General features: G+C 39.4%; 1 protein-coding gene across 3 annotated transcripts; it reads left to right on the plus strand.

Moving 5' to 3' along the window:
* Nucleotides 1-5,688: 5,688 nt before the first annotated feature.
* Nucleotides 5,689-241,738, plus strand: SH3GL2 (SH3 domain containing GRB2 like 2, endophilin A1). 3 transcript variants are annotated; one of them, XM_017949839.3, is made up of 9 exons: nt 5,689-5,904; nt 188,559-188,627; nt 206,510-206,582; nt 231,029-231,172; nt 232,043-232,176; nt 234,069-234,227; nt 235,906-236,009; nt 238,009-238,139; nt 240,158-241,738. In XM_017949839.3, the coding sequence occupies exons 1-9, from the start codon at nt 5,860-5,862 to the stop codon at nt 240,355-240,357; spliced, it is 1,059 nt and encodes a 352-aa protein (XP_017805328.1). In that variant the 5' UTR covers nt 5,689-5,859; the 3' UTR covers nt 240,358-241,738. The 3 variants fall into 3 exon arrangements, with proteins under 3 accessions (XP_017805328.1, XP_009186981.1, XP_009186984.1); XM_009188717.4 differs by lacking the exon at nt 5,689-5,904 and adding an exon at nt 141,914-142,622; XM_009188720.3 differs by lacking the exon at nt 5,689-5,904 and adding an exon at nt 177,717-177,820.
* Nucleotides 241,739-264,569: the final 22,831 nt, after the last annotated feature.

The following is a 264,569-nucleotide window of genomic DNA, read 5'->3' on the forward strand; positions in this document are numbered from 1 at the left end:
GCTGGGTGTGGTGGCGGGCACCTGTAGTCCCACCCATTCGGGAGGCTGAGGTGGGAGAATCACTTGAACCCAGGAGGCGGAGGTTGCAGTGAGCCGAGATTGTACCACTGCACACCAGCCTGGGCGACAGAGCGAGACTCCGTCTAAAAAAAAAAAAAAAAAAGTAGAAAAGTAGAATAAATATATTATCAGTATTAGTTTCATATATAAAGTTGATACAGAATATTGGAAGCTTGTACTCAGAGTTCTTAGTATTGTTGACAGGTTTATGCTAAATTAAATAATCTCTCCTTTCACACTTGGATTTTCTATAATCAAGAGAATGCATCATTTAGATGATGGGGTAACGTGCACACTGTGACTAAGGAAAAGCTTTTCTCTGTAAGGCTATCTAGCTACTAAAATAGCAACAGAACCTGGCCTTTTTTTTTTTTTGAGACAGAGTCTCACTCTGTTGCCCAGGCTGGAGAGCAATAGCATGATCTCGGCTCAGTGCAACCTCCTCCTCCCAGATTCAAGTGATTCTCCTATCTAAGCCTCCCAGGTAGCTGGAATTACAGGCACATGCCACTGCACCTGGCTAACTTTTGTATTTTTTTAGTGGAGATGGGGTTATACCATGTTGGCGAGGCTGGTCTTGAAGTAGTGATCCACCCACCTTGGCCTCTCAAAGTGCTGGGATTACAGGCATGAGCCACCGAGCAAGGCCAGAACTTGGCCTCTTTAACACAGTACTTTAACAGGCTGACTAGCCAAATCCTATGTTCAGGGTTAACAATATGCCTTCAACATCTCTAGTGATAATATTCAGACAAGGATAGAATAAATAAGCCAATGGTAAAGATGCCCTAATAATTTGCCCTTAATTAAGATGATTCTTATTCTAGAAGTGCCACTGCTGTCTCAGAGTCCAGCTGCTTGGCATTTATTTGCAGCATTCAGATGCCAATTCCCAGGGGATTGGGAGGTTCAGACCCTGGCAGCCTGAACCATATCAATCACATAAACAAAAGGTTTGATTTATAAATCAGAATGTCAATATCTTATAGGGAGAATTGACAATTTGCTAAAAGACTATACTCTTTGTCACTCAATCTGTCCACCCTTTTCTGAGAAGGAAGCCTAATGCAGTGCTTAGCAGGAACTCTGGTTGCCTAAATATCTGAGTTGCTAGCCAAACAAGAAATGGATCTGAGATTAGAATATTATTGCAGAAAGGTGAAAGGGGTTGTACCGCCAAGTGTTTTTGATTGCAAGCAAGAGAAAGCAGTGTTGCCTAAGTGAACAAAGGGGAATTTATGGGAAAGGCATTGGGAGCTGAATTGTCAGGTCCCTGGAGAACCGGGCTTGGACACATCGAGGAAGTAGTAACCATAACCACTGAACAATCTGGTCAGCCAGTTTCCCAGTCCTTTTGACCCTCTGCTGGAACCAGCTTTCAAAATTTAATCAGGCTTTTAAAACTGCAATTAGCCCATATCTAGCAAGTATTTGTATTATCTGTGAAGAGTTATAAAGACTGCACTCAAAGAGGTAAGCAAGCATCAGAGACTATATATGCATGTGTACAGTACATATTCGACCAAATACAACACAATCAGGGCTGAGGCTTCAAAAATAAAGAGGGGACATGAGGGTAAAAGGATGGGGAAAGACTTCAAAGGAAAAACACTGCAAATGGGCACTGGAGGTGGCAGGATTTTGTGGAGAAGTTAGAACTATTTCAAACTGGAATGGAAATGGTGACCATGGTACAGATGTAAGAGTCTGACATGAGTCACCCACTTGGTTAAGCCTTTTCTTCTCCTCTGTGATTGGGTTAAAAGGGTTTAGCTAGGTGAAAAGGAAGTTTTTGCAGGGAGAGGCCCCTGTACTTTGGAGGGAGGAGGGCTATATGGGAGAGAAGGAAAGGTGGGGAAGGTGGCCATCCCTGGCAAAAAGACCACACATCCACTTCAAAAGAGGTTAAAAAAAAATGCTTCTCTCTGTGTATCTGTTGGAAAGTGGGTGGTAGATGACAAAACTGGAAGCAAGGAAACAAAGATGGTCTTTCCCTTGCTTTCTACTCTCTAGGAAAGGGCATGTTAGCCCTGCCCTAGCTGGGTAGGGGGTTCAATGCTACTGGTCGCATCCAAAGGCACAAAATCTTATGTTAAGTGCCACTCACCCTGAAACAACTGTCTGGATCATGCACAATCAAGGTTTTAATATCTGGTGAAGGCTTTTGAACATCAGATCCAATGTGGTCAGAAGAAAGCATCAGTGTCAATGATACATTGTTCATTCTTTTATTCATTCATTCATTCATTCATTCATTCATTCATTCCTCTTCTATTTATTAACACTGACTAGAGGCTCTACCTTGAATTGAGGCTAAAGGCTAGAGTAGAAAAAGTAAGGATAAGTCACTTCCTTTCATTGCCTCTGTTTTGTCATCTCTAAAATAAGAAGTTGGAGTTTAATGCCTTTGCTTTGCAATGTTTCTTGTGTTTAACGAGCTTACACATGAAGTCAGGAGTAGTTTGCCCCGGTATGAGCCAGAGGCACAGTGACAGGGGTTGAAGCTCAGAAAGATGAATGCTGCTGCTTTTCCTCTGCCTCCTTGAAGCTAGGGACCCTCTGAAAGGTGCCAGGGATGCAGCAGCTCTGTGCAAATGAGAGGTCTGGTATTCGCCAGAAGCTTTAGCATAATGCAAGGAGAAATAGTGCATGAATGATGTGATGGGATTATTGCTGACCACAAATTTACTGCCCAATTAGTGAGCTGGTATTGTGTGGGGGTTTCATTTAATTGGGACTTTCCTGAGTGGATCTAGGTTTATTTAACATTTTACATTGATTTTTATCTCGGGAGACTAGGGCAGCATGCTGAATTACAACAACCTTTTACCAAACAAAGCTCTTCCTCATTGACTTTTGATTCCCCTTTCTCTGCATTGTGCTTCTGCATTTCTCTCCAAAGCCTCTATTGAAGATTCTTTGCAACCAAAGACGGCATCCATGTTTAGAATTGCTCAGTGTCTGGGGTATTTATTCTTCTGTATTCAAGTAACAATAAATGTCCATAGGAAGATTTTTTCAAATTACTGGTCTGGAAATCCCTTGGGATTCAAGGTCCAGCCCACACATGTCTTGATACCTTCCCTTCTGAGTCCCAGCATCTTCTACCATGATGCTTGCTAGTACGAGGAGCTTAACAAATTTCTTCAAAGGTGACATCTCAAAGGTCTTTAAAGGCATAAATTGTGGCTTCAATATAAATGCTGGCTTTAGATGATATATCAGTCCGTTTTTACGCTGCTGATAAAGGCATACCCGAAACTGGGCAATCTACAAAAGAAAGAAGTTTAACTGGACTCACAGTTCCACGTGGCTGGGGAGGCCTGACAATCATGGCAGAAAGTGAAAGGCACTTCTCACATGGCAGCAGACAAGAGAAGAGAGCTTGTGCAGGGAAACTCCCGTTTTAAAAACCATCAGATCTCGTGAGACTCATTCACTATCATGAGAACAGTGTAGGAAAGATCCACCCCCATAATTCAATCACTTTCACTGGGTTCCTCCCACGACACATGGAAATTGTGAGAATTACAATTCTAGATGAGATTTGGGTGGGGACACAGCCAAACCATATCAGATGAGGTGCAGAGGATGCCTGGGAGACTGAATCAATGGTTTCCAAAGGATTTAATGCCCTTAAGTCGTTTTTTTTCTCCCAAGGTAGTTTCTTTGAAGTTAAGCAGCATGAGACTTTAAGTTGGTGGATGAAGAACCAGGGAAAGATAGAAGCTGCCTTTTGTATAATGTAGGGCTCAGTTAAGTATTCAAAGTTCCAAGGAGGCGATTCAGGCCCCCATTTCACGTCTTTCTTGGTTAGAGAGCAGAGCTCCTATCCATCCCAGGCCCTTCCACTTTGTAGATCAGTTGCTCTATCTTTTGGCAGCTTCATCCAAGATCTATCTTATGAAAACGTTTCATTGTTCAGATCAGGGACCCGGTAGTAAAAATTAACTATAAAATACTTTTTTTTTTCTATTATGCAAGTAATTGGTAGCCTTTTAAAAATTGGAAACATAGAGAAAAAAGTTTATTCCTAACAACCAGAGCCTCAGTCGATTAAAATTACTCAGGTTTCTCACTGATGCTACATGCCCATTGAACATCAGCTGGGGACTCTGCCCTGCTTTAGTCTCACTCTGGATCCTGGCTGGCAGACCACAGCTTTTTAGAATATTGTGGCAGAGGAAAAGAGAGCTTTGCAGCATCTCATACTCACATCTCATATTGCTTCTGCAGAAGTGACAGTCACTTTTCCTCCTAACCCTCTAGTCAAAACTTGTAACCATGCCTCCACTTAAAAACAGGTTTGGAAAGTGCAATTCTGCCATGTAGGGAAAGGTATATGAACAGCGGTAAGGGCTACCACACTGGAGAATAGCTCCTTTCATCTGCCTCTCTCTGCAGCCTGTGTCCCTAGTCCATGCGCTCTACTGCCCCAGTGCCCACCACTGCTTGACTCTGCTTTTGTGTGTGTCAGTTCACATTAACAATAAGGACCATGACTGGTAGCTCTATGGATGGAGGACCCTTTTGTATCAGGTGTTCACCCTGTGCCCAAGCTGCAGTGCCTAGAAGAGTGGGGGTGGGTCTGTGGTTCCTATCAGGCTGCAGGAGTTGTGGAGACAGGGAAAGTATTTCTAGGACTCCCATTTGGCCTTTCTGTCTCTACGCATCCTTGGCAATTTCTGCCATCTTGGCTTCTCCTTCTTATCACGTTGGTCCACATACGGAGACAGCGTCTAAGTTTTTTCTGACCAGCTCCTCAGTCCTAGAAAAACCAGACTTGGTTAAGTACCAGAGCATAGAAGGCATTTAGTGCTGCTCTGCTCCCAAGTCATCTATCAGTTTCACTTTAGCCAGTCATGCCTCCTTGGTTACATATGAAGTATCTATATATAACTTCGTACCATGCTTTCTCACATTATATTTTGATTTTTATCGGATCAGAAACCCTAAATCCACAAGCATAACACCAAGTTCACATTTGGGCTTTTTCATTTCTGTAACCAGATGATTAAACGCTAGTTTGTAGTAAGACTTCAATTCAATTCTATTTATCTCTCCAGGCTTAAGGGTTCCTGTTCTTCTTTTTAAGTCATTAAATTGTATCAGACAAGGGGGAAAAACCGTGTGTGGCTTTCCCTAAGGTAAGACAGGCTTAAGGGATATTGAAACTAGGGCAGAGAAATGTTTTCTGTGACCAACCAGTCACGGCAAGGCATAGAAGGAGCAATGACTTATTCATTAGTCCAGAGAGAAGGCCAATCCTTTTCGGGCTGCGGCTGCAGAGAGGCCAGGCTCAAAGGGGAGGAGAGCCGTCTGCAGGCAGCGCCGCCGCGGCCACCTGGAAGCCCAGCAAGTCACCTGAGTCGTGCGGGTGCCTGCGCTGCCAATCTGCAGCGACCCGTCCGCAGCCCCCGGGGGCAGGAACACCAGCCCCGGGACAGGAGGACGTCCTCGGCCCGCTGACTAGGGATCCACCCGCGGGTGCCGCTGAGCCACATCCCCGCAGCGGGCGCCGGAGCCCAGGTACCGCGCGCCACAGCACCTGCCCGGGCGTTCCCGCGCTTGGGGCGGGGCTTCCCGCGTCCCCTTTAAGAGGCCGCGTCACCCGCCCTTGACGTCAGAGTGTCTCTCCGCACGAGCCCGCGTCCTGCTAGGCTCCGCGCCCTCGCGCCCACAGCCCCGGCGGCGGCACGACCAGCGGCGGCCAGGCGAGCGCGCCGCCCCGCTGGGCCCTCCCGTCCCGCCCCGCCGCCTCCCTCCCGCACCGCAGCCGCCAGCGCGGCCTCCTGCACCATGTCGGTGGCCGGGCTTAAGAAGCAGTTCCACAAAGCCACTCAGGTAAGGCGCGTGGCAGGTGCGTCCCGGGGCAGTCCGGGGCGAAGCTGCGAGGGGGGCGCTCGGCGCTGGCCGTCCGGCGGTAGCTTGGGGACCTCGGCAGCGCGCCTCGCCCGCGCCGGCCGCGCCCCGCCTCGCAAGCCAAGGAGGCGGCTCGGGGCATCCCCAGGCTGGGCGTCCGCCCTCGGTTCCCCACCCCCGGCTTGGTGCGCGCTGCCTGCCCGCGGGTCCCCGGCGTCCCGCCTGGTTGCGCCGCTCGCCGCCCCCGCATCACCTCGCGCCCGTGTTGCAGGAAGGGGACCGCGGCTGCACTGCTGCCGCGGCTCGCAGGTGCCCGGGCGGCGCGGCGGGGGATTATGTAAAGTCGCCTTTTCCCGGGTGACCTTGCGGAGTCGGTGCGCCCGGCTGTCCCGGGATGTGTTGGCGTGAGCGGTGGCTGCACTGGGGGTGGCGGCGCGGAGGCCGGAGGTCTGCGCTCCTTTCCCTTCCTCTGTGGTCAGAACCCTCCTTCCCCGCCGCCCGCAGGCTCCAGAGGAACGGAAGGCTGGGGGCTTCCTTTGGAGACTCGCATACATTAACTTTTCCCCGGAGAACTCGGTCGTCAAACTCCTTTGAGGCCAGGACATGACCACAGTCTGCGGGTCTTAAATATTTCCCTTCAGCAACCAAATTGTTGAAGACTTAAAATCATCATGTATTTTAAATCGTTTTTAATGAACATTTGACATCTTGGATGTGCCCATTTTTCTTTATGGGGTTAATAGGTTGTGACTGTAATAAAACTAATTAATTTAGATTCTAATAATTAAAATCATTGGACTCGAAGAATTTTACATAGGGACAATTAAGCGAATACTTATGCTGTGACCTATTTCTTACATAATGTGTGTGATTACTAATTTTTTATCTTTCCGAAACAGGTTCAAATTTACGGGATCTTTAGCTAAGGATTTTGATGACTTACCTCGAAATGTTTTTCATAATTTAGTGTTAAATAGTTTTTCATAGGTTAGCCTTAATTCATGAGCTTTCTCATAATTTCTCGGAAGTAGTGAGGTTTTTCCTGGGCTACCCCAGTGGCAGCCCTGTTATGAACCATATCCAGAAAAGGTGAGGGTTGTGTTTTACAGAACCTTGGTTAACTTAGGGTGACAGATGTAGCGTGAAATTCACATCGTGTGTGTGTTTCCACGCATGTGCATCATCTTCATCACATAGACTTGCCTTTATAGAATCAATTATACCTGTCAACTTAGGAAATCAGGAAAAGTAAGACTATTTAAAAATGTTTCCTAATGTAATTATTTTTGCTTTTCTATTACAATTGGAGTTATCTGTGACCTCTCTGCCAGACATGTTTATGAAAGTGCTTTGTTTGTTGATGTAGTTTGGAAGGCTTCTAATAACTTTATACTGCAAGTTCTTTCGGATTTACAGAACCAAGCGTATGTGCTGCCCAGGAATTCTCTGGAAGGACTTCTTCGATATTACTAACCTTTTTGATTGCTCAATTGGTCACTTCTCTATAGCATACCTCAACAACGCTGCGTTTACCAACACGACATCTTTTTTCCACTTTGATTCCAAAGATTTCTTTTGCAAAGCTTAGTGCCCTCAAAGGCAATTAAAAGTCTTGGCTTTGGAGTGGGAAAGGCTAAGGTTTGAATCCTGCCTCTACTGCCTCTGACCTTGAGAGAGTATTTAACTTCTGAATCTGTCCTTGCTAAAGTGATAATTTCCATTTCTCAGGGTTGAGGTGAAGAGAAACGAGTGTGTAGAACACACGTAAAAAGTGTTCAGTAAATGATAATTGTTGACATTAAGGATATTTTTATTAGTATAAAATACTACCCCTTATGCTATGAAGAAGTTACCCAAGCTAGACTTTTTAGTTTTTCCAACTTAAAAAATAATTAGAAGGCTCCATTTCAGCTAAAGCTTGAAGTTCTATGTAGCTCTAAAGTGTAGAAAAAATAATTTGAACTGTGTTAGGAAAGAAATTAAAAGGTTGGAGAAGGTCAGCGTGTGATGCGATACAGTTACTATTTATCACACCGAATCCAAATGCAGAATCACTGCGTCATTGTCTTCCTTTTACTGAAAAGCCTTTTATTTGAAAGGTGAAGCAGCACGTGATCTCTTATCCATAATTTAGTGTAGCACACTCTTAGAAAGTCTAAGGCACAGGTTACTGTTCTGTGCATATGTATATTTAGGAGAGTATGTAATATCTGTGTTAATGTTTGCATGTGACAAAAAAATTACAGAAATAGTCCTGTCCTACTTTTTTAGCCATTTTTTTCCATGCAGGTCCGTGAACCTGATGTTATCTACAGAGAAGCTTTAGACCTAGAATTACTTCCTTTTGAGAACTGATGTGCTGGATAATATAGCCGGGGTTTGTTTGTTTGTTTATTTATTTGAGACAGAGTTTCGCTTCTGTCGCCCAGGCTGGAGTGCAATGGCGCGATCTCAGCGTACTGCAACCTCTGCCTCCTGTATTCAGGCAATTCTCTTGCCTCAGCCTCCCGAGTAGCTGGGATTATAGGCATCTGCCACCACACCCATCTAATTTATGTATTTTTAATAGAGACAAGGTTTGAGCCATGTTAACCAGGCTGGTCTTGAACTCCTGACCTCAGGTGATCTGCCCACCTTGATTACAGGCTGAGCCACCGCACCTAGCCCGTAGCCTGGGTTTATAAGTGGAAGGAGTCTGTTCAGGCAAACGTTTCTTTCTATGGAATTGAGCTTTTTTGCTTGTGTTAGTAAGGGATGATATTTATGTTAATAAAAGTATATTGTTTGTACTTGGAATTTCTGATTAAATGTGTTACAACTGTTGTCTTATATTAAAATTGATTATTTCTACCTTGTTGCTGACAGTTATTTTCAATATATTTACAATATGGAGGTAAAAAATGCTTTTGCCGAGTAAAATTTATTAGAGGAGAAAATCCTTTCCGCATGAAAATATATAAAGATACAAAAAATTGATCATCTTATTTTCATATACTTCATTACTTAATTGCTCATAAAGATTATTCTTTTTTACTGTAAAAAAGGGGAAATGATCTTAGTGTTGCTCTTTTAGTGAGTTTTATTCATATTGAGATTTCATTTTACAAAAGTCACGTCAATTTTTTTTCACTTGCTTTAAACTGGCAGCAACTTAGTTAAAAATAGCTGTTTCCAGTGAACATGAAGCTCCTACAAAATCTGTACTTTTAAAAATTCACTCTATCGTGCATATGATGTGTACACATTTGGCTTTATAATAACATCTAAAAGTCTATTATAAAGTAAAATATATTAGGTCATTTTATGATTTTGCTGGAGCTGCTGTAACAAAGTACTACAAACTGAGTGGTTTCAACAACAGAAATGTATTGTTTCCCACTCCTTGAGATAAGCACACTTGAAGTCTGAGACCAAAGTGCCAGTAGAGCCATGAGCCCTCTGAAGTATGAGACAGGATCTGTTCCAGGCTGCTTTCTTAGCTCTTGTGCTTTGTTGGGAATCTTTGGGCTTCCTTGGCTTGTAGATACGTCACCTTGGTCTCTGCCTTCACGTTCACATGACATTCTCCCTGTGTGTGTCTCAGTGTCCAAATTTCCCCATTTTGTAAGGACCTCAGTCATATAGGGTTGGGCAAGACCATCCTACTCCCAGTATGAGTTTATCTTAAATAATTACATCTGCAATGCCCAGCCGGGTGCGGTGGCTCACGCCTGTAATCCCAGTACTTTGGGAGGCTGAGGCAGGCGGATCACGAGGTCAGGAGATCGAGACCATCCTGGCTAACACAGTGAAACCCCATCTCTACTAAAAATACAAAAAATTAGCCGGGTGTGGTGGCGGGCACCTGTAGTCCCAGCTACTCAGGAGGCTGAGGCCGGAGAATGGCGTGAACCCGGAGGGCAGAGCTTGCAGTGAGCTGAGATCGTGCCACTGCACTCCAGCATGGGCAACAGAGTGAGACTCCCTCTCAAAAAAAAGAAAAAATTACATCTGCAATGCCCCTATTTCCAAATCAGGTTGTATTCTGAGCTATTGTAATTAGGACTTTAATATGAATTTTGGGAGGAGCACAGTTCAATCCATAAGTCATTATTTGCATAAAAGGATTAACCACACTATTCTATATTTGATTCAACATCTAAGAGGACAATTCAGCCTGTAAATAACGTATAATTTTCTATTGCATCAAAAAGATATACTTTCTTCTTTTTTAATGAGTTGGTTAGTATATTGCTAAGGTCTGATTGTGTCCCCCTAAAATATATGTGTTGAAGCTTGACTGCCAATGTGACAGTATTAAGAAATGGGGCCTTTAGGAGGTGACTAAGTCATGAGAGCACTCATGATTGAGTCATGAATGGGATTAGTGCTCTCTGAAAAGAGGTTGAAAGGGTCACCCTGTCCCCTTCCACCGTGTGAAGGTTTAGCAACAAGGTACCATCTTTGAAGCAGAGGGTGGGCGCACACCAGGCACAGATCTGCCAGTGCCTTCATCTTGGACTCCTAGCCTCCCAAACTGTGAGAAGCAAATTTATGTTATTTATAAATTACCCCATCTAAGGTATTTTGTTAGTAACCTGAACAGACTAAGACAGAAATATACCTATAATAAACTGTGTTTTCTGATTTTTTTAAATGATAAAATTAATTTGGGTAGTCTGGGTTTTATGATACAGTCTGGTATGTGCTTATTTGTCACACTTGGATTCCATAACTGGGAAAATTTCATTATGTTTGTGTTCTATGTCTTTTTGTTTTACCTAATTTCCTCATTGAGAATGCTGTATTTTATATAGATGCTTTGCTCAGGAGACCATTACATAAATCTTTTCATGCATTTGTTGATTTGGTGAAATGTTAAACTTGCTAAGATATTGGATTAAATAGCTAATTAGTTGTGACTTTATATCAGTGAGGTTTTCAGTTTTTTAATTGCCTCTAATCAGTCAACTCTCTGCTGCCTTTAAAATCTTGGCTGTGGCTTGTTGCTTGACCCAGGATTTCTACACCCGTACCCTTTCAGATTCCTAGCCAGTAGTCTCTAATAGGCTGCAAGGGGCCTATATATTTTATAAAATTATAAGTCACATTTTATACACGCATTTTTCTGAGGGAGAATGTCCTTAGTCTATCACCACATTCTTAAATAAATTCCTAATTGCTGCCTCTCCCTCCCCCCAAAAAGTAAAAATACGGTGGGGTGTGGTGGCTCACTCCTATAATCCCAACACTTTGGGAGGCCAAGGCAGGTGGATCACTTGAGGTCAGGAGTTCAAAACCGGCTTGACCAGTGCAGTGAAACCTCGTCTCTACTAAAAATACAAAAAGATTAGCCAGGCGTGGTGGCAGATGCCTGTAATCCCAGCTACCCAGGAGGCTGAGGCAGGAGAATTGCCTAAACCCAGGAGGCGGAGGTTGCAGTGAGCCAGGATGGTGCCACTGCACTCCAGCCTGGGCAATAGAGTGAGACTCCATCTCAAAAATAAATAAATCAATAAATTCATCATGTCATCAGGAGAAAGTGAGTGTTTCTTACAATACCATCACTCCAGTTCTGTTACTGGGCTTTAGGATGCCTGATCAAAATGCAGCCTTCTCTGCATTAATTTTAGCAGCAATCAAATATAAAAAACCTTTCCAGAGGTGTCAGGATTGAATGAGATAATGCTTGTGAGAGTGCCATGCTTGCATAATAAGGATCACTTGAACCATGTAAAACAAAATGTTAATGAGCTTGAAGTCATCGATACGATGATACACTGGCACATGGGCCTGTGGGGTATATGAAAAGAAAGTGGTGACTGAAAATGATTTCCCTTTAGACTGAGAGTCCTCTTGATTGAAGTTTGTGTTGTTGAAACAGTTGTATTTTTGCAGGCTTTTTTCCCGTAGTGATTCTTTAATGTTTTAAATTGAGTTTATATGAATTTTGGTTTCAGTCTACTTGGAAAATTTTAAAGTAGCCTGCAAATTAATAAGAAGTGCCCTAAAAAATGGCAAGACTTGGTTGGGGCAAATGGTGACTGTTTTGAGACAGATGTCATGGTGGAAGGGAGAGGTTTAATATTCAGTGGAGGGGAGCTGAAGCTTGCAGAGCAAATTCCATTCTGCCAAGCTTCTTGTGCTGCATACAGAGTTTCAGGGTGTCAAGCAACCCGAGGGCTTTCTTCAGAGGAGTAGCTTAAGGCAGCGGAGAGAGAAGGGCAGCACACACTGACGAATGAATAATGAGAATTAGGTGAGGAGATGGAGTTTAGGAACTGCTTCAAACTTTAAGGTGGATTCCTGGTGGGCCTTTCTAGGGATGGGCAATTCTTCTGAATTTAAGGCCAGATGGGGGAGATGCTAAGTGGGTAAGAAGTCAGTGGATTTTTTGGCCTCCTTTTTTCTCTTTTTGTTCTTTTACTCCTTTGTCCTGTATTCTTTTAGGTAATCGTCAGTGAGGTGTAGCCACAAGAGGGGACACAGGAGAGGCTCAAGAAAACAGAGTTTATTATACTCACAGATCTTAGAATGACAGTATCACTGTATAGGAGGATAGGAGGGGGACACACGTTGGGTGTAGGTAACAGCTCTGAGAGCAGGATCAGCTAAGCAGATGGGAAACAGGTGGGAGCAGAGAGAGCAAGGACTGTGAGCCAGTGCCTTTACTAGTGGTCTCGGTGCAGTTCACAGGAAAAGGTGGGGGGGGGGGGGATTTCACTGGTGCATTTTGGTGCATTTGGTGCATTTGCATTGGTGCATTGGTAGGTCGTGGTCAAAAGAAGACAGAGAGGTGAACTTGTGGTACGGGCCAACCTTATCAAACTTGTGCACCTGGTTACCTGGGTAGGATGTTCACAGTTAGTGTATGTGGGAAGGAATGTTGAGACAGCAGTAGACAAACTATGAAGTTTTGAACCTTTGTAATACAACCCTTCTCAGTGTTTTTGGTTTAGAATTTCTTTGTTTCCATAATCACTTAAGGAGCCCAAAAGCTTAAGAATGATGCACATGGTATCTGATGGATAATAAAGACTAAAAAGAGAGCTATAACTATACTTATTAAAATGCCATGATTGTGAGACCCTGCTAAGTCTTTTGCGTTCTGCCAGCAAAATATTTTCATGCTGTACTAAATCATTAGCTGATGACAAATGCTTCAGGAAATAACTTCACTATTTATGAAGGTTTTACATTTAGTACAACTTCTAAATGCCAAATATGATGTTGTAGTTGCTCTACCCTAATCTCCCTCCCCACCGGGTCAAATTGTATATAGTAGGGATGAATATGGAGAAGCTGTCAGTAATACTTGTGAAGAACCCACAGCTCCACGGAGGTTTGCTTGGGTACTTAGGACACTGAAGGACCTCTAGGCAGTGTTTTCTGGATCCTTTTGAATTATGATATATACAAAAAATAGAAATATCTTTTTTATAGTTCAAACTAACCTTTCCCCATAGATATTAATGGAAACAGTTTTATAATACTGAGAAATATCTCAATATCAAGGTATATATTAGTCTGTTCTCATGCTGCTAATAAAGACATACCAGAGACTGGGTAATTTATAAAGGAAAGAGGTTTAATTGACTCACAGTTCTGCATGGCTGGGGAGGTCTCAGGAAACTTACAATCGTGGTGGAAGGGGGATCAAAAATGGCCTTCACATGACGGCAGTGTGGAGAAGTACAGAGCAAAGCGAGGGGAAGCCCCTTATAACACCTTCAGATCTCGTGAGAATTCACTCACTATCATGAGGACAGCATGGAGGTAACCACCCCCATGATTCAGTTACCTCCCACCAGGTCCCTCCCATGACACATGGGGATTATGGGAACTACAGTTTAAGATGAGATTTGGGTGGGGACACAGCCAAACCGTACCACAGAGTAACGCTTGAAAGAAACATAAAGCAGATAGTCAGCCTATGCTTTTAAATGTATGGGAAATCGGCTGGATGTGGTGGCTCATGCCTGCAATCCCAGCACTTTGGGAGGCTGAGGCAGGCAGGTCACTTGAGGAGTTTGAGACCAGCTTGGCCAACATGGCAAAACCTCGTCTCTACTGAAAAAACAAAAATTAGCCAGGCGTGGTGGTGTGCATCTGTAATCCTAGCCACTCAGGAGGCTGAGGCAGGAGAATTGCTTGTGCCTGGGAGGTGGAGGCTACAGTGAGCCAAGATCATGCCATTGCACTCCAGCCTGGGCAACAGAGCGAGACTGTCTCAAACAAAACAAAACAAAAAAAACTAAAACAAAACAAAAAAACAGGAAATAATGTCCACAGTGAACGATCCCAGTGAGGAAAGGAAAGAAGGGGAGTCAGGACAGTTATTGTCTGTAATAATGATGGCATCCTGTAGGGGGCATCGTGAAGTCCCCTTCCTGCCGGTAGAGGAAGTTCCTTGGTTTTGCAATCTGGCTTTGCAATCTGGGAATAACTCTTTTGTTCTTTCTTGTATATATTTGGCCAGGTCTAAGGAGGGTGAGAAGAAATGTGCCCTCTTTGGGAACAGCATAACTTTTTCAGTCAACTTCCTGTTTATTTAAATTTGGGGACTGTTTTACAGTCACAGGCTTTTAACTACCCATGGTTGATTTGAGTAATGAAATTTCTTCAGAAACTTACTAGGCTTCTGGCCAAGTGCTGTAGCTTATGCCTGTAATCCCAGCACTTTGTGAGGCTGAGGTGGGGAGATCACTTGAGGCCAGGGGTTCAAGACCAGCCTGGCCATCATGGCGAAGCCCCTTCTCTACTAAAACTACAAAAATTAGCCAGGCATGGTGGCCTATGCCTGTAGTCCCAGCTACTCAGGAGGCTGAGGCACGAGAATTGTTTGAACCTGAGAGGCGAAAGTTGCAGTGAGCCAGATGGTACCACTGCACTCCAGCCTGAGCAATAGAGTGAGTCACTGTCTCAAAAAAACTAAAAGCAAAAAACAGAAAAACTTCAACTTAATAGGCTTCCGATCTGTTTTCTTCTTGTCAGTTTCATTTGCCAATTTCGATGATGGAAATTCTTTTTTCGACCTAATTTTCAACCAGTAGACTTGGTTGTGTTACTCTGAACTTAGCAAGAGGGCCTGATACTTTGGCTTAGCCGAGAAGTCTTAATGGTACTTTGTTGCTCAAAGTCTTTTTCATTTATATATCCCGTTATTTGCTTCAGGGACTCAGGATAACCCTGGATGGGTTCTGCCATCTGTAACACATGGTTTTCAAGGTTGCCAGAGGGAAAGAGTATGTTTGAACAAGCATAGGAGATATCCGTAAGCCAGGCCTGGAAGAGGAATATGGTAGACAGAACGCTATGAATGTTGGTGACTCTTGCTGTTGTGTACTCTCCTCCCCTTTGAGTGTGGGTGCAATGTTCAATTTGAAAAGATGTTATTCCTGATATTTTAACTTTATAAGACAAAAGGGAGATTATATGATTGGACTTAATCTAATCTCATGAGCCCTTTAAAAGCAGGATATTTTCTCTGGCTGGTAGCAGAAGGAAAAATCAGACAGACTGGAAGTATGAGCAGGACTGGACATGCTGTTGTTGCTTTAAAGAGGGAGGGGCCATGTGAGTAGTAATGCAGTAGCCTCTAGGAGCAGAGATCAGCTCTTGAATGATGACCACCTAGGAAAATAAGGACCTTAGACCCACAGCCTTAAAGAACTGGACTCTGCCAAGAATCTGAGGGGAAGGGAATTCTTCCCCCCAGCTTCCAGATAAGAGCCCAGTCTAGCCAACACCTTGATTTTGGCCGTGTGAGGCCCTAAACAGGGAACTCAGTTAAGCAGGCCCAGACTTCTAATTTATAGAATTGTAAGATAATAAATGGGTATTGTTTTAAGCTGCTAAATTTGTGGTAATTTGTTATACAACAGCTGAAAACGAAGAGAAGGAATAGTTCCTTCTGTTTATGTTTGGTTGGCTGGAACTTGTAACATGGTCCCTCTGTGGGCCTTGTTAAGCCTTTTCTCTAAGAGAAAAGGAAGAGGACAAGTGTAGCCTAGCTGTGTGCCCAGGATGTAAAAGTGGGTTTTTGGTTAAAAAGCTAGCAGTTTTGCCATTACCTTGCCTATAATTAATTAATTGTGTGTCTGTATATTAATCTATTTGTGAGCTTGAAAGTGTATGTATATGTGCATATGTACCTACACAACATACATATGCATGTATGAATTTTAAGTCTAGTTTGCTGAATAAGTCTTTTCTTAATACCTAAGGCTCAATATGTTCCATGTGCCTTTTGAAACAACGTTTCACTCTGTCACCCAGACTGGAGTGTAATAGCACGATCACATCTCACTGCAGCCTCAATCCCCTGGGCCCAAGCAATCTTCCCACCTCCGCCTCCGGAGGCATGTGCCTCTATGCCTGGCCCGTATGCCTTTTTAATATATTTTATATTTTATAGATTTTTTCCTACAGTGCTTGGGCTTTTTGATATTTAGATGTTTTTCTTTGATGAGGCACAAGTTTATTTCTGTGGTCCCTGATCAGTTTTTTGCTTTGTTTTGTTTTTTTTTTGCGGATCAGTTTTAAACAATGGCACTGTTCAGTACTTGCTGAGTGGTGCCTTAGCTTGGTGGACTGGTGGAAGAGTGACAACTTCACTAACCTTGGAATAGGGGCACTACAGATCTGCAAAGAAGTTTCTGAATTCTTAGTCTCTGACAGTGTGGCAGGGATTTCAGTGAGAGTAGAGGAGTTGACTGTTAACCCTGCATCTGTTTTTGTGCTTGGGGAAGGCTGACACCAACACAGACAGTTAAATGCCCTTACCTAGTACAGGCACATCAGATGGCTACATGGTACTTTGAAGTGGTTCATTATGTTGTTGAGGATTGCAGATTTGTGTAACACACTTGAAGTGTGTTGTGGTGTAAACAGCAGGGATGAGGGTGGTCGTGGGCCCCGTAGCATGTGGGCCATTGTCTGTGATGTGTTAACCCCATGCTCTTTGATGTGATTCATGGATCCTTAGCCCTGAATGGTTTTCTAGGTACATGTGGTAGACGATGCCAGACACAATTTGGAAGGCATGAGGTCTGGCATCCTGAGATATATTTTAGGGACTTGGTGTCAGTTGAACAGCTTGGCCAGGGAGAGAATAGTGAGGCCTGATTTTGTATCTGAGTGGTAAGTAACCTGAAGGAGAAGTGTCCTATAGAAATTGATTACAGGGTAGACACACCTCACACTTCTGTTGTGATTTTCTGCATATGCTGCTCACTGAGGTGACCCTAATGTGCTTCTTTCTGTTGAGTTAATGTTGTGTACAGTGGCTTGTTGGTTGAATTTATACCATTCATTATTTTAAGTGCTTATTTACTGCTTAAGTGGCTGCATCTGGGCAAGAAGGACCTACAAACCCTTTGCTGTGGCCATCGCACATCATCATCCTATAATTCACTGGATAAAGGAAGTGTTTTCTGGAGGTGTTCGTCAATACTGTAGTTAAGAGTTTACTGATTAATATTAATAGCCTGTTGTCCAGAGATCTTCTACTTCTTATGATCAACCTTGCACTTAAGTTCTATTTCCCATTTCACTTTTTAATTAAGTTTAACAAACAGTGAAATTGTTGTCCCTTGTTCTCTTTTCCATTCATCTCATCCATTATGCTCTATGTATTTTGGGCCATTTGAAGCTCATAAATATAAAATCTTTGGATTTTTCACCTTTTGGTCATCGTATTCACCTTAAACCCAGTCCAGATTTTCCAGAGATATTTATAGTGCTCATCATCCCTGTGTTCTAGACATGGAAAGCTCCTTTTTCCTAGCTCCGAGAAAAGCTAGAACGCCATTCTTTATGCAACTTACGTTGTTCAGAAGATATTTTTGTGATCATTAAGATGCATTTAGTTCATTTTTGCTTTATTTTGTTTTTGAGACAGGGTCTCACTCTGTCGCAGTGGCGTAATCACGAATCACTGCAGCCTCGTCCTCCCAGGCTGAATCCTCCCTCCTCAGCCTTCCAGGTAACTGGGACTATAGGCTCACATCACTACTCCTGGCTAATTTTTTTGTATTTTTCGTAGAGACAGGGTCTTGCTACATTGCCAAGGCTGGTCTTGCACTCCTACTCAAGTGATATGCATTCCTCGGCCTCCCAAAGTGCTGGGGTTACAGGCATGAGCCATTGTGACTGGCTAACATTTAATTCACTTTTTACAAGCTCTTTCAGCTACTTTCTTTGTCTGAAGACATACACATTTAAAGCATTTTGATACATTTTCACCAAAAAAAATCACCTTACATAAAAGGACATGTCTTAAACAGAAAGCTTATCATAAAATCTCTATATCAATTGTTTTCCTAAATTGATGACTGTTACCTCTTCTCCTTTTATGAAGCAGTGAGTTATACTGACTGGCTTGCCCTTTATAATATCTAAATTACCTAAATTCTTAGTGTTGTCACCCCTCCAGCGACCGCCAAAAAAGGTCAACAGGTCAGAGGTAAATTAGCATTTATGCAGGAATGGGGGTTGCAACCTGGCTAGCAGTCAGGGATTGCACCACTCGAGAAGGGCAAGGGGGCTATTTATAAGAACTTATTTAGATTATGTAAGTTGCTTGTCATGTTGTTTCATTGGTGTATTAAACAGAGAAGTCTTTGATCAGTAGTAGAAGGGTACATTTGCATCAGTCAGGAAAAACCTATATTCAGAGTGTTTGTAAAGATTAGGACCAGTTTTACTTGTATTGTGTAGTGTTGAGAGCACGGTTGTTTGTGAAGGAATGTTTTTCACAGTTCCTTTTTGGGTCTCAAAGTTCATCAGCAGTTTAACGTGGAGTCAGTAGCCCAAGATGGAGTTACTGATGTAAAGCCTGGAACATTGCTAAGCTCATACTGTCTAATAAAACTGTGTCTAGTGGTCGCTGCTGTGAGTGACCCAGGTGAACATAGGCATTTTCCGTAGGCTCCTTCCATATATGGTAGAATAATTTGACTGTTTCTTAAGTGTATCATTCAGTTGTATCTTTACGACATTTTGTCGATCTGTGTTCGTGTTTACTGACTATATTAGGGTTCTCCAGCAAAACAGAACCAACGTGATGTATAGATATATGAGAGGGATTTATTATGGGAATTGGCTCATGTGATTATGGAGACTAAATCCTGCAGTATGCTTTCTGCAAGCTGGAGAACCAGGAAAGCCGGTGGTGTAATACAGTCCCAGTCGAAAGGCCTGAGGACCTGAGGAGCTGCTGGTGTAAGCGCCAACCCCAAAGGCCCAAGAATCTGGAGTTCTGATGTCCAAGGGCAGGAGAAGATGGAAGTCTTGCTTAAGAAGAGAGAGCAAATTTGCTTTTTGCTCTTCCCAGGCCCTCAAGTGATTGGATGTCTGCTGCCCTCAGATCTTCTTTGCTCAGTCTACTGATTCAGATGCTAATATCTTCTGGAAATACCCTGGCAGACACACACAGAAATATTTTACCAGCTATCTGGGTATTGCTTAACCCAGTTAAGTTGACACATAAAATTAATAATCACACTGACATAATTTAAAACTGAATCATTGTATCATTTTCATAAATGGAAAAATCACGATCAATTATCATATAAAACAAAATTAAGTCCTGGATACTCTTGCCTGAGTAAATCTGTGAGCTTGAGGTTTATTCTGGCTTTGTTAAAACAGGAGATTAACAAATAAACAAGTAGTAGATATTCTAACAATACCCTGAGATTTCCTCCTTCACTAAATTAGAATGGAGGAAGAATAAAACGGATATTTTAATTTGGGGATTCAGTGTTCTTAAGGACCGTGATATTGTGAAATATGTATTTTGTCTCCCTGTTTCCTCACAGAAAAAAACTTCTAAAACCCATGGGATCACCAGAGTGGTAACTGTCTTTTCTCTGCTATGAGATGACTGGTGGCTGGGGACTCCTATAGCTTCAGGTTGGGGGCCATTCACCAGAAAGACCAATGTATGCTTAGAGGGTTGGGACTTTCAGCTCCACCCTCCAGCCTCCTTAGAGGGGAAAGGGGGTGAAGGTTAAGTGTATCACCAAAGGCCAGTGATTTAATCAGTCATGCCTACGTAATGAAGCTTCCATAAAAATCCAACATCACAGGGTTTGGGAGGATTTTCACCCAACTGAACATGTGGCGGTTCCTGAAGGAGGGTATGCCTGGAAAGGTTATGGAAGCTCCAGGCTGCTTCTCCCATACCTCGGCCTATGCATCTCTTCCATTTGACTGTTCATCTGTATCCTTTGTAATACCTTTCTAATAAATGGCTAAACGTAAGTAAGTGTTTCCCTGAGTTCCGTGAGCTGCTTTGGCAAATTAGTTGAACCACTGGAGGAGGTTGTGGGAACCCTGATTTATAGCTGGTAGGTTAGAAGCACAGGACTGTGCTTGTGACTGGCATCTGAATCCAGTTGTGGTACTGAGCCCTCACCCTGTGGGATCTGACGCTATCTCCAAGTAGTGTCAGAATTGAATTGAATTGGAGGACACCCAGCTGCTGTCCAGTGGGGAATCATCTGTGGAATGGGTTGCTGGTAGGGAGAAATCCCCACACATTTTGATGACCAGAGGTCACAGAAATAGTCTCTGCTGGGTATTCTGAGATATATATAATAGGAGAAACTGAGTTTGTTTTTTTCCTACATCCTTACAAGGACACAAGTCTGTACCAGCTGTCTTGTTCAAAACATGGCCCTTCCCATACATAATTTGACTGTGGAAATGGTTGACCTTTTTCTGACTACCAAGGAGTTTGCTGGCCATAACGGGGTATTTAATTGTATTTTAGAAAAAGGAAGGTCATTTGTTTAGAGCAGCACTGAGTCATCTGTTCTGTGCCTGATGTTCAGAAAGGAGGTAGACATGTTCTTTAAGGGAAGCTCTTGAGATAATTTAGAAAACGGTGCAGCAGCATCCATCATCAGGCTGTGTGGCACAAGATCAATAGGAGCCCAGAATTAGAAGCTCAGAGACTTCAGATCTCCTACTTTTCCCCTTCTGAGCACTTGCGAGACCCCAGGCCAGTCACTAGTCATTTGATCTCAACTTCTTCCTCCTCACACCCACATTTTCTCGGTTGCACAGCTGAGGTAATGTGGTCCTGGGCATGATTTTAGTTTCTGACATTTTATGCTTCTGGTCTTGTTCCCCTCTGGTTCATTATCTAGTGTGGCTATAGTGACTTTTCTAAAGAGCAAATCTAGCATTGTTCTTCTTCTTGAAACTCTTCAGTGGCTCCTTACGGCTCCCAGGATAAGTTCCTCTGAAGTCCTGTTCAGGAGTCTGAAGTGTCATCTGTGTCCTGCTCAGTGATGTACTCTCCTCTCACGCTCAAAATGTACTCTGAGCTGTAGCTGTGCTAGCTATCGTGACATCTCGCAATTCTACCATACAATGTTCCTTGCCTTTCAAGCCTTCCCACCATGCTCTTCCCTCTCTGTGGAAATTCCCTTCCTTCCACTTTGTATTTGATTAATCACTACTTTAATTTATCAGCTTGATATTTTCTCAGAGAGGTTACCCTTCCCTCATTTAGTGTGGGTTAAATGTCCTTCTATGTGCAATGAAAATTGCGTGTTGTGGGAGAGGAACAACACACACCAGGGTCTGTGGGGCAGCGGTGGGAGAGCATCAGGACAAATAGCTAATGCATATGGGGCTTAAAATCTAGGTGACAGGCTGATAAGTGCACCAAACCACCATGGCATATGTATACCTATGTAACAAACCTGCACGTTCTGCACATGTATCCTGGAACTTAAAACAAAAATTAAAAAAAAATTGCCTGTTGTACCTCTGTGAAGTGTAGTGCTTGGCCTACTGCTGTACAAGTACCAGTCTCCTTGATGGTATCCTCTAGGGTGGGTGTAAAGAGAGGGACCCTGCCTTTCTATACTTCATTTTGTTGCCAGTTCCTAGCCTGTAGTGGGCATTTAATTGATAGTTGTTGAATGAATATGTAGTTCCTGTTTCTTTCTGTTGATCCTTATGTATATTTAAAAGGGGGTCCTATGCATATATTTTTGATGTATTCATTTCTGCTTAAAATACATCACAGATTTCTAAAAGTGAATGTAGAATTTAAAGCACACCCTTATAAAATTGTAAGTCTGTAAGTTTAAAATAAACTTCCTTCATTGTACAGATGGCTAGCCTAGGTACTATTTTAACTCATTTTTTACAGCAACCCTATGGACACTATTGTCCCTATTTTACAGATGAGGAAGCTGAAGCACAGAGGTAGTTATACAGCTTCAGTGGCAGAGTCAGGATTGAAACCACACCACCTGGTTTCAGAGCCAGTAACTGCCTGTAGTTTTTAACCATGAGTCCTATTGTCATCTTAAACATCAAACCAGGACACATCTAAAAGATCTTAGCAATCACCAAGAAGAAGATATGAACACTTTAGTAGAAAAATTAGGCAAAAATATGGAAAGGCAGTATTTGAAAGAACAAGTGGCCAAGATACGAATGCAAAAATCAAGGAAATCAAACAGCAGTATCTGACATTTTTCATTGTTTAGATTGGCAGAGATGAAAAGGATAATAACATGCTGGGTTAGCAAGAGTGTGAGAACATGAGTCCCCGTTTATGGTGGGAGTGTAAATTGTTAAAACACTTCTGGAGATCAGTAGTTCTTTTCCCTGTAATTGTATTTTTAGGAAACTATTCACAGAAAATAAATGTATAAGTATATACAACTTATAAGTATGTACAAGATTGTTCACTGTAGTAATTATTGTGGTGAAAAATTGTAAACAGCCTAAATAAATAAGGGATAAGGAAGTAAATCTGTATGTCAATATTGTGAAATCTCTACAGTTGTTTTATCTATAGGGCAATATTTATTGCAGTAGGGAAACATTCATGATTATTGCCGAAATGAAAAAAGCCGGCCATAAAGCAGATATGTAATATATAGTAAGCCTGATATTGTAAAAATATAGCCATGATAGTAGCCAAAATGCACTGAGAATTTATAGACCAGGCACTATGCTATATTGTTACAGTAAGATTATTTTTTAAATGAACATTTGAACAGTGATTATTCCTGGTCAGTGGGTTTAAGAGTGAGCAGTTAGTGTTTCTACATTTTCTTTCTTATCTTTGGTAATTTGATCTATTACAAAAATTTCTTTCCACTTCATCATCTTTACTTGTAACCCCGCTTTCTCAGGATAAGTTGAAAACAAGGAGTCAAATAATTTTAGGAACCATCACGGGGACTAGGAGCAAACCTAGTTTCTAGCCAAGTTCTAGAACTATAAATAGATGTCAGTTTGTTTCATTAGGCATTTAGCTTAAAACTATGGGAACACCTGCCCTGCCCTCCATAGAACCCTGAATTAAGTTGTGCTGCTGGGGTTTCTTCTGAATGCATGGCTACTTTTCTGGTTTCACCAAGGAGAAGTGTACGAACATTATAAGTAAGTAGCTGCTAATGACTTTTGCTGGCATTTCTTTTAAATGAAGATTTTTTTTCAGTTCCTAGTCTTATCCCTAGGAAAAGTAGTGTCACAGCATTGACACTGCTTTTTCGTAAAGGGAAAGAGGGCAGCTAAGACATGTATAGTGTATTGGAGTGCACCTGTAAGATGTTCTTGGTAATTTGGTGTGGGCTGTTCAGCCTCATTCTCCAGCCCTTAGGCCAGGAGTCTCCAGGGCATCTGTCACTTCTTAGCTTCTCAGCAAAAAGCCTGTAGGCAGTGCCACTCTAGCAAAACAAACAAGCAAACAAAAAATGAAGTGAGGGAGTGATACCTGAGAAGATAGGAGACATTCCCAGTGATCCCTGTTGAACTTGAATGCAGAACATTGTTAACGGTCTTTGGCAGGCTTCTATTTTGAAGACGAAAATACAAAGTTTAGGAAACCATAAATGATAATATATTCTTCTCACCAACCCAAACAAAATAGATCAAAATGGAAAAAACACTACCGTGAAACACAGCCTCAGTAATGAGATGGGCAGGCCACTTTTGCCTTTCTCCCAGAGAGGACACGTCTAGCAAGATCCACCGGACTGCTGATGGTGGCAGATTGCTGGGCACAAGCATGCCTTTATGGAAGGTCTGGCTTTCTCTAGGAACTGCCACTCTTTGATGGCTTCAATGGCAAGTGCTTCGACCCCTGAGATAAATAATTTCTGTGAAATCATTTCTAGAGTAAAGCTTACTTTTCCAGCCTCTGCAGCATCTTGTGATGTTTCTGGGGACAATATTAACTTGTAAGTTGAGAAACAGTTGAGACTGCTTCAAGAGATTTGTTTTATTGTGTGGTAATCTGCTGAAGCATGTACCAAATTGATGTTTTTATTTGCTGCAAAACCTCAGGTTTTGGTCCTTTTAAAGTAGTTTCAGATATCAACATTTAAAAATAATTAGCCAGGCACGGTGGCTCATGCCTGTAATCCCAGCACTTTGGGAGGCTGAGGCGGGTAGATCACTTGAGTTCAGGAGTTCAAAGCCAGCCTGACCAACATGGTGAAACCCCGTCTCTACTAAAATACAAAACAATTAGCTGTGCGTGGTGGCACACGCCTGTAATCCCAGCTACTTGGGAGGCCGAGGCAGGAGAATCGCTTAAACCCAGGCGGTGGAGGTTGCAGTGAGCCAAGATCATGACACCGCACTCCAGCCTGGGCAGACAGAGTGATACTCAGTCTCAAAAAAAAAAAAAAGAAAAAAAAAATTACTATGTAACAATGGTTTTTGAATGAAGGTAGATGTAGCATAATGGAACTTAGTTACTTATGTATTCTGTATTATGTACTATGTGCTTCTTAGGTGGTTCTCTTAAGAGTGAGGGTTTTACAAGATGCTTCTTTCATAATTGGACACTACTTGTAGAAAGTGAGCTGTGAGTTTGTTTGATTTGTATGTTTTTCTTACCAGATTATGGCACTATCCATTAATGAGCTACTCTATAAATTATTTGGATTAAAAAACTCTCCCTGGAGAGTTGCAAGGGCCTGCCTGATCTGACCCTGGCCTCTCCACCCTGATTGAGGGCCAGTTTCCCTGCTCTCTATTCTCTGGTCATCCATTTGTTACAAACAGTAGGCATTCATCCATTACCTGCCAGGCTCTGTGCCGAGTTTTAGGTATAGAGAGATGCATAAAATACTCATTCCCTGCCACCATGGAACTGGCAGTATAGTGTGGGAGACAGGCCAATGATTATGCATATATGTAATTAGAATTTGTCACAGGTGCAACAAAGAGCAATGCAAGGGCACTCTCACGTGGAGGTCATACCTGACATTCTGTTGTGGAGAGAGACCATGTTCTTTTCAGTATGTAGAAAGGTTAAGGTTGTCTGTGAGGTACAGCTGGGGAAGCTCTCATCAGCTGGCATCATTCAAAAAGTGAACAGGGTACTACTATTTGTACATAAAAAAGAGCAGGCTATGGTTTCACAGGCACTTTAGATTCTTATTCAGAGAGGATAGCTTTGAGGATAAGGAACTACTTCTCATGTCTTACTGAAGATAGGGTCATGGAACATCTCCAGCTGGAATAGTTTCTGTTTAATAAGATTGTATGATATGATTTTACATCATTATCTTTCTTACCAGCGACCATAACTCTGTCTCACAGAAATGTGTGGTCATGGAGTGTTTCCCTGAGGTTGTGTCTTTAAACTGAGAAATTGAGGCTGAGAAGAAACCAGGCCTTTGCAGAGCTGCTGGCAAGGGGTTTGAGCCCACCCCCAACCTGCCCACTTCATGTCATCTTGGAGCTAGTTCACTCCCACTCATCCTTTAGACTTTAATCCAGATGGTACTTATTGGAATCCCTTTCTCTGACCTAGTAGGTTGGATCAGGTTCCTTTTATTACATTCACCATGGTTTGTGATTGTGCATTAATTTTATGGCCATTCGATTAAATGCCTGTCTGCTTCATTTGGTCTGTAAATTCCCAAAGGGAGGGATCAAGTCTCTGCTGATGTCTTGGAGTAGTTACCATTATGCCCATTTTACTGATGAGGAAACTAAGGCACAGAGAAGTGTAGTGCCTCATCCAAAATAATACATAGTATTGATTGTGGAGGCAGAGTTTGACACTGGCAGTCCATCCTTTCCAAGTTGGAATAGATTTTAAACGAATCATTTAATTATTTAATCGGTCAATGGAACAAAATAGATAGTCCAGCAATAAGTAGTACAATAAGTAGTACATTGTGATTATTTGGTGTACAATAAAGGCAGTATTTAAAATCATCAAAAAAGAATAGATTATTTAGTAAATGGCATTTGGACAGTTAGCTTTCCATTTGAGAAATAAAATTTAATCCTTTTTGTCACATCTTAGAATAAATTTTAAGTAGTTGGAAAATATGAAGGTAAAAGAGTGTAGAAAGAAAATATGGTTTCTTTTGAACTGGGGGAATACTTTCTAAACGTAACATATCGTGCAGAGACTATGCATTATGGATGAAGGCTGGTGAATTTTTGCTACTTGTAAAAATGAAGACCTGCTGAGTAGCAAAGGATGCTAAAGATGGTTGAAGTGACTAATGGGATTAAGATTTGCAGCATACTAGTAAAAAATAAAATTTACAAAACCCAGCCTTGGCAAGGGTATGGAGCCAAATGGCACTGTATTTCCTGCAGGTTCTTCTTTCTGGGATCCAGTTAGGCAATATGTGGCAATATGCAGATTCCCTTTGATAAAGGTGCTTCTTGGGATTTATCACAAGTAGGATAATTAGGGATGTGCAAAGATGTATGTTCAAAATTTTTTGCTGTGTTAATGGTAGTGAAATATTGGTCCAGTCATATGATGGAGTTTTATGAGGCAAATGGTGTGATCGGTATTCACATGGAAACCTTTCTTTGACATGTGTACGGTTGGGAGACAGATTCTAGCCAGGCATTTGTAGCATGAACTCATATGTAAAATTGTGGGTGTGGCCTGTGTACGTACTTTTGGATGGGTGGTGATTTGGAACTAGGGTCACAATGTTAATTATCTCTAGATATGGGCTTTCAAATGTCTTCTTTTTCTTACAATTTTTTTTATGTTTCCTTTAAAAAATATAAACAGCAAACATATGCCTATTGATAATAAACCTATCCAGAAACGGGAATAAATATCTAAGACTAGCTATCTTTTTTTTTCTAATCTGAGCAGTTATTTTGCTTATGAAAGACAAAATTAGGACACTTTGTCATTTTGTGTTTAAATTCTTATAATACTTATTTTGGGCTCCTATACATGCTCTTCCTGCGTTTGGCTTTTGTACCCACTGTAGTTGGGATGTTTGAAATATTCAGGGTACTGAACAGCAGTTTAGACACAAAAAAGTACATGGGTGCAGAAGCATTTTCATTACAATTGCATGAACGCTGGAGTTTATTCTACAGCACAAAGCCTTCCTGGATGAACTGGATCAATGTTTGATAGAAACACAGCCTCTTAAGCATCAATGTTCTTAAACTCTTTGGTTATTAATTAAATGTCCTATGTTCTTTAGCCTTAAAAAGTAGGAGAAACTAAGACAAAGGAGAAAAAAAAATCAAGATGTCAAAGATAGGAATGTAATGTTGAAGGGAGAATTTCAGATAACCCACCTCCACACACGCCTTTCGCAGAGTGACTATTAAACAGCACAGCTCGCTCCGATTCTGATCTTTTCTCAGTCAGATCTTCAGAGAACAGTTTTAATAAAGCATTAATTATGGAGCATCCCTACACAAACTGTAGACAGGGATCATTCAGCTGCATAATGTTGCTAATGATATATTTATGGAATGCTATTTCCATCCTAGTTTAAGGTATCTGTTGCTCTTAGTTACTGGGACTATGCTGATTTCAGAACTACAAACAGCTTTTAACATTCAACATGCTAACTGGTTCGGTGTGTATGTTGTACTACTTTGGTTTTTGTGGGGAATGGACTTTAAAGATTAGTTTCATGCTTATCTACAGTGTGGGGACATGTTTGGTATTTTTAAAAACTCTTTACTTGTTGTCTGAGGTGAGAAATTGTTGGAAGGCAGAGCAAAGGGGAGAAAGAGATTACGATATTTACGCAGGTTAAAAATACCATGTGAATTTAGAGTTTAGAGGGTAGGATATGGCAACCTTAATGAGTGTTGGAGCTGCAGTAGGTAATGGATCTTTAAATTTTTTTCTGCAATTTTTGTTGTTTTCCATTAGCTCAGTGACAATCACTGTGATCACCTCCCTTAGTCAGCGTGTCCCTCAGCATTCTTAACCATTGTGTATGTGTATTACTAAGCTTTTCCCTGGGTGCCTTGTATGTGGTGGTGTTTCTACAGCTTTATTGCGTGCTCGACGTCTTCACCTAATAGGTCATGTGGTGGCTGTGCCTGACCTGCACATGGTCATTTCTTTTTGGTTGCTGAAGCCCAGGTTGTCTTAAGACACACCTTTTTTTTGTTGTTGTTGGAACCAGTTTTTTTTTTTTTTTTTTTTTTTTTTTTTTTTTTTACAAAAGGGCATACAGCAAGATGGGTGAAAGGTGGAAAAAATAAACACAGGGCTTAATGTTCAGAGGATAATTTTAGACTTAGAAGCAGCTTGCTGCTTTCCATGAAATAGTTGAGTATAATTCATGACTCATGTTTCCTTTTTGGTGGTTTTTCTTTAAAGGATGAAGGCTGGATTTAATTGTGTGTTTGTGCATGCCCCTGCAGTTTGGTTCTCTAGATTCATAGGAGTGTGTTTATTTATTAACTACGTCCATAATTTCCTTTCATCCTTTGTAAAATACCTTTTTAGTCATAAAAATCAAATCATCTTCCCATGTAAGCTTCGGAAAGGTGAGGTTACATATTGAAACAAACTATGACTGTAGTTAAATTTTTTTATTTTTTAGGGATAGCAGAGGAAGCGAGTGAGTGGTTCAATAACATTGTTAATTTTCGAGTTCTCTGGAATGCTTAAATAGAGCTGAAGTGATTTTTAGGTCATTTTGAGTTGGTACACTTTATTTTGTGACTTGTTGAATCCTAACCCCAAAAACTTGGGGTATGGTCACTGGGGAAGAGAATCCTGTTGGTGGGAAATCTTCATCTGTCCGTGATGGGTTTGATGCTGCCAAATAGTTAAAAGTAATTACAATTCTGGTAGTTATGAAAGAGAAATGGTCAAGCTTGGGAGTCATGAATTGTACTTTTGGGCTGGGAATCTTATAGATTGTTCATATATGGAAAGCATTTTAAGGGCATTGCAGAGAGCCTTCTGGTTTAACTTCATGAAACTTAACTCTTCCTTCTAGACTCTCCCACCTTCAGAAAACCACAGAAACAGCTCTATTTATTGGGTTCTATGACTTAAAAGAAGAAAAGACTGATGAGTGACAATCAGACGTCTTTAAAGTTCTTCTCTGGACCTAAGGCAGGATGCTTGTGGCATTTCAACACCTTCGTCAGGATCAGAGTGGGGAGAGATAGAAGTGATCTTTATTTTTGGGACCACAGCTTGAAATGGGGCCGCTGGACTGTATTGGATTTGATTCTGTCCAAAAAGTGAAAGTAATGATAGCTGCTGGGCTCCCATCTCCCATGAAAACCCAGTCAGTTCCCTGTCAGTTTAATTGCTGTTTTCTGAGCTCTTCTGTTTTGAACATTTTTAAAAAAGACTTCTGCTTTCTTCTAAGTGTTTTGTATCACATCCCAGTGCAGAGGCCCCCGGCCACCTTGCCTCTTTCACCTCTGTCTCCAGGAGATTGGCAGGTCTAATGGCTGTCATGGTAGAGCAAACCTTCCAGGTGACTCTTGACCCCTTGAATGAGGAGTAGCCTGATCCCATGTAGACCTGGCAGTATAAAAATACTTTAATATTATTGATTTGCAAAAGAAGGATTATAAACAAAACGCTAACAAGACAGTTGATTGTCAAAGTTTCCTCTTTATTTCTCCATTTTTGGGGAAGATGGAGTGGGAATAAGGTAGGAAACATGTGCACCAAAATGAAAACATTTCTTGTAGGTTAGAATAACAAGGACTTCTATTACTGAAGCATTCGTTTTTTAATGTTGACTAACTGCAGGATGGTTAAAGAAATCCTACAATTATTCTAGACGTTGATGTGCTATCAAGAAAAATCCATCTTAAATCCCCTGCAAAGTTCATTCAGATCTTCCTCATTGTGTTACTCTACTTGAGATTAATTTCTTTAGGTAGCATGTTTTTACTTTATTCTTTAGTCATAGGCAAAGGGCCGCATTTACAACAGGAGCTTGGGCCCAGTAATGAAACAGTGCTGTGTGTGCACATCCTGTGGGACTGATTCTGAGGACATGCCACTGAGTCTTTGCACCTGTGCTTGGAGAGGTCACCTTAATTCCAGAGCAGCAAAGAATTTTGTTTATGAGAAATGTCCTGATATATTAAAATATGTTTTTGAAAATATATTGGATCAATTTGCCTTATTAAAAACCCAGCATTATTTGTATGCCAATGTTCATTGCAGCATTATTGCCCATAGTCAACAGGTGGGAGCAACCCAAGTGTCTGTGGAGAGATGAATAGATAAACAAAATGTGGTAGATTCTGTCACATGGTACACCACGGATGAGCTGTAAGGACATTCAGCTAAGTCAAATAACACAGAAATAAAAGACAAATACTCTATGATCCCACTTATAAGGTACCTAGAGTAGTCAAATTCATAGACAGAAAGTAGAACGGTGGTTGAGAGGGGAGGGCAACTGGGGAGTTGTGTAATAGGTACAGAGTTTCAGATGGGAGAGATGAAAAGAGTTCTAGAGATGGATGGTGGTGATGGTTGCATGAAACATGAATACATGGCTGGGCGTGGTGGCTCACGCCTGTAATCCCAGCACTTTGGGAGGTCAAGGCCAGTGGGTCACCTGAGGTCAGGGATTCGAGACCAGCCTGGCCAACATTGAGAAACTCTGTCTCTACTAGAAATACAAAATTAGCCAAGCGTGGTGGCGCATGCCTGTCATCACAGCTACTGGAGAGGCTGAGGCAGGAGAATCGCTTGAATCTGGGAGGCGGAGGTTGCGGTGAGCTGAGATCGTGCCATTGCACTCCAGCCTGGGCAACAAGAGCGAAACTCCGTGCCAAAAGACAAAAAACAACCATGAATAAACTTATGCCACTGAATTGTACGCTTACAAGTTAAGATGGTAAATTTTATGTTACATATATTTTACTACAAATAAAAGTTAAAAAATAGAAAAAAAGGGTGAGTCAGTCTCCAATGTTTTGTTTTTAGTTTCTGGTCATGGTGGGGTGTGGCTGCCCTGGTCCTATGCTTGTTGCAAAACTACTGGTAGGAAGGGTCCTTAGACCTGTCATCTGCTCCAACACTTTCATGTCATACGTGAGAAAACTGGGTCTCAGAAGTGAGGTATTTACCCCGTCTTGCGTGGGCTTCATCCTTCAGTTTCCTGGAGAGGCTGTGCAAAGTGCAGCAAGAGCTGGACACTGGAGTCTGCTGCCTGGGCTCCACTCTGCTCTGCTGCTTACTCGCTGAGTCCATACAGATGGTCAACTTTTCTACACCCTTTTCTGATTGTATAAAGTGAGAATAATGTCAGTATCCTATGAAATTGTTATGGGGATTAACTGAGCGAATGCCCTTTGGGTGCTTAGCATAGTGTTTTCACACAATAAGTAACACATGAATCTTAGCTGTTTGCTATTTCTTTGTTACTGTTGTTGTTACTGGCATGTGCTGCAAAGAGCCTTTAGGGACAGAGGTTTGGGATTGAGGCTCAGTGGCAATTACTTGTTAGTTCTCTGTCCTTAGCCATGCTGCTTAATTTCCCCTTGTTTCCCAGTGCATGAAGTAAGGATGGATGAAGTACTTGTCTTGGTCTGGTGCTTGTGAAGGGAGAGAGTGGAGTACCTGACAGAGCACTTGGTGAGTGGTAATGATCCAGGTTAGTTTTAGTGCATGAGGGGAGGTCACTGCAGCCTGGAGGGCTGGCGTCTGCCCAGGCGTGGTCTTCAAGAGCGGTGCTGAGAACAGGCATGCCCAGCTCTGACCTTGGGCTACGGTGGAGGTGTGTTCTTCTAGGCCCACTTTCTAGGGCATCCTGAGAAAGGGGTCACTGGACTTCTCTAGGTCGGTTGTCCCTAAAAGCAGGTTGGGGGCCTGCAGGTAGAGCCTGGTATAGTTTGAGTCAGGGGCAGAGGTATTAGTGTTCTTTCACAAGTCCCTTTTTTTTTTTTTTTTTTTTTTGAGATGGGGTCTTTGTGTCCCAGACACTGGAGTGCAGGGGTACAATCGTGGCTCACTGCAACCTCAACCTCCTGGGCGCAAGTGATCCTCTCACCTTAGCCTCCCAAGTAGCTAGGAATACAGGCATTCACCACCATGCCCAGCTAATTTTTTTGGAAAATTTTTTTGTAGAGATAGGATCTTCCTGTGTTGCCCAGGCTTGTCTTGAACACCTGGCCTCAAATGATCATAACGCCTTGGTCTCCCAAACTACTGGGATTACAGACAGGATCTACTGCAGTAGGCTACGGTTACTTTTGTTTCTGATCCCAGGTGATGAACATCCCCTCACTTCTGACTCATCGCCTTGCTGGCTGTTTTTTACTAGCTTAGCCTTACCCACTTCCGGAGGAAGACTTCATCCGAAATTGATATGACCAGGGAGATCATTTGTGCTCAAGAAAAATTCATCTAGAACCAATATATGATGGGGTAAGAGGCTAGAAATATAAAAGGAAATGAAATGCTCCTGGCATGCTGGGGCTCAGCACTTTCAGTATACAGTCCTAGTACCTGAGAGTTATAAAAAAATAAGCAGAAATGTTTCTCAGCCCAGGCAGCTCCTCAGTGTGGGGGCCTGGTGCCAACATTGCAACTGTATTGTGCATTATTTAAATGTGTTTGTATGTTTGTGTTCAGTGTACATATGATGTTTGCAGATTTGTGAAAAATATATAATAAACTGCATGTCATAAAATTCGTGGTGTGAGATTTGTCATAGTCTGTTACATTCCTAAAGACTCTCTCAATATTGTGGGCATTCAAACCAAGTGATTCCAGAAGGACTTTAAAATGCTGGTGTCAGAGCAGGCAGTAGACATGTCTTCCTGTATGGGTGTGGACATATTCACCTGTATGGGGCCCAGGCAGTAACTGAACTGATAGTTTCATCCAGGTCAACACATTATTTTATGAACTCTGGCACTTCTATGCTTGATATGCTTGAGCACATGATCCCTTTCATTAATGGCTTATTTTTTTCAAGTAGTCTCATTCTACCCTTCTCAACCCTGACAACAGGGTTAGTTTCACTTGGGTGAGGTTTTTTTTTCTTTTTTCTTTTTTTTTTTTTTTGAGATGGAGTCTCACTCTTGTTGCCCAGGCTGGAGTGCAATGGCACAATCTAGGCTCACTGCAACCTCTGCCACCCAGTTTCAAGCGATTCTTCTGCCTTAGCCTCCTGGGTAGCTGGGATTACAGGCGCCCACCACCATGCCTGGCTAATTTTTGTAGTTTTAGTAGAGACGGGGGTTTCACTTTCTTGGCCAGGCTGGTGTTGAACTCCTGACCTCGTGATCCACCCGCCTCGGCCTCCTAAAGTGCTGGGATTACAGGTGTGAGCCGTCACGCCCGCTTAGACCCCATAACTCCCAAGGCCAACTAAACCAGAAGCTTCCCAAGTGTTACCAAGATGCAGCCTGGCTTGGGAATCATTGGCCTATCCAAAAGCTTGACTAGCATCTCCCTTCCCTTTTGATTGATGTGAACGATGCTAATCTTGCTTTGATGGTCCACAGCTGTACCAGTTCAGCTGCTGCTTTGTAGCCATCATGAGAGATCTGATCTAGGAAGCAAAGCTAAAATCAATTTTAAAAGTTTTTCCAGATGTGCTTGATGTTCTCTGATGAAGTGAAAGCTTGATATCCTCCCACTATCTGAGCTGCCTGCCACCTTCTGTTTTCTGTTTCTCTTTTCTTCATTAGGAGAGTAAAGGTGAAACTTAATGTTAGTTGTTCCGTATCCTGCAATGCTGAAAATTACCACAACCAATAAATAAAATTATGAAATTCAAGATATATTTTGACTAGCTTCACCCTTTGTCCAGGCAGCTTCAGTGAAGTGGCAATTTAGAAATAGAGGGTCGGCAGTAGAAAGTAAGACCCCACTTGTGATTTACCCTGAATTCTTCTGAAAGATGCAAGCCCTCCTACAAACACACAGTGATTCAGAGGAGCATGTTTACCAGCTGAAGCCTTTTTTTCCTCCTCTTATAAGGCCGGTTATCAAGGGGGTTTGTGTGTCTGGAGAAAGGACTGCTTTATGATAGTTCCTTAAAATTATGATATACCGTTATGCATCATGTAACAATGGAATATGTTCTGAGAAATGCATCATTAGGTGATTTCATCATTGTGTGAACATCCTAGTGTGTAATCACACAGACCTAGATGGTGTAGCCTGCTGCAAACCTGGGCTATATGATGTAGTCTGTTGCTCCAAGGCAATGAATCTGTACAACATGTTACCGTACTGAATGTTGTAGGCACTTAAACACCGTCATAAGCATTTATGTATCTAAACATATTTAAATGTGGAAAAGGTACAGTAAAAATATAGTGTGAACGATTAATAATAGTATACCTGTACAGGGCACTTTCCATGAATGCAGCTTGTAGAACCGGAAGTTGCTTCTGGGTGAGTCGATGAGTGGTGATGAAATTATCTAATCAATTATGACATAACTGAGTTTTTCAAGTCTTATAATCTTATAGGACTACTGTCATGTATTTGGGCCATTGTTGACAAAAATGGCTATGTGGCACGTGGCTGTATTTAGCTGAACAATTAAGTAGAAATAACAATATTAAGACCTTTTTCCAAAGTATTTTTTTGCACGTTTCACTGTTCACATTCTGTATGTATTTACATCATACTATATGGTCTGCAATTGTATTTTTGACTTTTTCTTCAAATTTTGAATGGCTAAAAAATTCCAGCAGGCTTCAAGAGCTTGTCCTTTTTGATTGTGTTTGTTTCATCTATAGCAGAATTGCCTAGAATGAAATGAAATGAAAGTAATGGTATGACACTTGGTACCATCACAAACTGATCATTCAAACGAATACTGTTCATGTCATGATTTATGGAATGTTTTCCTGTCCCAAATACTTGCGCTTTGTTCTAGATATACAATTATATAAAATGTTGATTATGGTGAAGAAATTCAAGATTTTCCTTCACCTTACTTCATCTATTCAAATGAAAATGGGATCCTTGCGTTTGGGGGGCTGATTTGCACTTGTGTATGAACAACTGAGGAAGCTGGATATTTAGGAATAAAATCTCTTTTTGAATTTAGAATTTGTAAGCTTTCCTCTTAAGTCAATCTTACTTTTAGTAAGTCAGTCAAATCTTACTAAACAAATCCGTTAGTGGAAACTTTGATAAACACCATGAACAGATTTGGTTCTTCTTCATCCACATAGGTTGGAAGCAACAAGTATTTTGATTTTTGAGTCATACTTTCTCAAGTGAAGTGACAATGTGTTGATGGATTAAACACAGTTATTTTTAAGCTGCTTTGACATGCTCTAGGCAAAGTAGTATCAGGAACAGAGCCCTGAGATTTGAGAGTTGCAGAGGCTTTCATGATTCTTCACTGTCTCTCCTTACATAAATGTTTCAAGAAAGCTAATGAAGTTATTCCTCAAGGTTGAAAACAAGGGAGTTACGAACTGGATTTGGGGTTGAAATTAGGTGGGGGAAAACATGAATTATTTTCTGTCACATAGAAGTGGAAACAATTTAATCAATCCTTTTTAGTTTTGTTGAATGTAGACACACACTTTCATGAGGGTGGCTGCATTGCTTTTCATTTACAGTAATTAAAAAACGTTTGAGTAAAGCAGCTCTGTTTTGGTGGACAGAGATCCAGGAGACCCACTTTCACTTACAGGTGATCCACGCTTTCACTGATCCCAGCATCTGCTGCTTCGGTGTCACACCACTTGGGTGGGGGGTAGGGGGGATCCAGAGCTAATGAAGGCGTGGTCCTGGCTCTGCTTTGTCCAGCAACTGACAATGTTAGCAACCTGCATTATTGAGCACTTAATAAACAGTAATTCTCACAGCCCGATGAGGTAGTTTTTTATGGCATCCTCATTTCTAGATGAGGAAATAGAAATTTAGAGATGTGGTAGCTTGCCCAAGATCTGTCTGTAAGAGATATAGTTAGAGTTTGAAGCTAGGTAACCAGAGTTTTACAGCCCAGGCACCAAATAAGATAGATTTTTTTTTTTTTCCTGGATATTTTGCAGAGAAAGTTTGAGACTTAAGGAAAGAGCAAAGATGCTCTTGTGTTGAAGCAGATCCATTGAGCACTTTTTGGGTCATGGTCTCTGTACACATAAAACTGAAAAGTACAAGGGTTACAAATCATATGCCTGCAGAAGCCAAGCAGGTGGAATAGAGGCGTGAAGTTGGCCAGGTGGTCTGTGGTGAGCCGGGGAGCTCTCTGTGGGGCCGTCTTCCTGCAGCGGTAGCCAGTGAGAAGATGAGCCCAGTATGGCTGATCTCTAGAAGGGAAGCTAATTAAAAGTTTAACAAAACATCTCTGGGTCATAAAAACTGATCTTTAGGTCACACCAAGTTTGTCAGTATGCAGTGTGAAACCTTTAGATATGTACTTGATATGGCTTTGGGGAATTTATTGAGAATCGGGGAAAACATTTGTTCTCGAAAAGAAAGTTGCAGATCATACTGCAAAGTGACAGCTGAGCAAAGGCTGCCCCTTGAGAAGGGCATGTGCTCCTCAGCTCATGGCATCTGGGCTCTCATGATAATGGGGGGTAGGTCGGAAGATTCTTAGAAGCCACAGCAACACACATCACACCTGGGCTCTCATCATCATCTTGCCACCCTTGAGAGCTCCAGACACACGATTGGCCCTCTAATAGGAGAACATTTTAATACAAGTGTGTACTGCTCAAGGACTCATTTGCTGTTAGGGGCAGACTCTTTCGTACCGTCAAATCCTGTTTTTCCTAAATTGGTCAGTGTATTGTCATATCCCCTGGGTGCAGTTTTAACTCTGTGGGTCTGGGTTCGAATGGACGCCCGGCTTTATTCTAGCTGTGCAACTGTGGGCAAGTTCCATCTTCTCCAAAGTTATCTTCCTCAGGGTATTGCAAGAATTAAATACCAAAATGCACATAAGCGTCTGGCATACAGTAAGTGATAGCTTCCTTTCTTTTCCTCATTTTAATCAGTTACCCAGTTTGTGGATGTGATAACAAATGAGCTTCCTGAAGATCAGAGCTGTGTGTGAGGGTAGGGCTCAGATCCTCTTTATGTATTCAGTGAACACTATGTTCTGTCTAATAGACACCTGCTCTAGGGCATTAGGGGCATTAAAGGCGTGTTTATATTCTCAAAGAGTTTACAATTTAGTGAGAGACACAGAAAAAGCTGATGTGCGATTGTTAGATTAGTTTAAGTGGTCGATATATACTTGGAATGACTAAGATCACTGTTTAACATCGGTGAGTGCACACTGCAATGGGAACTTTATAATGTTGGAGAAACCCTCAACTGTTAAACATATACTTAAAAAATCAGGGTGTAAGGATCCCTGACTGAATAATGTTGAGTTTTTTTCATTTTCCTTTTTTTGACAAAGAAGTTTAACACAAAGTTATTAAGCAAAGCTGTTCAAGAAGTACAGCAAGTTTTCTAAATTTTTTAAAAATAAAAGCTAACCTTATCTTCTCCTATAAACTAGTTTGCTGACCCAGAAATTGAATTGTGATAAAAAAATAGGGCAGTGCCCCCTCAAAATGAGAGTTCTCTTATGTTATGGGGCACTTTTTTTGGTGAATACATTATATTTAGTAATCTCATTCTTAAGGTTGTAGGCTCCCTATGGTAAAATTAATACAGTGAAAAATTACAGTCTGAATAAAGAGAAGATGTGAGTGCCAGAGTGTTAAATAAAACCCTTATTTCTTCTTAGTGAAGGTTCTTTTTTCAATTGACAATTAACTGGATTTTTCTATATTTCTCTTAAGAGTTATTCATTATGACATATTTTGTTTCATGAAAGACGTAAAGAACTTTAATTTTTGATGTTCACAGAGTGGTCATCATACAATAATAACCTTGCAAATAGGAAGTATCCTTCATTGGTCTTTTTTATTTCATAAAGCTTAACAATTATTTTACCATAGGGAAATATATAGGTTGAGTAACTATAGTGTTCATGGTCATGAAGTAACTTCCAAGTTATTTCATAGGGTAAATGTGGGTACATGATAGACATGTAGGACATTTTGTGTTCTTTTTTTTTTCATTTTTGCTTTTGGTTGAAATTGTTCATGGAAGCTAAAATACATTCTGTGGTGAAATAAATTTTCACTTTTCCTGGGGGCAGTACAATTTAATAGAAAGAGAAGCTCATTTAGAACTTTATTGGCTTCGGTTCCTTCTGGCTACAGCATAATCAGAGACCTTGACTTTTCATGTCATCGCAGTGGTGTGTTTGAGATGTGTGTGACTTGAATATAGGACGTATCTGAGACTCTGTGACTGGTGACCGAGGCTCCCTGTTATTAAGTTCATGATATCACATTGCTGTTTTCATGAGAAGCCAGTGGATCCCTGAGACAGGGACTAAAGCTTTTAATGCCTCTCAGAACATGTCTGGTTAACTTTGGTCACTGCAGTCTTCCTGCTCTGGGAACTGGCCTTGCCCTTGCTACACCCCGTCAGGAGATTAGAGGTGATCATTGCTTTGGGCTCTGTCTTCAGTGCCAGCAGGAGGAGACGTCAGGACTTGCTGGCCCCGGGTCTGCCCAACTCCTCTTGTCTTCGGTGCCCATTATGGGAATCGTGATGACAACTTGCCTATCTCAACACTTTCCCACCATAAAGTAATAAAATGCTTTATGGTTCTGTAAGCTCTTTTTGTGTGCATCATCTTCTTTCACCCTGAAAACAACTTTGTGAAGTCAGTAGGTAATAGTATTGGAACTAGTTGTACATATGGGGAAATTCTCAGAGAGAGGAGGTGCCCGGGGCAAGGTTGCCCAGCAGCAGAGCTGGCATAGAAGGCAAGCCTGTGACCTGTCTGTATGGGCCAAACTCTGGCTCTTCAAGGGTGGCGTTGCCTGTCCTCTATCTCTAGTTCTGTGCACAGGAGGAACAGGGAGGAAGAGCTCTTCCCAGGAGTGCTCCTGAGTGTGGCTTGTGGTGAATTTGTGGTAGTAGCTCTGGTCAGATTTTAGCACTTAGAGTATGTTTTGAATCCATATATGCAGTACAGTCTTTTTGTGTGGCACTGACACAGCCCTCTTAACCTTACCACATCTGGGTACGTGCTTGAACTGCTGAATCTCAGACCCTATCTCAGACCTAAGGAATCGTAGTTGCTCTTAAACAAGGTTGTCAGGTGATTCTTATGTACATTAAGTTTGCAAAATGCAGCTCTATTGAAATACAGAGTACCAGAAATTGTATAATTGAGAATAAGATGAGGAGAGGAAGGGGTGCATGTGTGTATGTGTGAGAGACTGGGAGGATGCGTTTCACTTGTGTATGTAATTGTGGGAGTGTGTTCTCATTTCACTTGAAAAAGCAGCTCACTGAGATATAATTCACATACCATGCAGTTCACCTATTGAAAGCGCACTGTTTAAAGTAAACCACTTGTTGGTTTTAAGTGTGTTCACAGTCTTGTGCACCCATAACCACAATCAATTTTGGAACATTTTTACACCTAGAAAGAAACCCCATACCTACAAGCAGCACTCCCCATTTTTCCACAATGCCTACTTTGCTTCTGAGAAGCCCCTGATTATCACTCATGTACTTCTGCCCCTGTCTATTGGATTTGTCTATTCTGGTCATTTCTTGTATGACTGAAATCATACAATGTATGGTCTTTTGTGTCTGAATTTTTTCACAGTTCATCCATCTTGTAGCATGTATTAGTGCTTCATTCCTTTTTTACTGCTGTCATTTTGTTGTCTTAAGTTTATTTTGAGCAAGAATACAGAGATTTCACCTTTATCCTTAGCTTTGATGAAGCTAAGACTTCGATGTCTTTAGGCTGTCCAAAGACAGTCTTTTGTTGTACAATAATATTCAAGGATAATTTCTTAGTGTGACCATTTCTTTTCTGATACCACATACTCTAGAATCTGAAAATTGGCAGTGAGGTAGTAGAAGTATTCTTAAATGTATTCAATTGAAGAAGCAAAATATTAGTACTTTCCATTTGTAAAGTTTTGGTTCGTTAATTTTCAACCACTTTCTCTGTAAAAGCAGTGGTATGCCGTCCATGCTCTGCTGAAAACTATGCATGCCTTTATAAAATATCCAGCTGATGTTGCTGAAAATTAAAATGACAAAATATTGTGTTTAGATAAATAACAACAATGGCAGTATTTTTGGCAAGAAATCACATATTGTCCTTCCCCCAAGCAGTCTGTTCCCTGCAATTCTGAATGTTTGGTAATTTTAAGCACCCCAGAGGAAGACAGCATTCTTCCCTTGGTGTCAGTGCTAAGCTCTGAGATTGTTATTTGTCAAATAAAGCGCAAATGTGTTTTCCTCTAGATATGTAAAGACCTTTCAAGAAATTTTTCGTGTAGAATGCCTTACTGTTTGGAGAAAATCTTGGTTTGGTTCTTGGGCTCTCTGGTGATCATTTTATAACGCTCATCATGAGAGGTGACGGGGAAGAATGGCCAGCAAGACGCTCCAGCCTGCAGAATAGTCACTTTAGCATTTCCCTGCTTTGACTATGGCACACGGACATTTGGAAATTCTTATTCTGGTTTTAGCAACACAAAAAACTTTCCTTTTTCCTCTTCCCTCCTTGCTGACTAAACTCATCTTAATGCCACTAAATTACCAGTGCCTTATTTGGCAGGCTGCCTGGTAAATCAAATGAATGACGACAATACTGGAGATCTTGTGTGGTCACTTTCTAAAGGGTTTTGTGCCTCCTTTATACTCTTGTCTCCTTCTCCCTCTTTGGCGGGTTGACTCAGTTATTTGGCTCTGTTTGAGAAGGCTCTGGGAAAAATGCCATTTGTCTATCTTTTCAACTTGAGGGGACATGCTTTCTTCACAGATTTCTTTGGGATGGAAAGTTCTTTCTTTAAGCTGATTACTATTTCTAGGTGCTGTAAATTGCTGATGATTCTCAGTAAATCACAGGCATTCTGTTCTTTATCAGTCCTGAAAAAGTTGCCGTTGTGCATATGTGTATTTGTGTGTGTATGACAGGGAACATGTATGGTTTCTGAAAAGAGAGTAAAAAAAAATCCTTGCCCCTTTTAGACTTGGAAATTAGCATGGCTAGGCTAGCCAGATCCCTCTTTTGGAGGAAATGGGAAAGATTGGATTGAGCCCTTATGTCAAGGAAATTGACTTGGCTGGATTTCAGGGAGCAGGGTGGACTGGCTCACTAAAGATCTGTGTCAGTAGTCAGTATCTTTAGTGGCACTGGAATTGGGACAGCGTAGCTATTTTCTGTAATAGGGCAAACTCGGGGGGAAAAGGGCAGGCACCCAACATTCTGTGAGAACTTCCGTGTGTCAGAGAGTGTTGTATAAACTCTATATTCTTGTGTAGTATGACAACCTTGTGAACTGTATATTACTATTATTGTTATTATTGTTGTTATTACCATCACTTCTTCATAAAAGGAGAAACTGAGGCCCAGGGAGGTCATATTTCCTAAAGATCTATAGCCAAGAAGTGGGCTACGGAGGCTGCTGTCCTTTTCTACCAAGTGAAGCTTGTCTTTGCTCTTTCTCCGCCATATTCTTTAAAGGTGCAGATATTACAAGGTTGATGTGGCCGATAGAAACACTAGCATAGGACAGAAATACAAAGTCCCCTTCACGGACTCAAATTTCCCCACACCCAAAAGGCTGTACGACAGCATTTCCAGGTACAAGGGCAAGCTTCTGTGGCCTCCAGCCACCCCAGAGGTGCCCAGATGCCGATGACACCGTGACTAGAGTGAGCATGTTCTCTCTGCTCTCAGAGTCCTCCATCATTGGCCTTCTCCCAACTGCTGTGGACACTTGGGCTGTGTGCTGCCCACGCCCAGGTGTTAAGTTACTGGTAGGACCCACTGCTGTGTGTTTATTGCACAATTTGGTGAATCGAAGGCTGACTTCCTGGTGAGCACCCCCTAGCAGGGTGAGGTATGGACCTTTCTTGGAGTCCCTTTTGCCTAAAGTGTTTACTGGGATTTAAAAAAAAATTTTTTTTTTATTATTATACTTTAAGTTCCAGGATACATGTGCATAACGTGGCAGGTTTGTTGGCCACATGTGATACTTCTGCCATGTTGCTGTGCTTAACCCATCAACTCGCCAGCACCCATCAACTCGCTATTTTACACAGGTATAACTCCCAATGCAATCCCTCCCCCTCCCCCTCCCTCCCCATGATAGGCCCCGCATGCGTTCCTCCAAAACCAAGTGATCTCATTGTTCAGTTCCCGCCCGTAAGTGAGAATATGCAGTGTTTGGTTTTCTGTCTTATGCGATAGTTTCCATATTGAGAATGATGGTTTGTAGCTGCATCCATGTCCCTACAAAGGACACAAACTCATCCTTTTTATGGCTGCATAGTATCCTTGGTGTGTATGTGCCACATTTTCTTAATCCACTGTCACCGATGGACATTTGGGCTGATTCCAAGTTCCTTACAGAATAAGCCGCACGAACATAATGCGGTGCATGTGTGTGTTTATAGCAGCATGATTTATCCTTGGGTATATACCCAGTAATGGGATGACTGGGTCATATGGTACTCTAGTTCTAGATCCTGAGGAATGGCCATACCGTTTTCCATAATGGTTGAATCCAGTTTACAATCCCACCAACAGTGTGTAAAGTAAGTTCTGTTTCTCCACATCCTCTCCAGCACCTGTTGTTTCCTGACTTTTTAATGATTGCTATTCTAACTGGTGTGAGATGGTATCTCATTGTGGTTTTGATTTGCATTTCTCTGGATATGAGTGATGATGAGCATTTCTTTTGATGGGGTTGTTTTCTTCTTGTAAATTTGTTTGAGTTCTTTGTAGGTTTGGATATTAGCCCTTTGTCAGATGAGTAGATTGCAAAAAATTTTCTTCCCATTCTGTGGTTGCCTGTTCACTCTGATGGTAGCTTTTTTGCTGTGCAGAAGCCTTTTTAGTTGAATTAGATCCTGTCAATTTGGCTTTTGTTGCCATTGCTTTTGGTGTTTTAGACATGAAGTCCTGCCCATGCCTATGTCCTGAATGGTATTACTTAGGTATTTTCTAGGGTTTTTATGGTATTGGGTCTACATTTGGGTTCCCCATCTTGAATTAATTTTCATAAGGAGTAAGAAGTTGATCCGCTTCAGCTTCCCACTTTATATTAGCCAATTTTCCCAGCACCATTTATTAAATAGGGAATCTTTCCCATTTCTTGTTTTTTGTTGTGGTTTGTCAAAGATCAGATGGTTGTAGATGTGTGTATTATTTCTGAGAGGACTCCTGTTCTGTTCCATTGGTTCATATATCTCTGCTTTGGTACCAGTACCATGCTGTTTTGGTTACTGTAGCCTTTGCAGTATAGTTCAAGTCAGGGTAGCGCATGCCCAGCCTCCTTTTGACTTAGATTGTTCCTGGCAATGTGGGCTCTTTTTGGTTCCATATGAACTTTATGTTTCCAATTCTGAAGAAAATCATTGGTAGCTAATGGGATGGCATTGAATCTATAAATAAACTTTGGGCAGTATGGCCATTTTCACAATATTGATTCTTCCTATCCATGAGCATGGTATGTCTTTTCCATTTGTTTGTATGTCCTCTTTTATTTCACTGGAGCAGTGGCTAGGTTCTCCTTGAAGAGGTCCTTACATCCCTTTGTAAGTTGGATTGCTGTGGGTATTTTATTCTCTTTGAAGCAATTAGGAATGGAAGTTCATTTATGATTTGGCTCTCTTTGTCTGTTACATTGGTGTACAAGACGTTTGTGATTTTTGCACATTGATTTTGCATCCTGAGACTTTGCTGAAGTTGCTTATCAGCTTAAGGAGATTTTGGGCTGAGATGATGGGGCTTTCTAAACATACAATCATGTCATCTGCAAACAGGGACACTTGACTTCCTCTTCTTTTTCCCTCTGACTGAATACCCTATTTCTTTTCTCTTACTTGATTGCCCTAGCCAGAACTTCCAACACTATGTTGAATAGGAGTGGTGAGGAGAGGGCATCCCTGTCTTGTGCCAGTTTTCAAAGGGAATGCTTCCCAGTTTTGCCCATTCAGCATGATATTGGCTGTGGGTTTGTCATAAATAGCTCCTTTTATTATTATTTTGAGATATGTTCCATCAATAACCTAATTTATTGAGAGTTTTTAGCATGAAGGGTTGCTGGAATTTTGTCAAGGCCTTTTTCTGCATCTATTGAGATAATCATGTGGTTTTTGTCTTTGGTTCTGTTTATATGCTGGATTACGTTTATTGATTTGTGTATGTTAACCACCTTGCATCCCAGGGATGAACACTTTATCACGATGGATGTTTTTGATGTGCTGCTGGATTTGGTTTGCCAGTGTTTTACTGAGGATTTTTGCATGTTCATCAGGGATATTGGTCTAAAATTTCTTTCTTTTTTGTTGTCTCTGCTGGCACTTTGGTATCAGGATGATGTTGGCCTCATAAAATGAGTGATCTCTCTTTTTCTATTGATTGGAATAGTTTCAGAAGGAATGGTACCAGTTCCTCCCAGGTACTTCAGTAGAATTCAGCTGTGAATCCATCTGGTCCTGGACGTTTTTGGTTGGTAGGTTATTAATTATTGCCTCAATTTCAGAGCCTGCTATTGGTCTATTCAGAGATTCAACTTCTTCCTGGTTTAGTCTTGGAAGAGTGTAAGTGTCCAGGAAATTATCCATTTCTTCTAAGTTTCTAGTTTATTTATGTGAGGTGTTTTATAGTATTCTCTGATGGTAGTTTGTATTTCTGTGGGGTCGGTGTTATCCCCTTTACTTCATTTTTTATTGTGTCTATTTGATTCTTTCTCTGTTTTCCTTTATTAGTCTTGCTAGTGGTCTATCAATTTTGTTGATCTTTTCAAAACCAGCTCCTGGATTCATTGATTTTTTGGAGGGTGTTTTGTGTCTCTATCTCCTTCAGTTACTGGGATGTTTTAGCAATTCTCAGATGAATGTATATGATAGCCTACCTTTATTTCCTATGAATAAATTGGGTATTTAAGATGTATATTCTTTTCATTTGTCATTTTCCCTGGGTTTAAAAATTTCCCCTCATTAATACATGTTTATTGTGAAAAATGTAGGACAAAAGTTAAAGAAAACCCACACTTCTTAATTACAGATATCTTCATTACCATAATTCTGTATTTATTTTCTATAGGAAAATTTTTAATGCTAACTTTCTGGAACTCAGTCAAAAAGTACTGTAATCATTTTAATCAGCTGATTAATTTGCTCCAGCAGCTTAAAATATTTTTGCTTCATTTTACTTTTTCTACTGCATGATAGAAAAATTGTTGTTCTGTGAATGAGAAAGTTAAAATTTGTGCTCAATGGCAGGACGCCAGAGAGATGTTTCTGGAAATTGAGAGTCAGAGGCAGCCTGCATTCAGCTTTCTCCAGGTCACCTTTATTAATGAGGCCCTTCATCAGTAAGGTGGATTAGTTACCCATTACACTTATTCTGCATCAGCCATAATGTTTTAAGGAAAATATATTTACTAAGCTGTTTGTGTACAGCAGTATCACACAGTGGATGAAGCACTTAAGTTCCTGGAAAAAAAAAAAAGATAAATTAGGAAGTTTTCAGATTTGTTTATAAAAGAAATACAAGGCTAGGAAAGAAGCATGATGACTTTATGTGATACACACAGTGAGTCAGCGACCTGCTTTCCAGAAGTTAGCAGCTGCATTTTTTTCCATTGGGGGTAAAACATAATATATGGGTATAACTTTAGTGCTAGCTAAGTATTTCTATTGGTACTTAAAAAATTTAAAATCAAGGAGAAATCTACCCAAATGATCCAATATACACTGAACTAATAAAAGAAGGAGATGTACTTTTTGTGGGGTGGTATTTTTATTTTGATTATATTGAAGTGGTAGAGAAAGAGGGGGAGAGACCTGGGGGTCTGAGAGTCAGAGGAGACTACAAATAATATAGCAAAGCAAATAACTAGATTATGAATCTTTTGAAATCAAGCAGGGGAACAAAATATTGTTACTGCCTTTTCAAAAAGTATTTTCTCCTTTATAATTAAAAAATCAAGCAGGTATCAACCTTAAAAATCATATCATTGAACTCTTTCATTTCGTTTATGACCTTCTCTGCATTAATTAGTCTACTGACCTTTTCCAATTTCTTTTTTTCAAGATTTTTAGTTTCTTTATGCTTGCACGTAATTCCTCCTTTTAGCTCTTGGAGAAATTTGATGGACTGAAGCTCTTCTTCTCTCATCTCACAAAGTCATTCTCCGCCCAGCTTTGATCCTGTTACATGGCGAGCTGGCGCCCTTGCCAGGGAGCGCCTTTGTTTTTGAATTTCCAGCTTTCTGCCCCTGCTTTTTCCCCATCTTTGTGGTTTTATCTGCCTTTGGTCTTTGATGATGGTGATGTACTGATGGGGTTTTGGTGTGTGGTGTCCTTCCTGTTTATAGCTTTTCCTCTAACAGTCAGGACCCCTCAGCTGTAGGTCTGTTGGAGATTGCTGAGGTCCACCTTGCACCCCTGTTTTGCTCGGGTATCAGCAGCAGAGACTGCAGAAGATAGAATATTTCTGAACAGCAAGTGTACCTGTCTCGATTCTTGCTTGAAGCTTCCTCTCAGGGGTGTACTCCACCCCTGTGAGGTGTGTGGGTGTCAGACTGCCCCTAGTGGGGATGCTCCCAGTTAGGCTACTCAGGGTCAGGGGACCCGCTTGAGTACAGGAGTCTGTCCCTTCTCAGATCTCAGCCTCCTCGTGTTGGGAGATCCACTGCTCTTCAAAGCTGTCAGACAGAGTCAAGCTGGGGTCTGCAGAGGTATCTGCTGCTTTGTTATTGCTTACTGTGCCCTGCCCCCAGAGGTGGAGCTCCACAGAGACAGGTAGCTTGAGCTGCTGTGAGCTCCACCCAGTTCGAGCTCCCAGCAGCTTTGTTTACCTACTTAAGCCTGAGCAATGGCGGGAGCCTCCCCCAGCCTGGCTGCTGCCTTGCCGGTAGATCACAGACTGCTGTGATAGCAATGACGGGAGGCTCCGGGTGTGGACCCCTCCAGCCAGGTGTGGGATATGATCTCCCGGTGTGCCTGTTTGCCTCAAAGCTGCAGTATTGGGGTGGGAGCACCCGACTCTCCAGGTGCTGTGTGGCCCCAGTTCCCCCGCTAGGAAAGGGATTCCCTTCCCCTGCGCCTCCCAGGTGAGGCAATGCCCGCCTCTGCTTCCAGCTCGCTGGTTGGGCTGCAGCAGCCGACCAGTACCATCTTCCGCACTCTGCAGTGAGATGAACCCAGTACCAGTTGAAAATGCCTAAATCACCGGTCTTCTGTGTCGCTGGCTGGGAGCTGAAGACTGGAGCCGCCTCCGGTCGCCATCTTGCAGCATTCTTATACACCAGTAACAGACAAACAGAGAGCCAAATCATGAATGAACTTCCATTCACAATTGCTCAAAGAGAATCAAATACCTAGGAATCCAACTGACAAGGGATGTAAAGGACCTCTTCGGGGAGAACTACAAAACCACTGCTCAGTGAAATAAAAGAGGACACAAACAAATGGAAGAACATACCATGCTCATGGATAGAAGTTAATCAATATCGTGGAAAAATGGCCATACTGCCCAAGGTAATTTATAGATTCAATGCCATCCCATCAAGTTACCAATGAGTTTCTTCACAGAATTGGAAAAACTGCTTCAAAAGTTCATAAGGAACCAAAAAGAGCCCGCGATCTCCAAGACAATCCTAAGTCAAAAGAACAAAGCTGAGGCATCACTACCCGACTTCAAACTATACTACAAGGCTACAGTAACCAAAACAGCATGGTACTGGTACCAAAACAGAGATATAGACCAATGGAACAGAACAGAGTCCTCAGAAATAATACCACACATCTACAGCCATCTGATCTTTGACAAACCTGAGAGAAAATACAAGAATGGGAAAGGATTCCTATTTAATAAATGGTGCTGGGAAAATTGGCTAGCCATAAGTAGAAAGCTGAAACTGATCCTTCCTACTCCTTATACCTAAAATTAATTCAAGATGGATTAGAGACTTAAATGTTAGACCTAATACCATAAAAATCCTAGAGGAAAACCTAGGTAGTACCATTCAGACATAGGCATGGGCAAAGACTTCATGTCTAAAAAACACCAAAAGCAGAACGGCAAAGCCAAATTGACAAATGGGATCTCATTAAACTAAAGAGTTTAACAGCAAAAGAAACTACCATCAGAGTGAACAGGCAACCTACAGAATGGGAGAAAATTTTGCACTCCACTCATCTGACAAAGTGGGCTAATATCCAGAACCTACAAAGAACTCAAACAAATTTACAAGAAAAAACAAACAACCCCCATCAAAAGTGGGCAAAGGATATGAATAGACATTTCTCAAAAGAAGACATTCATAACAGCCAACAAAACACATGAAAAATGCTCATCATCACTGGCCATCAGGAGAAATGCAAATCAAAACCACAATGAGATACCATCTCACACCCAGTTAGAATGGCGATCATTAAAAAGTCAGGAAGCAAATATAAAGGGAGAGATGTGGAGAAATAGGAACACTTTACACTGTTGGTGGGATTGTAAACTAGTTCAACCATTATGGAAAACAGTATGGCATTCCTCAAGGATCAGAACCAGATGTACCATATGATTCCAGCCATCCCATTACTGGGGATATACCCAAAGGATTATAAATTATGCTGCTCTAAAGACACATGCACACGATGTTTATTGCAGCACTATTCACAATAGCAAAGACTTGGAATCAACCCAAAATGTCCATCAGTGACAGATTGATTAAGAAAAATGTGGCACATATACACCATGGAATACTATGCAGCCATCAAAAAGATGAGTTTGTGTCCTTGTAGGGACATGGATGCAGCTGAATCCATCATTCTTAGCAAACTATCACAACAAGAACAGAAACCAAACACCGTGATGTTCTCACCATAGGTGGGAACTGAACAATGAGATCACTTGGACCTGTAAGGGGAACATCACAATAATCAGCCTATCATGGGGAGGGGGAGGGGAGATTGCATTGGGAGTTATACCTGATGTAAATGACTTGGTTGGATGGATGCAGCACACCAACAAGGCACAAGTATACATATGTAACAAACCTGCACGCTATGCACATGTACCCTACAACTTTACAGTATAATAATAATAAATAAATTAAAAAAAAAAAAATCATATCATTGAATATGGTAAGTTCCTTATTTCTTTTGTTGATATAGCCTGTTGTTTTAGTAGATTTTTGCATCTTATTGTCTGATGTTTATACCATACAGACTGATAAACATTAGTTTATGCACTTTTTACTTTTATTTCTGAATATGTAATACAGTTGGCATAGTATAAAAGGTTAGACAGTGATGTCTGAATTCTACTCCTTCCCCTAGCTAGTTTCCTTCCCAGAGGCAACCATTGTTACTGTTTCCAGGTTTTTCTAAAGATAGTTCCTGCAAATGTTGGCAAGTTTGTGTGTGTTCTCTTTCCTTGTCTCTCTCCCTTCCTTTCTTACACAAATGCTAGCATACATAATATAATATTCTGGGTCTGTCTGGTTGTTTTTACTTCATGGACTCTGTAGATTATTTCAGTACACCAAGAGCTTCCTCATTGTTTCATAGTTGGGTAGTACTCTGTTGTATTATTATGCCATGATTTATTTAAGGAATATGCTATTGGTGGACATTTAAAATGTTTCCAGTTTGCTCCTTTAAACAATGCTGCAGTATATAAAGTTGTGCACATACGTAGGTTTGTTGAGAAATAAGTGGAAGCCCATAGCTGAAAGTTGGTTTTAGGATTGTCTCTGGGAGTTAGGACTCTGTCATTATTTCCCAGGCTGGTGCTGCTTGGAACCCTCATCAAGGAAATAGGCATCATTGGAGCAGAAAACAAATGGGATTTCATGGCCAAATAAATTTGGGAAATGCAGTATCCTTGATTATTCCTTGGAGCTTCCTAAAATAACTAGCATGTTAAAGGCTTAACGTGCTCATGTGGTGGTAATAACAACAAGAAAACTGTCAAAGATCAATTTTCAGGCTTATTTGAGTATCACATATTTGAGGATGCCTGTTGACATCTTTCAAGACAGTTTCTGGGAAAAAATGGTTTTGGAAATGCTGACCTGTGTGATTATCTGTCTCACCAATTCCAGAGATACTGGAAACTAGCTAACTGATTTTTCAGCTGTCAAGTTGCTTGCTTTTGGAGTCAAGTTTCTTGACATCTGTAGCTTGTTCACTTCTCTCGTCCCACTGCTTAAAGTGAGAAATAGCGTATTTGGAAGGTTGTATGTCAGGACCATCTTCTGTTTGTGAGCGTGAGAGAAGGTAGGATCAGCTGTCTTGGGTGGAGCCCAGTCTCCAGCTCAAGACTTCTCATTTGTAAAAATCGTGTTGTATTTTGGGACAAAAATCAAGAAGTTCATTTTGGCTAGGGTTTGGGTGATAGAAATGGGTAGAGGAGAGCCGTAAGGCTGTCTAAAACAAGCAGTGCTACAGCAGAAGTTGCAGTTTGGAGTTCTGTTGTAGAATATGTAGAGGAAAGCAGTAGATTTTTTCCTCCAGTTTGCATTGGTTCTCAACCAGGGATGATTTTGCTCCTCTGATAAACAGGACATTTGGCAGTGTCTGGAGATATTTTTGGTTACCGCGACTGGAAAGGTGCTACCGGCATCTGGTAGGTAGAGATCAAGGGTGCTGCTAAAAATCCTGCAATGCACAGGACAAAATTCCACAGTAAAGAATTATCTAGTCCAAAATGTCAGTAGTACCTCCATTGATAAGCCCTTCTCTAGTGGGATTCTACCAGGGTTGGAGAGTTAGGAAATTGTTACTTTTTTTCTTCATACTTGGAGAGGGGCATAAGTGAGCCATGTGCCATTCTGGACTGAGGTGCCACCATGATGCCAGCATTTGATAATAGTAAACTTATGACCCCTTATTCATAGTTTGAAAATTTAGAAAAACGCTGGAAAATGTGACATTTCTTCATAATTCAGTTAGCAGTAAAACCTTGCCTGTGTTGATGTAAAGGTATTTATAGTCTTGATTTACCTGATTTTGTGTGAATGTTAATGTGCTTGACTGTAGGGTGCTGGCCTAGACCTGGCTTGGGGTTTTAAATAGTAAATATACTGTATCACTCTTCTAAAGTCTGTAACATTCTATGCTTGGAAACACTTTGGGCCCCAAAGGTTTCAGAGAAGAGATTGTGAACTTATATATTGAACTAAATTTTTGCCAAATTTGGCTTATTTTTAAAGATTCAGAGCTTTTAGTAATGTTTATTGATTTTTTTAAATTCCATAAATGACATAAGATTGTTGTGAAGTGTTTAAGTACAAAAAAGCAGTAATGTTATCAACCAAATGTGGGGTACTTAACTGTGTGCTAGATACTATTCTTACTACTTTATATGCAGTAACTAATTTAATCTTCGGAATCCCATTATACATTCTTTACAAGTGCACAAACTGTGGCATAGTAACTTGCTCAAGATCCCCTAGTTGATGGCAGAGCTGAGCTTTGAACTCTGGCACAGAGAAGGAAGTGACTCATAATCTCAACAGCTGAACAGGGCTGCTGTGCTGACGTGAGTGTATTTCCTTATAGCCTTCTTTCAGGGCCCCCTACTCAACTGTATTTGAGAATTTCCCCTGTTGTCTTAAATATTTTCTAAAAACTTGAGTGTTGAATGGCTGAAATAGGTAAGGTGGGGCATGGTGGCTCACGCCTGTAATCCCAGCACTTTGGGAGGCTGAGGCAGGCAGATTACCTGAGGTCAGGAGTTCAAGACCAACCTGACCAATATGATGAAACCCCATCTCTACTAAAAATACAAAAATTAGCTGGGCGTGGTGGCATCCACCTGTAATCCCCCTACTTGGGAGGCTGAGGCAGGAGAATCGCTTGAACCCGGGAGGCAGAGGTTGCAGTGAGCCAAGATTGTACTATTGCACTCCAGCCTGGGCAACAAGAGCGAAACTCCTTCCCCCCCCCCCCAAAAAAAAAGGATAGATGAGTGAACCATAAATTATTTAAACATTGTTTTGTTGTTGGGCATTTAGGCTCCATCAATTTTTTCACAATAGAAAGTTGACATGAACACACTTATGTATAAATATCCGTATCTCTGATTATTTCTTTAGAGAATGTTTTAATGGGACTTTTTGATAGACTCTTCATATATACTGTGAAATGTACCAGTTTATTCTCTTATTAGAATTCATTGTCATCAGCCTGGAGTGTTAAATGCTTTTCTGTTTGATTTCTGATTCCGTGATGTAGTATCTTCAAGTTTTCTGAGAAAATCAGACAGATGATTAGAAATTTAGTATGATTTTTAAAATTGATCAGTAAACAAATAGTTGGAATAACTGATTTTATAAAATTTTATATTTCAAAAAATTCAATTTTAGAGCCATTTTATTTTCAGGTTAACCCATGAAGTTAAATCAAGGCTCCATTTCACATTGTTATGAAGAACTGGCAGAAATAAGGATAATGCAGCAATAAGAGATACTCTGACCTGAAGCTTACTGGTATGTGATCAGTATATGCCTAAAACAATCATTCAGTAAACATTTATGGAGGGTCTGCTGTGCACCATACACTGCATTTTGCATTGGATTTCCAGTGAGGAACAAGTTTATAAAAAGAAAAATAGCAAATACTTACACAGTGCTTTTTAGGTGTCAGACACTATTTTAACAGCTTACGTATGTTACTTAATTTATTACTCCCAACAACCCTGTGAGATAGATGCTATTATTGTATCCATTTTACTGATGAGACTGAAGCACAGAGAAGATAAGTAGTGGGCTCACAGACATGCAACTACTAACCAAGCCAAACCACTGACTGTGCTAGTTTGGAGGAGCAGACAGAAGAGGGTTGGTGCAGTACTCTGGGCATGAGAAACTGGTGGCTTTTGCCACCAGCAAATTGGTCAAGCAGTTCAGCAATGTGATTGGAGAGAAATGGAGGGATCAGAAAGATTTTTCAAGATAGAATTTATCAGACATGGTGATTGAACATGGAGGGAGAGGGAGAAGTCAAGGGCAAAGCCTAGGTGTCTTGGTGTGAGTGACCTGCTAGATGATGGAGCCCTTCAGCGAGTCCAGGAACAGTAGGAAAGAATGAGGAGCACGTTTTAGATTGGTGATGTCAGAGGGGTCTTAAAGGCGGAGGTAAGCAGAGGGGCATTATCTCCAAAATATTTGGAGTCAATAGCTTTGAAGCTCACCAAATATGCCCTGGTGGTTTACTTATCAGAAAATGAGTTTTTAAAAATACTTACAATGCGTAGTTCATGAAAAAGTTTTCCAGTGTTTAGAGATCTTGACAGAGTTTCAATTGATTGCTGTGGTTTTCATGTATGAAAGACATGTAAAATTTGTGTCAGATTAATGCCCTTTTAAAGACTAATTTCAATGCCTATAGACAGATTTCTAATGTAGTTGTATCATGATTTGGGTTACAATAATCTGTGAATGTATAGATTGTTGCCATTTTTCTTCATTGTAGATAATTTTACAATGAATGTCTTTATGCATAAAACAGTTTTGAGATGCAGGATTATTTCTTTGGAGGTATAGCTGAACTATAATTACTGAATCATACACATCACAAAATTACTTTCTAGAAAGACTGTGCTAATTTATGTCTGCCAACTATGTGCAAGACCTGCCTCTTAATCAGCCCGTGAATTGAATTGTCCTGATGATTTTTGTGGCACCTTCATTCACTTCCTTTCCGTAACATATCCCATGATCACAATCATATGATGACTTTGTATCCTGTGTCTTTATTTTATTATAATCAATGCCTGATTCATGCAGAATATTGCCAAGAAGTTTTACAAATATAATCAGATAAGAGAGGAGAGATCAGGATCATGTTCTTTAACTCTGTATTGATGTCTGGATGATACTTCAAGTTGTTTGAGATGAAGTCTTTGTGCCAAAACCTGGCTAATGGCTGTGAGGGCACCTAGAGGACTCACTAAAAGATGACTGTTCTTCAGTGTGCACGTTACCTGCCTCCATGTGGTAAGTGGTGGAGAGTTAAAACCATTACATGGATCACTCAGGACAAAAAAAATTTTACTTTAAATTTTCTGGTGATTTGGGAGCAAAACTAGGATAACTCTTTCGCACTTGCAGTATTCCATAATTGCCGCAGTTTTTGACTTTTTCTACTTTGCGCAGTAAAAATGTTGCTCTACAACCCTTAATTTCTGTAATTTTTCCAGCCTCAGTTTTCCTCAATGAATGTTCCTAGTTTGTGTAATGTTCTTTAGGTTGCTAATTTCTGCCTCCAGAGCCAGGAGGTCTGTCTTCTTTTAATTATTCAGAAACGTAAATTTTGGGGAAACCAGAATCAGGCTATTTCCCTGTTTTTCATTTGGAAATTCCTGCATTCATAAATAGTTGCTTGTAACCTTTTAATGAATATGCATTAGGAACTGTTTTGAAAATTTATTATTTAGGGATTATTTATTAGCCTGGTTACTTGCCAGAGTGGTACATTTAAAAAAAGTTTGTCCACCCATCTGCTTCGTCCCATAATCCCCCCAAACAGTCATCAACTAGGAGAATTGTAATATGCAAATAGGCCATCTGCAGTGTCTAAATGGGAGGATAGCTTCCAATTTTTAGTCAGAAACCTGCCAGGGGCAGGGCAATAATTTCAGTAGCATTCTTCAAAGGGGGAGGATCTCTTAAGAGGCAGCATGATTAAAAATGCTTCCGTAGTAAATAAGGACACTAGAATTGGGTGTCCAGGCCACTTGTGAGCAGAAAGTCTCCTGTTTCCAGATTTGGCTCCACTTATGGGATACTCATGTTTCATCATAGGTGTGTGTCCTCAGCTTTATTCTTTTAATACCTCTACAAAGACAAAAAAAGTGATACCAGTTAAAAAATGTGGAAGAATATTAATTGGAATTGAACAGTACCTGTGGTTTTCTCATATGACCTTGGGCTTGTCTTATTCTCTGAGAAAGTGGGCTGGTAGGTAGGTGCTCTCAATGTCCTTAATTTCAAAATGAAGAAGGTCAGAGCAGCCATGGTAAGTAAAGAATAATGGATCCTGAGCCTGACCTTTTGGTCACTCTGTTGGCAGGGTATGTGCTTGGGGCATGAAAACCAAGACTTAAAGACTGCCAATCCTCTGCGGCCGTTTTTGAGAGTAAGACTATGCTTGCTATAATATGGCAGAATGAAATTATACCTGCTCCTTTCTTAGTTCTTCCCTTTCTTTCTTTCTTTCTTTTTTTTTTTTTTTTAAAGCATTCATTCTCCTTTAGTTTGCTGTTTGAAAGTGTGAAATAAAGTCCTGGTTCTATTCTTTCCCCTTCTTCTTCCATCCAAGTGGGCCCCTTTGTGGTAAGGGTGAGGGATGAGAAGATACGTCTGAACGTTGCCAGATGTAGAAGCTGTGTCCTGTCACTAGGAGGAGCTTGTGGGAAGCTAGCTAGAGAGGTTCAGAAAGTAGAGTTGTTGGATATATGGCCTTAGGTGTTGTATATGTATGTAGTTCAAATGGAATTAGATTCTATATAGGGTAGTGTGTAGACTGAGAACAAAATGACCTATCAGTCTTAGGGAATGAATTAAGAAGAAGGTTGCCTGTGAAGGACAAGTCAGAGAGAAAGTAGGAAATCCAGAAGAGATTGATGTTCTAAAAGTTAAGACTGGGCAATGTTTCAAGAAGAATGTAATCGGCAAATGAAGGTTCAATGTGTTTTTTGTTTGCATTTGCTTTTTATTTGGAAATCATTTCAAACTTACAGAAAAACATTATAAAGAATACCTGTTCCTTTGTTTATCTAACTCACCTTTTCTTATATTTAACCCTATTAACTTTATAATTTCCTGCACACACACACACACACACACACCACTCACCATATGTTTTTCTGAACCATTTTGAGGATACGTTACTATATCATGGCCCTTACTTCTAAATACCTAAGTATTTATTTCCTAAGAATTGGGATATTCTCTTATACTATAACCCCAGCACTATTATAAATTTGAGTAAATTTAACATTGATACAATTTAAAAAATCAGATCTAATATTCAGATTCCAATTAACCAGTTAACCCAATGATATTTTAATAATATTTTTCTCTCTCATACAGGTTCTATTCTGGGGTCAAATACTTCATTTTGTTTCATTCATTCGTTTCTTTTAATCTGAAACATTTGCACTGTCTTGGTTTATCTAATTTTTAAGACTGCATCCTGCCCATTAAAAATGCAGTGGCTTTCAGTTTGAGGTTGTTATTGCCTCTTGATTAGATTCAGGGTAATGCAGTCTCAGTTGGAATATTGCGTAGTGATGTCGTGTCCTTGCCAGGATGTCCAATCTGCAGGCACTTAATGCCCATTGGTGGTGATGATTTTGAACATCCCTTCACAGTGTTGTCTAGTTTCTTGATTATATAATTATCATTTTCTCTTTCTTCCCTTGCAATAAGTGGTCTATGGGGAGCTACTGTAAGGCCATGTAGATATCCTCCTTCTCAAAATCGGTGCAAGATTTAGCATCCGTTGATGATTATTACTGGGTCCAGTCTTTACAGTGATAGGTGCGCGAACATGATTTTCCATCTCCATGCTCTTTCCATGTTTACCATTCAGCCTTTGACAATTTTACTCTAAGCAAGAGTCTCACATCATTTCCATTTATTTATTTTTTATTTGTGTGCACTCATGAGTTCCCATTTTCCATTGGTTCATAATTTACCACTCCATTCAATTTGAGCCCTCCATCAAATTTGAGTTGGTCAGTGTGGGCGCCTTCAGCCTGGCTCCTGTGTCCATGTGGCATGTTCCCTTTACTTATTTTTGACAAATTTTTCACTTTCTGGCATAACAATGTGATTAGGCTCATCTTGTATATACTGTAGCCCTGGAGCCATCCATTTCTTTGAGGAGCCCAGATTCCTTTTAGTGAATAAAGGGTACAGGCAGTGTGGTCTGTGTTTTCCGTGAGCCTCTGTGCCGTGTGAAGTGTTGGGCCCAGGCTTTGGGAACTATCCGTTTCTGGGTAGATGCTGGGTCAAGTGGAAATGTTGGGGGTACTGAGGAAGAACGGTTTTGATTTGCAGTTATTTGCAGTTGTTAATTGAAGAATATCTGTTCAGAGTGTGAGTGAGATGAAAATTGTTCTTGTATTTAATTTGTTTGTAAGCCTTGGCTAGAGTTGGCCTGACAGATTGTATCCCTTTCCCTCTGGTCCTACATTTTTGGGAGGGAGCTGGCCTGCATTTTAATGAACACGCTAATTTTGGCACTCTCTCATGCTTGCATTTTTAGTTGTCTTCTTGTCTCACCATGCTCTGTGGGTGCCCATTTAATACTGTTTCATCCTATGTGAATGGGCAGGGGGAGGTGGTGAGTGGAGGGTATTCTGGTTCCCTTGGTGGCAGCAGCCTGTAGAGGCCACATAGTCCACTTCTGTTGTTGATTGAATCCTGGTCCAGAAGCCCCACTTTGTATTGCTGTGTGGAATGAGCGAACTCATTACTGTGGCAACACACAGTTCATTTTTTACAGTCCACCTCCTTTCATTGCCTCCTAACTTGCAAGTCACCTGATGCTTTCTGACACTTTCTTACCAGTATGGAGCTATTTAAAATGCATTCCTACTTTTCTCATCTCATGGGATCCTCTGGACAATACCTTGTGTAATAATCAGGCAGAGATTAATTCTATTTTACAGACAAGGAAACAAGGCAAAGAGAGTAAGTTTCCAACGGGGAAAGTTAGTCTCTTTTCCTTAGTAAGTAACAAAGTGCTAGTAAGTGGCAGAACCAGAACTTTAACTTGGCACTTCTGCCTCTCTGTGCTTTCTTCTTGTCTTAGTCAAAAACTGAAGAAGAGAAGTGACCCCTGTGGATGAAGCTTAGGTACAGGAATTGGTGGGGTAGATTTCTTCCTCCTTAATCAGCTTCCTGTCTGAAGCTTCACATATTAGGGGTGTCATTTTTCAATGTGAAAGAGAGGCTGAGGTCACTTTGCATCTTCATGGGAAACCTGTCCCAGGAGGTATGTCTTAAACCCCAGGCTTACCTCAAAGCAATTAGAGAACACGGTGTGTGTGACAGCATCAGTCTCACTGCCTGTGGTTGATGAAGCAGAGCAGAAAAGCTGTTTTCTTCTCCTTGTCCTTTATTTCAGTCTTCCTCATCTCATCTTCCCTACCTGAGCTAATGGACTATCTTGTGAGGCTGGGGAGGTGTCCACTTGGCTCTCTGGTTTTGGTTCCCAGAGGGAGGCTCTGGCCGCAGGATACAGCAGATGGAGCCTGTGGGAACCCACGTTTGTGCCTCGGCAGGTGTGGGTCCGGGACGGGTCTGACCTGCACCTGGCACCTGCTTCTTTTATTGCCTCCATATGTCAAGGGGATATGAGCCCATGTGAGTGCTTTCAGATTGCTCTGGCCTGAGGCCATAGTTGGGAACGGCAGGAGCATGTTGGGAGGAACAGGGACCTTTGTGAGGGACAGTTGAGGAGCCAGTCTGAGGTTAGAGGACTACACAGCTGCCCCTTTTAGAAATCTTGCTGGGCCGGGGGTGTGGCTTCATTAAGGTCCTAGTTGGGCTGTGTTCTCATCTCCCTTTTATTTCCTGCTCTATTTTTGATTTTGTTATTTTGTTAAAATCTTCATGCTCATGGATTTTTCAAATGGCAGTAATGATTTTTATTTTTATGTTTTTTTTAAAGAGTAAAACAATGGCAGTCTAGTGCAATTACTTTACGATGTAGCAGGTAACCTTTACCAGTAAATCGAAGGCCATCGAATCAGGAATGTATAAGGATCTGTGAACTCCCTAAAATTAGATGCAAAATGTTACATGTTTGTATGAATATATTTTTCGGAGGAATGGCTCCCATAGCTTTCTGCTGATTCTTGTGGATGTTTGATAGCCCCTCTCCAAAGCATGGCCTCCAATATGTCTTCTTCACATTCCTTTGGAGGACTTGCTTTTCCTTCTGTGTCTCATAGATATCTGAGCACTTTAATTTGTGGAAGAGTCAAAGAAGAGGAGGCCTTGAAAATAGTCTCCTTTCTAGCTGCAAAATTTGGGGGCTGGCTCAGCTTCCCTTCCCCCATTACTGGTTCCCTGAGCAGGTCTGAGCCAGGATGATCTTCTTTAACCTCCACTTTTTGTCAGGCCCTGGTCGTGTGCTGGATGTACCTCTCCTCATCTAATTGTCACAACTACCCTGTAATGGAGGTGCCAAAGACTGAATAACATGTTTAAGTTACCAAATAGAAGAATTGGGACTGCCGGTAAAATCTGCCAGATTCCAAAGCCTGAGTTCTTTCAATACACTCAAGGAATAAAAACATCAGCTGCCGTTTTTATTAGCACTCACCAATGAGACACCATCCTGTCCTGTTCCCTCTTGTTCATCCTGCAGCACCATGTATTGCTTCAAAGCCTAGATAGTGCCCAGAGCCCACCTACAGCTCATCTTTCTGTGAGGCAGAGAGCTAGCTTGATCTTTGGGGAATAATGACAGAGCTCTCAGAAGGTGCTGGATCCCTAACCACTTTGCTGGGTTCTTCATTCCTGGCCCACCTGAGAGCTCTTTTGGAAGTAAAGGCCTGAAACCATGACCTTCTTGGCTACAGTGAAAAGTAACAGATGTCAAGTGTTAGCAAGCAAACCCTATCTGTTATTTGACTTTTAAAATCACAAATAATGAATTAATCATTATTACAAGGTGTTTTTAATGTAGTCACATTGGCATGAAAAATTTTAATTCTGAGAGTGTAATTTGTATGAAATGCTATGAATATAGTAAATTAAAAAACAAATTGCTGTGACTGTGCTCTGATGGCATTTCGAAAAGGTGTTTGTCATCCTCCCCTGCCCCTTCATCCCTCTGTGATAACGGTAGACAAAGGATAAAACCGAGGTGGACCTCCTTACATAGAGGCTCCAGATGGCATCAGCTGAAAAGACACCTGGCGTCCAGAGAGGCCGTGTGGCTCTTTGTACACAGACCATGGGGATTGTTTATTTTTACTGCTCTGGTGACTCAATACAACAGTGGTCTGGGAAGATTTGGCTTTAGCCTCCTCTCTGTTGTGTTTTAACCTCTTCATGTCTCAGGCTTCTTACTTTTCTCGTGGTGTTTTAGAGTGCAGAGTGGTTGTGTTGATGAGTTCACAGACATTTAAGAGGAACATTTAAGAGCTCTGAGTTCTTTTGGGTCAGAGGAGTGATTTCTCTTTTTTGCAGTGTAAGGTACAAAACATTAAATATCTGAGACGTGACTGTGAGACCCTGGTGAAGTTACCCCAAGTCTCAGTTTCTTCTTTGAAACGTGATTATATCATTCAAAATAATAGACTGTATCTTAAATGAGCCAGAATGGATCAAACGTTTTGCATTGTTACTGGCACATGGGCATTCACGAAGTATCTAACTCTTCTCTGTACCCCCTCACTTCTGTATACATCCCTTCAATCTAAATAGAATCTTTGGATTGGCTGGAAGTAGAGTAGGAACATTAATTTATTTCCCAAATGCAGTGCCAAGCTTAAAAATGCATCTCTAGTTCTGGAGATGCCCAGATAACTGTATTTTGGGTGCGTGTGTGTATGTGCACGCACATTTATCTATTTGTGTAAGTATGCATAAATCTGGGTCCACCAGATGAAATGTGGCTTGCCTTGCTGACATCGGACATTTTGATTTAAAGATCTTAAGGTAAGAGTAGTAGAGTAACAGCATACATTTAGAACTAGATGCCTTAGCAGCTGGCTTGGAGGCTTTTTTGTTTTTCTTTTTAATGGGTAGCTTTTTTTTTTTTTTTTTTAATGGGTAGCTTTAATTTCAACCAGAAAGTTCTGGGTAGATTTTTTCTAGCTCAAGGGAGAATTGTATATTGGGCACTAAGTATTAACAGGTAAAATCCTGCCAGCTGCCCTTTTATAGATCTTCAGTGTGAAGCAAGGCTTCGTATAGATTGCCAGCCAAAAATTGATATTGGATCCAATTCCATCAGAGAAGCTTTAGTATTTTTAGAAGTAACACTCACCCTAGCATAGCATGCGGTTATACATAATATCAACTGTTTATAAAAATCCATGTTTTAATTAATTTCTAGAAAATTAAATTACCTTTTTATTTCCCCCCCCCCCGATGCCTTCTGTCTATCAAACAGAAGGAAACTGCGTTAGAGTTCATGATGTGGCCTTTGCAGAGGACTTAGATGAACTGGGATGTTGACCTTTATAGTATGATGATTGCGTGGAGTTTGGGTGGCGGGGAGGCAGGAAATCTGGGTTCTAGCCCCAGTTCTGCCTTCCGTGAAGTATGTGACCTGGACTAGTCACAAAGCCTTTGTGGCCCTCAGATTGTGAGTTATTAAACAAAGGGGTTGCATGAAATTCCCATTGTGTTTTAATTTTGGTAAATTATTATAATTTCATGATAGAAATGAAATATAGTGTGCAAGTATTTTTCCTAAAATTGTGAGATCATGTCTGTTAGATCCATGCAGCTTGGGTGGATCCACCAGCCTTTTTTATAATGAAGGCTCTGAAATATTTATTGAATGAATGAATGGTGCTAATAAGGTGATGGAAATAATTTTTCATTCACAAATTGCTAACATGCTGCCTTTCATTTCATAACATTCTTCCAAAAAATGATATTCTTGTGGCTGTTATTGAGTATAAACTGGGTACTTCTGGATACAGCTCTGGTTGTACATAAGTGTTTTTCTAACTAAAGGAGAGTTTGGGGAAAATGAGATTTAAAGAACCAAGATAGTGATTTTTGGTGATTTAGCACTATATCCTTGCCATTTTTCGTGGATTCCCTTGTCTTATATTCAAAGAACATTTTCAGATTGCCTTAAGCCTGTTTCCTGTTTATCCAGGTTTCACTTTTCGTTGGTGGGCTACTACAAGGCCTAACTCCTGCATATACCTGTGTCTGGGTGTCTCAGTCCAGGAAGTTCTGTAGTCCTGTTTATGCCATGGATTTGGACTTTGAAATATTCAGCAACTATTTTTTTCTGTATATATTTTGGGTTCTCTTACTCCACTGTTTAAAATGTGGTTCCCAGGCCACCTGTAATGGAATCACGTGGAGGTGCTTGAAAAAGGGGCATGTTTCTGGTTAATGTGCCATTCTTACTGGAGCAGAACCTCTTGGGGACAGACATAAAAAGACTCATATTTTGCAAGTGACTCAAATTTTAACTCGCCTCAGAATCATTGCTTTTGGAAATCAGGGTTATAGCTTTGTTCATGTTCTTAGAATCTAACATAGAATTCAATGAATATTTTTGAGCAATAAGTGAGCCATGTGAGTTGCTGGATTTGTAGTAATTAGAAAGCTATACAATACCTTTACCAGCCTTTTTATAATGAAAGCTCTGAAATATTTATTGAATGAATAAATGGTGCCAATAATAAGGTGATGGAAATAATTTTTCATTCACAAATTGCTAACATACTGCCTTTCCTTTCATAATGGTCTTCCAAAAACCAGTATTCTTGTGACTGTTATTGAGTATAAACTGGATACTTCTGGATGCAGCTCTGGTTGTACATAAGTGTTTTTCACCTTGTATTACACACTTACACACACACACACACACCACTCTGTTTTTTGGAAGCCTGGAAGTGATCACACGTATCAATGCTAGGAATGATGTCAAGTAGACTGGCTGGGAAGGCAGAATGTGGTAGGTGGTTAAAAAGCAAAAGGCACGTGCTCTATGACTTTTTGCCTTTTCTTGTTGTCTTAAGACTTTTGTGATGGTTACATAACACCAGTGGGACCAGAGACTAGGGAAGGCCAAAGATGCACTGATTAAGGAAATTTCTGCTGCTTAACAGTTATTCTGGAGCTCAAATATTTCCTGTTTTTTATGCAATAATGTACCCTTTCCAGTCTCCAAATCCCATTAGGCAGAAGGAGGTCGGGGAGTTGGAGATAGTAGGTTGGATCTGAGGCTCAGTCTCTTGCCTGCTGTTTTATGGGCAAGGTGGGGCAGGACCTGTAAAAATTCCTTCACCCATGGCCCTTTTCTCCTACAATGACTGTAGAAAATTAGAACCCTTTAAGCGTAAGGATCCAATTAGGATGATGGGAAGGAGAGATAAGTAGCAATAGATTTAATATGTGATTTTTGATAATGTTAAAAATGTCCCAAGCCTATGCATGCAGTGATTGCTTGATATTCTAGTTCTAATTTGAGTTATAGCATAGAGATGGTGACACTATAGAGGAAAAAGCCCGCAATTACTTTTGCACCAACCTAATATTAAGTTTTATATTTCACATTTATAGGCTTGTTTCATCAACAGAGCTGTTTCCAAGGGTTCAAGGAAACATTGTTCGATGTTTTCTCTCATCCATCCCCCTATGGAAGGACGTTGAGAGGAGAGTTGGTTTTGAAGGTGCAGTTTTTGCTTTTGTAGCATGTAGTTAAAATAAAAACCACAGTGTAGTGTTCTGACATCCTCTCTTGCTCAGACATGGGGCATATTTGGTGAACCTTGGCCATTCTAACAACTGTTCCTGCGGCTGTTTCTTGTGTCATTCTTTTCTGGGCTTTATTGTAATGTAAACCCACCAAACAAGATTTCTGGCAGTTCTGTAGATGGAAAATATAAGGACTCAATTTGTAGGTAAGTGGTTTCTATCCTGGAGAAAGCAAAGCCCATCATACTGGATGTTCACATCAGCTGGGCTGGATGACAATGTTGGTGAGTCAGTGCTTTGAAGGCCCTAAGGTTAAATGTTTTGAATACCACTCTCATGCATAGTATTTTGGGTTCAGTGGGGCTTTAAAACGTCGTTTGTTCTCCTCATTTTCCATCATCTTCTGCAAACTTAACAATTTCCTATACTTTTTCTGAAAATGAGCCTTTTAATCTCCCAATCCATAGCTGGAGGAGCCTCACTTTGAAAAGTAAAGTGGTTGGCTTATTGATAATTCAGGGCTGCTCCTTGCTTACATGCTGATGTTTACTTTTTGAACTTGACCTAAAAAATGTCAATACTTTGTTATGGTTTTGAAATGTATCTGATAATTTCTTTCTGAGCATGTTAAAAGTCTTAATTTTCTTGGCAAAAGAATTTTCCTTTTAGGGTTCAGTATCTGCTTTTCAGGGTTGTTTCTGGAAAGATTTTAAGATAGCTTAAGGGCTCTCTTAACCACATAAAACATAATTTCCTCAATACATTTTGGGGGAAAAATCAATAATCAGTGTTAGTGTAACACTGATTAGTGAATGCCATTTGCTTTAATGCTGGGCTAAAATTGCCCTTGAATTTAAAAATTACTTAAATCTTATAGCCAAAAAAAAAAAAGGGGAAATATTGCAAACAAGTCTTTTGTCATAATAACAACCTATCCATGGCAGTAGAGAAAAATAATTTAAAAATCCACGATCTCTAACACTACTGTTTTTAGTTTTGCATGTTCTGTCTTTGCTGACATAGCTACAAAGCACAATTATTGGAACTACAGTATTTATTTTGATTTTTGGTTTTTATTATGTATCTAATCACCGTTTTCATTTTCCCATATACTCTACAAATGTCACTGTCATGGCTACACATTGGGTTGTCCAGGTGATTTACTGTGAGCATGCCCATATTCTCAGTTTAGATTCCGTCCAGTTATTTGAAATTGTAGATTATGTTATAGTGAATGTATTTTTGCCTATGTTTTTCTTTTAATGATTACATATTTTAATTAAATTTGGACTTTAAATTTGGAATTTCTGGGTCACAGTTATTTTGTGGCCCTGAAATAATATTCTGTGTTATACTTTTAGAAATAGTTTTTATTCTTCTAACCAACCAGAGCACAAGTGACAGGCAAGCTTTTAGCTTTAGTACAAGGATGTTCTTAACGCATCCTGAAGATTTTGTGCTCTCAATGTGTCCCTGCTATTTTGAGCTTTCCTGAAAAAGATTCTGTCAGGGGCTTCTACTAATTAAATTGAATTGATCCAGTTTTGTTGCAAACAGGTAACGGATTGGGGTGTTTTATTCCTTGATACTTATTGCTGAAACAAGTTTTATGAAAAAATGGAGAGTATTAGCCTGGGGACAAAAGTAGTTTTGTCTGTAGAGTTCTGTAGAGGAGCTGCCAGTATTAATGAACTATCACTTGGAGCCTGCAGCCTGCCAGACTCGGCTTTTCCTCTCCTGGGCCAGCCATCATTGGTTTTCCACATTGCCAACTAAGCCTTTTCAGTGGCTTCTGATATAGGTCTTGTTTCTCAAGTGAGTGTGCCCTCAGGAGGGGAACTGGGCAATCTGAGAAGGGAACTTTGATTTCACAACCATGTGGGAATGCCAGTAGAATGAGATGCCATGATGAGTGTGGGTACCTGCCCTTCTTGGCAGGAGTAGACTGGAAATCACTTGGTGTTACTGCAAGCCTTTCCATTGATGTGTACCTCCGGTGTGGGAGGATACTACTCTCAATGGCTGCACTGCTGCCAGTGACGTTAAAAAGTCATCCAGGTAAAAGCATGGGTAACTGCTTAACATGTATTAAATGAAAAAGCAAAATGCGAAATGATCTAGGTACTGTACAAGTGTCCTAAAATTTCAGCATATGGTCAAAATAATATTAATATAAGAAAGTGCAAATAGCTGTAATAAGTTGTAATGAGATTAAAAGGCATTTCTTTTTCTTTTTCCTTTGCACCAACATGTTCTTTAGTGTTTTAGCACGTTAGTAGTAGAGTTTTGAAGTTATTTTTACAAATCAGATATGTAGGATTCCAGGTCTGTGAAATGAAATTGAATGAACAGGATTTGACAGTCTTCTTAAACTTCTGGGAAATAAAGGCTGAAAACAGCAGGCTTTCATCTGTGTATCTTCTGAAGCTGAAATGAACACTGTGCCCATTTTGCTGTATGTCCATTTCAGTATTTTCTAAAATCTTTTTGGGGAGCAGGTGTATCTTCAGCTGAAAGAATATTTCTAAGTATCCAAGTCCTTCAGGAAGCTAAAAGTTTTGAGTTATGCAAGTGAGCCTTCAGTGTCCTCTGGCAACCCCTTTCTGCACTTTCTCCACCGCTGTGATATGTATCTCGAATGACCATGTCCCTGTTCTTGCTCAAAAAAGCCTTGAGCTTAGTTGTATATACCTTGCATAAAGCAATAGAGCACAGAAGTAAAGAATGCCGGTTCTGCACTCAGACTCTTGATGTGGAGTCCTGGTTGATTTTGGGAATTTGGGCTCTTGAAGGGAGTATCCTCATCTGTACAGTGGAGACCACACAGTACCCTCAAGTGGCTGTGAAGGTTGCATTGGTTAACACTCGTGAAGTCCTGAGTGCAACGCTTGGTCCATACTAACTCAAAACTGCAGTGATGATGATACATATGATACATCTTCTTGGGTAGTTACATCTTTTCTTCTTGTTACCAGAGTATTCATTTTAACTATTGAGAAATCAGAAAAATGCAGAAAATCACAAAGAAGAGAATAGAAATAAACCAAAACTCCACAACAGGTTTTGCTTTTTGTCTTCTCTGATGATGAAATAAAAGGTGTTGGCCGTTGGGAGAAGTAAAGATGTTTGTAAGTGGAGTGTTTCCAGACCCCCTGAAATATATGCCTCTTTTCTTGCTAGGCCTAGCACAATACCTCACTCATTGTCACCTTGTAGAGACTTAGCTTCTTGTTCTTGGTTCTACTACTAAATTTTGTGACTTGGGCAAATCATTTAAATATTTCTAGGTGTTCTTTAAGGCTTAAAAACCAAGGTTAGTTTAGCTTTGTCATTCTTTCTTCTCTTAACCTGTGACTTGGTTTATTTATGGTTTGTTCATTTCCTTTATATGTCTTCAGTGAAAGGAGCCCAGAGGATGACTTTGGCCACCTCAGTCAGCCAACAGCTTTTGAGCAGACACTCTTCTGGCCCTGGGAGTTACAGAACCACACAATATATACACGGTCTGTGGCTCTTGGAGCCTGTGGCAGGGCCCTGGATAGGGAAGGGTAAGCATTCTAATGCTATAATGTGATGGAAACTTCTGTGTGGAGAAGCATAGGATTCAGTGCCAGTACTTGTGATGCAAGTAGTTATTTGAGCATTCTTTTTGTTTTTAACTTTAAAGTTCAGGGATATGTGGGCAACACGTGCAGGTTTGTTATATAGGTTATATAGGTAAATGTGTGTCATGGGGGTTTGTTGTACAGATTATTTCATCACCCAGCTATTAAGCCTAGTGCCCACTAGTTATTTTTCCTGGATCCTCTCCCTGTCCCCACCTACCACCCTCCTATAGGCCCCAGTGCATGTTGTTCCCTCTATGTGTCCATGTGTTCTCATCATTTAGCACCCACTTACAAGTAAGAATATGTGGTATTTGGTTTTCTGTTCCTGCATTAGTTTGCTAAGGATAATGGTCTCTAGCTTCATCCATGTCCCTGCAAAGGACATGGTCTCATTCTTTTTTATGACTGCATAGTATTCCATGATATATACGTACCACATCTTCTTTATCTAGTCTATCATTGATGAACATTTAGATTGATTCCATGCAAGTTCTTAGAGACCTTCAAAAAAATTTGAGCATTTCTAACTGGAAGGAAGTGAAAAAGAAAGGTGTGGTGAGTTGAGCAGCTGGCTGGCTATTCAGGAGTCCTGGGTGTGAACTGCTTTATCTGTAAGAGCTCAATTTAATTCAGAGTTAAGTGCCTAAAAGGTATCCATCACATACCTCCTGGGGTTCGGGATGTACTGTTCTTGACCTCACAGAGCACCTATTTAAGCTGAAAGGCATGTGCCTGCTGTGAGATTGGGTGCTCCGAGTGTACACAACAGGGGAAATCTGGCTGGTCTATGTTATCTCCTTGGAATGTCTCTTGGAGTCAGCTGTGATGCCCCTAGGGGTTCAGGAACAAGGGAGAAAAATGAGTGGACATCCTAAGGCTCTCTGAGGATTTCCTTGTTTCTTCCAACTCAAATTGAGGAATATTACCGGAAGGTTTGGAAGGATAAAAGCCATAAATGGCAGTTACTATTTTCTCTAACCTCCATTTATCAGCCTGGTCACAGCAGCAGGGAACCAAGAGGTCCTGAGTGCAGTGTCCAAGCTGTATGTGGGCCCAAGACCTGCCAAGGTTTTCAAGTACAGCCACACTGAAGCTTTGCTTTCTAGGCACAAAGTTTGATTATCTTGTGTCTCCTTGCCATGCTTTTTAATATAACTGGAGTTAGATGTTGGGGTTTCTCAGTATGTGGACAAATATGCAGGTGTTTGCGTATGGAATATTAATGATGGAGTTTAAAAAGAGTTACTTAAGAAGTAGTATCTAGCATGGGGTAATCTTGGATTGAGAAGCACAAAGTGCATCTTATGACTGCATTTCTAGGTCCGAGCACAGAATTTTCCACTGTAGGCAGCATGGGAATGTTCAGTAATGGATGGTTGGTCTGTGTTCTGAATAATCTGCCTGACTTATCTGGAATTTCCAACATTTATCCCACACCCAGAACTCCCATCTTTGCAAACAATATTATATTGCCCTTGCTGCTAAACTGTGTAAGGACACCTTATAATGTATAACAGCATGGCATAACCTGATCCATCATTCCATTCTCCACATTGATCATAGCTCTACAAAGTGACCTTCTTCACTACTGGAGTCACAATACAACTTCCAGCAGTGTTGCTGTTTTGATAATGTTAAGGGAAATTAGGTATCATTTTCTTTTGGTCCAGGAAGGTTATTTTCCCATTGTGCAGGTTTACTACCCATAGAGTTAATAACCCTCACCTTTATATCAACTGGCATATTTATATTACTCTGGGAAATGATTTTAAGTGGATATTTAATTCAAATCTTGTTACTCTTGTGTCCACTGAACATACTAATTACCTAATCCTTGGTTTAATCTTTAATGCCCAAATCAAAATTAAGGCCAGTTCTCTATTTATTGTTATAACAGTTGCCTACCCTGCTTTTCCTGGGTGGTTTTCTTTATGGTTTAAAATTCATTACAGTGATCCTAGTGTGTTGGATACTAGCATAAAAAGAAGGTTTTCAGTCCCTTCATATGTGATGTGTTGTTACTGCTAAATTTTCTTAAAATTTACTTGTAGTAGGATACTTTCGTTAACCTGCCAGTTGCCTGGAAGGGAAAGGAATATCAAAGGTGAACCTAGTGCATGAAGTAATTATGACCCAGATGGTCTCTTCTGTTCTGAGAAGAACTGAAGTTGTTGAGTGGAGTTTGCAGTAAATGGTGGTGTCTTGGTTTGATAGCTTTGGGACAGGAACACAAACATTTAATGGTGAATTCAGGGTATGTTATATTTCAGCCCAAAGTTAAGACCAAAGCACTTTAGCCACATATTTTATTAATGAAGCTTATTAAGTGAGTAAAGGAATGAAAATGGAAATGGTTGGAATGTGACCATCAGATTCAGGTCCAACGAGAGTATTCTTAAATTCCCAGTCTTACATAAGAGGTTGCTTTGGAACTCTGGGGACCTTGTCTGAATTCCCATAAACGTCTGCTTATAGCTCCCTTGTAGCACTTGTGCTGTTTGTTATTGCTTTTATGTCTGTGTTCTTTACTTAGTCGGGAACTCCTGTAGCTAGGAACTGCGTCATAACATCTTTGAATGAATACATTCGTATAAAAGACAGAATTCCACCCTGGCCTTCCTACAGACAAGGAAATAGTGGCAACAATATTATCTTTGGACACACAAGTGTGGTTTGAATCCTGTTTCTTTTGTTTACTAGCCATATGCCTTTAGGCAAGTGTCTTGTCCTTTCTGAGCCTTAGCCTCCTCACCAGTAAGAGTGGGATAAAAATCTCAGAAGTTATTAACATATTCAGAACAACCTAAGTGGGTGCTTTATGGAGTTGTAGCGTGTAATGAAGTACCTAGCATAAGGTCATGATTACCGATAATCTTGATCAGACACTTGATATAATATCTCTGTCGCCCAGGCTGGAGTGCAGTGGCACGATCTCGGCTCACTGCAAGCTCTGCCTTCTGGGTTCATGCCATTCACCTGCCTCAGCCTCCAAGTAGCTGGGACTACAGGCACCCGCCACCATGCCCGGCTAATTTTTTCTTTTTTTTTTTTTTTTTTAGTAGAGATGGGGTTTCACCGTGTTAGCCAGGGTGGTCTCGATCTCCTTACCTCGTGATCCGCCCACCTCGGCCTCCCAAAGTGCTGGGATTACAGGCTTGAGCCACCATGTCCAGCCACCTTTTGATCTTAAAACACTGATTTCATAGGACCAATGTTTTGCAAGATATCCTAAAGAGGACCTTAAAAATGTATCATTTCTCATTTTCAAGTCAGTATCCAAAAAGTCCTTATTTTGTTAGATATTCATTTATGATCCATTATCCAGATAGTTATTGGGTTTCTGCTGTATTCCAGGCCCTGCGCTGAGTGCTAGAGGTATGTAAACCAGCAAAACAGATACGTTTTGGGTTGCTCTACCTGTATCTTAGTTACAGTAGAGACAGACAAAAAGAGTCAACAAGTAAATGAAAACATTGTTGTAAAAGTATCATGAGGAAAATCAAATGATGAGCTGAAGACTGGTTGGGAGTGATGGAAAATTGTTTTGTATAGGGTGGTGAGAGAATGCCCCTTTGAGAAATGATGTATAAGCTGAGGCTTAAAGAATAAGACACTGTCACCACGGCTCTCCTCTTTGTGGGCTTGGGGCACGTGCAGAACAAGGACTTCTTGCCCTGTGGGCTGAGGCCGTACCACCAGCTTCCACTGAGGTTACCCTGCCCTTGGAGCTAATATTAACAGGTAGGTGGGCCTCCCCTCAGCTAACCTGCCACCCTCTCCTCAGCAGAGGGTCATACCAGCCACCCCTCCTTCATGTCTTAGAAGCCGATCCCTTCAGACTGGGGGAGGGGGTGGTGGTGTCTGGCTTCTCTCCATTTCCCTGGTTCTGCAACTTTTAATGGACATCTGAATTGTGGGGATTTTGTGAGAATTACATTGTTGAATCCCACCTCTAGAGTTTCTGGTTTAAGTAGCACTGAGAATTTTCATGTCTAGTAAGTTCACAGGTGAGGTTGATGCCCCTGGTGTAGGGACTACACTTTGAGAGCTACTAGTGGCTTTTTGCCCTCAAGTAAGTTATGTCATTTTATCTATCTATAAAGTAAATATTGGGGAGGTGACAATTATGTAGTGCTAACAATATGACAGGCACTGTCCTCAGTGCTTTGCGCATGTTAGGTCCCTAATACTTACAGGATCCTTTGAGGTAGGTGAGTTATTACTATTTTTCTCTGTGTTACTGATGAAATTGAGACATAGAGAGATTGCAAACCTTCGAGGACATTTAGCCAGGAAACGGTGGAGCTGGGATTTGAACAGGGGCAGTTAGCTCCAGAGTCCACGCTCTTAATGATTAGGCTAAACCAGAAGTAGTGGTAGTATGTAATGCCTATGATATTAAAATGATGATTATATTAGATAATCTAGATAGTGGGCTGAGATGTGTGTTTTTATTTTATTTTTTTGGCTTCTTTCCCCTATCATTCATTATGCTATATGTAAAAATGGAAACTAATCTATCCATTATTAACCCTGGTTGTACTTTAAAATTCTGATTAAGAAATGACTTTTGGCAGGAGAGGCTACTAAGTAGCCAAGTGTAATTTATGTAACACTTACTCTGTAAAGGTAGGTTGAATAAATGTATGAATTCTAAATTGTAAGATTTGAAATGAAACCATTGCCATTTTCTCTCATGACATTTGATTATGGAAAGATTTATTTTAAAAGACATGGAAGGCATGAACTATAAAAGAAAAATGTGGTAAAATGCACTTCATCAAAATTTAAAACTTTTGTTCTTTGAAAGATAGACCTGGGGGAACAAGGCAAGTCATAGACTGGGAGAAAATATTGTAAAACATAAATCTAATGAAAGGCGTGTGCTCAGAATATGTGAAGAACTCTTACAACATATAAAACTGACAATCCAATAAAAATATGGACAAACGGTTTGAATAGACATGTTATAAAACAAGATACATAAATGATCAAAAGTACATGAAATTTCGAGGAAATGCGTATTAAAGCCACAATGCGATACCACTGTATACCCATTGGAATGGCCAAAGTTGAAAAGACAGTACCAAGTGCTGGTGAGGATGTGGAGCAACTGGCACCTTTATACATTTTTGATGAGAATTCAAGTTGGAAAACATTATGGTTGTATAAAATAGCATAAAATTGCCGTATAATTCGGCAGTTCAACTCCTTGGTGTTAGTTGAGGAGAAAGAAGAACATGTCCATACAGGTTTTATGTGAGTATTCATGGCAGTGCTATTCATAATAGTCTTAAAAACTGGATACAATGTAATTATGATATGTCTGTACTATTGAATATTACCTAACAACAAAAAGAATAAAATATTAGTACATGAAAAGACATGTTGAATCTTAACGAAACTTCAAAAAGTTATGCTAAGTGAAAGATGTCAAACCAAAAAGAATAAATACTGTTCAATTTCTTTATATAAAAATTGAATTTTGGCAAAGCTAGTGATATAAAGCAGATTAGTGATTGCCTGGCCTGGGAGTTGAGAGACAGCATTTGACTACAAAAAGTACCAGGAAACTTTTTAGGGTGATAGTATTATTATTAATAGATCTTGAATGTGGTGGGGGCTATAAGGTTGTGTGCAATTATGAACACTTATCAAAACATAAAATTAAAATGAGTGCCTTTTATTACAATTTATTATTTTGTCGTTAATTTGTAAAATTATAAATTGTACCCCAATAAAGCAAAAATATTTAAAAATATATGGTCTCTGCCAGTGTATCTTATTCGCTTCTACTAATGAAGCATTCTGCAGTGTTTTGTCATTAAATATAATAATAAAATATTATTTTTCTAAGCATTTTATTTTCTTATTCTTTTACAAGTCATTATATGACTAGAGAATTTGGAAAAGGGTTACTTTTTTTCTTTCTTTTTTTTAAACCATATTAATCCAATTTGCAGACCTTTTCTTTCTTTTTCCAAGGGCATTATTTCCACTATGAAAAGACTGGACAGGTTTATGGGGCACATTTTTTGTTATGAATCAAAGAGCTTGTCATAATATTAAGGAAAACCAACAACACTGGTATGATTTAAAAGGAGCGCTCTCAACCGGCTGTCTTTGGTAAAATAGGCCCAGTCATGCCCACCTGCAAGGCTGTTGTGAGGATGAACTGAGACCACCTATGTCAGATGTAGCAGACAGCATATGTCCTCAGTAGGCTGGTGGCTTTACTGTGTTTTTCCATAACACTTCTCATTTCTCAGAGCCAAGGTCAGGGAATGTTTTGAAATGTTTATTTGAAAAGTATTTATTGTGCATATATCATTTATTCATTTACTTACTATGTCCTTGAAATGGAGATTGTATTATACAGATATTCAGGTCAGCTTTAACATATCTTTTAGACCTAATAACTTTTTTCTTTCAACATGCCTAATGTAGCATAATAGTTAATAGCATAGTAGTTTGACTTTTAAAATGGATTTCTAGGGAAGAGTGTAAATATAGGAAAGCTTCCTGTTAGAGATAATAAGCAAAACTCTGAATTTAAGTATGTAATTGTAGAATCCCTTTGGTTATAGGAAAATTGAAAAAAATTGTTTTTTACCTAGATGAGTTTATTTTAAAAAGTTATTAAGCATTTATAAAGGAGCCTTTTTTGGTGTGGTTGCTAATTATTACCAAGTTTCCAATATTATAAACTCTGTGCTTGAGTTGAATATTACAGTTTAGGCTTCTATCTCCTAGTAGTGTTTCCAAGCAAACAGTTTGTCCATCCTCTCAAAAGTTCATTTCAGCTGCCATCTCCTCACTATTCCTGGAGTGTATGTTGCTTATGGTAGCAGCTCAAGGGACAGATGTATGAATGAGAGCAATCCATAAATGTTTGAATTCAAATTATAGTTTTTTAAAATAAATTCTGCTATAAAAAGAAATGAAATATTTGTCCATGCTAAAACATGGAGAAACCTTGAAAACTTTATTTATTTGTTTTTATTATACAAGTTCTGGGACACATGTGGAGAATGTGCAGGTTTGTTGCACAGGTATACATGTACCATGGTGGTTTGCTGCACTCATCAACCCGTCATCTACATTAGATATTTCTCCTAACGCTATCCCTCCCCTTGCTTCCAACTCCCTGATAGGCCCCAGTGTGTGATGTTCCCCTCCCTGTGCCCGTATGTTCTCATTGTTCACATACATTTATGAGTGAGAACATGCGGTGTTTGGTTTTCTGTTCCTGTGTGAGTTTGCTGAGAATGATGGCTTCCAGCGTCATCCATGTCCCTGCAAAGGATATGAACTTATCCTTTTTTGTGGCTGCATAGTATTCCATGGTGTATATGTGCCACATTTTCTTTATCCAGTCTATCACCGATGGGCATTTGGGTTGGTTCCAAGTCTTTACTATTGTGAATAGTGCCGCAATAAACATACGTGTACATGTGTCTTTAGAGGAGAATGATTTATAATCCTTTGGGCATATACCCAGTAATGAGATTGCTGAGTCAAATGGTATTTCTAGTTCTAGATCCTTGAGGAATCACCACACCGTCTTGCACAATAGTTGAACTAATTTACACTCCCACCAACAGCATAAAAGCATTCCTGTTTCTCCACATCCTTGCCAGCATCTGTCATTTCTTGATGATGAACTTTTTTTCATATGTTTGTTGGCTGCATAAATGGCTCCTTTGGAAAAGTGTCTGCTCATATCGCTTGCCCACGTTTTGATGGGGCTGTTTGTTTTTTTCTTGTAAATTTGTTTAAGTTCGTTGTTGATTATGGATATTAGCCCTTTGTCAGATGGATAGATTGCAAAAATTTTCTCCCATTCTGTAGGTTGCCTGTTCACTCTGATGATAGTTTCTCTTGCTGTGCAGAAGCTCTTCAGTTTAATTAGATCCCATTTGTCAATTTTGGCTCTTGTTGTCATTGCTTTTGGTGTTTTAGACATGAAGTCTTTGCCCGTGCCTATGTCCTGAGTAGTATTGCCTAGGTTTTTTTCTAGGGTTTTTATGGTTTTAGGTCTGACGTTTAAATCTTTAATCTGTGTTGAGTTAATGTTTGCATAAGGTGTAAGGAAGGGGTCCAGTTTCAGCTTTCTGCATATGGCCAGCCAGTTTTCCCAACATCATTGATTAAATAGGGAATCCTTTCCCCGTTACTTGTTTCTGTCAGATTTGTCAAAGATCAGATTGTTGTAGACGTGTGGTGTTATTTCTGAAGCCTCTACTCTGTTCCATTGGTCTATATATCTGTTTTGGTATGAGTACCATGCTGTTTTGGTCACTGTAGTCGTGTATAGTTTGAAGTCAGGTAGTGTGATGCCTCCAGCTTTGTTGTTTTTGCTTAGGATTGTCTTGGCTGTATGGGCTTTTTTGGTTCCATACGATATTTAAAGTAGTTTTCTCTAATTCTGTGAATTTTCTAATTCTGTGAAGAAAGTCAATGGTAGTTTGATGGGAATAGCATTGAATCTATAAATTACTTTGGGCAGTATGGCCATTTTCATGATATTGATTCTTGCTATTGATGAGCATGGAATGTTTTTCCATTTGTTTGTGTCCTCTTATTTCCTTGAGTAGTGGTTTGTAGTTCTCCTTGAAGAGGTCCTTCACATCCCTTTTAAGTTGTATTCCTAGGTATTTTATTCTCTTTGTAGCAATTGTGAATGGGAGTTTGCTCATGATTTGGCTCTGTATTGGTCTATTTATGGTGCATAAGAATGCTTGTGATTTTTGCACATTAATTTTGTATCCTGAGACTTTGCTAAAGTTGCTTATCAGCTTTGGGAGTTTTTGGACCCAGGTGATGGGGTTTTCTAAATATACAATCATGTCATCTGCAAACAGATAGTTTGAGTTCCTCCCTTCCTATTTGAATACCTTTATTGCTTTCTCTTGCCTGATTGCCCTGGCCAGAACTTCCAATACTATGTTGAATAGGAGTGGTGAGAAAGGACATCCTTGTTTTGTGCCCGTTTTCAAAGGGAATGCTTCCAGCTTTTGCCCATTCAGTATGATATTGGCTGTGGGTTTGTCATAAAAAGTTCTTATTATTTTGATATATGTTCCATCAATACCAACCTTATGGAGTGTTTTTGTCATTGGTTCTGTTTATGTGGTTATTGTCATTGGTTCTGTTTATGTAATGGATTACGCTTATTGATTTGTGTATGTTGAACCTGTCTTGCATCCCATGGATGAAGTCAACTTCATTGTGGTGGATAAGCTTTTTGATGTGCTGCTGGGTTTGGTTTATCAGTATTTTATTGAGAATTTTCACTTTGATGTTTATCAGGGATGTTGGCCTGAAATTCTCTTTTTTGTTGTGTTTCTACCAGGTTTTTGTATCAGGATGATGCTGGCCTCATAAAATGAGTAAGAGAGGAGTCCCTCTTTTTCTGTTGTTTGGAATAGTTTCAGAAGGAATGGCACCAGCTCCTCTGTGTACCTCTGGTAGAATTCGGCTATGAATCTGTCTGGTCCTGAGCTTTTCTTTGGTTGGTAGACTGTTAATTACTGCCTCAATTTCAGAACTTGTTATTGGTCTGTTCAGGGATTTGACTTCTTCCTGGTTTAGTCTTGGGAGGGTGTATGTGTCCAGGGATTTATCCATTTCTTCTAGATTTTCTAGTTTATTTACATAGAGATGCTTGTAGTATTCTCTGATGGTAGTTTATATTTCTGTGGGATCACTGGTGATGTTCCCTTTATCATTTTTTATTGTGCCTATTTGATTTTCCTCTCTTTTCTTCTTTATTACTCTAGCTAGCCATCTATTTTGTCAACTTTTTCAAATAACTAGCTCCTAGATTAATTGATTTTTTGAAGGGTTTTTTGTGTCTTTATCTCCTTCAGTTATGCTCTGATCTTAGTTATTTCTTGTCTTCTGCTAGCTTTTGAATTTTTTTGCTCTTGCTTCTCTAGTTCTTCTAATTGTGATGTTAGGGTGTTGATTTTAGATCTTTCCCTCTTTCTTCTGTGGGCATTTAGTGCTATAAATTTGCCTGTAAACACTTCTTTTGCTGTGTTCCAGAGATTCTGATACATTGTGTCTTTGTTCTCATTGGTTTCAAATAACTTATTTATTTCTGCCTTAATTTTGTTATTTACCTTGTAGTCATTGAGGAGCACATTGTTCAGTTTCCAGGTAGTTGAGTGGTTTTGAGTGAGTTTCTTAATCCTGAGTTCTCGTTTGATTGCACTGTGGTCTGACAGACTGTTATAATTTCTGTTGTTTTACATTTGCTAAGGAATGCTTTACTTCCAACTATGTGGTCAATTTTGGAATAAGTGCGACGTGGTGCTAGGAAGAATGTATCTTCTGTTGATTTGGGGTGGAGAGTTCTGTAGATGTCTATTAGGTCTGCTTGGTCCAGAGCTGAGTTCAAGTCCTGAATATCCTTGTTAATTTTCTGTCTTGTTGATCTGTCTAATATTGACAGTGGGGTGTTAAAGTCTCCCACTATTATTGTGTGGGAGCCTACGTCTCTTTGTAGGTCTCTAAGAAGTTCCCTTATTAATGTGGATGCCTCTGTCTTGGGTGCATCTATATTTAGGATAGTTAGCTCTTGTTGCATTGATTCTTTTACTGTTGTGTAATGCCTTTCTTTGTCTTGGTCTTTGTTGGTTTAAAGTCTGTTTTATCAGAGACTAGGATTGCAAACCCTGCTTTTTTTTTTTTTTTTTTTTTTTTTGCTTTCCATTGCTTGGTAAATCTTCCTCCATCCCTTTATTTTGAGCCTGTGTGTACCTTTGCACATGGGGTCTCCTGAATACAACACACCAATGGGTCTTGAATCTTTATGCAATTTGCCAGTCTGTGCCTTTTAATTGGGGCATTCATCCTGTTTACATTTAAGGTTAATATTCTTATTTGTGAATTTGATCCTTTCATTATGATGCTAGCTGGTTATTTTGCCCATTAGTGGATGCAGTTTCTTCATAATGTCGATGGTCTTTACAATTTTGTTCGTTTTTGAAGTGGTTGGTACCGGTTTTTCCTTTCCATATTTAGTGTTTCCTTCAGGAGCTCTTGTAAGGCAGGCCTGATGGTTACAAAATCTCTCAGCATTTTCTTGTCTGTAAAGGATTTTATTTCTCCTTCATTTATGAAGCTTAGTTTGGCTGGATATGAAATTCTAGGTTGAAAATTCTTTTCTTTAAGAATGTTGCGTATTGGCCTCCACTCTTTTCTGACTTCTAGGGTTTCTGCTGAGAGATCCACTGTTAGTCTGATGGGCTTCCCTTTGTGGGTAACCTGACCTTTTTCTCTGCCTGCCCTTATCATTTTTTTCCTTCATTTCAACCTTGGTGAATCTGACGATTATGTGTCTTGGGGTTGGGCTTCTTGAGGAGTATCGTTGTGGTGTTCTCTTTCTTTCCTGAATTTGAATGTTGGCCTGTCTTGCTAGGTTGGGGAAGTTCTCCTGGATAATATCCTGAAATACGTTTTCCAACTTGGTTCCATTTTCCCCATCACTTTCAGATACACCGTTCAAACATAGATTTGGTCTTTTCACATAGTCCCATATTTCTTGGAGGCTTCGTTCATTCATTTTCCTTCCTTTTTCTCTATTCTTGTCTTCATGCTTTATTTCATTAAGCTGATCTTCAATCTCTGCTTAATCGATTTGGCTGTTGATGTTTGTGTATGCTTCACCAAGTTCTCGTGCTGTGTTTTGCTGCTCCATCAGGTCATGTATGTTCTTCTCTAAATTGGTTATTCTAGTTAGCAATTCCTCTAACCTTTTATCAACGTTCTTAACTTCCTTGCATTGGGTTAGAACATGCTCCTTTAGCTTGGAGGAGTTTGATATTACCTACCTTCTGAAGCTTACTTCTGTCAATTCGTGAAACTCCTTCTCTGTCCAGTTTTGTTCCCTTGCTGGCAAGGAGTTGTGATCATTTGGAGAAGAGGCGTTCTGGTTTTTGGACTTTTCAGCCTTGTTGTGCTGGGTTTTCCTCATCTTCGTGGATTTATCTACCTTTGGTCTTTGCTGTTGGTGACCTTTGGATGGAGTTTTTGTGTGGTCTTCCTTTTTGTTGATGTTAATGTTATTGCTTTCTATTTGTCAGTTTTCCTTCTAACAGACCCCTCTTCTGCAGGTCTGATGAAGTTTGCTGGGGGTCCACTCCAGACCCTGTTTGCCTGGGTGTCACCAGTGGAGGCTGCAGAACAGCAAAGATTGGTGCCTGCTCCTTCCTCTGGAAGCTTCATCCCACAGGGGCAACTGCCAGATGCCAGCCAGAGCTCTCCTTTATGAGATGTCTGTCACCCCTGCTGGGAGATTTCTTCCGGTCAGGAGGCACAGGGGTCAGAGACCCCACTTGAGGAGGCAGTCTGTCCCTTATCAGAGCTCAAGTGCTGTGCTGGGAGATCCACTGCTCTCTTCAGATCCAGCAGGCAGAAACGTTTAAGTCTGCTGACGCTGTGCCCACAGCCACGCTTCCCCTGGGTGTTCTGTCCCAGGAGATGAGAGTTTTATCTATAAGCCCCTGACCGGGGCTGCTGGCTTTCTTTCAGAGATGCTCTGCCCAGCGAGGAGGAATCTAGAGAGGCAGTATGGTTACAGTGGCTTTGTGGCGCTCAAAGTTCTTGTGTTCTAATGATCTGAAGTTAACAGGATGCAGACCGCATATCTGAATTGACTTGTAAACATTTATTTTAGGAAATGATAGTATATTCTCTCATCACCAATATATTTCTGTTGCTTCAATGTGCAAAACACTATGCTAGATATTGTGGGGAAGACTAAAATGAATAATCGCTAACACTAGGCAAGGTCACATTGTATGCCAGATGCTATGCTAAATGCTAGATGTGGGTGATTTCATTTAGTGCTAAAACAGCCCTATGACAGAGCTCTTGTTAGTCTCTCTCTCTCTCTCACACACACACACACACACACGCACACACACTCTGTCTCTCACACTGTCTTATCTGTCTCTGTCTCTCTCGCTCTACCATTTGAGGAAACTGATGCCTTAGGAAGACATAAAGATGCAAATAGTGCAACTGGGATTCAAATTGAGACCACAAAGCTGTTGTTCTTAAATCTCTAACATACAAAGCCTCACCTTTCTCATCTGAAAGTGAGGGTAACAAGCTACTTGTTGCAAAGGTTAAATAAAGTAATGCTATAAAACACTTGGTACCACAGAGTACTACCATTACTTCTTAATGGTAGTAATTATTATGGCCACCATAGAGGAGGGATTCTAAAGATTAAAATAAATGGTACACATAAAGGATTTAGCATGGAGCATGGCATGTAAGGGCAGTCACCAACTCAAAGAGGCCATCCTTTAAATTGGACCATGAAAATTGACAGATTTTTTACAGTTGAACTTTGAACAACACAGTTTGAACTGTGTGGGTCCACTTATATGCAGACTTTTCTTCCACCTCTGCCACCCTTGAGACAGCGAGGCCAATCCCCCCAGCTTCCTCCTCCACCTCAGCCTACTCAACACGAAGATGAAGATGGTAATGATGCACTTCTATTTAATGGACCGTAAATATATATTCTCTTCCTTATGATTTATTAATATTTTCTTTTCTGTAGCTTACTTTATTGTAAGAATACAGTATATAATACATATAACGTACGAAGTGTGTTCATAACTGTTTGTGTTATCGGTAAGGCTTCCAGTTAACAGTAGGCTATTAGTTAAGCTTTGGAGAGGTCAGAAGTTATGTGTGGATTTTCAACTATGCAAGGGGATTGACGTCCCTAATCTCCATGTTGTTCAAGTATTTCACTGTATATAGAGAGATCTGTGCTTGGGGGAAAAGAACATGATCAAGATTAGGGGAATGCGTGTACAAAGGTGCTGTACAAAGATGAAATTAACACTGTTAAGTAGTCAGTTTAGCTACACAACGGTACTTAGGAAGGTACTTAGGATTGGAAAGTAATTTGGGAACAAATCTTACAGATCTTCAAGGCCAGGCAAAGAAGTTTGGCTTTTGTCTATCTTTTGGAAAGTCAGCGTACTGAGTTAACTCAAAAACATCCAGAGTTTATTTCTTAGCATTGGTAAATGAATTCTTTAGACACTGAAAAAGGAGGGTTCCCTTTGAGTACTTTCTTGTTGTCATTATTATTTTAATAAATTTATTTTCCAAAATGTACTGAGGTAGTGACTTGACAGAATCAAAGCATCTCAGAAAATGAGTCATTGACTTCTTTCTAATAACTGCTTAGGATTCTAAGTTTTTGTGTTGGCAGATCTCACATATTTTCTTAAGTCTGTGTGAAATGTTCAGAAGAGTTTCCTGTGATAATGTTTGGTTCATTCAGGTTGAAAATGATGAAAACAACTTCTGGAAAGAGATGACAGTGTAGGTTACATCTCACAACCCAGAAACAAAGTTCTGTAGACTACTCATCACATCAGTCATTTTTCCCCAAATTATTATGGTGAAATCTAGATACAAAGAGCACTGTTCCATCAGGGATCTTATCTACCTCCTGTGTGATGTTGTGTGTGAGTGCTTGTGTATAAAAATAAATCTGTCAATGTGGGCTTTTTTTCCTTTTTCTCTTAACTCAAGGATTAATGATAAGGTTCTATAGTGTACATTTTTCATTATTGTTTTGAGAAAGAGTCTCACTCTGTCACCCAGGCTGGACAGTGACATGATCTCAGCTCACTGCAACCTGCACCTCCTGAGTAGCTGGAATTATGGGCATGTGCCACAACACCCGGCTAATTTTTTGTATTTTTAGTAGAGGTAGGGTTTTGCCATGTTGACTAGGCTGGTCTTGAACTTGTGACCTTAAGGGAACCACCTGCCTTGGCCTCCCAAAGTGCTGGGATTACAGGCATGAGCCACCATGCCTGCCCTGTCGCGTACATTGTTAAAGGCACAATTAAAACCAATGTTTTGAATTAAACCACTCACATTAGCTTACAAATACTACATTCTGATTTGGTTGGATCTCTGTTTTCAGTATAATTTAAGTGAAAAAATAATAATTGTATTATAAAGATAAATCGATGTTACCAAAGTATGGTATTTAAAAGGGAATTGGGAAATGCCACAAAACTTGTTTCATATTTTAGATGAAAAAAAATAGTTTACTATGTGCCTATTTAACTTACACAAGTGAGTTTGCTTTATCAGAGTAACTGCAAATGAAGCAACAAAATTTTTCTTATGGTAAATACATATATTAGGTCTCATTTCAGGTTTGAGGAAAATAGTGAATGTTTTCGGTTATTTTGAATACAAATATATAATATTCTTTTTCTCAAAAATCTAAGAAGTTTTTCTTGCTATGCCTGAATTTTTGCAGATAAACATGTCAAACCAATTTGTTATACACCTGTTGTAACAGAAGTGAGGAAGAAAAATCACAGTTCAGAGTTTTGACAGGTTTGTACCAAAATGGTGTTTAGTATATCTAGGTGTTCTAGCTAGTAAAAAAAAAAAAAAAAAAAAAAGTATAGAATGGCTTAACTTTAAATTAATTAATCTAAAAAGAAAATCCTTCATAACCGCCAGTTTTTATTTAGTTTTCCACACATTTCTAATATTCCAACAAGGATCTCTTCCCTGGAGAGAGTAGAGTTGACATCATACCAACTCTGATTAGAATTTTCACTTAAGAACAGCAGTTGAGATGATGTTATCTACATTCAGATTCCCAACTTAGTTATGGAATAAAATATTGCACATGCTGTGTTTGATGTAATAAAAAGTAAGTGAAATGTGAGTATTGTCAGGATTTTAGTTAAACTAGAAATAAATGATGTCCTTGTAACAGTGTGAAGTACACAAAAGTACATGATATATCCTCTTTCTCAAGCCTTATTAATCATGTTATTCTTATGGATTGGTTGAAGATTATTTGAGATGATATACACTTGAGATTTTTTTGTTTTTAAACAGAGTCTCGCTCTGTTGCCCAGGCTGGAGTGCAGTGGTGCAATCTTGGCTCATGGCAACCTCTGCCTCCTGGGTTCAAGCGATTCTCCTGCCTCAGCGCTGGGATTACAGGCGTGTGCGACCACGCCTGGATAATTTTTGTATTTTTAGTAGAGACAGGGTTTCACCATGTTGGCCACTCCTGACCTCGTGATCCGCCCGCCTCAGCCTTCCAAAGTGCTGGGATTACAGGCGTGAGCCACCACGCTCGGCCTCCACTTGAGGTTTTTATGGCTGAAGCATACTTTTGTAAATCATGTTAATAGTGATATAATGGATAAAGCAGACCTGAATACATTACACAGTCTTTCCTATTGTGAACGTATTAATTAACTTGTGAGATTGCTCATGATAATTCTTTTTACAGCATCTTGAGACTGCCTTCTGCTGCATTCGGAGAGTTTATTGTTTTATGAAATACTTGTTTTCTCCCCATCACTGGTCATCCTATGTCGTAATGCTAGTACAATAAGAATTTTCCCAGGGCTGAATTCTGGCACCATGTCATACTAGACCTTTTCTCTGATTCTCCCCTTTTCCTTTGTGTGTGTGTGTGTGTGTGTTTGCACCTGTGCACACATGTATGTGTGGTGTGTGTGTGTGAGAGAGACATAGAACACCTGTTCTGTTTCTTGGCTTTGCTTTTGACTTTTTCATTAGTTTTTACTGTTCTTAATTCCTAAGACATAATTAATTTTAATATCTGGTGGGGTAAACTTTCAGCTTTTATTTTCGTGGAAAAAAAAGTCTAAGCCATTAATTTTCTTTTTTTCTCCATGTATATTTTTAGATTTAGTTTGTTAGACTTCCGCAAATTCCTGATGGGATGTAATAGGAAATCCTCTGAAACTATAAATTAATTTTACAGGGATTTGACATCTTTAAAATGTTGACTCATCTCATCCACGAGCATCTTCTTTCTCCATTTATGCAGGGAATTTTAAATGTCCTTTAAAGTTTTGACATTTTCTCCTGAGAATCTTGTGTGATCTTTGTTAGGTTAATTCCAAGATGTGTTGTTTTTGTTGCTCTGATAATTAATGCTGTATTTGCCTTTTTTCTGATTATTGCAGAAGAATACTCTTCACTTTATGTATATTGGTTTTATATTTTACAGCTTTGCAGAATTCTGTAATTAGTTCTCAATTATCTTATTAGCTGCATATCTTTGTTTTAGCAGTTTGTGGGTGATAAATTCTTTCTGCTTTTGTCTGTTTAAGGAAGTCTTTATTTTGCTTTTTATTTTGAAAGAAATTTGTGTTGGCTAAAGAATTCTAGGATGACTTTTTTTCCTTTCAGCACTTTAAAGATGTTTTAATATTTCCACTATTTCCTCATCTTTACTATTGATATTGCTTAATGTGTTTTAAATTCTTATTTTGTCTGTTTTCTCACTCATAACTTCAGTAGTTATTTTTCCTCTATTTTTATTCTGTCTTCAAACTGCCTAGGGTTTGCTTTTACTTATGGTGTGAGTTAGGGATCTTTGCCAAATCATTGCCTCCTGTCGCTTGTCAGTCTTGCCTGAGAAGACTGTTCCAAATTATTAGCCTTTTCAAAATACCACTTAGTGGTTCATTAATCAGTCTGAGTGATGAATTGATTGATTGGGTTTTTTTTTTAGTTCATTGATTTCTGCTTACATCTTTTATTTTTTGCTTTCTCGTTTCTGGCTTTATTCTCTTGGATTTGTCCCCTTTGGTGGACTTAATTATCAGCTAATTGTAAATCATTATTATTTTCTGTTGAAGGTATTTAAAGCTCAGAATTTACCATTGTTACTGTTTAAGGTGCATGCCATAAATTTTGGCATGAGTTCTTCCCTTCTCATTATGCTTTGAGGATTTTATAGTTTCCCTCATTTCTTCTTTAAATCATTATTATTCATTATTATTTTTACATATATATGTTTTTATTTTAGATTTCAGGTATGTACAGTCTCTTCTAGTCATCTTTTTTATTGTTTCTACCTTTATTATATTGAGATAAGAACATAATCTGGTGGAGTTTTGTAATTTTTTGGTCTATGAAGTGATCAAGTTCTGTGACTGTTCCGAGTGCTTCAGAAGAGCAGCTAGTCTTTGTCACAACACCATTAATTAGTGTATTTACATTTTCTCTGTCATTTCTGAGATGGGTGTCTTAATACTCTATCTATGTTATATAGAGTGAGTATCCCTAATCCAAAAATATAAAATCCAAAATGCTTTGAAATCTGAAACTTTTTGAGCACCAACATGACACTCAAAGGAAATGCTCATTGGAACATTTTAGAGTTCAGATTTTCAGATTACAGATGCTCAACCTGTATTATTAATTGATGTAAATGTTCTAGCAGTTACTATGAGAAACATACTGAATTATCCAGTGAAAATAGTTGAATTTGTTATTCTAGTAGATCTGTTACTTACTTCCTTCTGTATTTTGAGGTCATATTTTCAGGTACACATACTTCTGTGATTGTTGTATTTTTTTTTTTAATTTATGTATTATTATTATACTGTAAGTTGTAGGGTACATGATATAGCGTGCAGGTTTGTTGCAATATGTATGCTAGTGCCTTGTTGGTGTGCTGCTGCAGCTAGATCATTTACATCGGGTATAACTCCCAATGCAGCCCCTCCCCCTCCCCCACTCCCCATGATAGGCCCGATTGTGAAATGATGTTCCCCCTTCCTGAGTCCAAGTGATCTCATTGTTAGTTCCCACCTATGGTGAGAACATGCGGTCATTTGGTTTTCTGTTCTTGTGTGATAGTTTGCTAAGAATGATGGATTCCAGCTGCATCCATGTCCCTACAAGGACACAAACTCATCCTTTTTATGGCTTATAGTATTCATGGTGTATGTATTGCCACATTTTCTTAATCCAATCTGTCATGATGGACATTTGGGTTGATTCCAAGTCTTTGCTGTGTGAATGGTGCTGCAATAAACATCGTGTGCATGTGTCTTTATAGCAGCATAATTTATAATCACTGAGTATATCCCAGTAATGGGATGGCTGGGTCATATGGTACATCTAGTTCTAGATCTGAGGAATGGCCATACTGTTTTCTCCATAATGGTTGAACTAGTTTACAATCCCTGGCCAACAGGTGTAAAAAGTGTTCCTATTTCTCCACATCTCTCCAGCACCTGTTGTTTCCTGACTTTTTAATGATGCCATTCTAACTTGGTGTGAGAATGGTATCTCATTGTGGTTTGCGATTTGCATTTCTCCTGATGGCCAGTGATGATGAGGCATTTTTCATGTGTTTGTTGGCTGTATGAATGTCTTCTTTGAGAAAATATCTATTCATATCTTGCCCACTTTTTGATGGGGTTGTTTGTTTTTTCATGTAAATTTGTTTGAGTTCTTTGTAGTTCTGGATATTAGCCCTTTGTCAGATGAGTAGATTGCAAAAATTTTCTCCCATTCTGTAGGTTGCCTGTTCACTCTGATGGTAGTTTCTTTTGCTTTAAAGAAGCTCTTTAGTTTAATAAGGATCCCATTTGTCAATTTGGGCTTTTGTTGTAGACGCTTTTGGTGTTTTTAGACATGAAGTCTTTGCCCATGCCTGTGTCTGTGGGTACTACCTAGGTTTTCCTCTGGATTTTTATGGTAATGGAGTCTAACATTTAGTCTCTAATCCATCTTGGATGGTACCGATATATAGAGAGTAGAGGAAAGGATCAGTTCAGCTTTTCTGCTTATGGCTAGCCAATTTCCCAGCACCATTTATTAAATAGGGGAATCCTTTCCCCCCATTTCTTGTTTCTCGGGTTTGTCAAAGATCAGATGGCTGTAGATGTGGTATTATTTCTGAGGACTCATTCTGTTCCATTAGTCTATATCTCATGTTTTTGGTACTAATTACCATGCTGTTTTTGGTTACTGTGTAGTACAGTTTGAAGTCAGGTAGCGTGATGCCTCCAGCTTTGTTCTTTTGACTTGGATTGTCTTGAGAATCTTGGAGCTCTTTTTGGTTCCATATGAACTTTAAAGCAGTTTTCCAATTCTGTGTAGAAGAAAGTCATTGGTAGCTTGATGGGGATGGCAGTGAATCTATAAAATTACAGCAGGCAGTATGGCCATTTTACGATATTGATTCTTCCTATCCATGAGCATGGTATGTTCTTCCATTGTTTGTGTCTTCTTTTTATTTCACTGAGCAGTGGTTTTGTAGTTTTCTTGAAGGGTCCTTTACATCCCTTGTAAGTTGGATTCTAGGTATTTGATTCTTTGAAACTTAATTGTGAATGGAAGTTCATTAAGTGATTTGGCTCTCTGTTTGTCTGTTTCTGTTGTATAAGAATGCTTGGCTGATTTTTGCACATTAATTTTGTATCTGAGACTTTGCTGAAGTTGCTTATCAGCTTAGGAGATTTTTTAGGCGAGACAATGGGGTTTCTAAATATACAATCATGTCATCTGCAAACAGGACAGTCCCATTTCTTCTTTTCTAACTGAATACCCTTGATTCTTTCTCTTGCCTAATTGCCCTGTAGAACTTTGTACCTATGTTGAATAGGTGGTGAGAGGGCATCCTGTCTTTTATTAGTTTTCAATTTTTTCAGTTTTTACATTCTGATATGGAAATCATTGGCTGTGGGTTTGTCATAAATAGCTCTTATTATTTTGAGTACGTTCCATCAATTGCAATTTGTTAGTGTTTTAGCATGAAGGGCTGTTGAATTTTGTCCAAAAGCCTTTTCTGCATCTATTAAGAAATAATCGTGTGGTTCTTGTCTTTGGTTCTGTTTATATGCTGGATTATGTTTATTGATTTGAATGAACCAACCTTGCATCCCAGGATGAAGCTTCCACTTGATCATGGTGGATAGCTTTTGATGTGTTGCTGAATCAGGTTTGCCAGTATTTTATTGAGGATTTTTGCATCGATGTTATCAGGATATTGGTCTAAAATTCTCTTTTTTGTTGTATCTCTGTAGGCTTTGGTATCAGGATGATGGCCTCATAAAATGAGTTAGGGAGGATTCCCTCTTTTTCACAATGATTGGAATAGTTTCAGAAGGAATGGTACCAACTCACTCTTAACTTACCTCTGTTGGGAGGTGAAATTAGATCCATCTGGTCCTGGACTTTGGTTGGTAGACTATTAATTGTTGCCTCAATTTCAGAGCCTGCTATTGGTCTGTGGGATTCAGCTTCTTCTTGTTTAGTCTTGGAAAGAGTGTAGAGTGTCCAGGAAATTATCCATTTCTTCTAGATTTTCTCGTTGATTTAGCGTAAAGTGTTTATAGTATTCTGTGTGATGGTAGTTTGTATTTCTGTGGAATTAGGTGGTGATATCCCTTTATCATTTAATTAAATGCGTTTGATTCTTCTCTCTTTTAGTGTTTATTAGTCTCTTTGCTAGTGGTCTGTCAATTTTGTTGATCTTTTCAAAACCAACTCCTGGATTCATTGTTGCACTGGAGGTTTTTTGTCTCTCCCTCAGTTCTGCTCTGATCTTAGTTATTTCTTGCTTTTTCTGCTAGCTTTCGAGATAGCCTGTTTGCTCTTGCTCCTCTAGTTCCTTTTAATTGCGATGTTAAGTGTCAATTTTTAGATCTTTCCTGCTTTCTCTTGTGGGCATTGTGCTATAAATTTCCCTCTACACACTGCTTTTAATGTGTCCCAGAGATTCTGGTATGTTGTATCTTTGTTCTCATTGGTTTCAAAGAACATCTTTATTTCTGCCTTCATTGCGTGATGTACCAGTAGTCATTCAGGGGGAGCAGGTTGTTCAGTTTTCTACCTGTGCTTGGTTGGCGTTTGATTGAGTTTCTTAGTCCTGAGTTCTAGTTTGATTGCATTTGGTCGAGAGACAGTTGTTGCATAATTTCTGTTCTTGTACATTTGCTGAGGTGCTTTGTACCAATTGCATTGGTGTGAACTTTTTATAAGGTAAAGAAATGCGATGTGGTGCTGAAGAAGAATGCTATTCTGTTGATTTAGAATTGGAGAGTTCTATAGTCTATTAGGTCTGCTAACACTGCGAGATTAGTTCAATTGCCTCCTGGATGTCCTTGTTCACTCTGTCTCGTTGATCTTGTCCTAATGTTGACAGTGAGTATTGATCTCCCATTATTCAATATGGAGTCCGTCTCTTTGCAAGTCTCTAAGGACTTGCTTTATGAATCTGGAATTGCTCCTGTATTGGGTGCATATATATTTAGGATAGTTAGCTCTTCCTGTTGAATTGATCTATCCAACCATTATGTAGCCTTCTTTGTCTCTTTTTGATCTTTGATGGTTTAAAATCTGAACATCAGAGATAAATATTACTTCCAACTTTTTTGTGTTCTCCATTTTGTAGTAAATCTTCCTCCATCCTTTATTTTAGACTATGTCTCTCGTGTGAGATGGGTCTCCTGAATACAACGAACGATAGATCTTGACTCTTTATCCAGTTTGCCAGTCTGTCTCTTAATTGGAGCATTTAGTGCATTTGCACATTTAGGTTAAGATTGTTATGTGTGAACTTGATCTGCCATTATGATCATTCGCTGGTTGTTGCTGAATTCCAGTTGATGCAGTTTCTTCCTAGCCTTTGTTTGGTCTTTACATTTGTGGCATGTTTTTGAGATGCTGGTACCGGTTGTTCCTTTCCATGTTTAAGTGCTTCCTTCAGGGTCTCTTGTAGTAAGGCCTAGTGGTGACAAATCTGTAGCATTTGCTTATCTGTAAGGGATTTTATTCTCATGCACTTATTAGATTTAGTTTGGCTGGATGTAAAATTCTGGGTTGAAACTTTTCTTTAGAATGTTGAATAATTGGCTTCCTCTCTTCTGGCTTGTGAGTTTCTGGAGATCTTCTGTTGAGGTCTGATGGAGGCTTCCCTCTGTGGGTAACCCGACCTTTCTCTCTGGCTGCCCATAAGATTTTTTCCTTCATTTCAACTTTTGGTGAATCTGGCAATTATGTGTCTCTTGGAGTTGCTCTTCTCGAGTATCTTTTGTTTTGTGGCGTTCTCTGTATTTCCTGGATTTAGTGTGGCCTGCCCTACTAGGTTGTGGGCTAGTTCTCTGGATGATATCCTGAAATTTTCCAACTTGGTTTCATTTTCCCCTTACTTTCAGGCACCCGATCATGTTGATAGATTTGGTCTTTTACATAATCCTTTCTTGGAAGCTTTGTTCATTTCTTTTTCTTCTTTTTTTCTTTGGTTTCTCTTCTGGCTTCATTCATTCATTTGATCCTCAATGGCTGATACTCTTTCTTCCAGTTGATCAATTAGGTTACTGGCTTGTGCATTTGTCATTATTTCTTGTGTCATGGTGGTTTTCATCTCTTTCATTTAGTTTATGACCTTCTCTGCATTAATTACTCTAGCCATCAATTCTTCCTTTTTTTTCAAGATTTTGGATTTTTCTTTCTTTGAATTCTGCGTAATTCCTCCTTTAGCTCTGAGAATTTGATGGACTGAAGGCCTTCTTCTCATCTCTGAAGTCATTCTCCGTCAGCTTTGATCCGTTGCTTCTGGCGATGACGTAAACTCCTTTGCCGGGGGAATCGCTCTTATTTTTGAATTTCCCGCTTTTCTGCCCTGCTTTTCCCCATCTTTGTGGTTTTATCTGCCTCTGGTCTTTGATGATGGTGATGTACTGATGGGGTTTTGAATTGTGAAGTGACCTTCCTGTTTGATAGTTTCCTTCTAACAGTCCAGGACCTCAGCTGTAGGTCTGTTGGAGATTGCTTGAGGTCCACTCCAGACCCTGTTTGCCTGGGTATCAGCAGCAGAGAGCTGCAGAAGATAGAATATTTCTGAACAGCGGTGTACCTGTCTGATTCTTGCTTTGGAAGCTTCCTCTCCAAGGGTGTACTCCACCCTGTGAGGTGTGGAGGGTGTCAGACTGCCCCTAGTGGGGATGTCTCCCAGTCCAGAGCTACTCAGGGGTCGAGGCCAGCTTGAGCAGAAGTCTGTCCTTCTCGAGATCTCAACCTCCGTGTTGGGAGATCCACTGCTCTCTTCAAAGCTGTCAGGCGACAGAGTCGTTTCGTCTGCAAGGTTTCTGCTCGCGTTTGTTATTGTTTACTGTGCCCTGCCCCAGAGGTGGAGTCTACAGAGACAGGCGGGTTTCCTTGAGCTGCTGTGAGCTCCACCCAGTTCGAGCTTCCAGCAGCTTTGTTTACTGCCAAGCCTCTCGGCAATGGCCGGGCGTCCCTCCCCAACCTGGCTGCTGCCTTGGGTAAGATCACGGAGCTGCTGTGATGGCATGAGGAGAGCTCCGTGGAGTGCGGAGACCCTCCCGGCCAGGTGTGGGATATGATCTCCCTGGTGTGCCTGTTGCTCAAAGCGTGTTGGGGTGGGAGTTACCGATTTTCCAGGTGTTGTGTGTCTCAGTTAAGCCTGGCTAGGAAAAGGATTCCCTTCCCCTTAGCTTCCAAAGACTGAGCAGTGCCTTGCCTGCTTCAGCTCGCTGGTGGGAGCTGCAGCAGCTGACCAGTACCCGATCGTCGGCCTCCCCAGTGAGATGAACAGTACCTCAGTTGAAAATGCAGAAATCACCCGGTCTTCTGTGGCCGTGGCTGGGTTGAACCCAGACTGCTCTATTAGGCCATCTTGCTCCGCCCGATTGATTCTGTTACGTTTCTACAGCATTCCCTGTAGGTAAATTCCTACAAAAATAGGTAAATTTCCTCTTGGTCCTTTATGATGTTTTTGGATGCAATTCTCTTCTGACAATAAAATTGCTACATGAGGTTTCTTCCATTTTATCCCTGTCTGACATAATATTTTCCATACACTTAATGTTGACTGGTTGAATCATGATTTTTTCAAAAATCCAATCTGAAAAGTCTTTCTTTTGGTATTAAGTTTCATCCATTTATAATATTTTCATCATGATTACTCTTCTATCAGGTTTATTTTCACTGTCTTGTTTTCTGTCTTCTATTTATCATAACTGTTTTGTCTCTTGCTCGCATTGCTATTTTCTTTTCTACCTTCCAGTGGAGACTCTTTAAATCAGATGTCTTATTTTTTTCCCTCAGTTCTGGGAAATATTTGACTGTTACTTCTTCAATGCTTTCTCCCATCTGTTTACTTTCCTCTATTCTTTTGAGATTCCTAATACTTCTAGCCTCTAGATTTTTAATCTTATATCTCATTATTTTTCCCTTTTAGATGCCATCTGGAGAGATTTTTGGCCTGATATTCTAAGATACTATGTAGGTTTTTGAGCTGTTATCTTTTATTGATGGTGCTTGTGCTCCTCAGTTGCCTTATAATTTTCTCTGGACTCATCTTTAATTTCCCTGGAGTTATTGCCTGCTGCTGTGGTTGGAATGTGTCCCTTCCAAAGTCCAAGTGCTGCCAATGTGATAGTACAAAGAGATAGGGCCTTTAAAAGGTGATTAGGCCATGAGAGCTCCTCGTCTTGTGAATGAGACCATTCCGTTGTGCACTTAAATGATTTATTGCTCAGAGGAACTTAACTTTTACGTGGAAGTCTGAAGGGTGAAAGCAGTTCAATTTGAGGGTGGCTGAATTGGGCTAGTCTTATCAAAGAAGAAGACAGATACTGCCTTGGTGAACATTCATGGAAACATTAACAAGGGGCTGATGCAGAGGATATGTGATGACCTAGCTTCAAACAGGTAGAAAACATCACGTCTGTAACAAAAGAAATGACTAGGCAGATCTTCTTTTTAAACTCTGGGAAGAGCAGTTGTGTGCTGTATTTACACAGCAGCTATCCTGTCATTCCTTCTGCATTTAAGCTTTGACTTTACCCTCCTCTCTCATTAGCAGCTAGCTTCTAGAAGGCATCAAGACACAGAGAGAACTGCAGACTGGGGGAGAGCGAGAAATCTAGAGTCAAATGATCATCTTTCCCAGTTAGAAGAAAACCAGATTGGAAAAACTAATACTTTGGCTGCTCCTTCTTCTCTCCATTGACCACTCCTGTGCTGCCGAAGACTGAATCATCCTTTCTCTGTCTTTGCTCATGTATCATTCATAATATTGCTTTACTGTGTTGATGATAACATATTACCCTATAGTTTTCTGTGCTGCTTCCCCAGAACAAATGGACTCCTTGAGGGAAGCGGGATTGTCGTATTTTTTTGTGTGTTCAGTGAAGATTTGTTAAATAAATGAATTAGCAGTCATTGAAAATGTAGACATAGATATGAATCCTGCCTGTTGGCTAGACCATTGAGAGTTTTGATTTATTGATAGGAGAACTCTGTCCCTGAGTCAGTATGCCTGTCAGTAAGACTAGTCTGTGAAAGCATAGTTAGGGCTCGGAATGGATAGAATTTAATGATGAAAGTTAATCTTTATCATCTATCTATATCATGTCTAGGCATCTTAGAAAATCAATGCTTAGAAAAAATTATGAAAATAAATTTGTAGATAAAAATGAGTTTAATTATCACTGACTGTATTAACCAATAGCTAGTGTGAACAAGAAATAGCATGCTGGCGGTAATGAGAACACATTAGCATGTGACAGAAGTGTAATACCTAACTGCAAAGGTGCTGTAGGGTCAAAATGCATAAAGGAAATGAGGTAATAGTTCAAAATAAAAATAACCAACTCCTGGTAACATGTAGACAATTTCCATCTAAATTGTTACTTTGAATGACAAAGTCATGCTGCTCCTGGAGGATGTGATGGGAGCTGTGCAGTGAGATTAAAGACGTCTTGGAAGAAACCATAGTTTGGTGTTCTGCAGTTGTTCATAGATCAAATAGTTCTTTGCTTTGCTGTGAAAAATCCCCCAGCAGAGAGAGACGAGGAGGAGGAATCAGATCATCATGAATTTTCCTTTTCCTCTAGAAAGCTTCAGACACCTAAGGGCTTCAAGCTAGAGTCCGTAAGTGGAAAGCTGTAAGGGGAAAAAGAAAATTTATAATCCAACAGGTGAGAAGACTGTAATTTCTGATCAAATAAATACCTAAGTGTTTCATTGTCTCCAATGAAAGGAACTACTACGTAGTACTTCCTTTCTCAAATAACTTCAGCATACATGCTGTCTTTTGTCCCTCCCTCTTCCTATGCCCAACTGGTAAGGAAATTGGATGTTTTACTACAATCTCTGGCTCCCCACACCTGCCCCCTACTCAAAAGCTTGGGAAGTGATGATATGCACTGAGTCCATTCTAATAAAACACACAACATGACTTACTGTTTCACGATATGTTTTATAAGATGGATTGATTTATGCACTTTTATAAGTTGAGTCTGAATAATCAGTTTTCAAAGTGAATTAAGAATAAATTTTTGTTACATTGCATCTTATCAATAAGCATTTTAAAACCCCAAGCGTATTTATTTGAACATATCATTTTAAAATAAATGTTTTGAAATGGTGGTTGAAGAACCTTTTCTTTATTTTTCACATTTTCTGGTGTACTTGCTGTTCTCATCTTCTGGTTTCACGCTCTCTGGCCTTTTAGCCCTGTTTGTGGTTTCTGAGCACATTAAACATGTCCGATCCATGTAGTCTGAACCTGTTGCTCTCTGCGGGTTACCATACCCATCTCTGCATGCTTGCCTTTATCTGGAACCAGCCTGATGCATTCCAAGAGGAGGATAGAGGTGGGTCCAGGTCACGTTGCACAGGCATCTGCACTTCGTGATCCAGAAGAAAAGTGCTTTGAAAGCCCAACTTGGCACATTTTAAGTCAAGATTAGGTTTGTGGCAGTTGGTGCATCTCTTAAATTCTCTATTTTCTAGTCCCCTGAAATCATATTTGGAGTGAAAGAGCTGAAAGAGTTAGAAATCACTCTCTTAAATTGGCTTTCTGTAATTGATTTATCGGCTGCTTAGGCAATACTCCACTTTCTTTATTTTCTATGTAAATTGTGTTGATGGATCGGTACACAATACTACATAATTTATCATTTCTATTGGAATGTTTTTTATTTTAATTACTTTGGTACACTGATTTGCACTAAGAAAGTTACCCAGGGATAGATATGTTAGGGGATGTTTTAATATTCTTTAATATGTAATATTCTTCAGAAGATTAACTGACTAATGTATCATAAAATCAGTAGAGTAAGTAGCTTCATGAAATTGTAAGTTTGTTGAAAATTGAATTTTTTTTTACTGGAGATGAGGGTTCCATAATTGAAAAAACATTCCATGCCAGTGCTTTGTAGATTGCAAGTAATGTGGATAACCTTTCCGGTAGTTCTTTGATGAAAATGATCTGTTGCGTTTACAATATCACAAGTAATAAATTATTAAAGTATATGCCTGTGATTGGTATGTTTTATCTTAATTAATTTATTTTTTTAGTCATGCAAAGAAGAAATAACTGCCAGTGGTAGCTGTTAAAATTACTTTCAAATCTATTGAGGAGTATGTTTTGAACATCTTTTATACTTATTTAAAAAGACTTTTCTATGTATGAGATTCTCATTTGTTTAAATTATACATGTGATTACTTGACAAGTTAAAGTGTACACAATTTAGGAAAATGGGATTAAAAATCCAGAAACACTAAAAAATTCTTATGGTGAAGATTAAAAAAGTGATTTCATTTAATGACTTTCAGGAAAAAAAATCACTGGGTGGAACATAAATATTTGAAGTATTCTTGAACAAAAGTGCTCTCTGATACTATAGACATAAAAATTCTTAAATTACCCATGAAATGTGGCTGTTCCTAGGGAATGGTTGTGAAATACAGTTTAGTCACTCACCTCATAGAGAAATGTAGTCTGAAAAGCTCGTACACACTGAATTACTACTTCAGTTTAACTTCTTTTGTGCCTACTGGTTAGCTGCCAGGCACTTACTAGTAGTGAATAACAGACACCTGCTTTTCAAGAGCTGCTTCTGTAGTACGAGAAAGAGATACATGAACAGACAATTTTAATATACTGTAGTGAATGCTGTAATAGATGTGCATGCACATGACCTGTTGTAAAATCTGGAGCATGATAGGAGAGAGAGAGATTTGGGGGCAGATTGTTTTCTAGGTCTCCTTTCCCTCAACACCATGTAGATGTGAGCTCTCTGGTCTCGGCAGTAGTGTGGTTGTACTACAAACATGGGCAGGCTGATGAGGTTGGCTTGGATTTTGATGTTATTCTAATTATTCCTTTGAGCAAGTCATTTACCTAAGTCTGTTTCTTCTCTGTGAATTGAGGAAAGTAGTAAAACTACCCTGCCTCCGAAGGCAGTTCTGAGGACTAGTTGGGGTAATGTGCCTGAATGGGCTTTGTAAATAGGGAAAATGTATATAAGCTAATCGTTAGAATTTGTGGCACTCACTCTGTGATTTGGCCTATTTCACCTCCCTATGCTCTGGATTTATTATCTGTACGAGGGGGACAATAATGGTTGTTCTTACAATGGTAATTGCGAGGATTAAATGAGTTAAAATATGTGAAGCCCTTAAAACAGTTTCTGGCATACAGTAAATATTGGCTCTTATTTTAATATTCTTATAGCAGAAGAGGTTGACCCTACCTCTCTGTTACCCTCATAGAAGGTTTTCAAGATACTCATTTTGTGGTGCCCTGGACATTAAGATTCCATGTAATTTTGATGGCATGATGAAAACTTTGTTGTTAGACAGCTGTTGTAGATGAGCATAGAGAATTGGATTAACTGATCCACTGCAGGTAGGAACTTACGAGGTGAGCAGGTGCTCCCTGTTAGCTCACACTATTTGCTGAATAGTTTGGAAATGCCTCTTTCTGGCATTCAAATAATATACTCTTCTCTAGTTGCAGAAAGTCAGTTTAATGAACAGTGATTAAGATGCTGCCTTTTGGACAGTCATTAATAAATGTTAATTAAAAACCCCACTCTGGAGCATCTGCCATTGTCCCCTCAGATGGGTAGCTACTATTTCAGATTTGTTTAGAGAACTACAGCAAGCTGAGTAGCCATTTTCGATACTGTTTTAGTAGCAAGTTATAGTACTGGTTTGATTTCTTCCAGTGACGTATTTTATTTTCCTGCCTCCTCAGAATGTCTGGCAAAAAGCTTTATTTCATCTGAATTCCGCTGGGTCATCACATTGGACATGTGGAAGAAAATGGATTTATAATAGCAATTTATAAAAAATAGTAAGAAATAATATTGCTTAATAGTAAACATGTACTATATGTGCCAGCCACAGTGCTAGGCGTTTTAATACAAAAGCTCATTTAAATCATAAAATAACATTGTGAGATATCCCCTAGCAATTTTAAACTTAAACTAGATGTTTATTTGAGGGCAGCTGGAAGCTGCATTTGCATAGCAGGCGCTTTGTAGTGTATTTATTGGGGGGAGAGCTGTTGGAAATCAGAGAGCTGTTGGAAATTAAGCCCTAGCTAATTCTCAGGGTTTATTCCAGTATTGAACTTGTCTGAAAAACTGTTGGAAATTAGTGTGCACTGACTCCCCCAAGATGCCCCTGGAAATCACCACCACTTGCTTTACCAAGGTACCAGAAAATCTACCCTGGAAAATGAGTGCTTTGGATTAAATCTTTCCATGTTTATGACCTGCTTGAAGTGCAGGTGTCCCTGGAGAGGGAACTAATTAAATCATTTAACAGTTAAATAGGGATTCGGTTATGAAATTATCTTCTGAGAAAGAAAGGAGCTGAAGGCTCAAGTAACTTTTAATGGGAGAAGAAAAAGGTGATGGAAGATTTCTTGCTAGTGGTACTTCCTAGGGAATTAACTGGAGATAGAACTGGGAAGCCAGGGAGAGAATATAGAGTGCAGAGGAAGAACGGGAAAGGGAGGATGGGAGTGAGCTAAGCTCAGCCGCCAAGGTCCCTTCCTGTATTTACACTGGGATCCCATATCATGGAGAAAGTCCATTTGGCTCTCTTCCCCATCTCAGACAAAGCTTTGGTTCCCTTTGGTCGGCAGCAGTGTCTGTGTTCCTGGGAGAACTGTTCAGTTCCATTTATTGGCTCAGCAGTAGATGCTGTTGCTATAGGATGATGGCTGGCAGAGCCATTCCCGAATAGCCTTGTAGGTATGGGAGCCAGTGTCATAGAATTGTCCTTGGAATGTCATCCATTGAAGTAAGTGGTGTGTGTGTGTGTGTGTCTGTGTGTTTTCTCACACCAGTGTATCTTGTATTCCTGGGTTGGAGAGACGTTAATGAATTTGTGGAGGTTAGGAAAATAGCTAAGCTCTAGATTGTCTCATTTAGGTTCATGGAGATAAGGCTTCATCCTTGTAACACAATGTTGCACTTACATGCTGTCTGGAATTTGAGTTAGGAACTGGTGGTATAACACAGAAATGCGTTTACTCTCAGAGTTTACTGATTATTTCATCAGATGTGGCTCAGAATTAGTGTTGTTCCATGAAAGTTGAAATTGGTTCATTTTAGAGGCACAAGAATCTTGACTTTCAAGCTGAACAAAAAATAATTGGGAAATTAGGAAGTATCTTCTAGTTTAACACTCACTGCTTGAGAGCGCTTCATCGCCATTAAAATGGGAAGACAAAAATATTTCAATTTTCATAAAGCTGGGTTCTTGATATGACTTTTGGCTAGAATTTACTAATATCTGAGATTACTTTCCCCAGTCTGTAAATATGGATAATGGTAACTGCCTGTAAGGGTAGTTGTAAGTATAGTGGAAGTATTAAGTAAACAGGCTTGGATTATGACTCTACCACCTATTGGCTATGTGGACAACTTTAATTAGTGTCTTTGAGTTAGAGTTGCCTCATCCATTAAAACCCTGGCAGGGTAAGAATTTAATAAGATGTATGTTAAATGCCTGGTATGCATTAATTTGGTTTGCCATTCCCATGTGCTTTCTTTGGCCAAGGCTGTGTTAAATTTGAAATAGTTTCTAACACTTAAGCATCAGATGATTCCACTATAATAATCTGGATTTCAGAAATCAGAAGATCTGGCAGCCTTGTGTCTGTACCTCTAGCTGCCTGACTCCTCAACCTATGTGTCTGTGGACCTCTTTGTGTGGGATGTGTTCTCCAGTTTTCCACAGAACTGCTGCTTCCTATAGCCTTCTACTCTGACTGTTCGTTCCCATATGTTCTGTAGCTGAGCCTGTAGACATTTATTGTTCTGCCAGTAAATGGATGTTTTGGTTAAAAAGTATGTTGCACTGGGTGTGATATTTGGTGGACAATAGATGGTCATTAAATATTTCCCTTTTTCTCTGTTAGGCTGCTGCTGATGTAGTGAAGAAAAGGTTTAAATCCAGATGATTTCAGCCCTGAACTAGAAGGTTCTGTTTCAGTGGGCTGTGTGATCTCAGAAAATCACTTAATTTCTCCAAGGCTCAGTGTTTTCCTAGGGACACTAGAGAATTTGGACTAGCTGATTCTCAGGGTTTCTTCCAGTATTGAACTTGCCTGAAAAGTGATACATAACCACACACAAACTTCCATGGGGTGTTCGAATAAAAACTTATATCCTATAAATAAAATAGTGAAGTATGGATTGTAAGAACAATTAGATTAATTACAAAGTGGCTTAAAATTAATGTCCAGGCTGGGCACAGTGACTAACGCCTGTAATCCCAGCACTTTGGGAGGCTGAGGTGGGCAGCTCACTTGAGGCCAGGAGTTCGAGACCAGCCTGACCAACATGGTGAAACCCTGTCTCTACTAAAAATACAAAAATTAACTGGGCATAGTGCCAGGTGCCTGTAATTCCAGCTACCTGGGAGGCTGAGGCAGGAGAATCACTTGAACCTAGGAGGCGGAGGTTGCAGTGAGCCGAGATTGTACCACTGCACTCCAGCCTGGGCAACAGAGTGAGACTCCGTCTCAAAAACAAAAAAAAAAACAAATTAATGTTCAGTGTTGTTGGTTAGTACCAATCCACAAAACTGAAGAATTTAATCTTTTAGTCCTGTGCTGTTGATTTGGATAAAGCTATGTAGGACAGGAATATCAATATAGGAGCTTTTGTGAAGCTGGGTGTGACAATCATATGATGGATGACAGGCTCAGGATGGAAAGATATCTTCATAGCATGGAGCAGTGGACACAAAATTGAACAAAGATATGCACACAATGATGTGATTGGGTTTGAAAAAAACCAACCGAACGAGTAAAGATGAAGGAAATAGCAGGTGGAAAAGATCTAGGGTTTTAGATTAAATGTTCAACCTCAAGTGATATACATGGCCATCACTGTGTCACATAAAGAGAATATTAGAATTTCCATTTATGTTTATTTAGATAAGCAACTTTTCAGTGTGTGTGTGTGTGTTGAATTACATAGCAGGATGGTAGTACATGAAAAAAACAAAATGCACTTGGGGTGTCGATGTAATCTTTTTTGAACTAATAGGAGAGTGTGATCAAAAGTTTGCTTGCTGCTGGATTGGAAGTTCCGTTTGTTGAAAGGTAGCATAGTATAGTGGAAACTACAGGCTTTAGAATCAGATAGTCCTAAATATAAACTTTAACACGTAATGCTTATGTAACATAACTTAATGAGCCTCGCTTTCATTGAATGTAAAATGTATGTTATAATACTTCTCTCATAGGTATGTTGGGTGGTTGCAATGGGATGATTTTACTGCTGTCTTTTGGTTAATTTCTCTGTTTTTTGTCTTTTATGTTTGATTCTTTAGGACTGGAGAAGATACCCTGTATAATTTTACTCTTTTAAATTTGTTGGGTTTTAAAAATGACCCTTAACTTTCCAATACAAAGTGTATCTTGCTGAATATTTCATGAGTGCTTGATAAGAATGTGCATTCTTTGTGTTCTGTAAATGTCAGTTAGATCCTGTTGGTCGATGTCTTATTCAATTCTTCTGTATCTTTGCTAATTTTCTATTCATTAGTTCTATCAGTTGTTGAGAATGGGATGTTTGGTCTCCATGATGAGATTATTTTTTACAATTAATTTTTAAAAATGTACATCTGTGTCTGGCCTTGTGTGACCCAGAGTGGTCAGCGTAGTATAGAAGGAATGCAAAGAAGCTATAGTGAGAGAATAGCCAGCTTCATACAGCAGAAAATGTTCTCATCCTATGATTTCCCATGAATTCAGCAGCAGAGTCTGTCACCATTAGCTTTCCGGGGTTTGTAGAAATACTGTCATGCCTTTGGTCTCCTTGTTATTATTGAGCAACCTTGCATACTGGAAGCTCCAGTGCCTTCTTTATACAACGAGCTGGTTTAGGTTAGTTTTCTAGTATTTAGTGACTCTTTCAGTCAGATACAGACTCATGTTTGACCCCCTCTTTTGACATGTTATCATGCAGAATTAACCTGTTTTCACATTTCGCAGTAGCACTTGTGAAAATACATGCTTTCAGTTTTTTGACCAAGTCCTTTTCTTTTTTTTTTTTTCTTTTTTTGAGACAGAGTCTTGCTCTTGTCACCAGGCTGGAGTGCAATGGCACGACCTTGGCTCACTGCAACCTCTGCCTCCCAGGTTCGAGTGATTCTCCTGCCTCAGCCTCCCGAGTAGCTGGGATTACAGGCACCTGCCACCACGCCCAGCTAATTTTTGTATTTTTTAGTAGAGATGGGGTTTTGCCATGTTGGCCAGGATTGTCTCCAACTCCTGACCTTGTGTTCCACCTGCCTCAGCCCTCCAAAGTCCTGGGATTACAGGTGTGAGCCACCGCGCCCGGCTGGCCAAGTCCTTTTAGAATAAACCTCTTGGGGAAGATATATTCTAGTGGAAAAGAAAGGATGTTAAGTGACAAAAAATATCCTCAGGCTTTGGGTCTTAACAAAGCAGTCATTCTTGAAAAGTCACATTTTGTTTCTGTATTCCTTATTTTCTAGAGTAACCCATCAAGTTCTTTTAAATAAATGTGTCTGTTTTAAATAACAGATGGCTGGAAAGATACCCCAGCTGAGAATTGATCTTTTAGGTGTTGATTTTAGTATAAAACAGTTACATTGACTCTGATGATTGTTACGTTGGGATTTATATCCTTCAGTTTTTTTGTGTTAGATTTGCTTTTTTACTGTTTATTAATGCTTTCCTTTTTTCTGCTTTCCTCCTATTAAAAATTTTTTCTTATTATTTTCCCTCTACTCGTTTGGCCGTTATGTATTCTGTTAGACTGAAATTTTAACACACATACTCTGATTAATTTTACAAAAGATGTATCTGGGTTTTAGCAATTTCGTGAATCAAAGAACTAGGAATTTATTATCATATCAAAAAACATGACCACAGGGTTCTGAAATATGGATTTATTGTTGTTCTGTGACTCTAGTCCGTTTCGTAGCTACCTGCTAATTGTGTTATTATTAATGGTTCTGGAGAAGGATCCATCATAGAGATGTCAAGGCTGGTATAAATTTACTGAGGAACAGTTTAATCCATGCTTCAGCGCTGCAGACTTACTGTTAACAGATCTGCAATTAAAGTGAAGCTGCTGCCAGTTGTTGAACTTGAGTTAGAAACTGCAGTAAGCCACAGGAAAAGAAGCAAAAATAAACCTCTTTTCAGATGAAATTGAAGATATCTATTGGAATAACATGAATTAAATACTTGTCACTTCATTCGTGAACTTTTGTTCTTTTTTTCCTTTTTGTTACGGAGACAGACACTTCTCTAGTCTCCATTTCTTGGTTACTGTCACCAACAGTGGCAGTTTTCGATAAAATAATGTCAAGGGAGAAGACTACTGAAATGTAAAAATGTGGTGGTGGTAGTTATATTTTAAAAAAATATGTATCCTGTGGAAATAGTTTGCAGTTTTAGCTTCGCTGTATCCACCCTCCTGGCAAGTTGCTAGCTACTAAAGGAGTAGTTGGACTGCTGTGAAGCGAAAATCTTGAATTAAAACATGGAAATTGTTTTTCTAATTTCATTTGGGTAAAAATGAATTCCCGTGAATACATGTCAGCAAATAACAAAACTTCCTTTTGTTATTTCTCTTACCACAGAGACAATATCCAGAAATGTGTTGATGTGAAACAAAATCAAGGTGGTTGTCATGTGGATGTTGGATCAGGCTTCCGGAATGTTCAGCTCGTGCGTTGCTTTGCAGTTCTCAGTTGCAGATGCACTCACAACTTTATACCTCTTTGCGTTAGTTTTTTGCACTTTAAAAATGAAAACTATAATGATCTTGAGCTCATGTAGTTGTCAGACAGTGAAGAACTTTGAAAAAGGCAATTTTTCATTTAAGTACATTACATATTAAAAAATTAATATCAAACTTAAGAAAAATAAGTTTATTTGACAAAAAAGCAAGTGATATTGGCTCTACAAAATGTACTTCTGAACTTTCTGTATGATTATGTATTTCTATAATATATAGAAATATATGGAAATATTCTGTAATATAGAAATATATAATCACGTAGAAAATTCAGAAGTGCATTTTGGAGGGAGTCGGAATATTTTTCTTCCACTTTCGTGCATAATCTTTCTTTCCTAGCCCTTCTTTTTTCCACTTTTAATTCACTCAGCTGTCCTAGAGGACAGTGACATTTTAGGGGAAATTTATTCAAACCAGAGGGAATATTTAAGAAGAGTTTCTTTGCTTGAAAAAGAAATATTTCTTTGCTTTGATATTTTAAAGAAATTAATACTTTTAAAGTCACTTTTAATTTCAAAATGATATCAAACTTGTATAAAAGTTCCACAGGCAGCATAAGATACTTCCATGTGTACTCTTTACCTTGATTCACCAGTATTCATCTGTTTGCTTCATTGACTTTATCATTAGTTCTGTCTCCCTTGTACACAAACTATTTTTCTCTGAACCATTTAAGAGTTCTTGTAGACTAACCCTTAACTGTTCCAATGCATACCTCCTAAGAATAAGGACATTTTCTTATATAACCATAGTACAGTGATAAGAAACAAAACTTTTTATATCCAGTCCACAATCTGAACTTAAATTTTATCAGTTGTCTCAATAATAACTTTAATAACATTTCTCTCCTCCACTGGGTCCAGGATCCATCTACATGTATTGTGTTTAATTATTGTGTCTTAAGTTTCTTTTAATCTTGAATTGTTCTTCATCCTTTTTTCTTCCGTGACCTTGATGTTTTTGATGCGTACAGGCAAATTATTCTGTAAAATGTGTCTTAACAGATTTGTCTGCTGTTTCTTCATAATAGTATTCAGGTATTTATTTGCTTATTTATTCATTAACGTTTATTATGTCCTCTTGGATTCTCATATAATGTTATAAACTATTACTATCAACATTTATTCTGATGCTCAACTTGGTACAAATCTGGCCAGTAGGAGCCCTGTCAGCGTAAAGAACGATGTCATCACTGTTCTTTACATCATACATCATCTTGTACTTTTTCTGCTGCATCCTTGGAATCAGCCAGTACTCTCAGGACCCCTGGTTCTTTTTAGCGGAGAGTGGTGTTCAGGTCTTGGTGCTAGATGTGCTTATTGCTGCCAGAATGTCATAACTTTTAGGTCTTCTTGGAGATCAAAGTGAGGGGAAAAATACACACACAAATAAATATGCCGCTGTCTGTTCATCCATCCATCCATCTGGTTGTCCGTCTATGCATGAAAAACCATGACTTTATCCTGATACCTTCAGTTTCAGTCTAGTACCACAGGGTTCATTGCAGTATTCCTCCTTTCCATATTTGTAACTCTACCACCTAAGAAACATGGCTTTGTTATTCTTAATATACCTACTTATTTGCTCACTTTTAACAGAAAAATATTTAAAATTTCTACCCTATAGCACCATGAAAAAGTAACCTAATGACTAGAGTTTAGTGTTTGCTTATGGTTCTTTTTGTCTTAGGCTGAGTTTATGTAGTCAAAGTACTGCATTCAGAAATTACTTGGGTTAGTTCCTTTTTTCCTCTCTTCAATGTTACTGTGTTCTTTATTTGAAATACAGTAAGGTTCATATGTTTCTGTTGTATTCCCTTTTAGCATTCCTTCACACATGCTTGTTGATTTTATTTGGTTATATGAAACAATATGGTTTCAAAAGTGAAAGACGTCCCCAGAAACATTATGACTAATTCTTTCAGTTTCTCTGCTCTGTTTATGCAACTCCCACCCTAGTTCCTGTAACCTGTAGGTCACTAGTATCATTAGTTTTTGGTGTATCCTTCTTGTATTTCTTTTGCAAAAACAAGCAGATTCGTGTGTTGTCTTTTCCCACTCTTTCATACACAAAGGTAACGTGTGTGTGTGTGTCTCTCTCTCTCTATATATATATATTTTCTTAATAGACCTACTTATTTGCTCACTTTTAACAAAAAAAATTTAAAATTTCTACCCTATAGCACCGTGACAAATATGTATATGAAGTTTCATATATATGTAGTTTGCTTTTTTCATCAGTTCATAGAGATCATTCTTGTTCATCCTACCAGCTTACTCAGCCAGTTTTGTAAATAATCGGCATTTTGGTTGTCTCCAGCAGCTTGTGGTTCAGAAGCACTGCCGTGGATAACCGAGTGCATATATATGTTTACAATGTTGGAGGTGAGCATTCTGGGTAAATTCCTGGAAATAACATTGCTAGGTCAAAAGGTAAATGTAAGTACTTTTGTTAGCTATTGTCAAATTCCCCTCCGTAAAAGCTGTACCAGTTTTCATTTGCACAAGCCAGGTTGTGAGAGGACCTATTTCTCCACGGTCTTGTCAACAGAATGTGTTGTCAAATGTTTAAATATTTGCTGATCTGAAACATGAGAAATGGTATTGCAGCATAGTTGTAATTTGCTTTTATTATGTGTTAAGTTGAAGAGTTTTCACATGATAAATACAATTTTTAGATCTTATTTTGTGAACTGTCAATGTCTTTTGGCTGTTTTTTAAGTGGTGTTTTTGATCTTTTCTCTCTTTTAAACATTCTTGGTATATATTATTAGTGTTATTGGCTTTTTAACTGTGATACACGTTGCAGCAAATATTTTTTTCTAGCTTGTCATTCGTTCTTTTTTGATTAGGATATAATTCACATACCATAACATTAATCCTTTAAAAGTGTGCAATTCAGTGATATTTAGCATATTCACAAGATTGTACACCATCATCACCATCTAATTCAAGAACATTTTCATCTTCCTGAAAAGAAACCCATGCCCCTTGGCACCTACTCTCCTCTACCCACAACTCCCCTGACAATCACTATACCTTCAGTCTCTAGGGGTTTGACTACTGTTTTTTTTATGTCTGACTTCTTTCTCTTAGCATAAGGTTTTCAAGGTTCATATATATTATAGATGCATCAGTACAACATTTGTTTTTATGGCAGAATAATATTGTATGAATATAAAACATTTTTTCATCAGTTGTTGGACATTTATAATGTTTCCACTTTAAGGCTATTAAGAACGATACTGTCATGAACCCTTGTGTGCATGTTTTTGTGTGGACAAAAGTTTTCATTTTTTTTGCATATACCTTGGTGGAACTATCAAGTCATATGGTAAATTTATGTTTAACCTTTTGAGGCACTGCCAGACTGTTTTCCAAAGCAGTTGTAGCATTTTCCAATTTTGGCAGTGCTTGAGAGTTTCCATTTCTCCACATCCCTGCCCACACTTGCTCTTATCTGTCCTTTTGACTGTAACCATCTTATTGGGTGTGAAATTGTATCTTATTGTGATTTAATTTGTGTTTCTCTTGAGACTAAGGATGTTGAGCATCTCTTCATGTGCATATTGGTCATTTGTATGTTTTATTTAGAGAAACGTCTTCTTTAAGTCTTTTGCCCATTTTAAATATTGAGTTGTTTTTATTGTTGAGTTTATATATTCTGGACACTAGACTTTTGTCAGATATATGATCTGCAAATATTTTCTCCCATTCTATGGGTTGTCTTTTCATGTTCTTGATGATGTTCTTTGAAACACAAAGTTTTGATGAGGTTCAGCTTACCAGGGTTTTTGTTTTTGCTTTGCTTCATATCTAAGAAGCCACTGCTTAAGCCATGTTTACAAAGACTAATGACTGTATCTTCTTTTAAGAGCTTTATTGTTTTAGCTTTTACATTTAGGTCTTAAATTTACTGTGAGTTAATTTTGTGTAAAGCACATGGTAGGTGTACGGCTTCATTCTTTTGCATGTGAATATCTAGTGTCCTATCACCAGTTTTTAAAATTTTTTTATTATTTATTTATTTATTTATTTATTTTATTATTATTATACTTTAAGTTCTAGGGTACATGTGCATAACGTGCAGGTTTGTTACATATGTATACTTGTGCCATGTTGGTGTGCTGCACCCATCAACTCGTCAGCACCCATCAACTCGTCATTTACATCAGGTATAACTCCCAATGCAATCCCTTCCCCCCTTCCCCCTCCCCATGATAGGCCCCGGTGTGTGATGTTCCCCTTCCCGAGTCCAAGTGATCTCATTGTTCAGTTCCCACCTATGAGTGAGAACATACGGTGTTTGGTTTTCTGTTCTTGTGATAGTTTGCTAAGAATGATGATTTCCAGCTGCATCCATGTCCCTACAAAGGACACAAACTCATCCTTTTTTATGGCTGCATAGTATTCCATGGTGTATATGTGCCACATTTTCTTAATCCAATCTGTCACTGATGGACATTTGGGTTGATTCCAGGTCTTTGCTATTGTGAATAGTGCCGCAATAAACATACGTGTGCATGTGTCTTTATAGCAGCATGATTTATAATCCTTTGGGTATATACCCAGTAATGGGATGGCTGGGTCATATGGTACATCTAGTTCTAGATCCTTGAGGAATGGCCATACTGTTTTCCATAATGGTTGAACTAGTTTACAATCCCACCAACAGTGTAAAAGTGTTCCTATTTCTCCACATCCTCTCCAGCACCTGTTGTTTCCTGACTTTTTAATGATTGCCATTCTAACTGGTGTGAGATGGTATCTCATTGTGGTTTTGCTTTGCATTTCTCTGATGGCCAGTAATGATGAGCATTTTTTCATGTGTCTGTTGGCTGTATGAATGTCTTCTTTTGAGAAATGTCTGTTCATATCCTTTGTCCACTTTTTGATGGGGTTGTTTGTTTTTTTCTTGTAAATTTGTTTGAGTTCTTTGTAGATTCTGGATATTAGCCCTTTATCAGCTGAGTAGATTGCAAAAATTTTCTCCCATTCTGTAGGTTGCCTGTTCACTCTGATGGTAGTTTCTTTTGCTGTGCAGAAGCTCTTTAGTTGAATTAGATCCCATTTGTCAATTTTGGCTTTTGTTGCTGTTGCTTTTGGTGTTTTAGACATGAAGTCTTTGCCCATGCCTATGTCCTGAATGGTACTACCTAGGTTTTCCTCTAGAGTTTTTATGGTATTAGGTCTAACATTTAAGTCTCTAATCCATCTTGAATTAATTTTCGTATAAGGAGTAAGGAAAGGATCCAGTTTCAGCTTTCTACTTATGGCTAGCCAATTTTCCCAGCACCATTTATTAAATAGGGAATCCTTTCCCCATTTCTTGTTTTTCTCAGGTTTGTCAAAGATCAGATGGCTGTAGATGTGTGGTATTATTTCTGAGGACTCTGTTCTGTTCCATTGGTCTATATCTCTGTTTTGGTACCAGTACCGTGCTGTTTTGGTTACTGTAGCCTTGTAGTATAGTTTGAAGTCAGGTAGCGTGATGCCTCCAGCTTTGTTCTTTTGACTTAGGATTGTCTTGGCAATGCGGGCTCTTTTTTGATTCCATATGAACTTTAAAGCAGTTTTTTCCAATTCTGTGAAGAAACTCATTGGTAGCTTGATGGGGATGGCATTGAATCTATAAATAACCTTGGGCAGTATGGCCATTTTCACGATATTGATTCTTCCTATCCATGAGCATGGTATGTTCTTCCATTTGTTTGTGTCCTCTTTTATTTCACTGAGCAGTGGTTTGTAGTTTTTCTTGAAGAGGTCCTTTACATCCCTTGTAAGTTGGATTTCTAGGTATTTTATTCTCTTTGAAGCAATTGTGAATGGAAGTTCATTCTGTTCTTTCCTCATTGAATGTTTTTGGCATCCTTGTCTGTCAACAATCAGATACCCATAAATTTGTGGATTTGTCATTTGTCTTTTGAGATTGCTTATGATTTTTTTTGGCCATGCTCAAGTTCGAATATTCATGTAGCTGAATTTATCAACATTCTGCTTATCTTAATTTTGAGTCAAAGAAAGTTTTTTCCTACACTTAAGTTATGGAGGAATTCACCCATGTTTTCCCCTTGTAATTGTGTCATTTTCAAAATGGCTATTCTTTTGTCTCAGAACCATTTATTTTATTTTATTACTTTAGAAGCAGGGTCTCATTTTGTTGCCTAGGCTGGAGTGAAGTGGCACAATCATAGCTCACTGCAACCTCAAAGTCCTGGACTCCAGTGATCCTCCTGCCTCAGCCTCCTGAGTAGCCGGGACTACAGGAGCATGTCACCATGCCCAAGTCGTTTTTAAAATTTTTAATAGAGGTGAGGTTTTGCTATGTTGCCTAGGCTGGTCTCAAGCTCTTGGGCTCAAGCAGTACCCCTGCCTTGGCATCCCAAAGTGCTGGGATTACACAGGTGAGTCGCCATACCTGGCCAGAATCATTATTAAAAGTCTGTTTTGCTCAGTGATTTCAGGTGCCACCTGTTGCAGATACTAAATTTGCATATGTATATGAGTCTATTTTTGGACTTTCAAGTCTGTTTCTCTGTTTATGTAATACCATGATTTTTTTAATTAAAAATTTTATTGTGTGTTAGTTTTAGATTCATATACAGTTGTAAGAAATAATATAGAGATTTTCTGTAACCTGTATCCAGTTTTCCCCTGTGGTAACATCTTGAAAAACTGTAGTGTGATATAAAAACCAGGATATTGACATTAATAGCAGTCTACAGGTTTTTTGCAGTTTACTTGAACTCATTTGTGTATATATGTGTGTATTTACTTCTGTGCCATTCTGTCACATATATAGGTTCAAGTGTTCACCACCACAGTCAAAATATAGAGCAGTTTCATCACTGCAGGGATCACTTACGTTGCTTTTATAACCAAACCCACTTCCTCTTTCATCTTCCCTAGCCTCTGGAAACCACAGAAATATTCTCCATTTCTGTAATTTTGTCATTTTAGGCGTTAGAAAAGCAGAATTATACAGTATATAATCCTTAGGGATTGGCTTAAAAATTCTTTTCTCAGTGCAGTTTCTTGGAGATTTACTCAAATTGTTGCATGTTTATTGTTGAGTAGTAGTGTACAGTATGGATGGACCAGTTTGTATAATTGTTTAGTTTTGAAGGACACTGGGGTTGGTTCTGGGTTTGTACTCATAAATAAAGCTACTGTGATCACAGGTTTTTGTGTGAACATAAGTCTTCCACATTCCTCTGAGATAAATGCTTATGAGGGTGATTGTATTGAAGTGGCCTTGTTTTTCTGGAGTGACACTCAGAATTCTTGGTCTCATAGCCAAGGAAATCAAGGACATGGATACACCGAGGGTGAAGTTTAGAGCAGAAATTTAATAGGAGAAAGAAAAAGAACAGCTTTTTGCTACAGAGAGGGGTCCCAGAAAAAGGGTTGCCATCCTGCAGTGAAATGCAGGAATTTATACAGATGATCTAGTAGGGAGGCGATATCTGAACACAGGGTGAGAAAAACCAGTTAGGACCAGATGTGGCATCTGCATAGGGTGCAAATCTCTGGAAGCCCCTACCCCAATCTTTTATCATATAGGCAGGTCCTCAGCCTGAGCTACTCCGTATTGCTTATTTCTTTCTTACTGTGCATGTGCTCAAAAAGGGGAGGTGGAACCCCCATGGTGGACATGCCTGGCCCCAGCCAGCCCTTTCTGTCCGTGCAACTGCTGGCATCCTCCAGTGCAAGCTTCCAGGTTCCTTATCTATGTTTGCAGCCTGATATTCCAGGCTACTCTTTGTTAGAAAATAAGCAATTTCTTGGGCTGCTTTTTGTTAGAAGGGAAGTTCTGCCAAGGATGCTTTGCCCTCACTATCTGCCTAGTTTTTTCTACTTCCTGTATCATGACAATGGCATGTTTAGTTACATAAGAGACTGTGAAACTGTTTTAATTATAGGGGCTTTTCAGTATGTTTTAATATCTGGTGGGGCCAGTAGCCCCTAACAGCTTTTCTTTTCAAGTATTTTCCGAGCTTTTACACACAACAGTTGTATTATGCCAATGATATGTTTTTGTCTAAATGATCCTGCTCATAGGATTGCAGATGGACCAAGTAGCATTTCCTTTGTTTTCCCAACTTCAGCTCTTGACTATCTTTAGTCCAACTTGGCTGGCAAGTTGTCATTTTAGTATGTCACATTTGCTTGCACCTTTTCTGAATTTCTCTATTCTTTTTAAGAAACTAAAATTATGATATTTTTATTCCTCTTCATATTCATTTCTTATCTACTTGAAATAATGGGACTTACATATACATCAGTAATTCTCAAACATTAGTGGGTAACAGATTCACCTGGAAGGCTTATTAAAACACAGATTGCTAGGCCTCAGCCCCAGAGACTCTAATTCAGTAGGTATGGGGTGAGGCCTGACTATTTGCATTTCTGCAGCACCAGGTGATGCTGAGGCTGCTGGCCTGGGGACCACATTTTGAGGACTACTAGTCTATGTTAGTGTAATGGCTTATGGAGTGGCTCTGGTAAGATTGCTGGGTCTTACGATTGACACTATATTTGAATGATTGTGTAGGGCACATGTCATTAGGTCTGTACTGCTAAAGAAACAAGATACATGATGCTGGTATCTAATAGACTTTTAAATCTTAGTCCTGAAAGGAGATAGAAAAGTTCATCTTTTAAGTCATTCATTTATTGAATCTTTCATTTATTCATCAGATTTCTTCGCTTCCAACTACATTTGCTAGGCAGTGAAATGGATTTTGTTTTACACAGTGAGGAATTTTTTTTTAAGAAAAGTTAAATAAATCTTCTAAAATTCTATATTTAAGAAGTAAAAAGTTACTAGAGATTAGGAAGGGTAGTGTGTCGCAGGGTGAGGGGAACGTCATGAGACGACAGCACAACAAGGTGACTGTAGTCAATAATAATTTAATTGTACATTTAAAAATAAAGAATATAATTAGATTGATTGTATCACAAAGGATAAATGCTTGAGTGGATGGATATTCTATTTTCCATGATGTGATTATTACTCACTGCATGCCAGTGTCAAAACATCTCATGTACCCCATACATATGTACATCTACTATGTACCCACAAAATTTAAAAAAATTATAAAAGCAAAAAAGCAAAAAAGAAAAAGAAAAGCCCTTTCCTTTCAGAAGCCTCTGAATAACCTTTGCAGTGTTGTGCCTCTATTCTACACATAATTAACTGTGTTGAAACTGAGAATTAAAGCTGAAATGTAATTTTACAAACTTGGTAATGGCCTTTATAACTGATAATGACATCTTGGTTGCCTTGAGACAACAACCAAGGACTTGATTTCCTTGAGGTAAGGACTTTGGTTGAATCAGTATTTCTTTAAGTATTTATCTTGTCTCATAATAATTGTGTTACCTCAACAAAGGTTGTACTCATACTTTGACAAATGAAACTATACCAGTAAATTAATTATATTTAAGAGTAGGATTGACTAGCAGTTACCCACAGACTAATATCAGAGCCCAGTGTGTTCCATGAAACTAAATTGGAAACTGACCTCTGGAACTTGATGTTTTGTTTTGACCTAAATCTACTCTGCAGTGTGAGGTAAATACAATTGCTTAAAGATTCTTAAGCAATTGATGTTGAATTTGCTTATTTTGTATTTGATTAAAATGGTACATACAGATATGTGTGTAGTGTGGTTTGGCAATAGTTAAAATTGGGAGCAGAGAAGGAAAATTTTAGAAATCTTGGTTTCCAAGCAACCAAACACACAATATCAGATCCGTGTACCACTTGCTTAATGTTAAGATGCCCTAAATGTAAATAATTGATTGAGCAGAGACTGAAACAACCATTATAGTCAGCTGAATTCCACGCTCCTTGACCTGAGCTCATTATGTTCAGGTTGGAGAATAGGGTGGCTGAATTCTCTTAGAAAAAGAGCCCAGATAATTTCTGGCATGCACATAGATCTCGAAAATTAGCTGGACTTAAGTAAGCAATTGGTTTTCAAGCTTTAGTTTAGTGAATGTGGGGATCCTGATCTGTAATCCTTCAGGAGGCAAATGAGCTGCAGCAGAGCCATGGTCTCTCCCCCGCCTTTTCTGGGAGCCACGCGCCCCCTCCACCCGATACAGAGGACCTAAGGAGTGATTGATTTTATAAAAGATACAGAGTAACACACTCTATATATTCATCAAGCCCTGTAAGTAACTTTCACTTCTAGACCTCTCTGATACAAATATATCTCTTTTCACTGGGTGATTTCATCCATGTTCGTGGTTTTAACTCTTGTGCTTATATGGATGACTTCCAAATGTATACCTCTGCCTCATTCTCTTTCAGAATTAGATTTTCATATTGTAACATATGCTGGACAGTCATTCATAGGTCCAACTCAAAATGTCTAAAATGAATTAATCTCTTAGCTGTCTTCTGCTCCAGAGAAGACTACTCTACCTGCCCTGCTCTGTCCTGTCTTGGGTTGTATTTGGCAGTATCACTGGGCTCTTTCATTTCTTGCCCTGTTATCCTTACATGTGGCTGTTTCCCATGGTCTGTCAATTTTGCCTCAATAGTCCTCCCCAATAAATCTTCCCTCTCTTTTACTGTTAGAGCCTCTCACCTTGACTCTTTTTTTTTTTTTTTTTTTTTTTTGAGACACTCTCACTTTGTCACCCAGGCTGGAATGCGATGTCTCTTTTAATTCTTTTGCTTTCAAGACTTTGCTCTGGCTCACCCATCTGCTGTCATCCCAGATTATGTCAGTTGACTTTATCCTAAGGTCTCCATAGGGCATCCTGTGTCTATCTCTGTGGTAGATCCTTGCCCACTTTATTGAGCTCATCTTTAAGCTCCTTGAATGGAGGGTCTGTGTTTTATTTCTCTGTTTCCCTCTTTCCTTGTGTGGCTCTTGAAATCATTATTAATTGATCTATGCCTTATGGAGGTATGCAGAATAAACTCCATAATTGTGGCAAGAAATGTCTTTGCGTTTTCTTTTTAATGCCAATGAGAGTTAGTAACATGTTCTTTGTATTTATCTTGGGTATCCATTGGTGCATACCAGATCACCCCAAAACTAAGCAGCTTAAAACAATAAACATTTTGTGTGTATGTGTATGATTATTTTTTTCAGATGGAGTCTCTCTCTGTCGCCCAGGCTGGAGTGCAGTGAGGTGATCTTGGATCACTGAAACCTCTGCCTCCCGGGTTCAAGCAGTTCTTTTGCCTGAGCCTCCTTAGTAGCTGGGACTACAGGTATGGCCCACCATGCCTGGCTAATTTTTGTATTTTTCGTAGGGACACGGTTTCACCATATTGCCCAGGCTGTCTCGAATTCCTGACCTCAAGCAATCTGCCCACCTTGGCCTCCCAAAGTGCTCAGATTACAGGTGTGAGCCTGCCCAAAACAAAGAACATTTTATTTGTTCACGATTTTGTTGGAAAATCATGGACTCATGATTGAGTTGGGCTCAGCTGGGTGTTTCTTCTTTTTGTCTTGTTAGGGGTCACTCATGGGTCTTCATTCATCTGGTCGCCCAACTGAAGGTGGAAATTCTAGAATGATCTTACTCACGTCTCTGGCAATTTGTTGCTGGCTGTCAGCTCTGCCTCCCTCTCTCATGCCTAAAGGGACTGGCCAGGATTTCTTTCCATGGCAGTCTCGGAGCAGCAAGAGACTAAGGGTGAAAGTTGCAAGGCCTTTAGAGGTCTAGGCCCAGAAAGTGTACAGTGGCAGTTCAGTAACATTCTCTTGGCCAGTGCAAGTCACCAGACCAGCTCAGATTCAAGGGGTGGGGAATAGACTTCATGTAGATGGTAGGAGCCACCAAGTCACATTGCCAAGGAGTGTGCATAAAGGGATGGGAGGAATGTGATTGTTTGTTGTGTCAGCACATATACCTTGCTAGAACTGAATTGACGTCTCTACTTTTTGAGCATTTTTTTGTACATTGTTGTGTTATTTCTCTGTGGTAGTCATCTCACATGCTTTAAACTTTGTATGTCTTATTTCCTTCCTTAGTAGGTCACATTGGGAGCTCATCTTCCTCTTACACTTAGGAGACAATGCAAGAAACATTTATATGTCTCATAGCACATACCAGATTTTTAAAATTTGGCAGGCTTTAAATAAGGACTTAAGGGGTGAATTATCTTTTTAAATAAGTAGTTCAAGTATATAGAAAAGTAAAAGACAGGCATTTACCTAATACTCTGAACATCTTGAGATAAAGTAGTGCTGTGAACTGATAGCTAAAATAACATTACCAAATTTAGTTGGGTCATAATTTGGGGCTTGCCTTTAAAGCTAAAGAAATTCCTTTATATATGAATATTACAGGCATTTGTGTAATATCAGTATATCTCTGAAAAGAATACACTGATTACAGAACTCTTTAAGTTGTACAGAGGCTATTTTTCCCTAGAACTTCAAAATTCTTTGCTCTGCAAGAGAGGGAAGAGTAAAGAAGGTGCCTTAAGGATGTAGACATGCTGTATCTAGCACTGTTATTTGTTGTCAATAATATACTGATAAAAATGCTAATGCCAGGTCAGGCGCATTGGCTTATGACTGTAATCCCAGCACTTTGGGAGGCCGAGGCAGGCAGATCACGAAGTCAGGAGATTGAAACCATCCTGGCTCACATGGTGAAACCCCGTCTCTACTAAAAAACACAAAAAATAGCTGGGTATGGTGGCGGACACCTGTAATCCCAGCTACCGGGGAGGCTGAGGCAGGAGAATCACTTGAACCTGGGAGGCAGAGGAGGTTGCAGTTGGCCGAGATCACACCACTGCACTCCAATCTGGGCTGACAACAGCGAGACTCCGTCTCAAAAACAAAAAGAAAAAAAAAGCTGATGCCTTTCTTGCATATTGGGTTTGTTCCATGGATGACTTTTTCCTAGAGTTCTTAGAAGCTATGTGTAACCAAAGGGGGCTGGAGAGTGAGAGAAAGCAAAAGATTTGACTAGAATAATGGAGAGAAATACATTCTGGTTTAGGGGCTATGGGTAGACCTAAGTTTTTGCACTGTGTTGTATCTATAAAACATAAATCCTTGCTGTTAATCGTAATTTCTAATCTTAGTCTTTAGTGTCTCTTCTTTTCTCATTTTCCTTCCCTTCTTCTCAACTTTGCCATAAAAAATATTGATGCATGTAGAATGGGAAGAATTATTTTTGCCCAAACTGTAAAAAGTGTATCACAGGCTGGGTGCGGTGGCTCACGCCTGTAATCCCAGCACTTTGGGAGGCCAATGTGGGTGGATCATTTGAGGTCAGGAGTTCGAGACCATCCAGGCCAACATGGTGAAACCCCATCTCTACTAAAAATACTAAAATTAGCTGGACATGGTGGCGGGCACCTGTAATCCCAGCTACTGCAGAGTCTGAGGCAGGAGAATCACTTGAACCCAGGAGGTGGAGGTTGCAGTGAGCCAATATTGCGCCACTACACTCCAGCCTGGGTGACAGAGCAAGACTCTGTCTCAAAAAAAAAAAAGAGTATATCACAAATATTGTTACATATTCTTCCTTAATGCATACTTATACATCCCTAAAAGTGGCATTTTACTACATAGCCTCAATACAGTTTTCACAACTCAATTTTGCCCTCTTAAAACAAGGTTGCTGGTACCATCTTCACTGATGAAAGGCTTGTGGCTAAGAAGGTCTGAGACATAACAGATGCTTCTCCATCTTGCTTTCCCATCTTTCTCTAGTTAGTTTATTTTTGTCCTTTTAATCTTTTTATATTATTTTTCTCTTCTCCGTAATTCTGCCTTCTGCCCTCTTATAGAGATGTCCACTCTCTGTGCCAAATATGCCTTAAATTCCTTCATCTTGGCTCCCCTTGGGAGAGACTAAGGGAAGACACTGCAGTACTAGGTCTGCTCAGAGGAGATCCCGGCCTGCCCTCATGGGATCATTTGGTGATATCTTCCTCCATCACGCCTCAGTCACGCCTGTGGACTTCGAGGCTGAGCAGGATCTTCTGTCCTGAGAGAACCCATGTTCACATTCTGACTTGGTCTCTGTGAAGATTTTAAAAACATTTTTGTTTTCTGAGAAGATACAGCTGTACCCATTTAAACACACATGGAAGTCTGTTCATTATTTTCTCCTTTTTATTCATTCTCATGTTCACATTAACTGTATAATCTTGTTTTTGGCTTATCTTTGACCTTTTTTACATACTACATAGATTGGACAATTTTCCTGGTGATAAGGTACTCTGACATTGTGAAGGGGTGGCTCAATATTAATTTTAGAGTGGATGCTTTGAAATACTATCAATGGGAAGATTTTAGCATTTTATAGCCTTCAAGCTCTTATTTTGGGGGTCTGCAACATTCCCTTTATGTGTTAAATGAATGAATGATTATTTTACACAAGTCACACCAAATCTTTTAACTACCCATGCTTATAGAAGCTTTCAAGGAATCAAAAAGGGGCTGTATTAAAATGGGGAAAAATAGGAAGAAGCTTAGAAATAATTTTTAGGAAATATATTACCTTTAAATATAGAACTAAGGAGGAAGAGGTAAGTGGCAAGACGACAACAACAACAACAAAAGACAGTCTATTCAGTATGTGGATTGGAAGCCTGTACTGTAGTGAGCAGTACTTTACAATATTACCAATTAATGCTTGCCTTTTTCTGTTCTCTTTTTCTTTGTCATCATTGTATTTTCCTTTGTCTCTTGATTTATCTGCAAAAATACAGGCACATTTCTAAATCTGTGTTAGGGTTTCCTGTAGCATGGTCATATGTCACCAGTGAGTCCACTGACTCTGAATTAAGAAAACATAGGCTTAATATGCAGAACACTGAAACGGGACTCTTTCTTTACAGCTTATACAAAAATTAACTCAACATGGGTTAAAGACTGAAATGTAAAACCCCAAATCATAAAAACCCTAGAAGAAAACCTAGGCAATACCATTCAGGACATAGGCATGGGAAAAGACTTCATGACTAAAACACCAAAAGCAATTGCAACAAAGGTCAAAATTGACAAATGGGATCTAATTAAACTAAAGAGCTTTTGCACAGCAAAAGAAACTATCATCAGAGTGAAAAGGCAACCTACAGAATGGGAGAAAATTTTTGTAATCTACCCATCTGACAAAGGTATAATATGCAGAATTTATAAGGAATTTAAACAAATTTATAAGAAAAAAAAAACCTATCAAAAAGTAGACGAAGGATATATGAACAGACACTTCAACAAACATACAAAGAAAAGCTCAACGTCACTGATCATTAGAGAAATGCAAATCACAACCACAATGAGATGCCATGTCATGCCAGTCAGAATGGCGATTATTAAAATGTCAAGAAACAATAGATGTAAGACTGTGGATAAATAGGAACGCTTTTACACTGTCGGTGGGAATGTAAATTAGTTCAATCATTGTGGAAGACAGTATGGCGATTCCTCAAGGAACTACAACCAGAACTACCATTTGACCCAGCAATGCCATTATTGAGTATACACACAAAGGATTATAAATCATTCTACCCTAAAGACATATGCATGCATATGTTTATTGCAGTATTATCTACAGTAGCAAAGTCATGGAACCAACCAAAATGCTTATCAGTGATAGACCAGATAAAGAAAATGTGGTACATATACACCATGGAATACTATGCAACTATAAAAAGGAATGAGATCAGGTCCTTTGTGGGGACATGGATGAAGCCAGAAGCCATCATCCTCAGGAAGCTAACACAGGAACAGAAAATCAAACACCGCATGTTCTTATAAGTGCGAGTTGAAATTGAGAACACTTGGATGCAAGGAGGGTAACAACACACACTAGGGCCTGTTGTGGAGGGAGGCGAGGGGAGAGAACTTAGAGGATGTGTCGATAGGTGGAGTAAACCACCATGGCACATGTATACCTGTGTAACAAACCTGCACATTCTGCATATGTATCCTGGAACTTAAAGCAAAATTTAAAAAAAAGGAAAACATAGGCTTAAATAGGGCACCAGATCTATTCCTCCTTTGGAAAACCCATTAAGTTTGGATAAATTCTAAGAGGTATTGTTTTAACTAGCATCCTAAGCACTTCCTAAGCACATTCTCATAGTTTGCAAGTTAGCATGATGTTTGTGTATTTATGTGTTTTAAACTCCAGCAACTTTTGTATTATTGAAACCAAAACTGACAAGAAACTTCCTATGAACAGTCTTCTGCTGGGGTGTAGAAAGCTGATAAAGTGTTGCCTCCATGCTTACAATAGTAAAAAATCCAGATAATATGCAAAAGACAACTTTTGGTCTCATCAGAGAATTTTGGTCATGGAGCAACTAGCTAGCCTGAAATCTGAGGAAAGGGTATGAATTTCCAAGTAGACAGGACAAGACATTTGCTTAACTGGGGTAAATGCTGATGCTGATGTCATATAAGCTAGTAAGAAAAAGACTCAGTTACGTTTTAAGTACTAAAAGCTGAATGTATGTCAGCATGGGAACTGCAGCTGCAAGGAGTATTCAGTCACATGCAAGCACTTCTCCACAGACCTCACCTTGTGCTCGTGGGGAAGACTAGAGGCAAGGCAAGTGATAGAAGAATGCCATTCTTACAGGGCAGGCCTTGGGGGAGGCAAACAGCAATCAGCGCAAGAAAGGCATGGAGCCCTCTGGATCCTTCTTCCCTAATCCTTTCTCTCTTATGGAACAAAAGCTCCTGGGGGAAGGGCAGCAAACTCTAGGCTCAGGGGAAAGGTGAAGACCTATTTCAGCTAGGGAAAAGGAACAGGAAAATTGCTCCACATTTGGAGGAGGGTCAAATAAATATTATCCACTGGTACTACTCGAGATCTCCTAACATTGTGGGAAGAGGTAGATCACTTGGAACGTCCTACTCCTATACCCAGGCAAACAGATCCTGCCTAAGACTGAGGTTGAACCAGAACAAGAGAGTACTTTCTTTCTACATACACCAGGATGCTAAGCTCAGAGTAAGAAATACTGATGGTGTACTGCTAGGGGAGCGGGAGAACATGGGGAGAGACATTTCCTAAGGTACAGGCACAAAGGGAAGACCTAAAGCTGAAGGTGAAGCAGACATTGAGAAAAACACTGTAGCAAACCAGCCCCACCTGAAGAACAAAGTAATGCTAAAGACACCTGAAACCTGGGTTGTGCAGAGGATAATAAGCCTAAATTCAGGTCTCAACTCCTGAATCCTGATTAAATTGAATCAACTCCTCACACTTAAGACTAGCAGGATGCGAGACATGTTCATTTCCAGGCGTAAATACTACATAGCTCTGTCTCTATAGTTTGGCCCAAGATGGCTGGCTTTTAACCAAAAATTACTGAGATGCACAAAAAGTGAGGTAAAGCAGCACACATAAAAGAAACAAACCAATCAATAGAACCAGACTCAGATATGAACCAGATGTTAGAACTATCAGAGAATTTTTAATAACTAAGATCAATATATTAAGGGTTCTAGTGGGAAAAGTGGGTAATATGCATGTACAGATGGGGAATTTTAGTAGAAAAGGTGAGATTACAAAAAAGAATGAAATGAAAATGCTAAAATGAAAAACTTAGTAACAGATGAAAGATGCTTTTGATGCCTCATTGGTAGAATTGATGCAGTTGAAGAAATAATCAGTGTATTTGAAGATTGGTCAGAAGAGATTTCTGGGAAATCTGAAACACAAAGAAAAAAGAGGGTGTGGCAAAAAACTCCAAAATATTAGAGCCCGTAAGAGCTTTAGTACAATATCAAAAGTTCCAGTGTGTATGTAGTTAGAATCCCAGAATAAGAAGAGAGTGAATAGTATGGTATAAAATAGTGCAATACAAAAAGTATTTGAAGAGATGATAGTACAGAGTTTTCCCAAACTAATGATACATACTAAATAACAAATCCAAGAAGCTCAGTAAGCAGAATGAGTATCCCCCAGCACCACGCATACAGTCAGACATGTCATATTCACACTGAGAAAAAACAAAATTTCAACGTCAACCAGAGAAAAAGACACATTATACACAGAAGAACAAAGATGAGTCAAAGCAGACTTCTCATCAAAATTAGACAAGATTATAGTCCTAACAGAATAAACTGTCAACCCAGATTCCTATGTCCTGCAAAGTATCCTTCAAAATGAAAGAAAGCAAATATACGTGATCTTATTACTCTTCATTTCACTGCCAACATTTAAATATCAATGGAAATGAAGATAAGGCTCTGGTCTCAATCACATTGATCTGAACTGACAACTGTGACAAATCAGCTATGTGTCTTGCTTTATGAATTTGTCTGATGTTTGAGTTTTGTTTAATCCTAGTACATGGTGTAGCTTTGATGGCTTTTAAGGGTAGTGTACTTGGTACCTGTATCAGCCAAGGTTTTCAAGAGAAACAGGACCAGTAGAATGGACAGGGGTGTGTGTGTATGTCTGTGGGTATATGTATATTTATAAATGGATGGATATCAAGAGATTTATTTCAAGGAATTTGATCCTGTGATCTTGGGAACTGACAAGTGCAAAATTCATAGAACGTGTTTGGATGAAAACCCCCCAGTCAGGAGTTGATGGTGCATTCTTGAGGCAGTTTCTTCTTCTTCAGGGAAAATATTAATGCTTGCTTTTGAGGCCTTTCACTTGATTGGATGAGGTCCCCCACATTACTGATGATAATCTTCTTGAAGTTGCTGAATGTAGATTTTAAGCATATCTACAAAATACCTTCACAACAATACCTAGGTTGGTGCTTAATTAAATAACTGGATAGTATTGTCTAGCCAGGTAGACATATAAAACTAACCATTACAGGATCCATTATTAGAATTGTGGGAAGATCGACAAGGGATTCTTTGCAAAACAATGGAATTGCGACGGTGAACTACATTTTGTTTGTATTTTTAGCATGGTGATAAGAATGATCCCAGACTGAAGATGCACATTAAATAAGCTGGTAATAGTAAGAATTTAAGATGTAAACTAGCATTAAAAAATTATAAGCCTTTAAATATGCTCTCTCACATTAAATGTATGCTTTGATTTTTCTTATAATCATTTCATCATCTAGAATCATTTAAATTTATTTTGAGTTTTTTCAGTCCAGTTTCACTTAAGCAGTTATCTTTTCATGGAAATCATCAGAGTAACATAATTGGTACGAGGTATTGAAAGTTTGCAGTTCACTATGACTTCATCAGCAAGTGAAAAAGTATTATTTTGGGATTTTGTGAGAACAGGAGAGCCTTAAAAGGCTCTCACTGAAGTACAGTATTGTTGCAGATATTGGAGGAGGAGTAAGCTGAATGGTGACACTGAGACTGTTTTTGACTCTGCCTGTAACAGGGTACATAGGTTAGAAAACAAACTTTTTTAAGTGCAGCAAAAAATTTCAATTGTAAATACAATTGTAGACATACAGCATAGCTGAGGTAAAAAGTATGTTCTTCATAGTATAGTCCTAAAGTTCTAATGATAAAAATCAGAATGTTAAAAACAAACTATAACATACATATAGTTAAATTGAAAATCATGTTCCCTATAGAATATAATGGTATTTCTCTGTTGTGGTGATAAACTTTAAATCGAGGATTTGTCTTTGGCCCCTGAAAACATTATTTTGCTGATTCTAATAATCATACTTGTTAAACCAGAGAGAAACAATGATGTGAATCTCAAGGCAGTATGGGGAAAGGGTCTCAAAGACTGCTTATTATCTGGGGCATATAATTTAGAAAGTAATTTTCATATTTGATACCATGGCAAGGATTGCTGCCTACAGCCAGTTTTGTTATGTAACAAAATTCATTTATGAGACGCCTGACAGTATGTTTCTGTAATGCTCTAGTATTTAAAAAGCAAGGACATAGATTGTGTTGCATAGTTCAGTATGATGGTAGCTGCTTCTCTAGTATACGAGTTAGCCTTCTGCTCCCTGCTTTCACCTAGGTTCATCTGTTCCAGTCTCTGTCTACTTATAAAATTAAAATACCTCTGAACTTGTTTTGAATTTGCAATGGCTGCCTTGTGTCAAGGGGTACCAAGATTATTTGGTTCTAGCCACTGAGTTCAATTTTATGGGAGACTCAGCATCACAATGGGCAGCCTTTTTGGCCAGATTTTTCAACCAGTAGAATTGCCTTTTGGAGAGTGATTTTCTGTTTATGTAGTATTTTCTATAGCTTGCTTTGATCAACAGTGGAAAAATATGGAGTTTGGGATGGAAATTGGGTGAAAGGAGAATATTAGATATAAGAGAAGTAACATACTCTTTAACAGGTGAAACTCTGGATACATTATTTATAAGCAGGAGAAGACAAAGGAAAATAAGACCCAGTGTGAAAAAATAACAAAGATCATGAGCACACCTAGTGCTCAGCTCCAGTTTCCAATACCATTTTTCAGTAAAAGGAAACAGGACACCTTGGAGAAATGGCTGATTCTAGTACTGGGGCAGGAAACATGCAAGATGAGCTTGGAGCATTTTGTAGTGCGAGAAAGGAAAGAGGTGCTAAAGAATATAATCTCCAGAGAATATGCTGATGGGAGTATGTCAAAGGGATACAGAAGCCAACTCAAAGAGCTCCTAATGGCCAAAGATAGAAAAATTTGAACAGAAAAATAACACAGCATTGCATCATAGAATGATGTATCAAATAAATACGAGTTCTTACTGATGGAGGTAAACGATGGGATAAATTAATAAATGGGGGAGAAGACACATATTTCCTGTGCAGAGGAATTCCAAATTATACACTCTGTCCTAGCACACCTGCCCACTCTTTAACTGTGAGGTGCTCATGGAGACTGCCTCTTGAAGCGTACAGAATGGAGCGGGGGTGCAGTGGGAGAGTCACTTTACAGTGCAGAAACCCCCACACACTACCCCAGTCAGGTGATCAAGGTCCACATCATCAACAGTGGTAAATCATGTTGATAGTGTGTTCCCTTAATATGATGTGATGAAAGTGACACTTCACCTCTGTGGTCTTCCTCCCTTAAACACCCACCTCTAGTTTCATCATGAAAAAGAAACACCAGAAAACTCCCAATAGAGGGTCATCCTATAATATACCTGGTCAGTACTCAAAACCTTCAGGGTCATCAAAAACAAAGAAAAGTCTGAGAAGCTGTCAAACCAAGAGGAGTCTAATGAGATATGAAAACTAAATACATGGCACCCTGAATGAGTTCCTGTAACAGAGGACAAAAAAAAAAAAAAGCCACTAGGTAATAAGCAAATCTGAATAAACTGCTTTAGTTCGTCATGATGTATCAATATTGACTCATTGATTGTAACAAATATGCCATACTAATGTACAGTGCTAATAAGAGGGGACACACATATTTTAAAGCTCAGTGCACATGACCCCTCCTTTTGAGTGTCCTCACCATTGCCTACAAGGCCCCATGTGATTTGGCCCTTTCATCTCTCTTTAATTGCATGTCTTAGCCCCTCCTCCTTAGCACTGTCCCTGCTACTCTGGCCTGGTTGCTATCCCTTGAACATGCAAGGTTATTCCTGCCTTTCATTTGCCATTTCCTCTGCCTGAATCTTCATGTATATTGTTTATTTCATTTTGGTCTTTGGGCAGATACCAAAGCCTCTTCTGACCATCCTGATATAATTGTATCTCCTGCATTAGAAAAGCCTCTTCTGACCATCCTGATTATAATTGTATCTCCTGCATTCTATAACCACAAAAACCTGTGTTTTTTGTCTTCATAATACTTAGTTACTGAAATTATTTATTTTAACTTCTTATCCCACTAGAAATTAGGCATATGAATTCAGGGACTTTGTTAATTCTGTTTGTTCCTCTTTCTGTAACAACTAGAACAACTCCAGGCAAGAGGTAGGTAACACTGAGTAAATATCATGTGAATGAAAGAATTCTCAAATTCTGCCTCCTTCCTTTCCTCTGAATGCTTAACTGCACATTCTGTGTGACGCTTGGAAAGATTGTTCTCTGCTGTGTATTATCTTTTAGTGCATGTATGAGACTTTGTTTCCCTTCTGGATTGCCGACACTGCAGCAGTTGTATACCTCTGATTTGCGTCTATACCCCCACAATATGTAGCTGGGTGCCTGCCAGAAAGAAGTGACTGCTCAGTAGCGTTTATTGGATAAACATATGTTTCTGCTTTGGACCTGTCCTTTTACTGCATTCAGCATTCCCCTGGGAGAGGCCTCAGGCAATGCATAAAAAGTTGAATATGTCTGAGTTTGTTTTTACGAACTCCTCCAAGCTTTACCTCCCTAACCACTATCTGAACTTCGTGCTGCAGCTCCCTTGATTTTGACCTGTTTGGCTTTGGTCTTGGTTTCCCCAACATCACATGTCCTCTTTAGACTTAAAGACATCACTCCCATTTTTAAAAACAAGGCCCTGACCTAGAAATCCCATAGGATCTCGCCTCATTTTGCTCAAAAATTATGTTACGAGGCCCACCAAGCTCCTGTGGCTAGCTAAGCCCAAGACAGGTGTTAGCACACCTGTCTGGGGTGGAAGCTCAGTGGTAGAAATGTACACTGTGACTTGCATGTGGCAATCTACCTAATGGGGAATTACTCTCCCTTCTTTCCCAGCCCCTCACATTTATTAAGAATAACATGAAAAGTGCCAGGTACTAGGGGCACCTATGTGAATAAAATACAAAGACTGAAGAACTCATAATGGAAACATATGGTCCCCATATCATGAGAATCATTATTTATCCTCTGGAACGCCAGGGAATTTGTTCATGAAGCTTTACCCAGAGTCCTCTTGTCTACTTAGAAGATCTAGCCAGAATGGGTTACAGACATAGTGACTAGCTAGAAGTAAACAGACTTCTGCAACCTAGCCTTCAAAACCTTACCACCAAAGTAGTGGCAAATATTATACTCTCAAATAATTTCCTCCTGTGGAGAAAGGGACATGCCTTGTCAAACAGAGACTTTTGAAACTTTTCATAACCAATAAGAGCTTTAACATGCTAGGGTAAAGTTAATGATGAATTGGTCTCAGCAGGTGCCACAGGCTAGATTTTCTGCCATTTAATGTTTGTGATTTTCACTTGCCACGGGGTGACCAAATATTTTTCAGTGTTTATTTCCTGTTCCAGTTGTTGCTTTATAGCTTTTTGCCAGTTTTCATCTTTGAGACATAAATTGGTCTTTTAATTCCTACTAACCCTAATTCTACTTGTATTTTACCTGTCAGAAAATATTGCCACAGTTATCAATAAAAACATTGGAAAGATGTGTTTTGTTTGTCTCTTTTTACATTTGTTTTACAGATAATAGAAAATTTAGATAGTAATATATTGCATGGAAAAATGTACTTAGGACATTTCTTTCTAACTTTAATTTTTTGGGCAGCCTACAAACGAATCCCTATATAATTGATTTTTGTTAGAGTTTATAACATTCTAAGCCTGATCTTCAGGTGATTTGCATATGACTCCTACATGTTGAAACCAAAACACTCAGTTTATTGAACATATGAAATAAGGCTGGATTTTTAAAAATCTCCAAATTGAGTTGCTTTCTTTTAGCTCTCAAAAAATTAATGGGATTTATAGTAAGAGAAGATTTTACATTAACATAGTTGGTATTTTATTAAAAGCAAATTTGTACTATTCAGTAACAATATAGATTATAGATGTCCTTATTCTTTTTCCTGGAACATTGTTCTTTATCTTGTCAGTATTTGATTTGGACTTTAAAATTAGTGGTTTTGTACACTTCTGACAGTTATTATAAAGTACTGTATATTCCACATAAACTGCATGATGTTCTTTGAGAGTACATGCTGAAAAGTTTTTTTTTTTCAGCCAGCAGTAGAAATGGAAGAGTAGGACCTACCTAATTTGACAATATCTATAAAAGTTACAAATGCAGTCTATTTCTCAGAATTCATTTCTGAAGTATTCTTTCTTATGTGTGACATAACTCGTGCACATTTATTAAATACAATATTTTTGAAATCATAAAGCATTGGAAAGAGACCAAATAAGTGTATATTAATAGAAGATAGACTAAGGGATGGTACATCTATATAGTGGAATATGCAGATGTTAAAAAAGTAGAGGGCACTTGCTATGTATGGATATGAAGGACAGCAAGGCGCAGAATATGCTTATGTGAGCTTTTATGTAAGAAAGAGTGCTATATAATGATATTTTTATTTCACTGTATTTTTTATTTTATTTATTTATTTTATTTTATTTATTTATTTTGCCTAAAGAAACCCTAGAAAGATATTCAAGAAACTATTAAATGTGCTTTCTTGTAAATATTACTTGGAGAACCTGGGTGTGGTGGCTCACACCTGTAATTCCAGCACTTTGAGAGGCCAAGGTGCGTGGATCACTTGAAGTCAAGAGTTCAAGACCAGCCTGGCCAATATGGTAAAAACCCATCTCTACTAAAAATACAAAAATTAGCTGGGTCTGGTGGTGCATGCCTGTAGTCCTAGCTACTAGGAGACTGAGGCAGGAGAATAGCTTAAAGACGAGAGATGGGGGTTACAGTGAGCTGAGATTGTGTCATTGCACTCCAGCCTGGGAGACAGAGTGAGACTCCATCTCAAAAAAATAAATAAATAAAAAGTTACTTGGAAAAAATAGGGCAGCTAGGAGGGGCAGAGGTGGATAAGAAATATTTTTCACTGTATACTTTTTATTACTGTATTAGTTCATTTTCACACCGCTGATAAAGACATACTTGAAACTAGGAACAAAAAGAGGTTTAATTGGACTTATGGTTCCACATGGCTGGGGAGGCCCCAGAATCATGATCGGAGGTTAAAGGCACTTCTAACATGGTGGTGGCAAGAGAAAAATGAGGAAGAAGCAAAAGTGGAAACCCCTGATAAACCAATCAGATCTCATGAAACTTATTCACTATCATGAGAATAGCAAGGGGAGAGACCAGCCCCCATGATTCAGTTAACTCCCCCTGGGTCCCTCCCACAACATCTGGGAATTCTGAGAGATAAATTCAAGTTGAGATTTGGATGGGGACACAGCCAAACCATATCAAATACTGTTTTGGTTTTTTGAGCCATGCCACTGTATTGTCCATTGAAAATAAAACTTTTTTTTTTTTTTTTTAAGTATTGGGAACTTGCATGTATACTAGTATTGATAGTGAGTTTTGGAAATTTACTGAGTGTCTGTTTTTGAGCAGAAAATGTTATGTTTGGACACATCGGAGTCCTCCTTTTGAGACTTTTGGTTGTTGGTGATTTTCTTCTCCATTGTCAAGTACTTGAGCATTTCTTCCGCAACAGAAACCCTACCATTAGGAAGCTTAATGGATGCTCTTTTGGTTGCATTAGATGGATGAAGAAACAAAGATGAACTAAGTATCCAACTTCTACTTTCTAGGAGTTGCCATTACTTCTGTGTAAAACAGGGATAGAAAGTTTTTGTTTTATTTTGTTTACTTCTGTGTAAAATAGGGATAGAATGTTTTTGGTTTATTTTGTTTGCAGAAATGTGAATGGTGTAAAGCTCCTTCAAACATGGACACACACATACACACACACAAATAAAAAGAAAGGCTACGTTTCCTTCTGCCATTTTATACAAGAGTCTTTCTATACATAAAAACAGACAGCAAAATTGCTACTGAAAATTTGTAATTCTTTTCCTAGATGATATTTTTCAAGAGCCGAAGTTGCTAAGAACTCCAGTTCTCTGCATGAACGAAATTTCGTCTGGCAAGGCTGTTGATGGGAGAGGAGTCTCATTTTGCTTTCAGGATAGACACTAAGCATCAGTACATTTGTAATCGTGGTAACCACCCCTGTCTTGGTTAGAGCTTTCATGGTAATAATTTCTCTTGATAAAAAATTTATTACTGAATGTATAGTGGAGAAGAGGAAGCTTATTAATAATCTGAATTTATGTGAGGTATATGCTATATTTTATTTTCCCACTTTCTTCCATGTCAAATATTTTTCAAGATTTTTAGTGGCAGTGCTTCTCTCTTTTTGCTAGTTGGAAACATTCATATTATTCAGAAACAAAAAATCCTGTTGAGGAAATTGGAGACCAATTTTCTGTATTAGTCTGTTCTTATACTGCTATAAAGAAGTACCTGAGACTGGTAATTTATGAAGAAAAGAGGCTTAATTGGCCAGACACGGTGGCTCACGCCTGTAATCCCAGCACTTTGGGAGGCGGTGGCAGGCGGATCATGAGGTCAGGAGATCGCGACCATCCTGGCTAACACAGTGAAACCCCGTTTCTACTAAAAACACAAAAATCAGCCGGGCGTGGTGGCGGGCGCCTGTAGTTCCAGCTACTCGGGAGGCTGAGGCAGGAGAAAGGTGTGAACCCGGGAGGCAGAGCTTGCAGTGAGCCGAGATCACTCCACTGAGCTGAGATCAGTCCACTGCACTCTAGCCTGGGCGAAAGAGCAAGACACTGTTTCAGAAAAAAAAAAAAAAAAAAAAAAAAATAAAAGGCTTCATTGACACTCATTTCCACCGTGTGTCCAGGAAGCTTGTCTGGGGGGGCCTCAGGAAACTTAAAACCATGGCGGAAGGTGAACCGGAAGCAAGCGCATCATCACAATGGCGGAACAGGAGAGAGAGAGAGAGCAAAGCTTAGAATATACCAGGAGTCTGGTGTTGCTTGCCTGTTTTTAATGCTAATAAGTAAGTGTTAGCTCTTTTTCTCTGGGGGATTTCTTAACTGTTCTGTTGTAAAAGCAACTACTATAATTGCCTTTTGTAATACCCAGATCGCTGGATTTGCTATATACTAGGCTTCATGTACCTGAAGCTGCTAACAGAATTGTCGTTTAGTTTTCAGAATTCAGTTTATAAAATGTCATTATTTTCCCCCTTCCACTGCAATAGTGGAGCTGAAGACAGGGAAAAACAAGCAAATATTTGAGCGTGTGAGTTGTTTAAGTTGAGGGTGTGAATGTTGGAAATAAACATATTGACCTCTAAATAAAGTGAGAGAAACCATTATTCTTTCTAAATTTTCCATGTACCCGTAAAATGGGAATGGTGATTTCTTTAAGGTATTGCTCTGGAGAATTTAAATAATTGAGTTAAATACCAAACTTCACATTTATAGAGCCTACTAAAACCTTCACAAGTGGAGGCTTACAGACTAGAGTTTTCGTTTTATTTTTATTTTTTCTGTAGGGAGTGGAGTAGGGGAGGCAGCAGCACACTTAGGTGATAACTTGCACAGCAGTCACAATGTTGAAATTTGAAGAAATCTAGTGAAAATTAGAAAATTTTCACTAGACATGAATAAATAATTAGGAAAGAATATAAAAATAGCTGGAGATCTCTAGAGGGGAAAGAGGCACTGCAAAAGTTACTGGAGGCAATACAAGAGAAGAAAATAATTAGGAAACAGTCAATAAGAAATGTCATCCCATTCTCTCCCCTGGCTGCTTTTTGTGGCTTTGTTCAGTGGGTGAAAATTCTGGAATGTTTGTTGGTGTCTCTTAGCACAACATCTTATCAAGATATTTTCATTTTCTCAAAGTGAAATGCGATCCCTCTACCTTCTTAGGATGACAGGCACATGTGGAAGCATCAGAGAGGAACTCGGGATCCCACGAGCTAGCCTCTGCTTGATGCACAGTGGAGGAGATGCCTGAGGTGTCAGCAAATACTGAAGATTTTTATTTCCAGGGGGTTAGAAACTTTACCTAGCTTCTCTGCTCTGCACACATAAGGAGTAATTGGATTATTTTCCCTGAGTCAGTAAGGTTTTCGGTGTCACATAATCTCAGGGAAACAAATGCAATTGCTTAGATCTCAATATACTCCTCAGATGGCAACTTTGAGGAGGTAACCAGGAGGTATCTGCACTCCCTCTGTGCTCGCCTGGGGCCTTCTGACCTTCTCTATAAAAAGCCCTTTTTGTATTGATACTCCTGGGTGGTAGTGGGTCGGATGGCCATTACATAATCACAACCTCTTTTTTTTCAGTCAGGCTAGCTATTATGCAGAGAGCTAGGAGTGGATTACTTCTTGGCAGGAATAGGCACAGAAAATGGAAACATTGTGAAAAAAATCTTGATGTCTCTGAAATTGGAGGATGTATTTTATCTGAAGAAAATGGGCTAGGGAATGTTGGGGTCGTTTCTTAGATCTGACCTTAGTAAGTCATACAGGCCTTTTTATACTGATGTTACATTTTTAAAAGACATCTTTACCTCATGGGGGGAAAACACTAGACCAAAAGAAGGCAGACCTGATAATTCTAGTTCAGGCTGTGTTGTCTGAGTTGTCCTGCAAGTTGATACCAATCACAACTTCCCCGAGCCTCTCCTTTCTCATCCCTTCAGTGAAGGCCCTCTGTAATACCCAAGTCCTTTCCAGTTCTGAAGTCTGTTCAAATTGGGGGCAGCTGGAGGACTCATGGAGGTCCACACTACTGAAATTAAGAGGACTTTTTTTTTTCCTTTTTAAAAGAGAACATTTTAAAAATCTGGCTTTATAACTCAAGGATATTTTAAATACAGATTACTATTACATTTGTATTTTGTAATGAATATTTCAGATTTATGTTTGTGCCTTAAAGCTAATTGACTGTGAAGAAAACAGTTTTATAAACAGAGCCAAAGAGAAAGTATGTATGCCTGGATGTATTACATCAGACAAATCATCACTTTACTCTCATGAGATATTAGTCCATTCTCGTACTGCTATGAAGAAATACCTGAGATGGGGTAATTTATGAAAACAAGAGGTTTAATTGACTTACAGTTCCACATGGCTGGGGAGGCCTCAGGAAACTTACAGGCCTAGCAAAAATTGAAGGGGAAGAAAGGCACCTTCTTCACAGGGCAGCAGGAAGGAGAAGTGCCAAACAAAGGGGGAAAAGCCCCTTCTAAAACCATCGGATCTCATGAAAACTCACTCACTGTCATGAAAACAGCATGGAGGAACTGCCCACATGATTCCATTACCTCCTACCGGGTCCCTCCCATGACACATGAGGATTATGGGAACTACAATTCAACATGAGATTTGGGTGGGGACGCAGCCAAACCATATCACATGGGTTTGGATTATCCCTTCCTTTTTTCAGTTTTTCATAGCCCATTTTTTGTGGATGCTAAAAGCAAAATTGCTGTCCACATGCATAGCATATCCATAACCCTCTTACCTTCCATCACTTTCTGGGACTTGTTCTTATTTTAGAGTAATTTTAAAGACTGAACATGCAGAAGCCTCATTGCCTCTTAAAGGATGCACTTTTAGAGGATGTACTAAGTCCGGTGTTGGAACCTCGATACTGTCAAGGGCTGACATTTCCTCTTTAAGAATCAGCTCCCTCACACGACAGGGTACTAGAGAGGTCACATGGGCTGTGAAAACTGGGCACTCAGGGCTGGATAGATTGATTGCTAACAGACATATATATAGTCTGCTTTCTTCAGCAGAATTAGTACCTGGCTTTGCATCTTCAGCTTGAGCATGAGCTCAAATGCATTTTCTTTCCTTCTTTTTTTTTTTGAGGCGGAGTCTTACTCTGTTGCCTAGGCTGGAGTGCAGTGGTGTGATCTCGGCTCACTGCAAACTCCACCTCCGGGTTCAAGCGATTCTTCTGCCTCAGCCTCCTGAGTAGCTGGTATTACAGGTGTGTGCCACTATGCCTGGCTAATTTTTGTATTTTTAGTAGAGACAGGGTTTACCATGTTGGTCAGGCTGGTCTCAAACTCCTGACCTCATGATCTGCCCACGTTGGCCTCCCAAACTGCTGGGATTACAGGTGTGAGCCACCGTGCCTGGCATCAAATGCATTTCTATACAAGGTTCCAATCAGAGTAGTGGCCAGTCCCACTCATATGTTCAAAATATATCCTGAGGAATGCAAAGCAACATTTTTAGTCTTTTGTCTTAATAATTCTTCTATTAGCAACTTCATTAGACATGCCCTAGTGTGTAACTTCGTCACTGAAACCATATCATTGCCTCCCAGATAGCCTTCTAGACTCCTAACCTTGGAATGGACGGAGGAATATTTAAACTGTCTCTTAGTTTTACAGAAGCAGAAAATGCTAGGGTTGTAACCCAGGTCTCCCTGACGACTTGGCCTGTGTTGTGCCGACTAAATTCTTCTTGTCGTCTCATTTGCTCTATTGTCATGATGTTGGTTGAAGGGAATTAGTAAAATCGGACTGGCATTAAATCTCTGGGAACTAGAAAATGGGCTAAGATTTAGATGGCATATTCACTTTCTGCATTCCCTTTGTCTGTGTGCTTGTTCTTATTCACTCCTAATTTTTTCCTGTAGCTGGTCTTTTATGTTGTCAACCTTGCATATAATTGCCTGGGTACTCCCTGAGGTGATCCTGCTAATTTTAGAAGAACTGAAAGATGAATATTACATATGGTAGTAGAAGGAGTCCTGGATAGGAAGACTTTGCAGTCCTGGCTTCAAGTCCAGATGCAGGCAGTCACCTGTCACTTTGGTCAACATCTTAAGGCCTCCAGGCTTCAGTTGTCTTGTCTAAAACATGGCACCTTTTGCCTCTGAATTTCTGACTCATAAAATGGTCCAAGCCATATTGTCAGTGATTACTGCTTTTGATATCAGCTTCATACGAGGTAGCTTTCCAGGCTGCTCTAACTTTTGGATTACATAACAGAGAGAGAGAGTGGCTGATGGATGGGTATCTCGATATCTGGCATGTTGTGGTGAGTGGGAGAGAGCCAGAAGAAAACCCTTGGAAAGTATTTTTTTAAAATCTGTGTGAATATGTTTATATTGGGATGGTTCTGAATTCTAGACTTTAGATAAACTAAGAAAATTGGATGTAATATCAAGAGATAAAATTCCATGAGCTGAGGTTGATGAGTAATATACAACTAAGAGAGGAGAAAAGGAAATAAGAGATTAAATGAGGTAGAGAAAAATGATGTTGGGCAGGCCATTTAACAAATTATCTGACTTTGTTTCTGCTTATGCAAAAGAGTTGGACTAAATTATACCTGAACTCCTGTTTTGTGAAGGTCACAAGTACAGATGTTTCTAACCTTGAAGGGAAGTAAGATGTTTATTCATTTTTTGCTTTTAGTTTTTGTTCTTTCCCTAAAGATATAGAATATGCAAATTATTTAAAAATCAAATACAGGCCAGGCGCAATGGTTCGTGCCTGTAATCCCAGCACTTTGGGGACCAAGGCAGGTGGCTTACGAGGTCAGGAGATTGACACCATCCTGGCCAACATGGTGAAACCCCATCTCTACTAAAATAGAAAAAAACTAGCCGGGCATGGTGGTGCGTGCCTGCAGTTCCCAGCTACTTGGGAGGCTGAGGCAGGGGAATCACTTGAACCCAGGAGGTAGAGGTTGCAGTGAGCTGAGATCGTGCCACTGCACTCTGGTTAGGTGACAGAGTGAGACTCCGTCTCAAAAAAAAAAAAAAAAAAAAAAAAAATCAAATACAGAAAGACATGGGGGAGGAAAAGCCAAAATTCTCTTAAATATTCCTCTCTATATAAAACCATGATTGCGTCACTGTCAGTGATTTGGTAAAGATACTATTAGACTTCTGTGCAAGCAGCATGAACTGTTGCATAACGTTCAAGGTGAAGGAAACAAGCAGTCACAGCTTATATTTTTCCAAACTAAATTAAATCCAACTGAAATGTATACTTGCCAGATTGACAGGAATTTCAATATCACCCTCCAGGGATATTCTCTCCTGTGCCTAGTTTGCCAGCTCCTGAACCCCAACTACCGCAAGTGTGTACAGTCTAGAAAGGAATTTGGTGAAATCTGCTTTCAAGCAGAGAAGAGCCTTACCATCCACCAATCTCCTGCTGCCACCCCTGCCCTGCCCTCAGCTTTACTGTCATGTGGCACCACTATTGAGCACTAGCCCCTCTTGGCTGTCCAGTAGCGGTTGATTTTGATACTGTGAAATATGAGCTTGAGCTCCCAGAAAAGACCACGTGCCTCCTTGAACAAGGGCAGCTCTATTAGTTCAGTGCATCAACCATTTTCTGTGTTACATAATATATCATTGATGACATATGCCATCATTTATTCAGCCAGTCATCTCATGGTGAATGCTCAGATCAGTATTAATTATAAGTAGTGTCACGATGAACACTTTACATATATCTTTGACCATCTATCTGTGTTTTTAGAGCTAACACTCAAGAGTCATGTTGCTGTATCAAAAGGTTTACCTGTTAAGTTTTGACCTGTATTGCAAGTTTGCATTCTGGACTAGATGCACCGGTTTACATTCCCGAGGTGCATTGGAGTGCACTTCCTTGTCACGTTTGCTGATGATCTCTGTGCAAGAAGAAAATAGTTCTGGCTACCACAATCTCAGAAGAAGAACATATGGTCATACACATGGCAACATTATCTCTAGAGAACTTGAGTTCCTCTGGTATTCAAGATCCATCTGCTATGGATTTATAATTTTTCTTGTTTCCCCTCCCTAAGTTGGTGTTGAATTGGTCATGTTGACCCATTTAAATTCAGAGGATGAGCTATTTTATTTATCTCACATTCTCTTACCATATTTGAAGAAATGGCCAGATTTTTCTCAGCCTTCCAACCCTTTCACTGTGTTTTGTCATGTATGTAGGATTTACCCAGTAGCAAAACTATGAATTCAGGGTCTTTAAGCTAAAACTTCCTAAAGCAATACCCTAAGACTCAGTTGTGAACTGAAAAATCTATGGGACTCTAGAGGAGTGGGATATCCCTCCGCCTTGACCTTTTGGTTCCCTGGATTCCTGTGGTTAGGTTAGCTGGAACTAATTGCTGAATATTTGTTGTTTTCTGAAGATAACCAGTTATTGTCTTGTGTTATCTTATTGTTCTTTAGCCACATTAATTTGTCTTTCTGACTTGTGTATTTTACCCTTATTCTTTTTTTTTTTTTTTTTTTGAGACGAAGTCTCGCTCTGTCACCCAGGCTGAAGTGCAGTGGCACGATCTTGGCTCACTGCAAGCTCTGCCTCCCAGGTTCACGCCATTCTCCTGCCTCAGCATCCCCAGCAGCTGGGACTACAGGTGCCCGCCGCCACGCCTGGCTCATTTTTTGTATTTTTAGCAGAGACGGTTTCACCGTGTTAGCCAGGATGGTATCGATCTCCTGACCTCGTGATCCGCCCGCCTCGGCCTCCCAAAGTGCTGGGATTATAGGCGTGAGCCACCGCACCTGGCCACTACCCTTATTCTTTAGAAATATTTCTGTGTTCTGTGCTTGTGATTGATTTCGAAGGTCTCCTAGAAGTTACAAAGGGCCTGTATTAAAATCCTGTCAGCAATAACGCCATATGGTTTCCTAGATGTTCTGCAGACTAAAGAAAACACTTGTTCTGATATTTTAATCAAACTCTGAGGACTTAAACATATGGTATAAAGAATGCTAGTTAATAGCTTTTTGTGTTATTTTAATGGCAGAAACTACAAGTATGTTTGCACCAACCTAAAGAGAACCATGTCAGAGTAGCAGAAGAGCTCATCTCAAAGCCTATCTTAGAGAGATGGATGGACCTGTTCACTGTGTTTCATCATGCTAATATGAAGTGTGCCTGCCTTTGGGCAACTCATTTCATATTGAGCCTTAATCCCAATTGGTAAAATGAACTATAATCTTTCATCATTCCATAGATTTCAGCTTGAAGTGGGCCCACAGAGTAAGAGAGGGTAGGGAGTGAAAATGGAGTCACAAAGCCAGCAGAGAATCCTCCCTCTGGTTTCTGAATAAACGTCGTATATGCAGAAGAAATCAATACATAGAACCTTCCCAGAGAAATCAGACTAACTGCAAAACTTGAAAAGCTTTTGCTACAAAATACGTAGAAATGATGGATAAAACAAAACAAAAATATGTTTTCATTCAGAGCTAACCAGAAAGTGTTATCAGGAGCCTAAAATGAAGAGGGAAGCCAAAGACCTGAGCTGTTTCAGGAGTGAGGGGAGAGGTGGCAGCAGGTAGTGGGGGTGAGGGTAGGACTTGAGTATATCATGTATCATTTGGGGCCTGTTTGAGAGGAGAGATTGGAAATGAGTCACAAGCATGAGTATAGAAATTGGGAAAGAGGTAGTAAAATAATTACTGTTATTAGATGATATGATTATATACCTAGAAAACTTTACAGGAGCAATTGAAACAACACGACAAACAATAAGCGTGTTCATTTTAACATACAGAAATATTAGCATATAGAAATAGCCTACATAGATGCAAACAGCCACTAATTAGAAGATATTGTGTAAGGAAAGATCTCATTTGCGGTAGCGTTAAATAAAGATAAAATTCCTAGGTATAAATGATATAATTTTTCTATTTAAAAAATAAATATACCACATGTATAATTTTTTATGAAAGAAGACATAAGAAACAGAAAAGCATACGATGTTCTTTTTATGATTGAAAAGACTTAGCATCATAAAGGTGTCAGCTTTCTCTAAGTTAAACTATAAATGTAATGTGATACTTATACAAAAGATACTATTTTTAGTAAGACAAGCCTATTATAAATTTATGGAAAAAAGTTAAGTATAGCCCAGGAAAATATAAGGAAGGATAATAAGGAAAACTAGCCCTAATATATATTTAAAAAATTTTTAAAATCTTTGATATTTAAAACAGTGTATTACTGATTAATGAAGAAACAGATTAATAGTTTAACATAAGATACAAGTAGATTTCAAATCAGTAAAAAAAATAGATAATTCAATAAAAGGTTTTGGGAAAGATGGATTGTCCTCTTGGAAAAAAGACTGGATCCATAATTCACATCTGGGATCCATAATTCACATTGGCAGGACCAGGAAGAGTTTCCAGTGGAATAAATAAAGATTTAAATGTTAATGAATGAAATAATAAAAATCACTAGAAGAAACCATTGAAGAAATTTGAAAGTAGTTTTGATTTAATGGAAGCTTTTCTAATTATGATCCCAAACGCAGAAACAATAGAGGAAAGAATCAGGATGTGTACCTATATAAAGAGAAATCATGTTGCAAAAAAAACAAAACATGAGCTGGGTCATGAAAAAATTTAAACAGATGAAAAAGCAAGGAGCAAAACATAGTGAACCCTCTTGTTTCCATCTCCCAATTTCAGCCATTTCAAACTAATGGCTGAATTTCTTTATTTTGAAGGTAATCCTTGCTTATCATATCATTGCATCTAAAACAATCTGCCTGTGAATAGAAAAGAGTCCTTTTTTTCCTCAACATATTAAAATGCCATTATTACAATTAGGAAATTAGTGATTCCCTAATATTCATGATCATTTTTAAGGCATAGGGAAAATGAGTCTTCCAGTAAATAAATAATATCCACTTAAATATTTAAAAGGCATATTCTGTGATTTTCAGAAATTTTTTTTTAAAAAAGAGATTAATATACTACAGAAATTTCTATTAAACTAAATTTAGACACGCTTCCCCCTTTCAGTGTTCCAAATGCCCTGAATCTGTTAATGCCTTGCCGTCAGCTGGTTATGCCACTTGATTATGCTTTTGTTAATCCTGGATCTTTCTCTGACCTGAATGAAGCCCATTGCTTTATCCTGCCTTAAAAATCGCTTAGGACTGTGACAGATGACGGCGCAGCAGTCTCTAATAAATCCTTCAAGATGGGGACACATCAGACATTGTCAGGACCCTCAAGCTCTTGAAGGAGGATTCAACAGAGATGAAATTTGGAGGTAGTAGTAGCCTGGGTGCCACCAGAATTTCCCACCCTTTATCAAATGAAAATGAGCTGCATTCTTTGGGTAGGGAATGATTTTAAGGATTGTATGGCTCGGGGAAAAAAAAACAATAAAAATATTTTATAAACAACTAGCTTGAGTGAATCTCTTTTCATAAAAATATTTAAGATGCAGGTAACATCAATCAGTAATGAGTGATAGATGTTGAATTTTGATGTAATAATCACAAGTTTGAATATTAAAATTAGTGTGTTTAGAATAACATGGCAGTTTCATTTCCAAACAGTTGAGGAGGAGGGGCTCCACCTTAACTCATTCTATGAGGTCAGCATCATCCTGATACCGAAACCTGGCAGAGTCACAATGAAAAAAAGAAAACGTCAGGCCAGTATCCTTGATGAATATAGTTGCAAAACTCCTCAGGAAAATACTAGCAAACCAAATCCAGTAGCACATCAAAAAGCTAATCCACTATGATCAAGAAGACGTTATCCCTGGGATGCAAGGTTGATTCAACATATGCAAATCAATACATGTGATTCATCACATAAACAGAGCTAAAGACAAAAACCACATGATCATCTCAATAGGTGCAGAAAAGTCTTTTAATAAAATTCAGCATCCGTTCATGTTAAAAACCCTCAACAAACTAGACATCAAAGGAATATACTTCAAAATAATAAGAGCCATTTATGACAGGCCTACAACCAGCATCATACTGAGTGATGAAAGCATTCCCCTAGTAAACTGGAAGAAGACAAGGATGCCCTCTTTCACCACTCCTATTCTACATAGTAGTGGAAGTCCTAGCCAGAACAGTCAGCAAGAGAAGTAAAAAGCATTCAAATAGGCAGAGAGGAAGTCAAACTATCTATCTTTGTAGACTATATGGTTCTATACCTAGAAAATCCCATAGTCTCTGCCCAAAAGCTCCTTGATCTGGTAAATAACTTCGGTGAAATTTCAGGTTGCAAAATTAATGTACAAAAATCAGTGGCATTTCTGTACACTAACATCATCCAGGCTGAGAGCCAAACCGAGAAAACATCACAATAGCCACAAAAAGAATAAAACAACCAGGAAAACAGCTAACCAGGGAGGTGAAAGATCTCTACAATGAGAATTTTAAAAACTGTTCAAAGAAATCGGAGATGACACAAAGAAATGGAAAAATATTTTATGCTCACAGATAGGAAGAATCAATATTGTTAAAACGGTTATACCCTCCAAAGCAATTTACAGATTTAATGCCATTCCTATCAAAGTACCAATGACATTCTTCACAGAATTAGAAAAAATATTAAAACTCCTATGGAATCAAAAAGCCTGAATAGACAAGGCTAAGCTGAAAAGACAAAGCTGGAGACATTGCATTACCTGACTTCAAATTATGCTACAGGCTATAGTAACCAAAACAGCATGGTACTGGTACAAAACAGTCACACATACCAATGGAACAGAATAGAGAGCCTAGAAATAAAGGCACACACTTACAACCATCTAATTTTTGACAAAGTTGACAAAAAGAAGCAATGGGGGAAAGTACTTCTTATTCAGTAAATGTTGCTGGGATAACTGGCTAGCCAATATGCAGAAGATTGAAACTATACCCCTTCCTTACATCATGTAAAAAATTAACACCAGAAGGATTAAAGACTTAAATGTAAAATCTAAAACTGTAAAAATCCTAGAAGGATAACCTAGAACATATCGCTGTGGACATAGGACTTGGCAAAGATTTCATGATGAAAATGCCAAAAGTAATTGCAACAAAAACAAAAATGGACAAAATAGAGATCTTCTGCATAGCAGAAGAAATTATTAGCAAACAGACAACCTACAGAATGGGAGAAAATATTTGCAAACTATTCATGCAACAAAGGTCTAATATCCAGAATTTATAAGGAACTTAAATTTTATAACAAAAAAACAAATAACCCCATAAAAAAATGGACAAAAGACATAAGCAGACACTTTTCCAAAGAAAGCATACATGTGGCCCACAAGTATATACAAACATGCTCAACATCACTGATCATTAGAGAAATGCAAATCAGAGTGACAACGAGATACCATTTCACACCAGTCAGAATGACTGTTATCAAAAAGTCAAACAATAACAGATGTTGGTGAGATTGCAGAGAAAAGAGAATGCTTATACACGGCTGTTGGAAATGTAAATTAGTTTAGCCATTGTGGAAAGCAGTGTGGCAATTTCCAAATGGAATTACCACTCAACCCAGCAATCCTACGTTGGATATAATCCTAAAGGAATAGAAATCATCCTACCATAAAGGTACATGCATGCGTATGTTCAGCACAGCAGTATTGACAGTAGTAAAGACATTAGAATCAACTGAAATGGACTTGATGTGGAAATATGTATCATATGTAGCATATTCAGGCCACTTAGGTTGACATAGATTCAACGTTTTACAACGTTTTAGTAGATATCAAAGTAATGTCTATATATCTAATGTAAGAGATAAAGTAATATATTCTAAGTAAAACTTAGATTTGTGTCATTTGAGAGTTTACCCCTTTTATTCTGGAGTGCGAAGGAACATGCCCAAGGCCACTAAGTAGGGCCTGAATCCCATCTCACGATCTCAGTGCCTTTTTCCTTTCCATGTGATCATACTTCTTCCTTTCATACCTTTAAATCGATTATCTTCCTTCATTAGAATGTGTGTTGAAGTTTTGAACAAAGCGTAATAGGCATGAACGTGTTTTTATGCTTTCTTAATGTAAACTGTTTTTCTCCCCATTGCCTGTGATGCTAGCACTTCTTCATGAACTTTCCTGTCCTCTCAGTTGCACCTCTCAGTTTTGATTCTGCCAGATGCAGTGGGAAAGCAATTGCTCTTCCTAAGGAAATCCATGGTTGGATTTATTTTCCTCTTACCTTTTCTTGCCATGGTAAACTTTTATGGTCATTTATCTCTGTCATAAAAATGAATGAATATAGTACATGTAATCTTGCCTGTCTTAAATTATATGACATATACTGTTTATGTCTTCATTCTAGTTTCTTTTATGTGAATGGGCATTTTGGTTTATGAAGAAAGATTTGTATCTTGTTTTGTTCCTCCTGGCTTTAGACATCTTATAGGTGAGTCCCTTAGGGTGTTGGATCTTCCCTGCAGGGCCCTCTATTCCTGATATCTAAGACTAATCTTACACCATTAAAATGAATAATGAACCTTAAAAAAATGGAATCCTGTTTCTCACATAGGAGAGTCAGGAGAGGCTAGAAAATGTTGCTGTAGGGTTTTGCCTCAACAAAATAGTAAGCATTTGAAAGGAAATTCAAGCAGTGTGCTTTGGCCAGAGAAATGTAGCATCTCAGAGTAAAGGGGATTTTTAGGCAATTTATGTATACATGCACTTGACATATAAAACCCTTACACTGCTAACCAGTAGTCAGCCAATCCTTGGTTAATCCTGCTGAAGACCAGAAAATCAGGAGAGCAGCCTACAGTAATAGGAGGAACTTGTGCTTTTAATCTGGCAAATTTCTATATCCTGACTGCAACACACACATGCTGTGACCTTGGGTAAGACCCTTGACTCTCTGATTCTCCATTTCCTTATTGTGGTCTCATTAGAGAATTAAATGACATATTAACTACTATTATTTTAATCTATCACATCTGAGCTGAAATATCTTCCACTAGTTCTCATTTATTCCTTCCAAATCTTCCTCTTGGGGTCATACAGAACACGGTTGTAATCTCACTAGTTATCTTCTAGGTGTGTTTAATTTCAAGTCTCAACTCTCTCTAGGGCTGTCACTATCTTTTATGTGTTTGAAAGCTGTGCAATCAAAGGACAATGGAGACAGAACACTGGTAAGCTGAAGTCGCCTTCTAGCATTCTCTATGATCTACCTGTATTTTACTGTGCTGTACTAACTTTGTGCCGTGCAACAGTCACTTTGTGAACTTGTGGTGTTTGTGAACAGAAGCTCAAATTAAATATTCAATTTCAGTCATTAACTGATGTGAAAAACTCTTCCTTTTCTGGATGAAAATATACATATGTTTGGGCAAAGGAGAGTGAAAGTTGATATTGGTATCAGACACTTTACAGCTATTAGACCTTACCCCTAAATCCTTACATCTAAGATTTAAAGCACAGTCTTTACGTAAGCCTGTTTCACTTGCTACCGATAATAAAAATCCTGTCCTAACACAGACAATTGAAAAAGTAACCTCATATGCATATTCTGTTTCACACTCCTCTTGTGTATTTACTCTTCATGTGTCTCTGAAATCCAAATAAAAGGTGAGACCTAGAGAGACACATATTCACGTTTGTGCTCTTAGAAGCATGTAGATTTTATGCATGATGTCCCCATTATTGTAATTGGAGTGTGCAAAGATAATTCAGCAAGTCCTTATGTCTCAGTGTCTCAATTATGAATAGTTTTTGATTCAGTGTTGCCCTGAGGGCCTCTGAGATGGGTAAAGAAACTGTCTGTCTCCAGATTCTGGACTCTTCCCAAGGTCTTGGCTGCTTTCTTGCCATCGTGGTCATTGTTCTTCCCAAGTTCTCTGCCTGCTTCTTGACATCCTCATCACTCTCCCCACTCCTTTCATTTTTCTCTTCATTTTTCTACAGTCTCACTCGTATTTGTATTTGGTTTTGATAGTGAGACTGAATTTTGTTTCATCTTAAATGATTGTCACAGTTTATTTCATTTTTTGATTTTGACTCTTTGTATTCTTTCATGTCAAATGTTTCTGGAGAAACTCTACTTTGCGTAATTTAGGGACCCCAGAGTAGAGCAATTCCAGTTTGAAAATATTCTAATTTTGGCTTTTAAAAATGTAAAATGTGAGAATGAAACCATTAGAGCTTGACCATCTTAGAAGTTTATCAAGTATATATTTAACAAATATATATGGTTACATTATATTCTATTTATAAATTAAATGTTCTTTAACGATGAACACCTGGTCAAGTCTCTCTAGTGGCTTTAAGTAAAGACCACTTCATTTACCCTCATGTGGCTAAGATAATGCTTTTTGTTGTGCTTCAGGTTCATTATGTGAAAGCAGTCCACTTCTGAGATTAGTTTAAAATGTTCTATTTAAAGGCTGTTTGTGTGGCCCCATTTAAGAAATTAGGCTATGCAAATACAACCTGATTACGAGATTCAGGTTTAAAGACATTTGAGGTGCATTTGAGGTTCTTTGTTACCATCGATCGTAGGTTTTACTAGAACTAAACCCCTGAGATTCAGGCTTGTTAGGTTTTACTCAAGAATTCCATTTCCAGCACCAATACCTTTCATTCTGAGTGCTAAGTGACCAACCTATGATTTTTCTTCCTATTCAGCAATTGATTTTGTTTCCTTGATATACTTTTATTTGTCAGTTTCCTGCTGCCATAATTCTTACTCCTATCAAGACATTCATTTTTGTTTCTAATGTGGGTAAAATGTTTAGACCAGAGGTTCTGCTGATCTGTGATTCTCTAAATTATCCAGGTTGAAATGTTTCCCAGGGCTTGCTCATTTGGGGACCATGAAAAATCCATTTGGCCTGGAAAAAGCTTGGTTTATTTGTGTACTGCTTATAAGATAAGTCAATCGCTTACAATATCCTGTCGTGGATGGAATAGACCGCTCATGAATAGAAAACAGAACTTATTAAAACCTTTAATCAAAGGGTGGTGCCAAGATGTCCAAATAGGAACAGATTGGCCTCCAGCTCCTAGCATGAGTGACACAGAAGATGGGTGATTTCTGCATTTCCAACTGAGGTACTGGGTTCATCTCACTGGGGCATGTTGGACAGTGGGTGCAGGACAGTGGGTGCAGCCCAACAAGCAAGAGCCAAAGCAGGGTGAGGCATCACCTCACCCAGGAAGTGCAGGGGGAAGAGAATTCCCTTTCCTAGCCAAGGGAAACTGTGACACACACCACCTGGAAAATCGGGTCACTCCCACCCTAATACTGCGCTTTATCAAGGGTCTTAGCAAGTGGCACACAAGGAGATTATATCTCACACGTGGCTCGGAGGGTCCCACGCCCATGGAGATTCCCTCATTGCTAGCACAGCAGTCTGAGATCTAACTGCAAGGCAGCAGTGAGGCTGGGGGAGGGGCGCCCGCCATTGCTGAGGCTTAAGTAGGCAAACAAAGCGGTCAGGAAGCTCGAACTGGGTGGAACCCACCCCAGCTCAAGGAGGCCTGCCTACCTCTGTAGACTCCACCTCTGGGGACAGGGCATGGCCAAACAAAAGGCAGCAGAAACCTCTGCAAATGTAAATGTCCCTGTCTGACAGCTTTGAAGAGAGTACTGGTTTTCCCAGCAGAGAGTTTGAGATCTGAGAATGGACAGACTGCCTGCTCAAGTGGGTCCCTGACCCCCTGAGTAGCCTAACTGGGAGACATCCTCCACCAGGGGCAGACTGACACCTCATACCTCACACGGCCAGGTACACCTCTGAGATGAAGCTTCCAGAGGAACGATCAGAGAGCAACATTTGCTGTTCAGCAATATTCACTCTTCTGCAGCCTCCGCTGCTGGTACCCAGGCAAACAGGGTCTGGAGTGGACCTTGAGCACATTCCAACAGACCTGCAGCTGAGGGTCCTGACTGTTAGAAGGAAAACTAACAAACAGAGAGGACGTCCACACTAAAACCCCATCTGTACGTCACCATCATCAAAGACCAAAGGTAGATAAAACCACAAAGATGGGGAAAAAGCAGTGCAGAAAATCTGAAAATTCTAAAAATCAGAGCACCTCTTTCCCTCCAAAGGAACACAGCTCCTCGCCAGCAACGGAACAAAGCATGACGGAGAATGAGTTTGACGAGTTCAGAGAAGAAGGCTTTAGATGATCAAACTTCTCCGAGCTAAAGACGGAGTACGAACCCGGCATAAAGAAACTAAAAACCTTGAAAAAAGATTTGACGAATGGCTAACTAGAATAACCAATGTAGAGAAGTCGTTAAATGACCTGATAGAGATGTGAAAACCATGACACGAGAACTACGTGACAAATGCATAACCTTCAGTAACCGACTCTATCAACTGGAAGAAAGGCTATCAGTGATTGAATATCAAATGAATGAAATGAAGTGAGAAGAGAAGTTTAGAGAAAAAAGAGTAAAAAGAAATGAACAAAGCCTCCAAGAAATATGAGAATATGTGAAAAGACCAAATCTACGTCTGATTGGTGTACCTGAAAGTGACGGGAGAATGGAACCAAGTTGGAAAACACTCTGCAGGATATTATCCAGGAGAACTTCCCCAACCAAGCAAGGCAGGCCAACATTCAAATTCAGGAAATACAGAGAATGCCACAAAGATACTCCTCAAGAAGAGCAACTCCAAGACATAATTGTCAGATTCACCAAAGTTGAAATGAAGGAAAAAATCTTAAGGGCAGTCAGAGAGAAAGGTCGGGTTACCTACAAAGGGAAGCCCATCAGACTAACAGCAGATTTCTCGGCAGAAACTCTCCAAGCCAGAAGAGAGTGGGGGCCAATATTCAACATTCTTAAAGAAAAGTTTCAACCCAGAATTTCATATCCAGCCAAACTAAATCTAATAAGTGAAGGAGAAATAAAATCCTTTACAGAAAAGCAAATGCTGAGAGATTTTGTCACCACCAGGCCTGCCCTACAAGAGCTCCTGAAGGAAGCACTAAACATGGAAAGGAACAACCAGTACCAGCCACTGCAAAAACATGCCAAAATGTAAAGACCATCGAGGCTAGGAAGAAACTGCATCAACTAACGAGAAAAATAACCAGCTAACATCATAATGACAGGATCAAGCTCACATATAACAATATTAACCTTAAATGTAAATGGGCTAAATGCTCCAATTAAAAAACACAGACTGGCAAACTGGATAAAGAGTCAAGACCCATCAGTTTGCTGTATTCAGGAGACCCATCGCACGTGCAGAGACACACATAGGCTCAAAATAAAGGGATGGAGGAAGATCTACCAAGCAATTAGAAAACAAAAAAAAGGCAGGGGTTGCAATCCTAGTCTCTGATAAAACAGACTTTAAACAAAGATCAAAAGGCACAAAGAAGGCCATTACATAATGGTAAAGGGATCAATTCAACAAGAAGAGATAATTATCCTAAATATATATGCACCCAATAGAGGAGCACCCAGATTCATAAAGCAAGTCCTTAGGGACTTACAAAGAGACTTAGACTCCCACACAATAATAATGGGAGACTTTAACACCTCACTGTCAACATTAGACAGATCAATGAGACAGAAAGTAAACAAGGATATCCAGGAATTGAACTCAATTCTGCACCAAGCAGACCTAACAGACATCTACAGAACTCTCCACCCCAAATCAACAGAACATACATTCTTCCTAGCACCACGTCGCACTTATTCCAAAATTGACCACATAGTTGGAAGTAAAGCATTCCTTAGCAAATGTAAAACAACAGAAATTATAACAGTCTGTCAGACCACAGTGCAATCAAACTAGAACTCAGGATTAAGAAACTCACTCAAAACCACTCAACTACCTGGAAACTGAACAATGTGCTCCTCAATGACTACTGGGTACATAAGGAAATGAAGGCAGAAATAAAGATGTTCTTTGCAACCAAAGAGAACAAAGATACAACATACCACAATCTCTGGGACACATTTAAAGCAGTGTGTAGAGGGAAATTTATAGCACTAAATGCCCACAAGAGAAAGCAGGAAAGATCTTATATTGACAGCCTAACATCATGATTAAAAGAACTAGAGAAGCAAGAGCAAACACATTCAAAAGCTAGCAGAAGGCAAGAAATAACTAAGATTAGAGTAGAGCTGAAGGAGATAGAGACACAAAAAGCCCTCCAAAAAATCAATGAATCCAGGAGTTGGTTTTTTGAAAAGATCAACAAAATTGATAAACCGCTAGCAAGACTAATAAAGAAGAAAAGAGAGAAGAATAAATAGAGGCAATAACAAATGATAAAGGGGTATATATCACCACTGACCCCACAGAAATACAAACTACCATCAGAGAATACTATAAACACCTCTACGCAAATAAACTAGAAAACCTAGAAGAAATGAATAATTTCCTGGACACATACACTTTCCCACGACTAAATCAGGAAGAAGTTGAATCCCTGAATAGACCAATAGCAGGCTCTGAAATTGAGGCAATAGTTAATAGCCTACCAACCAAAAAAAGTCCAGGACGAGACGGATTCACAGCCGAATTCTACCAGAGGTACAAGGAGGAGCTGGTACCATTCCTTCTGAAACTATTCCAATCAATAGAAAAAGAGGGAATCCTCCCTAACTCATTTTATGAGGCCAACATCATCCTGATACCAAAGCCTGGCAGAGATACAACGAAAAAAGAGAATTTTGTACCAATATCCCTGATGAACATCGATGCAAAAATCCTCAATAAAATACTGGCAAACTGAATCCAGCAGCACATCAAAAAGCTTATCCACCATGATCAAGTGGGCTTCATCCCTGGGATGCAAGGCTGGTTCAACATACGTAAATCAATAAACGTAATCCAGCATATAAGCAGAACCAAAGACAAAAACCACATGATTATCTCAATAGATGCAGAAAAGGCCTTTGACAAAATTCAACAGCCCTTCATGCCAAAACCTCTCAATAAATTTGGTATTGATGGAACGTATCTCAAAATAATAAGAGCTATTTATGACAAACCCACAGCCAATATCATACTGAAAGGGCAAAAACTGGAAGCGTTCTCCTTGAAAACTGGCACAAGACAGGGATGCCCCCTCTCACCACTCCTGTTCAACATAATGTTGGAAGTTCTGGCCAGGGCAATCAGGCAAGAGAGAAAGAAATCAAGGGTATTCAGTTAGGAAAAGAGGAATTCAAATTGTCCCTGTTTTCAGATGACATGATTGTATATTTAGAAAACTCCGTCTCAGCCCAAAATCTCCTTAAGCTGATAAACAACTTCAGCAAAGTCTCAGGGTACAAAATCAATGTGCAAAAATCACAACCATTCTTATATACCAATAACAGGCAAACAGAGAGCCAAATCATGAGTGAACTCACATTCACAATAGCTTCAAAGAGAATAAAATACCTAAGAATCCAACTTACAAGGAATGTAAAGGACCTCTTCAAAGAGGACTACAAACCACTGCTCAGTGAAATGAAAGAGGACACAAACAAATGGAAGAATGTGCCATGCTCATAGATAGGAAGAATCAATATCGTGAAAATGGCCGTACTGCCTGAGGTAATTTATAGATTCACTGCCGTCCCCATTAAGCTACCAATGACTTTCTTCACAGAATTGGAAAAAAACTGTTTTAAAGTTCATATGGAACCAAAAAAGAGCCGACAATGCCAAGACAGTCCTAAACCAAAAGAACAAAGCTGGAGGCATCATGCTACCTGACTTCAAACTATACTTCAAGGCTACATTAACCAAAACAGCATGGTACTGGTACCAAAACAGAGATATAGACCAATGGAACAAAACAGAGCCCTCAGAAATAATACCACACATCTACAACAATCTGATCTTTGTCAAACCTGACAAAAAGAAGAAGTAGCGAAAGGATTCCCTGTTTAATTAATGGTGCTGAGAAAATTGGCTATTCATAAGTGGAAAGCTGAAACTGGATCCCCTCCTTATATCTTATACAAGAATTAATTGAAGATGGATTAGAGACTTAAATGTTAGACCTAACACCATAAAAACCCTAGAAGAAAACCTAGGCAGTATCATTCAGGACAAAGGCATGGGCAAGGACTTCATGTCTAAAACACCAAAAGCAACGGCAGCAAAAGCCAAAATTGACAAATGGGATCTCATTAAACTAAAGAGCTTCTGCACGGCAGAAGAAACTACCATCAGAGTGAACAGGCAACCTACAGAATGGGAGAACATTTTTGCAATCTACTCATCTGACAAAGGGCTAATATCCAGAACGTACAAAGAACTGAAACAAATTTACAAGAATAACACTCCTTCAAAAAGTGGGTGAAAGATATGAACAGACACTTCTCAAAAGAAGACATTTATGCAGCCAACAGACACATGAAAAAATGCTCATCATCACTGGCCATCAGAGAAACACAAATCAAAAGCACAATGAGATACCATCTCACACCAGTTAGAATGGCGATCATTAAAAAGTCAGGAAGCAACAGGTGCTGGAGAGGATGTGGAGAAATAGGAACACTTTTACCCTATTGTTGGGACTGTAACTTAGTTCAACCATTGTGGAAGACAGTGTGGCGATTCCTCAAGGATCTAGAACTAGAAGTACCATTTGACCCAGCCATCCCATTACTGGGTATATACCCAAAGGATTATAAATCATGTTGCTATAAAGACACATGCACACGTATGTTTATTGTGGCACTATTCACAATAGCAAAGACTTGGAACCAACCCAAATGTCCCTCAATGACAGACTGGATTAAGAAAATGTGGCACATATATATCATGGAATACTATGCAGCCATAAAAAGGGATGAGTTCATGTCGTTTGTAGGGACATGGATGCAGCTGGGGGCCATCATTCTCAGCAAACTATTGTGGGAACAGAGGGCCAAACACCGCATGTTCTCACTCATGGGTGGGAGTTGAACGGTGAGAATACTTGGACACAGGAAAGGGAACATCACACACCGGGGCCTGTTGTGGGGTGGGGGGTGGGGGAGGGATGGCATTAGGAGTTATACCTAATGTAAATGACGAGTTAATGGGTGCAGCACACCAACATGGCACATGTATACATACGTAACCAACCTGCACGTTGTGCACATGTACCCTAGAACATAAAGTATAATAATAATTTAAAAAGAAAATTTCAAAACATTTCTATCTTAACACAGGCTGCTTTTTTAAAAACTTTTATTTTAAATTCAGGGGTACAAGTACAGGTTTGTCACATTGGTAAACTTGGGTCATGGGGATTTGTTGTACAGATTATTTCATATCCCAGTTATTAAGCCTAGTACCCATTAGTTATTTTTCCTGGTCCTCTCCCTTCTCCCACCCTCCACCCTCCACCCTCCCAAAGGCCCCAATGTGTGCTTTTTTCTTCTGTGTCCGTGTGCTTTCATCATTTAGCTCCCACTTATGAGTGAGAACATGTGGTGTTTGGTTTTCTGTTTCTGTGTTAGTTTGCTGAGAATAATGGCCTCTAGCTCCATCCATGTTCCGCAAGGGACATAATCTCGTTGTTTTTTTTGGCTGCCTATGAGTTTATGTTTTAAGTTTCTGTGTAATAGTGAACCCTATTTGTATCTGTCAATTTTTCTGTCTAAAGTAATACATGTTGACAATTTGCTTATGTATATATATGAAGGTTTTTCTCCAAATGTTGAACCATATTTGTAGAAATACCGTATATCTATATATCTATCCAATATATAAAAACCATCTGGAACTAATATATACCTAACTAAACTGCAACAACAACAATAAATAAGTCACAACATTCCTCTTTAAACAATAAAAAATAAATAAATAAAACCTTTAATCAAGAAATCATACCAAATTCCTAATTGCAGATGTAAGAGTGTATTTCTTGTGTGGCAAGTCCATGAAACCAAAGGCCTGATCCATACATAAATGTGTGATACCCCTCAGCAGAGAGAGGTGCTCCAGATACTAGGCTGTTTTTGGTACTGTCTCTAACATGCAAGTGGGCTGTGTATCATTGGTGTCTTTTTCTCCAGTGTGCCTAGTAGAGCATCCTAAAGTAAAGCATCTTCAGCATTACAACTGAAGATGTAAATGATCATGTGAATAATTACATGCTACGTAAAAAGAAAATGTTTCTCATTATATTAACATAAATATTATATATGTGTGTGTATATATAGTTTAACCTATTTGTATTAGACACACACACACACACACACACACACGTTTAACCTGTATTCTGTCTCCCCTGTTACTTTGCTTATTTTAGAGTATGGCAATATTTTAATATATTGGACAGCTGAACTGACATTTATTCAATGTATTGAGTTCCTAGTATGTTCCAGGCACTGTGGAAGGGTGGTGAAGATACAAAGAGGAGTAAAAATATGTATCCTTTTCTTAAATAGTTTGAAGCCTAGTGAGGGAGATAGAAATATATACCATTAACAATAGTGAGGGAGATAGAAATACATACCATTAACAATAGAATGAGGGCAGTACTCCTAGAGGCCTTATAGGTACAAAGTGCTTTGAAACCTTAGAGGAAGGAGTGGTCCTTAGGGTTGGAGTGGAATTCTCTGGGAAGGACCTGCTATGTTGAAGAGTCTGAGTTTCACCCTAAAATCAGTTAGAGAATTGATATGGTTTTGCTGTGTCCCCACCCAAATCTCATCTTGAATTGTAGTTACCATTCAAGATGTAATCCCCATGTGTCATGGGAGGGACCCGGTGGGAGGTAATTGAGTCATGGGGGCGTTTACCCCATGATGCTGTTCCCATGATAGTGAGTTCTCACAAGATCTCATGGTTTAAAAAGAGGCTTTCCTCCATTTTGCTCTGCCCTTCTCGCTGCTGCCGTGTGAAAAAGGATGTGTTTGCATCCCCTTCTGTGGTGATTGTAAGTTTCCTGAGGCCTCCCCAGCCCTGCAGAACTGAGTCAATTAAACCTCTTTCCTTTATAAGTTATCCAGGACATGTCCTTATAACAGCATGAGAGCGGACTAATACAGGGACCATTAAGGAATTTTTAGCCTTGGAGTGATAAGGTCAGGTATTCCTTCTAGAAAGTTGATACTGTGGACTACAATTTAGGAATGAGAGGCCAGAGGAATTTTTCAACAAATTAAAACAATGAATTACTATATGATGCAGCAATTCTACTTCTAGATGTAGACCCAAATGAACTGGAAGCACAGACTCGAGCAGATATTTGTACATCCATGTTCACAGCAACATTACTCACAATAGTCAAAAGGTGGAAAAACCCAAATGTCCATCAACAGTTGAATGGATAAACAAAATGTGGTGTGTGTGTATATATGTATATGTATATATATATATATATATATATATATGCAATGGCATATCATTAAAACCTTGACAAGGAATAAAATTTTGACATATTCCACAATAGGGATAAACCTTATAGACATTATACTAAGTGAAATAAGCCAATCCTCATCTTCAAAGTGTGGTGATAATAATACAGCTCTCCCCTCTTATCTGCAAGGGATATGTTCCAAAATCCCCAGTGTATGCCTGAAACTGGGTATTACTGAAAGCTGTATATATTGTACTGTGTTTTTTCCCTATACTTGCAATACTATAAGATTTAAGTTATAAATTAGGTACAGTAGGAGATTCACAATAACTAAAATAGAACAATTATAACAGTATACTTAATAAAAGATATATAATTGTGCACCTTCATTCTCTGTCTCTCAGTCTCTCAAAATACCTTAACTATGGGTAACTGAAACTATAGAAAGTGAGATCACAGATAATGAGGAAAAAATTGTATCTATTTAATAAAACTACAGGGTGGTGGCCCTGAGGAATAAGTTGGCTAACTCATGTAAAGTGCTTCAAAGGATGCCTGACACAGTAACTCCTCAATAAATGTGAGCTGCTACTGAAGTGCTTTTGTTACCACTGCCACTATTACTGTTTTTTTTTATTTGAAGAACTAACTTAAAGATATGGTATATTAATCTTGTTTCCTTGACTTTGATGGGATATCTTATTTTAATAGCTTTATTGTGGTATTCTTCACATATGGAAACTGTACTTATTTAAAGTGTATAGCATGATAAGTTTTGACATACATGTACATCTGTGAAGCGATCACTGAAATTCAGAAAGTGAACAGCATCCATTACTTTCTCAATAGAACCCAGTGCTTTCTCAAAGCCCTTGGTAATTCCTCCATTTCCCCAGATGACCACTGTTATTCTTTCTCTTACCATAGATTAGTTTGAGTTTTCTAGAGTTTTATATACCTGTAATCATATAATATTGTATTCCTTTTTGTCTGACTTCTTTCAATCAGCATAATTGTTTTCAGACTACATGTTTTTGTGTATATAAAGTTAATTCCTTTATATTGCCAAATGGTATTCCATTGTATGAACATACCACAGTTTGTTTATCCATAAGCCCTGTTGATGGATACTGGGTTGTTTTCAGTTATAGAGAATTATAAATAAACCTGCTATGAATATTCTTGTGCCAGACATATTCTTTTAATGGATGTATATTTTCTTTAGGGTAAATCTAAGAATGGAATAGCTGGATTATGTAATAGATATATGTTTAACTTTTTAAAACAGTATTCAACAGTTTCACGAAGTGGTGGTTCTGTTTTACATGCCAGCAACAGTGTACGGGAGTTTCCGGTGTTCACTAATACATCCTCACTAATACTTGGTATGGCAGACTTTTAAATTTTATCCACTCTGATAGGTGTGCAGTGGTATGTAGTTGTAGTTTTAACTGATATTTCCTTAATGACTAATGATGTTGAGCATCTTTTTATGTGCTTGTTTGCTATTCTTGTGTTTTCTTTGATGATGTATATGTTCAGGTCTGTTGCTCATTCCTTTATTGGGTTATTTTCTTATTATTTCTTTAGTTTTGAGAATTATTTATATACTGTGGATACAAATTCTTCGTCATAGATATGCTTGTAAATATTTTCTCCCCATCTGTGGCTTGATGTTTTATTTTCCTAACAGTGTCTTCTGGGGAGCCGAAGATTTTAATTTTGATAAAAATCCAGTTCATCCAATTTTTCACTGATGATTTATAATCTTGGCGTCATCTCTAAAAAAAATCTTTGCCTAACCCAAGGTTACAAAGATTTTCTCTTTTCTTTCAGAAGTTTCATAGTTAGGTATTATAGGTAGACATGTGATCAGGTTGTGCTAATTTTGTATATTACTGAAGATGTGGATTGAATGTTTTTTGTTTTTGCATATAGCATCATTTATTGAAAACTCTGTTCTTCCTTCACTGGATTGCTTTTCTATCTCTGCAAACAATTATTTGTCCTATATATCTAAGTTTGTTTCTAGATTCTTTATTCTGTAGCATTGATCTATTTGTCTTTTTTGATGCCAATACCTCATTGATTACAGTAGCTTTATGGTAAGTATTGAAATCACATTCTTCTAAGTTGTTCGTCCATCTGTGTCCTCCACAACGTTCTCAAATGGATTTAGAATCAATTAGTCAATCTATTTGTCTGTATATCCATCCATCCATCCATCCATCCACTCATCCCTCTCACTAGCTATAACCTAGATTACAATGTTCAATAGAAATAGTAAGCGTGAACATCCTTGTGAACATTCTTGCTGTGTTACTGATCATAGAGAAGAAGCATTCAGTCTTTCACCATTAAGGATGATGTTAGTTATACATTTTTCTTATAGGCCCTTTTTTTAAAAAAAATTTATTTATTATTATTATACTTTAAGTTGTAGGGTACATGTGCATAACGTGCAGGTTTGTTACATATGTATACTTGTGCCATGTTGGTGTGCTGCACCCATCAACTCGTCATTTACTGGAAACCATCATTCTTAGCAAACTATCACAAGAACAGAAAACCAAACACCGCATGTTCTCACTCATAGGTGGGAACTGAACAATGAGATCACTTGGACTCAGGAACATCACACACCGGGGCCTATCGTGGGGAGGGGGGAGGGGGGAGGGATTGCATTGGGAGTTATACCTGATGTAAATGACGAGTTATAGGCCCTTTTTAAAGTTTAAGGGCATTCCTTGCCCTTCTTAGTATGCTGAGTTTTATTTTAATCAAAAGTAGATGTTAGATTTTGTCACATGCTGTTGAGATGATCATGTAGTTTTCCTTTTTGGTTTTTTTAATGTGGTGATTGATGTTTTGAGTGTTAAGCTAACTCTATATTCCTCAGGTAAACTCCAATTACCGCTTTAAAATTTGTAGAATCTGTAGTGATATCCTCTCTCATTTGTAATATCGATAATTTATGTATTCTTTTTTGTGATAAGTTTTCCTAGAGATTTATCAATTTTATTGATCTTCTCAGAGAACCTGCCTTTGGCATCATTGACTTTTCTCTATTGTTTTTCTGTTTTTTATGTCACTGACTTTGGCTGTGAGCTTTATTGTTTCCTTTCTTCTGCTTACTTTGGTTTAATTTGCTTTTCCTTTTCAGTTTGTTAAGGTCATTCGTTTGAGACCTTTCTTCTTTTCTAACACAGATGTTAGGTGGTATAAATTTCTTCCTGAGTTAGTACTATGGTAGTGTCATCCCACAAATTCTATGTTATATTTTCATTCAGCTCAAAATGCATTCTAATTTTCTTTTGATTTATTTATTACCCAGTAGATTATTTAGAGGTGCATTATTTATAAATATTTGGGGATTTTTGAGATCTGCTTTTTATTTCTGATGTAATTTCATTGTAGTTAGAGAAAATACATCATATAACTTGAGTCCTTTTAAATGTATTGAGAATTATTTTACAGTCAAGAATATTGCGTGTCTTGTATACATGTTTCATGTACACTTCAGAATTTATATTTTGTTGTTGGATGGAGTCTTTTATAAACGTTAATAAAGTCAATTTGGTTGATAGGATAGTTCCAGTCTACTATATGTCTGACAATTTTCTGTCCATTTGTTTTAATTATTGGGAAAAGGGTACTGAAATCTTCAACTTTAATTTAGGATTTTGTCTGTTTTACTTTATTTCTGTGTTTTTTCTTCAGGCATTGGAAGAAATAATATTGGGATGTAAATACTAAGGATTGTTATATCATCTTGATTAATTGAGCCCTTTATTAGTATGAAATGATGGTTTTGAGCCCTAGAAATAGTCCTTACTATGGTGTATTTTTTACTTGTGTTGACGTGTTACTGTGTGTGTCTTTTTCCATTCTATTACCTTTTGTTCTAATCTATTAGTGTCTTTGTGTTTAAAGTGTAGGTTTGTAGTAAGCAAATATTGTTACGTCTTTATCTTTTATCCAATCTGAAAATCTCTGCCTTTTTTGTGAATGTTTAGAATATTTACATTTAATATGATTATTCATATCTTTAGGTTTAAACCTGTCATCTTGCTGTTTGCTTTCTATTTGTTTCATCTGTTGTTTATTCATTTCCTTTGTTTTTCTCTGCCTTTTTCTGGATTGAGTATTTTAATGATTCTGGTTTATCTCCCTTGTTCTTATATTGTTCATAGCAGTTTGTTCTGCTACTTTAGTGACTGGTATTGCCTAGATGGTCTATAACATTCCTCTTTAACTTATCACAGTTTAAGTGATATTTAGGACTTCACTTATTGCATACAAACCTTAGAGCAGTATACTTCATTACTCTCTCTCTTGGCCTTTATGTTACTGTTGTTGTGTGTGTGTGTATGTGCGTGTGTATATAGATATATTACTTATAGCTATATTATAAAACCCTGAGTACATAGTTGTTTTTGTTTGAATAATCAATAGTCTTTTAATAAATTTTAACAACAAAAAAATCTCCCATCTACAACCTGTAACATTTTCTATGCTTTTATTTTCTTATGTAGATCCAGATATTCATCTGGTATCATTTTCTTTTTGCTTGAAGGACTTTCTTTAATATTTCTTTTTCGTGTGGTTGTCGAGTGATGAATTCCAGCTTTTATATGTCTGAAAGTAAGTCTTTATGTTGCCTGTGTTTTTGAAAGGTGTTTTCATTGGATATAGAATTCTTGGTAGACATTTTTTGTCCTTTTAGTGCTTTAAAGATGTTATCAGCAGTCTTTTTGTTTTGTATTGCATATGCAATATTCATATCTCTCATCCTTTGTATATAATTATGTCTTTTTCCTCTAGCTTGTATTTAAGATTTTTTTCCTTATCACTGGTTTTGAGTGTTTGATTATGGTTTCTTTCTTTCTTTTCTTTGTTTGTTTGTTTGTTTGTTTTGATATGGGTTCTCACTTTGTTGCCCAGGCTGGTCACAAATTTGCTTTGTTGTCCAGGCTGGTTATGAATATGATTTCCTTTGATGTAATTTGCTTAGTGTTTCTTGTGTTTAGGGTTCATTCAGCTTCTTGGATTCATCAGTTTGTTGTTTTGCTGAAGTTTGTACATTTTCAGCCATTAACTTTTCAAAAATTTATTTGTCCCTCTCCAGTTCTTCTCTCCCTCATAACTTCACTTACTCATCTGTTAACTCACTTGATATTGTCCCATATCTTACTGATTATTTTCTTTCTTTTTTGATTCATTTTCTCTGTGTGTTTCATCTTTGGATTGATTTTATTGCTAGGCTTTAAATTTCACTAATCATTTTTCCTGCAAGATGTCCCGTGGTTAATACCATCCAGTGTATTATTTATCTCAGACATTGTATTTTTTATGTCTGGGAATTATACCTCATATTTATGTGTATGTATATGCAGCTGTTCCTCAACTTGTAATGGGCATCACATTATGTCCAGATAAACCTATCATAAGTTGAAAATAGCGTAAGTTGATAATGCATTTCGTACACCTAATATACCAAACATCATAGCTCAGCCTCGCCTACCTTAAACATGCTCAGAACCCTTACATTAGCCTGTAGATGAGCAAGATCATCTAACACAAAGCGTATTTTATAATGAAGTGATGAATATCTCATGCAGTTTATTGAATACTGTACTGAAAGTGAAAAGAAGAATGGTTTTATGGGTGTTCATAGTGTGATTTGTACTGAATGTGTATCACCTTTGCACTGTTATAACTATGAAAAATCTTAAGTTGAACTATCATAAATTGGGGACCGTCTGTGTTTGTATGTGTGTATGTATGTATACTACATCTCAATTTAACTTTTTAAACAAATGGAAAGTAATTATAATTATTTTAATATCTTTGTCAAACAGTTGTATCATCTGTGGCATACTGAGTTGGACTTATTTGGTTGTTTTTTCTCATTATGGATCATATTTTTTTTTGCTTCTTTGCAGTGCCTAATAATCTTTAGTTGTATGATATTGTGAATTTTACTTGACCTGGGGGGCTGGGTGTTTTAATTTTTCTATAACAATTCTTGGTCTTTGTTCTGGGACACAGCTAAATTACGTGGAAACAGTTTTATTCTTTTAGGTCTTGCTTTTACTATTTGCTAGGAGGGACCAGAGCATCATTTAGTTTATAGCTAAAGCGCCTTGCTTTGCACTACTGAGATAAGACCTGTCTGAATTCTCTACTCAATTCCAGGTCAATTATAAGGTTTTCCAGTATGTCCAGTGGGAACAGGCACGCTTCCTGGCCCCATGGCAATGTGCTGAGTGCTGTTCCCTCTACTGTTTTTGGATTCTGTTCTCAGTCTTGGTTAGTTTCCTCACATGCATGTGTTGATCAGGACTCTACTGAATAGTTAAGGGAAACGTTTTATAGATATCCTGGGTTGTCTCTCAGTGCAGCTCTATTCACTCTGGTACTCTGTCCTGCAAATGCTAGTCACCTTGGTCTCCTCAGATTCTGATCTCTCTTCACTCTGTTCACCTGTGTTCTCTCTCTTTGCATTGTGACCTGGAAAATCTCTCAAAGCAGTAAACTGGGACAATTGTAGGGCTCACTTCATTTGTTTCCTCTCAGTCAGGGATCACTGTCCTTCGTTTCTTGATACTTATTCTTGAAAATGGTTGTTTCTTATATAGATAGATATATACATACATATGGCTGATTGATTGGTTGGTTTCAGGCAGGAGGTTAAACCTAGTCCCTCTTACTCCATTTTGCCCAGAACTGTTTGCTTGCTTTTTTTGTTTCGTCAGAACCTGGTAGCTATCTATATCTTTAAAGGCATTCATTATGGTCCAGTGGGAACAGCAGTTTAAAACTGAAGGTCTCATCCTATTTCTACCAATTACCAGCTGTCTCAAGGAACAGACTTACGGAGTCTCCTACTCAGAAGGTCATGTGGCTGATCCTCCAGTGCTGCATAAATCGCTTTCTGTACAGTCTCTCTTTTATGCTGTCACATGGTGGGCAGCTCTCCCTTTTGAAGAACACATTTCCTATTTTAGGTATTTCTCATAATTCGAAACATCTTTTTCATATTAGCTGAAATTGGTCTTTTACTAACCTCCACCCACATTTATCTAGCAAAGTCGTATGAGATTAGTCTAATCTTTTTTTTCCACACAGTAGCCCCACTCTTATTTGAGGGCTTTTGTCCTCTTCCTTCCCAGGTATCCCAGAGTAAAACCTTTTGAGCTCTGTGAGCCTTAGTTGTCTAATCTATAAAATGTTCTGTTTATTTTAAAAGGATTCCTGTATCTGTGAGTGCCTTCTTTAATGAATCAGATACCATGCCAGATGCTCAGGATGCAGAAGAAGAGAATATGCCTTGTCTGCCTTCCAGGGACTCAGACGAACTGGGGGAAGAGAAGTTAAATGATACAGCACGGAGATAAAATTGTTAATAGAAGTATGCCAAGCATGCTGGGCACTCCATAGGATTTTATAGATGAAATTAATGCAAGTATGTGAAATGTACTCTATGTGCTGTAAAGGACTGTATGTTTGATTATGTTTGATATTAGTAGTAGTGGTCAAAGATGTATCAGCAACTGCTCCATACCCATTTTTTTTTTTTCTGGAGTGTGTTATGCTTTGACCTTTTCAATGTTAAGGTTCTGTTTGAAACCTCTGGGTTCCACATAATTAATTAGTTTTAGTGTGTGCCAACAGGAGGTGGAAACATGATAATAAGTTCATTTTCCTCCTGCTATTGCAGGTTATTTAGGCTTACTCTTATAAAAGACAACTTGTACCCAGTGAATTGTCATATGAATTCTAATCTTGTAAGCTAGGAACACTGTAAATCTCTACTGATGCTTTATTGAGTAGGACTTTACAACTCCAGATGGCAGTTGTAGTACTTTAGCATTTACCATACGGAGAAATAGAAAACAATTTTCTGAAGAAAGCAGTGACAAAATTCCAATATCATGGTTTTGTAGCACTAGTTCATGCCATCCTCCCTCACACAGTGTTGGAACTTCTTATTGTGGTTTATCAAGCATTTCATTACGTTGCCAACAATATAAAAAACAAAATTAAGAACTACCATTTACTGATGTGGCATGATGCTTAAGTCAGGCTTTGGGAAAGTACACAATATGGCAGCATTTCTTAAAGGCTTGGAGACCATGTTAAAAATGCAGATTCTGACCAGATGTAGTGACTCACTCCTGTAATTGCCACACTTTGGGAGGCCAAGGCTGGTGGATTGCTTGAGCCCAGGAGTTCGAGATCAGCCTGGGCAACATGGTGAAATCCCATCTCTACCAAAACAACCCACAAAAATTAGCTGGGCATGGTGGCACGCCCTGTAGTCCCACCTACTCAGGGGGCTGAGGTGCAAGGATCACCGGAGCCTGGGGGAGGTCGAGGTTCCAGTGAGTTGTGATCATGCCACTGCACTCCAGCCTGGGTGACAGAGACCCTGTCTGAAAAGAAAATGCTAACTCCCAGGCCCCACCTCCAAATATTCTTATTTAGCAGTTCAAGAAAGTGGAGGCTGCACTGTACTTTTAATTAGTTTCTGGATGATTCTGGTTCAGGTGGGTCCTGCTTCGAGGAACACTGGTGGAGGGAGTGACCCTGTATTGTGAGGAGAATCGATTTTCCTTCTTCTTCTGCCTGTGACCTTGTATTTATTCTGCCATCCACTATAACTTCTGAGAGTTTACTTTTTATCAGGAATTTAAATCCCAAGGTGTCAAAAAGATGAGTTAAAATGGTTCTATTATTGAAGTATCTTCATTGTGGTCTGTCTGGTTTAGTCAGGGTAGCTGCCTAATCTTGAATGGGTTACTTTTGAGCTCACTGCATATAATTGGAATAATATGGTCTACCTAATCTTCAGGAGGGTTGTTGTGAAAACCAACTGAACATCAAGTACCTTGCAACAGTCATAGCTAGTACTACTTAGTCCTCTCTTAGCATTAATTATGCCAATATTACTTCTTTCCAAAGTGGTTAAGGTATCTAAATAAGATTCTGAACTCTAAAACTTGAAACACTGTAAAGTGATACATGTGAGTTAACTATTTATAGACTGTTTCTAGGAACTGCCAGGCCTAATTCCAATCAATGTTTTCATGATCTGCCAAATTCAGAGCAGCTTATAAATATGAAGAAGGAACAGAATCTTGTCTAGAGTGTAAAGTTAAGCTATTGGAGTCAGATACATCATGTCCTTCTCAGTACATTTGCAAGTTTTTGGCTGGGCACACTGGCTCATGCGTGTAATCCCAACACTTTGGAAGGCCAAGGTGGGAGGATAGCTTGATTGAGCCCAGGAGTTTGATCCTAGCCTGGGCAACATAACGAGGCCCTGTCTCTACCAAAAAATAAAAAAAATTAGCTGGGCGTGGTGGCATGCACATGTGGTCCTGGCTATTTGGGAGACTGAGGTAGGAGGATCCTTTGAACCCAGAAGTTAGAAGCTGCAGTGAGCTATGATTGCATCACTGTACTGGTAGAGTACAGTGGGTAGAGACCCTGGGTAGAGACCCTGTCCTAAAAAAAAAAAAAAAGTTGTAATGCCCTTGTGCTATTGGTATTTAAAATATCTATGTGAAGAATCATTTCCACATTTGATTTCATGTATCACCTGTGTATATATAATAATAAACTATAAATTATATTATTTTTGATAAGTAGAATTTCTTTTTATTTCTATTTGCTAATTCAAAAAAAACCTCCTCTTTATTTTTGATGTGTTGAATATCCTGTTTATAAAGTTGCAGTTGACCAAAACAAATATACAAAATCTTCAGTGACAAATTAAGTAGTATTACATTTTATCAATAGAAGGAAAGATGTTTATTTTTCTTGATTCTCAAATTTTAATTTTAGCAGCATCCCCTCTCCCAAAGAAATTAACTTGGTACCAGAGACATGATGTGTCAAAGAAATTGTCCCAAAAGAGAATTAACTGCATCATCTTCTGCCTCTTTACAGACAGGAGGGGACAAAAGAAGAAAGTTACTTTCTAACATGCTTTCGATACTTGTATTGTTAAAAGAAAAACCTTAGACAAATTAAATTTAACGGAGTTTAATTGAGTGAAGAATGATTCGTGAATCAGGCAGCCCCTGAACCAGAATACGTTGAAAGAGGCTTTGGCCTGCCTTGTGGTTGAGGGAGATTTATGAACAGAAAAGGGAAAGTAAAGTACAGAAAATGGAAACGAGGTACCGAGACAGCTGGATTGGTTACAACTCAGCATCTGCCTTATTTGAACATGGTTTGAACAGTTGGCAGCACTTATTGGCTGAACCTTGGTGATTGGCCCAAGAGTTGGTCACAGTCTGTTTGCACATCTAGTTAGGTAACCTTACAGTTCACTACCTGCTAAGAAACCTTTAGACTGAACCTAAATTATGTAAGGAGGCAGTTTTAGGCTAAGCTCAATTTAACAAGGTGAAATAAGATATAAAGAAATGTAAGAAATAATAATGAAGGACTTACCACTCAGTTTTCTAAATTTAACTTTTCAAAAAGCCTGATGGTCTTGGTATTGAAGATGCATACCTATCTAAACTGGTGGTTCTTGACTTATCAGCCATGACATGCTTTTCTTCCAGGACCTCTTCATAGATGAGCCACCAAAGTTTGATGAATGTGGACAGTTAGCATTTGCTGCAGTGGTCACTACAGTGGCTTTCCAGAGGAAACATTTTGATTGGATTGAGTGGTAGTGTGTTGTGAAGCCGGGTACAACTTGTGGCACATAAGACATGGAAGCCTTGTAGACTGGTAATAAAACGAGGTCAGCGTTTCAGGCCACATCTGCTCTGCTGTCTGAATTCGCACACTCTCCTCTGGCTAGTTCTTACTAACCTACTTGGTCCTGAGTCTCTTTGTGGCCCACTAGATTGGCAGCTTCGTTAAACTGACTGCTTTGAATCCCTGGTTCTCAGGCCTAAAGAGTTGGAGTGAGCCATACCACTGGCTCTTCTGGTTCTCCAGCTTGAAGAGAGTAGGCCATAGGCCTTCTCAGCCTCCACAACACATGAGCCCATTCCCCTAATAAATACCCTTTTGTTTATCTGTATGTCTATATCTCCTGTTGATTCTGTTTCTCTGGAGAACCCTAATACAACCACTAATAGGAAAATTAGGACAATGAGATGGGGGTTAGTTCTGGAGAGAACCCAGTGGAGGTGTCAGTAGTGAGGTGAGGCGAGGTTGATAGTTATGCTGGTGCCCAAGACACACGTATAATTTTCATAACAGTAGCTAAGGATTCACTCTCTCTGCGTTGCTATATCCACTTGTAAGTACAATTTGTAGACTCTACTTTGGAGGAGTCTGAAGGTGGTGAGGAAGTGAAAGACCTGCCAAGGTGACATACCCAGGAAGTGGCAGGATTGATACCCAGGAAGTGTGACTTTTTGGGCTTCCTCTCTTTAAGTTAACCTCAGATCTGTTCTGTTCCTGCAAAGAGAAGGTAAATATGTTTATGAAAATCTTCTATTTAGTAAGCTTTACTGGTCTCTACTTTTAGACAAAATGTCAGTTGTCTGTATATGCAGTACCAATATATTGCAGATACAGAAAACTATTGCATATACAGACATATAGTTAATGTCTCAATACTCAAGAGAAAATATTTCTCCAATCATGAACAATCATTTACTATTGGAAATAGTCATTGCATGTTTGCACTCTAAACCTTTCATGATTGAGTGTGGCAATGAGTGTGCAGTAAAATGTTTTTAAAAAAAATTCCTCTATTTACCAAATAGCTCATCAGAATTTACATACCTCTGGATCACTTCCCTTCAGCATCTGATAAGGCTTATACATACATTGTCACTTATTTTCTTCATAAATTAGCCATTTTTTTTTCTGTCAGTAATTTATGTCCATATCTGACTATAACTAGGATTCTGGTAGGATGTGGCAGATACAGGTGAGAGATGCATATCCTGGTTCTTTGTATCAGCTCATTATCTCAGCTTCACTGCTGATCCTTTCTCTCACAGAGGCTTTGAATCAAAATCACCAGTGCCTGCTTAGTAATTTTACTAAATTGTAAAAGATAAATAGTACTATACAGTCAAAGTACATTTAAAACACACTCACAGTTTGTTTTCTGTCACAGAAAACAAAACAGAAAAATGTTTTCTGGATCCCAGTGCAAGCTTATTGCATTGCTGTAGATAAATGGTCTTTGTAGATTTTATTTGCTTCATATTTGTACAAAGCTTTCATAATATACTGTCAAATTCTCACCTTATGTATTTTTTATGTTTTTTAAATTAGTGTTCAGGGAGCCTTGTAACATTTCTTCTATGTTCATTATTTTTACCAAACTTCAATATCTATATTTTCAATTAAAAAATTAGAATGAATAAGTTCTCTGGTTGTTTATGTAATTAATATCACATTATTTTTGCCTTCAGTATCATGTACATGGTACATGTTTATGAGCTGTTGTTAATAATTTAGCAACTTCTTTGTAAACAAATGATTTTATACATCTTTCATATATGAAGCTAAATACAGAGCAGTTCACTGCCAGATGTGGTTGAGAAATGTATCTCAATAATTTGTTGAGATCAAAAGTTGTTAACTTCTCCTAAACTTTCAGGCTGTGTAACAAGAGGGATTGCCTCTATTTAACCTTTAATGGGAAGGCAGGTTTCAGATAAAGTCTTTTGACACCCGACATCTTTTTCTTCATGACTCTGTCTTAGAATTTCCTTGCTACCACTTTTATCTTCTTCCTCTATTTTCCTGAGGATTTCTGCTGTCTATGAGGACTTGTCTCCAATGATTTTTATGTTTTTTTTTTCTCTCTCCCAAAATAAAAATGTACGTGCCTTTCCTGATTTCTTTCAGCACTTTGCATGTGTCATCCTGGTGTCATCTGGCCTCCATTGTTACAGATAAGAAGTCATCTGTTCATCTTATTGTGATGCCATCATTACATAATGAAATTCATAATTTTTCTCTTATTGATTTCAAGAGTTTATTTTTCAACATTTTGAAGTGACTGGTGTGGTTCTCTTTCAGTTTTTCCTACTTGTAGTTCATTGAGCTTCTTTGAAGTGTAAATTAGCATTTTTCATCAGTTTGGAAAATTTTTAACTATGATTTCTTTGAATATTCTTTCTACTCCTTTCTGTCTCTCATCTCCTTCTTGTATTTTGATTATGTGTTGGTTTGCTAACTGCTATCCCCCATTTCTGAAGCCCTGTTTACTTTTTCTTTTTTTTTTTTTTTTTTTTTTTTTAGTTCCAAGTCTAGTTTATTTTTAATCCCATAGAAATGCAACTATCCATAGATACAATTAATACACATACTCCAATGATTCCAACTACGGGATACATGGGAAATACCTGAATATTTTTACAGGGAAAGTTATAAAAGAGGCAGCAGGATGAATAAATTGCATTCTGGATTTACCCTTCTCTTTGTATTAGTTAGGATCTTGGACTTCAGAATAAGGCGAAATTGAAATGTACATATTAATACAAAATAACTACAGTATTAAAAAGTAGACGCACAGAGCATGCATGCACACCAAGCATTTCAGATGTGTCAGCCCGGGCTCTCACCACAAGGGGAAAAAATAAAGCCATTCTGGGAACCACTGGGACACGGGTCCAGCCCCTAAATGTGAAGCCTGATAATAGAAGAGGACAAAATCCTTCTGAGTGGGGCTCCAAGCCCAGAAGATTTCTGCAAACTATTATCTAATTTGATTCCCCTCATTGCATTACAGGGGGATTTAAAACACATCACCTCCAGTTGAAATGGGTTCTGGTAAATTTCTTTTTTAATTTAATTTTATTTTTTTTTATTATTTATTTATTTATTTATTTATCGTTATTATTATTATACTTTAAGTTCTAGGGTACATGTGCATAACGTGCAGGTTTGTTACATATGTATACTTGTGCCATGTTGCTGTGCTGCACCCATCCACTCGTCAGCACCCATCAACTCGTCATTTACATCAGGTATAACTTTTTCTTCTTTGTTCCCTCTGTGTTCTTCAGAGCATGTCATCTGCCTTCACGTATCATCATGCCTGCCTTCATCAGGTTTGCTGATTCATTCTTTTGCCCATGCAAATGAAGTGCTTAGCCCTTCTTGCGAATTTTTCATGGAAATTTTTATACTCTTCAAGAGTCCCATTTGGCTCTTTTAAAAAATAATTTGTCTGTTTATTTATATCCTCTATTTGATCAGACTTTGTCATCATGCCTTACTTTACTTCCATAGGCATGGTTTTCCCTTAGTTCTTTGGACGTATTTATAATGACTACTGCCAAGCCATATCTGCTAATTCCAACATCTGGGCCCTGAAAAGGAGCTGTCTATTGCCTGTTTTGCACACCCACCTTCCCCTCGTGTATGTTTCACATTTTCCTGGGGGTGTGTGTGTGGATGTGTGTATGCGTGCACATGTGTGTGTATGCATGTGTTTGAGTGTCTCATAATTCCTTTTTGAAACCTGTACATTTTACATACTATGGTAACTATGGATATTGATCCTCTCCCTCTTCTGGGGAAAGTTTCTTGAAGTTGTTTGCTCATTTGTTTATTTGTTTAGTGACTTGGCTGTACTAATTATTTGAAGAATATTTTTCTTGCTCTTTGTGGCCCCTGATGTTTCTGCTCAAATTTTTTTCTTTGTGTTTATCTGTTAGTGTGGGTTCCTAGGAGTCACCCCTGGGTCTGCCTAAATCATTTGTTAACCAATGTTTGTGCTTAAGCTGGCTTAGCCAGTTGGATGTATGTGTGGCTTTCACAGTTCAGGGAATTTATACTTTTGTCCTGAGTTCCACCAGGCTCTAGTAGATAAGTGGTTCTTTCTTCATTCTCTCCTGAGAGGGTGCAGCATGGACATCCATACAGTCTTCCAGACCATGACAGGTTAATGAGATTTTATTTTATTTTAACTCCCTTCCTAGGAATCACCCCTGGGATATAGTAGCTTAACATTCAGCAAGTATTTGGTCAAAGGTTATGCTTAAGCCCCTCAAGTTAGTAAGCCTTTTGCATTTTGCTGATGGATCTGTGTACGACTTGGGAAATGTTTTTCAAATCTGTTCCACATTCCACTCGATTTAATCCTGAGTAGAAATAAAAGAGATGTGCATTCCAGGGCATGTGCGTCGCCTTCTGAGCCCATAGGGATGAGTGTGATTCCAAGAGCACTCTTTTTTGGTGTCTCTCCATTTCTTGGTCCACCATTTCACTTTTTGTTACTGTTTTCCTGAAGCTACCAGGCCCTGCATAACTGCTTGCCACCAAAATCTCCATGGTTTTTGACAATGCCCTTAGGCGTGAACTTCTCTTTGTTCCAAATAGAGTCGATCTCCTCAGGCAGCAAGGCAGAGCTCCCTGTGTCCTCAGGGCGTGCCGTTTCTCCTGCATAGAATCTGTGGCACTGAGCCAGAGTTTTGGTGATGATGGCTCTGGTCTTTGCCGCCTGCCTCTCTTGGTGGACTCTCTACCCTATGAGTGAGCTGGGGTTGGGGTGTTAAGGGCGCCAGTATACTCAGACTTTGCTCTTGGCACACAGCCTTGCTACACAAGTGGGAACTGAAGGGGCAAAGGAGACGAGTCCTTTTAGCAGCACCTGCCAAGAATTGTGCTTCCACAACACATGGTTGGGGGTTGACTAGGCAGTGAGAGGCACTGGCAGCCTGCCCCTTTCAGGTGAAACTCTAGCCCTAGACTAGAATCTGGGGAGAGTGGGAACCCTTGTGTTCTTGGCCATATCTTCCCATAGCAAAGCTTCCATCACAGAGCTGGCAGTAGGGGTGTAGGGAGGGTGTGGGAGCAAGTCATTGCTCCAGTGCCACAGATTCTTGCCATTCTTACCAAAATTTAGTGTATTTTCTTGAAGAGATGTTTCTCCACTTGCTGTATGCCGTTAGGAAAATTTCCAGAAACTTTAAATGTTTCTTTAGTTTGTTTTAAGTAATTTTCACCAGTTAAATAAATGGTGGTTGCACCAAGAGAGGATCTGCTAATCTCACACTGCTGTTCCAGAAGGCTCCCCTTCTTGGTATGGTTTGTTAAGGCTTTTCTCCAGCAGAGTGACATTTAGCTTATCTGATGGGCTAATCCTTCATTGTCATTGAATGTGTTCATCAGGCTGTGACCTCTTATATCTTTGTGTTCCCTGTCTCCAGTATTATGAATGCTACTTCATAGAAGTACTCAATAAATGTCTGAATGAATGAATAGATACCACATTTTTCAAGTGGTGTTTTGATTTTTATTCGAAAGGACTGATGCAAACAGTGTGGACTTTGGGCAGTGTGGGGCTTTGCTGGCTGTGGAAGTAGGTTTTGACTCTGCTGACCCAGCATAATCATAGTGAACTAGAACGTTTAAAAATAGAAGGGGTATGAAGAACTACTACACAACACATGAATAAGAAGAGACAACCCAATAGCAGAACAACCAACAGTAGCAGCAACAACAAAAAATGGATGCATGATATGCCTAGGCAGGCTATAAAATAGGAAGCAGAGAAGATCAGTTAGCATTAAAGATATTCCACCTGTCAGGAATATGACATTTAAAACAATGATGTAACATAAACTTATGATCATCAGATTTGCAAAAATTAAAAAGTCTGACATATTGGGGAAGATGTGGAGAAACAGAAATTTTGGTAAACTGCAGGTAGGACTATAAATTGGTATAATTCCTTTGGGGAGGAATGTAGCAGTAACAAAATAGGTTGAAGATTATATAGTCACACACTAGACACAGTAATTATACTACAAGGTATAGATTCCAGGGAAAACTCTCACTCATGAGCAGCAGGAGACATTCGTAGAGAGGTGCTTGTTGCTGCACTTTTTGTAATAGTGAAAATCATAAAACAACCCAAATATACATCAGTGAGGAAATGGAGAAGTAAATGTTAATATAGTCTTACAGTGGAACACGATGCAGCAGTTAAGATGAATAGTCTGTCTCTATGGAGAGCAACATATATAAGTTTGATGGGTAGCAAGTTACAGGAGGTTGTATACTGTATAATATTATATACTGTTAATGTAAGTTAAAAAACAGCAAATAAGTTTTTGTTGTTTATGGATGCCTTAGCTCAGGTGTCAGCTATCTAAAGTATGTAAGCTGAATGGGACCCACGGGCTGTTTTTGAACAGCTCACAAGCTAAGAATGATGTTTACATTTCAGAAGTATAAAAACAACCAAAACATGTTACATAGACTCCACCTGACCCTCAAGTTTTAACATATTTCTATTTGCTCCTTTACTAAAAAGGTTTGCCGGTTTCTGCAGTACAGGTGATCTATGTGCCCAGGGCCATGCCCTCCAGCCCAAGCTTGGTGGACAGCTCCCTGAAGGCCACCTCTGACTTTCCTGCCTCAGGAGTTATTCCTGTGCGTTGGAACTTCAGCTCTTCCTGGGGGCAGCCTGAAACGTAGGGATTAACACACTGGAGTTAGCCACAACCACTGGGAATGTGAATCAGTGGATGATGATTTCCATATCTTCCTCTTCATGCAAGGAACTGTGCTGAGGCATGTTCTTCATGTTCCCTCACAGGGACCCAGCACAGTTCAGCCGTTTTGCCTAATTTAGTGACCGGCTCCAGAACATGCCCTTTACTGACCTTGCCTTTCTCTCCCCTGCCCTTCTCTTCTGGCTCCTTCCCTCTGTTTGCTGGAACCATCACCCAGATAATCTGCTGTCCCTTCATCCTCATTCCAGGTTCTGCTTTGGAGGACTCCAGACTAAGACAGACATGTGGGCAGTAAAAGAATAAAACTGCCATTGGGAGGGAGAATGGTTATCCCAGGGAAGACAGGGAGCATAAAAGGGGCTTTCATTGTATTTGTTACATGTTATTTCTTTATTTGAAAATATCTGTAATAAATATGGCAAAATGTTTGCTTTTTAAAAGCTTGGTATTTACATTTTTGAGTTTGAAATAATGTACCAGATTTCTGTGTGAAACTAGTCTTCCTCCTTGAATTCAGGAATTCATCAGGAACCTGACTCTTGTGGTTCTTAAAATCTGGTTTCTATGTTGGCACGTTCCTCATATCCTGAGGAAAATGGATTCACTATGAGAATAAAGGAAGGGTGTATGTATTCAACTAATAGAAAAGATGATGTACCACAGCAATTAAATCAAAAGTGACTTTTCCTCCATTATTTTGTGCTTCATAATATAACTTACTCTTCCAGCAGAATGGTAGTGGTATCTAAAACCTTCTACTTAAAGATACTCTTCTGAATTCTTTTTTTTAATTGTTTAATTTTTTAAATTGTTTATGTATGTATTTATTTTTATTATACTATAAGTTCTGGGATACATGTGCAGAACAGGCAGATTTGTTACATAGGTATACATGTGTCATTGTGGTCTGCTGCACCCATCAATCTGCCATCTACATTAGATATTTCTCCTAATGCTATCCCTCCCCTTGGCCCCCACCCCCAACAAGCCCCAGTGTGTGATGTTCCCCTCCCTGTGCCCATATGTTCTCACTGTTCAACTCCCACTTATTAGTGAGAACATGCAGTGTTTGGTTTTCTGTTCTAGTTTTAGTTTGCTGAGAATGATGGTTTCCATCCTCATCCATGTCCCTGCAGAGGACATGAACTCATTATTTTTTATGGCTACATAGTATTCCATGGTGCATATGTGCCACATTTTCTTTATCCAGTCTGTCATTGATGGGCATTTGGGTTGGTTCCAAGTCTTTGTTACTGTGAATAGTGCCGCAATAAACATACGTGTGCTTGTATCTTTATAGTAGAATGATTTGTAATCCTTTTGGTATATACGCAATAATGGGATTGCTGGGTCAAATAGTATTTTTACTTCTAGCTCCTTGGAGAATTGCCACACTGTCTTCCGTAATGATAAATTTACACTCCCACCAACAGTGTAAAAGCATTCTTGTTTCTCCATATCCTCTCCAGCATCTGTTGTTTCCTGACTTTTAATCATCATCATTGTAACTGGCATGAGACGGTATCTCACTGTGGTTTTGATTTGCATTTCTCTAATGGCCAGTGATGATGAGCTTTTTTTCATATGTTTGTTGGCTGCGTAAATGTTGTCTTTTGAAAAGTGTCTGTTTAAATCCTTTGCCCACTTTTTGATGAGATTGTTTGATTTTTCTTGTAAATTTGTTTAAATTCCTTGTAGATCCTGGATATTAGCCCTTTGTCAGATGGGTAGATTGCAAAGATTTTCCCCCATTCTGTAGGTTGCCTGTTCACTCTGATGATAGTTTCTTTTGCTGTGCAGAAGCTCTTTAGTTTAATTACATCCCATTTGTCAGTTTTGGCTTTTGTTGCCATTGCTTTTGGTGTTTTAGTCATGAAGTATTTGCCCATGCCTATGTCCTGAGTGGTATTGCCTAAGTTTTCTTCTAGGGTTTTTATGGTTTTAGGTCTGACGTTTAAATCTTTAATCCATCTTGAGTTAAGTTTTGTATAAGGTGTAAGGAAGGGGTCCAGTTTCAGTTTTCTGCACATGGCTAGCCAGTTTTCCCAACATCATTGATTAAATAGGGAATCCTTTCTCCATTGCTTATTTTTGTCAGGTTTGTCAAAGATCAGATGGTTGTAGATGTGTGGTGTTATTTCTGGGGTCTGTGTTCTGTTCATTGGTCTATATATCTGTTTTGGTATGAGTACCATGCTGTTTTGGTTACTGTAGTCTTGTAGTATAGTTTGAAGTCAAGTAGTGTGATGCCTCCAGCTTTGTTGTTTTTGCTTAGGATTGTCTTGGCTATACGGGCTCTTTTTTGGTTCCGTGTGAAATTTGAAGTAGTTTTTTCTAATTCTGTGAAGAAAGTCAGTGGTAGTTTGATTTGTAATGGCACTGAATCTATAAATTACTTTGGGCAGCATGGCCATTTTTACGATGTTGATTCTTCCTATCCGTGAGCATGAAATGTTTTTCCATTTGTTTGTGTCCTCTCTTATTTCCTTGAGCAGTGACTTGTAGTTCTCCTTGAAGAGGTCCTTCACATCCCTTGTGAGTTGTATTCCTAGGTTTTTTATTCTCTTTGTAGCAATTGTGAATGGGAGTTTACTCATGATTGGGCTCTCTGTCTATTATTAGTGTATGGGAATGTTTTTGATTTTTTGCACATTGATTTTGTTTTAATCCTAAGACTGCTGAAGTTGCTTATCAGCTTAAGGAGTTTTTGGGCTGAGATGATGGGGTTTTGTAAATATCCAATCATGTCATCTACAGACAGAGACAGTTTGACTTCCTCTCTTCCTGTTGGAATATGCTTTATTTCTTTCTCTTGCCTGATTGTCCTGGCCAGCACTTCCAATATTGTGTTGAATAGGAGTGGTGAAAGAGGGCATCCTTATCTTGTGCTGGTTTTCAAAGTGAATGGTTCCAGCTTTTTGCTCATTCGATATGATATTGGCTGTGGGTTTGTCATAAATAGCTCTTACTATTTTGAGATACATTCAGTCAATACCTGGTTTATTAAGTGTTTTAGCATGAAGGGGTGTTGAATTTAATCAAAGGCCTTTTCTGCATCTGTTGAAGATACTCTCCTGAATTTTAAATGACAGGTCAAACATACTCTAAGTTGCTCTAAATATGATGTGAATGGATGGTAATTCAACAAAGTGGCAAAATTTTCAGGAAACTATAATTCATTGGGAAAATTTCTCCTAGACTTCAGAAAATTAAATCTCACTGAAGATTTTAATATGCTATGTAAGGAGAGGAACCAAAACAAAAGGACAGAAACAATTTTTTAAGTAAGTGCACACTTAAGCTTACTTAGAGAACAGGATGTTTTTATTAGCAGATTTGGGACTTGAGGCATGCAAAACTTTCGGAGAGAGCCATATGTTCTTGTGCATGCCAGCCTTGTGACAGTCACGACTCTGGTTCTGCAGATGAAAGCAAAACGTTGTATAGCCCTTATGGTAGAAATGATACCTTTTCCTAAAGCAGTGTCCTTTGGTTATGCCAAGCTGTTATTTGGCTGAGTGGCTTTGCACTAAGTATATCTAGAGTGATGTTTTAAAATTATAAATCTTATGTTTCTCCCTGCTATGGACTGAATGTTTGTGTTCCCCCAAATATATGTTGAAGCCCTAATGCCTAATGTGATGGTATTTGGAGATGGGGCCCTTGGGAGGTATTTAAGGTTATATGAATTCATGAGGGTAGGACACTGCTGATGGAATTCATGCCCTTATAAGACGAGGAAGAGGGAAGGAGGCAGGGGGAGGCGGGGGAGAGAGAAAGAGAGAGACAGACAGAGACAGAGACACAGAGAGAGAGAGAGAAAGAGAGAGCATCTTTCTCTCTCCACACAACCACAGAGGAAGGTTTATGTGAGGACACAGTGAGAAGGCGAAGGCAGCCACATGCAAGCCAGGAATTGAGCCTTCACCAAAAACCAACCACGTTGGCACCCTTATTTTAGGCTTCTAGTTCTAGAATCACAAGAAAGTAAATTGCTGTTGTTTAAGCTACCTGGTCTCTGGTATTTTGTTATGACAGCCCAAGCTGACTTAATAGACTCCCTCATTGCTGTTAGGATGGAAGCCTTTGTTTCGTTCAAAGGGGCTTGCAGGTTCTGGCTTTTGCCAGTGTCTTCAGCTTCATCTCAAGTGCTCTCTCCCTTCCTCTCTGATTTTCATCGGTGCTGGTCTCTTGGAGGAGCCATGCTTTCCCTATTTACCCCTGGGCCTTTGCACATCCTCCTCACAGTATCCTCAGTGCCTGACATACAAAAGACATTCAGTGACTATTTTTAAATGAACAAGTGGCAGAAATTACAAGGTAGTCAGGTTCTGACCTGTGATGGCGGAGGAGGAGATACTGTGGAAGGGAAACAAGCATATAAAAAAGGCAACACATTTGACTGTCATGTTATGTCTGATCATGACTGTTTTAAATGACATGAGCGTTGAGTAGGCCAACTCACTTTCACTCTTTTTTCGGACTTCATCATATTCTCAACAACAATCATACCAGCACCTTAATATTACCCTTTAAAACATAACCTGTTAAGGTAGTGCTGTTGGGAGATTGTGACTGGAGTTGTTGTTAGTTACTTTTTTTTCCTGGAACTGACTTTTGCCCTCAAGGTTTGCCACTGCAAGAGGTATATTTGGTGGGAAAGAGGAAAAGACAAATACAATGATGGTTCAGGGGAGTGATATCAAAGAGAATTAATTAGAAATTGGAAGTTAAAGGAAGAATAAGCAGAACAAATTAGTATAGAGGTTGGTATACTGTTCCACTGCCTCCTTGTCTGCTGATATATTCTGGAGCATGTATCAGGCCTGCACTAGGCACTGGGAAAGAGGGATGAACAAGATCAAAATCACTGCCTTGCAGGAACTCAAAAAATTTGTAGAGGCATTCATATAAACAACGATACTTTAAAATACTATCTAACAATACTATCTAAAAGGGGCCATGGGAGCACAAAGGGGTTTGGAAGTCTTCATGGGGAAGAGTATAATTGGCCTAGTAATAATGTGATTCAATAGGCCTATAGGCAAAGGAAGGAGATTATGGATTTATTATTGAAGGACAGTAAAGCCTAATTGATTTTAATCAATTCTTGTTCATTTCCAAGAAAGTGTTTACCAACAGCTTTTAACAATATAAACAGATATAAGAAGCAAATTTTTAAAAATTTAAAAGATTTTTGCACACTGAAGTTGCATATTGATTATAGCCAACCCAAATAGATCCTTTCCTGGGAACAGAATTTTGATTGGGTTTGGAATCAGGGGACCTGGTTTTCAGTCCTCTCTCTGTAACACCTGGCTGTCTGAACATAGCACACCTGGTCACTTCACTCCCCACGTCCTCAGCAGTTCTTACTGCTGCTGCCTTCCCCACTCTTCAGCACAAGTATGTACCCGTGGGATGATATCTTCCCATCAAATCATAAGTTTACTTCTGCAGTGATTCTTTTTTGATGGGTGGTCAGACCTCCTCTTTCCTACAACCTTCACCCCACATCAAAAGTGTAATCCTTCGTTTTGCCAAAACAAAACAAAACTAGACTGCATAGGCTAGTGAATGTGTTTATTTCCCTCTCACATTCCCTTAACCTCTGCTTGCCAGCTCAGTGAACCAGTGTACTAAAGAACTCTTGTAACCTGAGTTGATTTGATAAGAAAACTTAATATAGGTCCCTTCTAGAAAGTGCACTCTCAGTAGAGAATTGCATTTTGAAATGTAAATCTCAAGTTCATCACTCCATAACAGGTGTCCACAGGCACATTATTTTGCTTTTCAAGATCATCTGGAATGACGCCCTTTAGACTAATTGCCCTCAACCTTTTAATTTACCTGGATTTTTGGAAAGTATCTGTGCTTCCTCCTTCAGCCACATGTTTGTCTGAGGCAGAAGCATTTTGGAAGTTTATAGTTACCATATCCGTGAGTTTTCATATGATGTCACCTTGTTCTTAGGTAACAGGACATATATTGGTGCTCATAGATTGACGCTAATCTCTTGCATTGGTGAAGTACTTTACAGTTGACAAAGCACTTACTCAATTATATTGTACAGTCTTCACATAACTTCATGTATAACTGCCCTGTGATGTAGCTTTTATTTATCCACATATTAGAAAAGTTAAGAGGTAAGACAGTTTGCCCACAGTTATCAACCTAGTAAGTAGCACACAATGTCCATCAACAGTTGAATGAATAAACAAAGTGTGGATTATCTATACCATGAAATATTATTCAGCCATAAAAGGAATGAAGCAGTGATGTATGTCACAACATGAGGAACCTTCAAAACATTATGTTATGTGAAACAAGCCAGAGACAAAACACCACATAATTATATTATTTCATTTATATAAAACATAGTAGGTAAACCATAGTAGGTAAATCCATAGAGACAGAAGTATATGTGTGGTTACCAAGGGTGGGGTGGAGTTGGGGGAAGGAGCCTGGGCAGTGAATGCTGTAAAAAAATTCTTTTTGATATGATGAAAGCGGTCTAATATTAAAGTATGGTGTTGATTACATAACTCTGTAAATACACTAAAAATCACTGGATTGTATACTTTAAGTGGATGAACCTTTTATGGGATATAAATTATATCTTTACAAAGTAATGCATTTTATCTTCTTTCCCCTACATTCCAGAGCTAAAGGACAAGTAACTTCAAAAGTGCTGCCTTCGGGCTCCCTTCCTGGTACATATTCTGCTTCACTTTTGCCACATCATGAGAAGGGGTAGCCAGTCTCTTAAAAGTCTTTTTTTTCTAAATATTCCTCTATCTCTTCCTCTCAGATCTCACTTGACCAACTAAAAGGACAGCCTCCTAGAATCCTGATATTCGCTACCTACCACTCACTGGCAGATGTTGACATTAGCACATTACTAAGCCTAAGCAGAGTTAAAAGGAGACTGTTTCCTGTGTCCTTTCTGTATTTTGATTTTTGACATATTTTCGTCAGAGCTCTGCAAGCAGTCAACTCATTCAAGAGCAAGTCTTCCACATGGCTTGAAAAGCACTAGGCAGAAACTTGAAAGAAAAGGAAGCCATTAGTGCCGGGTTGGAATCCTGCAATAGTACTTAGCGCCTGTCTTCAGTTTAGTGTATGAGTATAAGCATGCTAAATCTATAGAAAATCCAGAAATGTCCATTATTTATAAAATGCTCCCTATATATTTGTGTGTGTGCATGTATGAGATTTGTATTTATGTAAGAGTATGACATATAACCACAGTTGACCCTTGAACAATACTGATTTGGACTATGGGGTCCGCTTATGCATGGATTTTTTTTTTCAACCAAACGTGGATGGAATATATAATATTCATGGGATGTGAGCCCTGCCTGTGCAGAGGACCAACTTTTTGTATATGTGGGTTCTACAGGGCCAGCTGAGGGAGTTGAGTATGTAAGATTTTGGTAGGCACAGGGATTCTAGGTTCCAGAACAATCCCCTGCATACAATGAGGGACAACTCTATTGGCACAGAGTTGACTGAGGCAGTAGGAAATGCAAAGATAAAGCTGGCAACTCTGTCCATACGTGGAAAGCATAATGGGAAGGAAGAGCTTAAGTTAGCAGGTAGGTGGTGTGGGATTCAGTGACATTACTCTGCATATATGTTTCATCTATTGCAGCAGCCTTTCGTGTTACATACTTATACTCTGTGGGGGCAGAGGACAAGTACAGTTCTGATACCTGAGACTGTGTGAAGAAAACAAGCCAGGAATTTGTGTAGTAGGGGAGCCTCCACAATTTCTTGTCTGATTCAGCATAAGCCTGTATTGTTTATCAGCAGGGAGTCAGCTGCAGTGCAGGCAGCAGACCTCACGGCTTGGGGTGGAAGCAAAGTGGAGCATCTGTCAGTGCATAGCCTTCTTAGGCGGTGATGAGCTGCTTAGCATTCAGGACATTCAGCCCAAGATTATAAATGAAATGTGTTTGTGTATGTATGTATGGATGGATATGTATGTCTGCCCTGTCATTAGGAGGCTTTTTACATTTTTTGATTTAGATCATAGAATTACTATAGATACTAATTTTCAAATTTCATACCTCAGACAGGAATCCTTCTTTCTGAGTTTTGTGTGGTTATATTTTTGGTCCTAATTTCTCAGTAACAGGACTTTTATTTCCTCCATAGAGAAGTCAGTGATTTTTCTGTCTGGGGTCTCTTCTTGCATGCCCCCTGGTAGCCCATCCACTTTTATGACTACCTCTGCAGTCTCTTTATATCTCTTTCTTATTGTTAGCTATGATTTATTATTGCATCTATGAGCGTGGTGCCAGTAGCCTCCTTTGGCTTAGGAAGGAAGAACATGTATCTCAGGATAGAGCTTCACTGCCACATTTGGTGACATAAAATGCTATATGGAGAACTGACTATACTGAGGTGTGAAATACATGTAGGAAGTCTCTCAGATATATTCAAATATCCATCAGCTTGCAGTCTGTCCCTGATGTTGGCTTTCTGCAAAGCTGAAATGCCTACCTTGAATGGATGGGAAAAAACTGTCCAAGTCTTAGAGCCCTGCAACCATCAATTACTGTACTTTTCATGAGCATTTCCTGTGGTTCCAAATGATATTTCTGTAGGCAGAAAGTGAGATGGAAGAGGGCAATATTGTACACAAAAACATGAGGATGTGAACAGAGCAGCATTGTTCACCATAGCAAAGACTTGGAACCAACCCAAATGCCCATCAATGATAGATCGGATAAAGAAAATGTGGCACGTATATACCATGGAATACTATGCAGCCATACAAAAGGATGAGTTCATGTCCTTTGCAGGGACATGGGTGAAGCTGGAAACCATCAATCTCACCAAACTCACACAGGAACAGAAAACAAAACACCACATGTTCTCACTCGTAAGTGGGAGTTGAACTTTGAGAACACACGGACACAGAGAGGGGAATATCACACACCAGGGTCTGTCGAGGGATTGGGGGATAGGGGAGGGATAGCATTAGGAGAAATACGTAATGTAGATGACGGGTTGATGGGTGCAACAAACCACCATGGCACATGTATACCTATGTAACAAACCTACATGTTCTGCACATATATCGCAGAACTTAAAGTATAATTTAAAACAATTTTAAAAAGTAAATGAACAAATAAAATTTATCTGAGAAAAATAATATGGGGATGTAGTTCCTATTATCTGATTCCTAGTGTCTTTTGGATCATGCTTATTTTGTCTCTAAGCCCATTGTATTAACCTACATCACATATATGCAGTTTGCACTGCTGGAAGCTATCAGACTGTTATTCTAATGACTCTGAAAAGATTGTTTCAGCCGCACCCTACTGCTACCTCCTTGCCCATCCTCTGGGCTTGCTTATACTCATTAGGGAAACTTCTTTGAATGTTGTGACCTTGTTCTTTCCTGATTTTCCCTTTACTTTCTGTTTTTTGGTTTTGGTCGGTTTCTTTGGTTCTTTCCCTGCTTCATCTTTAATTGTTGTTGATGCTCAGGGTTCCTTCCTTGACTCACAACTGTACTCTGGATGCATGTTCTCCCTGAGCAGTCACCTCTGAGCTCTGACAACACTGAAATATATGCACTCTCCTGTGCATATGCTACATTTGTTGCTTGTTTGCTTTTTGTCATATAGAAACTTCTATGTAATAAAGCTTCTTCCCGATCCCATGTCTGTTCATCTGGCTTACTAATTCCTTTCAGAATCAGCCCAGCCTACAGGAAGCTTTCCCCAGCCTACTCTTCTCTCTCAGCTATGTTCTAATTGTCCATGATGAACTCTGTACTTTTGTTAATGTATGTACACCATTGTATTGAAATGATTTGTTTATATATACAGTCACCTAAACAAAACTGCAGGTTCCCAGACAGCATGTGCCTATTTTATTTGCATTTAAAACCTTCAGTGCTTGCAAAGTTCCAGGTATATAGTAGGCATTCAATTTGAGTGCTGCTATATTCATTCCATTTGGTGGGTTTAATCTTAAGATGTTTTTGTGTCTTTTTTTCTAAAGAATGGAACTTGTACCAAAATAACCCTAATCTGAAAAAAAAAAAATGTGTCATAGCATTTTCTTTTTAAGCACCTTGCATAGTACTTTCTCTTTTCCTCCCTTTCCTAATATATGGTCTGCCTGTGTTATGCTATAAATAGTACTGTAGCAGGTAGAAATTGTAGCAGTTAGGGTTCTCCAGAGAAACAAAACAGTGATACATGGATATACATACACACATACATATGCATGCATATATATATATATGTATACGTGTGTGTGTGTATATATAGAGAGAGAGAGAAAGAAAGAGAGAGAGAATTTTATTTCAAGGAATTTCCTCATGCGGTTATGTTTGACAAGTCAGAAATCTGCAGGTCAGGTCAGCAGGCTCAGAAACTCTTGGTCAGAAGCTGATGCTTCAGTCTTGAGGCAGAATTCCTTCTTCCTCAAAGTCAGCTCAGCTTTGTCCTTAGGGCTTTTCCATTGATTGGATGAGGCTCACCCACATTATGAAGGATAATCTTCTTTACTTGAAGTCAACAGATTGTAGATGTTAACCATTTCCACAAAACAGCTTCACAGCTATTGCTTTAGTTTGGTTGAACAACTGGATACTGTAGACTTGTGAAGTTGATGCATGCAACTCACCATCACAGAAATAAGCATGAAATTTATACTTGTAATGTATCTTAGAACTCTCTTGATTACCCAGGTCCACCCTGTTCTGGCCCCATTTTGTGGATGAGGAAATAGGCCCAGGGTAGTTTGTAGTTTCAATTCACAAAATTGGTTAGTAGAAAGGGGCTAGCCAGAAACTTTCTCTTAACAAATGAGAAATCCTGATTGACTTGCTTTGGACTTATCAACTGAGTCATCAAGCATTAGGTTCTAGACCACTTAGTAACCAGCTCAGAAATCCCAAAGTAATTACTAGCACTTTTTTTTTTCCTCTTTATGAGTTGCTTTTTTTTTTTTTTCCTCAAGGGGATTTATGACTAGCTTTAAATAGAATTCAAAAAACTACTACATGGCATAAATCAGACCCCAAGTCTTAGAGTCTGTTATTAGCAGACACTGTCTTTTTATATTTTGTGTAACTTCAATGGGTTATTGCAGTGGACTATGAAAATGTATAAAATTTTTTCCTATTGCGAGGGATGGGAAACTATGGAAATATTATCCCTGCTTGCTGAACTGCCCTCTTAAATTGCCCCTTATCCGATGATGAACTAAATTATTTGGGGGAGTTGAAAAATAGAGAAATACCAGTTATTTTTTATTCAGCACATTGTATATACTCAAAAAATTTTCTGTAATACAAAAACAGGAAACCTTGCAAATGAAACTATGGGTAGTTATAAACCATCTTTCCAGGAAGGAGCTGAAAGCTCTGTATGATCCCTCTATCATAAATTTTTCCAACTCCTTTTGAAGGATGTAAATAATTTGCCCCGTAGTCTATGGGAATTTTTCTTCTTGGGGAAATGGGGCTGAAAAAGTTATTACTTTTAACCCCAGTGAACCACACCAGAAACAATCACAGCATCATACAAATCAATTTCTGCATTTTCCATAAAGTGTTTGGCAAGGAACAAAATAGGCTGGAAGCTGGGAAAAAGGCCAAGTACTTAACGCACTCAAACTCATTTTAAAGTTTTTAGCTGTAGATATTCAAAGAAAATCAGTCTTCATCCTGTTGAATTCGTGGGAACATCACTGTTTTTTATATTATATAAAAGGAAACTTTCCAATTTTCTTAAATATACAATTTTTTGATAGTGAGAAATAAAATTATCTCCATTTAGATAGACAGAATGCCTTTACCCATTTTCTAAGAAAATGCTAAATTTCTGGATAGGAAAATAAATATGTATTTTTTGAAATCCATTTTCAAAACATCATGGCATTTAAGCATTCCAACTTAATGACAGCTGAGAAAGACTAGTGTGAGACATACATTGCGTAAAGTGAATCCACCCTGTCTATTATACATGGGGATACCACCGTCTGGAAAAACAGTATCTATGTGTATTTAGCCAAATACCAAAAGAATACTGCTGAAATTTCACTCTTCTTTTTCCCTCTAAATATTTGATATGTCATCAAGTATTGTATTGTGTTTTTAAATGTTTTAGTACTTTACTAAATAACAAAGAATAACAAAGAGCTTTTGCACAGAGTCAGAGGATGGTCTTTTATTTATTATCAGAGGTGATGCCTTTCTGTAAATATTGAGAATACAGTAGTGTCCTACAGGGCTAGTTATTATGTCTTTCTAAAGAGCTTGTGCATTAAGTAATGTTGTTTTTTAATAATACACTTAAATTACGTTTAGATTTTTTTGCTAAATGTGTGTAATAGTTTAAAATTCCATCTTTCGTTTAAGACTGCTTATTAAGGAATAATAATCCCTTATTTAAATTATGCTCTTTGATAGTTGACAAAGGGCTTTTACACATATTTTCTCATCTAATTCTAAAAACAGAGTCAGTGTTAGATGATGTTGGTTTTCATTGCTCAGGTGAAGAAATTGAGGCAGCAAGAGGTTAGGTGTTTTCTTTTTCACACAACTATTAGGTGACATTTCCAAGACTGGAATTCATGTCTCTTGACTCTAAATCCAATTTTTAAAAAGCTTGCCTAAAGTGACTCTCATTTACTGAATTGTCATTGGTATTTCTTTGTACATATAAATAAATAATTTTATGGATTGCCCCATAATGCAGATTAGGCAGGATACTTTATGAATTCTGATTTCTACTCTTCAAACTTATGCATACTTAATTTATAGAATGTTAATTAAAGTAATTCTCTTTTAATATGAGTAAACAAATGGTGCTATACTTAAAATTATGGTGATTTTTCAAAAAGTATTTTGGAAAAGTATTATATTTATTTTCCATCAAATGTATGTGCGTATACACACAAAAACACACTTGCCAACATTTGTGTATGTTTATATATACAAATATGTGCATATGCATATAAACTAAAATACATGTATTTAGATGGCACCAGGATTAATGAAAAGAATTAAGTCATTAATGCTAGTTGCAGTTGTAATGAAAGTCACATAGTGGATGAATGCAGAATAGTTACAACGAAGATAGAATTTTCTTTAGCCTTGGCTGTAAGTAAAATGTCATACATCATAGTTTGTTGAATTTTCTTGCTCTTTCCCTGTTGTTGATAGAGTAAAAGATATACTTTAGACTGGAGATTAAACTCTTAAGAAATACAGACCAATGCTAACTCATAGTTAAGGGTCCTTATTTAATTTACGTGCAATTTTTAGTTTTAGAATAATTCATTGAGATAAATATTTTCTGCTCTGCTCTTCAAGCACTATGTTAATTACTGAAGACTCAGACATTTTCAAATAAAAGAACCTATGATAGATGATCTCTTCCGTTAGCAGCTTACAGTTCATATGAGCAAATACGCTCAGCAGTTTTACTCATGGAGTAGTTCATTCCAGGTAATCCAACAGATGATGTCTCATTAAGAGTGCAGAGGAAGTGCGATAACTTCCAGTTCGGATGGGGAGTCACAGATGATGGAGAAGATGTCATCTGGGTGGGCGTTTTTGGCAACTGGTAGAATTTGAAGATTAGAAAAGGGAAATATTTTCAGGTACAAAGCAGAGGGAACAAACAGCGCATTTGGTGGATGGTAAGGAAACCTGGCTTTGCATGATGAATAGTGGCTGAACAACATCAGGGAAATTCAGAGGTAAATAAACTGGCAATGTGGGAGGCATGAATAAATTTGGTCTTAAGTCTATTGAATTTCACTGATGATGCGATTTTCAAGGAGACCTTTATAAATGGCAGTTTGTAGGCACAGTAGTTGGCTCTTAAGCATTTAGTAAATGAAACACAATGCTGGGAAGAATCAGAGCCACCCCTAGAGGATGGAATGTCTTCTGCATAGAGGTGACAGCTAACTGGGGGAGGATGAGTCATTATTGGAAAGCAGGACAGCATCCTTTGGGCTGAAAACAGTAGTCATTTATTTAAGCTGTCTCTGGCTGGTGGTTGTCTTTGACATTTTTCTTATTTGGTATAGGAAAAAATGTAGCACAAGATGTCCAATACTGCAGGCTTAAAATTAAGACTTTTAATTTAAAGTGTGAGTTGATTGTATTATTTATTTTCTTTTTTGAAAATTGAGCTATTTGAAATACCATCCCAGAATGAGGTGGGCAGTCTTATTTGCCTTGGTTTATGCTGCCTCTAAGTCATCTTTACATTAGTATTTGCAATCTTTACTGAATACCTCTTGTGAGGAAGACAATAAAGAATAAGAGGAAAATGAGATTTTTAGTTTGTTGGGAATACAGAGTGTATGGGAAGTGTAATAGATTAGAAGCATAAAGTCTCAATGTTGTACTAAATGGGCACCTTTAAAGGTTTTGAACCATCAGTGTTTTTAGGCTTTTAGGTGGTACAGGGGATTTGTTTTTAGGAGTTGTTTTTAGGGTTTTTTCGGATGATATAGGGGGACATACTGGTTCACTTGCACTGTTCTGTTTGATTCTCATATCTTTTGCTTTTAAATAGGCGAACAGTTTCTCAAATGGCAGATATGTTAAAGTGTACTAAGTGGCATCAGATAATATTCAGTACTGTAAAGTCTCAATTTTAGATATCACCTCGCTGGAAAAATAATAGCATCAAATAAGCGGTACCAGGTAAGGAGAAACAGAATTCATTATCAGTGAGCCTGTATTCCTTACCTTGATCCTTATGCATAAAATAAAAGGAAGTTTTAATAACATTATTTAAAGAAAATGAAGAAAAAATATTTGCCATACTCCTAAGGAATGAGTCAGTTGTTACATAGTCCACTATGTTTAATTCAGGGCCTTGATATATTTAGCTCCTTTGTGACTTGGAAAAATAGCCCAGAGAACAATATAGATGTTATTTTTAATATTACTTTTTCCTCCAGGAATCTAATTACATAAGAAATTTTTTATATCAACCAACCAGTCAGGCCAGTATCAGTGTCTAACTGCTAACATCATTCGCTATATTCGGTGAACTGTCTCTGTCAGCAGCTCAAATGTCAGCTTTTATAGAGAAGAGAAAAGCTGTCTCTTGTTCTCATTCTCATTTAGGCACTCCTCCCTTCTTCTTCCTTTCCCTCTCTTCCTCCCTCTCTCTTTTTTGAACACACACACACACACACACACACACACACACACACACCCAAATAATTAAAGCCAATGGATTGATGACTTGACCTCAGTGTGTTGTCAAGACTAGTTCTGAATTGTTAATGGCCAGTGGGATCCAAGTATCTCATTTGATAGAATGATCTAGCTACTGTGGTGCTACGATGTTGATGGATGCAAGAGAGGAAATTAAAATCACTCTATATTTAACAATATAGGATTGAAAATGTGAGCTTTTGATAAGGGAAATAGTTTATTCTCTAGAGTTGGTCAAAACGTGATTAACACAGGGTTACCAGGATTCTCTATTAATGAAGGCGTCTCTCAGCTATATGTTTCCTTGTGTGTCTGTTTTTTAAATGAAATTAAATATCACAGGTCACAGGTCACATGAGGGGTCGATCTATGATTCTCTTTGACAAAAAATAGAATCTTGGAATATAGTGAGACAGTCATGTAGAATGGAGACAACAATTGATTTGGGGTTTTGTAGAAAATATTTCTTTATTGTGTGGGAGTTCAACTAGATTAGAGTTTCCTAACCCAAGTTTGGTGGTAAACTATGTACTTGAAAAATATGACACAAGAGGGAACTGACATGTGAGCTAAAACTGCTGTCACTGAGCAAAATGAGAGGGAATCGGTGTGACAGTAAAAATTGGTTTGGTGATATGGATAATATTATATTAATAACCTTTACTGAAACCTGAATATGCTGGTCCACTCACTGGCGGTTGATGTTTTGTTTTTTTATTGTTGTTTGTTTGTTTGTTTGAGTCTGAGTCTGACCTGTCACCGAGGCTGGAGTGCAGTGGCACAATCATGGCTCACTGTGGCCTCAACCTCCTGAGCCCAAGCAATTCTTTCACCTCAGCCTCCAGAGTATCTGGGACCACAGGTGCACACTACCATGTTCAAATAATTTATTTTTATTTTTGTAGAGGCAGAGTCTTACTATGTTGCCCAGACTGGTCTTGGAAATCCTGGGCTCAAGCGATCCTCCTGCCTCAGGCTCCCAAAATGTTAGGATTACAGACTTGAGCCACTGTGCCTGGCCTCATAGGTTCTCAACTGAATTCTAACCTCCCCCCCACCCAATTTCTAGTTTGGTAAAAACCCTTACGAATGCAGACCAAGAAGCTGGCTGACAAACAAGATCACAGTTGGTACAGGCTTCAGGTTAGGTGGTATTGATGTCAGACAGATCCTAAATCTGTGAAGACTGCTGAAATAGGGGATCATCAGTCAGCATCACTCAGGGCACAAGTTAAGTGAGAGGGCTGATATCAAGAATTAAGAGTGAAGGCATGAGTACACGTACTCTAGCCTTCTGAGTCTAATGGAACTTCAGACAGAGACAGCCAGCACCACGGACAGCTCTTCAGAGCTGTTGGGTGGATTTAAAAACTCCTAGGGGTTTTTCCTGGAAAAACTGCTTCTATTTCTTCCTAGCTAAAGATGTCTACTGTAGACAAGTATCGTACTTTATGCAACCCCACTTTTCTCATCTGCAATGTAGTAATGATATATATTCTATATAGTTCTCCGGGTATACATATTAAATGATAAATTGAAAGTGAAAGTACGTGTCAGTGATACAAATTTAATAACCTTTCACTTTAAATCATTGGCCTTTATCTACCTAAGATTCTATTATGTCAAGGAAGATTGCCAGCTTCTTCTCAGAGTATGAAATAACAGTTAAATAAACTGATGGGAGAAACTGGGATACGGTAAACAGATACACATTTTATTGGAGAGAGATGGGAACTAGGATTTATTGTATACCGTTAGGTTCAAACATATGCTCTTATAATTCTTATGCCATTTAATTTTCATAACCACTCTGTGTTCCTATCAAGGAATGGAGGGGTCAGTCCATGTCATGCTCTTCCACTGTGCCATATTTCTCCTCTTCCTACTGATGGGGTGGAATGGGTGGCATCTGGTATGCAGGGCCAGAGTGATGGTAGAATTCCAACTCGTGGCTGTCCCAAGAGTGGTCTCTTCTGAGAGTTTTCCTGATGGCAGGAAGTGGAAGTGAAGAACAGACAGAGGGGGTAAGGAACACAGCTTAGACCCCCCAACAAGGAGATATCAGCGCATTCCTGGCCACGAGGTGGAGCAGGGTATCCAGGGGCCCTTTGGAGGGAGGTGAACCAGGTTGTTGCTGAGTTTACTGTGGGTTGGTCATGGTAGGAATCTTCTCAAAGACCCTTAACCTAGCTGATATTGAAGGAAATTAAAAACCATGCTTTGATATCTGTGTGCGATAACTTTATGTAATACAGTGACAGCTTAGGGAAAAGCGTCTATCTTTACAATTAGGGTATTTTATAGGGAATGAAAAAATCTTGTGCCATTAACGTTTAGTATTTCTGTCTTTGATAAAACCAGAGTATATTTTGTGTGATCCCTTGGTGTTTAATTTGAATCATTATTTCAGAACAATTTCAGAACATAATAGTGTATCTAATTTTTATGAACATGAGTTTTACGTGTGATTAATGACTCTCTTCATTTGTTATTTGACAAATATAAAATGTGTGATAAAAAATGATCAAGTAGCAAAGAAATGCCCTCAACAACTTTCCATATGTTTTGTCTTATGTACATAAGGATGTAGACAGCTTTATGAGACAGACTATACTATACAAGTACTTTTGTCTGAAGATTAGCTGGGCTGAGACTTTTTTCTTTTTATAACAGCTTGATAGATGTTTGTGATTATCGGTTCAATAGCCCATTTAGGACTAGGTTGAAGAAACAGCAATTTTCTACATAGGTAGCATTTTAGATCTATTATCAGAGGGAAATGATTATTGTATGGTGCTGTTGTCCTTTAGAACTTTCAAGAGGAAAATGTTAGGATTAGGTAGTTATATAATGATTTATTTGATGGAAGGAGCACTGAGGTTGAAATCAGAAGATACAAATTTGAATGCTTGCTTTTATACCCACCAGATGCATAGCCTTTAGTAAGTTGTTCAGACCGTCAGAGCCACAGTCTGCTGTTATAAAAATGAGACTCTCCGCGTAACTCAGGGAATGGTTGTGAGATTACATTAGATGATATTTGCGAAAGTGCTTAAAATGTCTAACACATTTTTTAAAGAAACTTTATAATAATTCTCCTTTGTGTTTATTTTCTACAGAAAGTGAGTGAGAAGGTTGGAGGAGCTGAAGGAACCAAGCTAGATGATGACTTCAAAGAGATGGAAAGGGTAAGCCTTCACAACTGCCTAATGTTCCCTTTGACATAAAAATGTCTGCCATAATTAGAGGAGAAGAGAAAACGGGAGAGGGCAACTGTTTTCCACTGGTCTCTGAGAATACATTTTGTTATTTACAACTACTTTTCATGTATATTTTAAAACATAAAATGTAAAATATTCTGTCTTCCCTTTGTACTGTCCTGAGAGCAAAACCTCAGTGAGGGTGAAAGGTCACAATGCACTTTTCCTGATGGGTTTCATCATCATTTTTAAAAAATAAGGACAGCGTTGAGCTGATGTTTGACTTAGGGTGAGATGGGTAGAAAAGAAGCTGTAGAATGACATCTGAAATGTTTTTGGGAGAGTTTAAGTCACTTTCTGGCTTTAAGGACCTTCCTTACTAGATGATTGGCCAGAGACAGCCAGGTATAGTGGAGAGAATACAGTTTTGGAGCCTGTCCGACCTTGGCTCAAACTTCCCTTTCTACCATGTGTCGCCAAAGTCCATCTATTGATCAGAGACTCTTTTTACTATTTTATTATTATTATTGTTATGATTTTTTGAGATGGAGTCTCACTTTGTTGCCCAAGCTGGAGTGCAGTGGCATGATCTTGGCTCACTGCAACCTCCACCTCCTGGATTCAAGCGATTCTCCTGCCTCAGCCCCCTGAGTGTCTGGGATTACAGGCGCACACCACCACATCTGGCTAATTATTGTATTTTTGGTAGAGATGGGGTGTTACTATGTTGGCCAGGCTGGTCTCGAACTCCTGACCTCAGGTGATCTGCCCACCTCAGCCTCCCAAAGTGCTGAGATTATAGGCATGAGCCACTGCGTCCGGCAGAGCCCCTTTTTAAGTGAATGTAAAGTGAGAATACTAATACTCATTTGGGGGATTTTAGTTAAGGATTAAAAATAATGTAGCTTCTTTTGCTGTGCAGAAGCTCTTTAGTTTAATTAGATCCCATTTGTCAATTTTAGCTTTTGCTGCCGTTGCTTTTGGTGTTTTAGACATGAAGTCTTTGCCCATGCCTATGTCCTGAATGGTACTACCTAGGTTTTCCTCTAGGATTTTTATGGTATTAGGTCTAACATTTAAGTCTCTAATCCATCTTGAATTAATTTTCGTATAAAGAGTAAGGAAAGGATCCAGTTTCAGCTTTCTACTTATGGCTAGCCAATTTTCCCAGCACCATTTATTAAATAGGGAATCCTTTCCCCATTTCTTGTTTTTCTCAGGTTTGTCAAAGATCAGATGGCTGTAGATGTGTGGTATTATTTCTGAGGACTCTGTTCTGTTCCATTGGTCTATATCTCTGTTTTGGTACCAGTACCATGCTGTTTTGGTTACTGTAGCCTTGTAGTATAGTTTGAAGTCAGGTAGCGTGATGCCTCCAGCTTTGTTCTTTTGACTTAGGATTGTCTTGGAGATGCGGGCTCTTTTTTGGTTCCATATGAACTTTAAAGCAGTTTTTTCCAATTCTGTGAAGAAACTCATTGGTAGCTTGATGGGGATGGCATTGAATCTATAAATTACCTTGGGCAGTATGGCCATTTTCACGATATTGATTCTTCCTATCCATGAGCATGGTATGTTCTTCCATTTGTTTGTGTCCTCTTTTATTTCACTGAGCAGTGGTTTGTAGTTCTCCTTGAAGAGGTCCTTTACATCCCTTGTAAGTTGGATTCCTAGGTATTTTATTCTCTTTGAAGCAATTGTGAATGGAAGTTCATTCATGATTTGGCTCTGTGTTTGTCTGTTATTGGTGTATAAACTACCATCAGAGTGAACAGGCAACTTACAGAATGGGAGAAAATTTTTGCAATCTACTCATCTGACAAAGGGCTAATATCCAGAACCTACAAAGAACTCCAACAAATTTACAAGAAAAAAACAAACAACCCCATCAAAAAGTGGGCAAAGGATATGAACAGACATTTCTCAAAAGAGGACATTCCTCAAAAGAGGACATTCATACAGCCAACAGACATATGAAAAAATGCTCATCATCACTGGCCATCAGAGAAATGCAAATCAAAACCACAATGAGATACCATCTCACACCAGTTAGAATGGCGATCATTCAAAAGTCAGGAAACAACAGGTGCTGGAGAGGATGTGGAGAAATAGGAACACTTTTACACTGTTGGTGGGATTGTAAACTAGTTCAACCATTATGGAAAACAGTATGGCGATTCCTCAAGGATCTAGAACTAGATGTACCATATGACCCAGCCATCCCATTACTGGGGATATACCCAAAGGATTATAAATTATGCTGCTATAAAGACACATGCACACGTATGTTTATTGCAGCACTATTCACAATAGCAAAGACTTGGAATCAACCCAAATGTCCATCAGTGACAGATTGGATTAAGAAAATGTGGCACATATACACCATGGAATACTATGCAGCCATAAAAAAGGATGAGTTTGCGTCCTTTGTAGGGACATGGATGCAGCTGGAAACCATCATTCTTAGCAAACTATCACAAGAACAGAAAACCAAACACCGCATGTTCTCACTCATAGGTGGGAACTGAACAACGAGATCACTTGGACTCAGGAAGGGGAACATCACACACCGGGGCCTATCATGGGGAGGGGGGAGGGGGGAGGGATTGCATTGGGAGTTATACCTGATGTAAATGACGAGTTGATGGGTGCAGCAGACTAACATGGCACAAGTATACATATGTAACAAATCTGCATGTTATGCACATGTACCCTACAACTTAAAGTATAATAATAATAAATAAATTAAAAAAAAAATAATGTAGCTTATTTAGCTTTCTGCTTAAAAGATAGGTTCTCAGCAAGTGAGGGTAGAAGTGATGAACAAAACATCTCATTTTATTTTTCTTGGGATATAAGCCATGTTTTCTCTTTTACTTTTACTTTAAGGCTCTTCAGAGCAAGTGATACTTAGGGTTATGATTAAAAGTGTATATTACATTGTGCACAGAAACATTTTAGGTCTTAAGTGGGTGGTGGGTAATGGATCTGAGAGTACCAATCCTGTACTTGAACAGAAGAGGATGTTGCAATCCTGTGGCACCTAGAAACCGCATTTAAGCATTGTTAAGAATATTGCTTGTGTACTTCATTATAACAAACCAATTTTTTAATATTCTGATTTTTATTCTACCAGAAGTTTTTTAGGGACTGGATATTTTTTTAGTCTACATCAGATCCAACAGGCTACCTCAGTTTTGCTGTTTTTACTACGTTTGTGTGAAGAGTCAAACAAAAAATTCCTAGGTATACATCAGTGTAGTATGGGAAATTTAAAAAAATCCTAGGTACTTTCTGCCTTGTCTTTTTTAGTTTTTCTCTTGAAGAGTTTATTGATGAATTCAATAAATATTTTCTTTGTGTCTTCCATGAACCAGGAGGTAGGATATAGACAAGGTTCCTGAGTGCATGAAGTTCATAGTCTAGTGGGGAGGGCAAACTTGGGGCAAGTAATGACCAGCGTGGCAAGAAGGAAAACTCATGGGGCTACAGAAGCCCAGCACAGAGGAAACTCACCCATACTGCATTGTCAAGGAGAACCTTCCTGACAGTTAAGTGAAGATAGGGAAGAGTTAGCAGAGCCTGGTAAAGGAAACAGCCTGCAAGCAGGCAAGAGGGAATAGCTGAGTTCCTCCCTCCCCCCCAAAAAAAGATAAGTTGCCAGGAGGCAGGGTTTTGTGAAATCAGATTGCATAGTATTGACCCAGCTGTTCATTCTGGCTAAGTTCTTGAGATAGACCTCACTGATGCGTACCCGCTGGTGAGGAGATTTTATACTGGAATTCTGAGTCCCAGCCTTCAGAAGTCTGGAAAACCAGACTTACGGCTGAGGTCTGCCTGCTACGTGCTCCAGGTAGACCAAAGTCTGCATTGGTTCCTATTTCTTATCTCTGGATGGTTCTAAATACCACCTGATCCTCAACCCAAACTGGTAGCCACTAATATCCATAGTTCTGGAAATAGCATTTTACCCATCAATCTTGTAAAGCATCTGACACTCCAGGAACTGACACACATCTCCAAAATGTCTTGTCTTTGACTTTTCTACTGCCCATAAAATTGGAGTTCCTCACGTTTCATTCGAGCAGCCCATGGGTTAATCAGCCTCTGTCTTCACCCAGTCTTGCTTGATCCCTCCTTGTCCTTTGATGCTCCTCCTTCCCTGCACCCCTGGAGAGCATTTATAGTATGCCACGTGGCCAATGTCATGTAATTCATGAAAGATTAGGCAGATATTTAGGAATTTGGAACTAAGTACCAGGAATCAGAATTTGACACTTCCTTTTAGCATCTGCTGGTACTAAAGGGAATAAGCTAGGCAGCTCACTGTCTAAACTGAGACAAACTAACTTTCTGTTTCTTAAATGAGACTAAAAAGAATAGGAAATTTGGATACCTGAGTAGAATCTATCACTGAGCAACTAATTAGACCTTTGGAGATTTATTTTGATGAGAAATGTATGCCAGTTTTGCAAACTAATTGAAATAAAAGAGAATCCTGCAAGGATTTTACTTTAGGCAAATACCAACAGACCTTTCTCTGAGTCTGAAAGTAAGGTATAAGGATTATTTCTCCTAATTTATAGAAATGTTTCTGAAGCTTTTATTTCAAAATACAGATATTCCAGCAACAAAGTAAACTTCTGATTGACTGAAGAACATACTCATGGCTCTTTACTTGGGTTTTTACCTGAGTAAATTGAGAGATTTAGGTTTCAGTGCAGTGTGGAAATTGTTTTGCTCTGTTTAATTCTTTTTATCTTTTGTTTCATCTGTGTCTCTATTGCAAATTTTGTACTCTCGACCCATGCTAAATTTACATGGATAGTGTAAGATTTATGTGGTAATTGAAAAGCACTTGCTTTGGATTTAGACTCTCAAATCTTTTCTCTCCTGTTAATTTATTATTCACACAAATGTTTTAGCTCAGTGTTCCCAAGCAGACAGAAGAATTGCCTTTCCATAGTTGGTTTTCTGCTCATCAGGCATTTGGGGTAGAGAGACCTTTGCTCATCTGTATTCTCGGAGGTGCAATTAGATAACAAAATGAAATAAATTAGAGGTTTGCTTTAAGCAGCACTACTAGGAGAGAGAAGTGGGTTTTCCTAGGGGTGTTTCTCTAATCAGCCACCCCAGCCGCTCTCTGGCTGAGGTGCAGTAAAATCAGCATGTGTATCCCTTAGCTCTGCAGCCCTCCTCTCCCTGAGCTGATTGGATGGAATCCTGCGGCTGTGCTGTCTCTGTAGGATCCCTGCCCATCATTATTTCTCTCCTCTTAAGTGCCTTGCATGGAATTCTTTCTGTTTTCATTTTAAATGCTGTCTGTTGCTTACAAGCTTTGTTAAACACAGGCTAAATGTCTTACTCTGGTGCAACATTGGAGGATTTCTTCTTTGAAAAGCTATAGGTTTTTTTTTGTCAAGAGGAAGTTCTAAAATTTGAAGAACTCTGATTCCTTCTCAAATTTTCTCAGTTGTTGCAATGATTGTGTAGTTTTTTGTTGTGTTTACAGTTACATTCATTAATTTATTCAGAACGTGCCTCCATGTTAAGGCACTATCCCTGTCTTCAAGGGGCTTCCAGTTTTGATTTTTTAAAAATAGGTACGTAAATCAGTACCTTACAGAACATAGTGCTTGGTGTCCTGGGGAGGATTCCCATGGAATCTTCAGGCTGGGTATATCAGGCTTTCTAGAAGAGAGAAGGTGTCTGAGCTAAATCCTGAACATGTCTCTTGTCCCTGATTATATGGTTCATTCAGAATTCTAAGCTGAGGAATATAGTACCGCTTTTGCAGCCTGAAAATTATCCTGGGAAATCTCTACTGTTGAACCCAGAAGATGTACTAGGGATAGAAACATGTCTATAGGTGCTTCAACAAAAATGGGATTCTTTTTAAGGAGCAGCCTTGAGTTTTAGGAAGAGCAAGTTGTTGAGAAAGAATGCCATTTTGTATGAGAGTAAGAGAGGATTATTGGCAGAGGCGGTGTGGAGAAAGTCCAATAGGGAAATGTCCATGGTCATTATCTTCATACACTCAGTCACTGGGTGGAGAGGGGTTCAATTTTTCTATCCAGCCCAAGTGGTAGAGCTAGAATTAAGGAGTAGAAACCATGGGGAGATAGATTCTGGCTCAAAACTTTTGGCTCTCAAAGCTGGGTTTTTGGTGTGTGTTTTTTGTTTTGTTGTTTTGTTTGTGTGTGTGGTTTCTTTGCCTCAGGAATGACTGAATTCCCTATCACCGCCCATGTTTGACTCCCTAGTTCCCACTGCCCATGTTGGAACACAGGCTGACCCGCTAGTTCCCTGCCATCATGTGAGGCACACCAGTCATCTCTTGTGAGTTTTGTGTTTAGTGATTTGTTACTAATAATGTCACTTTTTAATGATGTCACTCTTACTCGGATTCCAGCAATCTCTCTCAAGTGGGAGAGAAAGGAGTAGAGTTCCAGCTAGAATGCTCTGAGCAACACATATCCCCGAGTGCACCTATGGACGTCTCCTTCATGGTATGATAGGAAAGGGGGAGGCATGGAGCGTTGTGCTAAGACACACACCCCCTGGTGTGGGGATGTAAGAAGGGCCAGAGCCCCAAACAAGATGAGCTGTTAAGACATCTTTCTCCTTAGTCTGAAATTCAGTGATAACAAGCTTCCTCTAAGTTACATGTTTGCAATATAGTTCCAAGCTTATATTCATTAAAGGTAAGGACCAAGAAAATTAACAGCAAAAAAATACATTGGAGCAATCACAGCATTCTAATAACCTTGTTTGTTTTTCTTTTTAACACGTCGTCAGTTGGGCTTTCTGAATACATAAGATAATGCTTTAAATCATGGCAGCTTGGGGACAGATGCATTAACTCTTCCGAGTCAGTAGGGGACTATTAAAAACATCACTCTTGTACCTGCCTGTATCTCGCTGCCAGACAGACCTTCCCAGGACACTGTTTTCATCATGACTACATGATTGTTTATTTAGCTGTTCTTGTTCAGGAGTCTCAGTACTTTAAGTGGGTGTGTATACATTATTAATAGTTGCATTTTCTTCAGTGACAGAGAAGTTAAGAATTTGAACATATTTTAGTTTTTCATATGACATTTTAACATTTCTTTTATGTTACCACTGTGAGTTACCCCATGTTCAAGTGGGCAATTCATCTACTTATTTATCTGATTTATTTATTTACTCATTTGGAGATTGAGCTCTCTCTCTTTTGTCCAGGCTGGAGTGTAGTAGCTCAATCATGCTCACTATCACCTCAAACTTCTGGGCTCAAGTGATCCTCCTGCCTCAGCCCCCCAAGTAGCTGGGACTACAGGAACACACCACCATGCCTGGCTAATTTTTATTATTTGTTTTATCTTTGAGGTCCAATTTATTTCTTTTTTTAAACTTTTATTTTAAGTTCAGGGATACATGTGCAGGTTTGTTACATAGGTAGACGTGTCGTGGGTGTTTATTGTACAAATGATTTCATCACCCAGGTATTAAGCCTAGTACCCATTAGTTATTTTTCCTGATCATCTCCCTCCTCCCACCCTCCACCCTCCATTAGGTCCCAGTGTGTGTTGTTCCCCTCTATGTGTCCATGTGTTCTCATCATTTTTGTCCCGCTTATAAGTGAGAACATGTGCTATTTGGTTGTCTCTACCTGCATTAGTTTGCTAAAGATAATGGCCTCCAGGTCCATCCGTGTCCCTACAAAGAACCTGATCTCTCTTTTTTATGGCTGCTTAGTATTCCATGGTGTATACATATCACATTTTCTTTATCTAGTCTGTCATTGTTGGGCATTTGGGTTGGTTCCATATCTTTGCTATTATTAATAGTGCTACAGTGAAAACATGTGTGCATGTGTCTTTATAATAGAACAATTTATATTTCTTTGGATATATATAGAATAATGGGATTGCTGGGTCAAATGGTATTTCTGTCTTTAGGACTTTGGGGAATCACCACACTGTCTTCCACAATGGTTGAACTAATTTACAGTCCTACCAACAGTGTATTAAAAGACACAGACTGGCAAATTGGATAAAGAGTCAAGACCCATCAGTTTGCTGTATTCAGGAGACCCATCTCACATGCAGAGACACACATAGGCTCAAAATAAAGGGATGGAGGAAGATCTACCAAGCAAATGGAAAAAAAAAAAAAAAAAAAGCAGGGGTTGCAATCCTAGTCTCTGATAAAACAGACTTTAAACCATCAAAGATCAAAAGAGACAAAGAAGGCCATTACATAATGGTAAAGGGATCAATACATCAGGAAGAGCTAACTATCCTAAATATATATGCACCCAATACAGGAGCACCCAGATTCATAAAGCAAGTCCTTAGAGACTTACAAAGAGACTTAGACTCCCATACAATAATAATGGGAGACTTGAACACACCACTGTCAACATTAGACAGATCAATGAGACAGAAAGCCAACAAGGATATCGAGGAATTGAATTCAACTCTGCACCAAGTGGACCTAATAGACATCTACAGAACTCTCCACCCCAAATCAACAGAATATACATTCTTCTCAGCACCACATTGCCCTTATTCCAAAATTGACCACATAGTTGGAAGTAAAGCACTCCTCAGCAAATGTAAAAGAACAGAAATTATAACAAGCTGTCTCTCAGACCACAATGCAATCAAACTAGAACTCAGGACTAAGAAACTCAATAGAAACCACTCAACTACACGAAAATTCAACAACCTGCTCCTGAATGACTACTGGGTACATAACAAAATGAAGGCAGGAATAAAGATGTTCTTTGAAACCAATGAGAACAAAGTTACAATATATCTGAATCTCTGAGACACATTTAAAGCACTGTGTAGAGGGAAATTTGTAGCACTGAATGCCCACAAGTGAAAGCAGGAAAGATCTAAAATTGACACCCTAACATCACAATTAAAAGAACTAGAGAAGCAAGAGCAAACACATTCAAAAGCTAGCAGAAGGCAAGAAATAATTAAGATCAGAGCAAAACTGAAGGAGATAGAGACACAAAAATCCTTCCAAAAAATCAATGAATCCAGGAGCTGGTTTTTTGAAAAGATCAACAAAATTGATAGACCACTAGCAAGACTAATAAAGAAGAAAAGAGAGAAAAATCAAATAGATGCAATAAAAAATGATAAAGGGGATATTACCACCAGCCCCACAGAAATACAAACTACCATCACAGAATACTATAAACACCTCTACGCAAATAAACTAGAAAACCTAGAAGAAATCGATAATTTCCTGTATACTTACACTCTCCTAAGACTAAACCAGGAAGAAGTTGAATCCTTGAATAGACCAATAGCAGGCTCTGAAATTGAGGCAATAATTAATAGCCTACCAACCAAAAACACTCCCGGACCAGATGGATTCACAGCCGAATTCTACCAGAGGTAAAAGGAGGAGCTGGTACCATTCCTTCTGAAACTATTCCAATCAATAGAAAAAGAGGGAATCCTCCCTGACTCATTTTATGAGGCCAACATCATCCTGATACCAAAGCCTGGCAGAGACACAACAAAAAAAGAGAATTTTAGACCAATATCCCTGATGAACATCGATGCAAAAGTCCTCCATAAAATACTGGCAAACTGAATCCAGCAGCACATCAAAAAGCTATCCACCATGATCAAGTGGGCTTCATCCCTGGGATGCAAGGCTGGTTCAACATATGCAAATCAATAAATGTAATCCAGCATATAAACAGAACCAAAGACAAAAACCACATGATTATCTCAATAGATGCAGAAAAGGCCTTCGACAAAATTCAACAGCCCTTCATGCGAAAAACTCTCAATAAATTCGGTATTGATGGAATGTATCTCAAAATAATAAGAGCTATTTATGGCAAACCCACAGCCAATATCATACTGAGTGGGCAAAAACTGGAAGCATTCCCTTTGAAAACTGGCACAAGATAGGGATGCCCTCTCTCACCACTCCTGTTCAACATAGTGTTGGAAGTTCTGGCCAGGGCAATCAGGCAAGAGAGAAAGAAATAAAGGGTATTCAGTTAGGAAAAGAGGAATTCAAATTGTCCCTGTTTTCAGATGACATGATTGTATATTTAGAAAACTCCATCATCTCAGCCCAAAATCTCCTTAAGCTGATAAGCAACTTCAGCAAAGTCTCAGGATACAAAATCAACGTGCAAAAATCACAAGCATTCTTGTACACTAGTAACAGACAAACAGAGAGCCAAATCACGAATGAACTCCCATTCACAATAGCTTCAAAGAGAATAAAATACCTAGGAATCCAACTTACAAGGGATGTAAAGGACCTCTTCAAGGAGAACTACAAACCACTGCTCAGTGAAATAAAAGAGGACACAAACAAATGGAAGAACACACCATGCTCATGGATAGAAAGAATCAAGATTGTGAAAATGGCCATACTGCCCAAGATAATTTATAGATTCAATGCCATCCCCATTAAGCTACCAATGACTTCCTTCTCAGATTTGGAAAAAAACTGCTTTAAAGTTCATATGGAACCAAAAAAGAGCCTGCATTGCCAAGACAATCCTAAGCCAAAAGAACAAAGCTGGAGGCATCACGCTGCCTGACTTCAAACTATACTACAAGGCTACAGTAACCAAAACAGCATGGTACTGGTACCCAAACAGAGATATAGACCAATGGAACAGAACAGAGCCCTCAGAAATAATACCACACATCTACAGCCATCTGATCTTTGACAAACCTGACAAAAACAAGAAATAGGGAAAGGATTCCCTATTTAATAAATGGTGCTGGGAAAATTGGCTAGCCATAAGTAGAAAGCTGAAACTGGATCCTTTCCTTACTCCTTATATGAAAATTAATTCAAGATGGATTAGAGACTTAAATGTTAGACCTAAAACCATAAAAACCCTAGAAGAAAACTTAGGTAATACCATTTAGGACATAGGCATGGGCAAGGACTTCATGTCTAAAACACCAAAAGCAATGGCAACAAAAGCCCAAATTGACAAATGGGATCCAATTAAACTAAAGAGCTTCTGCACAGCAAAAGAAACTACCATCAGAGTGAACAGGCAACCTACAGAATGGGAGAACATTTTTGCAATCTACTCATCTGACAAAGGGCTAATATCCAGAACCTGTAAAGAACTCAATCAAATTTACAAGAAAAAACCAAACAACCCCATCAAAAAGTGGGCAAAGGATATGAACAGACACTTCTCAAAAGAAGACATGCATACAGCCAACAGACACATGAAAAAATGCTCATCACTGGCCATCAGAGAAATGCAAATCAAAACCACAATGAGATACCATCTCACACCAGTTAGAATGGGAATCATTAAAAAAAATCAGGAAACAACAGGTGCTGGAGAGGATGTGGAGAAATAGGAACACTTTTACACTGTTGGTGGGACTGTAAACTAGTTCAACCATTGTGGAAAACAGTGTGGCAATTTCTCAAGGATCTAGAACTAGAAATACCATTTGACCCAGCCATCCCATTACTGGGGATATACCCAAAGGATTATAAGTCATGCTGCTATAAAGACACATGCACATGTATGTTTATTGTGGCACTATTCACAATAGCAAAGACTTGGAATCAACCCAAATGTCCATCAGTGACAGATTGGATTAAGAAAATGTGGCACATATACATCATGGAATACTATGCAGCCATAAAAAAGGATGAGTTCGTGTTCTTTTTTAGGGACATGGATGCAGCTGGAAACCATCATTCTCAGCAAACTATCGCAAGAACAGAAAACCAAATACCGCATGTCCTCACTCATAGGTGGGAATTGAACAATGAGATCACCTGGACACAGGAAGGGGAGCATCACACACTGGGTCCTATTGTGGGGAGGGGGTTGGGGGAAGGATAGCATTAGGACATATACCTAATGTAAATGACGAGTTAATGGGTGCAGCACGCCAACATGGCACATGTATACATATGTAACAAACCTGCGCATTGTGCACATGTACCCTAGAACTTAAAGTATAAAAAAAAAAAAGAATAGCATTGAATCCATAAACTGCCATTAAAATGGCAATATCGCCATTTTAATATTGAGTCTTCATATCCATGAGCATGGAATGTTTTTCCATTGTTTGTATCATCTATGATTTCTTTCAGCAGTGTTTGTAGTTCTTCTTGTAAAGAACTTTCAGCCAGGTGTGGTGGCTCATGCCTGTAATCCCAGAACTTTGGGAGGCTGAGGAGGGCAGATCACGACGAGGTCAGGAGATGGAAACCATCCTGGCTAACGCAGTGAAACCCCGTCTCTACTAAATATACAAAAAATTAGCTGGGTGTGGTGGCAGGTGTCTATAGTCCCAGCTACTTGGGAGGCTGAGGTAGGAGAATGGCGTGAACTGAGGTGGCAGAGCTTGCAGTGAGCTGAGATCACACCACTGCATTCCAGCCTGGGCAACAGAGCGAGACTCCATCTCAAAAAAAAAAAAAAAAGAACTTTCACCTCCCTGGTTAGCTGTATTCCTAGATGTTTTATTATTTTTGTGGCAATTGTGAAGGAGATTGTTCCTGATTTGGCTCTTGGCCTGACAGTTATTGGTGTATAGGAACACTAGTGATTTTTGAACGTCAATTTTGTATCCTGAGACTTTGCTGAAGTTCTTTATCAGCTTAAGAATCTTTTTGGCTGAGACCGTGGGGTTTTCTAGACATAGGATCATACCGTCTGCAAACAGGGATAGTTTGACTTCCTGTCTTCCTACTTGGATGCCCTTTATTTCTTTCTCTTGCCTAATTGGCCTGGCCAGGACTTCCAATACTATGTTGAATAGGAGTAGTGAGAGAGGGCATCCTTGTCTTGTGCCGATTTTCAAGGGAAATGCTTCCAGCTTTTGCCCATTCAGTATGATATTGGCTATGGGTTTGTCATATATGGCACTTACTATTTTGAGGTGCATTCCTTTAATACCTATTTCATTGGGACTTTTTAACATGAATAGATGTTGAATTTTATTGAAAACCTTTTGTGCATCTATTGAGATAATCATGTATTTTTTTTCTTTAGTTCTGTTTATGTGATGAATCATATTTATTGATTTGCATATGTTGAACCAACCTTGCATCCTAGGGATAAAACCTACTTGGTAATGGTGGATAAGCTTTTTGACATGCCTCTGGATTTGGTTTGCCAGCATTTTATTGAGGATTTGCATCAGTGTTCATTAAGGACCTTGGCCTGAAGTTCTCTTTTTTGTTGTATCTTTGTGCCTAATTTTTAAATCTTTTGTATAGGTGGAGTCTCACTTTTTCCCAGGCTAGTCGTGAACTCCTGGCCTTAAGCAGTCCTCCTGTGTTGGCCTCCCAAAGCATTGGGATAACAGACATGGGCCACCATGCCTGACTTAATTCATTTATATATTAATGATCACTAAACTCACAAACTGTCGGTGCTCCCTTTAAGGTGTCTATGTTTTTCTTAAACTTCACTCTGCTACAGCATCTGGTATAATGTGGTATCTAATAGTATGAAATCGTATCTTTCAGTCCTTTTATTGCTCCAGAAATAATGCCATGTTGTTCACGAGTCCTATCACCTAAGTTCAGGAAACACCAACTTTTATTTTCTTTAGGGAAGAAGGTAATATTCACATGTCTCTGAAAGAGTAACCCCATTGTAGTCATTTCCATGCCTTCTGTTCTCTAGTATCTTGTCTCTAAAGACTGAGACAGCTGGTGAAATAATCAGCATCATCTGTAGATTCAGCATGGCATTACTATTAGTGAAGCTAGCACCTAGCACAGGGATCAAGGTTTTTTTTAAGTGCTTTAGGTTTTTTGGGCCAGAGGGTCTCTGAGGTCTCTTACAACTCCTTGCCAATGCTGTTGAAACACAAAAGCATCCATTGACAGCGTTTAAATGAATGATTGTGGCTGTTTTCCAACAAAACTTTATCTAAGGATGCTGAAATTTGAATAATTATTTTATTCTGTAAAATAGTAGTCTCATTTCAAATTTTTTCAACCATTTAAAAGTGTAGAAATGGAAGTTTTTATTACCTAAAAAAACGTGTGTATCTATATATTTACAGTTTCACTTTCTTTAAACTGTCTTCCCTAATGGCTCCTCACACCAATCCCAGGCAAGGTTAGTTGAAGATGGAGGCTCAGGAGCTTATAAGATGAGAAGTTCTTGTAATTTAGGGTGCATCAAAACTCACTTTCAAGTAGAAATTGGAAATTTTGGACATTGAGAAAAATAACAGTTACATGTCATAAGTTCAGAGTTAAACTGTGCTGTTCTCAAATGTCAGTAAGCTGAATTCTGGGAGTTTATGGGAATTGCTAGTTATAATAAATTACTTAAGCGTAGATCTTCTTTATGCTAATTTCGTCAGGCCTGTTACTAAGAGAATATGTACTTGGATATTACCAGTTTAGGTATATAAATAAGTCTCCTAGCAAGTGCATAACAAGGCACATTCAGGAGTCTCATGGTGTTATGGCCCTCAGCTTGTCTCTGGCTGACACAGTCTACTTTAGCAAAAGAGTCCTGGGCATTATTATTGAGGACAGAGGTGGACAGAAGTTAGAAACTGGTCAGCCTCCTACTGGCAGATGACTTCAGAATAGTGACTAGTCATTGGACCATTCAGTTCTTCTGGTACTTTTTTTAAGAAAGCCTCTGTTTCATGGTCTTGGGAGCTACTTTTCTCCTTACAACAACACTCAAAGAGCTCCTTTCCCTTCTCTAGGCCACAGATGTGGACACTTAATAAATTAAAGCATTAAACAGAATGCTCCCCTGGTCTCTTCCTCTTCTGTCCATGAACTCTGTCAAGTAATTACCTGTAAGAATGCAGTCATGCCTGGCTCTGTGTCTCATGCCTGTAATCCCAGCACTTTGGGAGGCCAAGGCGGATGGATCACTTGAGGCCAGGAGTTCAAGACCAGCCTGACCAACGTGGCAAAACCCCATCTCTACCAAGAAATACAAAAATTAGCTGGGCATGGTGGTGCGTGCCTGTAGTCTCAGCTACTTGGGAAGCTGAGAAGGGAGAATCGCTTGAACCCAGGAGGTGGAGGTTGCAGTGAGCTGAGATAGCACTACTGCACTCTAGCCTAGGGGAGAGAGTGAGACCCTGTCTCAAAAAAAAAAAAAAAAAAAAGGAATGCAGTCAGTAGCAAGGGCCTAGGAATGGATTTGCCAAAAACCGGTCCCTCTTTGGTATATTTCCTGATGATGAAATGCATATACAACTATATTGAATAAAGTTGTTTTCAGAGGGGGTGGATTTCAAGTGAAGGTTATTTTATGCTGTACTCAAAAGGGGTTACATAGAACTTGCTCTGTAATGATGCCTGGACTAGGTAACCAAAAGTGTTGAAGGAGTCCACCTCAATGGGCACAAAGTCGGCAAACATCCAGGTGGGATGAGCTCTTTCTTTAGACAAGTCACAAGGGACAGTGGAATAGTTTTTATTCCTACTTCTCTGTTAAGATGGAATCCTGCCCTGGGGACCAAATGTAATAATCTAACTTTGGTGTCCCCAGGGTCTCTGGGTCTCTCCTGAGACCACTGGTTTAGCCAAGCTAGTGGTGTCTGTTTACACAAGATGAGTAGTTGGGCTCCCTACACAGAGCTTGAAAGGGAAGGGGGTTCTGTAGCCAAAATGAGAACTAACTATCACAGCCTTCCTTGTTCACCTCCCTGTGGGTCAGTTGGGATAGACACTGCAAGCACCAGCCTCTGTAGGGAAACCTGTGAAACTTGAGGGCGTGTGGTCCAGCAGGTCAGCGTGGCAGAGCCTCCCTTCCAGAGAGGCCCAGGAGGGAACAGTCTTGTGGATGAAGCTTCCACAGACTTTGAGGAGTTTCAAAACCCAAACAGAATATGGGATGGCAGGTACCTTCCTGCTGATTCTGTTTGGCCACTACTGCCAGGCCCCCAGCGCCGTCTTGGGAACACAGCACATTCCAGCTCGGACTTGACCTCTCTCTCAGACTGGGAGATGCCTCTGTTGCCTGTCTTTTTAGGAAGAGCTTTTGCTTTCAAGAAGTATAGGATGGTCATTAAGAACATACACCCTGGAACTAGAACTGGGGAAGTTTCTTAACCCCTCTGTATCTGTTTTCTCATAGACATTACAGAGTTTGTGAGCATTGAATGTGTAAAGATATTCATAGTCCTTAGAACAGTTTCTGAGAAACAGAAAACAGCTTATGGTGATGATGATTATAATTATTAAGGACAGAGATGGGGGAAACTTAGAAATTGGTCAGCCCCCTAACAGTAGATTACATCGGGATATCAAACAGCCATTGGAAAATTTAATTCCTATGGCACTCTTTTTTAGAAACCTTGGCTTTTTGAGTGATTTTTCTTCTCATCATAACTACAGGATATTTGGGCACATATGTCATCTAATTCCTTAATCCCCATCACATAGTCAGGAGGAGATCTACATTTGTACTCCTATCACACACGTACCATGGAATTTCAGCATATTTATTCCATACACACCTTTGATCCATTTCCCTGGCATAAGACATTCCATGACTTGAGTACATAGTGGTTGTTTGACATTTTGCTAATACTAGGACCTTCACATATGGCTTCACAAGTTGTGTGCTGCACAACTCCAGGGGGCCACTGAGCACTTTAAAGCTAATCACTACCTAGTGTACACTCAATCTTACAGATCTTTGAAATTTGAATAAATCCAAAGGATATTTATACAAGATTTATATGTAGACAGGCACATTTGAAATTGCATCCTTTTTAAGATAATTTTATATCATTATAACCTCACAAGAAAAATTTTGTTTTCCTCTATTGATCCTAGTAATAGCAAACACACACAGTAATATGACTGCCATGGAATGAGAAATTATTAAGTATTGAAAAACTGAACTGAAAGATAAAATCTTTCAATGGGTGGATTGTGGAAAAGGAGGAGGCTTACTTTATGCAAGGTAGATACTATATGTGGGTACAGTAGGTTATGGAAAAGTTTCTAGTAGTTGAAGGGGGAGCCTTTTAACAACAGAAAACTTCTCCAGTTGACTTAATTGATACCTAAATTTCTACATTAAAATTTAATCACTTTCGTTTATACCTATGTCATATATTACATGTACATACCTTGAATGGGAGGATGCATTTATTCTCACTAGTCATTTACCGTATAGGGTGAATAGGAGGCCCACACATGCTGATAAGAAAAGGATTTCTTGGAGAAAGACAGAGAGGACCTAACTGCAATGAGCAGCTTCCACGATCTCTTTCAAGTGGGGAGAGGGGCCTGACAAAGAGAACATGGTGAGATGCTGAAAGTAAACATTGACCATTCCAAATTTAGAAATTTAGAGGATGGACCAAATTTAGAGGATAGACTCTAGCATCAAGATTTTTGTTTAGAATTAACCAAAAGTTCAAGGACAGACTAGAAGTCTTTGCTCAAGATTTGATATTTTTAGGATGTTCTCAGAAGTTAAATAAAAAGCTCCCTGCTTCTTGAATAAGCAAAGTTGATGCTGTGTGATTCTTTCTTGAGGGCAGCAAAATCTGCCTGCATGCCTGACCCACTGTAGGCATCCAATAAATGTCTCTGGGCCAAAATCTGTTTCATTTTATTCACTTTATTTTTACCAGAAGGTAATGAATTATATTTTGAAACAAATTTTAGGAAACTACCAGCTGCTTCTTCGGATCAACAGGCTTTTCACGTCTTGGCAGAGCGCTGCTGAGTATAGCATCAGCATGACTTCCAGCCCCCACTCAGCCTCCGTCACCTGCTGCAAAACTTGTCCGGGCTCTGTTGCATTCCCCGCCATTGTATACAGACTCAAGCAAAAACCAAGGTTCTAAAGCTCATCATTTTTGTCATTTAGAGCATTTATTTTGTCATTTCAGAAAGTGGATGTCACCAGCAGGGCTGTGATGGAAATAATGACTAAAACAATTGAATACCTTCAACCCAATCCAGGTAAGGAATCATCTTGTACGTTTAAAGGATCCCTCCAGGTAACTTTTAGTTTCTCTTTGATAGACATTTTAAGTTTGGTGTGTTTCTTCTTTTGGTGTTGCTGCCTCAGTCCACTTTTCTGAGAGGTTAGCGACTTCATGGATAGCACATTTTAACAGGGGAGAAGGGCTTTTTAAAGCTCACGCTGAAGTAACTGGAAGATCTGTGGTATTTTATCTGACTGTGATGTATTTAACAAATAATATGTACAAACAGTTCAGGTGACACATAATACCAGAGTAGCTATAAACTGTTATCAGTTGACGTTGAACTTTCAAGAGATGGTAAGAAGGAAAATTAGGATAGTTTTAAGATAAGATATAATGATTCCCAGAAGATGTGAAAAAGCAGGGAGGTGAATCATTTTCATGAAACACAGAGGGTTTCTTCATTGGGCATCACCAAAGTCTTCAGAGCGTTGATCTTGATTCTGATCCTTCTGCAGGCGCATCACAGATCAGCATTGGTTCCTACTAACTTGTTATACTCTAAGAAAAAGAAGTGGTAATAGAGATAATGGAACTATATGTTGATAAGAGGACCAGGCAGAGTTGGGGCAGTCTCGGTAGGCACCAGGTATAGCAGAGCAAAGCAGCCTACCTCACAGACCTCCTCATTACCGTTCCTGTGTGTCAGTTTCTAACTGCAGGGCATGGAAATGGGAAGCAAGGCTGGTTGTGTTTAATTGAGATGTCTGAATATTTGGAAGACCCCTTAATCTTGAGGCTAGTTTCTTTGGAAGTTTCAGGTTGGGGTTCCATGTCTTTTATGGTCACAGAGAGGCTGATGCAGAAAACTGCCTCAGTCCCAATGAGCTTGGATACTGAGCAGTAGTGGGCAAGCGATAAGAAAAGGGGCAGGTGTGGGATGAGAGGAAGCAGATGTGTGCTGTGGTAAGTGCTGGCTCCTTCTCTATGCCCCCTGCTGCTGGCTGCAGCCTCCTTCCATCTTTATTCACCTATGAGCAGCCCAGCTGCTATTCTGAGGATTAGCAAACTATGTAGGAATGACTTTCTGGATTTTTGTTGCTGTTGTTTTTGTTCATAAAACACATTAGAAATGGGCTTATGTGAAGGAGGAAAATATGGAAGAAAATGTGGTAAGCTATAGGAACCAGGAATTTAACTGACAGTGGACTGGATACATTTTCAAATGCTTAACAAATTGGTCAAAGAACAGCAAAAATCAAGTTTCTGATTTTTACCCAGAACCTTCTTTGTAGCCACTGTTTTTCACAGAGATGCAAAGATCTCTTGGATGCACATTTATTCCTTAGTGTTTAAACCACTGTCATAGGTCAAGTTCTGAAAGACAACTGCTCGCCCTGCTTCCCCACAAGAAACCATTATATAGGGGCAAGAAGTTTTGATCTTTATCTTTGCCTAGAACCTTGAAGTACTCCATGATTTCCTGGGATTTTCACGTGAGTTGTACTTGTAAGTCATGGTTGTAGGGCTAAGATAAAGGGAATGGGAGGAGGAATATAGTATTTATTGAGCACTGAAGCATTTTCAGTGTAGTGCTAGGTATATGAGGCACTGTCTCATCTTTAAAAGTAACGATTTTTCTTCATATAAAGTACAAATAGTTGAAGAATGTATAGTATGAACATAGACTAAAAATTCATTGTAACACAAATTCTCAGTGGGAGCTCATCAGTTTTCCTGAGTGTAATGGAACTGTGTGTGCTCTGTTGTAGGTAGGTGTGGTGGGTTGAATAGTGTGTCTCCCCAAATTCAGGTCCATCCAGAAGTAAAGTTATAAGGAATGTGACCTTATTTGGAAATAGTCTTTGCAGATATAAATAGTGATGTAGGATCTTGAGATGAACTCTACCTAGATTTAGGGTGGCCCCTAAAACCAAGGATGGGTGTCCTTATGAGAAGAGGAGAGGACACAGAGAAACACAGGAAAGAAGGCCACGTGAAGAATGAGCAGAGGTTGGAGTTACATGTCATGAGCCAAGGCATGCCAGCAGCTACCACCACAAACTGGAAGACATAAGGAAGGATTCTCTCAGAGCCTTCAGAGGGAACCAACTTTGCTGACACCTTGATTTCAGACTTCCAGCATGCTGAACTGTGAGGGAATCCTCTTTTGTTTCAGGCCACCCAGTTTGTGGTCATTTGAAATGACAGCTCTAGAAAACTAATGCAGTAGGCTAGCCTCATATTATTCAGGAAAAAACAGGGGTCAGAGAATTTAGGAACTTTCCCATTCATACACCTAGGAAGGGCTGAAGACAAGATTGGAACTCAGGTCTGACTACCTCCTAAGTCTCTGCGCTTCACACTGCAGGATCCTGCCTCTGAGAAGGGTAGGCTGCATTTCATTTAGGTGTAAAGGGTCCTTCCCTTTCAGAGTGAGTACAATAGAAATTCAGAAAGGAAATTGTGGGATTGAGACTTATTTTTATTTTAATAAAAAACATCAAAGGAGGAGGTAATTGAGAAGATCTGAATATTTAGAAATGACATTTTTAATACAATACCGCATGTGCTAATTGGCTGCCAATATAATGGTTTTCTATTTGAGAGTTGAGTGGACATCTACCACTAAGGAGAACAATGAAGGCCATTACAGGCAATTCGAGGTTGGTTTCAGAAAAGCAGTTATGTATGGGCACGTCACATACATATATGAATAAATACTACCCAGAAGAGTCCAGAACAAAACAAAATTTTGTGTAATCATTCCACAGAATGTAAACAACCTGCATTTAATTGTTTACAACAGGTACAATTTCATCCCTCCACCAGCTTCTTGCTGTGAGAGTAGACACTGGCCATGGAGCCCAGACCAGGTAACTGGTGAAGTTCAGAGTTAGGCAAACACCCAGAGAGACAGTCCTTGGGCACAGGAGAGCAGAAAGAATATTCCCAAACTTGTGCAGTTTGCTAAATACTTTGCCCGTTCAGCCTTTCAGTGAACCCTGGAGCTGGGCCAACCAGTGTGGATACTGGTTGCTGGTTCTGAATAAGCAAGATGTGGCTTGGGTTAGGACAGGGCCTGATGCCAAGTAACAAATTTACATGGACAGGCCGGGGGAATCAGTAGGATTTGCTGCTTTGAGGGTACTTTGGGAGTACATCTGTATTAGTTTACTGCTCCAGGGTGCTTGCTGGCTTTCACATCTTGGGGGTGTGGAGCTTACACGTGTTTTCTATTCTTAAAACTCAGTTCCTATTGAAATGACCAAAGTGATTTTGTTTAGCTTTTAAGAATACATGGCTATGCTCTGTGAAAGTCTCACATCCACTCTTGCCCGTCTCCAGAGTGATATTTTAAAAAGCAAATTTGGTCATATTATAGAAAACCCTTCCATCCCTTTTCATGCCTTTAAGATTAACTTTCATTTTTAACATGGCTTAAGGGGCCCTCCCTGCATGGTCAGCCTGCCCTTTCCCCAACACCTTGCTAGGCTAACAGCTCCCTCAGGTCCAGCATAAAGGTCACTTATTAACCTTCCTTGGCTCCAACCACATTAGGTTCCCCTATCCAACCCTATTGGGTCCCTCTTGTAATCCCAGTTGCTTTTCGGTGGGTCACATGCCATACTTGTGGTTTTGTTTTTCCTTCCCTGTGAGTTCAGCACTGTGCCTTATTCACCACCACATCCCCAGCCCCCAGCTCAGTTCCAGGCAGCCAGTAAACACTTGGATATTGGAATAAATGAATTATGAAGCACAGTTGACTGTCAGTGTCTAATGTACTAAAACTTCTCTAATACAAAAAGTAGGAGGAAAAATTCTTCGTTTTCCCTATATCATCACATACTCATATGTAACCAACATTTGTCACGTGCATTTACTTTGATGCAAAGAGCAATTCTCGATGTTGTGGGGCAGAAATGAGACCAAGACTGGAGGCTCGTCCTCTGGAACCTCACAGTCTTAGTGTGAGTTACCCACAGTCTGAGGAGAGGAGCCCAGAAGACTTCACAGCTCATTCCTCCTGGGAAGTCCAGCTGACTGATGAGATGTGGAAGCGTGAGCAGGATCACAGGCTTAAAGGTCTGCCCTGTGAAGGCGGGCTTTCGAGAACGCAGGACAGACAGCTGTAAAGTCATCCAAGCTTGAACTGGAATAGCATAAACCAGTACAGATTCCTAAACTGCTTAAATAGGAAATAATTTGAATATAAAAGTACTGTGCACAAATTCCATTCTACTGGTTGTAAGTGCCTATTCTTATGGTATCTTTGAGCAAAAATCATTGGAGAAGATATGTCACTTTTCTTTACATATTCTGATGCCTTATGGGGAAGCAAAAGGCACTAAATCAGTCTTGTCCAATAGAAATAAGATGCAAGCCACATATGTAATTTTGAATTTTTTAGAAACCACATTATAAAAGTAAAAAGGTGAAATTGTCTTTAATAATATATTGTATTTAACTCATTATAGCCAAAATATTAATCACTATTAAAATTATTGAGATATTTCACGTTTTTTCCATACTTTGAATTTCGGTCTGTATTTTATACTTACAGCACGTTTCAATTTGGACTAGCCACATTTCAGGTGCTCAGCAGCCCGCTGTGGCCAGTGGTGGCCATAATAGACAGTACAGCACTAGATAGTTTACCTTTCCCTTCAATATGTGTTTCATGTTTACCTCCTGTTTTATGTTTTATCAGTGTTTTTGTTTTTGTTTTTTTTTCAACAGAGCAATGGACTCTTGATTTAGAATTAGGATATCTTTAAGGACTGGATTTTTAAAAAAATTTCTGAAAGTCTGTTTCGTGACACTTGAATTGAATTATAGACATAGTTGGACTGTGGACCCTTTTCAGCCTTAGCATCCTTGTTGTGAGACAGGCCCTTTCAGTTTGCACTGAGAAGTTTCTCTTACCCTAATATGATAATCTAATACAAATTTCCAAACTGCTTACATAAAAAGCAGCTTGAATGTGAAAAATGTTGTACACAGTAGGGGTTTGTTTTTCTATGGAAATGCTTTTCCCTTGAATGCCTATATGGTCTAGATTTTTCCAGCATTTCTGAGATTCGAGTATCAAAGTGGGGTCATTCAATGTCTATTTAGAATTTTTTAATAATTTCAAATCTCATTTGTGAAATATTGCCTGTGGAAATAAAAGCTAGCTGTATTAGTTTCAAAATGTCCCATTAGTCCCTAGAAAGATACTCTATCAAAATTAGTATACTTCTTTTCCCACAGGCTGTGCTCTTAATCATCTCCTTCCAAAGATGAATAAATACAGTGATTATATGTGGTGACTTTGGAACTGAAAATAAATACATGTATTACCTGGCATTCATGTAGCCAAATCCTTGGTCTTACAACACACTGAATTTGCTGTTTTTCCTGGAGGACAGGATAACTTGTATTCATCTTTGCATCTTTTAGAGTCCGTAACATTATGCCTGGTACATTGTTTGTCCTCAGTATGTCTGGTGAATAGGTGTATGAATGAATATGTCCGTCCTTCACTTAAAGAATAAGGGACGTGTGCTGAGTCTAGTAGCCAGAGCTTTTCCATTTCCAAATCCTGACAATGAAAAAGAATCAAAATGCATAAAGGACAAATTACAAAAGCAGTTGTGAGGAATATGTTGTTAAGCTTCAAAGGAATAGGGTCTTTCAAGGAAAAATATATTAAGAAAGAAAATTTAGGTCAGGTGATGGGTGATATAATTCATATACTAATGTATTGAAAGGCTAGAGGATTTCTACTTCTACATCTTTGGGGAAAATATTGAAAATTAATAGGTTCCTAAAATATTTGAGACACTGTAAGTGATTCAGAGTTTTAAGTCAGCTAGAACTGGTGGAATAATGATATTCTTTCCCTGTGTGTCTAAACAATGAATGCTAAAGCCAGATCCTATTTAAAAGGTTCTTAATCAGGGCCAGGTGTGGTGACTCACGCCTGTAATCCCAGCCCTTTGGGAGGCCGAGGCTGGCAGATCACAAGGTCAGGAGATCGAGACCATCCTGGCTGACACAGTGAAAACCTGTCTCTGCTAAAAATACAAAAAGTTAGCTGCTCATGGTGGTGGGCACCTGTAATCCCAGCTACTTGGGAGGCTGAGGCAGGAGAATGGTGTGAACCTGGGAGGCAGAGCTTGCAGTGAGCCAAGGTCATGCCACTGCACTCCAGCCTGGGCGACAGCAGGACTCTGTCTCAAAAAAAAAAAAAGATTCTTAATCATAACAAATATAGTATACATTTAAAATGCATGTGTGCAAATATATTGAGAATTAAGCTAATGGCACCTCACGTGAATAGTCCCTAAATACTATAAATAAATACCATACCTAAATCCTCAGCATGGCCTTTAAGGTCCAGCATGTGGTGGCCCCTGTGCTTTCTGTCTCTCCTAGTTCCTTCTTCCTCTTGTTCACCCTGTGGCCTTTAGTTTCTTCAGTTCCTCAAGTTCTTTGCTGTATCAGGAATTTGCAGCAGCTGTTTCCCCTTCTCCTGGTGGAATGTGGGCCCTCACCTACCCCTTCTTCAACTGTCTTCTCACCGTTCCTCCTGTCTTAGCTTATATATCTCCTCTGAGTGGCATCTCCTGAGGGCCAAGTCGACACCAGTTCTACTCCAGTTTTATATTTTCATGTTATCTTCACATCACATGAGTTCCCCTCCACAAATCTCTTGAGAGGTTCCTCACTTAGAATAAAATTGAAAGCACTTATGTGGGTTACAAAGTCCTGAGGAACTGAACTCATTCCCTATGTTCCTGGCTGTCTCCATCTTGTTCCTTCTGAGCTAGCCTTCCTCAAACACACAGGCACGTTGTTCATGGGGCCTGGCCAGCCCTTTTGCCTCAATCACTTCCTCTCCATGTCTTCTCAAAACCTTCACTGGGGGGTCTGCTCAAATGTCACCTAATTTGTGCAGCTTTCCTGACCATCTTGTTTAAAACATCAGTCCTTCTAACTTCCTAAGCCTTTTCTTGTTTTACTTTTCTTCAGAGCATTTAGCACCACTTCAACTGTACATTTACTTGTTAAAATGTTGCTTGTCACTGCCACCGTAATGCAGTAACTTGAGCATAGGATTGTTTGTACACTGCAAAGAGCCCAATTCTATTTTTTATTGCACTTTTCATAATATTTACGCAACTTACGATTTGTTCACTGTACTGCCTTTTTCCATTATTACTCTCCTGTTTTACATTCTCCCCATAGCAGCCAGTTCTATCCATTAAAGATGTAAATCACGTTTTGTCATTCCTCTGCTTGTAACCCTCCACTGGCTTCCATCGTACTGAGAATTATCCTCAGCCTTGTTCCTGTCTTGGGGTCTTTGCACAGGTGTTTCTTCTGCCTGGAACACTCTTCTCCAGCTCCTGATAATGTCTGCTGTTCCTCATCACTGCACCTTCAGTCAGATGCCGTCTCCCTGTACAGTCCTTTCCTGGCCTGCCCCCTATTGAAAATAGCTTCTCCTCATCCCTCTGATACCTCCTTATATTATTTCCTATCAACATTTGAAATTATCTTTTTTTTTGTTTATTGCTTTCACGTCACTCCCATTTCTCATATAGAACATAATCTCCAGAAAGGTAGAGTCTTGTCTATCCTGTTTACTATCTGTCATAATGGAAACAGTGCCCTCAGTAAGTATTTATTGAATGGATGCTGTTCATCTCTTCCAGTATATTGTAAACAAGTCATTGAAGTCAAGGACTATGTCTTTTTTACTCCTTTATGTATACCCAGTTCCTAGCACAGAGTTTGGTGCTAGCAATTGGTGAATTGGCTTAATGAATGAATTGAATCATGTTAAGCATATATAAGCTCCATCTTATAGGAGTAGCTAACTTTTCAGGTAAGAGTCAGGATCTGCAGACTTTTACAGATCAGGATCAGAGCTGTTCTCTGTGTAATATCTATTTGGTGTCATGCACAATTAATATATTTCACAATTGCTTTGGGAAAAGTGTGGATGTGCATACTCTCATGTATAACATCACTGGGCTAAATCTATTAATAGACATTTATGTTTATATACATAGATAATAGCTGTATCTGGTTTTGGATGAGAAAACTGAAGCTGCAAGGTGACTAGCAATTTGCCCAAAGTTATACAACAGAAGAGCCAGAATCTTTATTCAGATATTACTATCTCCAAAGCACATTCTGTTTTCAAAACAAAATGTCTTATGCTACAAAGTCTTAAACTACAAAGATACTTCCAGGCTTGGTATGTGTGGCAAGTACACTCTAGAGTGACTCCTACAGATTCACACCCTTGTTTAATCCCTTCCCATTGAGTGTAGATGGAACCTGTGACTTGCTGGTAACCAATAAATATGGCAAAGGTAATGGAATCAACCACTCACCACTCCCTTGATGTGATTACATTATATGGCAAAATCGATGGTGCATCACTCCCATGATCATGTTACATTATGTGAGACAGTCTTAGCAGACTAATACGAGAGACATTCCCTTCCTGGTCTAGAGGAAGCACACTGCTGTGTTATGACAGCCTAAGGAGAGGACCACATGTCAAGGAACTGGGGGTGGTCTCTAGAACCTAAGGGTGGCCACTAGCTAACAGCCAGTGGGAAGCCAGAGCTCTCCATCACACTGCCACAGAGAAGTGAACAGCCCGGACTCAGGAAGACAGCAACCCATGTGAGCCTGGATGCAGACTTTTCCCCACTCCGGCCTCCAGATGGCAAAGCAGCCTGACTCATACTTTGTTTGCAGCCTCGCGAGACCCTGAGCATAGGACTCAATTTAGGCATGCCCAGACTTACTTGTTCGAAGCCACTGAGTTTGCGGTACTTTGTTATTCTATGTAGAAAACGAATACAGTGTGGCTGTTCCCAGCCAGAGCTCCTATTTCAAGCATACAGCTGTCTGCTGGGGCCATCAGGCTATTTGCCCAGGGGCTTTAGGCTCCCTGGATACCTTACACTGAAGCAGGAGGTAGATTGGGAACACCTGTTACTGTCTTTTCAGCTTAAGATGAGGGCTCCTGAACCCCCCAGGGAGTGTAGGTTAGTCCAGTTCCAGCAAAGACTGAAGATATCTTTGTGTGTTGAAACATGATAGCAAAGAACACTTGGCACAGTGCCTGACACTTAGTAGGGACTCAAGAAATGTTACGTACCTTCCTGTCGGGGTACTGCAGCTCAACCTAGGGCATCTCAGATGCTAACCCAGCAGTTCCTCCCTGGGCAAGGCCTTTAGAAATCCCACTGCAGGACCCTTCTTACAGTCAGGTTATAGTATCAACTACCACCCTCTGTTTGCTCTGAAAACCTGAGAAAGCAAAGGCTTATGATGTTAGTACACTGAGGGTTGTGTATTTTTCAAATTGCACAAGCTGTTTTATGCCCTTCGAGGGGCAATTGCCTGCTTTCCCAGGGCATGCTGTGAGACTGTGTTGGCACCTTGCAGCACCCCATCTTCAGGTGGGAGATGTTTGCTGCCCCATGCCACAAGTTCTTAGGGCTGCTGACTGTGTACTACAGCACAGTGTCTTACTATCCCTCCCCGCTGGTTCCTACTTGAGGCATAAAAGAGCTTTGTCACCTTGGAGAGAGGTGTTATATAAATACCATTATTTGGGTTGAGAGTAGCATGATCCAGTGCTAGGGTTGCCTATTTTTGTATAAGACAGTAGGAAAATCTTCCTCTTCCCTTTTCTCAGTCTCTTCTAATAGTTAACTACAAAAGAAACAACATAGATATGAGTGTATTTACCTAAGTTCTCATTACAGTGTAACTTTTTGTCATTTAGTAATGGTTAGTGTGCAAAACTGCAGAGGACATTGGTGTCAGTGCAGAGAGCATCAGAGGGCCAGGTTTTAGACTTGTAGATGCTCTGAGACTTCACCTAAGAAAACCAGGCCATAATATGCAATAATTACATGTTGCCAAAATGAAATGTATGCTAAGATGCTGTTTATTACATAAATTTTGTTGCAAGTATTAAGCCCCTATCTTATTTAATGCGATTTGAGGATTTATACTCATATTACAATTGTAATCTCTATATTAGACTTCACAAATTTAGTTAAAATAATTTAGAATTAATTTTTGTCATTTTCATAGTAAAACATGCATAACATGAAATTATCTTAACTATTTTTAAGTATACATTTCAGTGGGATTAAATACATTCATAATGTTGTGTAATCACCACGACCATCCATCTCCATAACTCTTTTTGTTTTGTAAAAGTGAAACTATAGCCCCCTTAAATAATAACTCCCCCTTTCCTACTTCAGCCCCTGGCTACCACCTTTCTACTTTCTAGCTCTGTGATTTTAATTATTCTAATTACTTCATATAAGTGGAATCACATAGCATTTGTCTTTTTTGTGACGGATTTATTTCACTTGGCATAATGTCCTCAAGGTTTACTTATGTGATAGTGTATGTAAGAAATGCCTTCCTTTTTAAGGCCAAATAATATTCCATTGTGTGTAAATAGTACAATTTTTATATTGGTTCACCTGTTGATGGACAGCTGCATTGCTTTCACATTTTAACTATTGTGAATAATGCTCCTATGATCATGAATATACAAATATCTCTCTGAAACTCTGCTTTCAATTATTTTGGGTAAATATCCAGAAATGGAATTGCTGGAACTTAAGGGAATTCTATTTTTTATTTCTGAGGAACCACTGTGCTCTTTTCCACACCATTTTACTTTCTCACCAGCAGTGTGCAAGGGTTCAAGTTACTCTACATCCTTGCTGACACTTGTTATTTTCTGGTTTTTTGAGGTTTACCATACTTATGAATGTGAGGTGGTATCTCATTATAGTTTTGATTTGTAATGACCTAATGATTAGTGATGTTGAACACCTTTTTATGTGCTTTTTAGCCATTTGTATATCTTCTTTGGGGAAATGTCAATTCAAGTCTTTGCCCATTTATTAATCTAGTTGTTTGGGTTTTTTGTTGAGTTTTAGGAGTTCTGTACATATTCTGAATGCTACTCCTTTATCAGATTCAACTTACAAATATTTTCTCCCATTCTGTGGGCTGCCTTTTTACTCAGTTTATAGTGTCTTTTGATGCACACAATTTCTTAACTTTCATGAAGCTGAATTTGTGTAATTTTGTTGTTGTTGCCTATGCCTTTGGTATCATATCCGGGAATTCATTACCACATCCAATGTCAAGAAGCTTTTGCCTATGTTTTCTTCCAAGGGTTCTAGAGTTTTAGATCTTACAGTTAGATCTTTAATGTATTTGGAGTTAATTTTTGTATATGATATTAGAAAAAGGTCCAAATTCATTTTTTTGCATATAGATCCATTTTTCCCAGCACCATTGGTTGAAAAGACTGTTATTTCTTGTGAGTGGTCTTGGTACCTTTGTCAAAAAACATTTGACCATGTATGCAAGGGTTTATTTCTGAGCTCTCTACTCTGTTCCCATGGCCTACATGTCTGTCTTTATGACAATACCACACTGTATTATCATAGCTTTGCAATGAGTTTTCAAATCAGGAGCTATGAGTCTTCTAGCTTTGTTTTTTAAGATTGTTTTTGCTGTTTAGAGTCCCTTGAGATTCCATATGAATTTTAGGATGGAATTTCCATTTCTACAAAAAATGTTATTGAGACTTTGATAGGGATTGCATTGAATCTGTAGATTGCTTTGAATAATGTTGACATCTTAATAATATTAAGTCTTTGAGTTCCTGAACGTGGGATGTTATTTCCATTTGTATATGTCTTTTAAAATTTCTTTCAGCAGTGTTTGGTAGTTTTCATTGTTGAAGTCTTTTACCTCTTTGGTTAAATTAATTCCTGAGTATTTTATTCTTTTTGATACTATTGTAAATGGAATTATCCTTTTAGTTTTCTTTTCAGATTGTTCATTGTCAGTGTATAGAAATGCAACTGATTTTTGTGTGTTGACTTTGTGTCCTGCTACTTTGTTGAATTCATTTATTAGTTCTGACAGCTTTTTGTGGGAAATCTTTAGAGTTTTCTATATGTAAAATCATATCATCTGAAAATAGATAATTTTACTTGTTTATATCCAATTTGGATTCCTTTTTCTTACCTAATTGCCCTGGCCAGAACTCTCAGTACTGTGTTGAATAGATGTGGTCACAATGGGCATCATTGTCTTGTTTCTGATCTTAGAGTAAAAGCTTTCAGTCTTTTGCCGTTTAGTATGATTTTCATTTTGAAGTTTTCATATATGACTTTTACCATGTTGAGGTAGTTTCTTCCTATTCCTAGCTTATTGTTTCTATCATGAAAAGGTGTTGAACTTAGTCAACACTTATTCCTTCATCAACTGAGATGATCATATGTATGTGTGTATGTTTTACTCTATTATGTTAATGTGAAGTATTAGATGGATCCATTTTTGTGTATTGAACAATATGCTTGTATTTCAGGAACAAATACCACTTGGTCATGGGGTATAATTTTTAAAATATGCTGTTGAATTTGGTTTGCTAGCATTTTGTTGAGAATTTTCACAACAATGATTATAAGAGATATTGGTCTCTAGTTGTCTTGTAGTATCTTTGTCTGGCTTTGATATCAAGATAATGCTATCCTCATAGAATGAGTAGGAAATTTTCCTTCTTCAATTTTTTGGAAAAGTTTGAGGAGAGTTGGTGTTAGTTCTTCAAATATTTGGTAGAAGTCACTGTTGAAGCCATCAGATCCTGGACTTGTCTTTGTTGGGAGATTTTTTATTACTGATTCAATCTTCTTACTAATGATAGGTCTGTTCAGATTTTCTATTTGTGAGTTAGTCTTGGTAGGTTTTGTGTTTCTAAGAATTTGTCCATTTCATTTAGGTTATACAATTCATTGTTGTACAGTTGTTCATAGTAATCTCTTAATAATCCTGTTTACTTGTGCATATCAGAATGAATATCCCCACCTTTTATTTCTGATTTTAGTAGTTTGTGTCTTTTCCTTCTGTTTTTTTTTTCCTAGTCCAGCTAACTAAATGTTTGTCAATTTTGTTGATCTTTTCCAAGAACAAACTTTTAATTTTTTCTGTCAATTAAAGACGTCCTTGGCTCTTGATAGGTGATGAAGAGGCAAGTATATTTTTAGCTGTTGGTTGCCATTTCAACGAAATAGCCATCAACTGTAATTTTCTCCAAAAGTGGGAAAATAGAGAAAAGAACTAACATTTGTTTAGTGCCTGCTTTGGTTATCCACACCTGCTCATTTCGCCAGCACAATATTTTGAGCCCTACTCTGTGTTATTCCTTTGATACTATGTACCCTTGCATTAATTGGTAGGAAATGATAATAGATTCTGTTATAGGAGAAGGCATTTCTAATTTTTTTATCTTCAAAAAAAGATTACATTTTTAAATTTAAATGTCACTTTGGTCCTCTGAATTTTAATGCTTGTGTAAAAATGTTACTTGTATTTAGGAATTAATTATCCTTAATTAAATTTGTCAATTTTCTACAAGAAGGGAGAATAAATTACCTTTTGCTTTCCTTGAACTATTTATTTGATATATACTTTTTAAATTCTTATTTTTGCACAGACCCATACACAGAAACAAGATAAACATGGTCTGGCTATAGTAGACATTCTTGAAGAAATTTTAAAAAGAGGAGGGATTTTTAAAATAAATTTTTCTTGGAGTTTTAAAATAAGACCTGTTGGTTTTTATCTCAGTGATGGTTTTGCAAAAGAGTCTATTTCTTTGGTTTTGAAAATATACATTAAAATCTGTGTACGCTGACATAGATGCCATCTACTAAATGACTTCATCCACTTGTTCTTGTGGATTGTAATGTACGTATCAGAGATTTTTAGATTGGGAAAGCAATATGAAGTTCAGGAAGCAATCTTCTTATGTTGAGTGTGGAAGCGGAGGTTTAAGAGGTTAAGCAGCTCGTCCAAGGTCATGCAGGTGGAACAGTCTCCAGGCTTCTGACTCACATGGGCTCATCCTGCCTCCTGAATGATTACACTTTATCACCTCTGCATTTTTAAACACCTAACAAGTGTAAGTATGGCTAAAGCTTTACATTTTGCTGCTGAGAAGTCTTAATTTGACCTGTTTTAATGAAGATGTAATAAAGCAGTGAGAGCCAGTGCAGCCTTCTGGGAATCTGACAAGAGAACAGTGAGCTTTTGGGAAACAGCTGTGATTCAAATTCTGGCCCGGCTTCTTGTTGGTACATGTCCTTGGGCACCTTACATCATTTTTCTTACTTCATTTTCCTTATCTGTAAAATGGAGAAACAAAACTCATCTCTTGTGTTTTGCAAGGCTGAATGATGTGTACAAATTATATATGTAGTAGATACTTCTGAAATGATAGTTATAGGATGAAATCTGGTTATGATCTTCAGTTTTTCAGATACTTCAGGGCTCTTTCTAAGTTTTCAGACCAGATAGTAGCAATTAATTAATAGTATTACAAATTATTTGGCATTTGTCCTGCTCAAGATCTCTGCTCCTTTGGGCAATGAGGCTTGGTTTCTATAAGACAGATAGAGATGACAAAGGAGTTAAATTACTAAAAGCAGTGAAAGACTTCAGAAACCATGTTTCATGTCTTTGGTCTTCCCTGATGGATGCTAAACCCATTAGGTTTCCCCCAACAGTCAGAACACGAAGATGTGACTTGGAGTACTGTGGCCACCTGTTCTGCCCAAGTACATTAGCTGTGTTCATCAGCTCACACCAAGGGTGGGGGCTGGATTTTCTTCTTCCCTGTTGTGATAGACAGATGCCCTGTCAATATGTTTTTATTTGAAATTTCACAGTGAAAGAAGGAAGCTACTCTTGAGAATACAGCAGTTTAAATCAGGGTTGTAATTTTTAAAAAGTGACTTACAAAAGATCTTTCCCCAAATACTCTCATCATAATCACCTAGGATGGGGAGAAAAATGGGGTGCAGAGGGCAGACTCACCCCTTATCCCTGCCCTTCCAGCAGGGAACACTCATTTTCACATCCCTGTGCCTCTGCAGCCCCATCCTGTGTTCAGGTTTGTGCTGGGCATCTCTGTTCCACAGAGACTGCCGGTTTCCGGAGCAACAGAAATCCCATTTGTTATAAACCTTGATTTGAACTGTAGTAAATGAAACTTTAAAAAGGCAGACATTAAAACTCCCTGTTTTTTTCCTTAGGAAAAGGAGCATTCCATCTTCTGGCATCACTGTCCTTGGGACTAAACCCCTTTAGAAAACACCGCTTTTGCCTGGCCCTCAGAGGCTTGTGAGCCACAGGTCCCCTAACATTTTACATCTTTCCAGAAAAAGAATCTTACAGGCTTTCCTGCAAACATCTGTCACAACCTCAACAACCTCACAACCTCAAGTCTGTCCTGTTTTAGAGACAAACACACAAAAATACTATAAGGGAAGTATTAATACTTGTTCAGAGATTGTCAGGAACATTGTACTTAACAGTGAGGAATATGAAAGATGTGTATATGAGTGTGTTATGTTATTCTTTGTACTTTACATTTTCAAATATGCCATCTTTTTTTTTAAGCCAAGAAGTATAATAATGCTTTACCTGGCCACCACAGATGAGAATTGGAATGCAATAAAACTTGCCACAAGCTGGGAGGAACCAGCAGTGTGCTGCTATAGGCTTAACAACCATCTTTGTGGAAGAAAAACCTTGATTTGTAGCATGAGCCAGCTTCTGTGTCTCACATGGCCATTTTCAAGCTACCTGTGTGACATCACTGAACTCTGACTTGGAAAAAGAGACTCACACTTGGCTCCCCCGAGCAGTGCTGGCCTAACTGCAGCATACCACTGGGTTGAACTACCAAGGAAGAGTAGCTCCCACAGGTAGGGAGGCAGCAAATGCTCTGTAAATACCTGTAGACAGAGGCAGGGAGACCTTTGTAGAGTGGAGAATGTTAGGGACTTGCCTCTTCTTTATTTCTGAAAATCTTAGATTACACATTCATTGGTTGATTTCATGCTTATGTGCTTTATGGAAATAAAGCATTTAGTCAGTAAAATATTGTTACCCAAGGACTCAATAAATGATGCAGTCAAGAAATTGTATATATTTTTGGAGGCTTCTTTCAAACTTAACTTTTTAAGATGATTTTATTCAAAAAAAGTAAACCCAGGTGGAATATTTATAAAGATAAAAGCTTCAGAAATCCATGTGAAATGAAAATTATATAATAATTGGTTTGCTCACAAACGTAGGAATTCAGATAGTTTTAAAAAATTACTTTGATTTAACGTTTGTTAAAATAATCAGGTATAAAAAGAAAGTATATGAGTTGAATGGTATCCCTCCCAAATTCATTTTCCCCTGGAACCTCAGAATGTGACCTATGTCAGCTCAGGCTGCCTTAACAAAATGTCAGGCTGGGTGGCTTAAACAACAGAAATTTATTTTCTTGCGGTTCTGGAGGTTGTATAGTCCAAGATCAAGGTACTGGACCATGTTTTAATTTCTGATGAGGGCTCTCTTCCTGGCTGGTAGATGGCCACCTTCTCACTCTGTCCTCATGTGACCTTTTCGTGGTGCATGTGTGTGCGTGGAGAGAAAGAGATTCTTCCCTCTCTTCCTCTCTTAGAAGGTCACCAATTCTATCACATTAGAACTTTGACCTCCTGACTTCATTTAATCTGAATTACTTCCTAAAAGCACTATCTCCAAATACAATTACATTGGGTATTAGAGCTTCGACATATAAATTTGGGGAGGACAAATAGCAGTCTTCTTGCCTTTTTTACATTAATCACTTACCAACTCTATTCTTTTGGCCTAGGTTGGGCCCTCATCCCTATCTTTAGTTTTATACTAGAGGCAAACTAGATATTTATAGCCAAACCCACCAATGCTAAGAACTTTCCTCTTGTCCGTGATAATCTGGGAATGCCATATTTATACATTTCAGTATACCTCTTGATTAACTTCCTTCTATAACACAGTTTATCATATTGGTCATAGCCTCCGTTTTAATGAATATTTCCATAAGTGCCAGGCACAGTGCTGGATACTATAAAACATCATTTCTAATCCTCACGATAAACCCAGCAAGGTAGCTTTGATTTTCTCCATTCTGTGGATGAAGAAATCCATTCATTTTTTTCAGTTATCTTCCATGTTTACTCTAAGGCAGTTCTAAGCCCTGGGCAGGTATGAGTGAATGAGGCAGGCAAAGCCCTTGCCCTCATGGAGCCTATACTCTGGAAGGATGAGACTGATAGAGAATAATACCTAATGTCAGATATGATCAGTGCAGTGAAGAAAAATGGAAGTAAGAGGGGCAGAGTGTGACTGGGTCCGGGAAGTTCTCATATATGTGAGAGCAATGAAGAGCCATGTTGTTAGGGGGAGGTCAGAGGGGCAAGAGCACGTAGGACCTTTTCACCATTGTTGGAAGTTTTGTTCCTACCTTGAATGACATGGGAACACATTAAAGTGCTTTGGGAAGAACGGTGACGTGATCTGAATTACACTAAATAGGACTGTCCTTACTCTTCTAGTGAGAATAGATTATAGGGGGCAAGCATGGAAGCAGGGAGCCTAGTAGGAGCTTATTTTAATAATCCAGGCTAGAGATTGTAGTGGCTTAGACCGGAGTGAGAAACAGTCTGATCCTAGATGTGTTTTGAATGTAGAGCTGACTGAATACTGACTAATTGCATATTAGGCAAGAGAGACATCAAAGATGACTATAAAGTCTAGGGCCTGAGCAAGTGGAAGAATGAATGGAGTTGTATTCATTAATATTGAGAGTACTACAGGAGGAGCAGGTTTGGGATGATGATGGGAAATCTGGAGTTTAGTTTGAATATGTTAAGTTTGCGAGGTCTACACAACCTAGTGCAGTCAAGTAGATATTAGAATACCTGAGTCTGCAATACAGTGTAAAGGGCTGGCCTGCAGAGATACATGAGAATCATCAGCTTGCCAACTCAAGGAGGTGATGCAATTGGCCAGAGCTGATGAGAGGTGGGACTTCAGGGCCCAGGCTTGCTTGCTTATATCCCCAAAGCCCATTGGACCCATGCTCGGTGGCCTAACCCACTGGATATTCTAAATTATTAAGATAGAGATGGGGGTCCTTACATCTATGGTTTTAAAATGTTTTCTGAGTAATTCTGATATGCATTAGGTTGACCACCACTAGTAAAAGCCTTTAGAAAAGGATTTTGTGTTTTGGAGACTTAAGGTTTTCCATCTGAAACTTTTAGTCCCACAGGAAATTTAATGGAATGGGAAAGAGAATGGGTTTGGGAGTGACTCAGACCTGAGCCTGAATCCAGTCTTTGCCTGTTAGTAACTATGAGAACTTGGATAGGCTTTCCAGCCCCTCTGAAGTTCCATATCCTTACTCTATAGATGCAGCCCATCCCTCTTTCTGAAAGTGAGAGTAATTGAACCAGACCCACAGAGTTGTGAAGATTAAGGTAAATTGTTTATATAAAGCTCCTGGCTTAGAGTAGACACTAATTAAAAGCTAATCTGACCTGCCCCATATAAAACCACTGGAAGAAAACCCTGTTCTTGAATTTTGTTTCATCTTCATTTGGGGGCAATTTTCTTCTGCTTGTTATCTAATGGCCTAGCCTTCAAGATTCCAGATGTTGTCAGATAAGTTACTTCTCTTTACCCGCCACCACCCTCCTTTGAGCTCAAGACTGATCTGCTTGGTTGTCTGCTGTACAGCCACATGGATATTGTTAGACTTTCTGTTTCTGCATTTGAAGTACTTACACACTTCCGCTCTAAAGTCTTCTCTTTGTCCTGCGTTCTTCATCTCAGATTTGTATCATCACCTCCCACGTTTTCAGTCTAGAGGCTTTAACACAGTGGTTCTCAACCTTGGCTGCACATTAGAATCACCTTTGGGATTTTAAAAACTGCCGTGTCCAGACCACATGCCAAACCAATCACATCAGAATCTTTAGGAGTGAAATTTCTGAATTTGTTATTGATCTATAACATACAAAAAGTACAACACATACATCGTAAGTATATTGCTCAATGAACTATTATAAACTGCTGCTTCTGTTAAAAGGTACATAGTTCAAGAAACTGAACATTGTCAACATTCCAAAAGCTCCCTCCACAGACACTATCTGCCCTGACCTTTAACACTATACACTTTTATCTGTTTTGTAACTGAAATATGACCATAGAACATGTATTCTTTTGATCTGGCTTCTTTTGTTCATCTTCTATTTGTTCTGCTTCTTTCATTCTTACTGCTCTGTAGAATTCCCTTGTGAGAACATAGCACGATTTATTTGTCCATTTTCTCCACTGATGAGCATTTAGGTGTTTCCATTTTCTAGATATTTTGAATAGCACATTTTTGTACATGTCTGTTATGCATGTACACATTTCTGATGGATATACACCTAGAAGTGGAGTTACTGGGCTACAGGGTATGTGTCTATTCAGCTTTAGTAAACACTACCAAATTGTTGTCCAGAATTTTCTGCCAGTTTGTTCTCCTACCAGCGGTATTTGAGAGTTCTGGTTGTTCCAAACTCTGAACACTTGATCTATCTCTGGTTTGTGTCCTTTACTCAGATTCTCCAGGTACCTAGAATGGCCTTTCCCAAGTCTCTCCTTTTACGGTTCACTCTTCCAGCAAGCCCAGCTCGAGCATCATCTGTTCATTAGCCTCCCCGCCTTACTCTTTCAGGTAGAATTTGTTGCTGTGTCTTCTGCAGTGTAAATATTAATACATTACAGCCTCGCCCACGCTCTGCCTCACAGCAGTGAGTGAGCACTCTGACTCTCCACCTGGATAATAAGCTTTTTAAGAGCAGAGGCTGCACCTCACTTCTTTCAGAGTCTCCCTAGCCATAACCCTTTCACATTTAGGTGCTTCATGAATATTTCTTTTGCTGACTATCACAGAGAAAATATTTTAAAAATAGATTTTTGGTAAATGACTATTCAACCAGGCAGTGAATGTCACAGTTTTTCTGTATGAAGAATGCGTAATTGTTTCCAGTGTAACCTACTTACTGATTTTAATTAATTTAATCTTTTTTCAACTCCTTGATGTGGGACTCATGATTTAGCTTGGGAACTCTCTTTTTCGGGGAAAATAAGAGCCTTTTTTCTGATTCTGGGAGAGCATGTGATCACTTTTTGTCATCCTCGCATAAAGCAGATTTTCTTTTTTTTTTTTTTTTTTTTTGAGACAGAGTCTCGCTTGTCACTTCAGGCTGGAGTGCAGTGGCCGGATCTCGGCTCACTGCAAGCTCGCCTCCCGGTTCCCACGCCATTCTCCTGCCTCAGCCTCCCGAGTAGCTGGGACTACAGGCGCCTGCCACCACTCGCTAGTTTTTGTATTTTTTAGTAGAGACGGGTTTCACTGTGTCAGCAGGATGCTCTGACCTCCACCTAGTGTGATCTGTCGGGTCTCCGGCCTCCCAAAGTGCTGGGATTACAGGCTTGAGCCACCGTGCCCGGCCAAAGCAGATTATCATGGCACAATTTAAGAAGGAATTGCTTCCAAAGAGCCAGATTCCTAAGGGAAGATTGGAGTGAGTGATGGCAAACCATATAGCTTTTTAGCCTATCTGAGAAGTGGAACTGTACTCTTCTGTACTTTACAAAATGGAGTCAGGAGAAATGAAAAGACTCAGTGGTAGCCTTGGAATCCTTAACATTTAATTAGTGTGAGGGAAAAGCAGGCCTGGTGCCAAGGAGACCTGCTCTCTCAAACCATCCTGTGAGACCACAGAGTGGTGTGACCAGATTGTATCAGCAGCCTCTAGTGTCATTCCAGAGCACAGTGGGCGGTCATGGTACTTTTGAACAGGAAAGCTTTAACTAAGGGTTTGAAAAAATGATGTGTACAGAAGCATTTTATAAAAAATTAAAATGTTTAAATGAAGTGATTCAGCCCACAGTGGGGAAGAGCAAGGAAAAACTGGAACCCACAGGCACCTCTGCATCTTTCTGTCACCCCCTCTCACTAACGCCAGGCTTCATAGTGTTAGGTCTGCTGCTTCAACTTCACTTCCCACATCTTTCACAGCCTCATTTTGGACCAGTTCTGACTTTTGTCTATGGAAACACGCAGGGAAGGGACTCTGGGCAATGCAGTTCCCTGTGTAAGCAAGTTGTCAGTAGATCATTCCAGAACACACACTCATAGACAGGAGAGCCTGGAAAGAGGAAAGAAAGAATATTTTCCCCAGTATCCAGTGCCTGTTGTGTTGTCTGTGCTGGTTTTTGCTGTTTATCATTGAACACTGATAACAGTCTTACGAATGAGAGATTTCTCAGGGATTCACAGCTAACTAGCAAGATTTAGAGTCTGGATTTTTAGCTATGTCTGTATGAGCTCAAAGCTAATGTTCATTTTAATGGACTCTGCTGTTTTCCATGGAAAGCAAGACCTAATGGTTTTCCTGTTTGTTTGTTTGTTTGGATTAGGAAATAAAAACTAAGATTTAGCAGAAGTACTGAGTTTTCAGCATCCTCAGCTAGCTGCCACGCTAGGTAAGCAGCTGTAGGGCAGATCGGGCGGTGACTCACATGGATACTGCTTTCAGGTCAGAGGAAATAACTCAGGCAGGGCTAGCAGAGCTTCTGTTTTATTCTCAGCAGAGCTTAGACCTCCCTTTGGCTGTTACCAGAATTAGAAAGCTTGTCAGGGATGCTACAGATGATGCTTTAGAGTTGGGAGTTAAGATTGAGCCTCAACTGCCCCCATTTGTCTTCCTTAAAAGATAGCATCAATTTTAAGGTCAAAAAAGAAACTACTCATTTTAACAGAGGACAAAATAGTGGGGCCCTTTTGGGAATAGGTCAACCTTTTATGGTCATTCTAATTTTACTTCCTGCTGTTTTAGTTCACCCGATAAATTTCCTTCTGGGAATCACCTAGAAGTAGATGTGTAGAAGTTTGAAGGAGAGGAGTTAGGTTTGTTTAGAAGAGAAGGGACATGGATCTCTAAGGGCACATACAACTTGGTAAAGAAATCCAGGCTGAGGATAGATAATAGGAATTTGAGTGCTTTAAATTTGTATTTTCCAAGCTCACTCTCAGTTTATTAAAGTACTGCTTTAAACAATCATTTAAAGACAATTACGTTAACATTTAAAGATGGTTAATTCAGAGGTCTGATGATATTTTTAATAACACAGAAGTTTCATTAACCCAAGATTCTTAATATGTAATAAATTTGTGAATGAATTTAAAAGCTAGTCTCTTCAGATATGTGGATTAATAGACTTTTTTATCATTTGAAGTAGATAAGCTAGTAGAAAATGGCTTTCCTCCTCCTTCTCATGAAAATATAGAACATATCCAAGATATTCTTAGTAAAATAATAAAGCTCTTCATAATTGAACAACATTCAAAATGGTGTATTTGAAATTCAGCCACAATGTATTAAACTGTTTAGAATTACTTACCTGGAGACAGCCCTTATTAGAGCCACGATATAAGCACTTAAACCACATCCAGCTTTTATAAAAGGCATACATCCTTAAATGTAAAATGGCCTGAATAGGATTTGTAGGGATTAACTCATGTGTGGTTTCATTACTCTGTTTCTCCTTTCCTTCTGTTCATTCTGTACATTTTAGATGTTTGCTTAGTTTATTTGTACTCTTTTCATTTTATTCATGCTGTCATTCCTCAGTGTCCCCCTAGTACCATGATATCAGCCATGATAATATTTATCATACTTGTTGCCACTGTTTATCTTACTCCTCACTATATTGTGAGCACCTTGAGGGCCAGGACTATGTCCTTCCTGGATCTCCGATATGACTCACTGCAGAAAATAATTATATCGTCCCCTTAAAAAGGATTCTGTGGCATTTTCTCTTTTTTAAAAAGAGACAGGGCCTTGCTGTGTCACAAAGAGTGGAGTGGTACCATTATAGCTCACTACAGCCTCAAACTCCTGGCCTTGAGCAATCTTTCCACGTCAGCCTCCCTGGTAATTGAGACTTCAGGTGGGCACCACCATGCCCTGCTAACTTTTAAATTTTTTTGTAGAAATGGGGTCTTGCTATGTTGCCTTGCTGGTCTCAAACTCCTGTCCTCAAATTATTTTCCTGCCTTGGGCACCCAAGATGCTGGGATTGTAGGCATGAGCCACTACACTTAGCCTACATTTTCTATTTTTCAAATTTAACATATGATCCCTTTTATATGAAAAAGCACATAAGAAGTAAATTTTATATTTTTCCAGTCACCACCAGCCTTTACATGTGCTGTTAGCCTGACTAACTGCTACATACTGTTTGGTTCTAAACTTAAAGATACTTCCCTTTAGGAATCCTTTGCAATGCCCCTCCCCCACAGGCGAGGACAGTGCCATATATCTGGGACTCTTCTCAATACCCCATCATGGCACTTGGTATATGTACTTCACTCTAATTAATTTTAAAATAGACTCTACCCTCAGTTCATTATAAACTTTGTGAAAGCAGGAACCATAATTGTCTTGCTCATTGTAATATCCATGGGACAGGGTTGCAGGATGTCCTCTCCTGATAACTTTTCTCATCTCTATTCAATGCCTCTAAGACTCAAAGTTTAAATAAAAGCCTCGTGAAATAAATGTTCAAGATTGTCAGCCACTGAATGCTGGCAGTACCTTAAGCTGTGATTCTATCTGAGGTTTCCATGATGATGGGATTTGGGATATAGTCCTAGGTTAATGTGTAATCCCAACTTTAATTATGAACCTGAGGAACCTAGCTATCCTAGCATCAATTAAGTCATAGGCTATAACAGTTTTTTTAATAAAGCTGTTTTTGCCACTAAAACTGGAATTGCTTTCTAGGCAACTTCTTTTATAAAAACAAAAGCAAAGAAACAGAAATTGAAATGTTCTCTTTGAGGCACAAAACTAATTTTCTCTAGTTATGTGCTCAATAAGTGATTAAGTCTTTTAAATGAACACAGTATTTTTGCTCTTCGTGGGTTTGTTTACCATCAGAATCTTAGTTGAGAAATGATTTTGAAAATAGTTCTATTTCATACATGGTATAAGTGAAACAAGGCATAAGGCCCACTCTGCATGAATTTACCATTGGTTCCTTACTTTAATCCTTAGACTCCTAGAATTGAACTATAAAACTAGAATAAAATTTAGAGGTCATCACATAATGTGAGAGTTTCTACAAAGCTCTCCATGGAAGCACCCAGCTCTCCAGAGTCACTGCAGGGGCCACCACAATGAAGGGAGGATGAGGGAGGGCACACAGCGATACGATTTGAGCCTGTAATCCTGCTTCACCCGGAACAGTGTTGCTGTAATTCATTATAAGATCTTAAGGGAAAGGGAGAGCTTAGTGCTTTAAAAAAGTGATTGATTAGACTGACTGATGGAGAGAACACTGGAGCCTACTGAAGGTACACTTACCAGTAGCTGAGCTACTTTGTAGGCCTCTTTGAGACCTGATCCTCCATCCAGCCCTGTTCCGCTGTGTCACATTGCCTACTCTGAAAGCTTGTTCTCTCTTCACCTTCAGCTTCCAGAGCTAAGCTCAGCATGATCAACACCATGTCAAAAATCCGTGGCCAGGAGAAGGGGCCAGGCTATCCCCAGGCGGAGGCGCTGCTGGCGGAGGCCATGCTCAAATTTGGAAGAGAGCTTGGAGATGATTGCAACTTTGGTAACAAGTGCTTCCTCACATTGTAATTCTTTCATTTTCCATGGGGATTTTGGTGCTGGTAAGAAATTCTGTAGAAATGGGATAAATCATTTTATATTTTGGTTTTCAATTTTAGATCTTATATACATGGGCCAAAAACTTGTTTTCAGAATTATTTCGTTCGCTCTAATGTGTTTATCTTATAAGCTTTCTTCCCCCCACCACTGCCCCCCATAAGACCTCAGTCTTTGCAACAGCTTTGATTGACGTATCCAGATGCCTCCTCGGCACTTTCTGTTGGGTATTTCTGGCAGTCATTGAGTATTGAAGCAGAGTGAGCAGACACAGTCAGCATGATTCAAAGCCCTGCCTCATGGGCTTTTTCGTAGATCTTTGTTCACTTGTATATGGTACCTAGTTTTACTGCCCAAGGTGAGACATGATTTATTCCTTCACCCTGTCTCCCCCAACACTCAGCTACCACACCCAACATCTTCTTGTTTCACCCCCTTGTGATGTGGGATCTCCTTCCTGGTTGAACCCTGCTATTTCTGGTACTTACTTCTGCTAAACAGATTGGCCTTAAGCTAGTCACCTATTAGGGAAAACTGGTACTTACAAGAGAGGGCAGGGAGCTTCCTAAATTGCTTTATAAGGGAAAAAGTAACTGTTAAATTCTTGATGAGAGGTATTTACCCTCTTATCTTATTTACCCACTTAGGGTGCATTGAGTCTGTTGCTGGGAGTGAACTGAAGATACCTGTTCTCTCTTGTCTGTTGTCTTTAGAAGACAAGTGGTAATCCTTTGGGTTTTCATCCGTGAAGGGCCGTGTTATTGCGAGTGCATTTCATCTTTATTCTGTAACATGAAAGAGCTTTGTTCTCTCCTAGGCCCAGCGCTTGGTGAGGTCGGGGAGGCCATGCGGGAACTGTCGGAAGTCAAAGACTCTTTGGACATAGAAGTGAAGCAGAACTTCATTGACCCTCTTCAGAATCTTCATGACAAAGATCTTAGGGAAATTCAAGTATGTACAATGAGTCTTCTGGAAAGTGGGCAGTTGAAATCATACAGACGCAGATGCCTTTTTTCTGTAGAAAACATTTTTTAGCTTACCCTGCATGTTGTCAGCTCTGGGCGCGTTAATTACAAAACAACCCAGTAAGACAAAATGAGAGGAACTAGAAATGTGATACTTTTCAGCCTGTTATGACTGTGCCACTCATGAGGGGTGTCTCTGACTTCTCTGTGTTTGATTTTCAGATTGAATAGTTTTTTTCAGACCTTTTCTCCAGAGAATATTATTATTTTCCTGAGAATACACAGTTTTATTAATTATTCTATGGCGTGCTGGGCTGATTTCATCCACTAAAATGTTAGTTGTACTAGTTGTTAGCTTAAATAAATAGTTATTCTATCACTCTATAAGCACATTTAAATTTTTTTTTATTTTTTTCCAAGTCCAGAAATTAGATGCATGCATATGTTTTTATATTAATATTTTCATGATGGCTGTTAGGATTGAGGAAGAATACCAACTAGCTTCTTTCTAAAACATGTAGAGCGGTTGAGCTGTTTATAATAAATAAAGTTCATACGTCTTTGAGTGTGGAATGTTTGCTTACTTTTTTTTATCTAACAAATATTTGTTGAGCTTTTTTGAAACTTGGTTGGGTGTAAAATGGATTGCCATAACTTGAACTAAGGCCTCCTCCTTCTCCTTATTCTAGCTTAAATCTCCTTTAACCAGTACCATTTGCTCAAGATTATAGAGTTAGTGACAGACTCACCCTAAATCCAAAATGTAACTTTGACTCCAGTGCTGTACCCCGTAGCTGACTGTAAGTTCAAATGTTTAAAAAATAAGGTTCCTTCCAAATGAGCATTTAGTTTGGATCAAGGTATGGACTGGGGGGCAGGGGATGCAGTGTGAGGGAAGGTCTAGAATATTTTTCGTCCTCCTTTCCTTTTCATTTGTTTTTAGCCACTCCCTACTTTGTTTTCATTTCCTTTCATTCTGCTCCATACATACCTAGTAATAAGGGAAAATCCAGGATTTTCCTTCATCCATTAGTAGTGAAAGACTAGCTATCAGGGAAAAAAAAATACTTTTTAGCTTTGAAAAACTACTTTGCTACCTGGTCACTAGAGATGATGGGTGGAGCCTGGGCAGCCATCTACTAGGGATGGTGCAAGGAGGGGATTGAAGCTTGGCATGGAGCATTAGGTATAATCCCTTTGAAGGTCCCTTCCAAGTGAGATTTTGTTCTTGAGCTCAATTATATGTCAAGTTGGAGGCTTACACTAAATCACTGGTTCCCTGAAAGCTGCATCAGTCAGCTGGGGCAAGTGTTAAGATGTAGATTTCTAGGCCCCAGCCCTAGATATTGATTCAAGAGATCAGGAATCCAAATTTGTAATAAGCAGCCTAGGTGATTCTAATAGACCGGATGATTTGAAAAGCAAGAATGCCATTTCTGTCTCACTTAATTTCAAGGAAAGTGTTTTTCCTCTGGCTTCTCATGAGATACCATTTCTCTTGAAGACAGGGCCTGTGGGGCCTGTGAGTGTGTCCTTTCAGTGTGTGTAGGGCATGTGCATTCCTTCTCTGTTTCTGTCATGGGCTGGAAAGGCTTAGTCCAGCTTGGCTTTGGCCTGGCAAGGCCAGAAAATAAAGGGCACTGATACTTCCTACAATTTATCTTTTATTCTTAATTATTTTAAAAGATATTCTCCCGTATTTAACCTTTGAAAGCATTGGCCCCATTGATGCATGTTTCCTTATTTCTGTGGTGATGTTGTATTTTAAAACTTAGCCTACCTTAATTTGGAAGTTAATGGATGTGATGGAGAAGTGAGCTCAAATAAGCCTTTTCCATAAGCCCTTTCAAAGCCTATTCCTGCCCTTGACTTTTTTAGCATCATCTAAAGAAGTTGGAGGGTCGACGCCTGGATTTTGATTATAAGAAGAAACGACAAGGCAAGATTCCAGATGAAGAGCTTCGTCAAGCTCTAGAGAAATTTGATGAGTCTAAGGAAATTGCTGAGTCAAGCATGTTCAATCTCTTGGAGATGGATGTAAGTGACTCTCCTGTGGTTTTCAATTTAATCTTATCATCAAGGCACATTAATGTGTTAAAGGGCATAATCCTTAAAAGCATTAATATCTGATTACACTGTGTGATAAGAACTTCAGTAGATAGTTATTTATTTTAAATAATTGTAAGTGATAAAGTAGACTGAGAAACAGAAAAGTTTTTTTCTGCATCCTGTAGTTTGATTTAACTAGATTCTTGTCTGCTAGTGAATCTTAAAGTACAGATGCTCCTTAACTTACGATGGGGTTAAAGTCTTGAATATATCGTGTAATTTATTGAATAGTGCGTTAAAAGTAAAAAACAGAATGGTTGGGGGTACTTGAAGTATGGTTTCTACTGAGCGCATATCAGTTTTGCACCATCGTAAAGCCTACAAATCGTTCAGTCAGGGACCCTCTCACTTATCGATAGTGGGAAGATAAAGGATATTTCTGATGATCTATGTATAAATTCACTAGAGGCTTGAGAACTCAGTTGTGGAGCATGAGGCATCAGTAGTACTGGTGCAAGTCCCAGAGTCCAAAGGCCAGAAAGCCTATAGCTGTGACATCCAAAGACAGGAGCGTATGGGTGTCCCTTCCTTAGAAGAGAGAGAACAAATTTGCCTTTCCTCTGCTTTTTGTTCTGTGTGGGTCCAGAGCTGAGTGGATGGTGTCCACCCCCATAGGGAAGGGCAGCTCTTCCTTATTTAGTCTACTGAGTGAATGCCAGTCTCCTCTGAAAACAGCCTACCAAACACACCCAGAAACAATGCTTTACCAGCTCTCTCGAGATCCCTTAATCTAGTCAAGTTGTCACCTAAAATTAACCATCACATTGTCTGCTTGCCTTACTCCTGACTGTGGCACAGGAGGCATGTTGAACATATCCAGACCTTCCCCCCACCTGGAGACAGTGTAGGTTTGTTTATGTAAAACAACTTGTGCCCACCTAACTCCTCGAGAGGAATACTGTGGATATGAGGGGTGACCCAAATCACAATGCTCCTTCCCTGCAACACAGCACCCTTCCCCATCCCCAGATGCATGGGACAACACTGCCTCTGTTGACTTGGAGGCTGCTACCTAGCTGGATCATAATGTGAAACGTAAAATCAAGAGAAATCAAGCTTAGAATATTAGAGCAGGAATGCACTCAAGATGTCACTTGATTCAGCCCTTTTACATTGTAGAGGAGGCTCAGAGAGCACAGAAGATTTTTCTGTCATACCATGTCGCCTCTCCGGGTACATTATGTGAGATATTGTCACATTTTTATTAACAGTACTAATATTAACAGCATGAAAAGTATAGGGAACAAAGAGTCCTTTGGCCAGCATACCTTCTTTTCTATATCAATAAAAGAAGTCAAATCCCAAATACAAGATTGTAGCTAGGCATGAGACTCTTTAGAGCTTTATGGTCTTCCTGAGGGTTACCAGTGTTGCTTCTCCTCATGGTACTGATATGCATGATTCTAGGCATAAGGTTGCTTTCTTTTATCCTTGATGGATTTGAAACCTGCTGACCTATCTATCTTAATTGGCTTGTCACACAGTCATCAGCACCACCAAGCAGGGTCTGTGTGTTGAGTGCAACCTGTTGTATGTATGAAACAGTAGTGGCTGTTTAAGGATGGTAACATGGAACCTAAGGCATGATTTTCCCATCGATCTGCAGATTGAACAAGTGAGCCAGCTTTCTGCACTTGTGCAAGCTCAGCTGGAATACCACAAGCAGGCAGTCCAGATCCTGCAGCAAGTCACGGTCAGACTGGAAGAAAGGTATTCTACAGTTCCCTGCATTTCATATTTGCATTTCATTGCTATAAAATGATATATACAGAAATGGAAATCATAAAATACATTTGGAGACAAACATCTGCCAGTATTCCTGCTTATCCTACACAGGCACCTTGTGGATTGTTTTGATTTTGTTTTTTCTTGTTCTTTGTTTGTTGAATCTAATTTTCTGTTTATGAGAGGTTGATACTTGGGTTGTATTTTGGTTGCCACAGGTGGACACCAGGATGCTACTGCTGATAATGGATGCTGGATACATATCATCATCAATCTTATAACAGCCCTATAACCTAAGTATTTTTAGCCTCGACTAACAGATGAGTAAACTGAGGCTAAGAGAGGTGAAGTAACTAGCCCAGGGTCACTCAGTGGTACGAGTGGAGTTCACAGCCAACCATAACCTGTTTGAAAGGCTGTTTCTTTTCACATCTTGTGTTTCTCTGAATGGTGGTCAAGTCCTCTGCCATCAGAGAGAGCTGCTTTCACCTTGTTCGATGTACCTCACAGCAGGGCTGTAGTAGTAGGAAACTACCGTGTGAATGTGGCTCCGTGGAGTTGTGGGGCACAGCCTGTGTGGCTGTATACCAGTGGTCCTGTGTTACAATATGTGTTATTTTAATTCAGCCAGATTAAACAGGGTGATTTTGTTGAACACGTATACCTCAAAGGGTCACCTCAGCAGGCTTTTTTCTTAGGCCACATGGCCAGATTAGACTCTCATAGCTGATCACGTGGCTGCCTGCATGATGAAGACCCCAATCATACGATTCCACGCCATTGAAAACATCACCTATTTTCATTGTTTTCTCTCAAGCTGATCTCATCTCAGCATCTTCTTTGATTCGTGGTCTAATTGAGCATTTTCCTTCAGCGCACCCTTGTGGAAATTCATGTAACGCTGAAGCCTCCAGAAAGGTTTTAAAACCATATACTTCAAAATACTAAAGAAATATTATGTGTCTTTGTAATGTCTCTTGAGCATGAAGGGAGCACTTTCCTTTCTTTCCTCTGAAACATGTTCAAAGTCAGTATCATTCTACGGTTACCATACCCTAAACCCTCACCCTCCCTTGCAAATCTCTTACATACTTTGTTTATTGAATACCTGAAACCGTGGAAAGTATTTAGGGGTGTGTAGAAGACAATTATTGGCCATACCTTTCCAATTTCCTTCTGTCTTCCCTCTTTCCTTTCCTCCTCCCTATATCTCAAACTGCTCATTCTTCTCACAGCACACAGTATATTTCCTCCTTCCCTCTATCCAAATCTTCTCATGTTCTGAATGGAATAGCTCCCTTTCCCATTTTCATCTGGAAACAACTCCTGTGTATCTTTTAGTTCTTTCCTTAAACCTCCTCCACCTTCCTTATGGAGAGGTAGACTCCTTCCCACCCTCACCCTCAACTACACCCCTGTGTTCCTGTGGCACTTTGTAGATATCTGTGACAGTGCTTACTAAAATTTATGGCCATCAGTTGTTTGTGTTCTGTCTCCCTTACAGACCATAATCTGTTTGCGTCTTTTTTAAAATTGAAAAAATTGTGGGTACATAGGTGTATATATTTATGGGATACATGAGGTGTTTTCATACAGGCATGCAGTGCATAAGAATATCATGGGGAATGTGGTATGCATCCCCTCAAGCATTTAGCTTTTGTGTACAAGAACTGTGTTTTAATTCATTTTTGTGTTCCTGGTACCTAGCACAGTGCATATTTGGATAAAGGACTCTGAATAAATGAGAGAGGAAGTCAGGGATTGAGAGAGAGAGTGAAGACAGTGAGGACATGGCCCCATAAAGGAACATCACCAGAATCTCAGACATGCACACACAAGAAAACTAAGGGTCCTTGTTTGATTTCCCACAGTTCATCATGGTAGCATGGTGGGTGACCCAAGCATTTCCTGAATCTTTATATTTCCTTTTGTTTTTACTTAACTGGCTACATAACCTTTCCCACCTCTTTTCTTTTTACTGCAGAATAAGACAGGCTTCCGCTCAGCCTAGAAGGGAATATCAACCTAAACCACGAATGAGCCTGGAGTTTCCAACTGGAGACAGTACTCAGCCCAATGGGGGCCTCTCCCACACAGGCACTCCCAAGCCTTCAGGTAAGGAGCTGAGACAGCAGATCCTATTGCATAGGCCTTGGCATATCCATTGGCACTCTTCCAGAAATTTTAGGAATGATCCAATTTGGCTGCATAGGAAATATGCAGTAATAGATTTCTTATGGAGTGGTTTGTCAGGTAGAAACTCTGTTAAAGGAATCCTTTTGTCTTTTTTCATTTACCTTTTCTTTCCTTCCTTTTAATTCTTCTGTATAAAACTTTCTTTGTATATCCCTTTCTCTCTCAATCATCAGCACACATGAACACATTTTATTGTGACCCTCCTTTGTGGTCGTAAATTGCCTTTCCTTGTTTGTTTGGTCTGCGTGTGTCATCTTTTCTCCTTCCTGTTCCCTCTGAATCCAGCCTGTATGACAATGAATGCCCCTGGACAGTGTGTCCCCATATGCATTCACATGTAACCCACAGACGGCAAGCGGCTCCAGAAATGTGCTGATGAGCTGGATTTCTTGAGTCATAGAAGCATATGGTTAAATATATTTGCAGAAGATATTTTGAAACTCGACACTTGCTGGGTTTTCTTTCCCGTGCTTCACCTCTGATCGCTTTATCATGCTGTGGCACTGGGGTTGATATAATAAAAGCTAGATGATATTTTATCTCAGGAATATCAATGCATACCTAATAGAGCATTCTTTTCCTTGTCACGCTTGCTCTCCACTCCCTACATGCAGATTACACAACAGCCTGTGCTGCAGACATTTTCAACCTCCACATTTGCTTGTTTGAAGTGGGAACTGTCTTATACTGGGTGTGGATGTTAGAGATAGGCAGCTTTCTTTTATTTTTCGTGTATCCCCAGTGCTTGATGTTCTACGGTAGAAAACTTTTGATAAGATTCTCAGACTTATTAAGGAAAAAAAATAAGATCTGAGCCAGTAGGTGGCGCTCTCTGCCCTTTGTGCTCAGCACTTCTGGGCATGGCATAAGCAGCTGTGGCTACTGATGCTGGCCACCAGGACTAATCATAGAAATTGTGTATAGCTGTGCTTTTCCCTGCCTGCAGACCAGCCATATATTTCACTTTTCATCTGGAGTCTCAGTAATTTGCTTCTTTCTCTAAATCATTGTTTCCTTTCCAGCCACCTAGATGGCATGGGAGCTGTGTGCACTTGTCTGAGTCTGTATCTACATATGTATGCATCTAATATTAATGCAGTGGGTCTTTGGAATAGATCCCTCTTAAGATATGATTTCATCCTTCATTATTTTACTCGAGGTAGAGTACATTATTTTTGTATGCCATAGCTCCAGTGCACTGCATATATTTATATATGCAACAGTTTACCAAGTATAAATTACATTTTTTTTTTACATAATCTCATTTAGTAGCCACAGTAGTAATGTGAAGTAAGTCCTACTGTTACATCCAATTTCAGACAGTGAAACTGAGAGTGAAGTGCCCTGTGTAAGGTCACAGAAAGTAAAAACTTGAACTCAGTGTTTTATATTATTCTGTTTTTACCACGTTACAGCAGTTTTGCAGAGGCTGGGATTATCATTTTAAATAGTGATAACCGAACTGTTACTCAAAAACATTCTCCATGTAATTAACCCTACTTTTTCAAATATGCAAAGATTTTAAAGTGCTCACATGAGACAATTCAGGCCATGCTGTGTTATTAACCTACATCATTATATTCTTCTTAAGTCATTGTCCCTCCTATTTCTGGGCATTATCACAAAGGCAAACTTTAACGAAATCTGTTGTATGTATCACAAGAATAGTTGTGACCGTTTTTCATACTGGAAACAGAAACAGGAATATACAGCAACTTCCAAAGGTCCGAGAAAGCTTCTGAGGACTGGTAGAGGGCAAGATGCCCAATGAGTGGACACTGAGGTCCAGTAGCAAGAAGAAGCTTCAACAGGAAGAGGAATGAGGGAGGAAAGACGGGGAGCAGCAAGCCAGGTGGGTGCAGCAGGCAGCAGATTCTGTGAGTTAAATACCCCTTATCCTTGTGTGTTCTTCTCTTCTCTCCTGCTCTTACTCCCAGGTGTCCAAATGGATCAGCCCTGCTGCCGAGCTCTGTACGACTTTGAACCTGAAAATGAAGGGGAGTTGGGATTTAAAGAGGGCGATATCATCACACTGACTAACCAAATTGATGAGAACTGGTATGAGGGGATGCTGCATGGCCATTCAGGCTTCTTCCCCATCAATTATGTGGAAATTCTGGTTGCGCTGCCCCATTAGGATGTTATGCTGGCTGGCTCACCTCCTCTTGACTCAGATAGTTATGGTTAACCACTGCTTTGGTAATGCTGCTTATAACACATCCCAAGTGCAGGCCGCAGTGGTCCACGTCATCCAGCCCCACCAAGTGTATTTGGTTGACTTGTGGGCTCCCACAGGAGTCATGGTGATGGATGATATCCTCTTAGCCTGGTGGGCATGGCATGTGCTTTTTAAAACATCATCTGAGACCAGCCAGTAGTCACAGAACTGCTGTTTACACAGTTCTCAGGAGGCTGTGGTTTCTTAGAATATGACCATGAGCCACATCACAGAAAAACCTTCCCACCGAAGATATTGTCTATCACCCCAGGGGGCATCTGAAGGTCTTTTTGCATTTCTCCATGCAAAGAGGAGAAAGCTTTTGCTTTCACACTGTCCCTTCCCAAATATGTGAGTCATGGAATTGTCAAAGTAAGCCTTCCCTCACCAGCAAATTGTCTTCTGATCTGGATGAATTTGTCTCTTAATGCATCCCTAGAAAAGTGTTAATTGTGGGTTCAAAGCATTCTCTGCAAACAGGCATCTCAGCTCTTCACACTTATGGCTATTTCTGAGGTATAGCCAGTTTTCTTCCCTCCTTGCTACTAAAGCCAGAGCGGTAATTCCAAATTATTTTTCAGTAAGACAGTTAATCAGCATTATTGTGAGAGAGGCTGAAAAGAAATTCTCCATTATGAGGAAATGGGAAGAAATCTGGTATCCAAGCTTAAATTTCTTGGTGTACAGAAACTCTGTATGTATTTAGGCTATTTCTGAAGGGCACAGGGAAGGGGGAACAAATCTCTTCAGTTTTATTTGTGAATTACATGTTTCATGAATCCATTTGGCACGGAGACACAAGGAGGAAAACACTAGTAACCATCTTTCCACTAGTTCATAGACTGAGAAACAGTAAATACCTTTCCTTTCCACTTTTACCCTGTGTTCTTTGAACATCATTTGTGCAGATTCTGCCCTCAATGAGGACCAAATAAAGATGATTTTTGTGCTTAGCAGTTTAAGGTATATGGCTGCATATGCAAAACTCTTTCCCAATTCAGTCGCTACTTTTACTTCTGCCCCTTCTATCCATAATCTTCATTTTGTGTATACAGTGCTGTGTGTAAGCTTATCAGTGTTTTTTTGTTTTTGTTTTGTATCAGTCATGAAAGTCCTGTTAGGTATCCAGAGTTCTATTTATCTAGCTGTACAGACTCTTTCAGAGGTTTAACGTGCTGCTTCCGATGTGCCACCTGCAGTAGCGGATCATGTGGAGTGAAAGGCAAATCTTACTGCTTAATGTATAAACTCTCACCACAGGAAGCATCGCTGTTTCCAATAAATATTGCTGAAGACAGAACCAAAGGCTCTGCTCCTTCATTTTGTGTCAGTTCTTTGGGTCTAACAATGGGTGGATGGGGTCTGGTTTCAGTCTCCATTGCTTTCTCATGCAGCCAAACAAGACCTGGTTCCAACTTCATATCTATCTCTTTATATGTAGGAAAAGTTTCAGCAGCAAGGATGTAGCTAGCCTGGACATTGGGATCTTCCTGGTAACCCCAGGAAGGAGGAGAATTTGGGAGAGAAGAAAGTAAGGAGAATTTCGTCTCATAGATGTTAAATGATATATTGTTAAAAGTGATATCATCTGAAGAATATAATGTTAGGAAGGGGAAATAAAATATATCTCTTCAACTAGCCTTTTATTTTATTTCATAATTGAAGATAAAGAAATAGACCTGGAAATATAGTTTGATCGAAAGCCAGTATTAGGCCAGGTGCAGTGGCTCACACCTGTAATCCCAGCACTTTGAGAGGCCACGGCAGGTGGATCAACTGAGGTCAGGAGTTTGAGACCAGCCTGGCCAACATGGAAAAATCTTGTCTCTGCTAAAAATACAAAACTTAGCTGGGCGTGGTGGCGCGTGCCTGTAATCCCAGCTACTCAGAAGGCTGAGACACGAGAATCACTTGAACCTGGGAGGCAGAGGTTGCAGTGAGCCAAGATCATGCCATTGCACTCCAGTCTGGGTGACGGAGTGAGACGCTGCCTCCAAAAAACAAAACAAACCAAAAAAACCCAGTATTCTCTTGGTGTATATGTTTGGGTGTGGGTGGGAATAGGGGAGCAGCAGGGCACACAGAATATGTATTTTCTGAATTCCCAAGAAAATGAACATGTTCTTTGTGTATTAGGGGCCATTTCTATTATTTTGTGATGAAGCCAATAGTCCAGATTTTCTAATCTAACATGAATAGTTTTGTGATCAAATATACTAAGTTTCTATTAGTCCATTTTCATACTGCCATGAAGAAATACCCGAGACTGAGTAATTTATAAAAGAAGAGATTTAATGGACTTGCAGTTCCACATGGCTGGGGAGGCCTCACAATCACGGCAGAAGATGAAGGAGGAACAAAGATACGTCTTATGTGGTAGCAGGCAAGAGAGCATGTGCAGGGAAATTGCCTTTTATAAAACCATCAGATCTCATGAGACTTATTCACTATCACGAGAACAGCATGGGAAAGACCCACCCCCATGATTCAATTACCAATTAGCTCCCACCCAGTCCTTCCCACAACGTGGGGATTATGGGAACTACAGTTGAAGATGAGATTTGGGTGGAGACCCAGCCAAACCATATCAAAGTTCTATATGTGAACTAGTCTAACATGAAAATGTTTTTTTCTAGCTGTATGAGTTCTAGAGTATTACAGATCAATTCTCTAAAGCAACTTTAAGAAATACTAATGATATTGTGACTATAGAAAATCATAAAGAATCCAAAGATAAACTATTAGAAAAATCAGTGAATTTAATAGGATCACAAGATATGAGGAATATACAAAAATTTTATTTTATTTCTATATATCAATAGCAATCAGAAAAAATGCAGTTTAAAAAAATGTCATTCACAAAGGCATCAAAAACCAAAACCGGCCGGGCGCGGTGGCTCACGCCTGTAGTCCCAGCACTTCGGGAGGCTGAGGCGGGCGGATCATGAGGTCGGGAGATCGAGACTATCCTGGCTAACATGGTGAAACCCCGTCCCTACTAAAAATACAAAAAATTACCCGGGTGTGGTGGTGGGTGCCTGTCAACCCAGCTACTTGGGAGGCTGAGGTAGGAGAATGACGTGAACCCAGGAGGCGGAGCTTGCAGTGAGCCAAGATTGCACCACTGCACTCCAGCCTGGGAGACAGTGAGACTCCGTCTTAAAAAAAATATATATATATATATATATATATACACACACACACACACACACACACACATATACACCATAGATATAGATCTAGCAAGGTTATGCATGATCTCTGTGTAGAAAATCATGGAACATATCTGAGAAAGTAATTGAAAGACATTCTGTGTTTTTAGATTGGAAAACCCAGTCTTGTAAAGGTATCATATTCCCCCAAATCTAGCTGTTAAAAAAGTGCAATTTCAAACAAAAAATGCAGGAAGTTTGTTTCCACGTGTTTGAGAATTGACAAGTTCAACTTTTAAGCCTGTCATAAAAATTTTTGTGGAAAAGCAAAAAGATGTTTTTTTTCTCAAAGAAGAACAAAGTTGGAGGACTAACTCTTTCTAGGTATAAAACATTAAAAAGTTACAGTAATTAAGGTAGTATGGTTTTGATACAAAGAATAGATGGTCTATACAGAACAGCGAGTCCAGAAAGAGACATAGATGCATTCGACCATATTTGAAGGAAAAGCATTCCATTATGTTTAATGTGATGCACTCATATCAACGGAACCTTTTTAATATTAGTTCCATAACCCCAAAGTGAAAACAGCAAGACCTTGCACCAAGTACAGTAATCTCACTATGAGTCAATGTCACATGAAACAAGTGTCATGACCACAGATTCCAGGAAGAACTTACTCTTGATTTAAGGAAGTCTTTTGGAGACCATTACTAATGTACTCACCAGATACAGGACTGTTAATTCCTTATTTTTATTGAAGTATAGTTAATACCTTAGTACAAAACCTTACGTATGGAAATTACTCAGTGGACCACCACTAGAAGTTGAACTTACCAGAAAACACTTGTTCTTCTAAGTCAGATCACTGGAACAAACTGCCTGAAGTGGAAACAGAAACAAAATCAAACTGAACTAAAATGAATAATAAATTCAGTGGGGCAATCGTTTCGTTTCTTAGTTTCTAATAGGTCTACTAGGTTTAATAGGTCTTAAAGAGAAAGCTCTAGGAGTATAGTTACTTTCACATAGTTTCTCTTTGCCATAAATCAGTAGATGATAAGAATGATATGACCTAGAATGGAGATTTCCCTGGGGCTGTGTATAGTACACAAAATACTCTGGAACATGCCAAGTCCTGCATACGTTATTTAGGAAATTTAGCCCAACACTTTATTTTCAAGATAGCTTCTAGTGTTCTGGATGAAACTATTAATGTGTGGGCACTTTTATTTTCTTTCACTGAGATTCCAGGAAACAGTATGTGGGCACTTTTAAAGCCTGTGTTTCATTAGCCAGAATTAGAACTACTGCTAAACATGCAGACTGCCTTCCATCCCACGGGGATGGGGAGGTGATGAAGGAGGGACATTATGCTGAAGAAGGAGGCAGACAGCTGTCCTTAGAACTCTGGCTAATGGTTGGTGGAAGAGACTTAGAGTGCTGCAAGGCCATACCAGCAATTTCTAGGCCCAGCTTTATGGGGTCTAGTTATGAGCCCCTTGGTTAAAGGGGCTGTCAAGGAAAACAACAAAGCTATTTTTTAAGGACCCATTGAATGCTAACCGCTGACAGGTCAGGCAGTTGAATGTTACTCTGCTATCACGTATGCCTAAGTGTACGGCAGCCTTCCACTTAGGGCAAGAGACAACTGTGATTCCTGACAGCAGGGGAGTAGGCTGTCAGCTTTGGGAGCAAAAGAATGGAGTACAGCATCTCACTACCACTTTCTTGAAAAGGAAACTGAATATGATGATTTGCTAGTCTGGGAAAAGACCAAAGAATCCATTTTTAAAAAGCTCTGTCGGTGATTTTTATGTGCGTCCCTTATCAAAACATCTGCCTCCAGGACTCATGGAGATAAGAAGAGTCCAGGTGACTCTTATTATCAGGTAATAAGATAACTGTACAAATTGGATTTCCAGGTTCTCATTACAGCTGCTCAGAATCAGAACTGCCCATAGAGGGACCCCTAGCAAGTGGTATTTACCGCTGAAAAATTTAGGAAAAAATCTACAGGGCATCTAAAACTGATATGCACCAGAATCACCTGGGTCTTGTTAGAACATGCCTGGCCTCCATCTCCAGATGTTCTCATTCAGTATGTCTTTAGTGGGGCCTAAGAATGTGCATTTCTAACAAGCTCCATAGAGATGTTGGCAGTCCCTGGACCACACTTGAAGTAGTGCTGCTCTACCAAATAAACTTAGGAAGAGCCAACTGTTGGCCCTGCCGTTGGTGTTGAGAATGATCAGAAAACACAGACATATTATTCAGTCATTTTCCTCAACTAAAATGTTCTTTGGGCTCACACCGTGAATAAAACTTTTGTGGAGAATGATGGCTTAGGGAAATCCAGGCATTTTTTGCAGACCCAGGAAGTCCCGCTTGAATTGTGCCCCGGTAGCTGCTTAAACATTCCCTCGAGGGTCAGCATCAGGTTTTTTAGCAAGCTTCCCAAGCAACTCTCCCATTCAGGCAAGTTTGGGAAGCTCTTGTGTGTATGATAACTTTTTAAATAAGCAGCCAACTGCTCACTGACTTTCTTATCTACTGTTTTTGCTTTGAGACATTCGCATTTTTGATTGATCCAGTAATTCGATGCATATGTTTCCACTCAGAGTGATCTTGCAAATTCAGAACATCCTGGTGTTTTACCAACTTTGCTGACGACATTACCAACTTTGCGCTAGACCTGAGTCTGTGCTGACTTGGAATTCCCACCTTCTTCCAGGTCATTCATTTATGCTTTGCTGCCCACTTCCCATCTTGCGAGGGGAATCAGAGAGAGGTAAGTCTGCAGTTAGCCCCACGTTCCTCAGATGGGCTACTCTGAGCACTCTTGCTTTTCTTATTTAGATCAGTGGGTCACACCCTTCAGTTCATACCAGAACCCTGAGGGATACATGCTAAAATGCAGATTTCTGGGTCCTGACACCAGATATTCTGATTCATTTTTCGAGAACAGGGCCAGGATCCACATGTGTGACAGGCATCTTGCCCCACCCCACAGTTCTTACAGAGGCAGCATTCAAAGTCACGCTGAAGAACCCGCCTTCAAATTTGGGAATTCTTTGGTTTGTGAGTGCAATGGAAGAAGATCATTTAAGAGATAGGTTGGTAACCAAGAAGGGGATATGAGGAACCAGCTTCCTCTCACATGGCAATACAAGTGCTTCTCATGAAAAGAGAAAGTTAACAGTGTTGCAGAATGCACAGGTTAATCCCTGACATTAACAGTAACACAGCCTTTTCTCTTGATTTTTCTTTTCTGGAATGAAAAAAGATCTGAATTTATTATGTGTAAAATAGGGATGAAGGAGGAAGGTGGTTCGAGTCTGAGGAAACATAGACTTACTGACTTCACATGCCCAATCACCAAAATTTTGGTGCCATCTAATTATATATTGTGTTTCATGTTCTTTTTAAATTTCTGTTCTTTTATTTTTCTCTTAGTATTTTTGTGGGACCTAGATTGCCCTCTGCTGGCCTGCCCAAAAATTAATCAGTTACAAATCTGACCAGTTTGCCTGGTGGTTATATAGTCATCATATACATAAGCTACATTTAAGATCTTTCTTTTTCACATAGCATGCTGTTTAAACTATTGCTCCTTTAATAAGTTAGTCATTTTTAGCAAGTCTGGGTGTCAAAGTGATATCCAGTAAATAGTATGTGATCTTTGGGAAAAGAACCAAGCTCCCGCTCGTCTAATAAAAAGCATGCTTGTGGATCAGCTGGCATAGTTACCCCATAAGTGACTGGCAGTTTAACTAGGGCTGCATGTTTTTACTATAGGAATTACCTAAACTCCTTGAACCGCTTGGTGATCTGCAGTCTCACCTCAGCTTTTAGGTCACCTAAAGCTGAAAAGGTCTAGGTCACAGTATTTCACCTTGGACATCAGCTCTAGAAAAATGCCATATCTAGAGACAATAGTAAAAGTTACAAAGTATAAACAACAGTATTCTTATGAGTAATGCTTAGAGCAGCTTCATTAGGTACAATTTACTTACAATAACATTCACCCATTTGAAATGTATAGGTTAATGGTTTTCGGTAAGCGTATAGAAACATGCAAATAGCACCAAAGTCCAGTTTTAGAACATCTCCATCCCACCCTAAGAATTGTGACCATTTGCAGTCAACCCTGTTTCTACCCCCATCTTCAGGCAACCACTAATTTATGAGTAATGTTATAAATTACAAAAAATTGAGATATTTTAGTTAAGTGGAAAATACTATAGTTTTGTTGATGAATCGCACTGGCATCATTAGCCATCCATCTTGAAAAATATCCCAACTAACGTGCTCACCTGCATGAAACCTCTTTCCTTGTCCTTACCACTCTGATAAGGTAGCTCCAGCATCTCTACTTTGTTTACTTCAGGCTGTCACCATATCCAAGTTTCAAGGGGCTATCCCAGCAACACATTAGGACTAGCTCTAGGTGTTGAATACTGAGTCACAGGAGAGTTCTCCCATGCCAATAAATTCTCCAATTCAGCCTTAGATTTCTGTCATCCATCCCCATTTCAACACTCTTGAGATCCACTCCCACGAGTCTGCCCCGAGTCTCTGCCAGTACATATGAGTCTGCTCTTCCTACAATGCATAGACTGTTTCACCCAGAGCAGGTACTGGGTTTTTCTGCTCTGGATGTACTAAGCTATGTCACTTTATCAGCTGAAAGGCAGCAGGGACTGACCTTGGGAAGCAGGACCCTTAGGTGAAGTCTTTGCAGGGTCTTCAAGCAAGGGGAGGCTGCTGTCCTCTAGCAAAGTGGAGGAAGGATTTGCCTGTGTCAGATGGGATGATTCAGGAGAATCCAAGAGTTGAAGATTCTGAGCCTTGTCTACCTAGACAGGTCCATGACAGCTTGTGGGTCCTATTGTTCCTTGTTCTGACATAAGAGAACTGTTGAGATTGTACATTCTATTTTCTTTTCCCTCTTCTTTGTTTTTGTTTTTGTTTTTGTTTTTTTCTGAGACAGGGGTCTCACTGTGTCATCCAGGCTGGATTCCAATGCCACGATCTTGGCTCACTGCAACCTCTGCCTCCCAGGCTCAAGTGATCCTCCCACTTCAGCCTCCAGCATCGCTGAGAGTACAGGCATGCACTACCATGCTCAGCTAATTTTTGTAGAGACGCAGTCTTACTGTATTGCCCAGACTGGTCTCAAACTCCTGGGCTCAAGTGACCCTCCTTCCTTGGCCTTCTAAAGTGCTGGGATTACAAGGAAGAGCCACCATGCCTGGTCTACATTTTCTGTCTAGTTTTACCTCTGTAACAAGTTCTGAGTTTGATTTCTAGTATACTCTGCTCTGTAGCTGCAGGCAGTAATCTGCAAAGCCCATTTGTTTCATGGTAGGAGAGATTTTCACAGTTTTCATAACTGCTAGACCTGTTTTATCTCATTTAATCTACACAACAAACTCTAGAGAAAGGTGTGGTCAATTTTACATAGGAAAAAAACCTAAGGCTCAGAATTCTAGCCAAGTTTTTCTGACTCCAAAGCTCATGCACTCCATGGACCTTAGCACACAGGGTTTCAAGTAACTAACATTTTGTAGATGAGGCATTCAAGTCCCCAGATTCAAACACATCACTTCCACTACGTGCCATTTACTAACTCTGTTATGTTGGGTAGATTATTTAAACTCTCTGTGCCTCAGTTTCTTTAATTGTAAAATGGGGATATAATAGTACCTACTTAAGTATTATGGTAGGTGGTTGAGGTGAAGTGTTTAAAATAATACAAGACATAGAATAGGCACGCCATGTGATTTAATGAAACAAGAACAGTCCAAGGTTCACAAATTCTGGGATTAGAATCGGTTCTGACTGTAGCTATAAAGTCTTCCTCTATGAAACATTTCTGTGATGGTAGTTTAAGTCAGTGGAAAATGAGTTGCATTTTCCAAAATACTTGTTGTGCACTTCTTTTCATAAAACGTACCATTGAACCGTGACAATGTACGGCTTTTTAAAATTTGGAGGCTGCATCCAGTATAGAATTATTCAAATTCATTCACCAAGAGACTAGGGAAAGAGCAGAAGCTCGTAAGATTGGAGCCACTGGAGCTTTAATGAATGAAAGGAGTGGCTGGGTGTGGTGGCTCACACCTGTAATCCAAACACTTTGGGAGGTTGAGGCAGCCGGATCATTTGAGCCCAGGAGTTCAAGACCAGCCTGGGCAACATGGTGACACCCCACTTCTACCAAACAAAAGCAAACAAACAAAAAAATCAGATGGGCATGGTGGTGCATGCCTGTAGTCCCAGCTACTTGGGGAGCTGAGATGGGAGGATCACCTGAGCCTGGGAGGTTGAGGCTGCAGTGAGCCGTGATTGCACCATACCCTATGAGGCTTTGGAATGGGTATAGAGCCTACCTGTCCTATGTATTACAGTAGTGAAAATCTTCGTTATAAGTAACAGTAACCTAACACACACTAAATAACAAAAAAGGAATGAATTGGTTCATGTAATAGGTAAACTCAAGGATGGAACTCACTTTGGGCAAGACTGCATCTAGGGCCTCAAGCAATGTCATTAGAGCTTGCCGCCCTCTTTTTCTCTTCTGTTTTTATATCTTAGCTGTGCTTATTTCCATTCGTCTTGATGTGTTGGCTTAATTCTCTCCTGCCATAGACAACTCTTTGCACATCATGGGAAAGATGATTGCTGGTAGATGTGAGACTTCATACATAAAGGTAGAAGGTGCCCTTTCTTTTTAATATCCAAATAGGAAAATTTCATGGACGAAGCCTGATTAGCCCGTCTTGGATCTGTGTCCAACCTTGGACAAGTCCCAATGGTCCAAGCACTGTGGTGAGGTGGATGGGGCTCCATGGTAGTCCCAGTGTTGGTCATCGCCGCCCCCTTGTGGAGGAGGAGGGCCAAGGCTTTGGAATGGAGTCAAAGCAGCAGCTCCCAAATCAAAGTGGAATACTGGACAAACACAAATCAATTGATGTCCTCCCTGTTCCTTATATCCAAATCTTAGGCTCTCTTAATTGATCTGTTTCCCTTTCCGCCCCAGTCTAGGTCCCAACTGGTTCCTGGCTCTTGGTTTTATTTATGTTTTATAATCTCATCTACCCCTAGACTTATGTTTATATTTGATTCCCTTGCTGAACCTCAAGGATTGTGGCTCAGATGTGCTGTACTATTTCTGCTTTGGACAACTACCGTGAGTAGGATTTCTTTCTGTGGCCAGCCCTAAAGACCTAGCTTTTAACAGTAGTTTCACCTTTCCAATCCCCTCGAGCTTCCCAGAACCAGAGATCTTGAGTGACATCAGGGTTGTAGTGGATTTAGGGTTCATGTGACTGATAGCAAGTAGTAAGGCTTCAGTTAACATAAATGCATTGGCGGGAATGAGGGGTGGGATCTCAAGAACATGGAGGTAGAAGGAGAAATATTAAGGTAGGAGGTAGGACCTGAGGACTAACAATGTATCAGAATGAGAGCATTGTTGTAGTCAGGTCTTGGGAAAACTGTGGGGCATTGAGGTTAAAGGGGAATAGATCACTCCATGGTCAATGAAAAAAGGGAATCAGTGATTTCCTTTTATTTGGGAGAGGGCTGATAGGACTTTTAAGACTCAATTCGTTGATATCCTTTCCATATTTTTTTCTTGCAATTCATTGAAGATACAAGATCATTCATTCCATAGAGTTTCCTGCAGTCTGGATTTTGCTTATTGTATCCCTCACTTGTTCCTAATATCCTTTTTGTTTCCAGTGATTTGGTGTTTAGATCTAGGGAAGTGCCTTGAGTTTTTAGCAAAACTACCTCTTAGCTAGTGTGTGCTTCCATCAGGAGGTATTTAATCTTCGATAATTTATCTTTGTGTGATTTTGGCAGCCGTTGATGGTCATTCCTTAGATGCATTCATTCATTAGAAGTTGCAAAGTTGTGACATTCTAATTTTATCATTTCTTTATTTGCTAGAATACTTCTATAAAGAAACTCTCATCATCTACTGCTGTTTTTCAGCAGTATAGTCTATAGAGGAAAGACAGAATAAAATCTTGATGTTTTTCTTCTGTTTTTGTTTTCAAAATAGTTAACTGACTACCATCTCCAGTGGTGACCAATAAATACTTTTAAAGTATTATGAATTCATGGATCTAAACATATCTGGTATGCTTTTAATCCATTGGAGTTATCCTTTGATACTCAAATTGTCCCTACTTTGGCCAGTGTGAATCTATTCAAGTTGAATTCCAAGTACTTTGAATACAACCCTAGGTGTCACTCCAAACTTCCTTGCTTTCTGGTGAGGTTAGAAATACTAGGCTGCTCTGGTAGATTTTTTACCCCAGAACTGGAATTGGCCATTTCTTCAAGGAGTCTTGTTTCTGTTGAGTAGGAGGTAGAATTTGAAGACCACAGCCTAGGTGCTAGGGGGTTATTTTATTTTCTGAATGAGCAAGAACGAGAAGTTATTCAATTACAATTAACATAAGTCATATGTAACCAATGACTGGTACTAATTCCATGAAAAGGTCCTACAGGTTTTCAAGAAAATTGCAGGGTATGTTTAAATAGTTTGTGACATGCCCCCTCCCCCATTATCTTTGGAAGGTCCTTGGGGGCTTCTCAAACACATAGGCTGTTCCTCTTCAAGGGAGCTGATCTTGAGGTCTACTGATGGGCCTGTGAAACTGCCAATCACGTGAGATACGCTAAGTGAACAGAGAAATCAAACCATGCTTTCAAATATAAGCCTAAAATTGAAGTCACTGGACCAGATGCTTCAAATTTGAGGCATTGATTTGTGTGAGCAAGCTGTTTCTCACATGGGCAGCCCTGTGTAATAGGCCTCAGGAGGGCTAGCAGCAAGGATCTATTTATTTAACGCAGGTTAAACATTCACCCAAGCGGTGTGGGATGCCAGCTGGTGGGGAAACTATCACAGAGGCTGAAAGGCTGTATCATCCAATCTGTGTGTTCTTTGTGCAGGTGAGCTCTGCAGAAAGCTAAATTTGAGTCTGTGTGCTTACAGTCAGTTGTTAATTGTAATGTTCAGTTTCACCATGCGCTGATAGCCAGATGCGATGATTCCTACCAGGAGGTCTGGAATGCACCTTTCCACTAGTCAAACTCCCCCTTCCCTGGACATTATTGGAGGCTGTTCAAGTTGTATAAAGAGCAAGACTCCTCTTTATAATGAGTTAACGCCACCACCTCCCCCTTTTCTCTTAAAAATATGGCATTTTATGTATTTTATGATGCAGGTCTCCTAGAGAGTCCGGGTCTTTAGCTGCGGGAATTATTGCTTGCCTTGTACCCAGCATTTGTTTAAAAGGATGAAGATATGAGTGGCCCTTGTCCACACATCTGAAGGGGTTTGCTGACTTTGCTTTCCAAAATTAATTCACTTTATTCTTCCCACCTGAAGATGAGCAGTGGCATCTCCAGAAAGAACATCTGACACACAGAGATGATTGGCTTTTGGGTGAGAACATCAAATTACAGTTGCATATTTGGGTCTTATGAATATGGAGCCACCAAATCCAGCTGATAGTCAGAAACTGAGATAGTATCATGTCGTATCATTTTCTGGTTCATGTTAAAGCAATGCAAATCTTAAGTGGTGGCAATACCATGTTTCAAAGTCCCTCTAACTAGTACAAGCATGAGAAAACATATCCCTGTATTTTTATTAAGGAGTTTGGTTACAAAATTTTTGTCTCTGGGGGAACACAAAACTTTCTTTCACCTTCACCTTACCTTCTTCTTTTACCTTTTATGGGGGAGAGAGAGCATATTTGGGCCCAAAAAATGACACAGGCTGCCATAAGTATGAATAGAATGATTTTCTGCATATGAGGAGGAGGTTGGAGGTGGAGGGGGAAGGGGAATTCTAACCTGTGTTGTGGACTCAGTGGCAGTACCCTGGGAGATGCTGGATTGTGTATATGATAAATCCTATGATACTTGCTCCCAGGCCTATGGGCTCCCAGTATCTCCAAAGCAGATGGGCCCTGTAGACTGGAAAAGTGAGCATCTCTGTGGTAATCACTGTGGTTAACAGCTGGAGTGCTCATCCAGATGTTTTGATGGTATGCTATGACCCTTCCATGATCCTTGGGAGGTAGGAGAGCCCCCGTGTTGAGTGGGATAAAATTTTCCACCCAAGAGTTGGAATTAAGTGGCTTTGTAAGGAACTGTGTTCTGAGTTTGTTTGCAAGGCTTGTGCCTACAACTCCCTCCTGAAACCTCAGGGATCTTATGTCATCAATTATCACCTGTCTCCCCTCTCTCTGACCCACTTCCTCTGCTGGTTTTCCTCTTCAATATGTAAATACATTCAAATGTCCCACATCTTGAAATGATACCCTTCGCCATGTGTTCCCTAACTGTCCCTCAATGTTTCTCCTCCCTTGCATAGCCATCTTCTTGAATGAAGCATCTACTGCTCATATCCATTTCATCTCTCCAATTTAATTGGCTTCTGTACTCAACACTCCACAGAACTGTCCTAGTTAAAGGCACCAAAGTGGTGTTTCCTCACCCTGTGTCACTGAAGTGGGAAGTTTCCTTCTGGAAACTTGGTTGCTTTGCCTTTGGAGAATGCTTCATTCTTTGCTTTCTCCCTCTGCTATTTTGTTTTCTTTTGTTTCTATGTAGCTTTCCTTTCTGTCTGTCTGTGGGTGTTGGTCATCGTGAGGGCTCCTCTCCACACTGTTTTCTTATCTCCTTCTCTCTCTATATATATATATGTTCCCCAAAGAGTGACCAAGTTGACTTCCATAACTTCAATTACCGTGTACACATTAATATGTTGAAAATCTTCTCTTAAGTCCAGATTCTCTGATTTTCATATATGAAATTCAGCTTCTTGGTTCTTTAAACTCTGTGTGTAAACAGAATTCATCATTTCCATTCATTCATAAATCTAATTCTCCTCAATTCTGAATATCAAGAGTGACCCATCTACCTACCTCATTATTTAAGCCCCAAACTTTGGATTCATTCCTGACTCCTCCCTTCATCCCATCTTCTAGTTCCCACACGAATGACCGAACCCTGTCCATTCAACTTTCTCATGATTCTTTAGATCTCTCCCTCTAGAGATTAGTCAGACTCTAATCTCTGCCTTTCTCCCCAGTCCTCACTTACACCATTATAGGTGTCCTACTTGGTCCTCTTCACTCTTATCTTGCTCTCTTTCAATTCATTCTCTGCTTGTTTTCAGCCTGATCTTTCTGAAATGCAAATTTCATTGTGTTACATCCTTGCTTAAACCTTGCACTGGTTCCTCACATCAGAGAATGTGAGCATATCATTGAGTATGCTTTAGCTAAAGATAACAGAATACCTAACTGGGAGTGATTTAAGCCATAAGGGTTATTTCTTCTTTCATAACAACAAGGACAGAAATAGGTGGTCCCAGGGGTGGATGGTTCAGCAGCTCTGTAATGTCACCAAGGACTGCCAGCCTCACAGTGTTAGTGATGCTGCCATTCATGTTCAACAGAAGGCTGCAGCAGCAACAAGGACCACCTCTTTTCATGACAGCTTTGACAAGCAGATTGACATGATGGGTTGTCTTCATGGGTGTCTCCTCTTTTATCATCAAAGAAATTCTATCTCAGCCATCCCTCTAGCAAGTGTTCCCTTATATCTCAGAATTTATTCACAGTGCTATTTCTAGCCATAAAATCAGGCAGGAAAGTCAGTACCTGGCACATTCAGCCACCAACAGGAAGGCAGACCAGAGGGAAAAAGAAGTCAGGGGATGGTTGGTGAGTAGGAAACCAAAAGTAATTTTCTCACTTCCGTGCCTCTGCATCTGTGGCTCCACTGCCTGGAACGTCACTGCCCATCTACACACCCCTCTGTTCACATGGCTCACTCCTACCCCTTTTCAATCCTCAGCTCAGGCACTGCCCCGCCCCCCTGCATGCTGGACGAAATGCCCACCTGGTGTTCTAGATTGCATCATTTATCCTACTCTACTGTAATTCCAAATTTCTCTTTCTCATACTTATCTTCAACCCCCTTGAAAACAGGGACTGAGTCTTTCCCTCTTTTATAGCCACAGCTCATTTTCTTTGCAGGGACTAAAATATTTTTTAGTAATCCCGTGAATGGATTTGAATATAAAGCGGCTTCCTCTGTGATTTTTTTCCCCATGGTTTGTTAGCTACCAATAGCCAGTAGAGGGCACTGTGACCTTTGGCTAGAATGCCCTTTAGCTTTAGTTTGATTCCTGTAGCATTAAGCTGGCTTTTATTTTTATTTTCTCCAAAAGAAGTTCTGATTTTTAGTTTTTTTTTAATCAAAAGATTGAACTAATGCAATAGTTATTTTAGAAATTTTAGTTTTTTCATCAAAAGATTGAAATCATGCATTAGTTATTTAAAGTTATACTTTGTATAATGTAATGTATCCATGGAGTATTTTGAGGTCATTCAGAGTTATGGCAAACGTTCAGAATCCTCTGAAGTTTATTACTAAAATGATGCACTCTTTAAGTTCCCCTCCTTAGGCAGAGGGGCTGCAGCTGCTGAGTTCTTGAGGATACCTGAAGTGGTCCGAAGAGCATCATCTGGCATCTTAAAAATGTACCAACTTTTCACTTGTTCAAACACTGTTTCATTTCCTCACTTTGTGGGAAATCACTTAGGCCAGGTTGGCCTAGGATGTTGTGTGGGCAAAGGTGGGTGTTATTTCAGGACTGGAGGGAAAATGAGTCTGGTTTAGGAAATAAGGATAGTGTATCATTCACTCATTCATTAAGTCTTACATGCATTTGATAAATACTTGAGAAGCTGCTATGTGCCTGGCATTATTCTTGACACTGGGGCGCAAAGGCTAAGTGAAGCAGATTAAATCTTTCACTTCATGGAACTTACCTTCCAGGGAAGGAGACAAACAAATAAACACATGTATAATAAAATGGCAGGAAATCTGGAGACAAACAACCAAATAAACAAATGTATCATAAAACAACAGGAAAACTGCTGTGGAAAAAAAATAAGACACAGTAAGGGGTTAGAGGGATGGGGAGGGTGCTGTTTTAGGTATGTGCCGTAGAGAAAAGAACGGTCCAGACTGAGGGTTCAGCAAGAGCAAAGGCCTGAGGCAGGAGAGTGCCTGGCAAGTCTGAGGGATTCCAGAGAGACCCTGGGAGCTGGAGCCAGGCGTATGAGGGGCATGGTGGGAGATGAGATGGGAGACGTAGGAGTGGATGATGAAGGGCTGGAGAGTCCCCGTAAAGACTGGGATTTTCTTCTCAATGTGATGGGAAGCCGTGGGAGGACTTTGAGCAGGGAAGTGGCTTGATCTGATTTACGTCTTAAAAAGAATACCCTGCTGACTGTGAGAGGGGGTGGTCAGCAGTGGACGACTGGCCAGCCGGGAGGCCAGTGCGGGGGCCAGGCCAGAGGCACTGCTGGGTGGAACACAGTAGCAGTAGTGGAGTGGCACACAGTGGTCAGATTAGGCTGCCTTGGAAAGATCTTAGAGTTGCCAAGATTTTCAATGGATTATATAAAGTGTGTGAGAGAGAGAGAGTTGCCAAATCCAGAGTCTCCATTTTTTTCTTTTTTTCTTTTTCTGAGGATGCAATGTAAACAGACCAAACCATTCGTCTATCTTACGCTCTTCTGTACCCTAACAGCAAACCTAGTAACAAACAACTCTTGTTTATGTTGTTGTAAGCAATGAGGATCTCTGATTTCAGCCAGTAGGACTGCAGAATGGAGACGTCCTCCATCGCTCTTGATTGACAGCCATCTGTCAGTCAGGTCTGAATGATCTGCGGGCATTACACACACATGAGGGACCTGCCCATACTTTTAGTGTCCGCTCTTTTCTCTCATGCTCTGCTGCCTGCTTTTTTTTATCTGGAACGGCAGCTTTTCATTTTGTTAGCTGAAGCAAACCATCTTTATAATGTTCATCTCTGTAACACAGAAAAGAACATGTTCTATCGCTTCTGATAAAGTGAAATGAAACCTCAGTGTGGCATTTGTTATTAGCGTAGGTTGGCCAAATCCCTTGGTCAGGGCTGATTATAATACTTTTGAGTCCTGTGCCTGTAATTCAGTGAGCTGCACCCAGTGGCGCCTGCAAAGAAAAACAGGCTGGCCTCCGCTGGCAATGAAGCCAGTAGGAAAAGAGCATAAGATCCCGTCACAGCCAGGCGCGGTGGCTCACACCTGTAATCCCAGGACTTTGGGAGGCTGAGGCGGGCGGATCACAAGGTCGGGAGATGGAGACCAGCCTGGCCAACATAGTGAAACCCTGTCTCTACTAAAAATACAAAAATTAGCTGGGCATGGTGGCACATGCCTGTCATCCCTGCTATTCAGGAAGCTGAGGCAGGAGAATCGCTTGAACCCAGGAGGTGGAGGTTGCAGTGAGTTGAGATCGTGCCACTGCACTCCAGCCTGGACGACAGAGCGAGACTCCGTCTCAAAACAAATAAATAAAAATAAATAAGTCTAGTCACTTCTTTTATCAAAAAAGAACTCACAATGTATAGACATGAACCTCATTAAAAATTACACCCAATACTTTGGGAAGAATATTTGTGCAGCAATTCATAATGAAAAAGCCTGTCCCGGCCAGGCACAGTGGCTCACGTCTGTAATCCTAGAACTTCAGGAGGCTGAGGCAGGCGGATTGCCTGAGCTCAGGAGTTCAAGACCAGCAACATGGTGAAACCCTATCTCTACTAAAAATACAAAAAATTAGCCGGGTGTGGTGGCGTGCACCTGTAGTCCCAGCTACTCAGGAGGCTGAGGCAGGAGAATTGCTTGAACCTGGGAGACGGAGGTTGCGGTGAGCTGAGATCACGCCACTGTACTCCAGCCTGGGCGACAGAGTGAGACACTGTCTGAAGGAGAAGGAGAAGGAGAAGGAGAAGGAGAAGAAAGGAAGAAGACGAAAGAAAGAAGAAGAAGAAAAAGCTTGTCCTTCAGTGTTCCTGAGTCTCTCACCTTCTCTGCTGCTCCCTGCCTGTTTTGGGTCCCCTCCTACTATCTTCCTCATTTCCACAAGAGCCTCCTAATTGCAGTCCCTGCACCCGCCAGCCACTTCTCTTACCCAGTCCTTCTGTTTTAGAAACTCCTGTTGCGATCTTTTGAAATCATAGGTTCGATAACATCCCTGTTCCTCTAACAAATTTTGCCCCCATTGTGTACAGAATAAAGCCTGAACTTTAAAGTCCACCGTCTGGGCCCAATTGCGCTTTAAATTTGCATCTTCTCCCATCCCATCTTTTCAACCTTCTGTTCTATGGACAATGTACACCCTCAGGATTCCTTTAGTAACAATATAAATTCAAGCCTTTGCTTTTCTCTGTGCTGTTGCTTCTGTTTGGAATGCTCTTTCTTTTTTCTCTAGGAAATTCCTTACAGATCCTCCAATGCTCAACTCAAAGCACCTCCTCTGTAAGATCTTATACCACTTCCCCAAGTCACTTCCTCTCTATGAGGTCATAGCAGTTTCTAAAACTTCACATGCCATTATCCTAAGCGAAATAAGGCAGAACAGAAATAGATACTGTAGTTTCCTACTTGTCAGTGGGAGCTAAACATTGGGTATGCAGGGACACAGAGATGGGAACAATAGGCACTGGGTATTCTGAAAAGGGGGAGGGAGGCAAGCAAGGACTGAAAAACTAGCTAATGGATACTTCATTTACTACTTGGGCAACAGCAACAGGATCATTAGAAGCCCAAACCTCAGCATCTTGCAGTATACCCATGTAACAAACCTGCCCTGGACCCTCTGAATCTAAAAACAAAACAAAACCTCATGTGCCTCTATTATAGTGCAGAAGCTAATAACTAAAGCTGTTATCAAGGGATTTCTCTGTGTCTGGGACTCCTTTAAGCCTTTTCTATGTATAATAACACGAATCTATGTCTTCCACTCGAGACCACTTGAGAATCAAGTTTTGCTTACATTCTGTCATGTTTCAGGGCTTAGTAATGTACCAGAGGTATAATTCATGCTTATGCCTTGTCCACTGAGTAAAGATGCAAAGATTTTGTTTTTGCCTTTGTTGGTTCTCAAGCACCTCCTGAGGGTTGTTAGAATTCCCGTAAGAATTCTGAGAAGACTAAAAAAAGTCCCTTTTCACTAAGATGAAGTTTGGAGATGCCTCACTTTATAAACCATGGGTTATGCCTTAATTCACCACAGAGGATAAATCAAATTACCTCCTCTCCTATCAAGAGCACTTCTCACTTTCTGACATTAAAAGAGCACTTCTCACTTTCTGACATTAATCATAGATGTAACATGCTTTAGATAAGAAGATGAAATGCAATTAATTTGCTTAACATGTTGTAAAGTTCTATTCACATATGTGCTAAATGAAGAACTCGGATTTGTCTTACCTTTCCCTTCTCCATTGTGCAATTTAATGGTTTACGAGTTCTGGTATAAAAATAAAGAGCAAGTGGAACATTTTCCCTTCACTCTGAAAAGTTTCAAGGGTCACTATACGCTCAGAATTACGAATACTACAAATATAAGAAACTGTATGGATTCAGCTTTGTTCTGATGCTGCTTTGGACTCAGAAGGGTGGAACATCTGCAAACACCTGCTTGGTCCTGTGTCTGCAGGGGGAAGAGGCTGATCTAAATGCTGCCATGGGAGCTCAGGGGTGTAAAAGAAAACTCTTTTCATGAGAGAAAGAACAACAACAAAAAAAGTAGGTAGATGATTGATTGATAGATAAGTGTACAGTCAGACCCTTTGATACCTGGATTAAGACTCTTACCCAATGTCGGGGGAACCACGGTTAATTCCTGCTTCTGACTGAAGTGCTCTGAACAGGCAGAGACATCCTGCTGACAACCGGGATGGTATAATCTAGTTCAGGTCTGCGGAAAAGCTATTTTGAATGTAAAACTGGGTACAGGTATGACTATTCCAGTGTCTTACAGGAAGATCCCAGGAAACTTGGACCTAAGTCTTCCTCAAGAGGGCAGACTAAAATACAACCGGGGCATATGCCTGTCCTGCAGCCTAATAAAGAGCCCCAACGACTGGTGTCAAAGGAAGGCTTTTCCATCAACTACAGAAGAGGAAAATAGTGGTGGACAAAAAGCAGCAGCAGCTACCAAAAGAAGCTCCCAGTGGGCAAGAAAAGAAAACGACATCTGGGGTGCCAGGAGCAATTCACTGGCCACTTTGGGGAAAGCGAGACCTGACCTGGGATGAGAGAGGTGTCCAAGGGAAACCAGAGTTAGGTTTCTTATTTAAGGATTAAGGAAGCATAGGAAATGTGGAAAAGCACAAAACCACTAAAAAACTTCTCCATGAGGTGTGCTGCCCAGCCGTTTTGCCTAGATTTGGTCATACTGACTGGTCTGGGGTGTGTGTGTGGGGGTGCGTGTGTGTGTTTGTGTGTGTGTGTGTGTGTGTGCGCCCTGGGAGAAGGTATAGCAGAAGCATTTTCTTTATGGTTGTTGCTGTCTTGTACTGTGGTTTGTTGTTTGTGTTTCTCTCTCTTGACAGGTTGTGAACTATGTTGGACAAAGGCATGCATCATTCCTTGTTGTATTGCTAGAACCTAACTCAGAACCTGGACTGCTGATTTATCAATAAATCTTGGTGAATGAACAAATTTATGAATGAATCAATGGATAAATGGATCAAGCTGTGGTTTGACTTTCTTTCACTGAAGGCTGACTCCATATGCTGCTTTCTAAAAAGCATTTCAGTAATCTCTGAGAAAGTTTACCACTATCATAATCTGCATTTTAAAGGTGGAGGACTAATATTTTCTGACCTATGCAGGCATGGCTGGAAAGAACAGATTCATGGTTAACAGTCTTTCAGCGGCTGTAAGACAAAGACTGGTGCCTCCAAATGTACTCTGCAGATTCAGCCCAGCCTCCCAGAGCTCTAATAAAGGGCCAACGCACCACTGTCCTCTAATTCAACTCTTTAATCCAATAGTTAGCATGATTTTCAGGCTCTGGGAATAGGTAGGCCAAAGGCAGTATGAAGGAATGCGTGTTCAGGAACCATGCAACAATTTCTTGTGTGGAATTATGGGCATCTATATGAAATTCAGTACAGAACAAGCAGGTTACCAGTGTGTATTTTGTTTGTTTTGCTTTGTTTTATTATAAACTTATATTCATCATCATCACCATTGAAACACTTTTAATGGCAATTTAAGTTTCAAATAAGCAAACCCCAAAACAAGAAAACGCATAAGAGTATTCAAGAACAGAAAGCTGATGGAGATAGTTTCCACACTCAGGCCCAATCTCTGTGTGGATGGAAACCAAAGGAATAGAGCTTGGGAGAAGTGTCTTTTCATGATGGGCATCCTTGTATTTCCTGAGTAACTTGCAAATAATTTACTGCTACAGAAGGGCTATGGAGAGTTCCTGAATGAGACCTCTGTTGCCAAAAACAAAAATATAAAAACCATCTTTCTAGAATAGTTATAAATTAGTTAACAAGTATTTCTGATTCCAAAATAATGAAAACATTTTATCATGCTTCAGTTATTTTAGCATGTGCTACAGTGAAACTGTCTTGGTCCACAGCTGTTTTTCAGCTCCTTACAATTACCCTAGTATACCAACTTGCTCTAAAAGTAACTATATTTAAGTGATTTAATTATGATGCTTAAAGTTTCTATGTGTTTGCAGGTCTTTAACATCTAAGCTTCTAGGAAACACTGTGGGACTTGCATCTTGTGGAGAAAGATTTATAGGTAGTTAGGGTACCCAGGAACTTCAGACCCCATCTTGCCCCAGCCTCTGATCCCCCCGAAACTGAGAGAGGAGAGGATGAGGATGGGGAATGGGCCTGCTGGGGCCTAACCAAGTGTCTTGCTTAGCCAGCCCGCATGGACTCTGAGAGTCTCTCTCCACAGCAAAAGGAAAGACCTCCTGGACTGTTTACCCAGGCCTACCCTGAAATCTCAGGTCTCTGAGGTTTACCCTTCAGAGGGAAGAGGGGGAAAACCCAAGGAAACGTATTCCAAGGAAGAGAAAGGGCTGAATGCTACAGAAGCTTTATAAGAGATCCTCATTCACCTGAAGAAGCCTGTTGAGCCAGCCCACCATCTAAGAAGTCCCCAGTGCTGCCAGAGTGGTGGGAGCTAACAGAGACAAAAAAAGAGGCAAAATATGCCACCAGAAAATAAGCAATAAAGAATTGTGCCTTCATCTGACTTTTTCATAAACATGGTGTTGTTCTTGAACTTAATGTTCTTGTAAATAAGAGAAAGAATTTATATCATCTAATCAATTATTACCATAGTTGGTGTTGTATTCATAGTGCACTTGGTATAGTTTTTTATGAAATATGCTTTATAGGAATCAAATAATTATGTGGAAACAACCAAATGTTGTTGCACAGTTATTGAATCAGTCAACATGTATTAAACTTGTTTTAACCTGTGACTACCCAAACCTGGCTAATCATTGCAAACACCCAAGGAGCTTTCTGGTTGGCCCTTTGTAGTTTCCAAAGTTACTAGGTCTTTCTTACGGTCAGCCAGATTTGAGAACTGCATCATGCCATGTTGTGCCTTTCTCCATGTTCACCTTCTGTAACTATTCTTTAGGCCCAGTTTATTGTCTGTTACCTTTGATGAAGCCTTCTCTAAATACTTGATCAAGCAAAGTACTCTCTGTTTTCTGGACACTTATAGAATCTATGTATTACGTTTCATTCTTAGTCATATTTTGAAGTGTATAAATCTGGTTTCCTACTTATGAGTGAGAACATGCAGTGTTTGGTTTTCTGTTCTTGTGTTAGTTTACTGGGAATGATGGCTTCCAGCTTCATCTATGTCCCTGCAAAGGACATGAACTCATCCTTTTTTTATGGCTGCATAGTATTCCGTGGTGTGTATGTGCCACATTTGCTTTATCCAGTCTATCATTAATGGGCCTATGGGTTGGTTCCAAGTCTTTGCTATTGTGAACAGTGACACAACAAACATATGTGTGCATGTGCCTTTATAGTAGAATGATTTATAATCCCTTGGGTAGATGCCCAGTAATGGGATTGCTGGGTCGAATGGTATTTCTGGTTCTAGATCCTTAAGGAATCATCACACTGTCTTCCACAATGGTTGAACCATGAGAACACATTGACACAGGGAGGGGAACATCACACACCAGGGCCTGTCAGGGGGTGGGGAACTAGGAGAGGGATAGCATTAGGAGAAATACCTAATGTAGATGATGGGCTGGTGGGTGCAGCAAACCACCATGGCACATGTACACCTAGGTAACAAACCTGCACGTTCTGCACATGTATCCCGAACTTAAAGTATAATAATGAAAAGAAGAACAATGAAATCTTAAAACAAAAAATCTGGTTTCCTCAGACATGGAGGAAATCGAGTTTATAGCCCTTAGATCTTCAAGAAATTATTGGCCACACACTCAGTGTACATTTGCTGTTTTTTTTTTTTTTAAACAGAATGCTAAAGCTAAATTGGTCAATGTCAAATGCTTCAACTTTGAGCTACTTAGAAATGTGTCTGTTGCTGAAGAGAAAACACACACACACACACACACACACACACACATCCCTTACAACAGTTTACTGTTGTCAATATTTTACCAGTTACAGTGAAGTCTAGAATCTTACCTCACTTTATATCCATTTACCCTCTTTCGTTTATAATATAGTCATCTAAAATAAATGTTAATTTTATAAAAGATTCGTCTACACACATTGAGAACCGAGTCAGAAAGTATTACAATTTTTGCTTCAACTTTCAAACATAATTTAGAAAACTCAAGAGAAGAAATAAAGTTTTCTGTACCCATGTTTTTGTTCTTTCCACTGTTCTTTCTTTTTGCTTGATGTTTTAATATTCCTATTTTATTATTTTTTTTTTGGTTTAGTGAACTTCCTTTAGCCATTTTTGGGGGTAGGTCTGCTGGTGACAAATTCTCTTGGTTTTCCTTTAGCTGAGAGTGTTTTGATTTCCTCTTCATTCCTGGAATATATTT

This window comes from Papio anubis, chromosome 13 (genome assembly GCF_008728515.1).
Source record: "Papio anubis isolate 15944 chromosome 13, Panubis1.0, whole genome shotgun sequence".
In the NCBI taxonomy this organism is placed as follows: Eukaryota; Metazoa; Chordata; class Mammalia; order Primates; family Cercopithecidae; genus Papio; species Papio anubis.

What these genes read in the sequence shown, in the direction of transcription:
- SH3GL2 (XM_009188717.4), top strand. Translation starts at nt 142,575, where the DNA reads ATGTGTTTGAAAGCTGTGCAATCAAAGGACAATGGAGACAGAACACTG. An exon ending in TCAATCTCTTGGAGATGGAT is followed by an intron (nt 234,228 to 235,905) that starts GTAAGTGACTCT and finishes ATCGATCTGCAG; the next exon opens with ATTGAACAAGTGAGCCAGCT. An exon ending in AGGCACTCCCAAGCCTTCAG is followed by an intron (nt 238,140 to 240,157) that starts GTAAGGAGCTGA and finishes TCTTACTCCCAG; the next exon opens with GTGTCCAAATGGATCAGCCC.